This window comes from Pelmatolapia mariae, linkage group LG8 (genome assembly GCF_036321145.2).
Source record: "Pelmatolapia mariae isolate MD_Pm_ZW linkage group LG8, Pm_UMD_F_2, whole genome shotgun sequence".
In the NCBI taxonomy this organism is placed as follows: Eukaryota; Metazoa; Chordata; class Actinopteri; order Cichliformes; family Cichlidae; genus Pelmatolapia; species Pelmatolapia mariae.
In genome coordinates, this window is record NC_086234.1 from 10,598,089 (window position 1) to 10,886,446 (window position 288,358).

A 288,358-nucleotide genomic window follows, 5' to 3' on the forward strand; every position below is an offset into this window, starting at 1 on the left:
AGATGCTCCTCGCCAGCTCATCTGACAATCATCTCAGTGTCTGCCTTTTCTCTCTTGTCTTGATGTGTAGCGTATGTCTGGTTTTCTTTTACAGATACTTTTATTCAAGTTTTCAGAGTCAAAGAGAGGAAAAGGTCTGATTTTTGACAGTAATGTGACATGCCATCTTATGGCCCATCTCTGTTTTATCGCAGTTTCTTTCTTTACTCTGGTTATCATATGTTGATCTGACAAAAAAACGATTTGCTGCTTGGGTACTGAAGTTATTTCCTTAGTATATCTCACATTACCAGCCTAAACACTGACCTAGGAATCATTAAAGAATTTTAAAAAGAAAGGTCACCTAACTCAAGGAATGAAACATTGTTTTGTTTACATATAACTTGGCAAATACCCCATTTTAAATTGTCCTTAGATACTTTATTAGCAGCCTCTTGCAAAAACACATTTATTCCAATGTCTTTAGTTGAATCCAGCGTAAAATGGTATGCTTGCATCAATGAGTTAAAAGGGCTGTGAGCTGAAAAGAAATATCCGATTATATCTCAGCCTGGTGTGCAATGTGTCGTTAAACAAAACTGAAGAAGCTGAACAAGTGGAGGTCAAGACCCTAAAAAACTGAAGATAAACAAAATCCTGCAAAGATGTGACACAGGACCTGAGAAATGTACCTGGCCCTTCAGTTGATCCATCTACTGTTCACTGAATCCTTGTCTGAAATGGTGTTATGGATGAGAAATGGGGAGAAAAGGCTGAGACATGCCAAATTACACAAGAACTGAACTGAAACAGCAGCTCTTATGGAGTGATAAATCCATTTGACATTTTTGGTTCAAATTATCAGTATGAATAGAGGAGGCCAGGAAAGGATTAAAACGGCAACTATTTCCCATTTAACTAGCAAAAACCTGAATAAAACAATGGGTGGCTCAGGACTTTTGCACAGTACTGTATTTTAAAAATATTGGTGATTTAAAGAAATGTGGAAATAAAAGCAGAACTAGCATGATAATCTCTGGATGCCAGCATAGAAGCCCCACCCATCTGTTATTCAAACCTTGTGTTTACAAAGGACAGCCAATCAGAAGAAAGCTGCCTTAAACAGAGAGAGAGGGTTTGTTTCAGACAGGATGAACTGAAGGGCTGCATCAAGTATAAGAAAAATGAGGATTATTTTGTATTGTAACTCATGAAAAGCTATTCTACCAGAGCCTGCATATTTGTTTCCTTTTAAACAATCAAAATTGTGTCTACTACAGTGCTTCAGTAAATGTATTGGATTTCTGTACAGGTGTGCACACACAAGCTCGTACGCTTGTGTGTGCACAAGCTGGTTAATTATCCCAAACACCAGAACGAGAGGAAATGAGTTGTCACTGACGGTGAATGTGCTGGTAGTGCCAGATGGTTTGAGTTTCTCTGAAACTACCAATCTCCCAGGATTTGCTGGCATTGGTTTTACTTCTTTTCTTTTTTTTTTCTTTCTTTTTTTTTGTTAAATGCTGTCCCTTGATGACCAATTGGAGCTGACAGAAAGTCAACGCTAACTTTGGTGAGCAGAAAAGCATCCCAGAATGAAAAATGTGTTCAGCGGCAGAAGGCCGTGCTGGGCTCCCCTCCTGTCGGCCACAAAGACAAATGTGAGGCTGCAGTGGGCACAGGCTCACCAAAACTGGCCAGCTGAAGACTGGGAAAATGTAGTCTGGTCCGATGAAGCTCAACTTCTGCTGAGGCACACAGATGGTGAGGCCAGAATTTGGCACTGGCTGTATGAATCCACAGACCCAACCTGCCTCATGTCAACAGTTTAAACTAGCTGTGGTGTGGGGATAGTTTTCTTGGCACGGATTAAGCCTCTTAATATGAATCGAACTGACTGTTCCTTCTTACCGTCTGCCCCCCTTTTTATGGCTAAAATGTTTCTAATGGCTGCTTGAAGCGTGGTAACCAAAGCATTAGACATCTCAGAGAAATGATGTGGTAAAGTGAAGCAATATCTCATCTTAATCCATGCCACCAAGAAGTGAAGCAGCTCGAATTGCAATAGAAGGCACGGTGTGTTCCTAATAAGGTGCTCAGTTACTGTGCATATAAGATTTTATATACAGATCCTATTTTGCTCTTGAGATGAATACAGTTTTTCCATTATATTTTTTTATAATTGAAGTTGCAGTTCAGTAGTTTTTAGGAGTGTTTGTCTGCAGCCATTTCCATGTGATGGCTTTTCCCACTGGCAGGCAAAAGCAATTGAAAGTTTATCGAAGCTTATTTCACTAGCAGTCTTTGTCATTGTGAATAAGATCAAGAAATAAAATCAAGCCAAAAATTTGGGAAAAAATCCTCCATCCTTTTGGATTCCAGCAGACTGCTTCTTGTTTCCGAAAACCAAGATCATTTGGCATTATTAGCCTGTCTGTTTTTATATATTTTATACCAAACGAAAATTTCCATCAGAATTATATTCCTTTCCAGTCTCAATGTTGTAATCCCTGATCTTGAGACATCAGAGGAAGTCTTTCTCTTCCAAGAATGTAAAAGTGCAGTGAAAGTGTTTAAAAACCGCAAGCCATTATCATTCGCTATAGTGCAGTAAGCTGTTATGACTTGATGTGCCTTTTCCCTCTGATTGTGTAGCAAGAGTTGGGGTTCACATTATGCTTGTGAGGCTGAACTCCCACAGCTTGTAGCCTCCTCCAGATTTTTTTTTCCTGTGCTTTTAAAGAAAACGTGGCTATTTCAGCCCAGAGCAGCAGGACAACCAGGTCCTCACCAGACATCAACGAGCTGAGTGATCAAGGCCACCTGACCTCAGTCTGTTCAGTTTTTGTGGTTTGTCACTGCCGAAGAGAAAAGCAGAATCAGATTGAAGTGAATATATCTGCTATCCAGACCATCGCCGAAGATAACGAGATACCAAGTGTAAGCTAATGTCTGATTGCAACTAGCGATTAAAGTAGACTTAATTGGCTCATTTCCAGCTTCAAATTTTTAATTTTTGGACCCAGCAGCTTTGCATAATTTACAGCATTAAATGTGCTTTAGTGAAGGTCCTCAGTTCATGCTCTGCTCTTTTCCTTTTAACGTCACCTTCACTTTAAGCCAAATTTCTTCTGGCAGGCAGCTCCTCACAAACAGAAGGTTTTAACAGTTCTCGTTGACCTCATCAAGAGCCAAGGACTTAAAAAAATATTCTGAAACAGCATTTATAGCCATTGAGTCTGACTTTTTAGCTCCCATGCACTTGTACATGAGCTCTTTTTGTTTTTCTTTATACCTCGCCCATGTTTAATATGAGCACCCAGTATTGTAACAGTATATATACAGCGCTTGACAAATTTATTAGACCAGCACTCAATGTAGGGTTGTGTAGTGGTCTAATATTGTGTAAATACATCATCATCATGTACACAGGAGCATTAATTTAATAGTAAATTAAAAAAATTTGTTTCTTTGAGGTTTAATATACCAGAATGCACAAGCTCTTTAATCAGAATGCAGAATGTCAAATATAGTTATTGTTGTTTTTCATGAGTTTTAAAATTCACTGTTTGGCAAAAAAGTAGAAATAAAATAGTAAAGCATGTTATTATTTTAGTGATTAAGATGCCAAATTACAGTTATTTACTTGCAATCCTGGACAGAAAAAATTGTTATAGCGGTTGAATGTTATGCTTGATTAATTTCTGGCTTCTTGTGGAAGTCCAGTCTGCTGGCTCAAATTTGTGTATAAAAATGTGAATTCAATTTAAAAATTCCTCGCTCCTGTTCAAAAAGGAACTGGCTAAAAAGGAAAGAATCCCTAAGACACAAAGTGTTCTCACAGTGTGATCTAGTATGCCTTGTAGTCATCCGCCGAGATGGGTAATTACAAAATGTGCCGAAGAAGAGGCAAAAAATAAAAGCTGACCATAACAGATGTGAGGCATCTCAAGATTTTAGGTACTAGAAACGGAAGGAAGGCCACTGGGGATTGTCATGCAGAGATAACATGCTTCTAGATCTGTCTGAGAAGTTATCCAGAATGAAAACAAGGAGACGATTGAACGAGCAAGACTTAAAGGAAAAAAAGCTGCTAAAAAGCCCTTATTGAGGACTGCAAAAATCCTGGGAGTGCAAACACTGAACTGGAAAAAGCTCAAATGAGTCCAAGATTGAACTCTTCACTCAGCATTGTTGCGCTTATGTCAGCAGAACAGCTGGAGACCGATTTGATGCTACATCCATTACACCCACAATGCAACAAAGTGGAGATCCCATTATGGCATGGAGTTCCATTTGTGGAGATGGTGTGGGCAAGTGAAAATCAACAGTATGATGAACAGGATGGTGTACCAGAACAATCAGGACTGACACTGACTGGTTATGTGCTCGTATGACAAGTAAGTAAAATTTATTTATATAGCATTTTTCATAGATAAAAATCACAAAGTGCTTCACAATAAAACCAGAAATATAAATAAACTAAAATTATAAAACAATGAAAAAAATTATTAAAAGCTCATTTGTATAGAAATGTCTTCAGCTGCTTTTTAAAAGAGTCAGTGTAGTCTACACAACGTAAACACGACAGAAGAGAATTCCACAGCCTTGGTGCCAGTGCCTGAAAAGCCTTATCCCCACGTGTTTTGAACATAGTACATGGGACCAACAGTAACTTCTGACCTGAAGACCTAAGTGCTCGGGAAGAAGCCTGAGGTTTCAACAGGTCAGAGATATACTGGGGAGCTTCACAATGTAGAGCTCTAAAAGTTAAAACTAAAATGTTAAAATGAAACCAATGAAGAGAAGCCAAAACTGGAGTAATAAGTGACGTCTTGTTAGTGCCAGTTAAAAGTCTTGCCCCAGCATCCTGTACAGTATGAAGGCGATCCAAAGCTGATTTGTTGAAACAAGTAAAAAGACCATTACAATAATCCAAACGAGGAGAAATAAAAGCATGAATAATCATCTCAAGTTCTGCCTTTAACACCAGTAGTCTGAGTTTAGAAATGTTTCTTAGATGATAAAACCAGTTCCAAACCAGTTGGCAATGATGCCGAACATCCTTCAGAGCTGTGCAGACACACTGACCAAGAAAAGGATTCTGGAGTACTGGAACTAATGGAGTGGCCAAGTCAAAGTCCAGACTTGAATCCTATTGAACAGATTTGGCATTTAATAGGTATAAAGACAGAGCACACAAAAGTTCCACCCCAAGATATTTCAACAATTTTAACAAACAACATTTAACATTGAAACGCAAAAATTTAAAGTCCTACAAATAACAACAACAATATAATTTTTATTCTCCTGGGTGAGATGTTCAGGGTATGCCCCACCGGCACCAAAGGCATGCCCTATAGTTATAATTTTTAGTTTTAAAGTAGTTTTTGGCAGATTTCTAAAATATTTCTGTTAACAGACGGTCGAATAAATTTGTTAAGCACCCTGCATGTTAGAAAATAAGGAAAACGATGATTTATCCCCCATTTAATTATACTACGCAATCTTCTGGATGGCTGGCTTCAGACTGGGTGATGTTTAACAGGAAGACTCTCCAAAAACAGCGCTGCCTATTTTTTTGGCTTGCCACCATTTAAAGCAATTAGAGACCTGAAGTGGGTGTATGAGTGAGAGTCCCAATAAAAACAAATGAGAAAAAAAATTTTTCACTGGTTATAAATGCCAAATTTAAACAGTGAAATTAGATGAGGTCATTAGGATACATCCTCGGGGTACCAAAAAGTATCTCAAACTAAATTTCATGGAAACGCATCGAATAGCTGTTGAGATCAAATCTAAACCAAAACAGTGGACTAACCATTAAGTCAGCAGAGAGCCTAACATGGCTAACAAATCTAATAAAAAATAAATCTCCTGCTCAGGCATCCTCTTTCCGGCCACTTTCTTTTAGTCACTATCATCCCCTTGTTCCTCTAAAAGCATATTCATCATGTCAAGCTCTTTTTAAGAGAGTCATCTCACGTCTTGTTTTGATTTGTACCTGCTTTTTATCAAGGAATGCTTCAGCATCCCCTTCAATGCTGGCTCACCCATCCCTCTTGCATCATGATAGCCCACTTGAACTCTCCTCAGTAACAACAGACCCTTTGTTGTCGCTCTTGGAGCAGATAGAAGAGACACAAGAGCTCTGCAATAACATATGTGCGACACACCGCTCTAACTGTTAATGAAGAGCACACCGGAGGGAGTGTGAATAGAGGAAATTGGGGCAAAACGAGAGACAAAACGCAGGAAGAAAGTGGGACGTGAGGAGCAGGAGGTTGAGTGTAAGAAGAAGGGCGGTAAATGATGGGTGGGTGTGACTCATCGGGAGAAAATTGAAATCTGAGTCCCTCTTTGAAGGAGCTGTTTACATGTGGAACTTGACTATCATGTCATGCTATCTTTTTATTTTTATCAGGAGTTAAGTAGGCATAAAATTCTCTGTGATTATTAAGCCTTTTTTTTTCTTCTGATGGGGTATATTTCAAAACATCAATCCGCCAGCCTAGTCTAAACCAAGCCATCAATCACAGCAGAGCATCCCGCGGGTGATCCGGTCTAGAACTGATCCATTATTATCTCTCAAGAGCTGCATAGCCAGGATGGATAAATCAATTTTCTTTTAAATAAAGGTAAATAATTTCTACCGCATGAGAAAGAAAACACTAGCCTTTTTATTATTTAATTGCATTACTTGTCTTACTAACGTGTTTGTAAATTCCTGGCACATCAGGCATCAACACTCAGCTGGTACACTTTGCCAGTACTGGGTTTGTACCCCCTTTGCCTTCAGATCTACCTTAACTCTTTGTGGCACTGATTCAACAAGGTGCTGAAAACATTCCTTGGAGGTTTTGGTCCATATTGGGATGATAGTATCAAACAGACCAGGCAACATTTTTACAGTCTTCTGTTGCCTAATTTTGGTGAGCCAGCGTGAATTGTTGCCTCAGTTTCCTGTTCTTAGCTAACAGGAGTGGCACCTGCCGTGGTCTCCTGCTTCTAGTTTCAATGTGTTATACATTCAGAGATGCTTTTCTGTGTACCTTGTTTGTAACAAGTGGTTGTTATTTGAGTTACTGTGGCCTTCCTGTCAGGTTGAAGTTATCTGGGCATTCTCCTCTGATCTCTCAATATGGCATTTTTACCCAGATACCTGTCACTCGCTGGATATTTGCTCTTTTTGGAATATTTGTGTAAAATCGTGAGATGGTTGTGTGGGAAAATCCCAGGAAACAGCCACTAACATGGCACTAACAACCATACCACATTCAAACGCTTAAATCACGTCTTGTCTAGATGCCTAAATGCAGTGAGTTTCTGCCATGCGACTAGTTTATTAAATATTTATAATAATGAGAAGTTAATACAAATTCATAAATTTTGTATAATTTATGAATCCAATATTCAATCGGCTGTGAATACTGGTGTTTGAGTGGTATCCACCATCTCCTGAGAAAAATCACCCTTTCATTAATAAGATGTTTGACTTTCTTGCTGAAGCAGGTGAAAAAGAGACAAATTGAGGGGCACTTTAAGAGCAATCTCCTCTTTAAAGGCCAATGGCTTACTTCACAATTTTAAACATGGTGATCCAGATCAGCACCCAAATTTAATGTATTCTTCCTTAGCCTGTGCAAGAGTCATCTCAGCTCCTAGCTTGGCAGAGAAGCAAGAGTTATGAGCCACAGCCTTACATTTAATGTGCAGGCTGTCAAACCAAGATGATCTAAAAAAAAAATGTTCAAAGGCTGCACAGAATGGCATGTAGAGATGTGTTTTAATTCAGTGTGCTGTCAGCAGCATGAGGAATCTTAAAAATACTACCCTTAAAAATACTCATTCTGGCAGGCTGGATTTGGGGTAGCACTATCCACCAGAGAGAGCAGAGGACCCGGCTTGTTTCAGTCTGCTACTCTCTTTCAACAAAGCAGAAACATAACAGTTCTGCAAATACATGCATACCACAGCCGCCCTGCAGAAAAAGGCTGAGGAGAGAGGACGGGCAGGGAGTGACAAATTACCTCTCCTCACAATGCCCCGCTACAATAGAGCTGCCTGAGAACAAATAATGAATAAATAAAGTTCTCTGAGATCGAATGTGGGGAACAATTTGTGAAGCAGCAGCTTTTGTGTGTGTGTGCGTGAATGAAGGGCCTTGTGCTTGTCTCACAGATTGAAAAGACCACAGGTGACTGAGCACACAAACATAGCAACTTCAACCAGATTTCAGTCCTCAGAGTAAATAGACTACACCTGCAAAAGAACCCTCAAAGGACTCAAAAACATATCTAATCTTGGCTTTTTTTAAGACTTAGCTCTTTAATACAATGCACAAGGTCAGCGTGATACCTGTTTGATCATACCTTATGCTTTTCCCAAGCCCTCCTCTCCAGCTCCCCTGCTCTCCACATGTAATGACGCATCAGAAGTGAAGTGTAAAATTAAAAAAAAAAGAAAAAGAAAAGCATGGAGCACAAGGGTAATCGAGTTAACAGCATGAGGTCAGATTGGGTTTCATCAAAGAGAGGAAGGGAAAGATTAGGCCATTGATTGATGCTGTAAGCATATGTAGACTTTCAAAGACTTTCCTCTGCTCCATCTTTCATCTGTTTCCTTCAGGCTGTTTTTTCCCTGGCAACAAGGAAGGAGTTCAAGCACAGGGCGATTGGGCAGCTTTGCTTCTGATTTTGTACTGAAACTTTCCACCACAAAATGCTCAAAAAGCAAAGATAACCGACAATTTCTTCCTCTTTTTTTTTTAAATTTTAAATCTTGGCCATAATTACTTATGTATACCAAGCGTTCAGACGATCTGCAAGGAACATCACTCATTTACTTTTCAATTTCACATTCCGGTCTGGAAAACGTAAGTTTCATTGCGGTGACTGGGTGCAAGGGAGGACTAAGATGTGGTGCGGCGTGAAAGGAGGAAAATTAATGTCCTCGAAATGAAAGTGAATCAATATGGTTGCCCAAGGATGTGAAAAAGGTGGAATGGGAGCTGGGGAGGCGGAGAGGGTGTTGAAATAGAGTTGGAGCGAGATTAATGGTCGTTTAAAAAGGAACAGTATTCATCAGCAGTCAGCTTCAGGTGCAGAATAGCGTCTCTGTGTGTGTGTGTGTGTGTGTGTGTGTGTGTGTGTGTGAGAGAATGGAAGCTAACTCTGCAGCAGGTTTACATTTTCTCTTTAATTTTCTAACTTCCTCTCATGACTCTCTCAACAAATGGCCGTCCAGCCATAATACTGATTACTTTGCATTTCACTGCAAATGAGCCTCAGTCTGTTGTTTTCATTAAAACTCTCCTCACCTTCACATAAACACAGGTACACAGGTGGCGAACCAACAGCACCACCTGCAGGTTTTTCAGAAACACACCACTGACGTCGAGGAGCTTTAATCGCCCAATTTCACAAATAAATACACATTGTTAACGAAGAAAATATTTTATTACGTTTAAAAATATTCAGTTTCAGCCATCACGTGTACAAAATCATACCTCTGAGCTGTTACAAAACTGCCTCACAACCCTACAGGCTGCAAAGGGGGTGAATGCTCCCAAATAAATAATAAAAAGTGAGAGAAATTCAGCAGAATCAGGAGTCACGCCATCGTGGATACATTCGCACAAGCACAGGCATAATACACATGTGTCTGACTATCACTTGCACTTGTATGTGAGCTGTTTGCGGTGATAATGGATCCACGCTGGAGCTGCAACCAGCCCGGTCAGGTAGCCAAACAAAGAGCCAAAACTGCAGGAAACAGGCCAGACCTACAAAAAAAAAAAAAGAAGTAGTAGAGAAGTGAGCATGATTGTTCACTAAAAGCCTGACACTGGTCCGATACATCAAAGAGAAGCTGAACTATTAGTCTGTCAATTTGAGTTACACCCCAATTACCTCCTATTTTCCTTCAGTCATTTTACACAGAATTCCCTGTGCAATTATAACTTTAATGTGTTCCATTTTCCATTAAAAAAAAACAATCTAATTCATTATTCATTGGCTGATTACTCTGTCCAGTGCTTAAAAAAAATCATCGTGATGGAGAATTTGGAAGTTAAGAACTTAAATCAGCAACAAAAAAATTTGTAATTTACACCAGTTTTTTTTTTTCACTCTGACAGCTACCACACTAGCTTCATGCAGGTTAGTGCCCAGTATCATCCTCTGGCACCCTTGTGTTATATATCACCATAGCAACCTATCATTTCATTCATGCTTTGGAAAGACAATCTTTACTTCTGTCACTACAGAGCATCAGCCTGATGTTGCTGCTATTAATACATGTGTATTCCAATTTTTTTCCTGTTGTTTTCTCTTCCTTTTTTCCCCTTCTACAACACTTTTGCTACTCACCAACTAACAAAGCAGAAAAGTACCCATTTAAGGTCATTTTAAAGGTATGTTATAAGGTATGGAATAATGAAATCACAAGGACATCCACCTCCTCCATTCATCAAAATGAAACCAGTAATTTACAAGTCCGTGCAGATAAGAGGCTTTTGTGAATCCAGTAGTAATTTGAGAAAACCTCAAAAAAATCTAAGAGAGGCTTCGTGGGTAATATGGTTTAAATGGTCATGTTAGTTCCCTGGTCTTAAGAGCAAAAACTGCACTGTGGATAGAGAACATTTCCACATACAGTAGATTAGAGATTTAGTCAGACTCTCTCTTCCAAAGCAAGAAATATTCATGTTATTTGCAAAAAAATGTAAAATTGACATTTGATTCTCCGTGCTGTAGTGGTTAACAAATTAAACCAGGGATGGAAAAGATCCCTGGTTTCAGACCAGAAGACACAAACCCGACCTCAGGGTCACAAGCTCAGATAAATGTGAAGGTTGTGTCAGGAAGGGCATCTGGCACAAAATCTGTGCCAAATTAAACACGTAGATCCATCTGCTGCGTCGACACTTGGGGAAAGAAAAAGTACTGAATGTACCTTCATTGCCAGCTAATTTGCTTACGAAGTGCCACAGCCAGACTACTGACTGAGCCACTTCTTGAGTTATTTTGATCTAAATGATATGAATGTGTTTAGAGGAAATATCAGGAACCCTTTTATTAAACTGTAGCATGTAATTTAATGAAAAACAAGCCTAAACATAAAAAAGTCACATGCTACATGTCATATTTAATTGATATGGGTGCTGACTGAGGCTCCCAAGCAATGATGTCTGATTATGGCAAAATGCCTTGACTCCTTTCTCTTAGTGCCTCTTCTTTGTTTCCTACACTGATATCTCTGGTTGGAGAGACAAGAACATACAAACTGACAAAGGACCAGTGAGATATAAAATACTCTTCGGAGTAAAGGTAACCAATTAAAGTCTCTCTTTTGGTATCTTTCATAAAAGTTATAAAAGCACACAAACGTTTGCTATAAAATCAAAAGAGGTTGTTCAAGCAGTGTTCAAGAACTACAACTTTTAATTGTTGAAGAATTTTTGAACCAGGTTTAAACGTGGACTATAAGCCGACCGATTACTCAAAGTCAAAATGTTTGCTGGGTTAGCTCACAGACTGTATAAGACCTAATGTGAGGATACAAATCCATGAGTATACGCTTTGTCCATGCATAGAATTACCTGCCAGGGCCTATCCCAGTCCAGAGGTATGGGGAATGCTCCGACCCAGGCTCCAACAAGTGTGCAGGCCACAGTGATCTGCAGACAGGTGTCCCACACAGACATAGCTCTGGAGCCGGAGACAAAGAAAAAGCAAGAACAGTTACTATCTTCAACACAGAGACATGTGAAAAGCACGGAGGAAAGAAAAAGAAGGAAAATGATTTCGGCCTTACCCGTGGCGACTGAAGACTCGTATCCAGGCCTGGACGTTGGGGCCGAGGACACAGAGACACCTCAGCGTGGTTAACGAAGTCAGCAACACAGCAAGGGAGAATGTTTCTAAGGCAGATCTGTAAGAAATGATAGGTTCAAGGTATCAACGACAACTACAATAAGAGAGTTATTGACAGTTTTGTAGAAAAAGAATTTTAAAAAAGCACATAAAAAGCAAGCAGAGACAAAGTAAAACACTTGACTTTGTATAAGTGACAGAATCCTTTCAGGGTTTGAAGATTTCTGTAGTTGCCAGCTGTTTTCATTCATTTATGTGTGATCCTTCCATGGATCCTCCGTTTATTGTGTATTACTGTGGTGATCTCTACTCTCTGCGTCTCTCTTTATCAACCTCTGTTTCACAAAACAATAACTCACTCGATCAGTGGAGCTCCGTATAAAACGACAACAGTGTGGAAGAACAGGCACGACAGGAAGAAGTACAGGCAGGAGCGAAGCAACCTCGACAGCTGCAGAAAAAATAAACAGCGAGAAAACAGTCAAACCTTTAAGATCCAGATATAAAAAAGATCCCTTCCTGGGGAAAAAAGATCTTGGTTTGATGAACATGCAAGAGTCAAGTATTCACATTAATTTATATACAAATAAGTCAAGATGTTTTTCTTTTTTTGGAAAGGCAACTTCAATTTTACTTGCCATACCCTGGCCTGATTACTGCCAGACCTGTTGAATTAAAATATCACTTGAACAGAGCCTGTCTGACAAAGTGAAGTAGTCTAAGAGCAACACATTACACAACAATCCACAAACCACACACAAAGGCTGGGCAAAAATGGCATCCATGGAAGAGATCCGAGGACAAAACCACTGCTGACCAATTTTAAAACAAAGGCTGGTCTCATATTTGCCAAATAGCATCTTATTGATCCCCTAAGAATTTTGGGAAAATATTCTGTGGACTAGCAAGACAAAATTTGAATGGGGCAATTAGTGTTTCACACAGTGCCAGGTCGGTTTGGAAAGCTTTTCCCCCTTAACAAATGAAACCCTCATTTAAAAACTGCATTTATTGTCCTTTTTAAAATATAAAACAGCCCATGTGGCACTGCGCGTATCAATTCATCGTTATTAAAGCGTTATCAGCACCTTGTATCCCAGCGTGTGCTTCTTGGCGGGCGGTGTGATCCCGAGCAGCCAGAAAACGGCCACGCTGACCGCGGTGACCGCAGCGGACACCGAGTAGAGCCACAGCAGGTGTGTGCCGTACACCGAGAAGCCCGGTACGAGCACAGCAGGTAGCACCGTCGCCATGAACACCGAAGCGGCAATGATAGCGTGAGTGGACGCCATGGCTCTGATTTCATGGTCCCACATTGTGAAGGCTGTACCGAACTACAACAGGACACCGACAAATTGAACACAAAACACTTTAAACCTCAACGTAACGCCGGATTTGTAGCACAGGTAACATCCATAGATGAATCGCTTGACCTTGTTTCCGTAAACATGGAACCATGCTCACTTCCGCTTTCACTTCAAAATAAAAGTGCAATACTTATTCATTGAAGATGAGGCAAGACAAAGTTCAATAAATGTAAATTATAGTTTTAACAACTTTAAATAAATTACAGACAGTCATGCATTTAGTATATTTTGTTGCTGCCACAGTGAAACGAGAAAGCTTTCATCCAATACCATGGTACTACATATAACAGTAAGTCAACACAGGACTAATTAAAGTGCAAGTGTGCAAAAATGGCAGAAAACAGTGCAACACCAGATAGAGCAGAACCATACAGAAACAAGATGGTGCAATAATGACATTGTGTTGTGCAAAAAGACTTTAGCATTGTGCAATAAGTAGGGGAGACCGGGGATAGTTGTAACATTTTTGACATTTCTGTCTGTAAATTGGAGCTGTTTTAAGGTAGTGGATTCAAAATGTAATGCAAAGTATTTACATGTCTCTGCTATTAAATAGTGCAGCTATTTTCTCTGCAGCACAATTACCCATTGGATGGTATGGTCTCAAACACAAAGAGTGAAATGTTACAATTAACCCCATAGTCTGGGTTAGTTGTAACATATCCTGGGGTGAAATGTAACACAATGAAATAAGCTTTTGAACATTTTTCAACCCCCCAAAAAATACAAATTATGGAATTTTCTGCAACTGAATATTTCATTAATTTTGGTTGGTCTTCCTTGAGTTTGGCCTCATTGGCTCAGTGGGCATTATAACCTACAACTCTTGCACCAACTTTTGAACATAACAATGAAGCTGAAAAAATGTAGTTGTGCACCAGCATCGCAATTCCATTACTTTTTATCATGGCTTACCTTGGTGTGGTTTGCAAAGTGCTTCAGAAAGATGAGGAAATCTGTTTCTTGCACCCATCCTGATTTATTTCCACTACCACTACTTCCTACTGGTCCACCTCTGACACAGTGGTCTGCATAATGTATGTGTGGGAACACAAACATTGGAGGAATTGTGTTAGATAATGCTATTAGAAATTGAAATAAAGTAGAAAAACTTACTTTTTGGCATACAAATTACTTTTTTTCGTGTTAAATTCTCTGTGTTTGACAAAATGTGCTGATTTTTCACATGTGATAGAAGAACTGAATTGGGCATGCACAGGATGAATCACATCATTTGAAACTTAGCCCTGATTGGAGAAATTGGAAGTGTTACAACTGACCCACGTTACAACTATCCCCGGTCTCCCCTACTTGAGGTAATGGAATGTATAAAGGTGTGTGTGTGTGCCAGTCTAGTCTCTGAGTTTTCAGGAGTCTGACAGCTTGGAGGAAGAAACTGTTTCGCAGTCTGGCAGTGAGGGTGTGAATGCTCCGGTGTCTCTTGCCAGAAAGTAGGATGGTGAAGAGTGTGTGTGAGAGGTGTGTGGGGTCCTCCACAATGCTGGTGGGTTTGTGGATGCAGTAGGTTCAATAAGTGTCTGTGATGGAGGCAAGAGAGGCTCCAGTGATCTTTTCTCACTTTGTGCTGTATGGTCTTGCGATCTAACACGATGCAGTTTCCATACCAGACAGTGATGCAGCTGCTCAGGATGCTCTCGATACTCCCTCTGTAGTAGGCGGTGAGAATGGTTGGTGGGAGATGGGTTTTTCTCATCTTTCACATGTGAGACCTGGGCCAATGCAATCGGTCCAGTGTAATTCAATTCGAAGTGACAAAGTAGTCATTGAGACTTTTGTGTTTTTATATTTGTGTAGAACATTTTATAATCCATTTTCAGATCTCTCAGCTGCTCCCTTTATGGGTCTGTGGATCATCTGCCTCCATCTCATCCTACCACTACCCTGCTCATCTGTCACACCAACCCTCTCCATATCCTCCTTTACTACATCCATAAACCACCGTTCATTTTATTATTATTGTGGATTTTGTTTTAAGCCCCTTTTACCTCAGATTTTTTTTTGTTGAAAACAAATTGTATGTTTGTGGTATACTTGTTTGAACACAATCCTTTATTTAATCAGTTTCCCTATTTAATCAGAACATGTGAACACTGTCACATGTAGCTAGATGTGAACCATTATTTATCAGTGAGGGCCATTCTTTTTCTACTTTCACTGCTATAACGTTATTCTGACAGCAAATAGAAAAACGAGATTCTTCAGTGTTCTTTAAACTGTCTCTGCCTGACTGCTACAGTCGCCTACTGTTTGTAAGCTTTAAAAGTTTTTTTATTATTATTTATTGCATTTAATTATTTCACACGTATTTCATACGTTATATTTCACACGTTATATTCACACGTGTGAAATAATGCAGCAGCAAACTTTTAATTTTTAAAGAAAACTTAGAGGTTTTCGTCCACTTTACAGATGAACAGGGGAAACTGCAACCAATTACAGAACAGGTTACTTGGACCCTCGCCGAAGGGCAGTACAACTAACCAATGGCATCTGAGATTTGAAATCTAGGCTTTGACCAATCAATCTCTTGCGAGCTGCAAGGAAACGGAAGTAACGACCGGAAGTTTACATTAACAGAGAAAGCTAAACGCAGCTAACGCTTCTGCTTCTATTTTAACAAACAAAAAAGGACAATGGTTTGTGAAAAGTGTAGGTATCTCGCCATTTTTCTATCACTTAATTTATTTTAGATCTTCGATTCTAATGTCTTTTTTCCCGTTAAGAGAAGCTCGATGATCCTTAGAAAGATGGCTAACGCTATGTGATGCTAACTGTTGTTATTACTGTCCTCACTGTTGTTTTGGTTCAGAAAAACATACCTTCACCTTCTAGGCTTATTTCCTTTAAATCCACTGCGCTGTTTTTGTTACATATGCTGCGTTGCTTTTTATCTCCAGGTGAGAAGAAGCTCGGTAAGGTCATCACTCCTGACACCTGGAAGGATGGAGCCCGGAATACAACAGGTGAACAGAGTAAAATCTGGATTTGTTTCAGTTCAATGGCATAATGTCACCAGTGTGCAAGGGTTGCTGGAAGTTTTGCAAGATTAAATAGAAAGATCACAATTAAAAACAACAGAAAATATATAGCTAATACAACGGGGAGGGGGGAATTAAGCTTTTAAACCAAAACCTGAAATAGCGTTCAGTTAGTGTGTGATTTCTCTTGGTTTTATGTACATTCTTAGGAGCATTGACTTAAAATATTAAGAATAAATCATTATATATTAAGTGACTCAAGGAAAGTAGTTTAAATACGTTCATGAACATGAAGTTGGGGCTTTTAATGATTTCTTTAACCTTGTTGCTTATGTAGGGTGGAATAATTGTACAGCACAAATCTTGAATGACTTAAAACAAACAAAAGAAAAACAACAATATGGTTTTTGGCATAATTCTGGCTGCTTATTTGATTCCATCCACCTTATGCAATCTACCAGTATCACTGGCAGCATGATGCTACCACCAGTCCTTTGCAGTATAAAAGTCACTTCACCGTGGAAATGAACAATGGTGTTCGAAAAGCTTCTACTTCATGACCAATCGTGTGCCTTGGTGATTCCTCGTTTCCGTCCTCATTCAAACCTTGGTAAAGTGGTAGCACATGTAAGTAGTTTGTATTTACATAGAGTTGTTTGAACTGACAATTTTGGAGTCCACAGTTGTTTAAAATTGTTCCAAGAAAAGTACCTAATTTGTGTAAATCTACAGTTCTGCTTCTTAGATCTTCACATAGTTCCTTTAACTTTCCCATTGTCCTGAGTATTGATGACTCCAATGAGTGCTATAAAACAAATTATTTTTGTGTTAGCAAAGCGAAACTACCAGTTGTAGTCAATCATGATCACTAAGGAGAGGTTAAGAGGTTTTGGCCTTGTCAGGTTAAAATACATCGTAGAACATTCAGCACCATTTATTGAAAAACTTATGATAGTGTGTGTATATTTTTGATCCTGTATGTATACTTTTGACCCTGTGTTGGATTAGAGAAAATCCAAACCTGTGCACCCAATTGTTGTTTTTTTTTTTTTTTTTTTAAAAAGTCATTCAAGATGTGTTCTGTACAATTATACCCTTGGAAAAGGAACAGTTGAAAGAAATAATTTGAAGTCCAAACTTACTATTACTATTATTCAGAATGTACATACATTTACTTTGGGGATGATCTGATATCCAATTTTATTTTATTTTATTTTATTCTATGTTATTTTATTTTAAACCAGTGATAGTAACTCAAGATTATAAACCTACAATCATCTCTGACTTTCATATCTACAGGGCTTTTATCTGCAGTTTATGGAGGACATGGAGTGTAACATAACATACCAGCAGACCAAATCACAAACGTCCATACAAGATTAAGATAAGATAAGATAAGATGACCTTTATTAGTCCCACACGTGGGAAATTTGTTTTGTCACAGCAGGAAGTGGACAGTGCAAAAGTTATGAAGGACAATTAGAATAAAATAAAATAAGAATAAATACAGTACACAACTGTACAGAATAGAATAAAAATAGAATACTATATACAGTAGAATAAAATAGAATAAAATATACAATAGGATAAAAATAGAATACAAATGCTATATACAACAGAGTGAAAAATACAACGGTGCCAGAAAGATTATTGCACATTTGTGTTATTGCACATTTGTGGATGTGTGTGTATGATCAGTTAAAGTCTTTGTTGTGGAGTCTGACAGCAGTGGGGAGGAAAGACCTGCGAAATCTCTCCGTCCCACACCGTGGGTGCCGCAGTCTCCCACTGAAGGAGCTGCTCAGTGCTGTCACAGTCTCATGCATGGGGTGGGAGATGTTGTCCAGCAGGGATGACAGCTTAGCCACCATTCTCCTGTCACTCACAACCTCCACTGGGTCCAGAGGGCATCCTGGACCCAGTGGAGGTTGTGAGAACAACCAAGGCATTTATTTACAATCAATTTCCAATAATAAAGTAAACAGAAAAAAAACACTTATTTTTATTGCTAAAAAAAGAAAAGAAGCACTAAGTTACATGTCAAAGCCTACACAAAGACAAAGCCTACACTCCCTGTCTGGCCACAAAAGCTTCTGCTAACATACAGACGAATTTAACCAAACACAACAGAACAGAGCAGGTCCCAAAGGTTTGCCACAGTTCACCTCTCAAGATCACTATAAGTAATCCTGAATCAACATGCATCTCTTAGCTCGGTGACTAAATGGAAAGGGGCACTTGCTGCTGGAGCTAATTACATGGAATTTTACAAACAAGCATAATCCCATTCAGCTCTGGCGTGAGGTGTGAGAGAACTGCAACAAAGACAGGCGAGAGCAGCTGTCTTTCATGAAGTGGCCAAATGACCGGAGGGCGTAGCAGACACATAGAGAACTCCACTGATGTATCATGAGATTAGAAAGTAAATTTCTTTTAAATGGTTGAATATGTTTTAAACATTTATACATGTTATAATGTGACTTTGTGAACTTTAAAGGTTCTCATTTTAGTCCAATTTTTAGAATTTTACTTTTAAAGTTAACCTTTACTAAATTCTTACCACTAGATGACACTCTTTAACCATTAATTGTTTATGTAAGTGCTGCTGAAGTGAGAAACAAGGAAATACCAGGTTTGCCCTGAGATTAGTGTGGTACAATGGTTAGCACTGTCACCGTACTACAAGAAGGTTCTGGGTTCAAACTTATTCTGGGAGCTGATGTGTCTTCCACAGTATGATAATATGCTTGTTAGGTTGACTATAAATCAGTTGTAGATGTGGAATTGAGAGTGAAAAACTGTCTCTGTGGTGGCTGTGTCTGCTGTACCGTGTCTGTCACGCTATGACAGTTGGATAAGTGGTTAGGAAAACACTGAGATCTGGCCTGAGATCTGCCAGTTATGATGTGCTAATCACACAGAACAAATGTGTTGTTATTGTAAGGTGAACTGAGCCTAAGCACTGAGGACTCGATGAAGGCTATAACTATAAGGCTATAGCTTTTTTTTTTGCTTTTTTTTTTGTGCAAATATTTTTATTGAAAAAAGAAAACAACACAGTACTTGCAGTTACCGAAATACAATTAACCTTTCTTCATTTTCATTTTCCTGCCAGTCTTTTAGGATATGTCTCTACCAGCTTTGCACATCTAGAGACTGAAATCCTTGCCCATTCTTCTTTGCAAAACAGCTCCAGCTCAGTCAGATTAGATGGACAGCGTTTGTGAACAGCAGTTTTCAGATCTTGCCACAGATTCTCGATTGGATTTAGATCTGGACTTTGACTGGGCCATTCTAACACATGGATATGTTTTGTTTTAAACCATTCCATTGTAGCCCTGGCTTTATGTTTAGGGTCGTTGTCCTGCTGGAACGTGAAGCCACTGTGTATGTATGTATATATATATATATATATATATATATATATATAAAACAACTAAACAAAAACACACTCTAAAACAAAGACACTTAGAGGAATGCACCCTGTGTATGACTCTAAATTGAATAAGTCCAAGACGAGCACAGGAGGTGGAAGACCGTACCCTCGCTATAGCCTGTTCCCAAGACTCCTCATGTATTTGAATTCCTAGTTCTCCTTCCCATGTACACTTAAGCTTAACATTAGAGTGGTTACTAAAAGACAGGATAGTATCATAGAGTTTCGAAATGGTTCCTCTGTGATGAGGAATAAATGATAACGTAGTTTCCCACTGCTGTTCTGGAGGTAAAGAGGGGAAATTTGGGAAACACTTGGCAACAAAATTTCGAATTTTAAAATAGCGAAACAAATGGGTAATAGGGAGATCGTAACGAGAAGACAAATTGGGAAAACTACCGAAAACACCATCCACATATAAATGTTTGAACTGTTTAATACCCTTGTCACACCACACTGAGAATGTCGAGTCCAAGAGTGAAGGGGGAAACAAATGGTTGTCGCTTAGAGGACCCGAGGAAGATGGCATTACAAAATTAAAGTGCCGTCTAAACTGAAACCAGATTTTGAGTGTGTTAAGAACCACCTGATTATCAGTATACAGAAAGGGTTTTACGGGTAAAGAGGAATAGAGCAAAGCTGGTATAGAAGAGCCCTTACATGATGATAGCTCCAATTTACACCACAAGGAACCAGAAGATTTTAGCCAGTAGCAAAGTTTATGGATGTGAGCGGCCCAGTAGTAGGCTAGAAAATTAGGTAATGCAAGTCCTCCACTAAATCTGCATCGCTGCAGTAAAGTTTTAGAAACCCTAGGTGGCTTCCCTCCCCAAATGAAAGAACCAATAATCTTGTCCAGTGAAACAAAGGCTATAACTTTTAATGTAAAGCTACTCTCAAGAACACATCTTATTAGCATCTGTTACTGGTAATTACAGAAAAAACATGAAAGGAAAGAATAAAGATTTTTACCCACTTAGCTGATATCAATCATTGGTCTATGAGAACGGTTAACTGAGATCCAGTGCTTCCTGGTTTGTTATAACCTTTCTCTTCATATTTGAAGTGGGCAATAAACTCCCCAAACAGCTACCTAAAACAGTATCTGGCACAGAGCATCAGAGACTGGATCACAGTACATTAATCAATCACTGTCCCTGTTGCACGGGCTAGACAATTGTTTTTGGCCAGACACCATGCAGTATAAGTAACATTAGACAGTTAGCACATGGCAGACATTACCAATAACCTCGCTCATCTTTCCTGTGCAAAAGCACAGAAGCACAAAGAAAAATGTCAGTTCAGCAGAATTTATTCCTTTACTATAATCCTGCAGTCCTGTAAAAAACTAAGTACACCCTTACTGTAGGAATTAAGAGGGTAGGTAGCATTCAGGGACTGATAATCAAATCCATTTAGTTTTGGTTTGATCATCAGCAAGTGTGAGCATCTCTATAAAAGAATAGGTTTTAGCAGTTTGCTTGTCCGGAGCATTCAGGTGTATTTTAACATGATGCCAAGGAAGAAAGATGTCAGCAATGACCTTAGAGAAGCATTTGTTGCTGTTCATCAGTCTGTTTATAGTTTGATCATTCTACAGTGATTAAAAATTATTATAAAGTGGAAAATTTTCAATCTTCCCAGGAATGAATGTGCCTGCAAATTCACACAAGACCAGAAGAAAGCCTCTTTTCTCTAACACAAACATGGCAGCACAGCTTAGGTTTGCCAAGTTGCATCTGAACAAACCAAAAGACTTCTGGAGCAAGGTTCTTTGCACAGAAGAGATCAGAATAGCCATAATGCATAACACTGTGCATGGAGAAAACCAAACACAACATATGAGCACAAACACAATGGGGAAGGAGTGATGATCTGGGGTTGTTTTGCAGCCATAGGACCTGGTCACCTTGCAGTCACTGAGTTGATCATAAACTTATCTGTGAGGGCCTCTGTCCAAACAGCTAAAATCTGGCTGATGCAACAGGACAATGATCCCAAGTGCAGCAGCGAATCTACAGCTGAATGTCTGAAAAGTAAAACAATCAAGGTTTTGCAATGGCCCAGTCAAAGTCCAGACCTCTACCTAATGGAAATGTCGCTATGCATAAACACATGCCTGAATCATGTTGTTCACTTAGGTTTTTATGCATTTTTGCTAGTTTTTGTTCAAGTAAAAAATCAGACTGTGTAAGATGTGTTGTTGTTCATCTGATGTTGTGTTTGAAGTTTTTATTTATGTCCTGATCTGCAAAAGCTTAGAACTGACAGAAGGGGCACTTTCTTTTCACAAGTGTAGGCTGAGTGGTGATACAGGACTACCGGCCTGCACAGAAACTTTATTTGTGGTTTTAATGTGATGTTACTTTAATGATGATGCTTGATTGGATCCTTTCTGCTTTTTCCAATCAGAGAGTGGTGGGCGCAAACTAAATGAGAATAAGATGTTGACTTCTAAGAAAGCCAGGTGAGCGCCATCAGGGTCTCTATTTTCACATACAAGAGCTACATACTTTCTCGCATGAAAATCACCATTTTAACTTGCTTATTCATTACAGCCATGCCGCTAACATGGCTAATCAACTTTACTGCATCTGTAGTTATGTGTCTATAATTCTTTCCCATCGCAGGTTCGACCCTTACAGCAAGTCCGGCTTTGCTATCTGCAGGATCTGCAAGAGCTCAGTTCATCAGGCTGGGTCACACTACTGCCAGGGCTGTGCATACAAGAAAGGTACAAAGTCGCACTGCTTATCATGCAGGAATGCTACTGCAGGTCCAAAACTTTGATTGTTGGAATGCATTTATTGCTTTCAGCAGATTCTAACAAAACTGCCTCTCTGCATGATACACAGATCAATACACCGATCTTCTTTGTAAACATTATACTTGTAATACTGCTTTTCTTCACAGCTTTAAGCTGTGAAAACCGTTAAGCAACTGCTTCTGACACATCTACTTATTTTTCTTTTGTTGTCTTTAAATTGAGGCAAAAATGCTCAGATTAGGATGTGGCAATAGCTGGGAATGTGAGAGGACTCTGACCTGCCGGTGGGCTTTTCCCCCTCTTTAATCTATTTTATATCTACTAAAGGTCTTAGACTAGATCTTTGTCGTTGAGTCAGTCAGATCAATGAACGGTCCCTCTTCCGTAGTGCTGAAGTCAGCATTTGCCTAAGTGGTCTAAGATTTAATCTTTCAAGAAGATTAGTTAAACAGTTCAAAGGTAACATGGCTGACAGTGCTAGCTGTTTACAGTAGATAATATAAATGACATAACATCTCAAAAGGTATAGATATGTCGATCTTCATGTTACTTACATGGTCCTGTGTGGCTACAGGTTATCAGGCCAGATAAAGAAGCAAGGGGCAAATATAATAACAAATACAAAGGATGAGTAGGGCAAAGTACAGTGCATGACAGCCCCATTCCCGCGTGGTTCGGCAAATGCGAATTCAACAACAGGGTTACAAAAGAACAGCCTGCTTGAGGCTTGGATGTTTTTGGAAACTTTAACATGAAATTGAGGTCAAATCAGCTATGTATTCTTATAATGCATGGCTATTCAACTAAGAAGTTAGTTGGGCCAGATTTTCAAACCGAGGAATTTATCTGGGCCAGATATTTTTTTGCAGCCAGTAAGCAGCAGATCATGATCAATTTCAAACCCACACAACTGTATTGAAAAACAAGTAATTTTTTATTCCTTTTTCCCCTGTAAATCTGGTGACCTCTCACAAATGCACACCAAAAGGTCCATTTAAAAAAATAGGGAGCTATAACTAAACTATTTTTTTTGCACATTTGAAATAATAATTAAAAAAACAACAACAACATTTTGATAATTCTCTTTCAAATTAAAATAAATATTTTGCTGACCACTCACTTTTCCTGCCATGGATGGAGCCCCATCCGTCACAAGTATACAGACACGCTTCATATCCAGACCATTTTCCTCAAAAAGAGCTGAAATCTTCTCAAACATTATTTCGTCCCTCTAACGGTAGTAAGCCGAGCAATTTTGCATCCAAAAAAAGGACATATATGCACAACTGTGTATTATCAGTTCTGTCTCAAAACCCATCTCCTGCTATAGACGTTATATCAGTTTTCTTCAGGTCATCTAACAGCATTTCAAACTCGTCTGACGCCAGAACTTAAACTCTACAAATATTTGAACTGTCTGACAGGGGCACGTTTTTAATAGCAGATGTCACACTTTAATTTTTTCGTCACTTATCACCGCATCCACCACAGCTAGCATGCAGTATTCCACTGTTTCAGAATCTGCGAAAGGCCTTTTCTTCTTTGCGAAGAAGCAAACACGAAGGGAAGCTGCTGCAGCTCTCTCTTGGGCTGTACAGGACCCTCACCATGGTATTACAGCTCCGGTTGTAAGATTATTAAACTCGCAATTAAACTGTACTTTCGCAGCCCTCTCCTGAGATTGCTCTGGAAAGTTTGTGTAGAAAGTCTGGTGTTTGTCATTGTGGTGCCTTCGTAAGTACCGCAACACACTCACTGCAAATTAAACACATAGGTTTGGCATTTGGATTTGGCGGTAAAATGAATAAGTATTTGTCAGTCCAGGCAGGGTTAAACCGACGGTTTTCATTGTCAATTTTACGCTTTTGGACTGAGAAAGACATGCTGTTGTCGCATCATATATTACGATGATACTTTAATATGTTTACATCACGGTGCATTGTGGGTTAAATATTGCTAGGCTACTAGGAGTGTTGCATTCACAGTCTACACTACGCTGTAGGAATTTTAAATTTTTTTAAATTAATTAATTAATTAATTTTTTGCGTTTTCTCTGTGTTTCTGCCAGGACCACAGGCAGGGCCACTCGCAGGTTGCTTCTGGGCCGCATGTGGCCCGCGGGCCACCGTATGAATAGGCTTGTTATAATGCCTTGGAGAAGTTGTGCTTTTGACCTTCTGTTTTGGCTATCGGTCATTTCATCAGATGCTTCAAATTTTCCTGGGGAAAAAACTTTGAGGAAATATGCACTTCTTCATCAAATATAAAATTTATGCAAAATTTTAGGTCTCTACTGTTATTTCTTATTTGCCTGCCATTTGTGCTTTTTCTGTCATTGAACAGGGAAAATTAGCGAAAAACATGCTTTCAGCAGGACAGTAAGAACTCGCTGGAGAAACAATAATGTTCCCAGATTTTCCACCAGATGCCTTTCGGAGTTGGAACCCTGAGCTGGGGCATATTGCAGATAAAAGGACCTCTGGTCTTCCTCAGGAATTGATGTGATCAAAAAGCATAGTTACAGGAGAGTTAATATTTAACTTACACTCATCAGTTTGATAGACAGAGCTGATGCTGCTGTTTTCTGTTCACAGTTCAGTTCTGCTGCCCCAAAGACGCTAAAAAATAAAATAATGATGCTTGCTTACACCATTTTTGCGTTGTTCTTTTCTCTCTCTGTTGTGTCCAGGAATCTGTGCAATGTGTGGAAAGAAGGTTTTGGACACCAAGAACTACAAACAGACGTCTGTGTAACTGCATGCTGATCAGGGAGAGGCTCCACACGTGAATAACGGACTGAAAGAGAGGTGGCTTTGTTTGCTGGAGCTGTTACAGTGGCCATACGCAGGCCATCTCTAAATACACCACCTGTTATCGCCTGTTTCTGCGGTAAAACACTCTCAGACTTTTCCTGTATTTTAAATTCAGTGCTTTCCTTTTCAAAATGTTAGTTTCTGTATGTAATATATGCTGTGTTGCTTTTGTTATGTGAAATAAAGCTTCCACTATGAGGACATCTGACCGGGTCGTTTTGTCTCCTTGCCTTCAGACATAAAGAGTTTAAATTTAGCCCGTGACGCACATTTGTCTCATATGCCTGAAATAATCAGTTTATTCTGACATAATCATATTTGGAAACGGTCAGGTGTGACCCCTCTGCCACCCCCCCATCCCCTCAACTGCTTTCAGAAAAAGAGGTTAGAGTTCACAAGCTCATCAGTTGATATTTAAAGGGCTCGCTCTCCCCCAGGCCTTCAGCAACATGTGCACACTTTTTTTAACGTGTCCTTATTGATTTATACTGCCGGTCAACAAGATACAAACGGCCTTAGTTTCTGGGTAATCTACAGCAGGTAACTCTCAGATATGACTGATGTAAATGAGTCAGCTGTTCATGGCTATGTTTAGCAGATCTTTAAAATACAAAAAACATTATCAAGAGACAGTTATATAATTCTGGACAGGGGAAATGTTCTAACAAATCCATGTTATTCATTTAACTAAACCCAGGCTAAATGTATATATTAATAAGATTAAGTTAAATAAGACATTAATATTAGTAAATCATGCCCATGACAAAAGAAATATTTAAAAATGGAAAACTGAAAAACAAATCAGTCATGAAATAAAATACAAACTAATTAAAACTATATTATCTCTGTGCCCATTATTCCCACTAACAGGAAATCTGAGTCACATACTCGTACCTGGGTGATTTGGTGTGCCACTTTGTGTCTCCATACTGAGACATAAAGTGGCTCTAGCTTTAAAAAGTCTGGATGTATTCGTATTGTAACCCAGAGGTGATTACCAGACAAAACAACTGCTAAAAAGGAGAATATGTGAATGAGCAAGACTGCTGCACCTCCTGGCACAACGTTCCCATTTATCTGGGCTTGTGACGCCCTGAGGGTGGATTTGTATCCAATCCTACTCTCAAACCAGGGAGCTTTCATGTGTAAGATGAATCCATTAACCACTACACAAAGGACCCACATACAGTACATGCTATTTACTACTCCAAAATGAAAAAATAGTGTCCTGTCCATGCACATATTTTTAAAATACATGAACAAACTGGAACTGCCAATTACACTTTAAAAAGAGAAGATTTCCCTTGTTTTATTGTGTTTGAGGCCTTGCTGGATGTGGCTCATTATCACTTATCATATGTTGACATTCAAAGAGAAAACAAGAGAGAATATGGAAACGTACCAACTGTTAGGGACTTTAGCAGCATGGCTGTAGTGGCAGAGCATCAGTCAGTGGGTCACCGTCAGAGCAGAACCGAGGACATCTGGTTCACCTCACTTTACTGTCTCAGGGAGAGTAGCACAATCACAAAGTCACTTATGTGCACCGATTCGCTTACACTAGTACACACGGTGTCCACAAAACAGAGATTATGAACTAGGATCCACAGTCAGAAACCTGTTAAACTCGTATTTAAAACTATACTTCAATATAATATATATCAGTCATACACCTATAAACAGGCCCAAGTTTAGAGTCTATACAATACAATCAAAGCCAAAAAGCCTGCTTTAAACTACATCAGGAACCGGCATGGGGAATGACAATGATCACAGACAAGCCTATAAGCTATGAGTTTGAGGCAGACTGTAGGTAAGACCATGGGTAATGAACTCTCTTCCACAGGTGCTACTGTGTATTTAAGAAAGGGAAAAAGCTTCATAACACAGTAATAATTGAGGAGCGTTTATAAGTCCAAATCAGCTGAGTTGCTCACAAATATATCTCATTCATATATTAATAAGAAAATATGTTCATACTAGATGAGAATTTATTTAACTTTGGCAACTTATAGCACAACTAAAAACATTTTCAGTGTTTCTAGGCTACTTATTGCCATTTCTTTACTTGGGAACATGCAAATAAATATGGTATATGCCGCAAATACTGCATTTAATATATACCAACCTTAAGGCCGCCTATGTTATCCTGGCAATATTCTTTCATGCTAATAAAAAACTGACTTTAACTACTAATGATGACATAGGCCATGATAATTAACATCTATCTACAATAATATTGATAAAAAAAAAATACAATGAATGTGCTGACTTTAAATTCAGCTTTAGCTTTAGCTTAGCTTTAGCTTAGCAACAGGGTCAAATTCTGACAAGCCACCTATCTAAGGTTAAGAAAAAAAAAAACAAAAAAAAAACGATATAGGCCTTGACCAATCCTCTCTACATATTAATGAAGCAGCCAATGTTCTACCTTGTGCATAATTACGCACCCTTTTCCTGTTGGTGACGCACGCACTATCGATCCTGAAGCTGCCTATTTAATATGGGCGAGCAGCTGCAAGCATCGGACACGACTTGGGCTCCTGTTGAAGGCTGAAGTCACCGGTGAGTCTTCCTTACTTCTTCTTATAGACAGATTTCTGGGCACTTAAAACTTTATTTTTCTTTCTCTAGTGTTTAGACCTGTGTTGGTGCAGAAACAGGGTCAAGGCTATTGTTAAGACTAAATAAGTACTAGCTTCTATTTTGTCCCTGAGATTTATTTCTCCAGCATAAAGTAGTGTTAGTGTTAGCAGTGGTAGCTTAGAGATGGCAAACCTACAATAAAAGGTAGAGGACAAACGTTGATTAACAACTCTGTGCACTGGGATGGTGTAGAAAGTGAGCACAGAATCTCCTCACCAGGCTTCGTTTTGTTTTTGTAGTTTTCCGAGTGAGAGCCTGTGCTAAAGCTAGCTGTGGACCACTTCTTAGTTACCTCTTTTAGTTGTACAGAAATTTTTTTCTTTGTCCCATCTGCTCCAAGTAGCCCTGTTAGAGGTGCGCTTTGCCCTCTGTGGGTCCGAGTCTTCCCCGGTCAGCCGTTAAACTCTGTTCCTGCTACTGTTAGCGAACCTTTAGCTTCCGCTTGGTTGCTACTGCAAAGACTTACTGCTGATGTAGAAATTTAAATCTTTCATTACTAAATCACTTGACTTAATTTTACTTCTAACTGTGAAAGAATGTGAGGAGAATCCAGCTAAAGTGGCGCAGTGACCATTACAGATGTGTCTGAAGCCACAAGGCCCGCCCATAATGCCAAGGCTGCCGCCAATGCTGAAAATTCCCACCACAGTACCCATGAAGAGTCCCTCCAAACCTGCAATCGAGAACAGAGTAACTCCAAATTTTTTATTTTAACTTGATAGATATTTGTAAAGATAGTCAAATGATTTTATGATAAAGTATATTAAAGAATAACTTTAACACTTAATTTAAGTTTATAGAAAGCAAATAGAAAAGTAGAACCGATCATGTCACCCTTTACTGGTTCTGTCAACAGTGGGCAACATTTTTCTCAAAATATATTCGATATAGTGCATGAAGGATTACACATGGAGTGATAGATCTAAACAAATGAAATGTAGGGAGGGAGTATGTGTGTGGGACAGTGCAGCAAAGTGCTCACATGCATTTAGCATGTGAACGATAAATTAATTTTTTTATAATCTGACATTCTTAGCTCTCTCCCTAAACAAAAACAGTGAGTGCAACGTTAAAACAGCTACATTTTAGCTCTGTACAATCATCTCCTCAGTCCTATAAGTTATCATTTTATTCACAGTAACTTTAAAAATATTTGAAGATACATCTGTTAGCTGGTGCAACTCGTTCTGATCCACAGGTTTCTTATACGACTCACAAGCTGATGAATAAAGGAAAACTGTCTTCCCAAAGTTTTACCCATTTAGTAGGAGTTTCTCTATCTTTACTACACTGCTATGTTCTTCTAGTTCTTTTAGTTTTCCTTACAATCCACAAGCTTGTTGCATAGCTTGTAGCTTTTTGGGTGAATATGACTGTATATAAAAATATCTGCAGGAAAACTAGACCCTTGAAAATAATTAAAATAACTGAAACAGTTTTGTGAACTTGGAAAAATAAAATATAGTAAAAAAAATGTAGAGGAAGTTTTAGTATTTGTTAGTTTGGTAAAATTTTACCACAACTTCCCTGATGAAGTTTTGAGGGATATGTTTATTGACAATCTGGATATCTACAAAACTGTGAGACAACTGCTTTCAAAAAGGCGTGTTTTTATTAAAAAAGCAATATTTTAATAAATCCTATTTCTGACATGCACCCTCCAAACTAAAAGTTAACATTTTCAAACAATAAAAACTAAATTGAAACAAAAAACCTGCTCTGCACTTAAAAAAAAAAAAGCAAGACTAAATCAAAATAAAAACGAATTAGTAAAAAAAAACCAAGTATAATATCTCTGACTCTAGCTATACAGGCTAATTTTTTATTTTTTGCGTTTATTAGACAGATTCAAAATTATATGTTCACACATAACCAGTCATGCAGGTTGTGAAGATGCTCTCTGTTATGTATCTGTAGAAGGTGATGAGCAGCATTTCTGGAGTTTGGCTCTCTTTATCCTCCTTAGGAAGTAAAGGCGCTGTTGTTCCTTACCCACAGCTGCTGAAGTGTTATCATCCCAGGAAGGATGCTCTGTAATGCTGAGTCTGAGGAATCAGAAGCTAGAGACTCTTTCCACAATCTCTTTATTAATGTGTATTAGAGTGTGTGGTTTTTCTTTGTGGTCCTGAGGTCTATAATGATCTCTTTTATATTTGTGATATTTAAGAACTGGTTATTGATGTCAAGTTGTGGACCTCTTTCCTGTATACATCAGACATATATACACTGTCAGTTATTAGTCCAATCAGTGTCAAACAATGGTCTGAGTTTTAGATGGGTTTACAGTTGTGTGAACAGAGCACGGAGAAAAGGGCTCAACAGAGAGCTTTAGAGGACTTGAGTACTTAGAGTGAGGGTGGAGGATGTGTGCTTGCCTGGCCTGACAGGCTGTTGTTAAGCGGTTGTTAACAAAATCTAATATCCAGTGACATATGTAGTTTGACCACCACCTTATTTGGAATGATAGCGTTGGATGCTGAGCTGTAGTCAACAAAGAGCAGAGAAATATAACTCATTTGGCTTCATTTTTCCCATTTGTCTAGTGTGTTGGGTGTTTGCTTCTGAAGATTCTTGAAAGGTCTTGTGAATTGTGGGTCTTATTTCATATCATATCTTATTTGTTCCATAGTATGAACACTCCACATACTTAAAATCTTATATAATGTAAATAGAATAGTTCAAACACACAACAGTAGTTGCCCTTGAGGTTTTATTTCTTTTCGACATGAACAAAATTGGACTGAAAACTTTCAGAATGCTGCTTTTGACCTTCCAGGATACTTGTCACAGTGGCCACTGATCAAACAAACATTTACTCAGTACTTCTATCAGCTCTACTCATTTGAATCATTTTACAGCTATAACCGTTGAATTTGCATCCTAAAATACCACATAATGCATAAAAGACTTTATAAATGTATTTATAAAGGACACAAGTTTTGTTAAATTAGTAAAACCAGTGAATAACAAATGTAATAACTTTGCAAGAGCACCTGTGAATGTCCCATAAGAAAAAAAATTAAAATCTTAAGTATTGTCACATTACAATATTGCACTGAAGTTGTATACTTGGCAATAATAATATACTATACTGCCAATGAAGACTGTACAATATCTTCTAAAGGCACCATGAAAGTAAGTATGTTGTGTTCACAGTGATTCCAACAATAGATGATCAGCAGTAAGACTGAAATCTTCACGGCTTCAGTGTATTGAGGTTAGATCGAGAGGTGAAGGTCTTGGATCTGCAGCAGTCAGATGCAGATCCCCTGGAACTCTAGAGCTTTCCACGTGCAACTGTAGACAGAGGCTCAGGAGTGGATGGCACGTGATGTCTGTTAAGTGCGCTGTGAAAGATACAGGAACTCCTCCCGAGTTTTGGGGTCCTCGAGGTAGACTCCCAGCATGGCGCTTGTCACTGTGCGGCTGTTCATCTTCTGGACACCACGCATCACCATACACATGTGCCTGCAAAACACACAAGTGAGCTTATCAAACCTCTGCAGCTCCTAAGCTTACTGGCTCCTAAGCTCTGCTTAAGGCCAGTATTTTGTGTCATATAATGCTATATGAATATCTGTGCAATATAACAGCAGCTTTAAGCTGTACAGATAATAATGTTGAAGGTAGTTTGTGTGTGTATGTTTGTACTTACGCTGCTTCAATAACCACAGCTACACCTTTTGGCTGCAGAGCCTCAGATATTCCAGTGGCGATCTGCTTAGTCAGTCGCTCTTGAACTGAAAACAAAACAAAACAATGAAATTCAGCTTATACGGTACACTAGATGATGCCAGTTTCATGCTGTTACTGCGTGCACACATTTGCCAGTTGCTTACCTTGAAGCCTACGGCTGAAGATCTCCACAATCCTGCAGAAATCAGAACACAAGCAAAGCAATGGAGATTCATTAATAATGATTCAGTTTTTAATAAACACAGTCTGGCATCAGTCTCTGACTGCTGGCCTCTTCTCCAGCCAGCAGACTGTATAACTTGTCATCTGTGAATCAGTCACATTCTGTGAATTTGTCATTCACAGTTCAATGTTAGTGAGACTGTCTCAAGTTCATCTGCAGCTACTGTAACTCTGCATCACTATATTCAGATTTAAAGAGATATTTTAGGACAGGAGGAGAAGGAGACAGGCAGAGAGGCTGTGATAATAATCTGGGATTCCCACAGGTCCAAAAGGATTTTCTCATGGCTCGAGAGCGGGCAGAGTTTAGACTTGTGTCTGATGAGAGGCCTAGATGATGGCCAGTATGTTTAGGCTCTAAGCCTCCAGGTCAATGCACTGGAATAACAGAAGAACGCAGTCAGCTGACACTAACACGAGAAACATACAGACACAGTGGCAGCTGGAGGGTACAGTGCATGTGTGTGTGTGGGCGCGTGCGTACTCTGTTACCTTGCCAGCTTGCTCAGTCCCACCACTTTTTTGTTGGGAATATATCCGATGTGAACCTGGAGAGGGACGACAGCCAATGAGAGCACATAATCAGAGAAATACAGGAGGTCAATATTAGCGGTTGAATGCTGAAATTAATTCACTGAACAATGCTTAATGAGTAAGAAAGCTTTCTTTCTTTTCTCACTCTTTCTTTTTTTAAATGTAACATTTCTTTCAGTCCACACACACATACATTCACATAGACCTACCTTGCCAAAAAAGGGCACCATGTGGTGTTCACATAGTGAAAACATGTCTATGTCTTTCACAATCACCATCTCTTCGTGGTCTTCATCAAATATGGCATTGTTTAAGATGTCTGGTGATACAAAGGCAAACGTATGCATTTAAATTATTTCATTATCTTTACTTCAGTTAAGGAAACATTCATTTGAAATCTTTTCAATATCCTGGAATCATAATAATAATGCTTAATACCAATAATAATTGATCTACCCGTTATTTTGTGCCTTGATCTTTTAATTTTAACGTCTGTGAAGATTTGAAATATCATGATTTGACCAACCAAACGTCCATAAGTAAAAAGATGCTGAATCCTGAGTTAAGTCATTTTGCTAACTCACTCTCTCATCCTCTCTCAACTTTTTCCCAGGTGACTCACCATCGATGGTCTCATGGTAGCCCTTGGTGAGGAACTGGATGGCTTTGGCTGCGCGCAACGGGGTGCGCAACAGTCCCTCCCGGTCGGTGTCCTCCCCAAGATGCCTCAGGATGTCGGTGTAGGCTGCCTCCAGCGCCGGTAAGCGGCACTCATCCTCTGACTCTTTGCGGGATATCTCGTGGTGGCGGTGGACGGTGGACATCTTGTTGTCTGTGATGCGCTCGCTTTGGAACTCCTCTACGATGTCGCCGACTTTTGTGCTCATGGTTAAGGCGCGCTTGGATTCTGCGGAGGACCGAGAAATAAACGAGGATGAAGTTCCGTTGCCCTGCGGTCTTATTGGCTGATTCGGTAGTTATCCTGTTTATGGAGCCTGCCTGGGATGCGCATCAGGCTCCTATTGGTCGGAGTCGTGCGTACGTCAAAAAAGGAATCATCGTCAGAGGGGTTAAACACTGACCACCCCCGCCCCCCAGCAAAGAAGAAAAAAAAAAAAGAAAAAAAAAAAAGAAAAACCGAACTATATCTTACATCACTTGAGACCTTTTTAAGCTCCTTTTAAATCATCTGAGATAATTTGTTCCAGTTATGTTGCTCTGATACAAAAAAGCTTAGTAAGCTCGTGAGGCTCATGACTTCACATGTTTGTTTTTTTTAAGTTTATGGAAATCAAATTACTCAAGAAGTTGTGTAATCACGTGAACTGTCTTGATAAGCCACAATCAAAAGCACAATATGTTTTTTTTTCTGCTGGGAATACACAGCCCAAAATGTCAGAGGCCTTCAAAGGTACATATCTGCATTAAAGATACTTACAACCAGTCTGTTTAACTCTATGTCTTAATTATGAAAAATGTGCATGGTTTGACATTAATTTTGTAATATTATTTTCATGAATAAAATGATTTAAAACAAACAAGCCTTGTGGGATCTGATATCTGATAAGTAATAAATGTTGTTTGCATGGTGATATAGTATTTTAATCATAATAAGAATAACAGTAACTTTATTTATAAAGCACTTTCAACCAAAGTGCTGTACAGCTATTTGAACTAAAAAAAAAAGAATAAATAAAAGCGATAAATAAAAACAATAAAAGTTAAAAACAGTAAGAATTTAAAAACTAAAAGACATAAAATTAAGACATGTAAGATAATTATCAGATAACAGTTATTACATTTATTTACTTTTCTTACTGTAGGTCAAAGGTCACTTTAGGTCAGTGTGCAGATTGTGATAAGTGTATATTTTGGGTGTGAGACAGAGAGAATGGAACAATCAGCAGTGCAAATTGGTTTATTTATCACTGAATTGTTCTGTTTACTATAAGCAATATGACAGCAAGAAACACAAGCGACACATTAGGTAAGTATTGGGTATTTATTAATCGACAGCACATATCACAGAAGAAAATTTGCTGCCATGTTCCCTAAAGCAAGTTACGCAAGGAATTAATATATAATTCATAAATATTTCTGGTTTGTCAAGCTCATTTCCAACGGACTGAGCAAAAGTGGAAAACTTCTTTTATCTGATGAATCACATTTAGACATTTTTCATGGAAATACACACACATCAGGCTAAAGAGCATCTGGCTTGTTATGCCTCTGTGATTACATGGATGTGCAAAAGGGCACATGCCATGGGTAACTTGTACATGTGTGAAGGCACCACTTGATATATAAAGCATTAAAGCGACGTAGCCATCCATCCAGATGGGCTTTTATCATTTTAAGAAAAGGTGTTGCTTGCTTCTGCTTACTGTTTTGTCTCAGCTGCAGTCATTACACAAAACTCATTCACTGCGGCTACTAGATAATAATATTGGCATGCAAACACTCAGATATCCATACATTTCATTTTTTGTTTGGTAGATGTGTATTCCATTTATACAAGGTTCAAAAGTCAAAAACATCAGTATAACTTTCTTTAACTTCTAAAATTATTTTAGATAAGTTTAAAAATGTTAGTTCCAGTTAGGTTCACGCTAGTAAGGTCAGTAAGTTCAGTCTACACTTCAGGGTCTAATATAAAGTATAGAGAGCATGTGCTGTTAGGTCGATAAGGTTTTAATTCAATGGGGTTATTTTTCGTTTTTGTTTTAGTTGAATTAACTGTTTCTGGGTTTACACAGGGCTCCATAGTGTTGTGATTTACACATTTGCCTAGCACGTGACAGATCCCTGGTTCAAGATCAAAATCCATACAAATCTACCAAATCAACTGTGCAGCGCTATCAGCTGTGTTGACCCCTTGTAAGGTAGCAGCTGAAAGAAGCTTCAGATACTCTAAATCAATAGGACAAACTACCATAAGATTAAATGAAAGGATTGCTTCATATTCTTGGAAGAAATCCTTTGCATTTAATGACTGCCTGAAGTATAGAACCCATGGATGTGGTCATGAGGTGGTTTCTCCCCTGAGAAGCTCAGCTAAGCCTTCACTGCAGCCACTTTCGGCTGCTTCTTATTTGTGGGTCCCTCTGAAATTTGTTTCCAGTAACTGAAAAGCATCTACTGATCTATAAACTCCATGTTGAGTTTGTTTGATGAAAATCTGGCAACTCTGATCTATAAGAGGTTAATTATAATTATGTGAGTATATATATTATGTTAACTGGTGTTTCTAAATTGCACATAGATTGCCCAGTGATAGATTGGCGACCTGTCCAGCGTGTGCCTTGCCTCTCGCTCTATGCTAGCTGGGATAGGCCCCAGCACCACCCAGGCGACCCTGATAAGGATAAGCGGAAGAGAATGGATGGATGGAAGTCGAAAATTTGGGTCATCATTTCAAAATTTCGACGTAATAACTTTTAGTTTTAATACATTTTAAACGATTTAATCAGTTTTGAGTTATTTACTGAGAAATGTGAGTTAGAAAGTCGATATTATTTATGTTCCGGTGATTACTGAAGTTTTAAGTCAGGTTAGAAAATGTTTACATAACATTAGTGTTCCGAGCTACTGAAGAAGTAGAAGAAGAAGCGAGCGGCGTTCTTGTCATTTGCATGTTTCAGCGACTTACTCGAGAGTTTAAGATCATTCAACCATCTGTTTATACGTGGTTTAGCTTTGAAATGTCTGCATTTGCGAATAAAAAATGTTCCCAGTAAGCGGCCCCGGTTGCGTTCTTGTTTCTATGGGAACATCTCGTCAACGTAACTTCCTGTTTGGTTCTGCTCTGTGGCGGGAGATTCCAGGATGGCGGTGCAGCCGAAACAGAACCTGTCCATGGACAGCGCAGCCGAGCACGGCTTTCTTAACTTCATTTTCTCCATGCCGGAGAAGCCGGACACCACATTCCGGATATTTGACCGTAACGATTATTATACGGTTCACGGGAAGGACGCCATATTCGCGGCGAAGGAGGTTTTCAAAACGAACGGGGTCATCAAGTATTTGGGTTCAGGTACTAGCTTAGCTGTGCACTAAGCTAACTTCAGTTGACGCTTTTAAACAAGTAAGGGGACGAGGGGTGCCTCGGTGCCTTTACTATTAAGCTAACCTAGTTTGTGTGAACGTGTAGCCAGAGGAAGGGTTTCACAGGTTGTAGCTAAGGTGGCTACTATTAGCTGCAGCCCTAGCAGGTCCTGTACGTTCAGAAGCATTGCCATGGCTAATTAAATGTTGGACAGAGTATGTTTTTGTGGGAAATGATGAGGGATCCTCTTACAGTTAAGTGTTTTCGTTTATTGTCTCAGGGACTTTCAAGCTGTTAACTGCTTCTTTTCATTTGTTTAAATGGAGATAAGTCCTTGAGCTACAAATTTCCTGTGAGGTCACTGACAGAAAAACATGGAGAACAAAAACTGCTTCACCCAGATATTAGATGTTTTAGTCTTTATAGCTAGCTGCGTTTCCTTTCTTCTGTGGTAGTTTTCAGCACACAACACAAAAACCTGCATGACTTGCAACTTTGTGTTGACTCTAAATTTTACACTAGGACAAATGATGGAGTTTAAATACCTTGGGTCAACCATGGAGAGCACTGGATAGTGCACAACAGAAGTGAAGAAGGGAGTACCAGGAGGGTGGAGCAGGTGGAGATGGGTTTCGGGGGTGATTTTTGACAGGAGGGTAGCAGCAAGAGTGAAAAGGAAGGTGAAACCTGTTGTGATGTATGGTTTAGAGACAGTGGCATTGAGAACTGAAGATGTTAAGATTTTAATTAATTGGGAGTGATTGGGAGGATGGACAGGATTAGAAACGGTTATATTAGAGGGACAGCTCAGGTTGAGCATTTTGGATACAAAGTTCGAGGGGCAAGGTTTTGACATGTACAGAGGAGGGATAGTGGATGTATTAGACAGAAGATCCTTAATTAGAACTGCCAGGCAGAAGGGGGAAAGGAAGCACACACAGGAGGTTTTTGGACATAGTGAAGGAGGACATACAAAGCAGATGCTGGGGACAGGCTGAGATGGAGGCAGACAATCTGCTGAATAAAAAATGCCACCTGGTCACATGAGATACTTGTGTACTGAAACCACCAGCACTCTGTGACATGAGAAGGACGCATTACAAAGAATTTAACATGTTCTTGTTGGTCAACAGGGAGTCGCAAGCTGGAGAGTGTGGTCCTGAGCAAGCTGAACTTTGAGGCCTTTGTGAAAGATTTGCTGTTGGTGAGGCAGTACAGAGTGGAGGTGTACAGGAACCACAGCAAGAGCAGCAAGGAGCACGACTGGAAGATTGAGTACAAGGTACTGTGCTGGCTATTGAGACATATCAGGGTGGTTTCTGCTTGTTTAAAAAACAACTCTGGATCTTACCTACTGTGTCTAAATGCAGGCCTCCCCAGGAAACTTGACTCAGTTTGAGGAGATCCTTTTTGGTGGGGGAAGCGGCTCAGAGGGCTGTGCAGGTGTCGTAGCCGTGCGGCTTGCAACTGGAACTGATGGACAGCGTGTTGTTGGGGTCGGGTATGTGGATGCAGCCCAGAGGACGATGGGAGTGTGTGAGTTTCCAGACAATGAGATATTCTCCAACTTGGAATCCCTGCTTGTCCAAATCAGTCCCAAAGAGTGTCTCCTAGCCCAGGGGGAAGCCAACGCTGATGGGAGTAAACTGCGTGAGGTATGTGGGCACGGTAATTACTAAACTTATGTTAAATAAATCCGTATAAACATCAGTCTTGCCTAATGGGAAATCTTTAAACGAGTCGTTCTTTTCTTTAAACCAGGCCTGACTTTAAAAAAAAAAAAAAAATCTGGCTGCATAAGCAGAGATTGTGATGCGAGTATATTGTTGTTTTTGTATGTCTGTTTAGGTGGTGCAGCGTGGCGGCATGCTAGTCTCTGATAGGAAGAGAGCTGAGTTCAACAGCAAGGACATGGTCCAGGATCTCAACCGGCTGCTGAGAGCAAAGAGAGGGGAGACTGTGGCGAGCAACACCCTACCTGAGCTGGACAAGCAGGTGAACAACAGGAAAAAACACAAACATTTTGACAAAAGGTGGTGGTTTGAAAAAACTTTTGTCTTTATTTTACAACAACATTTAGAACTAAGTATCATTGGGATCATTAACTGTATTGATAAAATCCCAGTCATAACAGCTTCTGCCAACTAAATGACACACTCAGGCTGAAGGCTGTGTATTCGAACAGGTCACTATGTGGGAAGTTTGACCATAGCGTCCCTTGTGTGGTGTCATTCTCAGGTGGCAATGTCATGTTTGGCTGCAGTGGTGCGTTTCCTTGAACTGCTCTCTGATGAGTCCAACTTCAACTCCTTCAACCTGACCACTCTGGACCTGGGTCAGTACATGAGGCTGGACAACGCCGCCGTCAGGGCTCTTAATCTCTTCCAGGTAAATGACCGGTACCAGCGCCTCAAAGTTTTCACCTTGATAAAAGCACCAGAATAACAGAAGTGTTATTTTCTCGGCTCTTTGTGGTTGCAGGCTCTGTAGGAACTGTGGTTCTTGAGATTTTCAGTCTCTTGTTGTGCTAGAAAAACAAAAAGATGTGATTTGGAGAATCCAAAAGCACAAATTTGGGAATGAACAGCAAGAAATTTAGAAAACCAGCAATCCTTTCAAATTCTAGTAGCTGTGACATGTTGAATTTTATTGACTGAGCCTGTTTTTTTTCTGTTATGTAGAAAATACGTATGACTATGATAAAAATATTCCCAACGTGTCCGTGCATCACTTGTGATTGATCTGTTATATTCACGATTAACATGCAAATTGTATACTTCAGGGTTCACCTGACGACACCACCGGAGCTCACTCGTTGGCCGGTTTGTTGAACAAGTGCCGTACGCCGCAGGGTCAGCGGTTGGTCAACCAGTGGATCAAACAGCCCCTCATGGACAAAACTAAAATAGAGGAGAGGTAATACAGTGATGATGGAGGGTTTCTGTACCTTCAACAAATCCAACTTAGCAATATGCCAGGTCTGTAGGCGATAAGACCTCCTAGTCAAACATCTTTAGCTTAACAGTCATTATACATTTAAAGGAGGCATTTAAGGGAATAGAAGTATGGTATTATGAATCAGCCCTCATGTTTTTATAATTTGACAGGAAAAGTCGAAATAGATGCAGAAATTTACCGATATGTCCCCATACATGGAAATTCTGAACTGAACTTTTTTAGGCAAGTTTTCTTGTAATTTCTTTGAGTAGCCTTCAGGAGTATTTCTCCAGGCTTCCTCGAGGACTTTCAGAGGTCTTCTTTGGATGTTGGCTGCCTTTTGTTCTGTTCTCAGTCAAAGATGATTTCATACTGCTTCGATAATGCTGAGGTCTGGGCTCTGGGGGAGGCCGGTCTACAGGACTTACAATTAATGAGGACATTTTTGTGCAGGCTTGACCTGGTGGAAAGCTTTGTGTGCGACTCTGTGCTGAGGCAGACCTGTCAGGACGATTTGCTGAGGCGGTTTCCCGATCTTCATCGAATGGCCAAGAAGTTTCACCGTCACACGGCAACGCTGCAGGACTGTTATCGCGTCTACCAGGCTGTGAGCCAAATACCGACTCTTATCACTGCTCTGGAGAAATACTCGGGTAAGCTGCAGCTGATACACTGTTTACCTCACTCTACAATCTGTTTTGCAGGCTGCACGAATGCTGTCTTGTTTGCTTCATACAGCTGATTTGACAGTTTCTTAATTGTTGTTATTTGGAGTCCAAAGATCGTTGTTGCTTTATCGTGCTGACTGTGTGTAAACAAAGGATGTTGTTTTTCATGGAACTATTTATGTATTGAATCAGATGAATTCAAAACTGAGATCTGGTCTGCTTCAAATCATTTTTAGCTAAAATTTAGGCTAATACTTTGTTTGTGTTGCAGGTAGCTACAAGGTTCTGCTAAATGCAGTATTCCTCTCGCCTCTCAGAGACCTGCAGACTGACTTCACCAAGTACCAAGAGATGATTGAAACCACACTGGACATGAACCAGGTCTTTTCATTTGCTTCAAAGTATTTTGCCCTCCGTTTGCACACAGCCTGTTGTGCATTTGACTTATTTCTTGTTTCGTGTAGATTGACCACCACGAGTACCTGGTGAAGGCGTCATTTGATCCGGTGCTGAGTGAGCTGAGAGAAAAGATGGATGTGCTGGAAAAACGCATGCAGACCGTGCTGAACAGTGCAGCCAGAGAACTAGGTGATTACAGTATATACATAATATAAAACAATAACCTTGACATTATTAATTGGTATATACAAAGAATCTGTTCTCAGAGGAATAACTTGTGACAGATTCTAATGTAATTCTTTACTATGTAAATCACTGCAGTGAAAGTATGGCATGAATATAGTGATAAATAACTATAATAATTTTTTTCTTTTAATTGTAATTTAAACTGTGTGTGTGTGTGTGTGTGTGTGGTTTCCTAAATAGGTTCTCTGGATATTTATGTTAATGAGCTGTTGAACAGGTGTACCTAATATAGTGGCTAATGACTGTGTGTCCTAACTAACCTGGTGCTGCAGCATCCTTGTGAAAGGCAGGTGACGTCCGTCTAAAGGAAGGTTTCCACTTTGGCTTTTATGCTTGAACAGATTGGCGTAACTTTGTGTTTCAGGTCTGGAGGCGGGTAAAACCGTGAAGCTGGAGTCAAACGCCGTGCTGGGATTTTACCTGAGAGTCACATGCAAGGAGGAAAAGAGTCTGAGGAACAACAAGAAATTCACCACGCTGGATGTGCAGAAGAATGGCGTGCGCTTTACCAACAGGTGTGCCTCACCGCGCCTCTAATGTCAGCATCACATGATGCTGCTCTTTTTTTCTTTTTTTTTTGCCATCTGATGATTCACGCCGATGAATGTTCGCTTGCAGTAAGCTGAGCTCTCTGAACGAGGAGTACACCAAAAGCAGGGAGGAGTATGAGGAAGCCCAGAACGCCATCGTCAAAGAGATCATCAACATTGCCTCAGGTGAGGAATCTCATCACATGCTGCTCACTGTCTTCTCAGCATGGCATCGATTTGAACAGCAGAGGAAACGATTGTATCCGGGTTACGTGAAAACTGGAAATGTCATAATTGCATGAAAGTTGCTTTGTGAGACCTTCGTTTAATTGATTTCGTTCACATTTTCTGTAAAGGTCAGTAAAATCTGCAGCACTTTGAATTTTTGCATAGACGTTGAAGAACTGGTGATGTTGCGGTCTTTCTTTTATCAAATACAAAATCATTTTGGAGCCTGCACATGATGCGGTCTCCCGCCTGCGATGGTTCATTTAAGGCTCTAAATGTTTTAAACCGTCAGGTTACGTGGATCCCCTCCAGACGCTCAGCGACGTGATAGCGCAGCTGGATGCCGTGGCGAGTTTTGCCGTCGCATCGGTGTCTGCTCCTGTGCCGTTCGTTCGGCCTCAATTCCGGCTCTTGGACCATGGCTGCAGGCGCATGGAGCTGCTGCAGGCCAGACATCCCTGCATGGAGACGGATGCAGACACTGCATTCATACCTAATGACATCAGCTTTGTCCAGGGAGACAAGAGCTTCTATATCATAACAGGTGAAAAATAAGCACAGATTAAGTCAAGGGTGGATTTAAAGGCAAATTCTCCCATGTGGGCTCTCTGGCTGTCATTGATGATGAGACCCATCACTGTAAAAATCAGCCCTATGTCGTAATAAATGCAGCTTTTATTAAGTGTTGGAAGTACCTCGATAATCATTATACGTTTTCCAAACCTTTGCAGGGCCAAATATGGGTGGCAAGTCCACCTTTATCCGGCAGGTGGGTGTGATCGCATTGATGGCTCAGATTGGTTGCTTTGTGCCATGCGAGAAGGCGGAGCTTAGCGTGGTTGACAGCATCCTGGCAAGGGTGGGTGCAGGAGACAGCCAGGTGAAAGGAGTTTCCACCTTTATGTCCGAGATGCTAGAGACGGCCGCCATTCTGCGGTAAGAACAGACGAGCTTCATTAATAGTTATACAAATAACTGATGAGCGGATACGGGAAGATTTTCTCATTGTCTGTGTTGTTGTTACAGTTCGGCCACAGAGAAGTCGCTCATCATAATTGACGAGCTCGGCAGAGGCACGTCCACCTACGACGGCTTCGGTCTGGCCTGGGCCATCAGCGAGCACATCGCCTCCAAAATCGGCTGCTTCTGCCTGTTCGCCACCCACTTCCACGAGCTGACGGCGCTGGCAGCTCAGCAGCCCACCGTCCACAACCTGCACGTCACAGCCCTGACGTCGCACAACACGCTCACAATGCTGTACAGAGTCAAGCCAGGTCAGCATGCAGCACGTGGTTTCGCTCGGGGTTAACGCAGCTTTGTGCTTTTAAAAAATATTAATCTCAACAAATGATTATGATCAGCCCAGAGCGCCTTTAGAGTGATCCGTCTCTGTCTTCAGGCGTGTGTGACCAGAGTTTTGGAATCCACGTGGCCGAGTTGGCTTGCTTCCCGCCGTCAGTGCTGGCCGCTGCGAAGGAGAAGGCGGAGGAGCTGGAGGAATTCCAAGAACCTGCAGGAGATGAGTTGGAACAGGAGGAGGAGCCCAAGGCTAAGAGGCGAAGGACAGACAAGCAGGTAAAGCTCAGATTTCCACTATTATACCATCACCATAATCTAGACAGAGCGGTGTCCATAGTGACATTTATTTAACATTTCATAAACACAGTACATTGTTGGTACAAATGATGTATTTGTCTACAAATCATCTTCTTTCAGAAGCAGGCATCCGTGATTTAGATGCGGTGCTAGGCGATATAGGGACGCTTTTCTCTTTTTTGGTGTAGATTTCCCGCTGAACCATAAATGGCGATTTTGAATTTTGTGAAGGAGATACTCTCATGGCTTGTTGAGTGATGCCGCTGACCGGCCAATAGGTGGAATGCAGTCTGTTGGTTCCCCCCCCCGACCAGACGCTAAAAAAAGTACCTGGTAACAGGGTCTGCCGCCCAATGGGACAACCATAAAAACACAGTTGAGCCGAGCAAAGTTGGTACTAGTGGAAAAGAGGCATAAATGTGCGTTTGTGCTGCAAACGGAGATTACTAGTCTTCCTAATAATAGCAGATTTTTATTAAAAGAAGTGTAGAGACCAAAAGTCAGGGCAGGGGGCAAAAATAAGAATACACTTGAAGCTGTCCAAGGAGTGAGAGCCTGTTAGAGGGCTAATACAGAGAGTCAGACAACCATTCGCACTCACACCACTAACTGCATGTCTTTGGACTGTGGGAGGAAGCCGGAGACCCCAGAGAGAACCCCTGAGGACAAGGGGAGAACGTGTAAACTCCACAATGAAAGGCCCTGGCCAGATGGTGGAGTTGAACCCATGACCTTCTTGCTGTGAGACTAATCACTGTACCATCATTTTGCCCCATTTCTGTTGAGCTTAGTCTCTGGATGCATTAAAGAAGTCTTGACCTGGATATCTACTGGCTCTGAGAGTCTGAAATACTGGCCTTTGCCCCCAGAGGACAAGTCATCAGACTTCAGCCTATTGAGTCCTACATAGATTAACATTATCTTTTGCACTAGTTTGCCTGACTACAAGCAAAATGATTGCTCAGTGGCACTGAAACAATGGTAATTTCTGACAATTTAGTTACTCACAAGACTTCATGTGCAGTTCCGTTTTATCTCAGCTGTTTCACTGCAGAGCCAGATGCGATAAGAAATTTTCCTAAGCCAGATCCAGTAGCACAAACTTGAATTCCCCCGTAACAGGGGAAATATTAGTCGGATTTTAGAGTGGCAGAAGCTCTGGATCTTTTAAAAAGCTGAAGACGAAAACAGGATGGTGTCCACAGCAGGATAATGAACAACACAAGTCAAGATCCACATCGGACTTTCTCAGAAGGTGCGAGCTCAGGTGCTCAGTCCTTCAGTAAATAAAACTTCTATTGAAAATCTGCGGTTAGACATAAAAGTTAACTTGAGGCTCTCAGAACTAGAAATCCTTTTCTAGGGAAAGTCACCACCCCAAAAGACTCCTGGCTGCTACAAACAGCTCTGATAGTTCCCAGTGTTACTAATTACTGACCATGAAGGATAACAGAACTGTCGCTTTGAGCCCTTTTCCTCTTTTGATGTTTTAACACTGTAAAAAGATGGGTATTTTATTCTCCACGGTAAAGGAATGTAACAAGCATAGCAGTATAAAGAAGAGTAAAAAAATACACTTGTTGCTGTGTTCTTATAGATAGAGGCAGCCAATCAGAAGAAAGTTGACTAAAAGGCAGCAAAAGCGCCTCGTTTCAGAGAGTAGAGCTGAGGTCCATTCAGAAACCAGAAGAGAGAGTTTGAATTTCTTGTAACACCCATGCCCTGCTTATTTTTCAGGTGGGTGAAAACCTGATCCAGGACTTTCTGCAGAAGGTGAAGTCACTTCCTCTTGCCACCATGGCTGAGGAGGAAGTGAAGGCAAAGCTCAGGAAAATGAAGCAGAAGCTGGTCGCCAAAAATAACACGTACATCAGCGAGATCCTCGCACGCTGCGTTCCTGTTAAAACTGCTTGATTTTTAAACCCCTAGCCGCTGTCTGCTCTGCAAAGTTAAAGTTCATCACTGTAGCGAAGAACACTAGAGTGCTTATACTGTAGTTTTCCAATAAAGGATTTTTTGTCCCAGTTATTTTGTGAGATTGCTCTGTCGCTTAGCCTCTAAGAAGTTTATGTTATTGGCCTTAATGCAGATCGGTGACACCAGTAACTTGTGTGTCTACTGTTGGTCAGGAGGTTAGATAGCTCAGCTCGGGTAATACTGTGTGTATAATTGAGACTAATTGCTTAAAGAGCTCTGATGACTCGATGCAGTATGGCTAATGAAGTTAGTTCTGGTGGTAAATCACATTGAGAACCCGTCTCATTGCAGAAATGTTCACATCTAAATACATTACCATATGATAGCTGACTAACAGTACTTATCTGCTTATCCAGGTTAGAGTTGTAGGATTGATACTGATGAGTTTTGGCACATCATTGTAAAACTTGTTCATTATCACATCTGCTTTATTTTGGATCATATTTTTTTTTTTTTAAACTCCAATTACAATGCGTTTTTTTTTTCTTGTTGGAATAATTTAAAACTGCTGAATTTGGCTGGACGCACAACTTCAGGAGTCCTAATAGTGCCAACATCTTTTTCAATTTTGAGGGCACTGAAAAAAAATAGATTTCATTTATTATTCACTTAGCAAGTGAAAGGTTACTGGTCAGGAAGGGCATCTGGCATAAAACTGCCAAATGTAGCACTAATGCTGTGGCAAGGAAGTAGCTGAAAAGTAGTCCTCACCTTATTTAACAACCTTATTATGGACAGTGGACTCCTTTGCACTTCATAACTTATCCCGACTGACAGTGTACACTCTTCCATATGTGGGACAGTCCCTTAAGTTCAGGTACACAGGTCTTATACACCTCTGTTCCTTCAAACTAATCCTGGTGTAATTCCAGATCCAGCTTTACAGTCTGCAAAAAGTACTCATTACTGTGGCTCAGTCACACTAGAAGGAGGCAACCTCCTTGCGACTAGGAAAAATCTGTCAACATTACATGCCCAGTCACAGTAGCTGCAGAGACTGGGCAACCAAAGGTGGTCACCATCCACCTCTGGGTGACCAGTTTCGGGTCACCTGGTGGGAGGCGATCTGTTTCCAAATAAACTTTCTAACTTGGACTGATTGCAGTCGGTCTCAAATAGACCGCTAAAGGTTTGGAACTAATTGCTCTTCAGATCGCCAAATACTGCAAACAGTGCGAGTCAGGCTGCCAAAGAATACTACTCACCTACGACACATCTCTGTGCCAAAGACAGTTGGTCTCAGCTGGTAGCAAACTGGCTGTGGTCTTGTTATATTTCTACATAAAAGTGTTGTTACCAAGTAGCTCATCTATCTTGGTTAAATTGTCTATTCTGCAGCAAATACATCACTATTTGTGGAGTTTCCGTTTCAGATCTGAGGTTCTGACTGGACTAATTGTAAGTAAATATGTATTTGTATGTAAGCAGTAGCAGCAATTTTCACTGATTTATCACATTGAATAAGCATATCACAAACAGATATCATGCAGTTGACTACTTAACCCCATTCAGTCCCAACTGATTGCAGACTTTCTCAATCTAGTGGTTTGCACATTTTCCAAACAAGTGACAGCTCCCTGGTTTGATCCCAGGAGGATGCAGATATCCCTTTGGGGTTGCGACAGGAAGTGAATCTGGTGCAAAAAATCTAGCAAATTAAACATGTGGAACTACCTGCTGTGGTGCCACCTCGTGAAAAAAGGACTTTATCCCCATTGATGATGTGTCAGTAGAAAAGGAGTAATACATAAGTAAAGCCAAAACTGAATACTACTCATATGTATTTTTATCATCTTTCTCAAACTGCCACAGTGAGTCTCCTTTGTTCTGCTAATGTTTATTATCTTATATATTTCACCAGAATTCAGTCATGCTCCTTAAATTTGGAGGCTTGTAAGCTAAAGTAAGTAATCCTCTGCTCCAATTACATTTATAGTAAAGGCTGAAAATGCTGTTAAATTGTCAGAAACCCCAAATTCTTTAAATATCTTAATCTCGTAATGTGAATACCAATGCACCCACGATGCAAAAGCATCATAGCACCAGTACCACCGCAGCCCAGAGGGAACACAGAGCTCTTTTGTTGTATGTTTTGTACACCAAATGATTAATGTAGCTATAATTTCGATAGCAAAATTGTTAGTTGCAAGCCTACCTGAAACGGTGAAACTGACTATGTCACACTTTTGAACCGCAATCTTCAATCTTTGAACGCATGCAGCTTTTAGAGAAAACCTGATTCAGTCGTTCAGCGAAGCTCGTCTCTTTCTTCCTTCTGGCTTTGATCTGCGTACAGCTGCAATATTAAGTCCATCACTCATTGTAGCCAAGTTCAACACGTCTCCAAACGGCCACTGGAAACAATCCAGCCATAAATCTGCCATTTACATGAATTACACATAGCAAACAGCAATCTGAAATATCAGCAGCCGTTTCTGATGATTGACGCAGTTGTTCCATGACAATCCAAAACCCCTGACGGGCAACAGAAGACTCAGAGCAGCTGTGAGCAGTCAAATTATATCAGGGCAGTTTTTCACCATCATAACACGTCTCCTCGGGTTCTCGAGTTGCATTTTGTTTTTATAAAAACTGACATTTATTGCAAGTGAATTTAAAGACAGACACCTCTGATCTAATAAAGTTTTATTTTCTTAGAAATGGCCAGTTTCCTGTTTTCTTTTTTTGTCTTTCTAAGAAAGTATACCCTTTTTGGATTCCAACTAGCATCTACATAATGGTTATTGAATACTTCACAATATATTAAGTCTAGATGTTATGGTACATGCATACGATTCAGGCTGCATGAGGAGCCACAGTCACCACGATACACAGGGCTGGGGGTGAGACAGGGGAGGATATTTTTTTTGGGGGGGTGGGGTGTGACTGCAGATTGTCTCTTTAGTTCCAGTTTTAGAGGAGTCTTGACACCTCCTATTGAAACCCTCTCCACAAAAAACACTGACTGCATCAATTTATAAACATATAATCACGCACACACAACTTTCACTGTACACGACACACATTTACACTCATACTTTTTGTACAACTGTGGAGCTGCTCCACATGCCATTGAGTCTAATATACTAGAGAGGGTTTTCTTTTTTTCCTTTTTCCTTTTTTTAGTGTTTAAACGAGTTTCTCTTTCACAGAAAGAACTTCACAACTGGAACGTCTGAGTTTCTGCAGCCTGACAGGCTGTTTGGGCAGGAGAAGGGACGCTAACCAAAGAAAAATAATAATTATAATAATATATAATAAAATAAAAGACATTCAAATACAGTCAGCTTTTTGCTCAAAAATACAAAACTACATGAGAAAGCATTGAAATAAAATCCACTGATCTGAACATATATTAAAAAAAAAGAAAAAAAAGAAAAAAGCTTAAGTGCTCCATCACACGCGCGCGCACACACACACACACACACCATCTTGCTTTTACCCACACACACGCACACACAACAGAGCAACATCCACCCATCCGTTGCCTAGGTACAACTGCCTGGGCAGCCAATAGAGATGGCAGCTACGAGGAAGCAGGAAGTCTTTGACAGCAGTTCTTATGATGACGACGATGGTGATGATGGTGGTGTTGGTGAAGAGGGGTAGGAGCTGAGGTTTAAGAACTGTGAGATCGTCAATACTCGAAGCTCTGCATAACTTTTCTCTTCCTCCCATGTTTGTTTATAGACTGCAATAAGAAACGCTCCAATAAGGAATCTCTTGTGGCCTTTCCGAGTCTTCCCTCAGCTCCACAGCTCCCTCTAGTGAAGTCTGCCTCCACTGCAGCTCGTCTGCCTGCAGGCAGCAGGAAGCCGCTTCCTCTGCAGCCTCTTTTACCTCGATCCCGTCCGAGAGCGCCGCAATCAGAGTCTCTCTGGGTCCTTATGGCTGCGAGTGGATGTGTGTGTGTGTAACTGTGTGCGTTTATGTGTGTATGGCCGTGTGTAATGTCATGTGTCTGTACGCTTATGGGAGAAAATAACTCGACCAGAGGCTTTCAGTTATGTTGCAGCGTGTTGGACTCGATGGGCGGCGCCGAGTCATACAGAGTGTCCGTGTCGTGTGTGGGCTCTCCCGCCAGCGTGCACGGGTTGGACAACGTCCCCGCTCCACAGTCACAGAAAAACCTGAATTTAAGGGATTTAAGCATAAACTTCAGAGACATTCAGGTACAAGAACTACTTGCTTTGCTTGAAACGGAGATGCATTTTTGTCAATATTTAATAAAAGTTATTAAATATTAAAAGAGTGAAAAAAGAAAAAACTAAATCCTCACCGATCGTGCCGTATAAACTCTACATCATGTCCTTGGTGGCATTTTTTGATACAGTTAACACAGATGGCATTCCTATCTGTTGTATTACAGGTGTGACATCTGGAGAGACAAAGGGGAAAATCTCAAATCAGATTAATTTTCATAACAGTAAGGTCAAATAAAGTAATCTAAAACCCCTGCACTAATTATTATTATTATTGTTTAGTGACCTGCTTATTATAAATTTCTAGCTGGAGGATCATTTCTGCCTCAGTTTCACTGTACAATTCAATCTTTGCACCAGGCATAAAAATCAGTCAGTAACAAAATCAGCAAACATCAGTCAAATACAGGAGCATGCTTTAAAGAGAAATCTGGGGACTAGAACAGCAGCTCAGGAGGAAGCCGTCTATAGTCAAATTAAATGGACTAATCAGCTTTCAATCAACTGCCCAATCATTTCAGCTCTAAATAAAGAGGGCCTATTATACTCATTTATTCTTTGCATGATTTACATGCTCAAAGTAATCCCTCTCTCTGCTTAAAACAAGGCATTTTAGCTCCTCTCCTTTTTAGCCAACTTTCTTCTAATTGGCTGTCCCTACCACAGGGCTAGTGTGCTCACAGCTAAATCTCTATGCCTCATATTAATGACACTTTATTTGCATCATAAAGACCCAAGAGTAGAAAAAAAATGGAGTAGTTCTATCTGAAGCCTAAGCTTTTGGCTTAGTAGATTACTCGCACATGTGCCGAGTTAAATTTTGTGCATTGCAGTAACTACAGAAAATGACAAGGAGGGTAGTGAGAGGGTCAATGAAAGGTCTGGGGAGGAATTAAAGGTATCCACACAGGCAAAGACCATGAAATTACAAAGTGCCTTCAAATGGGCACGACAGGATGCCAAACACAGTACTGTCCAAAAGCCTTGAGCCACTCCTTATTTCTTCCCACTGTTAGGAAAATGGGTGCAGTGATTTATTAAAGCACTGACAGAGCTAAGAAAGGTGGACAAATGTATTTTTGTGACTAAAATATAATTTAAGAGGTTCTTTGCCAACTTATCTGTTACATTTAGAGAACACTGGCTCATCCCTTTAGCTAAGTGCCCTTTTATGATTGAATGAGTCATAAGTCAGTGTTAAGTGTCTTAGCAAAAAAGACTGTTGATGGACAAGTACACATAAGGTAAACATTAACAGAAAGCTTGGCTCCTTGGAAGAAAAATAAATGAGAAACAGCTCAAAACTTCCGCAGAGTATTACACATTAGAGGGTTGCCCAAGTAACCAGGGTCTGGAACGTCAACTAGCATTTAGCTATCAGCTACAAAGCCATTTTCTTGGAGTCAGTTGTTTTGTGTGTGGATGGTTCTTAAGCCTTAAGTTAAGGATGCATAAGTTGTTTGGTCCCATTATTTGAGCATCCTCATTGTATGGGTTTGTGTATATACATGACAGAAAACATACTGGCGTGTCTCTGACGTGCTTTACCTGTAGAAGTCGTGCATGGGGTAACTGGTGTAGCTGGAAATCTTGTAGAGACACTGTCCTCTGCTTACCGCCTTCTCAATAGCATCCTGATTATTCAGAATTTTATTATCTGGAGGAGGAAAAGGAGGTTACTGACCAGGTCATGACCCGACTGAGCTACTCTTTAATGCACATATAGCAGCACGTTACCTTTCATGGTGACGTTGACCCCTGAGGCCAGAAAGAGGCCTCCAAAGCGATTGTTGAAAATCTGGTTGCCCTCCAGTGTCGCGGTGGCATGGTTGGTGATTTCAATACCTGGAAATGAGAAGTCGTCCATGAGCTAAAGGAAGGGTACAAATAAAGATGATATCTGCGCCCATAAATCTAACCTGCTGCGAAGCCATCAAAAATGCGGTTCTTGCGTAGTACTGGATGACTGTTTGTGCTGATCAACACACCGGCCTGAGCGTTCCTGAAGATGTCGTTCTCTTCCAGCAGACCTAAAGAAGGTTAGATTTCACAATAAGCTAAATATACACAGGAGCAAAAATAACATAGTAACAGAGGCGATGGTTTGTTCTGGGATGCTCTGAAACATAAATAGCAGCTACATAAGAAAACAGGAAAAACATGTCAGAAGCTCCCCATGGCACCCGCATCATGCTATATTACCTCTGCCCCCGTTAAAGATGCAGATGCCTCCATCTCTGCCATCGTGGATCTTATTTCTTCTCAGTGTGGGGTTGCTGTCTGTCTTGATCCACACTCCTGCCATGGCATTATCAAAGATCTCGTTGTCCTCAATGAAGCCCAGACCTGTTGAATTCAACAGCACGATTAGAGTAAAAAGTATTTGCACATTATTTGGCAGACCCAATGTAATGAATGAGTAACATACAGACCTGAGTTGTAGACTAAAATCCCTCCATTCTGGCCTCCCCAGATTTTGTTGCGCCTGATCTTTGGGTTGCTCCCCGTCCTTTAAAGATGTAATAATGATTGTAATTAATTTACCATATCAACAAAGCTGTAAATATCAAACTATTAATATAAACAAAATGTCTCATATTCAGTGTTTGGTGTATACAGGAAATGTTCCTGGCAACTGATTAAACATTTAAGTTTTTAACCATCTTTTTTAAAGTAATTCTCTACTTCCTCCAATTAGAAAAATGTGTAGCCTGCACAGCTTTTTCCTTTTCTTCTGCTACATCAGTCACCTGCCACATCATCCGCTTAATTTTGCAGTGGCTAGTACGGATATAAACATTAATGCCTAGTTCCAAGTCTCCCAAGTTATGAACTATGTAACTTCCGTTTTAAGTAACAAATTTAACAGTGAGACAGATTTGTTCCCTTTCACCAAAATGTCTTAACCTGCCAAAATTACACTGGAACCTCCATCTATAATTTCACAAAGGTAACAAAAATGTGGTGTTACTGTATATGAGAATGCAAAAGTACTTAGTACTAAGAATACTATGCAACACTCACTGCAGTGAAGTTGCATCTTAATGCCTCAAATACATTTTGCGGCTTCATATAGATATGTTTGGTCAAACATTGCTCCTTTATTGGGAAATGTTGTTCTAATGTTGGTCAAAGATAAGTATTAATGAGTATTTCTGCTCCTGATTAGAAAACTTTTCACTCTCAAAGTCAAATAAAAAAAATTTAATAAAAAAAAAAAAAAGAAAAAAAAAAAAAAAAAGGGGATATGCTTTACCGTATTTGGACACCAGAGTACATGTGATTGTAGATGTCGTTATCTTCCAACACACCGTGCCCGTTGTCGTAGAAATATACACCAACCTGAAGTAAAAGGATGAAAAATAAAATAAAATAAATAGTTACAGGTAAAAATAACCTAGATTATAGATTGGATACAGGAGCAGAACACACCAAAACTGGCAACAACACTGCAGTCATTTGAAAACAAAGGTGAAACACAAACACCCTAGAAACTAAGGAGCAGTGGCCTTATCCCGGTAGCTTTAGGGTTAAACTTGAATTTTCTGTAATACGAAGGCAGTTCACTTCCTAGCAGAGGTCATGTTTGAGATTAGGACTGAAAGAATAAAAACTAAAACTATGGACATCAGTTATATTCCATCAAATCCTCCCATGTCATAATGACCGAGCTTTGATACTGATAAAGCTACAGCTTCTTCAGATTTTTCCTCACTCCTACCTTTATGGTTTGTTCTTTTATAAAATTATCTGCTCTGCTGCCTGTACACATTTTCATGCCTGTGATTGGTCAGATGGTAACAGTGTCACCCCTTCCATTTAACATGCTTGTAGCTAAATTTGGGAAACTGAGTTGACTTATCACCTCTGTGTGCCCACTTAGCTTGATTGCTGATGTTAGAGTAAGAGATTGCTTAGTAAGAGAAGGCCATTAAAGAAAAGATATCCTGGGTAAGCTGAACTTGATTCATAGTACAAGGCCTAGAAGTTAATGATAATCACCATCTAGTCTCAGTTTCCAAAAATAAGCCCCTTAACAAGAATATTCGTGTTCACACAAAACTCCTTAAAAGAATTTCTTCAAATATCATCTATCAAATCATTGATAATAAAACAAAGAACAAAAATACGTTGTTTTATCTTTATGTGATGCCTTTCTTTGTTTTACATGTTTACAAACAAATTTTTATATTCTCAGTGGAGAAGGATAAGGCATCTTTGCTTTGGACGTCTACAGATTGGTAGGAAAGGAGAAAATGTCAATGACTTTTCCCTGAACAGTTTAATACAAGAATTAAATGTACAGACTGACAAATACTCAGACACTGGAAGCTTAAATAAGATCCACTTTAGTTGAGCTTTTACAATGCAGGGTTTTAATATTAAATTTACTGCTAACATTTAAATTAACACGTTTGTTGTTTTACATGCTGATGCTTAGCTGATATTAAAACAAATAAGCCGAGAGAGAATCAGATAATTAAGGTCAGCTCTCATTTTTACCTGTTTGCCACTGTGAATGCGGTTCTTGCGGAGGACGGGAGTGCTGCCTGTCGTCACCCACACTCCTGCAAGCGTGTTGCTATAGACCTCGTTCTCCTCAATCACCCCTTGGCCTTTCTCATGCTAAAACAAAAACAGGTTGTTACAAACTTGTGGGTGTGGATTTTAAACACTGGGGAAATGATCTCAACCAGATATCAGATATCATATCTACCACGTAAATGCCTCCATGCTGTCCATCATGGATCTTGTTATGCCGTACAATGGGGCAGCTGTTGGTTCGAATCTGGATCCCCGCTAAGGCGTTACCGTAGATGTCGTTACTTTCTATCAAACCCCGCCCATCTCCAAATATGTACACCCCTCCCTGGTTACCATTGAATATAGCATTTCCCCTGAAATGAATAAATCAAATTATATTAAACAATTTTAAATTGAACAGATTCAGTATCTTCCACTGCCTTTTTTGAAGTTTGTCATCTTACCGTATCGTCGGGTCACTGTTGGACGTGATCCACACACCGGCAAAGTTATTCGCATAGATTTTGTTCTCTATAAACTGGCCCCGCCCCTTCTCGTGGACATAGATGCCTCCCGTCTGGCCGTGGTGGATCTCACAACGGACCACTGTGGGGTTGGCGTAAGCTTTCACCTCAAAGCCTGCTATGCGATTTCTATGGATGTTACAGTTCTCAAAGTAGCCCTGAAAGCCAGAAAAGACAGCAAGTGAGTTCATCTGTGATGTTTCCACAGAAAAAAAATGTAAGAAAACATAATTTACAGTAGTTACCATGCCATGGTCAAAAGTGAACACTCCAACATCTCTTCCGTGGTGGATGTGGTTACGTCTAATGATGGGATTACCGTGGTTTTTCACCCAAATTCCTGCTAGCGCATTGTTACTGATTTCATTGTCTTCATAAATGCCCTGTAACAAAAAAACAGTACGTGTAAGTCAGAAGCATAATCTTGCCAAACATTTGTACGCATGTGTGTGTGTGTGTGTATGGAGATTTATTTTCGTTTTACCTGTGCATGGTCTGTAATGTACAGTCCTACATTCTCACAGTCACTGATGTTGCAGTGTTTGATGGTTGGACACGCTCCCTGTCCACTCACACACACAGCTGAACCCACTAAACACAAAAAGAGGGAAAGAATTGTGACATGATCTTTAAAGAATGATCAGTTTTATAATCGACTGACAGTAATCAATTCAATTTTATTTATAAGAAATCCAGGAAAAGACTTTAACTACACAAGTGTTTACAGCACACCAGTGCCTTGATCAGCAATAACACATGCAACTAAAATACAACTATGCAGAACCATTTCATATGGAGTTCATATACACAACTAGTGTCCATGAACCAGTAAATAGAACAAATGCAATTTTAACCAGGATTTAAATTCTGTAGCATTACTGTTAAATTCATGACTCTGCTTTGAACTGACTGGTAGGCAACTCCTTTAATTGAGAATGCAGTTTGTGCAAGAAAAAAAGTCTTTGCATTCAATCAACACAGACTGAAGTATCACAAATACAGTAGCTGTAGTGCCTTTGGAAACCCACAAATATTTGCCCCCAATAGTCAATTAGAGAAATAGAAGTACAACAGAAACTGGAACCAAGTAAGAGAAACACTTTCAGAGATTTCTGAGAAGCCTGATAATTTCACTCTCTTATCTCCAAGCCCTCCAATGCTAAATCTAGGCTAACCCGGGACTGATCACTTAACTGAAATAAAAAAAAAAAAAAAAATTATATAAAAATTAGGGATACATCTGTGATTTCAAATCACAGAAAATCTCGGCTCAGACCAGAAGATACACAAAAACAAAAGGTTCCACAACATCATGTAAAAATAGTTCAGTCCTGTAGAAAACACTACATTCGTGAAGCTGAATATTCACATGCCAACAAGGCGCATGCCGAGTCCTGCTTTCAATAGGTCGTCCAGGGTCAGGAGTACGTCCCTATAACCTGTAACAAGGAGGTTTAATTGTGTGAAATACCTGTACACGTGGAGCGGATAACGCAGTGGTCGATGTTAGGGCTACAGTTCACCGTGATCTCCAGACAGTGGTGGGCGTTATGGTGCTGCGCTGACTTGTCATCAGGATTAAACTGAGGAGAGAAAAGCAGCAGAATTTAGAACGAGCCACGATTACTGACAACACATTGAGCTTCTGTCCTCCCACAACATCCACACTGGACTCCTCCTACTGGAGGCATTAGTGCAAGTAATACTTGAAGCTCATAACAGGATATTTCAAAGCACCTTAAAACATCCTGTTATGATACAATACTTGCGCTTTTTTAACGCAGAAAGGACAAAATACGTCTGCCATATTTTTCTCAAGATATACAATTTCTTGTAGCCAATTTAATCTTTAATAATAAATCACCAAATACACAAAGATGCTGTGCCTCAAATTACACACTTCCACTATCTCAGGTGCATAAGTCAGGGTTATAGAAACTAGAGAAGTAGAGAGAGCCTCCGGAAATCATATTGCTCTCCCACCTTCTTTCTAAAAAACATCAGTTAATTAGCAGCTAATCAATGAAAAGACATCAGTCACACACAAGGCCATAACTTTCCACTTTGTAAAGCATTTCTCATGATCCCTTTCCCAATTAACCAAGCTGTAGATGACTGTGAGGATCTCATAATTATCATTACAGGGTCCATGTTGTTTGTTATTAAACTAATGTGATTTTTGCTCAAGTACATGTTCTATTCAAGCCACAGAGACTCCCAGGAGTTTCAATTAAGGAAGTAATTTTGTCCTTAAGTATGAATGAACAGATCAGAGACTAAGCTGGACTCTCAAGCACAGACTACATAACCTAACAACAGAGCATTGTGATGGCACTAAAGGACAATCTTGGATACCCAATCACTCTTTAAGTGTAAAAGCTGAGACATACAGTTACCTTGATGGTCATGTATCCCACATACGCATCCTCTGAGCCCTCCATGAAGACGAACGTTGAGTCTCTTGTGTTCTCTATTATCACCTTGTCTGCTACTTTATTAGGAGCTGAGGGGAAAGTATAGAACAATGATTAACACCCTCATTCAGCTAGGTCCAGTTCATGCACAGCAATGAAGTCTTTTACAATTGAAGCATAGATTTCGAAGTTCATTTAAGCAATTACATTTTGTTTTTCTCCCCACAGCCTCAAAAGCAACTCTAACTACTACAAATACATGCATTATTTTTAATACTTGGAAGTGAAATCAATGGCTGCCTCAAGTCTGTAAACCAAACGTCATCAAATGTTGAAATATTTTGCCACTCCTTTCCTGCAGCCACCTTTAAATGATAGCACTGTGAGGATCCTTCTGCCATTAACAGGTGAAAGAAAGAAAGATCCCCATGGGGAAATTCCTCTCTGCATTTAACCCTCTCACTGAGTGATTGGGCCCCACTGGGCGCCCGGGCAGCAGTGTGTAGGGACTGTACCTTACTCAGGGTACCTCAGGGTAGCAGTTCAGTGGATTCAAACCACCGACCTTCTGATCATGGGGCCACCACTCTACCTACTGAGCTATCCCTGCCCCCTGAAAAGCATGCTCAGTTGAGCTGAGGTCTTGTGACTGACTGACATTTAGAAACATTACATTTCTTTGCTTTACGCTGATCACGGATTCCTTTCACAGTATTGTTGGCTCACCTTATCAGTTTTACAGCACTGAGTGAACAGAAAATACTACTCTGCACACATCAGCATGCGTTCTGCTATTTCTGTCAGCAGTAACATAATAAACACCAGTGACCTGGTTCTATAGGAAGTCACACAGATCAATGCTGTAACATTGCCTTCTTAATGTTTAAAAGATTAAATGGCATTTGCTTTGGATCATTAGCATTTCCTTTCCTTCTCCATACTCTCAAATTTTTGGCAACTAATTTTTGGTTCAAAGAGTGATTTGATTCAACGACTCTTCTATAGAAACGGAACAAATAAAAAGAAAACAAAGAGATGGGTTAGGGAAGATTGAGTGAAAACATAGCATGTATAGGTTCTGAAAATATCTCACTTTTGCTTGAGTTAACGGCTGTACTCCTCCTCTGACTAGCACTCCAAGCAGCCGCATTCACACAGGTAACAAGGCAAAACTTTGCTCTGGCACTTTAGTCTGAACACTGCTTTAAAGCAGCAAAATATTTACATCTTCTTAAATCTCGTGGTTTTCCATAAGAAAGATGTTGCTTGATTAAAAGCTGACTACTTCCTCAATAGTGTTACTGATGTAGCACCAAATCTCAACAATAGTCATCTCAAGGCTCTTAAAATTGCAAGTTAAAGACGCTACAGTATTTTGAAGAAAATGCCAACAATCAAACAACTGCTGATGAGCAACCATCCTCTGATTCTGCGATGGGAAAACTCCCTTTTAACAAGGAGAAACCTCCAGCAGAACCAGCTTCAGAGAAGGGCAACCATCTGCTACACTCAGTTGGAGGTTTGAGGATAAGAGAAGAAAAATAAGATGGGACAAAACAGACTATGATGTGTCTCTTCTGGCTTTATGGATAGACAAAGCTGTGTATTGTTTGCACAGCAATGAAAATGTATGCTCTGCCTTCTAATATTACTGCATAAGGGTTCTGTGAACCAGGAACTCCATATTTAACTGTAATGTGTGAAAAACACTCCCCATCTATACACCCCCCCAAAACCCCCCCAAAACTCAGATGGATGCGATTCAAATCACTCCATTTCTTTAATAACAATATAGTGTTTGAGTTTTTTTAGCAAAATATACTGGTCAGTGTCATCTGAGGTCTAACAAGACATGCACGGAGACCCATACGCTGTCAGAGACCACAACATCATACTTAGCTTTCACTAGCAGTTTCTTTACTATAATGAATTCTGAAACCTAACTGAGACAATTCTGTTTCATGTTTCTACCATCCACTTAAGTGGTTGTTTTGGCCCCTGTTGTATTGCTGAGTTCAGCAGTGTAATTCTTATTTGTATGGAGGTACTTAAAACAAAAAAATCAAAACAAAAAACCCCAACAAGTCAGCAGTTACCAGATAATCAAATGAGTTATTAGCCATCTATATCTTTGCAATTAGACTAATGTACTTTCGTCTTTATGTGAGAGCTTTCTAATCTTTGTTTAATGTCACATGGTTTCTTTGTGTTATCACTCAGATGCATCTGGCTATGATGAGTGCACAGATGCATGTGCTTTGGTTTTTTTAATTCAGTCTATAGAAATGAAACTGCTAGGAATTGCAGGTTTAAAAAACAAAAAACAAACAAACAAAAAAAAGCACCTATAAGGCAAAGTCTGCCACATTTCAAATGGTGCATCTGAGTGCTAATGTTAATTGATGTACATCGTTTCTTTTTCATTAAAACCACTCCTTGTTGTGTTGTACAAACAGTGACGTCACCAGAGCCTGTCGCCATTTATACTGAGCCCTCAGACAAAACCTCCACATCAGTGCTGGGATACAAGTAGAAGAAGCCCAAATAAAAACCAAAGTGATTGGGGAGGGGTTTTTTCCCTCTTTTTTTTTTTTTTAAGTTTTCTTCAGAAAGTCTCATCCTTTCAAGCTGTTGCAACATCCCTCCCTGTATAATCTGAAAATCTGAGTTTCTGTGCTGATATTGAAATGGCGGTAAAAACTGACACGATAGTACATTTGTATCTTCGACTGGCCAGCTAAGCCCGGTTACAAAAATAGAAAGATAGCCCGACCAGCCGAAACAACACCACAAAGAGTGGCTCGCACCAGTGGATGTAATGTCACTTTTGGTGTGAAATGCTGTTTCAGAGGGTGACAGCAGTGGGTATAATGAGCTCTGTAGTCTTCTTTCTCCCCCTCACAGCAGCCTAATGATGGCTTTCTTTACTTTTACTGACACCACTTTGAAATGCATACTGCTACAAAAATGCATCAAGCAACATAATAAAAAAAAGAAACAGGCTAAATCTTCCTACAAAAGTATCACTCAAATCAGTCCATTGTCTAATTTTTTTTTTCAGCAAGTGAAAAAAAAATTAGGTACTGTGTAAAAAAGAAAGATGTTGTAAATCCTAAGTGCTTCTTTCACCCTTTGACTCCTCTTGCAAAAACAAAATTACACAAGCAATGTAGACAATGTACACAACTGAAGTGTATCCTCTTCTTCAGAGAGAGGCTGAGTGCATGGAGCAGAGGCATCAAGATAATGTTTTAACTATCTTTCAGTGAAGGCAACTTGCTCACCTGCACCAATCATGGTGATCGGGGATTCGATGTAAATCCACTCATCGGTATAGATTCCAGAGTGAACAAAGATGAGACCATCGAAATGGGCCTCTTGTACCCCACCCAGTGCATCCTCAATGGTGTCATAATACTGCAGGAGAAAGACAGAAAGAATTCATTCATTACAGGTCAGTTTGGAAACACATGCAGATGTTTAAATTAGCTGTGCAACTCAGAAATATTTGTGCTGTGCACTCCATCTACAGTTTTAACTTACCAACATATTCTCTCTGCCTTTGTATCTGCCAGGGTTACTGTAGAAATGTTCAGCAAAGCCTGGTTTTACATGTGCGCCTTTGTACTGTAGCACAGAATAAGAACAAGGTCAGTACATTTTGCTCTTGATCCTTGGACCTCAGCATCAAACGGCAGAGCAAAAAAAACATAAAATTTCTAGGTGTCAAACAATAATGGCGCTACTCAGTGTTTTCCTGACCTTTTTGGTTAGCAATCCTTGTTTAATTGTAAGAGGCATTATTATCTTATTAATAACGAGGAAAAGTGACAGGGGATGTTTTTTGTTTTTTTTTCTTGATCCCTGTTCTGTAAATCATCATGTAGTAAAATTAATCTGAACACCCCATGCAACCAAAAAACCAACCACAAGAGAATGACAACATAGGCAGTGTCAAAACAAAGAGTTATTTGCAATAGATGCAACAACAAGATACTGCAGTGGTTAATGTTATAACAAGCAGCTCACTGCAAGGACTAAGACATCTGCAAAAACCTTAGCGACTATAAAAAGCAAACTAATTAAATTCAACGTGACTTGAAGACCAAATCATACATTTGACAGGCATTTCTTCCTACAGGTAAACTACAGGTAAGAATTCGCTGCACAGAAGTTCTGACAGGCCGTGTATAAGCAGCGAAAAAGCTATCTGCCATTGAGTTTGACCAGTTTCCTGTTGATAAAAGGCACTAGGCAACCACTTCTGTGAAATTCTGACACTGCAGCTTGTTTCCAGAAAGTACTAACACCAGATTAAAACCTTTAACTACTCAATCTTACTTGACTTTAAAAGTAAAGACACTGCACAAAAGGGGTTCAGTGGTCACAGGGCAGACGTACATATGACAAAAATCTGATTAATTACCTTCCGACCCATTTCTGTGCTTGCAAGGAACATTCGTCACAGGCTCATTATTGTTATGAGTCAAATGATATTTATGCTTCTATAGCTCCATATACAAATTATAAAACTTCTAAAATACAGAGATATTGATTTGATTCTTAAATGTGTTTTGCTGTATGTGCAACATGAAGCTGCACTATTCTCACAGAGTGACACCTTTTTTTTTTCACTACACAAAGTAGCAAAATTGTACTGCAAACCCATACACAATGTTCAAAACTCTACAGTGTTTACTTTGATGTGTAGAAAGAAAAACAAAGAAGGACAACATTCACTACTACTACTACTACTGATCACAGTGATGATGATGAATAACTCACCAGCTGCTGGAAGCTCTCCTTCCAGGGGTTTGGGTGTTCATGCTCTTCTGGGCTAACTTGATAGAACCTGCCTGGCTCAGGATGCATCATTGGACGCGTGTACTCAAACACCTCCATGTACAGGCGCTTCCTAGATAATTAAACACCACATTCAAAACATACTTTGGATGTCTGTTTGTTTAATGACTACAATATGCAAAATAGGAACAACGCACTGACCATAAGATTGGATCGTTTGCTAGCTGGCTGAATCGTTTGCAGACGCAAGCTGCCTGACAAAGGTCCTGTTCCAGTAAGTAGGAGAAAATCTTCAAAACGACCTCATCTGGAAGCTTCTGCTGCAGATATTGCTCTGCTGGTGCTGCTAAAAATATACAGGACACACACACACACACACACACACACACACACACACACACACACACACAAAAAAATCATAAGGTAAGATTTATGAGAATCACTTCACTACAAGAACATAAGTCATGCTATTTAATAGATTGGGGGAAAAAAGGAATCACTGTCCTTGCCCAGCTGCAGACATTTAACACACACCTGGCAGGTCGTGGCTCTTACCGGACACACGTGCCCGCTTGGCTCGATGGCCAAAGGCCTCTGTTGATGAAGTTGAAGCTCCCTGTAAAAGGGGATGAGTAGGATATAAACTTCAATGCCAAGAGCCAAATACTGAGCAATCAACGGGAAATTTACTGCTGTGTCACAAAATTATTGCTTCTTTAGTGGAGGACAACTAATCAGCCATTCTCTCCCACTCACAGTCATACACAACATTGCAGTAAATTACTCAAAAAGTGCTTCTGTCTAACCTCCATTGGGCCCTTGCTAGGGCAGGCTGAGGCGGTGGCGGCGGCGGCGGTTCTCTTGGGAAGCAGGGTCTTGCGTCGAAGCTGGTAGGGACTGTTCTGGGCACCTGGACCGGACTCCTCAATAGCCATTTCTGCTGCAGCTGCTGCAGGCGCCTCCTCATCTAAGTAGAAAAGCAGAAACATATTCTACATATACACACCACTTTCAAGAAAGGCACCTCGGTGAACAAAGCTGGTTTATAAAGCAGGGTGAGTCATGTATTTAAAAAAAAAATTACATAAAAAAAAAGAAGATAAAAATCAACATTTTCTTAAGAAATCCCATCTCTTTTTTACCAATTTTACACACCTATAATGTTTCCAGAAATGGCAACACTTTTATTATCCAGATCATTATCGACACAGTGGTGCACATTTAAATCCCATACTGTATGCCAACTGCGCAGGCTAACAGCCTGGGTAATAGCTGGCAAGGCAGACAAAGGTTGGTGATTGATAATGACAGATGCACCCGCTGCAGCCACATTACCAGTCTTATATGTTTAGTTATTCCCAACAGATATCAGTCGGCGTGCATTTGTCTGTAAGGCGGTCCTGTGTGTGCAGAATCAGACACATCTTTTATGGTACTGTCAAATTAAGGGCCGCCTATGATGTCGATCAGACGTGCGGCTAATGGCTAAAAACTGAACTGCGTAGCTGGTAAATCCGCCGTGTAAACAAATCATACCACGGCTAGCAGTCACCGAGAGTAAGGAAGGGGGATAGTGCTTAAATCTGCTGCCTGCATTAGCTTCAAACTGCTGCGCAAAGAGCACAAAATGGACTCGGTGAATTTATCCAATTTCCACCGTATCATCTATCACAGCTGATCTGTGTGGCCTCTTCAAGCTGCAGGGGAGGGGAGGGGGGCAGCTAGTTAGCTTTGCCCTCATTCGCTGCTAATGTTTTTGTTAACGTTACACCCCAAAAATGGCAGTCCAAAGACGCCGCAGATTTACACCCTCAGAAACGGTAGTGACAGCTGGGAATGCACCGCTCGAGCAGACGCGGAGATTGTGGTGTAAGCGACTGGAGTCGATCCCTTTGCCTCCCGCTGAGGTTACCTGAATCTGAGCTATTAATGTAGTAGCTACATACGCATTACGTTAAGCGAAGACAACCCCCCCAACCACCACCTAACCTGGTGAGCTAGCTAGCGGCGTTAGCTAGCCCCAATCACTCAAGCCAAACAAAGCGAGGCCTGGCCTGAGCCATAGAGCGAGAAGCCTCGGTGTTTCCTGCCGAATCCGACGCCTGTAGGAGCGCTAAACGTACCATTAGCTAAAAAAGGAGGGGTTATGTAAAGGCTGTTACGCCTGACATTACTTCGTGTGAAACCTTTAGCTTGACCGTGGAGTAGCGTACCTCTGTCCCCGTTGTTCCGCTCGGGCTGCACCGGGCGCGGCCTCGACACTCGCCTGGGTCTCCTGTTGGTGGCTCTGACGGAGTTCATCTGGGGAGTTGGTTGTTGGAAAAAATACACTGCTATCCTCGACCTCCCGCTACCAAATTTAGCCCGCAACCCAAACAGCCACCCGGACAGCAGTTATTCCCGGTTACACCCAAACAATTGCGATCAAAAACCCGCTACTATTTGGGGTGTAATCGCGTTTTTTTTTCTTCCTCCGTCGGTGTCACAGCTCCCCCCGTTTCACCGCTCGGTGCCAGCTCCGTCTCAGTCTGTAGCAGGAGGAGCCATTAACCCACACGGGAAACAATCGCGAGAAAAAAAAAGAACACAAGGTCCGATGGACCAATAATATTTACCATCTCATAATCTCACCCTGCAGCGACCAATCAGAAGCGCCATATCAAACGACTTGCCAAAACCTTTCTGTTGGGGTTCGGAGTCGGTCAAGCGGCGATTTGATCATTGCAGGACACGTCAAGGGGCTGTACAAGCGTCACGTAAGTGTATTTTACGGGTTAATTGTAAACCAAACACACAAAACTGGACTTAACTGCAAAAAGAAAAGCTATTAAAAAGGAATTTGTGTAAAAATATCTGATATGGGCTGATGTTCTGGTGGAAAATATGAGTCAGTTGAGAGATGTGTTTGTATTTATATGGAAATTATGATCAATTAGGAATTTTTCTAAATAAAAGTCAAACTTTAGGAATTCAATATTTTTTTGATTTCACTACACACACAAAAAACATTAGTAAATTAGCTTTTTGGAAAAATTGGTTATTAATTAAAAGTTTTAAACCAATGCGCAGTTAGTTTTATTAATTTTATTGGTGCATTTTTATGGTGTAAATTTAAAGGCAGACTGATTGACACTTTTTTCTTTTGCATCCATAAATTCAAGTACAATTCCAGTCACTTTACATTGCAGCCACATTTCTAAGCCCACTGGAATTGAGTGAATGGACACTGACCCCAAACCAAATTACAGATTTTGAGTGGAATACAACTTTAACGCTTTAACTTGTATATTTATTATGCACGACGACCACCAGAGGGCATTGTTTATCTGCCAACGATTAGTCTTGAACTTGAAGGCTTTATACTGAGGGTGTTTTGTTATACCATCTCCAGTGCTGTCTAGAGAAGATCTCAGAGAGCATAACGGCATGTCTTTCGGTATTGCAACACTCACTTTTTTTAGTGCACATAAATTTGAGTGCAAATGCATTAAAATGATCTATCTTTTATTTGAAAAACTATATGATATGATATAAAAATGAAGAAGAAATACAGTGTATGTAGGGGACAGGTAACTGTCTGATGAGCATTAATCCTCATGCGGGACTTGATATAATCTTTTATGAAAATTTGGAAAAAATTATTTATTTATTTTTGTCATAAGACAACATCGAGTAAAATTTGTAGGATCTATTGAGACTGGTGATTTTATTTGGACTTTTGTGCACACAGATGTAGGTAAACTCACCAGAAATCTAGCCCCAGTAGCATCACCTGGTGGTGAAAATGTATAATTGCACCCTAACTTTGAATGTTGGCATGTAGGAGGCAGTGTATCCATATCAATGAGATGGTCTTGGATTCCTTCTTGCAGCTGCAGCCTTGAGAGTGTGGGTTGCTATTGTGTGTGTGTGTGTGTGTGTGTGTGTGTGTGTGTGTGTGTGTGTGTGTGTGTGTGTGTGTGTGTGTGTGCACGCACACAGCTTATCTAGCTGCCATATCCATCTCCTCGTAATAAGCAGAAAGAGCAGCTGCGTACCTCTCCTCCTACGCCCACCCACCCACTTTGCTGCACAGAGCAGAGGTTGGGAGGGTCACTTTGTCCTTGAAAGCTTTGGATGCTCTGAAGGACAGCATTGCTAGATAAAGACAGCTCAATTATTGCACGCATATGTGTGTGTGTCTGAGAGAGAGCTTTTCTGTTTGTCACGCCTCTTCGAAACGCTCACATTCACCATACAAAATCTATTCAAGCAGAGAGGATATAATAAAACACTTTATAAAATAGTGTAAAAAACAGCACATTGACATATTGTTCAGAAAAACAGATTCAAAAGTGACACTTAATGGGATGTTTGTTTGAAAACGTAAACATAATTACATTTCAAAGATAATTAAAGGTCTGTGACTTACAAAATAGACGGAGTTGGTGGCAAATTGTAGACATTGAGAGGTTCAGTAGACTGGGTGTATGAGGAGATTGTTAATCAGCAGGTCCCTGCAGTGTTCTTCTTAATGAATATCATTCAATCACAGCACTGAATGTTGAATGAATATGTTTTTTTTGCAGTGTGCATATGCTGAAATCCCAAGCATCCAACCTGCTTAAACACCATTCTGGAGCATTTTAGTTTGTTAGATTATCTTGGGATGCCAGACGGATGGTGTTTGTTACATAGTAGATGAAGTCATTAGTTTTCTCCCCTCTCCATTCTTTTCTTCTTTTACTTCTAAATTATGTTGCTGAGAACTCCACCCATCTGGCACGTCACTTGAGTTAAAAGGAACCCATGGGTATCTAGAAGAGCTGTTTGACCCAGATTTAGTCCAACTACACTCACTAGCTACTTTATTAGGTACATTTTGCTAGGTTGAACACCCCTTTGTCTTCACACTGTCTTAATTTTGTAAAATAAATTCAACTGGAATTGAGTGGAGAAAACATCAGAGATTGTGGTCCATATTGATGTGATAGGATCACACAGGTGCTGCAAGTTTATCAGCTGCACATCTGTGATAACAATCTTCCATTTGACTACATCCCAAAGGTGCTCTGCTGGATTGAAATGTGGTGACTGTGGTGAACTCCTTTTCATTTTCAAGAAATCAGTTTTAGATGATCTGAGCTTTGTGACTCAGTTTGCTCAGTGACATCAAACTCTGAACCTACTATAAGAATGTCAGAATAGAAATCAAGAGTTATCAGACTAAGCAATGCCCAGTTTTCTTACATAACTTGTACACCTTGATTGTACAGAAGTTACTTAAGTTACTGTTGCTTTCCTATCAGTTTGCAGTCCGGCCAGCAGATTGTGGCGACATGTGAGACCATCTGGCACCATAAACAATGGCACTATCAAAGTCACTTCAATAACCTTTTTCCCATTCTGATGCTCATTTTGAACTTTAGCAGGTTGTCTTGATTATGTTTACATAGAGGCATGTTTAGAGGGGGAGGAGCTTGGAGTGGCATCAGCCCCCCCCCCCCCCCCCCCCCCCCCCGTTTTAGTAATCTTGCAATAGTCAACACTATTGGATGAAAGCTTGGTATCAACAATTAGGAATGTAAGTGAGTATATTTACTCCAGTAATTTACTGAAGCAGAGATTCATTGTACTTGTACTTTATTTAAATGCTTCCTTGTTATGTTACTTTCCGCTTTTGATTCCATTTTATTTTGGATACAGTTGTTATAATTTCATACTCCATAATACTTATTTTAAAGCTTTAGCTTCTTCTTGTTTTGTACATTAATTGTATTTTTTATAAATGAACCTATTGAACAATATATCAGGACTCAAACTCGTCAACAGCTGCCTTGTTAAAGAGACGAGAAAAAAAAAGGGCCATTCTATATAAAGAGTGTGTTTACTTTAGGCACTTTGAATACATTTTGATTATATAACTTGTGAACTATTAAGCTATTTAAGTGCAATTACAACTTTTACTTAGGTTAAGGCTAAATACTTTTTTTTCCACATTGCAAAACAGTTCTCCAAAATTCTATTTAGAGCATTCTGCAGCACCACTTTTCACACAATAAACTTGTAATAAAACGCAAGGTTGCAAACCAAAAATCATACCCAATAATTTCTGTCAGTTTTCTGATCTTTTTGCAAATCAAATATTTAAATTTCCCCCTCTACTGTGTTCTTGGTCTCTGCCGTGCCACCACATTTAAAAAATCTTGAAAATGCCCCAGTTTACGTGTCTAAATGCACTGAGCTGCTGCCATGCAATTGGCTCATTAAGTATTTGCATTACCAAGCAGCCAAACAAGTATACCTAATAAAGTGGCCAGTGAGTGTATAATTAGTTCTTTTGTGGTCATGTTTGCATGGATTGCTGCACTGCATAGCTCAGGTAACCAGGTTTAGACACGCCACTGAACGCTGTGTCTACTTTGTGCTGAATAGTCAATTGATACTATTATGATTGAAACATGGTGATTTATGTGTAACCTTGAAAGAGAGGTGGGAACACGGTAGGGATGCATGCTTTCTCTTGGGTCAGTGATCAGTCTGGAAGCATCAGTGTCTGAACTGCTCAGATTGTGGCGACATATAAATATAATTTTATAAAAAGCTTTAAAACGTTTTGTGACTTGTAGACCTCTGGTCTCATGGCCTGGAAGTCCAATCTTGACCACTTGTACATGTACATCCCTAACAGAGATCTCAGACTTGCACAGAGACAAGCATCAACTTCTTTGTTGAACTGACCCACATCTTTATATGGAGGATCATCACTTCTGTTGAGAGCTGGGTCTCTGGTGCTATTTATTAACCGAAGAGCAGTCTTCAGTGGAAGCCTTCACTGACTCAAGCCCAAAAGACACAGCATTAGATAAGGAGCACAAACAGAAGCAAGAGCATTGTTTATTTTAACAATCACTGTGTTTTGCAGACTCCTGGGTTGAATTGTCAAAAATGAGTTCTCAGCTCTTTTGCCTTTCACTTGGTTGCCTTTTGTGTTTTTTTCTTAGATCTTTCCAGTCTAAGTAGAAAGAAAAAATTTCCCAGGTAGTGATCAAAATTCATGATCTGAGGCATCATTTTAAGGAATTAGCAGCCTGTTTGTATAATACGCAATCAAGGCAAAAAGTCCATACCTGTAAATGTGGGTAAAAGTCAGCACTCTTGTTTTCCATCTAGACTTAGCGTATTGGCCAAGGAATACAAGATAACACGGCTATTCTTTGGAGAGGTCCACGTTGGCTGCTGACACGAGGAACTCTCTGTCCGGTAAATCTGCGCTCGAGTCTTAAACAGCCCGAAGCGAGCTGCGAGGAGAAAGAAATCCCTTCTGAAGTTACGGGTGAAAAAGGCATATAAGAAGGGGTTGGAGCATGAGTTGATGGGGTAGAATAGCACCAACAGTAGCTTGGAGTCTGAGATGGTGATGAGAGGCAGCTTGAGGGCAGCTGAGATGGCGAAGAAGGAGATCGGAGCCATGCAGATGAAGTCTGTGAAGATGAGGACGGCCATGCGTTGAGCCACACGGGTGTCGGCGTGGGCTGGCGCTGATGAAGGCTTGCGAAAGGTGAGGTAGATGCTGAGGTAGCAGCCGCACACACAGAAGAACGCCAAGATGTTGAGGAGGAGAAGACAGACCACGTAGAACTGGGAGACCAGGGACTCAACATCCATGGGGAGGCAGATGCTCACCTGCATGAAGAAATAAAAAACCCCCAGTATTCGGGGGTCTTGATACATAATTCAGCAATATAAACTATGGACTGGCAGGCTAAATTAGCAGACACCTACAGTATTAGGAGTAGTAGTAAAAGTAGTAGAGCAATAAAAGTAGAGTGATGGTTGGTTTAAGAAATGGATTTCTAACAAGGAGTGAAGTATCCCCTTGTAGTAATTGTATCAGCATGTAGTGGCTAAATTTAGCACTCACTTTGCCATAGCTGCTGATCCCAACTGTGGGCAGCAGTGCAGCCAGCAAGGAGAAGATCCAGCCTATTGTCATGATGATGCAAGCGTGTCTCAGGCGAAGTTTGCGGTCAAGTCGCAGAGCATGCGTGATGGTGTGCCAGCGCTCCATGGTGATTGCTGTTAAGGTAAACACTGACAGCTCACTGGCGAACACCTGTAAATGACACACAGACACGCTACTTTACAATTCAAACACATGCTTGAATGAGCGTTGTCACTATGTGACGTGATGTGATGAATACACACCGTGAAGAAGCCTGCAGCATTGCAGCCCAAGCCCATCTGCCAGTCTATAGCATAGTTGTAGTACCGTCCACGTGTGAGCATATCCACGGTTGCAATGACTACCAGGTAGATGCCCATGCAGAGGTCAGCAAAGGCCAGGTGGCACATGAGGAATCGAGGAACAGTCAGCTTATAGTGGCTGCCTGATCACAGATAAAGAAGACAAATAAATAAATATCAGCAATAAAATCCACTTAGCAGATCCAAAGTACCAATGAGCCATAACATTAAATATTAAATGGGTGAATAACATGGTAGCAATGGCATTAGCACCTCTAATGGGGTTGTAGGATATGTTAAGCAGCAAATGGGCAGTCACTTCTTTATTTCGCTGCTTTGGAAACGTGAAATGTGGGCAAGTGAAAGGAAGTTTCCAGACACTTTGGAGTAAACGGTGATGGCTAAACAGCTGGGTTAGAGCATTTCTGAAACTGCATGTCTTGTGAGGTGCGCCTGAGGCTTTTCGAGGCCCATGGCAAAAGATGGCTAGTCCATGTGTCTAATCCCTCAGAATGGCTAGCTTCCCCAAAACCTATGTGCTGCACATGAAAGGAAAGGTTTCAGAACCCACAGGGCATCCAAGCGTATTTCACACAGATATGTGTAACTGCAGACTGATCAGAGCAGCAGAGCCACAGCTTGGGTTCCACCTGCCTTCTCTGCTAACAGCACCCAAATTCAAAATATCTCAAAATTTAAGGCTATTGTCTCAAATATTTAAATTAGGCATCTCAAGGTTTTGATTTACTAACTAAAACTTCTGAGTAAGTCGAACTTTTGAGATACCTAACTCAAAAAATGTAGTTACTAACCAAAAATGTTAAATTATAGCCAAATAAAGTGGAAGAAACATGCTTTCATACATTTTGGTTAAGTTTAGGGGAAAAAGTCCTTGGTCAGGTTTCAGGAAATGGTCTCTGATAAAATAAATTAACTAAGAACGTAAACATTGTATTAAAAAGTTTTCCTGGGTTTACTTTAAACCAGAAAGGCCTGAAGATCTGTCAGTTTCAGTGATGGAGCTGGAGAAACATTTATTTAAGTGTTGTAGAATTGTTCCAGATATAATTGTTCCAGATTGTTCCAGATATAAATATCCAAATACGTTTTTAATTACATAACATACCTAACAATACAAGGAGAACTACTGCGTTGCCCAGCAGGGCGAGGACAGAGATGATCCAGATGAGGATGCGTAAGGGGGCAGCAGACATTATATCTTCACAGGGGTTGAAGTCATCAGGGGCCGGGCTGCAGGTGATGGAGGTGGAGTTAGAGCAGTGTTCCCTGAAGAAGTGTAGGTCATTTTTAGCCTCGGGGTTGTCACACAGTGAGTGCCATCCCGATCTAGTACACAACAATACACACAAAGTGGACAACACAGGGAGTGAACAAACTAAATGAGTTTTGTTTCAGCAACTGCTTGAGCTGTTGACACAGTGGCATTTAACCAGAAATGGACAAATAGGATATTGAAAAGACCATTAAACAAACCAACCCACACATTTGTGTACGTCCATGTAAGGGTTCATCCCAGTGTCTCCCAACATTTTCCTGGCATGCCTCACTTCAAAAGGCAAAAATGCTTCACGCCTAACAGCCCACATTATTATTTAGGATCCAAACCAGCATCAAAAATCTTGTTTGTTATATTTTCGCTTACAAAAGAAAATCAAATTCAATTTAGTTTCACTCCATAGTTTTTTTCCCAGCCTTTTTGCAGAGTCTTTATACCCCACAGTGAGAGAGCCACTGAATTGAAGTGACTGAATATAAGCTTCACAGACAGTTCACACTGTAGTGCCACATTTAATAAACAGTAAGAGTGGTTTCAATCCTACCAGGTAACTCTTTGCAACAAAGTGAAGAAGCAACTTCCCCCAAATCTCATACAATTTCCAAAAAAACATCTTCAGGTGTCTTTTGAATGGCAGAGCGCGTGTACCTGTTTCGATGCATGTTCAGGAAGGCGCAGCAGTGTGATGGGTATGTCAGCTTTGCCTGGTGCAGTTTGGTAAAGAGCTGAAGAGGAGGAAGTTCTTTCAGGTTGAAGGCTGACTCAGCGATCAGCCTCTTGAGGCCACCAAGGATCGAGTCTGGCAAAGAGGTGAGGGCTGTTTCGGAGACGTCTCTGCAGAAGCAAGCGGAGGAAAAAAAAATGAGTTTAAATTTTAATTTCAGAATCAATATCATGCTTAAATGGACAGTTCACCCCCACAAAGCAAACAGACATACTTTTCCTCTGGGCTCTAGGGATATTTATTGATGTAATTCTTTTGGTGTGAGCTGCTTGGTTTTGAAGACATTTCTGGTCAAAATTTCTGTCATTTCTCGAACGTAATAGAGTCTTTCTTTGAGGTAGTTAAATTGTCTACAAACAAAATTTAAAAAACTCAACAAACCTTGTTTTCTTTCTACTCTACTTTACTCAAAGACCACATCTCAAAAACCATAGCTCAACTGAACGAAAAGGTCAAGATTTTATTATGAAGATGTTAAAATGAGATGCAGGTGAGACTGGAGTGAGAAACAGAATCCAATCCAAGATGAACATAGAAAATAGTGACTGCCCCCCAAGAGTTCAAAGGTTGGTGATGGAGGAGATGGATAAAATGCCCTAGATAACCTACACAAGGTTGACATGGCCTGAAAGGGAAAGTAACATATCACAAGGACTTTAAAGAGTAGGTACTGGCACAGATAACCAAGAAGAAATAAGACAGATAACATAAGAGAGTGGGCCTTCTTTGGGGAACTTACATAAAGGCCTTATCACCTGGTGGAAGATGGGATTTCCCTGTAATGAGGGGCATGTTCACATTATAAGACATAATGATAAACCTTAATGGCCTCCATTCACGATTGAGCTGTTATGGAAGCAGCAGAAAGCAAACAGTTCCTCCTGCTCACAGGAAGCTTTGTCAATATGTTTTTGTTGTTGAGTAACCTGGCCATGTTTTGGGAAAGAGACATTTTTTCTTGGTATTTTTTAAGCTTTTTTTGGCTTTATTGGACACCAAAGCTAGGAGACAGAGTAGGAGAAAACATGCGACAAAGGGCCTTGAGTTGGATTTTAACTCGTGCCACTGCATTTACGATTTCATCTCCTGGTGCCCTGTCTTAAAATTTTTAAAAAGTGGTCTTCAGCAATAAGTTTCCAGGCTTTCAGAAGGACTTTCAAAGTCTTTCTTTGGACATTGGCTGCTTTTTCACTCAGTTTCAGTCCAATCCTCGAAACTTACCATTTTCACAAGGAAAGTTGGGTTTTTTTGTTCAACTACTGAACACTCAGTTATGAATCATTCAAGCATAAAAATGGCACCTAACTCAAGTGATGAACCAGTGCCATGTCTATACATAACAAAAATCTCAGCAAAGAACCAGTTCTAAATTGTATCTTTAGGCACTTTGTTACAAGCAGCCTGTCACAGAAACACATCATTTGTTCCAATTTCTTCAACTGAATATACCAGAAATACTAAAATAATACTGCAGTTTGACAGGCATAAAATACATTTTTTTTAGCCAAGGTGATTCCCTAAGAGCTATTAGCCGAAAGCTTGGCAAATCATGTTATTGTGTTCAATGTGTTGAAAAATGAGGGAAACTGGACAAGTGGGGGAGAAAAGAAGAAGTAGCAGCCCTAAAAACTATCTGCAGCAGATGAACAACAACATTTGAACTTCCTGTCCATAAGAAATGGGAGGAAAAAAATCCAGCAAAGACGTGACACAGGGCCTGAGAGATGCATCAGGCCCTTCAGCTTATCCATCTGCTGTTCACTGAAGGCTCATGAGAAATGCTCTCAGTGAAAGGATGGCTGTCAAGAAGCCCTTCTTAAGGAAGCGAAACAGGAAGAAAAGGCTGAGGTACGCCAGATTACACAAGAACTGGACTGAAAATCAGTGTGGATGGGTCTTATGGAGTGATGAATCTAAAGGTGAAATTTCTGGTGCAAATCGTTATCACAGTGCACGGGTTAGGTCAGGACAAACTCTCTCTCTTGCGTTCTACACTGTTTTAAAGAATCGCTGCATCCATTTACAATTTTCACTCTAAAATATAAGATTTCTGCACAGTACTATAATATTTTTTATGGTTTAAGCACCGCAAGGCAAGTGTCTTTCAGTTCTGTCATATGTAAGTGAAGGCAAACAGTTCTACAGCTAATATCTCCAAAGCTGTGAAACTCACACCAAAACAATCTAGATGGATAAATGTCACCACAGCCCAGAGGAAAAATGCATTAATTTAATTTAGGGGTGAACTGCCTTTTTAACAGATTCTTCTCTTCCCCTTAGTGTGCTGTCTGTAATAGAGATTTGATCAGTTCATAAAATATAAATTTTCATGAAATGCACTTGGATTTAAGAGAAGTGCCAGCTGAATAAAAAAAAGAAGAAAGAAGCTGAAGAGAAGCTACTGTTTGATTGCCAAGTGACTGCCAGGGAGTGAAGGAAAAAAAACATCACAGTGATGACAGTCCAAAAGAAAAACAAATAATTTGTCTGATTCTTACTTCAGTAGACATGTCTCTTTGTTAGGGGAATAAACAGAAATCTCTATTTCCAGGTAGAGTCCATTGGGTTCACCTGACCCTAAACTATTTTTAACCTTAGATCTGTAAAGATTTTCCAAGTCCGTGCAGATATCATCCCCCACCCCCTGTTTTCTCCAACATTCTGACTTTAATAAGCAATGATGAGCAGGGTAAATCATTTAGGCATGAGTTACTGTTGAATGTCATGCTTACAGTACCACCAACTCACTGGAACCCACAAAGGCATTGGGACTAATGTGAGTAAGCTGTCGGTTGCCTCTTAGGAACCTGAGAGCAAGGGAGAAAGAGAGAGTGGAGTTAAATATGTATGTTTTTTTTTTTTTTAAATCTTCTGTTTGTAATTGTGTCTCTGCCTGTGACTCACAATCTGTGCATCTTTGTTCCATTGAAGGCGTCACTTGCCACCTCCTTGATGCCATTTCTGGTGAGCCGTCTGTCATTAGAAAGGGAAGCCAAATTACAGTCATGTGGCTCCAACACAGAACATTTCCAACTGTAAACTTACTTAGCTATCAATGCCAATTTTAGTGTTTGCACTTCTTTTGTTCTCAGTGAGTAAAGCTGTACAAATACAAAAGGTTTTAGTGCAACACTGAGTAAAGCGTTGATATGATTGTGTCGCCTTCTACTGCCTCTTCTGCTTCCTACTTGTCTTCTGTATTTAACAGTATGGATCTCAGACGCTGCCATCAAAATGTTTTGTTGGAAGGATCCTGCATTTATGGAAAAAAACATCCAGCTTCTTCTTGCTGAGTGTTGATTGCATCCTTTTATCCATCTCTATTAATTTACAGCCAGCAGCCTTCTGGATTACTATAGCACAAAGTCTGGTAGGAAAAAAAGATAATAATAACAACTAGCCCGGCACTGCTGACTGAACTGGAGAACATCGAGTTCTGTAGATAAAAGCTGCACAAACAAAGATGGTTTTGTTCGATTTTTTACCACACAGTCACAGAATAATAAACTCGCTTTGAAGTCTGGGTGCAGAGAGTCACAGTCTACCAATGATGGCCCTGAAGCTTTGAATTTGAACGAATATTTATTTATCAGACACAGAATTTAAAGTAGACTTTTTGCTCTTCATAAGCTGAAGACTATGCAGTTTGATTCCCAGTTATCAGAGTTCATAAGAGGTAATTGGGACTGCAGAGTGCATTTCTTGCTGTAGGAATGATGAGTGAGTGGCATTTAGTGATACATACTTACATATTTTACATGTAAAAGCAAATTTAACATTTATTTCCTTCAACTGGTACCACCCCTTCTGAATTAGCTTAGTACAAAGCCTGGAATGAAATAATAATAATAATGATAACTAGCCTGGCGCAATTCAAAGGTTTAAAAAATCCACCTACTCCCTCCTGTAAGACTCATTAGTTAACACATTATATTGTTTTTTTGGAAGTGTAAAAACAAAAACCCCCCAAATCCAAACAGTTTTACACGAGGTTATGTGCCAGACTATTTGTTGGATAGGTAGAGTAACTTCCTGACTGCCTGATAAGCTACTTAAAGCCAAGAAATAGTCAGACATATCATCCCTGTAAAACCACAAGAGCTGAACAAATACAATTTTTATTAGTAGATAAATTATAAATTAAGTTATACAGTAAATTATACAGAAATGTGGCTCTACTGCTGTCTCCTATGTTAAGCTAACTTTTAAGCTAACCTATTGCTGGCTAAAGCTCCTGGTGATCTAGGCACATTAAACAGCTAAACTACTGCTACAAGTAAAAGTAGTGCTGTCAACAAAAGTTTTTAAAATCAAAAAGGTCACACTGGCTTCAGTAATATGGGATTGATATCAATAATTCATTAGCAATTAAGCTGCATCTTAACTACTGGAACCTGTCATGGTTGAACTAATGCTAACTCAAATTTTCGATCTGTACCTACCAAATGACTGCTAACAAAGTTTTCGTAGGACTCTCTGAAGTCCTGTTAAAAACTAAACACTAAAACTAAACTTCCCAAAATTTGGTGGCTTGTAGAATCACCTTGAGTAGCATAACTTTGGTAAGTTGTTTCTGTATGACTTTATCAGTCTCTTACATCATTGTGGAGAACCTTTGGCTCACTCTTCTGTACAACATTGCTCTATTTCATTGAGGTTTGTGGGCATTCTGTTATGCACAGCTCTCGTAAGGCTCCACCACTGCATTTCAATCAGGATGAGGTCTGCGAATTTGACTGGGCTGTTGCAGTACATTGATTCTTTTCCTTTTTCATCCAATCGGTTGCAGATTTGCTGCTCTGCCAAGCATTAGCTGCAGGACAAATGGCCTCACATTTGACTCTAGAATACTTTGGTATATAGTGGAATTCATGGTTGTCTCAGTGACTACAAGATGCTCAGGTTCTAACAAGCTCAAATCATCACCTCTCCACCAAACTGTCTGATAGCTACAGTGAAGTTTTTGTGCTGATATGCTGTGTTTGTTTTTACCAAGCTTATGGCTAAAAATCCTGAACACCTAGGACCACTTTGATTTTGTGTGTCCAAACCACAGTGTTCCAGAGGTCCTGTCGTTTGTTCAGATGCATTGTTGCTATGTTCTTTTTTTAAGAAAAGAAGCTTTTAAGCCATACCTGTTCAGTCTGTTTCACATTTGTAGTGTTTTAACACTGAACACGATGAAACCTATAGCCTGTAGTGCTTGGTTCTTTGCAGTTTCTCTGAGCCTTGCAGGGTCTGACAGTCTTTTTTTTGCATGACTACATATACTGCAGTGCAGCATTTGCAGGCTCATGACATATTTTTCATTCATTGTAGTCAGTGGAAACAGAGGAACAGATATCATACAGGAGACGTTTAGTGGTGATGTGAAGAAGTGCATGTAGGTTTTCTGATCTACTATTGTAAGAATTGAACTGAATTGATGGTAAATGTCAAAACAGCTAGCATGTAGCTATACACTATAAAAGAATGTGTTTTAACTGAGATCATTAGTTTTCCAAAGTCTAACCAATCACTTTTGGTGCCTAAGCTTTGCCCTACACATCATGTCTGTGTATTCAGCACTATTAAAAAGTTGTGCTATTTGGCAAAAATGAAGTAGAGGTAAATAATGAGAAGATGGACTGGAGTACTAACAGTACCAGTAGTATAAGCTGCAGTTACTGTCATTAATTTTTACAGAAACAATACTGATATCTAATTTTTGCTCACACCTTGTTGTCTCAATAACACAATGTTAAAACACACAAAAGTTGAGGTAAGTCTTACTTAGCTAAAACATAGGAGGACCCCTGTGATTGTTATATAAAAAAATTATTACATTGTTTTACTGAAGTGGGGTTTGAATTCTTCTAATGTATTTACTTAGTCTAGTGTTTCCCATCATAAGGATTGATTCCCTGTAAAGTGTCATAAAATAACTCTGAGTGGTCAATCATTGATAGTGGAGACATAAGACAAAAAAATGTTTTGGTACCTATTTATATTAATCAGACAAAGCTTTCATTGTAAGTGTTCAGAGGCCAAATGGCTTGAAACTGCATGTTTAGTTGGTAATAAGACATTATGTTATTACAACTAGTAGGGAAGTATGTGGGTTGATTTAAAATCTTAATTTTTAAACTATCAGCAGTTTTTTTACAGATGAAAATGATTGAGTGAACGCATCAAGAAGCCTTAAATAGAGGTAATTAATTACCGCTACCTCAAAATTACACTTATGCTTTCATTTTTTTTTCAAAGAAAACAATCTGTGACATATGCAAAAAGCAAAAAAATGTAATTTTATGTTAGATTAATGATCTGCAGCTGAAAAGGAAAGCACACAAATTTATAAAAGGCAATAAAAGTGTGAGTATGAAACATAGAAAAAAGGAGAAACTCAGTGAAGAGGGCAAAGAGCGTTTCGTGGAACATTCATCACTGTGCATGTAATGCCCACTCGGATCTGTGAGGGTGATGTGTTTCTAAAAAAGAAAGATGAATCGCTTACATCTCTGCGATGGTTTGAGTGCAGAGGCCTCTGAAGGCATTGGCAGGGACTCTCTTTATGTGGCTGTTGTCCTGAAGATCCCTAAGCAGTACAAAGAACAAAAACTTTAAGATAAATGACCACTATTGCTAGAAATACATTTTTGAGTGGAAAAAACCCCCAAAACAGCAGAAGGTGTAAAACATTAGGAAGCCTTCAGCAGTGCCTGTCTAATCCACTGTCTTTTTGAAGATGACAGATGTCAGATGGGAGACAGTTTGAATATGGATTTTTAAAGGATGATGGCTGGGGACAGATGGTGTGTGTTCCTGATAGTCTGTTTGGTAAGAACTGCTAAATTCTGACTGCAGTAATATATGACTAGTGGTGTGATTTCTTATGGGAGTATATAATTCTGTATGCATATAATAGCCTATAAATTCACATGTGGAGGCGTGTATATGAGATCGTTTTTTGTAATTGTACTGAGACCTACAACAGAAAGCAGGCGGTGGAATGGATCTTGGAGAAGTCTGGAAAAATCCTGAGCCCGGTGTTGGAGATAGTCCTGTGGTGTAAAAGTAAAGGTTTAACCAGAACATGTTACTAAATTGTAACCTCTGAAAAGCATACACTAAGCAGGGAGTAGCAGTGATAAAATCGCATACACTGTCTCATCCATTGTAATAAATTAGATTAAAAAATAACAAACACATGCTGATGTTCAGTAGGCGTCTGCCATCCTAACATAACTTAAAGACGATTCTTGGGAATCACATTGTTGGTGCAAAAATGCCATTTTATGTTCATTGTTCTGTATGCTATCTTTGGCATTTTTTTTTAGATTCAGTAATAAAAATGGGGACAAATTATGTGTTTTTGTGGCAGCTAGTAACAAATTGCCTAAAAATACAACTCTAGTTTATCCCCCAAGTTAGTGAATTTTTCATGCTTATGATTCATATTTTATCATTACGTGACTTACAAAACAAACAAACAAAAAAACAAAACAAAAACCCATTCCTCTGAAAATGGTCAGGTGGAATAAAAAAAAAAAAAGCAAACAGTGTCTAAAGAAAAACTTTAGAAAGCCTGGAGAACTATTGCTCAAGACAACTTTATTGTAATTCTTTAAAGTCTTGCTCCTTGAAAGCAACATGTATACTAATGGAGAAACTTTCTACTAATAACAAAAGTGTAATGTATCCATTGCTTCCTCCCACATTTTCACTCAGTCTGCAGAAACTCTGATATAATTGTGACACTTCACATCAGTCTGTCATGAAAACATTTGCTCCTCTCAGTGTGCGCTGAGCTACAACTGCTGAGTAGCTTGGCTTATTAGCCAGCCAGGTAGCTAATTATACTAAATATATCTTTGAGTCACTCCATGTTGATAAGTGATTTTAAGTCTGAACCAGCTAATTGGATGTCAACATTATGAAGACCCTTTAAAGTTTGAGAACTCCTGGATTAAAGGTTAGGGTTCGGGCTACGATGAATCACAGATTTGTGCATAAAATATTTATATTCATGGTTTATGCACAGATTGGTGCATAGGCACCGTTTAGCAATGAGGTCCAACGTGTTTTTGTAATGTAGGCCATTTGTTAGGTTTCGGTCTCTGCTATATTTGTGGGTTTTATTGTGTTTCTTTGTGTGTGTAGTTTCTCCTGCTTTCTGTTCTCCTGTTGCTGTTATCACGTTTAGTCGTAGCCCTCATGTCTAATTATCTGTTGGTTACATCCTGTTTTATGTTTGGTTTTACGTCCTACTTTTCCTCCTTATTGTGATTGTTTGCCATTCCATCATCAGACTGTCTGATTGTTTTCATCTGTGTTTCATAACCAACCGGAAACCAGCTGTTACCCTTGTCTGTGTATATATGTAGTCTTGAGTTTCCGCTGGACTTTGATTGTCAGTAGGATCACATTTGATTTCTCATGTTTCCTTTAGTGGATCAGGAAACAGGATCAGCTGTGTAAAAGATTCTAAATCAGGTGTAGGCGCCAATTCAGCCTATTTAAAATGTTTTTAATTCACCCATTAACCGGTGTACAATTTCAATCCCAGGACCTTCTCGCTGTGAGGCAAGAATTACTTTCATATGGTCAACTAATACCTGTGAGCCAAAAGCTCAGGCCTCAGGCTGCTCAGACAGTTTTTTTCTACTTTTGGCTCTGTGTGATGTTAAAGAGGGCCGGAATTCCTATTATGATCCTCTTACACAGGCCTGGCTCTAAGTCTAAAGCCTCACCCACCTGCTGATAGAAGATGAAATGGCTTATTTCCAGAGGCTGCATAAAGGCCCAGCATAAGATGAATAAGGAGTATTTTGAACTACAAATTTTGCAAAACTGGAATAACAATATGGTGCTGGAAACAAGCATAATAACATCCCCACGACCCCCAAGTAAACTATTTGAAAACAAACTAAACTTGTGCTAAGGTGCCCCTCTTTAAAAAAGTAATTGCTATATTTTTTTCCATCACAGATTTCTGTTTATGTGTCCCAGTTTTCACAAATTGGGACAAACAGTAACAGTTAAGAATGTCTGTAAGGGATTTGAGCGCTGCAGTGTTCTTTATAAACTGCTACTTTGAGATTGTTTCAAAAGACATAAAATAATACTTTTTTAGTACTTTTTTAGTAGCATGCATGAAATGGCCTTTAAGTCATTTTGTGGAAAAAAAGACTTTTTTTCCCCATTTTGGGGATGAAGGGTGACACCGGGGAGCCAAGCTCATTAAAAAATAATGTCTTTGATTGTGCGGGCCATCAGAAGTAGGGCTGTCACCCGTGACCTATTTTGGACTCACAATCAGTTTTGAGAGACAAACTGTGGTAGAAATCTGAACTCTCACTGAGTACTCACAAGAACCGTAGTCTTGCCATGTTCCTGAATGCATCGGGGTGGATGGAACTCAGGTGTTTTGACTTTGTTATGATTCTGAAAGAAACGCGTTCAGTCAGATTCTCATTAATATAAATGACTGGTTTGCAATTACGGGGTTTCACAGGTGCCATTATCCTGCCAGTTATACTTACATCTCACTGAGTTCAGGGAGGTCGGAGAAAACAAAAGCCCCGATATTCCTCAGAGCAGCATTTTTAGATATTAAACTGAGGGAAACATACGAATATGAAATATATTTTAAAAAATCATGTGGTCTATTATTCATTCACACTCATTCTTTGGAGTCTTTTTTTGTCTCCGCCACCCTCGGATGCTTAACTTCTCAACTATTTGGGTGATCTTCCTTAGAGGCCGGAGCTCTTCATGTTCCATTACAAAGACTAAACACAAACATGTAGGATAAAATCTGCTTTATGCAGTCAGCGGCTTTTAGTAATCAGTATACTCACATTTTGGTGAGCTGAGGGAGGCCAGAAAAGGCAAAAGCACTGATACTCTCCAGCATGTCGTTCTCGGATATGGTCCTATAGTTGGCAGTAATGACGAGTAAAAGAAAAAGTAAAGAATATAAAAGTTATTATAGGAGGGTTTTTTTGTAATCAATATCTCAAATCAGACGGAATCCTCGGATTTTTCCTGTAAAGTTATTAAAAAATAAAAACAAACTAGTGTGTGTAGGACACACCCTGGTTAAATATATGTTCAAAACACAGTTTCTATTTGCAATTCCTATGGTTTTAAAATCAATAAGTCTCTTAAATAAACACTGCAGATGAATCATGAGAATCACAACAGAGGCAACTAAAAAGTTCAATCTATTATCAAACATTTGCATATTTTTTTTTAGCCTGTGATTGCTTCCTTTTACACTTTAATATGTAAGAGTCAGCACCTGCAACTATTTTCACTTTTGAAGCTGAACAACTGATCCTTGCTTGATCAATATTTTAATCACTACTAATTAAAATGATTCATAGCAGCAGAAAAAAAGAACAATTTAATTTGAAATCATTGTTTGCTAATTATAAAAGTTTATTGTAGAAATATATTTATGTAGAAACCAAGGCGATAACCTAATTGGCACATGAGTACAAAATCAATATCTATAACTCCAGCTCTTGTTAAATATGAATGTAGACCAAGATGATTGTATTCATTCAATAAAAAATTGATCCCCAATATGGGGATCAATTGTTTTATTGAATGAATACAGTGGCATTCCTGGCTGTGTTACCAGGAATGTCACTGAATTATTCCCCGTCTGTTTGGATGATCCATATCTCGCGTGTTTTGACCTCCTCAGCACATTATGCTCCGCATCCAAGAACAAACATAATCGACAGGCGCACACTTACAGTTCCATTAGGTGCTGGAGGCTGGAGAGGGCGCCCTGCTGAATCTCTCTGATCTGCGTCTGCTTAACTTCCCTGTTGATGCATAAACAGTCACTCACATCAGGTTTCAGCACTTCACACTGATCACAAGGCTCATAGGGGCTTTGCGTGCACACTGACCACTGAAGAAGGTCAGTTACTCAGTCACGATGACATTTTTTTTTCTTTTCATGCGTGAAACAAAATATACGTGAAGAAAGTCTACACGAGTTCCCAAGCTCTGTGCATGTGGTCTTGCGTACTTGCAGCATACTTACTGCATACTTGTAAATATCCCCACTGTTCCCGAGCCTTGACCTTCGAGCAAAATATAGAGCAGAAGAGAACACACGCATCGCCACCTGGGAGATCGCAGCGCATCTCTAGGGATGTTTGCTTCTTCTGCCACAAGTGTGTCCTTGTCTTGAGTGTGTGTCAGCTGTATTTACTCATAGGCTATGTTTTTTTGTTCTGTTTTTTTGGTAAGTTAGATTGTGTAAGGCGAAACTGCTCGTGTGGTTGCATAAATGCTTAGGGTGATTTTAATCCTCACCTCACCTCACCCTGTTTCTTTCTCTGGAAGGCCTTGAGATTCTTTGCAAATGTTTAGGCAGCCAAAGCAAAAGGTCACTTTACTATGAGTCTGCACGAGACACCTAAATCAATCATGTCACCTTTAAACAAGCACTACAGGTTAAAGTGACACTATGAAAGTAGAAATAACTTTACCTGAGGCTTGGATTTCTCTAAACTAAACATGGAAACTTTGCTAATTTTCTTGGTACCAAAATCATGAATGAATGTCTTGATTGCTTACTCTGTATTAAAAAAAATGTACAAACAGGACTTTATCATAACTGGGCAGCAGCTAAGGCAATCATCGTGTTATGGTGCAGACAACACAATGTGCAGTCCTTCGACCAGTTTCATGCCGTATTCTGCTGATTGATAACAGTAACACACAAAGTAGCATAAGAAAAAGAAAAAGACTGCAAGCTCACAACCCAGACTGTCCTGGTGGGAAACTCTGACTTTAAACCCCTTCATTTTGTTTGTTTACAAGAAAACTCCACGGGGGGTCTTTAACCTGTGGCTACCTGCTCAGTGGCCAACAATAGTAAGTAGCTGCTGCTGCGCTGCAAGGTGCCGAGGATGAGCAGAAAAGCTTTGCATGCATTTCCCCGAATCAGTAAATGTTTAATGAAACCAACCGAGTCAAGTTGAGAGCAAAACTGAACCACTCATCCAGGCAGATGAGCGAGGATTAGACAGGAACGTCCGGATGATTATGCACGTTCACGGATGGGATTCAAATTTGTAAACATTTCATAGCTACTGTATAGCTTTAATATGGCGAATGGGTGGTGGGATTTATAGACACATTTGCTGCTCCACTCGCATGTCAGTTTGAGGGATGTCGCCAATTATACAAATTAAAGTTGCTCCACATAAGGAAATCTGCTCAGACTACAAAACAGCAGAAGCTATAATTTATGTACTTTGTGGTTGTTCAGGTTTAAAGTTTCGGGCTTTCTTGAAAGCAAACTTTCAAGCTACAGAAAGAAAAAAAACTCGAATTACATCACTGGGTCTATTTTAAAGTGAATGTGTGGAGTGTGAGAGATGCGGGTACTCAAAAAGGAATGAAAAACTTTTAAGCTGCATTATTGAATATCTGGGATCATGTATTTAGTAAAGCTTGGTCCATGATAAAGGCAAAAAGGTATCTTTTTGGCTCTGCTGCTTTGGACTTGACTATTCCTTAGTTTTTCTAGCTCTTGTGAGTCTCAAAGAAAGAAAAGTGTAAGCATGCTATCAAATACTGCCTTCAAACATTTACCAGAAAAAAATGGTGATCAGGTTACAGGTAGACTTCATTTAGAGGGGAAGGGGAATAATGTAATCTGAGGAAAACTGGTACATACATCTCCTTAAAAACTGTTCTTGCAGACAGTAAACAGAATGGGGAATAAAATCTATTAACATGTGTGACACTGCATTGAAGGCTTTCTATGGGCTTTTCTATTTTTCAGGGGGTTCATATGAATTGTTCACCACTATAGCAGTGTTACACTTTAAATATTACATCACATTAATTGAATTCATTTAAATGAATAGTCTGCTTCTTGAAAATGAGGATGAAACACAAAGAAAAATAACAAACAGCTGACAGTATCATACAGTAAAGTTTCATTCCCCACAGCGCTGTATTATAATGTTACATTGATGATGATTAGGCATGGTAGTTTAATATAATCTAACAATGATTGCAAAAAAAGTTAACATCTGGATCCAGAACCAGTGCATCCTTTTGTGTGTGAGTCTCTGTGTGCTTATGTGTTTGTGTGTACTCACAGGCACTGGGCGCTGGAGATGTTGGAGGGAAACGCCGTGACTCCAAACATGACCTGGCAAGACGGGCACGAGGTTTGTTTGGCCAAACTGGGATGAAATCCAGGTCTAATGTCCATTTCAGAGCCGCGCACCGAGGCTGCTGCCGTCTTTATCGTAACGATCAGCAGCATCATTAGCATCATTACCAGCATCACGTCAGTCTGCCTGGGTCCACAGAGTGGTTTCACTTTTCTAGTTTGTCTTCCTTTTGTGTCTTTTACTCTGATATTGTTTCTGGTCCACGCTCCACATTTGATATGAACGCTTTTGCCTGTCTGTCCGCTCGGGGGTTCAGCGCCAGGTCAGTTAGAGAGAAATGTGAGGTGTTTTGGTGTTTTCTGTCATGCAGTAGTGAATGCTGGGGGCGTGTGAAAAGCTCATGGGAGTATGAGGATGTAGGAGGTCTCAGCTGAGTGGAGTTATGTGTGTTTTTCTACTGTGCAACAACTTCCAGAACAGAGCATACGTCTTGATAAGATATAAATGACTGGTGTTCTATGAGCTGAGACTTTAATGCAAGAGAAGAATAAAAGTGTAGTGATGCGCTGTGAAAAACTGTGCAGTCCTCTTCCTTCTGTGAATGTGTATTTTCTTTTTCCTATCCTATTATATCAAATGTAGGTAAAGAACCCTTTAATAAGATCACAAAATAATATTTAACCTCATTGTTGGCTGTCGTGCATCTGCAAGCCTCTGTGCAACCCAGCTCCACACCACTTCATTGTATATTTTCTGCATCTGACTTAATCAGTCTCCTTATCATCCCTGTTTCCCTGTGTGCCTGCGCTCATCTGTGTTGAGGTTTTGCTGCTCCTCTCGCCGTCCCTGGCTTTTCATGTTTACGCATGGAAAAGCATTCAGGTTCCTGAACAGAAGAGTGCCACACATATTAATGACTGGAGATGGAAATTTCAGTTTTCCTTTGACTCGTCTGGTCCTGCCTAAAAAGCTTCAGTGCATGTTACGACAGCTTTTCTTAAAAACACTGTTGCTGCCAAATATGCAGTACCTTATACGCTCGTCAGACACTCACTTGTTATTATATAATGCAGTAAAGAGGAGACAGTAAAGTAGGGAGAAATAGAAAGAGTGGTGAAAGACATGTAGCAAAGAGCCTTCGGTCGGAGTCTAATCTCAGGTTACTCGATTTTGCCTTTCGGCATTTGGTCATAAGTGGCCACTTTATTATGTATACCTGCTTGAGAGTTTGTGTAAAGCAGATATGTAATCATGCAATCACATAGAAGTTACTCCAGTGCCTTGTTGAATATATGCAACAAAGAACTGAGGCAGTACCAGCCAGTTGTATCTAATAAAGTGTCTGTTAGTGTATAGATGAATATCATTACTTCATTACTGGTTACAAGTAGGCTTACAAAAAGCTTCTTTAGTTTAGTTTCAGCTGGACAGTCCTCTTGGTCGTTCTTCTTCTTCTTATTTCAGCTGCTCCCTTTAGGGGTTGCCACAGCAGGTCATCTGCCTCCATCTCATCCTATTCCTAGAATCCTCCTCTGTCACACCAACTCTCTGCATTTCTTCCTTCACTACGTGAATGAATCTTCTCCATGGTCTTCTTCATCTCCTCCGTACTGGCACGTGCCAACACCAAAAGATAGATACACATAAAAATCAAAAACAAAGCAGTACAGTCAGCTGATATGAAAGGTAAAGCTTGTAGCTGATGCTTGGAGTTTAACCTAAAACCAGAATATTCAGTTAACTAGTTTAACGACTCTGTTATATTAGAATGTTCCAGGTCTCTGTGGTATCTAGATATCTACATATGCCTTTATATTTTGTTTTTGCCTTTAGTTTCACATCCAAGTAAGGAACTGTTTTAGACCTACATGTACATATCTTTTTTTTTTCTTTCTTTTTCTTTTTTTTTAAAGCATTAAAGCATTAAGTCGTGCCAGAAAACTAACAGTAAAAATTTGAACAGGCACCAGGTGTGAATCTGTTTTGTCTCTTGTCTCACATTTGTGTTAAATGATGAGCACACTTTGATAATAGTGGACATAATATTCTTTTCTACCACGCTCTCCTCAGACGTCAGCAGGACATGCAGCCAGCTTGCAAGGACACTCTGCATTCAGGATTCAGACACACACACACACACACACACACACACACACACACACACACACACACACACACAGTTATTTTTTAAAAATACCATACAGTTTTTTCCCTTTGACATTTTCTTCTTTTTAATGTTCGGCTTTTGCTCTCCATTCATGTTGTCATCTTTTGTATTTATACATTTTTTTTGTGTGTGTGTGCATACAGACGCGCGCGTGTGTGTGTGCTTGTGTGGACTGTGGGAACTTGATGTGGTCGAGGAAAAGAGCTCCTTGTAATTTATTCCAAAGCAGGAAGAAAAATGCAGCCTTGAGCTCCTGACACGACCACGCACACTCTCTCACACACAAGGATACACTCTCCCACAGTGGCTTGCTTATATACAAGGCAAAAAAAAAGAAAGAGAAAGAAAAAGAAAGGATAGGCAGAGTCTAACAAGCACAGCTGGAGGGAGTGGAGATGAAGGACTAAGCAGGGAGAAGCTGTACAGCACCTGTGTGCAAGTGTGTGCTCCAGCTGATATGAATTTGTCAATTTGTCAATCTGTTGCTGATTGCTCGACACCTTTGTAAGGGAGGTGGAAACTATTAGAGAGTTCTTGCTCTTTTTCTTGTGTGTGTTTTCAATTAAAGATTCTTTTTTTGAGACACATATTTTGCACTCCATTTAGGCAATCTCATTTCTGTGGTCTGCTACAGATTCAGTGGGACAGCAAGCCACTGTAATTGTGACTATGTCCTCTTTTGACTGTGACTGTGAGAAGCCAAAATGAAAAGGTAGACTAATGATGATGCTGAACAAACAGCTTTAGAAAAGAGCCTTTCTTAACACTGTATGTGTCTGAAAAATCAATCAGTGCCTCCCACCAGACGCCCTCAGAATCAGATGGTTTTCTTTGTACAACAACTGTAACTGTGAAAGGTTTATTTTTTAATATAGCTTTTTCTTTTTTTCCCTTCTTTTTACATTTTCATACCAGGCTAATCTTCTAACCGGGATTCTTTCTCTGTCAAAATCATTTTGTAATATAGTCATATTGATGAAACACTTTTATGTTTTTTCAACATCCTTGCAATTCCAGTGTATTGCACACCGTGCATCTCTAAGGGTTCCCTTTCATATGCTGTCGCTAGTTTTTTGTCCTACATGGTTACATGAACCATGAAATCTAACACAAATTGCACTTTTTAAGCATTTTTTACGCATGTATGGATTGGTGAAGATGACCTCCTGTAGTTCAAACGGAGCACCAGAATTGCAAAGAAAGTTTATTTTTGAACGTGACGTGGTTGTTGGTGCCAAACAAGCTGGTCTGAGTATTTCAGAAACTGCTGATCTACTTGGATTTTCCCCACACAACCTCTGTAGAGTTTACAGAGAATGGTTCAAAAGAGAAAATATCCAGTGAGCAGCAGTTTTCTGAGTAAAAAGGCCTCAGGAAAATGGTCAGACTGGTCTTAGCTGATAGGAGGACAGCAGTATCTCAAACAACCACTTGTTAAAAACAAGGTATGCAGAAGAGCACCTCTGAATGCACAGAATGTCAAAACTAGAACTAAAAACTGAGGCTAAAATTTTTACAGGGTCATCAAAATTCAACTATATAAGACTGAAAAACTGATTAATCTCAATCTCTGCAGCAATATTCAGACACTAGGGTCAGAATTTGGTGTAAACAACATAAAAGCCTAGATTTATACTCCCTTGATGGCGGTGATGTAATGCTGTGAGGGATGTTTTCTTTGCACTTTGGAGCCCTTAGAACTGAGCATCATTTAAGTGCCACAGCTTGTCTAAGTATTGTTGCTATCATATCTATGCTACAGTGAACTTTCTGATGACTTCTTCCAGCAGGATGAAAGACCAAGTCACAAAGCTTAAATCATCTTAAGCCAGTTTCTTGGACATGACAATGGCCTCCACAATAACCAATCTCAATTTGGAAGAGCATCTTTGGGATGTCGCGGAAGGGGAGATTCATATCATGGATGTGCAGCCGAAAATGTGCAGTCATCATGTCAATGTTTCCAACACTTTTTTAGAAGAATGAAGTTCCTGAAGGGGTCCAACACAGTACTAGTGTGTACAAGTTCAAGTATGAATTCATGAAGTGAACACCAATGAAAAGTGTCCAGATTGCTGCAGCTTTGTTATTAAAACTATGATCATATTCCATCATACTGATGCTCAAAGATTGTTACTCAAAAAAATAATGTGCTTAACAAAAACAGGATTCTGGGTTTTTGGCAGTTGGAGTGTGTAAAATTGATTTGGTTGCAGCTAAAATGAATTCGGCTCTAAAAATTTCATGCGTCCATCTCTTGTAGATATGAGGGCTCAAATGTGCCTTGAAATGATAAATTAAAAAGCACACCTTAGGTACTTTGATTGCCTGTAACTTGTATAATTCCACAGTATAAGTGCAAAAGTCATACTAAGGATGACTCTGAGGGTATCCGAATTGGATTATCTTTGGGTTTTGTTAATCTAATAGAGAATGTATATATCAATTTGTTGCAGCAAATAAAATCCCCTGTTGTCCCACAAAGAATTTTCCCCATAGACCACAATCATAAACTGGACAGCTCTGATCTTGTCAACAGGATACCTCTGTCTGCAAACAAGGTCTTACCACTGTTTTTGTAATGACATGTGTCATGGTCTGGCTCCAAGGCCACGACAAAAATAGAAGGGACACATCAGTGGGTGGTGAATTTGAACAGTTATTATGATGAAGCAAACAAGAAGAGAATTTTAAATCTGCAATATGTTTATCAGATAAGTCAGTCAGATAAATGTGGGTGTATGAGGATGGTGAGGTGGAGGATGTTGTGGAGCACGAGCTGAACAATACCAACACAGGTGTGTGCAGACATTGATGAGGATGAGCTAGGATGAGAGCAAGAGAAAAAAACTAAGCTGGAATGGCATTTTCCCTTCTGATTCCACAGACTAGTATTATCCTGTTATATTCAGGGGCATCTAGGAAAACAGAGATATTAGCTACATTTCATCACAAACTCTATGCTTTAAGTACTGTGCAAAAAGTCTCTGACCACCTTTGTTCTTCAACGGAGTCCGAAATCTCTTAGGTATGCTCTGTTGTCATTTCTTTGTCATTTCTTTGAGTAAAATAAAGTGTTGGCGTGTCTGTTTTCCTCCCTTCATGTCAGGTTTTCAGGTATCTTATGTTCATGTCTCATAGTTTTGTTTTTCCCAGTTTAGGTTATAGTTTTCGCCCCGGTTCACTGTGCCTTTTTTCGTATTCTTGTTCTTGTTTCTTGTTCAGCCAAATAAATGGCTCGCCTTAGTTTTAGTCTCTTCCATATCAGCTTTTGGGTCGGCACCACAAACACACCAGCCCGCCATGTTGTGACAAATGGTTCTTTTCAGCACTCATAATTCTATCAATTTTAACAAGACCTCCAACCCCACTGGGTGAAATGCAACCCCAAACAGTGGCAGAGCCTTCACAATGTTTTACAGATGACTGTAGACATTCAATGCTGTATGTCTCTCCTGACCTCCTCCGCACATACTGATAACAAGTTGATTCATCACTCCATGATCCCTGTTACCACTGATTTTCAGTCCATTTCTTGTGTAGTTAAGTCTTCTGTAGATAGTTTTATAGGCCTGCAACTACTTCTTTAGTCCTCCACTTGTCCAGCTTCTTCACATTTTTAAGGACCCACTTGCACAACTGAGATATACTGAGACAAACTGCTGAGATATAAGTTTTCAAGTTTTCATCCAGTAGATTTTTGGGAATCACTTTCTTGGTGCAAAAATCCTGTTTTATGCCTGTCAAACTGTACGCTATCTTTGGCATTTTTCACAGATTCAGCTAAAAACTGTGAACATGTGTTTGTGACAGGCTGCTAGTAGCAAAGTGCTTAAAATTGATTTTTTTGCTAAGTTGTCTGTTATGTGTAGACACAACACCGGTTCATACCTTGAATCAAGTGTCCTTTTTTTACGCTTGAATGATTCATAGGTCAGTGTGAAGTGGCTTAAAAAACACAAAACATTCCTCTGAAAATAGCCAGGTGCAAGGACTGGACTGAAAATGAATGAAAACACTGTCAGTGTCAAAAATAAATTATTTGAAATACCCACGGAAAACCAGAAGAACTTGAGCAGACCACTTCAAAATACAAGAAAGTGTGGCTCTTGGAAAAAAAATATAAAGAAATGAGAGGTGAAAAGACTTTTGCACAATACTGTATAGGTACAAGTTACTTCAAACATACAAGCACAGACATTTTATTAAAAAAATGTGTTAAGGAGGCAAACTTCTGATCCTTTTTTGCAAACAAGACTTAAATGGCACATATTTATATACTCGAGTATATACAATCATATACTCATTTTTCATGTTTTTATTTTTTTCCATATAATAAGTCCCTAGATTCGCACATTTAAAAAATATTCAGCAAAAACAATAAACATCAAAAATATTTAGCTGGAGTCACATAAATAAAATTTAACCTTAAATAAATAAATGCAACTTTTTCCTAGTGAAGTAGTGAGTATATTTTTACACTGTATTGTTTGTGCTTTTACTTACAGGGTTGCACTACTGCAAGATTGCCTGTTGTTTTTGCTTAAATGTAATACTTGTCATTAACTGTGCTTCTTATTCACACTGAACCTGAAAAAAACTGGATTCTAACATTGTCATAATAATAAGCTACAAACATTGCAAAGCTACATTTTCCTATTTCACTGCAACATTTGTTAAAAGGTTATACAGTATTTATGATTCTCCAGTCACTCTTGCACATGCTTTTTTGCATTTCTGAACATGTACAATCTGTGTGTCATCTTACTTGAAAAACAGATCTCAATCTCAGTGACACAACCTGTTTAAAGAATTCAGATTATCTGCTGCTAATACTAATAATCTGATTGTGTGTTGTACAATCAGATTATTAATACTGAGAAGTTTTCGACTGATTGACCACTGTCGAGAAACAGAGTTATTTTGTATTCACTCCATAAATATAGCAGGGCTCTGTCTTTATCTTTGTCCTAGCTGTCTGTGGCCAAGGACAGCAAAGCAGCAGATGGCTACAACCTAACACAAGCCTTTTGTTGAGCACAGACTGTTCTGCAAAGACAAAAAGAAAGCAAGAGAAACAGCGAGAGAACAAGATAATGCAACTGGGGAGGTGTTTATTGAAATAGCAGCTCTTTGTATGTTTCACCTGAGGATGCAAGCTCAGCTCTGCAGTCTCAGGGATCTTTCATCCGGCAAACAGCAACTCTGCAGAGACTTTGCGTTTACAGCACAGAGTTGTACTTCAAAGCCCTGTTTAGTATGTGCAGTGGGGTATTTTTGTGCGTTTGCTGTCCCAGTAAAATGGCGTGGGACCTGGAATGAAAGAGGTGCTTTCTTTTCTTAATTTGATGAAACAAAAGTTGAAAGGATAAAACAGAATGTGGATAGATGTGCAACTTATGGTCTCTGAATTTACAGAAATGCCCTTAATTTCTGTACTTGTTACATGAGAAGACTGATGACAGTCTTTTATGTCCATTAAATAAGGTTTGCTGGAACTAAAAGACATGCCTGACATCAATCTTCTTTTTATTGGGAACTATTCCTCTAAGATCTGCCCTCTGATTCCCTGCTACTTTTTGACTTGTGTTAATTAGACAGTCATCCGATATCATCATAGCTGAGGGGGGTGCGATAATAGGCGCTTTAATGATGTCCGCAGGCAGATGGGAAGTGAAAAACAAACACGCAAAAAGCTCACTTGGGTAATATTTTATTTACTCATTAATCTTCAAAACTATTTTTCATAATAAATTTCCACTTTATGTTCATCAAAGAACCGTAACAATAAAAATAAAAGTAAATACTGTAGAAAAATTGTACATATAGAAAATAAACATGGTTAATGAACACCTAGATGTAGAATAATCCAACTGGTTGAGACGCCTCCTATGTTTTCAGATGGCAACACAACAGAGATAGAGGTAAAAGAAAGCAACAGACATGGAGGAGAGGGAGACGTAGTAAACGAGAGGGAAACACGAAAGAGGCAGGTCAAAAAGGCCAGTTAAGGATGGCGAGAATAAGGGGAGATGTTAAGTTAATTTTGACATTTATACTTTGAAATCTCACACACAGTCTGTTTCATGTCCTTCCTTGCCCTGGTCTGTTTTGCATGCATCCGACTGGTTAGTTACATTGCTTGGAAGAACTGGAGGGGCTTGTTCATGTCATGGCACTGTTTGTATCTCGTGGGGCTACACTTATTGAGCTGCAGAGGACTCAGACACTGCAAAAAGTCCATAAACAGATAATTCGCCATTGCCCATGGGAAACCCATCCGTCTGTCCCGTATTGGGACATGTCACGAGTATTGATTAATCTGTCAACCAACAGCAATGAATACATGAGGACGCAAAGAGAAAGAGAGAAAAGGGAGAGCCAATGAAATCAAAGCAACTCAAGTTGTCGTATAGCCAATGGCATCAAGAACTGGACTTTTCTATCTATTAGCAACACATGGTAACATTTACTTTGTTATGTTTTTCTTTTCCTCAGCTGGTTTTTGCTATAAAAGGTGGTTGGTTAGCGCAGGTATAGTGGGCGTGACCTGCAAGACATCAGGCTAGGAAACAGGACGTGGCCTGTCGTGGGGCGCACGTGTCCGACGGCAACCCACGACATCCCCCTCCTCCTTTCCCACCTGCAGACAAACCTACCACCTTTGGACTTAGTGGGACACGCCACCACTCCACAGCACAGCTCGGGCATGCAGCACACTCGAGATGGTCACGCTTTGCTGATGAAGATTTGATCTGAGAGTCGATTTGGCGACTGAAATCATTGTTGTATCCCACAGACTGAAAAACCATTTGAAGTGCGTACTCAGAAATATTTCAAGCCGAGGTGGTGAGTTTATGATGGTGGTGCGTCACGATGTAACCTCTGGAGTTTCAACGCGGTATAAATCACACGGAGTAAGATAATTCACGTGCAATAAGATCCCCCCCCTCCCTTCCCCAGAGTCTATACTGCCCAAATGTTCCTCATATTCATCATTATCGTTGCCATAACAGTTATCATTATGAGCGTTGTCTTTTTCACCAATGTCTTCTTGTATAGTCTTCAGTGTCAGTCATGAAGATATGCTGCGCTTTTAGCATTGCAGGTAAGTGTATGTCTGCATGTGTAGATCCTTTTTAATTTTACCATGTGTGTGTTTGTATGTAGTCTATGTACGTATGTGTGTGTGCAAGACACCACAGTCACGCATGACTGGTGTCCTTAGGTAGCATCTGAAGTCTCCTGTCCAGGAAAACATCTTTCAGTTTTTCACTGATTACACTGTTTTGTGATTTTCAGGGTGCCATAAAACAGCAGCGCTGCAGCGTAACAACCACAGCCCATCCGTTATATTAATGGTGCACCAACCCTGCCGCTGCCTATCCACTCGCAACTCACTGTCTCTCTTTGGCTACACCCTGAATTCCTGCCGTGCTGTCTGGGGGTAGACTTGGACCATTGGTGTGCTTGTTTCCTCAGCATCCTCATTGCTTCTTCTAGCCCCGTCTGCTAACAGGGAGGAAGGCCAAGAAGCTTGGAAGAGAGACACTTGGTGCTTGTCTTGGTGCTTTTACATCTTTGTTCTGGTGCTCTGCCTCTCACGCAAACACTCTGTCTGCCATGTGCTTCACTTAAAGTCTTCCTTGACCTCTCTTAGTCCAACTGAAGAGGTCCAACTGTGGCAGGGGAGTCTCTTTTTTTTTTCTTATCAGGCTGACCCAAAATGGTTCTTAACTGGGAGTTGAACTGGTGCTTTCTAAATCATTTGGAATGGTGTTAATGTTCATAAAAGAAGCCTCTCACAGAGGCTCTGCTCATTGGTAAATACTGTACAGTAAGGGCTCATGCCCTCAGGCCAGTCTGTGTGTGTATGTTTGTGCTTGAGTGTGTGTGTGTGTGTGTGTGTGTGCCTGGGCTTGTTTGTGTGCATGTTTGTGCTTGCCAGCATGTGTGCAGGTGTGATTATTGGGGAGTAAACATTAAGATCAGCATGTCTATGTCATGTGTGTTTGTGTGTATTTTTTTCTTTTTGAGAATATATCTATTTATGTACATATACCGTTATATATATAAAGGTGTATGCGTATATGTCTGTGTTTAAGAAGTCATCCGCCTCAGACATAGTACTCCTTGTCTTTGTTCTTCTTGTTTTTAGAGATCTTGGCGATGCCCAGCGGCTTGTCCTTAGCGCTGCCGTTGGGCTGTGTGGCTGAGTTGCTGATGTAGTTGCGGCTCTCGTCCACGTGGTAGGAGCCTTCGTCGCGGTTGCGATACTTGTACATGGCGTAGAGAAGGATGAGGATGCAGAGGGCAGCGGCTGCTACAATGCCCACCACCATGCCCGTAGTGCTGCTGCTCTCCCGCACCACCTCAGACGGACCCGGGAACATCTTCACCTCTGGCAGGGGAGGGCGGGCTGTGAGGGGAGAGAGGAGGAAATTGATGTTATATGATGGTTTAGTTTATACATTATTAATTTAGATTGCCTGCGATGATGGTGGGAGGAGAACTGGAAGACACAATGCATCATGGTGATGAATTATTTGACAAGCGTTTTGCATAATGCTACACGCTGGCAAGGGAAAGCTACAGCTTAGAGCCAAAGCTGTTTACATATCATCACATAATGCGTAAACAGATTACAGTACACATCGCTTAGAGGAGGATCCAGAGCACAGGTGCACGTTATATCAGGTTTTATTACATACTTCTGACACTTTACAACAGCCAGAGAGGGCTGCAGTATGGTGAGATTTCACACCATATTAAATGATTTATAATGCAAGAATTTAAATATCAAATTTTGTGGCCGTCCAGAGACAAGGGGATGGAAAAGAAAAGGTGAAGGAGGGGGAAGTAAATAAAATGGGATATATAAAAATGAAATTTTAATGACAAAGAGCAGGATACAGATGGGAAGATAGGAAGAGATGGAGAGTGTTAGGTAATGCCTGAGGGTGGAAACCTGAGCGCAAATAAAAAATTAACCGGAGAGCATAAAAATGGGTAGCAGTGTGAGTGGAGGACGTAAAACAGGTAGGAAGCATTGTTTTTTCTCTCCAAGGGCCACACACTGAGCATGTATATTGATAACTAATCTTTTTTTTTTAACTTATTGGATGTTGACGGCCACACATAGAGGGCCTGGGGGATGTATTTTGCCCATGAGTGACATAAAAGCTGCATAAAGGCAGTTTCACATGTATATTCGTTAATGTTTCTCACCTGAACTGGGGTCACAGGGGTCAATGTCTTCATCATCGCTTGGGCACTCAGCTGATGCCACCAGCAGGTCGTCTGTCGACTGAGGAGAGAAGATGGAGAAAAATTGGCAAACGTGTCCACACACACACACACACACACAGACACACACACACACACACACACACACACACACACACACACACACACACACACACACACACATTCATATACATAAAAACTCATGATTGTCACCATTTCTAAGACAGAAACAGTCAGTTCCCCACACCCCTTCTGTTTATTTCCTGTATATGTGAGCACACAGCACCAATCTTGCGCCCACCCGTTTTCAGTTGACCATAAACACTTCTGCCTGTTACAGCCCCCAGCAATGGCAGGCGGCCAAAACCTGAGTGCCAAGGAGAAAAGAAGAAAGAAGAGGGAGAAGAGAAACACTGAATCCCTTTAAAACCACAAGGAGACTGCTTAGTTATTATCTAGTACTGTCTCAACCCTCCCCATCCTTTGTTCTCTTCTGGTCTTTCTATCTGCATTCTGCCATCTCCATCTGATACTGGCAAATGCTCATACGTGAGGCTGAGGACAAAAATAAAACCAGCCTTCATTAGATATCTGCTAAGCGTTTGATAGTTCATTTAAATCTCTTTTATTCAAAACCTCTCCACGAGCACCATGTTGATTTTCTACTTATAGCCCACCTCTAACCTACACCAATCCACTAACACACTCAACGACCGCTCCTTTTCCATGCCTTGCTCCCTCTCAATGGAAAAGGCGCCCTTTTTCCTCTCAGTCCCTGCTCCTCTTGTTGCCATGGCAACTCTAAGTTCAGGCTGTTAGAAATGATGGGGAATAAAAAAAGAGGAAAGAAAAGGGAGTGTGCACCCTCAGCGGGGACCTGTGCGTTGATTTGCAGTTCCAGCCAGAGTGCGAGGAGAAGGGAGAGAAAAGAGGGAGGGAGTTAAAGATAGATGGATGGATAAAAGGAATTTCAGGTGGAGGCTATTGGGGAGAAAGAAAGAGAAAAGAAGACAGGAGAGGAGGAGGAGGACTTCAAAGTGCTGCGGTCTTTACTTAACACGGTGCTAATGTGCTCCGCATATTCATGAACTACTGTTAAACATCGCCCGCCTTGACGCTTCGGCATGAGAGATATTAAATGTGTGAGCGTGTGTGTGCATGCGTGTGTGTGCTTTAACCACACTGGGTGCTCAGTGCCAGCATTAAATTAAAATTGGATTGTGATGCATTGCAGTGGATGTTAGTAACCCACGGAATAAAAGAGAGGCGAGAGAGCAGCGGAGCTAAAAAAGAGAGAAGAGCAACAGAGGTGGAAACTAAAGTGGAGGAGAAATCTAAACCAAATCAAAGCGCTGAGATGTCTAAGTTAGGACAAGAATAGCAAACGGAAACTCATTAAACTGCCATTAAACCTCGCAGTCTCTTCTTCTTGTAGGAGCACAGTTGGTGTGAGTAGCGGAGATGTGAGCCCTCTGAAAAAGCCTGCACTGGCCTTGTATGTTGTTAGTCCTTACAAGTCTGCTGTAGTCCAGTTTGGCCTAAAAGTTACATTAGGTTACTGATGCTTGACTCGTTCTCTTTCCTCAGCTGCCTTTCCAATCAGTTCTGCCCACTGGACTGTCAAATGCTGCTAGGGTGAGCTTAGCCTCTGGAATCCAGCCAGTCAATAAACCCTCTGTGCCTTTGCCAGGATTCAAATAGCACATGAACCAATCAGGCCGCAGGAAACACACCACCCCTGACACCTGTCGCCGATCAATTTTGAGCCACGGTGCTTGATGATTGATTCAAAGACACCTATGTGCCCTCCGCAGGCACCTGATTTGAATCCTGACTTCAGCTAAAACAAAAGCCGAGGAGCACATTTTTACAATGTCCCTCCTCTGATCTGTGACATCACCTTGTCAGCTGACCACCCCATTCAAAGGGAGGGTGTCAATTGGAGTATTGATCCACTTATCGCAAGGGAGGCAGTGAACACAAGAGAAAAATGGGGACATGCCAAACACAACTTAAATCGCATTGATTACCCACAGAAGTTCATAGAAAATCTGCCAGAGCAAGTGTATGCCCGAGGATCCTCCGCCCCTCTGCCTCACCCTCCTTCTTTGTTCCCATCTTTTCACAGTCTATCAATAGAGCATGCTGACATAATAATGGACACAGATGAACACTGATAGGGAGGAAAAAATAGATACAGGTGGACAAAGCGAGCGTGACAAGAAGAATATCTGCATGCTTAAAGAGTAAAATCTCTACCTGAGCCGCCGAACAGTGCCAACGACCATCCATGCCTCCCTGACTGCCTAGTTCACACATAGTAGCTGCACTCAGTCCTCACACTCTCTTGCAGAAGATTCAACAGCTTGTCTGCTACTTTCACAACTGGAAATCACACACACATGTACTCACACAAACTCTATGACAGCCAAACATGCTCCATTGGTCTAGTTCTATTTAAACACATCTACACAGACACGCGAGCATACACCAGATCAGGCTGAAGTTGGCAGGCTGATGAAGAGATCCTGACGAGAGAGGAGAGGAGCTAGCTCCACTACTGCAGATGGTGAGATAGACTCATACACCGCCTGCATTAACAGCCTATCACTGGAGCTCAACCACAGACAGGGAGGGAGGGGGGAAGGAGAAGAGGAGGGGGGGGGGGGTGGGTGACGAGTAAATATGGAAAGATATGAAGGGAGAGAAAGAGCAAAGGGAAAGCGAAAATAACCGAGGGAAGAAGGAGAAAGTATCACCAGAAGATCGATAACAAGTAGAAGAAAGGCAAGATGGAGACGAAGATGTGAAAGATGTATAGATAGCGATGCAGGCAGGGAGAAAAAAAAACAGACGGGGAAAGAGGAGAGGAGCGAGCAAGGCATGAGACGTAGAAGTGCCTGGGTCAGCTGATTCCTGTAGCCAATTGAGCAGAGCTCCGAGCCTCGAGTTTCTTCCATCAGTCTTCCCATCAAACACAGGTACACACAAACACATGAATGCGCGCAAACACACATCCACCGGCAGACAGGGAACATCAAAACCAAACTCGAGCTCTGTGACTCAGCGCAGCCTCTAGCATAAACACTCACACAAACTCTCCCTCTCTTCTCCTCGCTGGTGCTCAGCTGTCATGCATTATTAATCCCTTCCACTTTTCAACACGCAAAAAAAAAAAAAAACCCACGAAAAAAGCCTCGACACAGTGTGGACGTCAGGAGGAAGCACATAACATATTCTTACTGCACAAAGCACTGACGGCAGGAGCAAACCCATGGGGTAACTTAGGCAGATCCACTCAGAGACACACGCAAACTTGAGGCGTGTGCGAGAAACCGACAAATTGCTCGGACCCATTGCACCTTTGTAAGACATCTCTCACTGCCCCTCCTCTGATGCAACGTGCTGCAATACAACTTATTGTTCCCGATCCACCTGAGTGTTTGCGCGCGCGCGTGTGTGGATTCAATGTTTTATGTGTGTCTTGGTTAAGGCCAGATTGGTTGCCAGGCAACACTAGGCAGCCTCAATAGCAAAGCTGTACATTCTTCTTAAACAAGACAAACACACATACGCACAAAAATAGAGTTTGGGGGGCAACTGGAGTGATTTGACTTGCACAGACGAGCAAACGCACGCGCTGCGGTATATCGAACATATAGTGGGTCTGACCCACTTCTCATGCTGACTGCACTGCATAGCTCCACATCCCAGATTCAGCACTCACATCAGTAAATCACAGGCGCAGGAACAGTTCGCTTAAATCACATACACATTGAGAGATTGAGCAGTGAAGAGTGTGAAAAGAAAGGCCCTGTGACAGCACTGTCACTCTGCAGCACTATCCCTCCAGCTCTCATATCCATTATTGATGCCTGAGGCTTAGCTCACAGCTCTCTGCGTTCTATTATTTATGTCTGAAACAGCTGGCGGTTTATACACAGAGGAGCTAGTCTCTGTGGGAGACTGGCTGGGAGAGAAAGAAAGCAAGCAGCGGGTAGTGGGGCTCACTATCTCCATGGCAACTTGTATCACTTAGAAAAAAAAAAATAAAATCTTTTTTTTCAGTGCTGCTGGCGCACAGTTTTATAACACAGGAGAACTGCAGCACACAGACGCCCACTAAGAGCCTGATAACATCTCTGTAGTGATCTGAACAATAGAGCGAAAGCGTCTGCGGTGTACCTGCTCACAATATATCCTCTGACATTAGCATGGACTCTTCAGCTGCTGCCGCTATAAAAATGCCACAATAACAATTATGTGTTTCTATTGTACCATTTGCATCAGTTTACATATTATGGGAAAGCTATTACATCCTCCACTGGCACAAACAATTCTCCTGCAGTAATTTAGAAGGGAGGGACCACTTAGCAGTGAATTTGCCATCTAGTCTATTTCTGTGATTGTGCTGGAGCAAAAAGTGAGCCTTCTGTCCATTAAAAACAAACAAACAGTGCTGCAGGGCAAAAAACCCCCTATTAATCACCTAATATAATTAGGAAAAGTGCCTACGGCATTTCCTGGAGCAAAAGCTATGTTTTTTTTAAAGATATTGGACTTTTCAGTTTTGTGACATTATTTCCTCTATTTGCGGATATATAACTCTAAATAAATTTTGCATATATTCCAAGAGCCGCAATCATAGACCCTATACAAAGATGGACATAGCCTGCAGGTCTGAAAACTACATTCTTTGTAATGAACAGCAGGTGGCGACTAACTTGGTTGCACTGATTTAAATTAATTTATGGCCTCAGTGAACATTTGATGAATTTATGTTGTAAACTGCTTGTCAAAAGTTTCATTTAATACATGTTTTTTTTTTAAATTAGCTCATATTTAGAGTAAAAAGACAGTAACACAGACTCATTTAAATAGACAATTCTTCAATCCCCTCCTTTCACTCCTGAGGTAGATGGCTGCCTCTTCCTGAGCCTGTTTCTGCATGAGGTCTCTTCCTGTTGAAAGGGAGTTCTTCCTTCCTGCTATTGCCAAGTGCTGCTCATAGGGTTCGACTGGGTTTTGGCGTTTTATGTCTAATCTACCTTGCAATTGTTGCTGTTAAATAGCACTACAGAATATCATATCTTGCAGTGCCAAGGATAGCCAACATGCTCAAATCAAAGTTTTAAAATGGGAAACTCCAGGGTGATATCACAGTGACTATGTCCAACTTTTATATACAGTCTGTGGCTGCAGCAGACTTATAGATGATAAGACTTGTTCAGACTTTGATCCCCTTTAAAGTCAGGTGAAAGACTTTGATGCTGGAATATCCTAATGCCCAAGGGGCCTAAGGAGCTGACGCTGTAATTATAATATTTACCATCTGAGTTTTATCTGGAAACTTTTTTGTGCTATACACCCTGTCAGATTACTGCTGTGCATGAGAAAAATACCTATTTTTTTCAGTTCTCATCTGCCTTTGAGTAGCCCTTGAGGAGTCATCATTGTCCACCTTGTGCTTCTAGTTAATTTTAGTTTCAATCTACAATGGGTAATGCACGCCCTAACAGGACAATCTATAGCAGGCAGAAGGGAGGTAATGAGGCACAAATACTTTAATATTTCAGGTATTTATACTTTACTTGTCTATTTTTTTAAATAGGCTCATTACTTCATATTTAACACATTTGAAAGAAGATATCACCTCACATCAGAGCACACCTTCAAACACCAAAATGATATGAGTCACAATGGAGGGAATAACCCAAAAAAGACAACCCTATGGGTGTATCCATCATCAGGGCTTATTGCATACAAATAGATGAAATTTATAATAATTTATGCATCATTTATAGTCTATACTCACTAATCTCGTAAGACTAGTCGTGATTGTAGTACTTCTAGCTAGCACTACGAAAGCGGAGAATAAAGGAAGTAACTTTTGTTTTGGGGGTTTTTTAAGTGGCAATTCATTTCAAACGCAACATTTCTATCAGCTCAACAAATATCAGCCAACAAACAAAATGTTTGTGTGCAGTTTGTCAGACAGTGTGTCTGCTAGCTAACAGTACAGCTACTGTATTTCACTCAGAGATGGAGAAAGATGTGAGAAAGACAGGATGGGAGAGGAAGAAAAGAGGTTATATTTGAAGGTAAGGACAGATCAGTAATATCTGACAACCTGAAAGGCTTCAAGCTTCAACGTTCTGCAAAACAAACTGACGTATATCCAACGTTGTATTATTCAAAGGTTGTATGAAAATACTCAGCTGTTTAGTGTAGGATAAAAAGTTTAGCTTACTGTAATGTGGTGAATGTAAAGCACTGTGTTGGATTGGTGCACAGTGGCTTGGTGTTCTTGGGCAGTGTTAGCTTACATAAAGGGTAGCAGAGATTAATTTGAATTTTAGCTGATGATGCTTAGAATTATTCACTAAAGTTCAGTCTCCATCTAACTGTATACTGTCTTGTATAAAGACAGCACAAACAGTATGCTGTCAGTGTAGGGGATGGCAATCAGTCAAGATAGCTTGTTGAATATATCTGCTTACATCATGTTGAATTCATTTGTGAAAACCCACAAAGAGCAGTCAACCTCAGCACAACAGCAGCAGCAGCCGCACAGGTCAGCTGATGACAGCCTGTACATTAAGAAAGTCTCCTGGAGCTCCAATTTAAACCCTGACTGTACACATTTTTCTGTTTGGGTATGGAGACAAAGTCAAAAAAGTCTGCATTCCTATATACTAATATTATTTTAATATTATATTAATATAGCACTTAGCTTTGCACAAAAATAGCTTGTAGAAACGTTGTCCAAAGAGCTACTTTTCAGAGGCTCTACCTTTTACAGACATTAAAGAATGTCTGTATTTTTGCCATCTTTGATAATAGTACGCTAAATATGGAACTGAAGGCAGGAGGAAAAGAGGATGACCACAGAGAAGATTAATGGATGTAGTGAGGAAGAGGACATACTGAAGGTTGGTGTGAAAGGGGATGATGCTAGGGATAGGGTGAGATGAAATAAGAAGTCAAAAGTAGAAGAAATCTGACGTATTATCCAGTGCTTCTTATTATTATGTGAAACACTGCATATGAAACGTGGTCCATGAGTAAACTGAGCGGAGCTCTGAGCGGAGTATAAAACAATTCCACTTTTCCTGTTATATCTTTCCATCCTTGATTAGTGGGCTGCAGCATGCTAATCCTCTTACTGAGTGCTAAAAGAAAGTTATCAAAGCAAATTACCACTTTTTAATTACCTATTGCCACACGAAAGGAAGATATCTGAGGAATTACATTCGAACAGCAGATCTTTATGTGACCACACAGATTGGATTTAATAGGTTTTCCTCGCATGAGGTGACAAAGAAAAGCTTGATGGTGCTCTGACCTGCGGTGTTCCACCCTGCTTCCTGTTAGTGGCTGTGGTGGTTGTGATGTCACTGATGGACGGGGCGGAGTCTGAACGGTTGCCTCCGGCCGCAGCGCTGGACTGCGGGGTGATCGAGGAGGATGGCATATCGCCGACAAGACGCGCGCTCCCCTCCACTTTGATGTGGGGGTGCCCCTCAGCGGCCATGTTGAGGATGCGGAGGCCGTTATAGTAAAGGCCAGCCAGCTGTCCCTGGAACATGGCTGCACCTCGCTCGCCTCCACCAACGCGCACTGTTGTCTGGCTGTTGAAGATGGTCAACTGGCGGCCTACGCAGACACACACAAACACCCGCAACCAAACACACATAGAAAAAAGGTGGACAGGCGCACGCAAATACAGCCACACGCACACACACACACATTCCAGTGGTCACATACGTGCGTACATACACACAAAGTAAGTGTTACACAATCCACCACCCCAAAGCCATGGTGAGAGGATGGGATAGATTATGCATGGCAGAGTAAATCGAAGCCGTGGAGAACTGTGGAGAAGGCTGAGGCTGAGAGAGATAAGAGTGAGAACGGAGAACCGGAGAAGGAGAAGGGGGTGAAGAGACTGAGAAGTTGACGAGGAGGATGAAGAGGCAAAGAACAGAAGGAGGAGGAAGAGTGAGCAGATGAGAGGAGTCAGAGGGCCCCGAGAAGACGGGGCTGACAGATGGTTGCTATGGTGATGGCTGTGCGGCACGACATTGTATTTGAAGGAGCGACAGACAGGCAGACAGAGAGACAGAGATCTAGAGAACTGTTGTCACAGCCCTATGAAGCATGCACAGGTTATAAGCTCTAGCACTGCTCACTGTTAAAGGGACTAGAGTCTAATTTAAGGAGCTCTGCTGAAGTTTAGGAGGAAAACTTTTACATTTTTTCAAAAAGAATTGCTCTATTAGTCATTTCAAATTTACATAATTCTTACATGGCACAATACTTTGCATGTACTTTAATTTGATTACAAATTTTTTTTCAACATATAATCTTTAGTAAAATGCTTTATCGTTTACAATTTGATAGGAAACAAAATTATTTAATAAAGCATCTTTTATCAGTACTTCTTTTCTATTTTCTGATTTATTCACATTTAAATCTCTCCATCGTCCCTTTAACCTGATATTATCAGATACACACTAACAAGATACGTTCACAGGCACTACAGTTTACACAGTATTACACACTACAGCTGCCCAACTTTTAAATACTTAGTTATGGATTTAGATTTTTAGATGTTAGTTGATGGTGCACAATAAGTCAACTGTCTTCAAATTGTATTTTTTAAGCTGAAAGTTTTAAGGAATTTTAATCAGGGTTTTTACCTTTGTCGAGTAGCCAATCGTCAACTACTCGACCGAGCCGATAGGGGATTCGCTGTCTGGCGATGGCCAGGCGCTCGTTATCAATGTTGCCTTTAATTTAGAGATGAAAACACAGTAGTAATTACGCACATCCAAACTTGGTACAGGAGCTGGATACAAAAAGAACAGCAATGAAAAGAAAGTAATGGTCTGCTCATTGTTGGCATGTCACTGTGTTAAGGTCAGCTTGAAGAGAAGAGGAGCTGAATTCACTACATTTCCACCGAGCGGACTCTTACTCTCTGTTCATTGGGTTTAATTTAAAGAGACATTTCAGGGGTTAACATCTGCAAGAGCACAGGGAAATAATGTTACAGCTGTCACATACTGCCTATATGACTGACTGAGTTTAGTGTTACATACTCACACACACCTCACAACAACTAGCATTTAGCATTTTGGCTATGAGCTACATAAAGCCTCATTGTGTTAAAGACTACTAACTAAGATTACCACTTTAAATATAAAACCCAACAAATATAAAAACAAATACTATACTCAACAAAATACACTTTTTTCTTTTTCTTATTTTTTACTCTAGTTAAACATTTATCTCCAAATATGACATGTTTTTAAATTATTATTTGACCAAAAATGCACCAGCTGTTATTATTTTCTTTTATGGTGAGAAAAAACAACTGTATTGAATATTTTCATAAATTACCTTTAACACTATTTAACAGGCCTAACATAACATAGCTGGCTAGTATACAAGCTATTGTAAAAACTACCTCATTTTATGGTTTAAAAAGTCATGTTTCATGTCAGATCACACATATTTCATTTCAAACACAATAACATAAAACAAAGCTGCAATTATATGTCTCAACCTCAGTGTTTGAATATAAACATTGAAAGAAAACACTGATTAGAAAGTGAGTTGAATTGGACTAAAGTATAGCTGGCGCTGCCCCCAGGACAGGCAGTGGTGTGATGAGTCAGAGGGTTGGGCCTATACGTGCGGGGCAGGGCCTACCTGAGGGATAACGCTCTATGACCGGCAGGTCGTCCAGCTGGAGGGTCGCATTGCCACCACTGCGGGTGAACCGAATTACGTGGTACTTCCCGTCGTTGACAAACTTGGAGCTCTCCTCGATGTTGATATCGTCAGTGCCGACATTAAACACTACTCTAATGTTGCCTTTGTCCTGAGGAGGAGGAGAGGTATGACAACATTTTATCAGATGTGTAAAGGTCAGGATATTACCAGTTTCATGTCTTTTGGGTATGCACAGCAGAGTATGTGTGACCAAGTATTTGTGTATTAAATGGTGTAAAAGGACCTGATAAGTTTGACCAAAAACCAATAGTTGAAAGCAGACAAACAAAGGGGTGGACAATGAAAACCAACAACTAAGTATGGTGAATTTAAGTACTTGGCCCATGCCTGCTTAACCAGCAGCTGCAACTGATTCAAATAACTTCAACTGTCTAGGTTTACTCAGAATGATAAAACTATTTAATCAATGCTGAGATAGAGCTGGGCTTTGGGTAGATGACCTTTGAGCCTGGATCAAAATCTGCTCAGGTTAGTGACAAGTTATGCTTCATCTTGGATCAGTAAAGGAATCAGTCTTTCGCATTCCAGTCATAGTCTAGACAAAAGTGTCACACATTATGGCCCGGGAAAAACTCCAATTCGGCCCAGTGGACAGTTTTGGAGGAGGATATACATTTTGGACTTTTAACTGTATTTTCATAAGTTTCACACTTTTTCCTAATGATTAAGACCACGGACATTTATACTATAGTAACAGATTAACAATTAAATGACAGAAAATTTCCTGTTTTTTCACTATTGACAATAATAATTTATGTTTTGTTTTTTTGTTCGTTTTTACAGTGAGTCAGGAGTTAAAAAAGATAACTTTTTTGTAAATTAACAAAACCTTTCCAACTTTTTCTGTAATTCTACACATCCTTCCATTTACTACAGCTGAATTTCTTTATCCTGTAGAAAGATTGAGACATACTGTTGCACTTCTTTTTTTATATTAAGATATCTCAGGGCTTAAATGTGTAATTAAAGTTATTTACACTAACATAAAGCCTAGTTAAAATCGACATGAGCCATATGTGGTCCTCAATGTATAATGACATCAGTTTCCTGCCAAAATAAGGTTGTTTTATATTCTAAAATATACCAATGATTACATAAAATAACAGCTATAGCAATCATGGGTGGCTTATTTTAATGATCGTAACAGTGCTATTTTCATAGTCCTATTTGAGCAAACAAATACTTCAAACTGAAACTGCTCAGTGATATTTCACGATTTTCTGATATTTTACGGTGCAACAAATAAAAGCTCGATTGTGAGGACGTGAAATCTTGTGAAGGTGTTATCAACCATCGTAGAGATAAATGTGAGAATTTATTTTAGGAGGTATTGCTCACCACTTGTCAAGTACCCACTGCTGGGATGTTTAATAATGTCCATGTGCCTGTTATGACTGTACACGTGAAAGTTTATGAGAGCTTGCTGGGACAAGGTTGATGACTGAGGGCACCAAGACCCTCAGTAAAATACACAGCTGAATGCAGTTTTGTTGGCCTTAATTTATACTTAATTATCATTTTAAGAGAACATGTTGTGCTTTTTCTTATTTTCTGTCCTATACATACTGCTAGAATAGTTCACGGTCATAAACATGGCCTAAGTTTCAAATAATGAAGTCAGGCTATGAACAAGGAATCCTCATGATCCCAAAGCTAAAGCTTCATACTGCTCTTAACACTCAGCTAAAGAGAGTTTTTCCTGCTTTTATGGGGGATATCCCTGATATAGCCATCTCAGACAGGTGGCTCTCCAAACCTTCTGTTTGTGAGAGAGCCAATCAGAAGAAAGTTGACTTAAAGAGAGAACATTACCAGATTGTTGGTTGAACTGAGGTACTTCATAGAAGCCTTCTATAATACAAATAAGGAGCTGGAAATTAGTATATTAGGTCCATTTTATGCATGATCACTAATTTTTACACTAAAAATCAATTAATGTAATTATGCAGCCAGGAATCAATAAACAAATAGCTTCTGTTACTGGAAGGGAGGAATAAACGTGTCCAATTCTTTCATAGTGGGATATAATTTCCTTATGAGAATTCATAACAAGTCTTTTTGGTTTAACCAAGGAAAATACACAATCTGTAAAGGTTTTGCCATAATTACATGTGTCATTTGGAGTGGTGGACCATCGTATTATGATGAAGAGTGAATACTGTTAATAGATATTGAATGCACACAGTTCTAATTACAAGTGTGGTCACTGTAGCAATAGCTGACTAAATGAATACAAACAAGAAATATTATATGAGAATGATAAATCACATAACCCTTGACAAATTGTTGTACTTACTATCTGCAGCTGAAGGTAGTCTCCCAGGCCGGATGCGCTGTCCACCCGAAGCAGAATGGCATGTTTCTGTTGAGTGCTGAACCCGAGGGCAAGCCGGTCAGCCCTGGTGCTGGGACGCTCATTAGGGGGCCATGTGTAAATCACCAAGCCTCCATCACGGCCAAAGATATAAGTGGTTCCAGCTGGTCGACACAGATAAAAAAAATGTAATTACAGGTAAATCTGTATGTTGTGATGGTGTTATCTGCCATCACAGGTTGACCACTCCAGCTGGTAAATCTATGTTTTGCTAAATCTTTTAAACACAAGGAGCATATTGGAAAATAATAACAAAAAACTTAAAATGTCACAGCTGACTGGCCTTTTCTATTCTGACAAGTCCTTCTCCAGGCTGTTTCCCAAATTACTTATCACCATTACTGCAGGAGGCTGACTGTATAAGTGACTCAACCAAATAACAAATCATATAATTGTTTGACTCATAGGGTGACTTAAAAACCAACATATATCTCTCTTCTAAGGTTCTGGAGGATGAATTAATGTTTAGAGCTAGAGAGCATGGAGACATTTTTAATCTAATGTTACACATACACACGCTATAGAACAGCCAGTTGAGGGATTGGTATTTTTGTACAATATCAAAATCAACAGTTGACAGTGCCCTCCTGTGGAGGCTGAGAAAAAAGGCACAAGATGATGCTGTGATTTGGTGTTTCAAAGCAAATCATCCGACTGCAGCATTTTCACATCTGCAGTTCTGCACCACAGTGAAGATTTGATTAGGTTTATTTCTTGCAGTTTAGAGAGTCAGCCGCTGTGATTCACCTAACTCGGTTAAATCAGATAACAAACCTGCTAACAAAAGGCAAATGCATGATTAAACCAGCATGATCCAAATGCTGGTAGATAACGTTTTTCAAGTTGGTATCTACTTTGAATACAGCAGATAACAAACTCTACACTTGAGCTGTCTGCACCACCAAAAAAGCTGTAATCCCCCTGGGCCTGAGAAAGACCATAAAAGCAAAGACTCACCATCGTTGCACAGTGGCCCGGCGTATGAAGTCATGCTGCAGTCACAGGTGAAGCCCTCCCACTGCTGCAAACAAACTCCCTGATTTGAGCAGGAGTCTTCTTGGCAGGTAGTGCTGGGACCTGCAGTGACAGATGTGGTTGGGTGGAAGGGTGCAAAAGTTAGGGAAATAGAAAAAGACACATAGATTTGGTTTTGTGTGGAGCCCAATGTGTTTACAACATTATTAGAGTACAGTGTGGTTATTTTTAAACTGCATTTCCTTGAAAAACTTTGCAGTTTCAAATGGTTGAATAGGCTTTTTGTGCTGTAATGACGTTATTATTAGTAGTATTAGTCAGACTAGGATGTTGTGGAAAGGCTCCCATTCTTTAGCTTTACACTAACAGAATCCAGTATAAACACGAATGAACCTAAAGTGTGTTATTCAGTGAAAAGAGCCAAATGTGGAGAGCATGCAGGTGGTGAGGTTAAATGAATGGGGGGAGGACAGGAGGGGGAATTAAACATAAGAGAGCAGAGTTATGTTTCATCTCAATACTCTTCCTTGAGCAGTCGGTCACCATTCTCTTCCTGCTTCATGCTAAACGACTCAGGAGGAGGAGAATGTCAAAGCGCTAAACTTAACTCTCCTTCGTTGCCCTCAACACAAGGCAAGGAGGAAAGAGTGTGACATGATTCACAAATGGAGTATTGAAGTTGAGGTTAGGAGTCAGTAGGAGGGGTTAGAGAGCATGCTGCAAGGTGGTGGAGCTGTGGTCGACTCAAGTCAAGCAGTGGTAATGTTGCTACTGTGATGAAATCACTACGGTGGCTAGGAGAGGATAGGTCTCCTCTGACCTTTGACTCTGGATCACTGGGATCCACACAACACTGGACACCACTGGGTAGTTTTAAACACACGCGCACACACACGCGCGCACACGCACACACACACGCGCGCACACACATTTCCTCAGCATCACACACACACAAGTGTCTCTTACATGCTCGCACAAAGCGATATACCTTGCAAGTCAGCTTTCATCAATGTAACTTTTGTCAGCCAAACAAAAAAGCAAACAAGCAAATTAAGTTAGATGGTTAGTCAATGCACACAGATGCCTGTGAACTACTGAAAGAGTGGATCAGAGAGAGAAAACACAATGTGCAGAAAGACTGAGGAGGAGATGAAAAGAAAGAGAGTAAAGTTTACATCTAACAGGCCAGGAGCTGGGTTAGTGGGTTATGCTAATAACAGAGAGCATGATTTAAATGAAAACTGAAAGAAAAAGCAGTTGGGACACGGGGCTGGAGCAGATCTGCCGTTTTGTCTGCACCTCACCTTCACAGCCCCTCTCCACTTGTCCCATGGTTGCCAAGGCATCAGCCAAAAGGTCCGGGAGCCGTCCGTTTAGATCGACTGTTGCTAAGCAACCCTGAAATCCCTCACGGGAGTGGACGAGCTTAGGCAGGTCTCGGTACATCTCTTTGGAAACGCCCCCGATGTACAGATCACCTGTCGAGGAGCAATATAGTGAATGGCAGCTTCACAAAGCAAACATGAACTGTCTAGTTTTGCATGACTGCATCAATAATTTAATTGCAATAAATTATAAATTACTTTATGAACTAATTGATCTAATCACATAGCAGTTTTATCACAAGTTCAGTGAGCTCAGCCGAATATCTTCAGTTAGTCAGTTAGTTATATATAGTATCAATTTAATTTAGCTTGATAAATTACACTAGGTTAATTGTTTTTGCATGTTTTTACCCTTTAATTTTTTTTTTATATAAGTGTTTAATTGCTTTCTTAATTAGAGTTAGAATAATAAAAGACACTACTCTCATATCTGTATGGTAATAAGTAGCTACCTCCAGAAGCTGGTTCGGGCAGATTACTGGATCTGCACTGCCTCATGTACACGAAACATAACTCTCCTCACATCATATACCAAACACACCCTCCCAATTTGGCAGTCTATTTAAGCTACAAAATTTCTTACCTCTCCCTCTGACATGTCAGTGCCACTACTGCCCTACATCACTGTCTGCTGTTTGCAATCCCTTCACCATCCCAGCATCTACCTGTAGACTCCGGGGGGATGTTTACTCATCACTTCCCAATTTTATATTTAACATATTCAATGGGAGTGATGAGCTCAGAGAGTGTCTGCCAAGCTGCATGCTGCTGCTGTAACAAATCAGTTTAAACGTGAGCTGTCTGACTGAACTTTGTTTACTACAAAGGCTGGAAACAGGGAGATACGGCTAACCTGGTTCTGCTCAAGGTAACAACACCTCCAACTTCACTGACTCAGAAGTAGTCTGGCACACAACCTCCCCAAAAAACAGCTAGTTTGTGTTTAAAACAAAAAGAGGTGTGCATATTACGGTATACGCTCTCATTAATAATGCAAAGAATTTTATCTGATTAAGGTCAGATTAAGATAATTAAGATTTATCTCAGTTTCTGTATCTAACTTTGAATGCCTTTATTTTTGCGTACCCTTTAGGTCAAGGTTCTTGGCACCCATGGTGGTCTGTGTGGTGACTTTGGTGTCAATCTTGACTGTGTGGAGATTGTTAGTGTCTCTGGATATGTGCACATTGTGCCAGTGGTTGTCATTAAGAGGACTGTTAGAGTTGCCCTTAATCAGGTGTGCTCCGTTGCCCAAGTCAGAGATGTAGTGAAGGTAGCTAGAGAAGGAAAAAGAAAAAGAGAGGGGATTAAATAACTGAGAAGTGAAAAGGGAAATTAATCGTACTTGTGATGAAGAACAACACAGGGTCATCCGCTCCGGGGCATTATTATCTGTCTTTTAGAAGCTTAATTACAAGAATAAAAAAAAGAGCTGCGTGACTTGTGCATTTTTCATATCGTACACTTAACAGCCCATTTCAACCTTAAAGTCAAGAAATTTTCTTTTCTTATTCATCAAGGACGATCTTAATACTAAATTATAAATTTCTGCAGGACAAACATTAACATGAACAAGCAAAACTGCCTTTTATGAGTAATATTTGATATTTTATTTGACGATGACTGACTTAAGGTAAATCACACACAACTTATTGTCCAGCTCACCCTTTAACCAGCTCTACCACTATGAAGTCATTGCCGTCTCCTCTGTTGAAGAGGATAAGACCGTCTGGGGACGTCGTCTTGAACTGCATGAAGAGATGCATGGAGTAATAGGCCTGCAGCGTGGGCAGGGTGACAAAACTGGAGCGGGATCGGAAGGTGACGGGGTCGGCCACAATGCTCTTATAACCGATAACAGCATTGAGCTCGCAGTAGTCAATGTCGCCGTTCTTGCACAGGTCAATGTAGGGCATGCCGTTCAGCGTCAGGCCCTGAAGGTGGCCGATGAAATTGGAGGGCACGGCAGGCATGAAGCGTTTCTCGGTCACAATGCCCGTCTCCACATTATGGAACTCCAGCTGGGTGTGGTCACCCGCCATCTGACCTGGTGGCGGGGTAAACTTAAGAGGTGAGGGCTTTGGAAAGGTGGGTTTCAGGTGGAACTGTTCAACACTAAAACTAAAACTATTATTTATTCAACATCCTCACTATGAATAAAAGACAGACTAATACTAAAGTAGACACTATCATGACCACAATCACAATTCAGTATGATTGCTTTCACTTACACAGGTACAGATGCTCTCTAAAAAAGAAATAAACCCCTTAATGTTCAATACAGAATTCAAGTGGATGTCTACACTCCAACTTAAGACCTGGAAAGAGTGTCATTTTATGGGGAGAAAAAAAAATATAAGTCAGGCTGCTGCGGTTACCTTCAGCAGGCTGCAGGTCGTCCACGGTGAGTTTGAGGCTCTTGCCACGCCGGACTACCCTCACCGTGTGCCACTCATTATCATTGAGGCTTGACCCAGCAAAGATGGTCTCTGGGCCTTTACCTACACATAGCCCAGAGCACCATTAACATATTGCATAGAGATGAGGAGAGAGACAGAAAGAGAAACAGATACAGAGAAAGAACCAGAAGAAGAGAGCCAGGTAGTTTGAGTAAAAAATTAAGGACAGAAACTGAGAAAATGGAAGCTAATAGTAGCAGGGGAAGGACCCATTCATACCCTGGGGAGACAAACACCTCAGTGTTAACACACTCTTTCCAGACAAACAGACATACAGACAGACAAGCTTCTTTGCAGATTTACAAGAGAGACAGATGACGTGACACAGACAGACAGAAGGATTAACATAAATGGATGTTGGGGGTGTCTAAGACTGGAGACTGTGAGTCACAACATGCCCACGCTGAGACAATCCATCTGTGGACAGATCGCACCGCCATGACGTTCTCCTACAACCCACACATGCACAGACAGCAAATTCAGACCCCCTTGACCACCCAACAGCCCTCTCGCCTCCACACTTATACTTGTTCAGGTGCCTGAATGTAGGATATTTGCTTATGCAATGCTGCAGTCAGCCTCATGGTGGCACTAGACACACAGTGGAACATCAGAGTGCTCTCCAAGGTGCTGATGTGCTGCAGAATGAAAGAAGCTGAGCTGTCCTCTCGTGATGTCTCTCTCTCTCTTTGCTCATCTACCAGCTCATATCTTCACATAGTTGACTGCACACATTTGACAGGCTGACTGTTCCCCAATCCTCAGTGTCCCCTTGCTTCTACTCTTTACAAGCACCCCACCAACCTTGAGCGCAACTCCCACTACCTCCCAACACACACACGCATACACTTACACATACTCCCCTTCCCTCTACTTGCTTTGAGAGTCTGCTTACAGTGACCTATAGGCGGTAATGACGGGGGAGGTGAGAAGTAAACTGACCCGAACGAATTCTGCTGCAGAAAATGTCAAGCATGCCGACATCAATCACGGAGGCACACAGGCAGACACATTCGGTCCCACACAGTCACACACACACATGAACACAGGTAGAGAGGTAAAGAAATGTGGATGTACAGGCTGCCGACACGCAAACATAATTAAGTCAATCAAAATGGATGTGGTGTGAAATGTGTGTGTGTGTGCAATTGTGAAGCTAAAAGAGTGTGTTGGTGCGCTCGGAGAGCACAGAGGGTTCCCCTGAGGAGACTCAGCTGTGCTCTGGGCATGAGCATCTCATCCTGTTACCATGGATCATTGCCTTGCACTGAGTGAGGGAAAGAGTATGTGCATGTATGTGCGAGTTTATCATGTGTGTATGTGTGGATTTTTTGAGTAGTAACTGAATACTCAAAAAACAAGCAGACTGATGTGACAGTGAAGCAGTGATCTGTGTTAACCTGGGAGGGAGAGACAAATGTACCCACACACACACACACACACACACACACACACACACACACACACACACACACACACACACACACACACACACACACACACACACACAGAAACACACACGCACCTATTCTGGGTCAGCGTTAAAAGGCCATTCAGTGAGTTACTAGTGAAGGCTGTGGCGGTCAGCAAACAGCCTGTGAGGTTAAAGCAAAAGATGAGAAATGACTCAAACAAAAAAAAAAATAAGGGAGGCTGATTGTTGCTTGGAAAATACAATTCAAGCCAAATGACATGTGAGAGATTATAAAAGCAGGACAATGAAAACAAAACGGAAAAAAAAAGTGTTTCATATTTCATTAGCTCCAAATAACAAATGGCTTTTCTGAAGGATAAGTCTCAAATCTCTCCCATGCCGAGGCTTTTATTTGACTGCTGAGTGGACTATTTCAGTGGCGCCTGCCTGTTAAATACATTTTTCCCCCTTCCCCCTTGAATATCATATGTATAATTTATTGTATGCACACAGTGCGCCAGAAAAGTGGCTGCCTACTGAAATGTTCATTGAGACAACCGGTCTAAAATTGGCCAGCAGACATGCGGAATAGCAACAGTGCTGTGTGGCTAGTAGGGTTTCTATGGCAACAGCAGTCGTCCATTTCACCACCTCTTTGCCGTCACAGAGCATCCGCTTCTTTCGCTCTCTCTCACTCTCCTGCTTTCTCTGTGGTCGTGACAGAGAGAAACTCCACGTGAGGGAATTAAACTTCATCAGGGATTCAGCTCCACTCACAGCAGCATGAACAGGAACACACACTAAAGAAAACACACACACACACAGACACACAGATGGGCAATGAAAAGACTACAGAATGCAAAGGCACTCACACAAGCACACACGCCAAAACCCACTAAATGAAACACTACCCAAAAATCCCTCATGTACAGTTTAGAGAGAAACAACAAGCAAACAAAGAAAACAACCCGACAGACGTTGGGATGAAGGTGCGACAGAGAGAAACAGAGGGATAACACGTCTTTTGTCTCCGGCATGAAGGAGAAGTAATTAGCCTGAAGCTCTGAGTTGTATTCATACACCAGCTTCCACTCTCTACTTCCGTACCTCTTATTTATCAGCACACCTAATTTTACTTAAACACCTCATGCCCGGGTTTCTTCTTCTCCTCTTTCTTTTATTTTCTCCTTCCTTCAACCCCCACCATCCTCTCTCATTCTCTCTCTCTGCCATCGATCCCTCTTTGCTAAAATGGCCGACCTGGAAAACCCTGGCCCTCAGCAAAAATCGCACCTCTCCTGCAGTGTAGCTGAACATCGCACGCATACGTGCACCTCCCCCGTCAAACACATACACACATGCACACACACATATCTGCACATAGACAAATGGTACAAAAATATGTTGAAAGAAGATTAAATGAACTGACATGATACACAGCGTGAAAAACAGCCACACACATTTATAAAAGCACATACACACAACGGCGCACACACGTTCTGAGGAGGTAGAGGAAAGGGGGGGGAGTTAGGTGAGATGGAGGATCACTTACTGGCTGTACAGTTTATCCTGATACAGTCTGGAGGGAGAGCAGAGCAGAGGGTTAATGCTGCACACATACACATACTCTCCACGCCCTGGGGATGCACACATCGACACACCCTGCATGCATATACAAACACGCACACAATGCTGAGAAAACACACGCCCCTCGTTTGTCACAGGACCACAAGCTGGACCTGGACGATGTGCAGCAAATGCAGTTTCTTCGATTTTTATTTTGTAGCCAATAAAAGGAAAAATCTGGATAAAGACTGATGGATTTTTACCTTGAACACAATAAAGAGAGCGGTGTGTCACAGCATGACTGGTGTGCTCATTGGCTGCTCTGGCCTGAGCGACAGCTTCAGTCACCAATAAAAAGCGTGGGTAGACTGTGATGGGTTATGTGTGTCAGTTTTGTCTAACGACTCTGAACACATCCCATAATTTTTGTCGCCTATCCAGAGCGCGAATCTCCGCAAATGGTTGGAAGATTCAGCCCCTGTACCTTTTTTAAAAAAAAACCCCATGATGCCTTGGTGTGTCGAGTGGCGTCAACCACAGAAAAGACGTGGCTGCAGACAACCAGAGACCAACACATGCACCCCTCTGTAAGGATGTGTGTGTTAGCATGTAAATGAATTCACGTGAAAGTGTGTGACTGTGTAAAAAATGAGGCTGAAAAAGTGCTTAGCAGTTATCTCAGGCTGCGAAATGTGCAAAGTATTCATGTGCGTGTGCGTTTGTGTTGTTTGTTGAAGGTGTTGGGGATGCACAGGTCTGCTGGGAGTGAGCAGAGAATGCAGCTTGAGGCTTGACCCTCTGTTCAACACAAAACCAATAACCTTTAGCTGTTTATATTTGCATGTGTGCATGTAATCTGTGCAACGTATCTGCTGAAGCAGTGAAATCCATCTCTTGGATGCTTTAGATTGTGCATACTTACAGCAAAATTAGCTGAAATATTTATCGGAATTACTGAGAATTTTAATTTAAAAGGGACCTCTCATGCTCATTTCCAGCTATATATTTTTAGCCTCGGACTCTGGTGCTCTACTTTTCCATTACTCTAGGTAGTGAATGAGTTTTGCATGATTCACATTTCAAATTTGTGTTCCTTTATCTAATACTCAACTTTTGCCCAGTCCCCCAGTTTACCCATTTCCCGAAACAATCCATTTTAACTCTCTTCTCCTTCTCTTCAAAAAAAACTTTCTTTTGATTGGCTGCCCTTCACAAACAGAAGCAGTCAGTTAGGGCTTCTGTGCTCACACTAGAGTGGTGTGCCATAACGGTGAGCACCAAATTTTGACCATTGCAACAGTATATATGTATATATGACAGAAAATAAGAAAAGCATAATAGGTCTCCTTTGAGTTTACCGGGACGAAAAGCTATTAATCAACAGTTAATGACATTTCTATGCAAGAAATTGCCAAGAGGCCAGTATCAGCTGCATTCCCATGACAGGTAATTAAAGTAATGCTTGAGATTCTATGAGTTTGTGAGCATCTGTGTACCTAGGTTGACAGTGAGTCGGACACGGGCCCCATCCAGCTCCAAACGAAGGGTATCTGCGGAATTACGGGAAGTGGTTGCCATGAGAACGCCATAGGCCCGCTGGGAGCGAAAGCGTAGCGAGACGTCCTCCGCCTCGGTGTGCATCACCACAGGCAACTGCACCTTCATAAACTTACTGCCGTCGTACGACAGGATAGTTGCATCTGCACATGATCCACAGAGAGAGAGAGAGAGAGAGAAAGAGAGATATGGAGAAGGAAGAGAGAGATGACGACAGAGGAGGGTGAGGTGGGTAGAAAGAGAAAAAAGGAGGATGATTGACAAGGAAAAAACACATGAGGTGGGTGGAGGGAAAGGCAATCTGACGCTGAATGAATCAGATTTAAACATGACAAAGTATGTTACTGCGTGGTTACACTTTTGCTGGTTCCCCCGCCAATACATGTTGAAAACCTTCTTTCTACAAAATGATCCCATCGCTTTCCACTCTTAATTCATCATCACTCCCTCCGCCTTTGAGAGGAGTATGTAAAAATAGCCGCAGCTGGTTGGCTGGCCCTATTATCCGGTTCAATCAGAATGCATGGTGTTGAATGTGTTAGCCACCGTCACTGACATCTCAGACCCTGGAGTCATAATGTAACAAGCTCAGGTGAACCTGCTTTAATGTCTTTTGCATACTCATTTACATATTCATAATCTTCTCTCCCTGCTTCCTGCTGGGGCCAATCCCCGACTGCTAAACTGTTTACCTCTGAGGACCCTATTTTTTATTGGCCAATTACATACACAGCTAAACACACTCTCCATGCCTCTGTCTTTATCTCTCCTCCTTCTTTCCTTCTTCTTATATCTCTCCACTCCATTCCTCCTTTGCCTTCTCTCCCCTTTTCACTCTCCCTGTTTCTGTGGGAGAAGGTTTGAGCCAAGGCAAAAACAAGAGAACAGGAAGAGAGGAAGGCGTCATGAATACTGATGAGCCGAGAAGGAGGGAAAGAGAGAGATAGTGTGCGTGTGTGTGCGTGCATGTCAGAATAAGTGAGTGAATTTAAGTGTGAACAGAGAGGGGTTTAGTAAAGTGAGAGTGGGGCTGGGGGGGTGGGGGGAGCAAGAAAGAGAGAAAGGAGGATGGGGAAAGGGAGAGAAGCTCCTGGCTAAAATGCAAATGAACCCTCATTAACTTGAGGAAAAAAAGAAGGTGGTTGGCCTGTTATATCACACATAACATAACTAACAGCCACACATACACCCGCCCCTGCGCACACACACACATGAACACGTTTCTGATAAGGGAGACAGCTGACTAAATTTTCCTCATCACAGCACCTGACTCACTACCAGGCAAACAGAGGATAGAGGGTTGGTGAGAAGAAAAGTATGGAAGCCCGTTCATGCTGGGGAAAGAAAAAGACTGACGATACAATGCACGCTGGCTGTGTCACATACTGTTGCATCATTTGACGCCTGTAGCACGCACCAGATGGACCATACAAACAGAATAAGTAAAGGATAAGACCAGCCACATTCTGCATTTTTTCTTCTCATGTCAACGATCCCCTGAAAATCCCAAAATCAGATCTCGGCTTATCTCTCAATGCCTTCTAACTTTCTTACCCTCATTTCCAACTTGATTTGTTCTTGCAAAGCTGTTAAGTAAAAAACATGTCAGGCTACTTTAAGTTACTTTGTCGACACATCCAACACAAGGTATTGGGATCAGGATATCTACATCACTGGGATTCAAGCACTTGTACTCTAATACTAATATGAACTAAACTATCTGCAACTAAGCTGAAACACCCCTCCCAAAACAAACAAACAAAAAAAAAAAACAAGCAAAAACAAAAAACAAAACAAAACATTTCAATAAATAAAAACCAGGCTAAACATCTGCTAACATTTGCACAGTGGTCACAATGTAACAATAAAAATATAATAGCCACTATTTGACACAGGGTTCACACACACTCACGCACACCGCCCTAGCAGCAGGGTGATGTGAGTATCAACCCCTGTTAACATTTAAAAAAGCACAATTTATCCTAGAAAATCTTGACATGTCATCTTTTTGACTGAAAAGTAATAATTCTTAGCCATAAATTCAAATTCGTCATTTTACTACTCCCATTATACTCGCCATTAAAATGTGTCATTAAAAAATAAAAGTCATCTCGGAGCCAGAGCGTGGCGAGCATCTTCGTTCATTAATGAAGAGAGAGGGAACAAAGGAGTGAGAGAGAGAGAGAGAACGAGGGAGGGGAAAAAGGGAGGGAGACACCGCAGGTAGAAGGCATAAACATGGCCAATCACTCTCTCCATCTGCTTCTCCATCTGGGCTTCCTTTAATCCACTGAACCACCAGTTAGTGACCCCTCAGTGCACACAGAGTGGGATGAAGTAAGATATACACAGAGCTAAGGAAAAGAGAGCGATAGATGCTGCATTGCTATGATATGTTTGTCCTATGAAATAAAACATTTTCATATCAACTCCTTTCAGAAAGCCTGTGTGTGAGTCTCCATGTGCATATCTCCTGCTAGATGATAGTACAATCATCACTTGAGACGCATCAGCGGTTATGGCACAAACAACATTTCTTCTCTTCTTCTTGTCTGACTCCCATCTCGCTTCTTCAAACAGGCCTGTATCAGTCCCTCTGCCAATCTTTCCTGCTTTCCATTTCTCCCCCGCCCTGGTCTCATACCATTTCTCATAACTCTCTCTCTCTCTGTCAGATTTTCTTCTCCCATCTCCCATTCCTCCTCATCTCCTCACCCGCTGTCATATGGCGGTTCCAGCCCGGTGAGTCCACCTTCCTCTGTCACAGCTCCTGCTCCCTGCTTTCTGCACACTTCCTCTCCCATCGATTCCCAGTCACTGCATCCATAGCACTCCAATAGTCCTGTCTGCAGCCCTGCTTCTTCCCACCTCTTCTCCTCGACCTCTGTCCCCTCTCTCCTTTCCCACTACTCTTTCTTTGGTACAGAAAATGTGTATTCTTAAATAAACAAAAAATACAGCCAAAGATAGAAAACCTGCACCGTTATTATTTTTGTTGGTGAGCTAGCAGACTCATTTTTTTCATTTTTTATCTTCACCTATCCATACAGTATCTACTCCTCTTTTTATTTTCAGCTTCCTACACTCCATCACCAGGGATTTAGTGCAAGGTAAACACATCGGGACATCTGATTTCAGCATTAAAAAAATTAAATAATGCTTTAGTCACATTTTTATCTACCGTTTACGAGTACACCTTTTTTAATGCACCTATCACACTAATTTAATCTGCTATGAGTGAAAAAGCATAATTCAAAGTCACAAATAACCAAAATTTTTACAACCAAATGATCACAACATATTTTCAGCGGCTGATTTATTTTTGATCTTAAGACTTCTGTGCTTCCACCCCACATCATCTGTCACTCATGCCTTTGGCATTACTCAGTGTTCTCAGGCAAAAAAGCAAATGACAAAGCTGTCATGATGACTACAATTTGCATCATGACATATTATTAAGTTTTCACCCAATGTGGCTGTGCATTGACTTTAATTAACCCTCTTACTCATCTCCATTGTGAAAAGGAGACATTAGCATTTCTCTTGCTCTTCGTCCCCAGCCTCCTACCCTGTTATTCTCACCTCTCTCACAGGAGCGTCCCAGGTAGCCCGTCCCAGAGCAGTCACACACATAGCGATTCCAGCCCTCCCTGCAGATACCGTTGTGCTGGCAGGGGTTGGACAGGCACTGTTTGGGCGGCTCTCTGGAGCATGAGGGCTTCACTCCCACCGCCCTCTGGGCCTCAGCCAGCCGCCGGATGTCTTTGCTCTGCCCGTCCACAAATAGATCTCTGATGCAGCCTACGTACCCGTAGTTCAACAGCGCCGTCCACACCTGAAGAAGAGGATGCCAGTGTTGAGTCATGACTACTGGATATTTGTCAAAACTCTTGCAGTGTGTGTTGCAAAACTAAATACAAACAAATAATGTTTGTATCATCACTGTACAGCTTTTATTTATTTCATCATGACGTATTTTTATTTCTTACACACTTTGCATAAATCAGGTATTGGGGTAATCTTTTTTTTTTTTTTTTTTTTTTACAAAGCACTACATCACGTTAAAAGGTATTAATCTAAAAACAAAAAATTAGTTTAAACTTGGTTGTTTCATCTATAATTACTAAAACCTTTAGCTGAAAATCATTCTCTAAACACTGGTTGCATATCTGTGCTCCAAGACTGCAAAATGCATAAGCTGCATTTTTTAAAAGTTAGTTTAATAATTTTTTTATATACCTATTATTATTGTTAACATAAAAAGTTCCCCAAATATAATTTTTTAAAATCAATTTCAATTATAGGCCCGCCAGTTATTTTCTCAATTAACTGATAAAACATCAGGAAAAACAAATGAAAATTCCATGTCCATGCCAAAAGGAGAAAAAAGTATAAACAACAAGAACATAATAATCAAATAATCTGTATATTTGGGAATATGTTTTAAATGGTAATTTTACCAGCCCAATTCACCCATTCATGCAGCTCTTTAGCCTATGCCTTACGTTTTTCTAACTTTCACATACATGCTCATACTCTGGTGGGTGCAATTTGGAGTTCAGTGTCTTTGGTAAATACTCTATGGCATGTGGGCAGGAAGAGCTAGGGATCAAACCGCCGACCTTTCGATTAGCAGACACAAGTGCTCAGTAAGTTGTTGCTCAGTAAATTCACTCAGTAAGTTGTGGTCAGTAAATTAAATCACTATTGATTAAGTACTGGAGACTTACGGTCAGTTTTACCCTGGAGTTAAAATACTACCAAATTACTAACAATAAGAGGTGAAAGACAGCAAAAGAAATAAAAAAGGATATGTTAAGTCACTCTGTGCTTGACAAGGCTAGATGTTGCCAAGAACAGAGAGCAAATGCTGCAAGCTAAAGAAATTTCTCCAGTTGTGTTAATATATTTGAATGCCAGAAGAAGTGAAGACATGCTGATTGCCATGGCAAATTATTTCGTAATCTGCTGGAGGAAATCAAAAACGACCTGAAACCTTGAACTATAAGAAAGCATTCAATGCAGGTGGAACCAAAATGTTTCTTTCAAACTTTTATTTTTCGCCCTCTGGTTCTTGATTTAAAATTCAAAAGATTAATTTTTCATAAATCTTTTTAAGGCTTTGTGCCACCCAAAAATCAGCTTCATGACATTCAAACTCCCTGCTGTTTTTCACATTTCAGGACCATGGACAGCACACAGTTTTCTCCCCCAGATCACTGCCAACCATACAAGCACTATAAACAATGACTTCTTTTTAGTGTACCTCTTTAGGTCATAGCATCTATTTTAAACTTCCTCTCTGCATGGCACTTTTTTTACTGTGCCCACAATGGTGTTAAAGTTGCTTCTTTGTAAGAAGTGGGGACCTTGCTGTTTTGATGTATTTTAATGAACTTGTGAAACACCTCCTCCGACGCCTCCGATTCTACCGCAGAAAACCTCCACTGCTTCTCGTTGGTCTGTGATGTCATGCTGTTTCCTGGGAGAAACACGCGTAAAACCTACACGTTTGTCAGATTACAAGTAACAGGCTGCACACGAGTTGTTAACAGCTCTCTCGCACATTCTCATCCAGCTTTGGAATGCTGGACTTTATTGAAATGAACTTTGTCAATGTTACAAAAAAAGAAGAAAAAAATCTGTAAATTGTAAGTAGATTGCCGGCAGAATCAGACATTCTGTTAATGTAGGTAAAAAATTTTAATATGGAGGGTTTAGGTTATTCATTATTGTCTGCAACTGCAGCACTTTACTAGAGCTGAAGTTGACATCATCTGCCAGTCCTAAACACCCACACTGACTATATTAAAACACAGGAAAAAGTGAGGAATCAAAGGTTTGATGTTTGCTGGAAATTTTCTTTTAATTATTTGAGCTAGAATGCTTATCATAGCACATGATATCTACACACAAACCTCTGTTGGGAAGATGAGTCCAGCGCGATCCTCAGGTAAACCTCCGAGGTACAAGGTGTCATCCAGGTCCAGGATTTCACTGTCTCCCGGGGCCGTGTATGCTGTTCTTACGCTGTTCACCGAAATAGTTCCTGAACACGCCGCCAGACATCAAAACAACTTCAGTAATTGTTATGACCTTCAGCGTGAACATCCTCATCACAATCACCACTGTCATCACCAGCACCATCACTACCACCAGCACAACTATTATGAGTGCCATCATTATCATCTTTATCATCATCATCCTTGCGCCTCTCTTTGTACTCCTCCTCCTCATCACCACCACCACCACAAATCACAGCTACAATCAGAAGTAATTGAAATTCTACACAGTCCTCAGGTAGTCCCTGTGAGTTAAAAAATGCCACATTTAACATTTTTTTCGCTAATAATATATTTCCTTTTGGAACAGTAACGCACGGTTGGAGCAAACAAATAGGATTCCCACTGAGAGGAAAGGCAGCTTCTACAGACCTCTGTAATTAACACAGAGTTTCAAGCAATAACTATATGCTCATAACAGGCTGGCATATGTAAAACATCCCCATCTGTAATAGAACTGTACAGTACTGTGCAAAAGTATAAAGTCACCCCTCATTTCTTTATATTTTGCTAGGAAAATGGAAAAATAGGAGCACCAATTCATTAAAACACCTGCAAAAATACATGGAAATAGAGCATGTATAAGGCAAAAACAGAGCTTGTACAATTCTAATGAGTTTAAAAGTAAATGTTTGACATGACAACCTTTATTCTTCAACACAGCCTTAACTCAATGGCAAGCTTTCTTTTAATTTCTTTAAGCAGTCTTCAGGAATAGTTCTCCGGGCTTCTTAACCCTTTATTGACCGGCCCTTCAAATTTACCTGTAAAATGGGCCCGCCGGTGGGCCCATGGTCAATAAAGGGTTAAAGGCCACTCCAAACCTCTTCCTTGGATGTCTGCTAACTGTCAGATGCTGTTCAGATGCTGTAGATAGTTTCTTTCCACCTCTTCTTTTGTCCTCACTTGTCCAATTTGTCCCTACACTTTTTACAACGCAGTACACACCATACAGAAACAAAGTTTTTGGCTCTTTTGGGAATCACCTTGTTGGTGCAAAAATACTATTCTATGCCTCCCAAATTGTATTATCTTTGGTATTTTGAGTTGATTAAATTTAAAAACATTTGGAACAAATTATGTATTTTTGCAACAGGCAGCTAATAACCCTACAGATCCCTAAAGATAAAATTTAAAATGGATTCTTTGCTAATTTTTCTGTTATGCATAGACACAACAAATCTAGTGATTCATAGGCCAGTCTTAAATTACTTAACAAAAAAAACAATTCCTCTGACAGTGGTCAAGTACAAGTACAAGAACTGGACTAAAAATAAATTAACAAGCAATGAATGTCCAATGAAAAACTTCGAAAGACCTTTAGAAAGCCTGGGGAAGTGTTGTTCAAGACTTTGCACAGCACTCGATAGACTTACCAGAGAATCTGGGTCCTTAGCAGCAAAGTATAAAGAAATGATGGGCGGCTCAAGACTTTTGCACATAACTGTAACTGTAAAATGATTTTAAGACATTGTGCAAGTATGTTTTACATACCTACTGACAGTAATTGTGACAGAAAGGAAAGGTTTAGAGCAAATGTGATTATGATGTCAAGTAACATTAATGGGTCTACCAGTTGGATACGAAACAGGCCACCAAAAGCTTTAATTTTAGTCTGAGTGTAATTATACCAGCACATGAACAATAAACTTGACAGACCTGCTGTATATGAATTGGGTTAAAATAGTCAAAATAAAACCCCTTAAAGTCAGATTCAATAGAAACAGGTGAATTAAATACATACAGAATGCAGATGGTTGCAAAATTGGTCATGTTAATCTGCTGCTTTCTTCAAAATGTGCACAACTACTTATTATCTGTCAGTTCAACTTTTGCTATTAGCTTCAGAATTAAAAGAGCTGTGATTGTACCTGAGCGTCCGTCTCTCTGGAAGTCAACATGGTACCATTCTCCATCATTGACCTTTCTGTCGATGGCCTTGGTCTTGGTGGTTCCTGAGCCCATGTCCAGCAGTAAGTACAGGTGCCCATCAAGCATCTCAATAGCAAAAAAGTCCACCTGTAGATTAAGCAGAGACAGGTGTAAAAAAACCCAAACAGGAACATTTGTGCAAGCTGTGAAAATGCAAATTATAGTTGCAGGTGTGACATGAGTGCAATTTGTTCAATTTACTTCTTTTTGAATTCTCATTAATAAACTATTCATCTTGAATTTTTAGAAGTGGGGACTTTCGTTTGTTTAAAATCGTAAATCTGCAGCCAAAGCTCAGAATATCAGTCACGATTATAAAGTCACTGTCCTGTTAGAGAGGATGATTAAAGGTAGCCGTTTTAATGAACTGAATTTTCAGATGCAAAATCTCTGTACACATTAATGAGCGACAGGTGCGTTGGAGGAATAAACTTCATTAAAACAGTTCAATTGAACGCCCGCACGCTGTTCCACTTACTGTTCGTATACTTACTAGTGGACCATTCCACCTTCTTCATAAGTAACATCCCTTCATATCTATCTAGATAATCATTCCAACATCCAGCAGACTAAAAAGATTAATAAGATGAATTTAGCCACTCTGCAGTATGTGAGTGGTCAGCCAATAATATTCTACAAAAAATATTGTAAATTAACTTCTGTTCTTCTTCATAAATGGATTTTATAGATGGCTAGATGGACTTTGTACTATTTCATCAGCATTTTGAAAAATGTATACTTTGATAATACCTAATACTTTGTTTTTTTGGCTACACCCCTTCAAAACTAAAGTAACTCATATGAACCTCTGCACTTTGTACTATAGTGACCCAAAATATAGCTGCTAAACATCAACACTGTCATTAAAATTTATTTCCACTTTTCTTACAGCCTGACAGGCCAATATACAGTTAGCCTAGAATGTTTTTTTTACCTTGACGGTTGGAGGTGTGCGCGGATCCTTGCGCTGCTGCTGCCGGGGTTTGCCGTGGCTGAAAAGCATCAGCCCATTGGGCTCTGTCGTCCTGAAGTCAAACGAGATGGATCCCGCCTTCTTCGCTGTCCACTTGCTCAGTGCCACGTAAGACTCTGGGGTGTCAAAGGTCACGGGGTCTAGCGTTGCTACACTCTCACACTTAAAGGACACCACCCCACTTACCTGGTACAGAAAACAGTTGAGTTGTTAAATTGCTGTAGTGACTATCAGGACCAGTATGGTTCCTTTGTAGTCTGAGACCGAAATAAAGCCAGATTCCAGCTGTGAAATGGCTAAAAGATAAAAGCTTGTGGCTACCTCTCAAATATATAATCCCATTTACATCGCTACAGTGTGAGTCTCACAGGGCGAGACATGAGGTTGAGCTACAAAAAGGTGTTTGTGTTTGAGGGGATCCAGCATTGTCTGGCTTGTTGGGACGTGCTGATTAAAGCGCATACCTTCATCTTGGGGTCTCCCTGTTTAGCCAGTCTAGACAGCTCCAACCGTACATCGTTGTTCTTGTACACCACCTTGAGGGGAGAGGATTGAAAGAAAATAATGATATCTGAATGCTGCTTCACTTTTAACCAACACACATAACATTTCTGATAGAGAAATTATTAAAGTAATGCTAAATTCTTATTAGTAAGCTGGGGGAATGTATCTCTCGCGCCGTGTCTCTGTCTCACTATCCCTCTATCTGCTTTCTGCTATCCAAACATTATGTACTAGCACACACAATGATGCTAGACTGTTTCCCTGTAAGGGAGCACACACGTGACAGTTCCCAGGATAACGTTGGGGAAAAATGTATAAAAAGGCTCAGCAACAGTAAGATTGATTAACTTTTGAGCACACATCGATTAATGTTTAACCTATTCAAACACATTTTCTATTCAAATGTTCTGTTGGGTTTTTTATATGAAAGCAAGAACCTAAAGACCAGCATTCACTCCGGCTTCATCTTTTGAAAACTCCCATTTGTCCCTGCCACCTGCATGATTGCTTTTACATCTTCTATTTTCTTTGCTTTACTGTTTCTCTCTTTGCTTTCCCTGACACAGTCCGCTCTCTGACTCAGTGTATAGAGTGTGCTTGTGCTGAGCATTCTGATGTTGAGAGATGAGCACACAGGCTCTGCTTTATTAATCCAGACCTCCTTCTATGACCTGTGAGATACCAAATACTCCTCTGCATTGGCTCTGTGTTTTAATTTTCTGCATGTCAGGTGCTATTGTGTGTGTGTGTTTAGGGCAAGGGGGTGGCTCTTGAACACAATAAGTGCTTCAAACGGTCTTACGGTGTGGGTGTTTATGGGGAGGATTGTGCCTGTGCTGCATCCAATGCACAAAACTGTTACAGCCGTGATTGCTCATGCATATGATGATTCGCAGCATACATCTTAATTTGCTCACATGGATTATCATATCATCGTATTAAATATGTAAATGTGCCAGTGGAGGGTTCACTTTGACAGCGGCAGCCTCATTTAAACATCATCACTCTTAATGAAGCAACACAGAGTGCATTCACTACTGATACAGATAGCTCTCTGTTTGGCACATCATCTGTTGGCTTGTTTGGTTGTTTGTTTATGCCTCTGTGTGAATCTGCTTGAATGAAAGGGAGACTCAGGCAGGGTGTGTATCCGATGGGCATGAGGATGTCTTTGGGAGTTTCGATGTATCAAGCTCTGGGTATCCATACGTATGTTTATTTGCGTGCAGCAACTGTTTCAGCGGAAATATTTGGGCATATAATATTACACCACGACTGTGTTTTCTGTGCATGCATGCATGCATGCATGCATGTGTGCAGTGTGAGTTTTTGTTTCTGTGGTGCTGTGGCCCATTTCAAGCACAGTGGATGGATGGAGCATCTCTGTGGCGTACCTAATTAGCATGTTAGTGCTTAGTGCTGTATCTACTCCTTCAACGACACTCATCACTGATTCTCTCTGATGCTGGGGAGGGTGTGTGCGTGTGTGTCTGGGACTAGTTGTGTGAGTCTGCCAAATGGAAGCATGTCGGTGTATGTGTGCTTTATAAGATATTGTGTGTAAAAATGTTTGTGTGATGCGTGGCAGAAGAAAGAAAGAATATTTATTTTAGTTTAAATGAATATTTCTTAAACCTTAGGTCAAAGCGGACAACATTAAGCACTTAGAAAGACATTTTACACATGCAAAGTTTTATCCTATGCAAATAATTAGTTGTTTTTTTTTTTTTTTTAACCTATCAAACACGCGCCCCACCTCTTTCAGACATCCCATGAAGTTATTGCTGACTGGAGAACCAGGCAGGTCAGCGGTGCTGGGGCTTCCTCCCACGTAGAAGAAGTCATCAGAGCCCAGCATGGTGTAGTCCTCCTGTGTGTAGCCCGTGGTGGTCAGGATGCCGTCCACAGAGATGGTCACCTACACAACAAAGCACAGGGAAAGGACACGCTATATACTCACACCAAAGGCAGCGCTAAGCGCTAGCTAGGCGCTGACCAGCCAAATTAGCCCCCGTTGCTCTGGTAACCAATCTATATGCATTCTGGCAGGGAGAAGGCCTGATTGGTTTTGGGAATTGGCCACTTTGATTCGCAGCAGTTGGATCAGTGCTGGCTGTGTGGTGTAACTGAGTAGTGTCGCCTCTTGGCTTTGCTGATATAACCGGCTTCAAAAATTTGTAACTATGCACTGCTAAATACCGCTCACTCCTGCAGGTAGTGGTACACTCTCATTTTTCTTTTGTGCGCTCTGAGGATTAAAACGGCATAATCTTCTATCTTCAGCCTATTAAGAGCAAAAAGTCTATTGTAAATTCTCTATGCGATTAATAAAGTTTTGCTGAAACCCAAAGCTTCAGGGCCACAATTGGTAGACTGTGTCTCTCGGTACCCAGACTTCAAAGGCAGTTTATTATTCTGTGACTGCATGGTAAAAAATAGACTAAACCATAGTGATTTTGCTAAAAGGTTAGCCTTGTTTATTACAGGAAAAGCCAACTTAACCCATATCAGTGAAATTTTCCAAGTTATGTTTATGGTTCATACTCTTAAGCTGCTTTACGGTCTAGGCAGAAGACGCAATTTGATTTATTTCCTAATATGCTAACAAGATTTTTCCTAAATGCTTTGCCTAAAGTGACACTGGTGCTCTTACAATTTAATCAGCTCATTTTGGTGTGTAATAGCCTGTACAGAGGCTTTTAGGTGTCACTGATATCCAATCTTGTCACACTTAAGTCACCGTTAGTGGTACATTATCACTCTCTGATATTCTACAGTACATTACTGACCATGTCTGGCTGCCCATAAAGGTTGTGAGCTCTTTATTTCCCCACTACAATAAGTTCCCTCTGACTGCTGGTGCTTATCATTGCCAGGCAAACGTGCCCAGCCAGGCAGGTGTTAGTAAGTCTCCGCAGGCATCTTCGTGCTATGCAGTAAGGTGTTAGTACTATTTACTTGTTAGTAGTTGTTAGTTGTTGCACTGCTGGCAGCCACAGAAGTGTTACTTGTGTCAGGCCAAGCTGTGTTGGGTTACTGAGGTCAGGGTTCATGATTTCAATGCTGTTAGTCATTGTGATGATGTTATGTTATTGTGTTGTTAGGGTGAATTGTGATGATGGTGTTAGTTGGTTAGTTAGTGGTCTGGGGGGGGTTTGTTAGATCAGCGAATCAGGATGACAAACACACAGATTTAATGCACACACGCACAGGTGTTAGATGGGTTACGCCTCATTCCACACACATAAATATACAAACATGCAGTCTGTTCCTCTCTCTGCATGCAAGCACTGGCAAAGAGGACACAATAGATAATAAAATACAAAAAAAACCCAACAACATACGACAGGATGAGTTAGAGGCACCATGGAGAACATGCAGTGGAGGATTGGTGAAAAATAAAAGAAAAAAGAATTTAAAAAAAGAAGGGAAGGAACCTCTCTATCCACTTTACGGACCAATTAGAGAGGGGAAGGGTTTTTGAGTCACACCATGCAGGATGGGGGAAGGGGAGGGCTCGTCATTTGCGTGCAGGTGAGGGATGAGCCAATCAGCGTGGGCCTACATGTCAGTCACAAAGTGATGGGGTGAAAATAAAAACAGTAGAAGTAAGGGGGGAAAGGATTTATAGAAAAAAAGTGGTTGGCAAGGAAGGTGGATGTGGGCTTTTTAAGCGTAAAAGATTACCAACCGCATTTATCCTGTTATTGGTTTAGTTTTGATGTCTATGGTTCAAAAGGAAATAGACACGGGGCAAACCCAAACTAAGAAACAATTAGAATGATATCTACCGAACAATGGAGTTTGTTTACCATAGCGTGTCCAATGCCTGAGTGCTTTGTAGGAGAGGGGGAGAAAGGAAAGCAAAAAACTGTGAACAGAACAACCTCGGGAACAAAAAAAGGAAAGCTAGAAGGCCTCTGGTGAGGTTAGTAGGTTGGTTGGAGTGGTTTCGCTAGGAGAAGGGCACAGGTTAGGTTAGTAGAATGAATCATTCCATGGATGGTGGTTAGTTTCACTAGCAGGTTAGTAAAGTTAGTAGTCAAGTTAGTAGTACAGACAGGCAAACGGTAGAGGCAGGGCACAGGTAGGTTACAAGCACCTGGGTGCTAGTGACCCTGTATGTTCTCTAGTCCACTCCCTCGCTCTTTCACTCTCTCAGTCATTCACTCACTCAAACACACAATTGAAAAAGCACTCACCTAGAGCTGAGAGCAGTGCAGGTCTGCTGGTAAAGCCACTGTAAACTAAGACCAAAACCTCAGGTATTTTCTTACTACCATAGCATCACTGCAATTGGACAACAGACCACTGACCATGGTTTCTACACTGTTTAGCTTCCTTCTGCTGACTACAGTCTTTTCAGTCCCGTGTGGCCCTGGAACACCTGCACTGTGGTTCATCAAAGTCAAATACAGAGTGAATCTATTTAACAAGGAGTCAGAATTAATTCTGCAACTAATAAACATCTTCATTTGGTTAATGAGTCAATTATTTCTCAGGCAAACTAAATTATTGTTTTGGCGTAGCCTTTTAGTATACACGTTTTTTTTTTTTTTTTATCATTGCTTCTTCTGGCTTCTCTGCATCTTGTCAGAGAATCAGTGCCACGAGATATGAGGAGTGCTGGGTTGCCCGGACCTATAGCCTGAGAACAATCCTGTACAATAAGAGACATTAAATGCAAAGTTTCTGAAAACCCCAGCTGAGGTGTTTCTATTACATGATTGGTCAGTCGAAACTTCACAAACAAGCTAATAAAATAAAAAAACAAACAAAATCACAGTGTTCTCACATTTGAGAAGCTGGAACAAGTATTTTTTTTATCTTGACATCTTAAAATATTTTCAAATTGTGCTTTATTTCATTCTGCCATTTGCCAAGCATTTTATCACTAAAACTTCCATTCATCCTTGTTATCTTTATGTCCCTCACTACATGACTTATAATGTTTCTTCCCAAAAACCTTATCAGTAACATAAATTGTCTCCTCTCCTCTCTGTTTGGTTGCTCACTCCTCCATCTCCTGTTGTTTGGTTACCTGTCTCAGGTTGCGGGTGACCTTGACGTCATGCCAAGCGTTGTCGTTGAACTTTCCGTTGACGGGCTCCACCAAAGCCTCAAAGGCCCCAGAGCCGAGGTTGATGACAAGTGACACTGCCCCATTCTTGAGCGCCAGGTTGACGTAGTCAGCTGACTTGCCGGTGTGCAGCATGAGGCCATTGCGCTGCAGTGTCTTGAAGGAGAGCGTTATTTCATCACTGCTAGACTGGATGGGGTTGGGCGACAAGTCGTAGCAAAAGTACTCTGAGCCCTTGAAGGTGGCGACGTACTCCTCGCGAGCTGAGAGGCAAAGGGAGAGGAGGAAGAGGGAGAAGAGGAGGAAACAGAAGCATGGAACCATTACGTTGTTGCCAAAGCATTATCATAATGAGTGGTACATTTTCCAAGCTATGTTGCTTCTTCCCACACTGCTCTTCACAAAATGCTCAAAGATGATAAAATGGTGGGTGTTCATCAGAGCCAGCTGAGTAAAACAAAGCTCAGCTGGGCCTGGTTAAATTTGATTCGGATATGCAGTACAAAACATATTGTTTAAGATGCTGAAAATGCTGTTATTGTCAAGCAAAGCCTCACTGATGCCAGCACTTGGAAGAAACACTTCCTTCCATACCTCTAATTGTACCACAGAGTGGTGTGTAAACAAGCTTTGATCATTCATGTGGGTTAGAGATTAAACAGTGTGGATGTGAGGGAGACAGTCGTGAGTCTGTAGCATTCCAAACTCGTTACGAAACCTGCCATCCTCTCTTTTGAGAGAACAGCTGTGCTGGCAGTCTAAAGTGAGGTGCTCTTGTTTGACAACATGGCTCCTTTCATGATGTTTGTTAAATGCCAGAAATGTGTATGTGTCTGCGTATGTGCGTGTGGCGGCAGCAAAGGTTAGGGAAGTTTTAAAAGTGAATGGCAAAAACCGACGATGAAGATGGAGAAGAGCAGCCTGCAAGCATAATGGCAGCCAAAGCAGGCAGGAGTGGCCAATTAGAATTCAGTAACAGGCAGACAGCCAGTAGCAACTTACCTTGCACACCCTTAGTGACCCACAAGGACACTAGACCAAGGTTTTACAATCCATCATACTTAAGCTCGCATTCACTTATCTGCTCTCACACCTACACACACTACTCTATACGCAAGCCAGCAGCAGAACAAATATGCACACCTACGCACACATCCGCAAAAATGATCATACTATCGTGCTGCCATAGACAAGTAGGGGCGACATTATCTGTCTCTTCACCTCCCCCCACTTTCAAAAACATCACCCTTCCTCTGCATCTGCTCCAGCGTTCTCCTCACCACCATCCCTATAGCTCTCACACCTCCCTCCTGGCCTCATGCCACCATTCCTCTCCTCACATCTCACTGGCCTCTTTTTCTCTGCTCTGTGGAGCCTCTGGCATAACCACCATCTTGTAGTTCACAATGACGAGGGGAACAGAGGAGGATTTAGCACACGCTAGGTGAAGCTGGAGCAGGAGAGACACTTGGTGAGGAACCGCTGGAGAGGAGAAGAGGGGGGGAAAGATTGCCATATAATGAATAGACTGAAGTGTAATAGGTTATTAAGGTAGTGAGAGGCAGAGAGAGGAGTGTTGAAATGGAATCGGCCGCACTTGAGTGAATATAACACAGAGAGAATAATGAGAAGGAAAAAGTGAGAATATATCACAATTCAAAGGCCAATTGTGGCAAATTGTCTTTCTTTGCTTTTGTTGCATGAAAAAAAAAATCCAAAGTGTGAATGCCAATATATGAGTGAGAAACAACACATTGTGTTGTGTGATTCCTTCCCTCCCAGCATGTTAATTAAGAGTATGTGTCTGCATGCCTCAAAGAGAAAAAGAAAAACTGCGTGCGAGTTCGCGTTCAAGCGTTTGAAAGTGTAGACAACTATATGCTTTTTATGTGTGCATGAAATGTGCGGGGGTGTGGGTGGGTGCTGGTCTCTGTAAATATTGGTGTATTGCTGTCAGAAAAGCTATTACCAACTCAGGGCCTCGGGCTAGTCTTTACTGAGAGGAGCGAAGAAAAAGGAGACCCCCACACACAAACGTACACAGAAAGACCAGCCACAAATGTTAACACAATCACACATACTCACTCACTCTCTCACACACACACGCAAACGGAGCCAAATGTAGATGAGGTGGCAGAGCGAGAAGGGGTGGGTGCGTGTTGTTCACAATGAGAACACACGCAGCCGTCCAGCAGCATTGTAGCGGTAATTTACAGAGGTGCCATTAGGTTTCAGTGTAGTGCTCCACCATTCTGTTGCTAATTTACAGACACATCATTAGAGCAGACAGGAGCACATAAAGCATCTCTGCATCGATCTGGAAGCTCTGGCCCGCAAACGCTCACTCCTTGTGCTATTACATCACATGCACAACAGACGGGCGCGCACACATTCAGACAGGAAAATGCATATTGGGTGACACAAACACAAGGAAGACGTGCCTGCATGTGTTCACTGTGAAGACACACCTAAAACACACAGAGACGCGCACGCTCTCAAGTGGGCAGGTTGGAGTGGATCTGCTGTAGCTCAGATTAATAGAGTGAGTCAGTATTAGCTCAGAGTAAACAGTGAGACAGACACTGACATACACACCACATGTCACACTTCATCCTGTGGAAAGCACTGTCGATCAAAACAAGCGAGTCGGAGAACGGAGGAATACAGTGAACGAGGGAGAAACAGTCAAATGAAGGGGAAAGAAAAGGAGAGCCTAAGAATGAGAATTATAAAAATGTTCCTTGGGAGAATTTTTAGTACTTTACATTTATTTCTTTTTATTTGTTTAAGTTTGGTATAGGGCTGGGCCATATACCCTAAATTTTTTATTATATCTGAAAATACTATCATTATTGTGATATCATTGCTATAGCAACATAACACAAACTAGCCCAGGCACATCAGAGCACAAGAGCACCATGTCATAATTTAGCATCTAAAAGAGTAGCTGTTTTAATAACCTTCAATCATGAGCAGTGCTTTGCAGAATATGCAAGAAAATATTTCCCCCCAAAAGGTGAAAACGACTCGTTTTACCACTTGATGCAAAAACAAACTGTTGAGTATAACCAGGCTACAAGTAGGAGATACTAGCATTTGGTGATTGGACGTCAACTCAGATATAGGCGCATGACTCCACATGTGTTGTTGGCGCGCTGACTAGTTGTGCTGGATATTTGCACTTGCTAGTTCATAGCTAGCTGCACTCCACATGACAGGAAGGTCACATGGAGTGGATGGAAATTTTAAGCAGCTGGTTTAAAAAGCTTGACCCAAGACACAACCCATCCCAGGTAGAAAATATTTTCCAGTTTTATTATCTGATAATATTTGTGCGGCTTTTGAAAAGTTACAAGGTCAAGTTACTTTAGTTACCGTTCAATAAAAGTGTTAAGATACCTGCTTAACACTTTTTCCAGGGAAAACACTAGCAAAGCAACTTGATTTATGTGGTGTCACTTAATGTACTGCTGGGTCACCACTGTTGCACTATAACGCTGCTGCTACTGCTGCCTTTTTGGTTCAGTAGACTCAATTGAAAAAAGGATGGAAAAATACTTGTCATTAACTTGCATTTAAATGCAGGCTGCTAGCATCAATAAAACGTTCAGGAGTTTTTTCTATTTTGTCAAAAACTACTACTACTAGAAATTTTCTTGAAATATTGTGATATCATTTTGTGTCTATATCAGCCACCCCTACTGTGGGAATTGTTTCTCGTGGGCTGCGTGTTTGGACAGCTAAGCTAAGACTCTGAGGTCACTTTTTGCAGTAACGGTCCTAAATTATACCTGATTAAAGCGAATGAATAGAAGAAAGGAAAAGAAAGCTCTTTAAAGTTAATTGGCTTTGGGTAACTTTAAAGCTAATTAAAGGATATTTCTGAGGAAAACTGTAAAAATTGTTTTTATATCCATTCTTCTTGGTTTTTTTTTAGTCCAAAAAAATTAATTGGCCGTTCATTGTTACCAAATACCAAACATTTGCTGGCCTAAACTTCTAAAATGTTCTATTCTTTGGGTCATATAAATACGTTGGGATTTTACACCACTGAATTTACAAAGTTATTAATCAGGAGATTTCTTTTCTTGGGTGCTGGGAAGCTGTTAAATGTATTTATTTACTATTTTATTTACCACTTTATAAAATAAGTGGTTGCATCAACAATTTTTTTAGCTAAAAACAAAGCAGGCTCTCTTTTGAATTCCTCCAGCTGTGAGCACTGGAGAGACACAGAGTTGTGAAACTTCACGTGTGTACGTAATTCACACAAGCCGACTGTTGGTAGACAGATCCAACAATTATTTTTAATTTCATCTTTTAACCCTCAGTGATCAATAAAATAAAAAAAAAACACCAAGGATGCAGCACTGCTGGGGTTTGTAACTTGTTGAAATATGCAGCAACTGAACAGCAAACTATTGAAAAAATATGCTCTAATGAAGGTCAGTAGGCTAAAACACTTTTCCTGAAGTGTCTTTTTACCAGGAAAAACACAACTGAATCAAAAACAGCTTCCTCCACTGCACCTCGGTGACTAATCAAATCTTCTTTTGGCTGCTCCCTTTAGGGGTCACTATAGCAAATGATCTATTTCCCTTCCTTCACACCCTATCTGTTACATTGTCTCCTGTCACACTAAAGCTCCAGATATTGTAGTACCTACATTTAAAGTCCCTAGTCTCACCTCTACACTCCCAGTTTTCCTTCTGTCTTGCTGCCTCCAAACACACCTTTTCACTGTCTTCCTCCTCAGTAGCAAAGTTTTCACTGGTAACCTACTAACTAGTGGTTGTTGTTAGCCTGGCCCTCGTCTGCTCTGGTTTGGAAATCTTATTGTTCATTCACTTGTTTAATTTGAACAAAGATTATACACTGGGTGCCCTTCCTGATGCAATCCTCCCCGTTAATCCAGACTTGGACAGGGCGCTAGGAATAATATGGTTTATGGGCCCTGTGGTTGGCTCAAATACTTTGAAAAAAATAAACAAAGAAAATGTTCTGCAGCTTACCAAAATATGCTTTTCTCAAATCTTGTTCTAACTAATGGTGTAATGAGACCACTGCAATTACATAAAGACTCTATGCACCTTAAAACAAATTTACACAAGGCGACAAGCATAAAACTTCACAAAAAAAAACAACATACACTTGCCACTGTTATGCAAAAGCCTATCAGCTGAGATTCTCCCATCATCTGTCAGCACTGACAATTAGAAGAGGAAGACAGGCTTTTTTATTGCATTTTCAATTACTCCACTTTCATACCGAGAGAAAGAAAGAACAAAAAACGGCTGACGGTTTGGAAAAAGCTAAGCGACTTCCTGGTAAGCTGTGAAAATATGTCACTATTAATTGATTCCAGCTATCAGTTGAACCTTTAAAGTAAGTCTTTCTACCGCTGGCTGTCAGGGGTGAATATATGTGGGTTGCAAAATGGTCCAAAACACACTCCAGCGACTGCATTTGCAGAAGAAGAGGTCTGTCTAGGAACAGGATAATATGAAAGAAACTTGTACAAAATAATGAAGCAAACTTTGAAGGCTATGCAAGGATTGGGAATAAGCCTAAATGTAAAGATGGAAGGTGATTGGCATTAGTTCTTGAAGGCTATCGTTAAGCTACTGCTCTAATGAATAAAGCAGTCCGTGGGGAGGCGAGGGGGGAGAGGGGGAGCGAGAATAACTGATCTGATGGTTGCTGCTTCAGAGACCAGCTGCAGCTGTACCACCCTTCCAATGATCAAACACACATCAGTTGGATGTTTCTGTGTGTTTGCGTTCTCATGGCGAGTGTGTGTTGCGTTTTTCTGCTCATGTGTGTCCTCAGCATTTCGCACACTAATTTGTCATTTCCATGGCAACCCACTGTTACAGGGGCTACACCAAATATGAATGTGCATGCATGTGTTTCAGAGAAAGAAACAGAGAGAGGGGGGAGAGACAGGAAGAGAGATGGAGAAGGAGGGCGAGAGAGAGAAAGAGTGATTGAGTGAACAGTACATTATCATGGACAGCTGTACTGAATCAAAATGGCGGATGGAGGCTCGGAGCACGTCGGGGGAGCCTACATTATACAGCACCTGATAGAGGGAGCAGGATGGAAAGAAGCAGGGAAAGAGGAAGATGCATTGGAGAATTTGAAAGGAGAAGGAATAAAAAAGAGGGAGCAGGAGACTCATTGAGATGGGCAATGCAGAATGGAAGAGAAGAGAGAATAAGGTAGAAGGAAAGAAAGACGAGACAAGGAAAGGGAGTGGCAGAGAAGGAGGGATGGATGGCTAGAGAGAGGTAAAGACAGAAAAATGCTGGTGTATCTAAATCCTAGTGTAGCAAGCCTCAATCATGGCAGCCCTGTCATTCTGAAGATAGCACGCTGCAGTTCCCTTGCACCTCGTTTTTAGCCCACCATGCAGTTCTGCTATCAGCTCCTCTCAGACTGTCCACACATGCAAATACACATGCACACACACACGCAGCATAAACTCAAGCATCCTGCACGAAGGCATCCCTTCTTAATAACAGACAGGTGGATTAACTATACACTCGTACACTATACAGATAGATGACCAGCATTGGAAATGTATGTAAATGTATGCTAACATATGCATAGTTTCCATATTAAGTTAAAGTGTGAGAATTCATACAGTCGAGTTCACTAAAGGCTGCAAATGCCGTTTCCATCTCTATTCGGTGATATACAGCATCTGGCTTTGAAAGCGATTGGGCTATCACATCACAGCCAAGGGAGCAATACTGTAGAGGAGGATATTACTGTCAGGACACAAGTGACAGATTGCTCGTCTGCAATGTTGATGTCTTATTTCTTTTGTTGTTGTTGTTAAATTGAAAGCATTTATTCCCAGTATGAAATATGCACTTTAAAAATGCTACACCAGCACAGAAAAATACCATACTGACCTAAAAGTGAAGAATAGTGCAGAAACTGTGATTGAGTTGAAAAATCACCAACAATATAGACACCTGTCTGAATGGTTTCTTCTAAATGCTTGTCATTTTTTGCAAATCTTTGGTGATAGGAAGGTTTTATATAACTTCTACAATAGCAGGAATGTAAGACTCACAGGACTGCTAATTAATCTAGTAATGTTGTGATCATTTTTTATGTTATGTCATGTTTACACTTTTTGTTCTTCTGGATATGCAGGGTGGTTTCAAGTGCTTATGTAGCAATAGACCACCATAGCAGAGACTCCCAGTCAATGTGATGTCAGTAAAACAAGTCTTCCTGGAAACATTGTGGTATATGGTACACAAAACTGAAACCTGCTGCTTAACAAATAATGGTCATATATTTTCGTGCAAGTGCTCTGGGTGCATGATATAACTAAAGATTAAATAGATCTCCTTTACCTTCGTACACTATATTAAGTTGGAAGTGCATCCATAGTGTAGTGGTTTACACTTTTGCCTTACAAGCAAAAGATCACCCAGTTCATTACTGGCAGGAGAAAGAAGTGAAGGGCATCCAGCATCAATGTAAAGATGGAAAGTGATTGGCATTAGACCATATCATTAAGATCCTGCTCCAATGAATAAAACAGGCTGTGGCCTGTTGTGAATAAGGGAGTTAATACTGCATTAAGTTGGCTTTTTTTAAACCTTAAGTACAACACTCAAACAAGATAGCAAAATTCACTTGTTTCAGGTTGAATTTTCACACTATTTTCACAACTTTTTTTTTGCAGTGATTCATTGACTTGAAAGAATCAGATGCAACTAAAACCAGGTGTTATCTACATAATCATGATCATCAGTCATAAGAATTTTTAGATATGTTCTAACAGTGAACAGCAGCATTTTATAACTTTTGAGGAGAAAGAAACTTTTGCATTCTTTCGTTGCTGGCATGGATTGAAGAAATGTGTGATAATGTTGGTGCTGCAATTTCAATGACAGGTCAATGCAGAAGCCTGGAGATTTATAGATTATACGGATATGGATGTTGCAAAAACTTAAAAAGACTTTTTGGAGAACGCTTTGAAAGAAATGCCACAATTCCTTTACTGCCAGTTTTGACTTCTTGACTTCTTTTGACTGAGTGGCGGCACCAATCTTTCAGAATACTCCAGCAAGTCTGGCACACCTTTACTGTTAATCATAATCAGTGACAGGGCTGTAGGGACGAACTTGCCATGTTGTTTTATGTTCTAGCTTCTGTGAAGCACTTTGTGATTTTATCTTGAAAGGTGCTATATAAATAAATTTTTACTTTACTTTACTAGTTAGCTCACACAACTTTTGAGGTCAAAGGTCAAAACTTAAGGTTTAGCCAATCCTGTTAGTCGGTCATTGGATACTAGTGCAAAGCTAATAAAAAGTCAAAATGTCTTCATAAAATAAATGATGGTTTTGAGAATGCATTATAATAAATCCAATAACTCTTGGACTTTTTATCTTTAAGCTACCAAAGCCTGCTTAACTATGATTGGTTAAGAAAACCCAAGCTTAATCTGGACCTTAATCTAACAAATCCCAAAATCTTCCCCACCATCAGTTTATGTAAATTCGCATTCAGGTGTATGTCTATAGAGATTATCGTTTACGATACTGGATTATTCATTAATTGATTCCCTGCATGAATGATGGCTTTCTGTTGATTAAGCACTCCATTAATTAGCTCTGATCAAATAATTGAAAAGAAGAGCAGCACATTAAACAGCACTGAAAAGAATCATTATGAGCAGTCCTTTTGTCAACAAAGAATTAAATCTGTAAGAAGATATGAGTCTCCGTGAGTCCCATGTAGTGTATTTAAAACTTATTTAGAATATTAAAAACAAAGGACTGCTTGATTGCCTTTGCTTAATAAACAGCAAATCATCCATGCACCATCCATTAGCGATGAATGGGGGATGGATGGTTTGCTGTTTATCAAACAGAACTGTTATACTAGCGTTTTCATCAGTCAACGTGGTGGAGTGAGCCTATTAAAAGGTCTGAACCCACGGCTGGCGCCACTGAGGAGCCAGACATTTTTTATAGGGGTGGCCAGTGTCAAACCAAACGCCGGGGTGGCACAGAAATGGATGACTCGGTTTTATTGCTATGTGTTAAATTAATGTAGCCTAAATAGTCTTTTTTTTCTTTTCTTTTTCAGGCATTACTTCAATGAAGAAGTGCACTATAGGAGCTTGTGTAAGATATTTATCTTTAATTGTTGATAACGATAAGGCTCATGAGATAATTGCCATTTAAATGTGTCAGAGAAACACTTAGATGGTCAGAAGTTATTAGATGTATTAACAGTTCTACATGTAGCCCCCCCATCAGGATTTGTCATTAGTTGTGCAAGGTGGTCCGAGGGCTAGCCATGCCTTCCCCAGACAACCTCTTGGACAAGCACTGTCCAAGAGGTTGAACAGCCGAGGTACACCCTGGACAGCATCCACCCTAGACAAGGTCCATCTCAGGACTATCGTAAATCATATTAAATTTAACAATGTTTTTGAGAAGATACAATCATTTAAGTGAATTTCTTTGAGATAGAAATAAAAGAAGTAGAGCATAACAAAAATAATACCGTACATCAGAAATCCTTTTCAATTTCCATTTTAAGAAAAAACTATGAACAGCACACTTTTTGCCATTGTGTTCAATCCTTCATATCTTGTCCCTTTTTGTTCCTTTTATCTGTGTTCATCGCTCTCTCTCTCTCTCTCTCTCTCCGTCTTGCTCAAATTTGGCCTTCTCTTTGGTACCCAGGGAAACTGGCTTGTTTCCATGACAATGTCTTCAGGCAGAACAGTGTATTTGTCTTAAGCTGGATAAGATCAGAGTCAGTTTCATCCCTTTTAGACACACTCACACCGGCATGCAGACAAACACATGCAGTACATACAACATGGCACATATGCACAGTAGAGTGGAAGAGCACCAGAATTAGAAAAATGTGTAAAAAGCAGACAATTGGCAGCATTTAGAGAGGATGTAGATCCACACACATGCTTTAACATCTCTCACACACACGCACACCTAATGAAACCCTCTTGTGGCATGTTGTTAACAAATAACAAGCACATAAAGAGCTCTTTTTATAAAGGTAATGTGATGGGTTTTTAATGAACACTGTGGCTATTTTAATTGTCATAGTTACGCCAGACAAGTGCCACAAGTAAATGAGTGTTTGTGTATGCATGCACGATTCCTTTGAGTGTGCGTATGCTCGTTCATGTGTCGTTTTGGCAAAAAGCGAAGAAATGAACTTCAAATGCCAGATGGGGTAGTGAAGTGAATCGCCAATTGGGCCGCTACTCTCGGTTCCCACCCAGGCACAATAGAAATTGCTAAGACAAGTAAGAAACAATTGGAGCACCAAGTACCCTGTTTCTTTCTCTTTCTTTCTAAAAATGGAGTGTGTGTCTGAGTGTGTGTGTTCGATGAGGTACGTGCATCAGTGATGAATACCATGCCGGCTGATGCGAGGCTCTGTCAAGTCGGGGAGCCCAAGGAGAGATGCAGCACTCCTGCTGAGAAACGCTGCAGTCTTATCTCCCTTCCTGTCTCCCCGTGCGTCGCCGACCTTCTCTTTCCACCTCTCTTTTCCCACTTTCTGAATGCGCTCCTATCTTTCGTCACCATCACTTTTCTGCACTCCTTTACCCTATCCCATCCACCCGTCCTCCCACCCTCCCTTACATACTCATTGCCAGCCTCCGCTCTATCTTTCCCCTTCATCCTCTGCAAATGGAGAGTCCGTTTGATGTCTTTATTTTTAGGCCATTATAGGGTGCTTCGGCTTTGCGTGTTCCCTAATAGCGTTGCGGTGAATGCTAAAAAATGTAAATGTGTACGCTTGCTAACGAGCTGGTAATTGCATATAATTACCAGTAAAAGTATACATTTAGCAGTGGGATTGCAGCACATTTCCCATGTTGAATTCAGTAACTGCATCTCCCTGATAATGTGGGGGCTGAGCTCTGTATGTGGTGCTGTGACTTTCATTACAAGAACTGCATGGGTGTTAAGCATTAATGAGTATTGTAGTACAGTAGTGTAATGGGTGTTAGTAGTGGAGAGTAGAGGCAGAATTAGTCCCATTAGTGGAGAGTTTATATCTGGGATAATTGTCAATTTTCCAATAAAAACTTTGCTGCAATTGCTTTACCATTGCTGATTGCTAGAGGGCGCACAGTTTCTTTTTTCACAGCTCAAGATGAGGCCATCAGGAAACAAAATCATGCCAGTCAGTAAGGCAGGCAGCCAATCATCAGATTCTTGCCTTCTAACACTAAGCATCTCTCTCTCTCACCTCGAGTTGGAGGCTGCTCACTTGCCCGTCTTGTTAATTATGTAAGCCTTACAACATCAGCGGCTAATGTGCGTCTGATGAGTATCTTTCATTCATTGTACTTTGCTAGGATTAGCCGCAGGAACAGAAATCAGGCCAACGCAAACAATAACTGAGTGAATTTACATTTTTGAGTTGATACTTGTTCACTGTACCTACAAGCATAAACGCAGGGCCTGTTCTTTCACTGCTGACAGCGCTGAGACTAACTAATATTTTTGCAGATGATTAATTTGCTGATTAATCATTTTAAAATGTCATACCGGTAATATGGTGGAAAATACTCACCATGGGAGTAAAATGTCAACAATGGATCAACCAGCCTAAACCAAAACATATTGTGTTTAACTAGGCTAATTAATCTGAAATTAATGTCCAATCTTGGTAATGTTTTGGTTTAATTATACTACTAGTAATGCCATATGGTTTGTATATACTTTGCTTTGTCGTACATGTGAGTAAACTTAATATTCTGAAGTTTTTCACTGTTGGTCAGACAAATCCAAGACATCAACTTGGGCTGTAAAACATTTCTATTTATTTCATTTAATGTAACGGGTAAAAAAAGAAAATAGATAAAAATAGAAGCCCCACCAATTGGTCGAGGTTAATGGCTACACTACACATTCTTTCTATAATATTGCCCTTAGATGGCTTTTGCTGAGATTTGGCATGATATAAATAAAAGTGCACTGCACCAGAATCTGTTGATCAAAAAAACTAACTTGCCAATTAATCAATAAGTAATCATTATCTGTATACCTAAATAATTTAAAACTAAAAAGGAAGGCATTTTGCTAAGAGCAACACATCATTTATCAATAATTTAAACTGCTGCTGATTAATCTTCTGATGAGGGGCGAAGCATTTCAACGGTACCACCTAAAATAACAGAGTAAGATGAGAGTGTGCTGAGAAATTATACAAGTGTAATTAGACTAACAAAAATATGTATTTAAATTTTGTTTCAGCGGGCCTGTAGTTTATTAAAAAATAATCAGCCCTTGTATGATTTATTATTAGGGCTGTTGGTGGTGATGAGCAAGAGGTAGGAGACATGCTGTACTTTGCTGGTACTGACTGGTTCCTCTTGTCTTGGCGTCTGCTACCACTCCCAACCCCACATATGGTGGAGTCAGCACGGAGCGCGTCCACTGCGTTTGTGTATGTGCTTGTGTGTGTACATGTGTGCTTTTTTTTCGTTCTTCCGAAAAAGCGCATTTATCCATGAAAGAACAAAAGGGGGTGGAGAGGCGGCGCACAAAAGAGACAATTTAAAAAGAAATCCAAAGAGTGTGATATTGGGCATGTGTGTGCACAGCCAGGAGTGTGCGTCCATCTGCGTGTTTTTACCATAAGACAATGTGTTAAAATGAGCCGCTTTGATTGCCGACGCTTTATGAGTCACAAGTGATGACTCACAATCCACCTCCCCTGAACATGCACCCATGCACTCACACAAGACACACACTAACATACAGACAAACACACCTCGCTCTCCACTGCCTTCATCCACTGACCGTGAAGAATATGTGCAGGCAGCCTTACTCATGCATATTTACACTGAACACATACTCACTCACCTACTCAGCGGGCACTCTCTAAAGGTTATTGTGTGTGAGTGTGCGTCTGTTTGTCCGTCCGTTCACGTACACGCATCTTTAAAGGTCACTTCAAGCGAGGCTGACCACTTGTCTGTGTAGCGTATAGATTGTTGGATTGATATCGAGAACACTTGGACATGCAGACAAACAACCATTATTAACTAGGCAGCCCGCTTCAGAGCTCGAAGAACATACAAATATCATAAACAAGCATAGCTGCCAATTATGACCAAGAGCCACTCGTCAATCCTATTCAGAATCTACAATCATTCATTCACCCAGAACCCTTCACGGTCTATTCTTGGAGAGACAGAGAGAAAAGAAAAGGGCAAAATCTGCTACTTGGCTTTAAGCACATTTTCCATCCAGATTATTGCTGCTCAATACTTTTCATGAAAAAAATCCATTTCCCCCCTCTTCCTTTGGCTGCTCGATACTTATGAAAATCCAATTTGGCTCCCTCCTTTCTTTCTTCCCTCCACAATTCGTGCATTTTCACCCACTCAAAGTGATTAGTGATCTGTGGGTATCATTTCCAGGGAGAATGATAACTGTGTTTTATGGAGGAGGGGAAAGGTCCAGCGCTCCCCATCAGGGCTGATCTCCCTTGGTGAATGACTGGGCTGGGAGGGCAGACAGGAGCACCGCTGTCCCTTTGCAGATACAGGCAGTTGCTCTACATCACAGGAGAAAAGACGACTCACTTTATCTCTCCCTCGCTTCCTATTTCCCTCTCTGCTCCCTCTATCATTCATTCCTTTAGCTGTTCTCTCACAGGCACGGTCTCTTTTTCTCAATTTCTCCTGCCCACACACACAAACGCACACGCACACACACACATATGCTATATATCTTTCGAAGACACCCCTCCCCACACCAATCCACCCCCTCAAAGAAACTCATTTCAGCTTTGCAGGCTCCTCAAAAAGCCTCTTTACGCTGAGCTAACCTAAGCTAGGCTTCGTCTGCACCATTTGACAGCCTTTACATCTCAGTATGCAGAGCAAAAACACACTCGCGCAAACACACACGCAGTCTTTTCATGTGTACAGTGTCTGAAAGAGGCTTCAAAGGTTTAAAAAATAAATAAGAGAAACAGTTTTGCTTTTTAGCCTATCACAATCCAAACATCCGTAATAGCGAGGGCATCCACTATACACAAATACACTGAATACATTGTGTAATAATGCTGGAAACATATGTTAATACATGTCTGTCCTTAAGTAGGTGATTTAAAATGCTGAGCATAAGCCAGATGAAGCCATTAAATTTTCACTGCCACCTGGATGATTCACGGCAGACATTTTAAGGCAGAAACTTCAGCAATGTGAGTTTACTTAGCAATCAAAACAGAAAAAAAAGCCCAGATAGAAATATACTTGTCATAATAGAGATGTCTTACATGATAGATGTTTGGAGACATCATTTGTTCTCTTCAAGATATTTCTATCCGCTAGCTAGAATGAACATTTCATTAAATGGCACATTTCAGCGAATGCACGGCAGCCCTGTCACAATGGGAGACAGCCGTCATCACATCGTCTCTCTCATCCAATCAAAGAGCACAATAGACGCAGATCAGCCTGTCACGATCAGGCCTGTCTTCATGTGGGCCAATCAGTGTATTCATCAGCGTCATGCAGAGCCGACCGATCGAGCAGCACCTACCTTCAGATTTTCAAAAGCACGGTAGGCTCGAGCTTCTATTCAGTCGCACGCATGCAGGCAAAAGTAACAGCACGCTCACGCACGCATACGCACACACACTCATACGTCAACACCTTACCTTACCAAAAATGAAACATTCCAATTTAACAGCAACCGCACATAAGAATTTGAAGCTGAACAGCTCTAAAGGTCTGAAATTACCATACATTCAAGAGCCTGTCAATACATTCAACTTCAAAACCATCCAGAATAGCTCATTAGCCATAGATACATAAAAAAGTATGGGAGGTACCTCTGAGCTTTCCTAAAATCACAAAGGGTGGTGTCCCACACAGAGTGTAAGAGGGCAGGAACAAAGAAGAAGGAGAAGGGGGGTGGGGCAAGAAGAAAAGAGGTGGCAGTGTGAGTTTTTTGGTCATAAGTGAACAGTTTTCAAGCAGACCAGTGGCACTTGTTTTTGGGGATGTCTTCAAAAACACTGGGCAACTTGGGTTTTGAGGTGTAGCAGCAATGCTTTCATATGCTGCAGGAACATCTGTTCAGAATCACATGCGCTCGCCAACGTATTAACGGGAGCCCATGTGAGCACCGGCAACGGCAGAGCGAGACATGCTGGAAGCAGATGAAAAGCCATGGAGGAGTGCGGATGTGCGTTTCTCTGAAAGCTGCCAGTCACTGATTCAAACCCTGTTGTAAGAGCACACATGCACATGTATGGCTACATCGTACACACACACACTCAGCACTCACATCCCTCTCAGTCAAACTCTTACACACAGATGAGAGAAAATGAAATGAGGTGAATAGTAAAGACCAAATCAAACCATCCATGTTGTCAGTCGGTCAGTCAGCCCATAGATCCATCTCCATGACCTGGAGCCCTGCCAAGTCTAATCCAACCAAGCGCTGAAGCAGCAGCCATCTACACCCTCCCGTTACTCCAGCCTTGACTACTGAATATATATCTTAGAAGAAGTTTCTCTCAGATTCATCACTTAACAGCTAAAATAATCTTCAAAGGCATATTTCAGGTCTAACTGTTTCAGCAAATTGCATTCGTTTCAGCTTAAATTAAAACTCTGGACTGTTTAACGTCTTAATCACGGAGAAAAAACTGACCTTCGTTCAGTGCCTAGAGAGACAACTTTCTTCGGCTCCAGGTGGCGATGAGGTGGGGGAGGGATACAAGGAGTGTTGGAGGAGTGTAGGGGGAGTTAAGAGGTAAGGGGGAGGGAAGGGTGATGGTATAGCAGAGGACAACAGGAAGTGAGGTAAGAGGAGGCCATACCTTGGTCGCCAATCATCAGGTGTGCCAGACCTTAAAGGAAGACAAGAGCACAGTCAGCACAGTAAAGGATCATGGGGTGTGTGTGTGCGCATGTATGTGCTTTTGTGATACAGGAGTTTGTCAATGGCATGCTGATGAAGGCTAAATTTCTCTGTGCCGGTGTGTGTATCTGTGAGTGCATGAGTCATCTAAATTATACAAAATGTCTAAAAAAAAAAAAACAACCCTCGCTTTGAAGACACTTACTTATCCTAGGCACCGATCCTACGCACAAACAGGTATGAACACAGACGTTTGCACATAGCCATAAACTAGGTCGTACACTTTACAGTATTTGCGCGTCTACATAACCTCGAGGCAAGAGCCACTTCAGATGATTGCGCATGAGATGTAGTACTTACCAGATATCAGCATCCAACCCCTACATACCCACACAGACCAACATACATCTAGGCTGGTTACCTTTTTTTAACCTGGCTATCTATTACTAATGTATTTCCATAACAGAAAATGTGCTGAGTGGGAGATGAAGGTAATACTGACATGGAAAAGATGTGAAAGCGAGAAGAGGAATGATGAAAAAGAAAAGATGATCATGATTACGAGTTAACTGAAGAGCAAGAAAGGTGTCGATTAGAAAAAGAAGCGAGAAGAATGAGGAAAAGTTTGAACTAAGAGCAAGATATTGAAATACAGAAATAGATAGATAGATAGATAGATAGATAGATAGATAGATAGATAGATAGATAGATAGATAGATAGATAGATAGTACAACCTACCTGGAGTGTAGCTGTGCTCTGGAAAGGTGTTGCGGCCGGCCGAGGAGAGAGAGAGACAGACATTCATTAACATGCATGCTCAGCCCTTGGGTTACCATGGCTACTTACTGTACATGCACACCTGTCCGGGGTTACCGCGGCAACACACATGCAAAAGTCCACGCACGGACACAATGGATACCATGCTGCACTGGTAGCCAAAACTGAGATTTATCTATACATACAGATGAACAGTCTCTCTACGACTCCACGCAGGTACAAATACACATATCTAAGTGCGTAAACAAACACACGCCCACCCACACTTGTAGGGAACACAGGGGTGGAGGTAGGGGTATTCAGGTAGAGGGGTGGGGAGGGGGTGTTGGTGTAAATATACAGTCCTACCTGTTGGTTTGGATTCAAGAGCCATTTACCCCATAACTTACCTTGTAGCCGCTTCCTCTCCCCGGAGCCCCCCGACATATAGCATGCAACACGCACTTTCAATCTCGCAATCTCTCCCACATCCTCTTTACCTCTCTCCCCTCCTTCTCTCTCTCTCGCTTTCTCTCTCTCTCTCTCTCTCACACACACACACACACACACACACACACACACACACACACACACACACACACACACACACACACACACACACATTAACGTCGACTATGGCAGTAATAATGATGTGAAATAGCAGGGTAAACATGTAGGGATGGATTAGCAGTGCAGGAAGACAAGGGGCATGCATGGTCCAATACTGGGACAGAGTGTGTGTGTCTGTGTGCTTGTGTGTACATTAAACTTTGGGTGCCTGTGTGTGGATGTGTGAGTCTTGAGCTTTGTGTTCATGTGAGTGTTTCCTTGCCTCTGCCCTTGTGCCGGTAGCATGGCAGAAACAGGTGGAACCATTAGCATGCTAACAGCGATTTGCCCTCAAGGACAATGCAAGCCAGGCCAGGCCTAACAAGCCAGGTTCACTCTGCCTTCACTGGAGGGCAAAATAACTTAGACAGTAATTACATTTATGCACGGGCTCTGCTCAAACTGTCTTCACTTACTACATCTATATTCTGAGTATCTCAAATCATTTTATTTCTCCAAAGTGACATATTGATGTGCTCCGGAACAAAACCCTCATAAATAGTTCCTTCATTGCACTGGTATTAAATATGTAATATACTGCAGTTTTTTCAGGGCTGAGAATGCCTACAGTAAATAACAACATTATGCTGCTTTGCAAATACTTCTAGGCTTGACACAAATCTGCAAAAATATGAGCAGGAATAAAAGTGGATCATTTGGGAGCCTTGAAGATACTGTGTAATTGTAAACGTGTACGGAAACTAAGACTGCCACAGCTAAATTGCTTATTTCTAGCTTCAAACGTAGTCCTAAGGATTCATATTTTCCTCTAGCAGAGCATGTTCATTCTGTATTAAAGATTCATAACTGAATTTATTTCTAATTTTTAGAGGGTTATAATTTTATCTCAAAGCTTTATTGTGCAGCTACACCGAGGCTGCTGGGTTCAAAATAACACAGTAATTTCAAGGTACCATATAAAAGATAAACCTTTATGCCCGGCTTTGCCTGACTCTACACAAAACAACTACACAGTCTCGGCTCATATACTCGCAAATAGTGATCATCCCAGTTTTGAAAGCGACAACTCTTTCACAACCTACAATCAACATTTTTGCAACCTTAGATGCTATTAACATGTTTTTGCTTCAGTCAAAGAGACCTGGGCCTCTAGTCCCTGCTCTTTTTGCCATCCACTTAATTTTAAACACAAACTGAGAATTATCTCCTCTAAAGTGTGTCAGTGCATCTAGAATGAGAATTTCCTTTGAAAAACTATAAATCCGTAAGAGTAACTCACTGGTAGTGTTGCTGATGCATATATATTGGTTCAGCCTGCGGTTCCTGGGGTTTGCGATATCCCACAGTGCCGGTATCTTGTCACACCAAAATGAACAACAGCGCATGAGGCCAGCTTTTTAAAAAATAAATATTTTAGATCCACAACACACAAAATAGCCCTCCAGAAAATGTGGGCTATCCAAAGAAAACACATCATCTGCTCAGTTTTTCCTCTCCAACTTCTTTATATCTCTGAACTATCTACCAAGAATGAGTCTGAGAATTTAAAGATGGTGTTGCACTCTTCTGTCCAAGGTCTGTGTGTTGGTTAGCTGGCTAAGAAAAACTGCACTTTCAGTAGAAAAGCTCAGTCCATTAAATCTGTTTCCAGAACTAATGTCTGTGAGTTTTTTTAATACTACTACCAGTAAGTAACTAAAAAAAGATCAAAATTAACCTTCAAGAGCTGACTGTTAAGCTTCTTTAGGTTTTTTTAAATTATTGTGCCTAATGTACACTGATGAAATTGACAGATGAAAAAACTGCTGCTGATATGCTTGACACAGCTGAACCCACCTTCTCACTTTTCTTTAATTGCTGAGTTGCCCTTTTGGTTAACTGTAGTTTCCTCGACATAACAAACTGATGCATTTTCCTCCCTCACAGATTTTGTTATTGTCCTTCCTGTCAATCAAGGCATTTGATTTCCCCCCTTCTAGCAACTGCACAAATCAACTAGTTTTCCTTTGACTGATTGCTTTAGAATTTAGGGTATAGAATTTGCCTCTTCTTTTCTTTTTTTGTGCCCACAAAGAATTTAATATATTAAATCCAAAAGCAATTAATAATTGTGACGCTTCACGTGAAAAGCTGGCCAAATATAGAAACCAAAAATGCAACTGCACACAAAAACAGCTATGCTATTTCCAGTGTTTGTTATCTGAACTTCACTGTCTGCAAATGCCTCTCAAAACTGTCCCCAAAATGTAGCGTATCAACCCATTTCTGATGCATAAACTGCAAATAAAAGGCATGCTATTTTGCACTATATCCTTATCTGCCAAACCTCATGGCTATGAGGGGAAAGTCTGGCTCAGCTCAGCTACAAATGCCTTGGGGTGCAACCTGGTCAGACAGCCAGTGAAATGTTTAACTCTTTTTGGGGGGGCCATTTTAACCCAGAAGTTTTGCAATTTTACGCAAATTAATAATTAAAATAATGAAAACATTGAAAAATGTTGTCTTACAATTGCACATCATTTTCATTCAACATTTATGCCTAAACTCTGAAATCTTAATCTGCAAAAATAAAAACAGAAGAGTCTGAACTGATTTGCTTACACCAAAACTTAATACTAAGCTACAATACCAAGTCTCAGAGCAAATTTCAGCTCTAAAGTAAAACACCATAATATGTTTTCTCTGAAGCTGCAATTTAGTTTGAAAAGAGAATTTCCACATTATTTTAACCATGTAATGCTACGAAGCTTCTTACTTATGACACAGAAGCACATCCATCTAAGCAGACCTCCAAACTAGAGACTACAATTTATGTGACTACAATTACTAACAGCAGCCACTGGTGCCAAGAGAAAAAACATGACTCTGGCACATGTTTTCCAAAACAATTGGCTTCACTCACAGATGAAATGTGAGTCCAACACTAGGAATATAAAACACCCTCTTAAAAGGAATAAGTGGCCTCTTGTTGAGCGACAAGTGCCAGAGAAAAGTAGATATTGTATCTGGTGTGAGCTTTTACATAAAATGTCTTCACCTCTTATTTAGCCTGTAAAGCTACACCGCTGTTAGGAACCTCAGTGGTGTTGTGACTAATGCTGGTGCTGGAGCCAGTGCACTGTGTGAATGTGTTTCTCTGTGTGATTGTATGTTTTGTGTTGCACGTGTTTGTGCAGGTATGCGTGTGCCACTGCTGTCTGTCTCCCACTGTGCCCTAAGCATCAGCAGCAGAACAGCAGACTGGATTAGACTGGCTTGGATCATACCTAATTCTCAGTGCAGCACTGAGTTTCTGCACAGAGCTGATCATAGCTTCACCTGTCACTTCCTGAACACACATGCAGCACAAAAGCCCAACAACTGCTATTTATTTTAGCACTAATGATTTAGTCTGCAAAATGCCAAAACTACTAAATAATACTAAAAATTGCCTGGCATTAAGTACCGGGAGCACAAGATGATGCTTTTAAACTCTTATTTTTTCTGACCAGCAGCCCAAAACATAAATATATTAAATGTAAAATGATACAAATAACAAAAAAGACAGCATCTCTCACTTTTTAGAAGCTAGATCAGGGGAATATTTGGCATTTCTACTTTAGAAGTGGCTTAAATGCATTTTCATGATTACTTAATCAGCAGATGACTCACCTAATTAATTGCTTTTTGCTCATAAAATATTGGAAAATAGTTAAATAATAGTCAAGGTAAGATACTCTGCTTGTTTTATTAGTCGGTACAAAACCCAATAAATATTCAGTTTACTTTCATATATGACAAAAGAAAACATCAAATGCTCACATTCGGGGACATTCTTTGTATTTTCTTCCTAATTAATTCATTTTTAATCATCAAAACAGCTGCTAATTAATTTTCTTCTTATTTCTCTCTCATATAGACTAATTATTTCCTCACAAATGAACATAAACGTACCTGCTTTAATACCGTTTTTATCTCCGTGGCATGTTAGGAGTGGTGGTCAAGACTTTCATTATTGCCTTTGACTACCCTCTCTGCGCTGCGTCTGATTTTTAATTGCACTAACTTTTGCTTCCTCGCATCCCCTCTCCTCCGATGACCCGGAAAACTCCACATGTAGCAGTTTATTTTTTACAGTGCTTGCTTTGTAGTGTCATTTACAAGATTGACAGAAAGCACATACTGAGGCGCAATGCACTGTTGTGCTGTGGCGTCAAGCAAAGCCCCAATTTGTTTTTTCATTTACAATCGAAAACATTTTTATGAAGCCGCATGGCGCATTTTAGTGCAAATAATAATGTAACAATTCAGAACAAATAGCACTGTTCTATACATGAATTAGAGGATTTAAAAGGTTCATTTAATTACTATTATAGCTGCAGCTAATTCAATGTATTAAACAATTTTCATATTTCATGAATTTATAAACAAGAGATTTTCATATCCATCTGTCTTTAAAAGGTAAAGTTTTAAATTGTTCCTTATAGAAGATTCTAGGAAATCTTTATGAATCAGTTAGACAGGGCGTCCAACTGTGAAGCCTGTTATAAGTAACCAGCAGCTCTTAAGGCTGGCACTATGGATCCATGGATTTGTATAATGGAAGCTTCGGCACCGCTGTCCTTGCATCTCGTCCTTGCATCTTCACCTTATATCCTCACTGGGAGGAGCTAAGATGCGAGAAAGAGATGCGAGAGGAGGAAGCAAAAAAGTATATTGAAAAGAAGCCCATATGTTGCCTTTTGTAGTGGTTAATAAGGTCATTTCTAAGTCATTAAATTCTAAAGATAAATAAATAAATAGACTATGTCACTGATTCTTGTCTTAAAACATTTATATATCATCTTGTTTTTACCAGTGGCTGGTAGGAGGTAACAAAGCCTTTCTGTGTGGAGTCTGCATATTCTGCCTGTGCCGATACTGTGCAAGAATAAAAGGTAATAACTGAAATTCTAAATTGGACATTGGTGTGACTGTAAGTGTGAATGGTTGTCTGTCTCCCTGTTGTTAGCCTAGTGATGAACTGGTGCCTGTCCAGTGTGACCTATGATAGCTGGGATAGTCTCCAGCCCTCCAACATGGCTCTCAATTGAATAAGCAATTAAGAAAATAGATGGACAGATGTTAATGACCATCGCCAGACCACTACAGCATGTGAGACATGGGGAAATCAAATGTTTCTGTGAGTCCACAAAATGCAACAGCTGTTAAAGTTCTAAAGAAAAACAACTGAAAACAAGGTCCAATGCAAAATCTGTAAAGACACCATTGAAACTGATAAGTACTGAATAATATTTTTTCTTAAAATGCCCATCTGCACCTGCTATGGAATGTGTGTGGCTATTTTCTTTCCAGGTGCTAGAGGTGGACAACACAGGCAACCCTGGCAACACCTGAACCCAATGTGTTGACTTTACAACTAAACCTGTCATTGTTAGTTTAGGTTCACTTCTTATGCTTCCTATTTTTTTTAATTAACTGTTTGTTAATTGGCTCATTTGTGTGCATCTCCCTTGTTTGTTGTAGGACAGGTGGCCCGATTTGTGAACATGCCTCCTAGATTAAACACGCAGTAATCTCCACTCACTGCCACATGCGTGTAAATAGAGTGGAAAGAGTGCGTGGCAGATATGATGCCTGAAGTCATTTGGAGCTGCAGGTACAAACGAGTGCAGAAGGGGGGAGGCTGGAGCTGAGGCGTGGAAGCAGGAGGGTTAGGAACACATCTTTCATCGTGTCTTCTTATTAGTCCTGTTTCCATGGTAACCTAAGCCATCCTACTGTCCACTAAATGCTAGGGTGTGATATGACGGGTGGCTAAAGGGGATGTGTGATGTTGAAATTAGTGCTGGGTGGGGTTTAAGGTTAGGCTGGTGACAAACAGTAGCCATGGTAGAAGGCCACTCGGCTGTTTTTTGGCTGATGCATTTGTGTCATTTAAAAAAAGAAGAGGAAAAAGAAGAAAAATCAATTGCTGGGGGGGCTGATTGGTATCGCTGGTGGTGAAAACAAAAAAGCACAGACTCGTTTTAGAGAGCTATTGATTAAGAATGCAAATTTTCTCTGAATGAACTGAAGCAAATCTGAAGACACACACAACTTAGAAGGGGGAAATTAACAAATTTGCAATGATAACCATAACCTGGTAGCTGAGTTCATTAAGCAGCTGTTTCATTTTTGTAACAGCCATCAGTACGCTGCCCAATGTATTGGCACTTGTAGTGACCAAAGGCACTACTGGAAGTATTAAGAGAAGGTCTTCTAGCAGTTATTAAACCATCTGCGGCATACTTACAAGTGTTTATAGTCTGACTTTTTCATCTTTATAAACACAACACTGTCTACTTTTTTATTATGCATAAAAGCACTGACACAAAATCATTACACACAATCACACAGACGCAAACAGAGCATCTTAACAGGCTGCAAGCTGTTCAAATTAATGGCAGGCGATAGATTGTACACACATCATTCAGCACCCTATGTATGGTACCTCTGAAGGCCATTTAGAATCAATGCAAATCCATTAACACAGGCAGGCAGGTGTCGGCCATATAACAACCACTGATTTCCAGCATCTAAGCCCTGCTCCAATTAGAGTTTCTCAACATGAGCCAACAGCCATGTCCACAACTGATCTATATAGTTATTGTGTTTTGCCAAATGCACCTACTGAGCTCCTCAAAACCTGCAGCCAGGCATTTCAGTGACTTTCAGGAATTTGTTTCAAATTGTTTTCAAGCTCTCTTCTCCAGCTTCACTACACTGACTTCTCTTCCTGGGAGTGGGCTTAATTTTGGGTTCTGGAGGAGCTCACTTAAACTGGGAGCCACCGGCAGGCGTAAGAAATCAATCTCAAACATAATCAGTATGCATGTCTTGCACTGTTTGTGAAGGCTGCTGGTCCATACACACAAATTGAAGGTAAATGTGAAGGTGTGAATGAGAAATAGATATCTTTGTTGAAGGGCTTGGTGTTTGTAAAGAGAGGTTTAAATTTTGAGATGTTAATCCACATATGTAAGCGTATGTGCATGTGTCTTTTGAGGTGTACATGTGTATGTGTAAAGGATGGGATGTATATGATGGGTCAGCATGATTTTGGGCCTTACCTTCGCTGCAGTCATTGCCTTGGTAGCCGGTGTCGGAGCAGTCGCAGACAGCCTGGTCGTTGACCACATTGCACACCCCTCCGTTCTGGCACTGATGGTCTGGGCCACAGCCAGCTGTTACTGTGACGCCCTCTGAGCCGTCCAGCGTCACCAGTGAGCCGTTGATGCTCACTGCCGTGATCCAGCCACGGAAGGCAGGGTGTTCCCGCACTGAAGGAGAGGTGAGGCGGAGGGGCGAAGAATGTAGCTCTGGGCTCACCCCGCCCATGTAGGTATGACTGAATACTGTCATGTCTCTTCTCTTACTCTTCACTTCCGCCCATCCTTCCAATCGCCCATCCACCTCCAACGAGGTGTTCCTCCAATCCCGCTTGACACGCACTGCGTGCCACCGCCCATCACTCACCGCCACACCTGACTGCAGCTCAGCCGGCTCAGCACAGAAGATGGAGAAACGCAGCCGAAGGTGACCGTGGAGAAGCAGCAGCTCCAGAAAGTCGCAGAATCCCTCGTCATCCAGGTAGAGCAGCAGGCCCTCCTGGCTGTGAGTCCGCAGGCTGAAGCTCAGCACACTCTCGCAGCAAGCGTTCCATACTGGGAACCGCCCCCACTGGCTGGAAACGCCTCCAAACTCCAGGACCTCGCCTTGGGCCTGGCCCCCCACGCTGCACAGGCACAGCCCCAGGAAGAGCAGTGGGGCTGCCGCCCAAACACAAACCGCCATTACACTCATACACACACTCACGCTCACACTCACACACACACACGGGAGGAGATAGTGGCTAGAGCTGGAGTGTTCCCTCTAGCCTACAGCTCATGGTGACAACTGTAGGGGCCTTTGAAGAACTCTTTATGGGTTTCTCAGGTGACCCTTCTATCTTGCAAGTGCTCTTTTCAAAGGTTGGCTCCTATAGGATTCAGCTCCAGGAAAGGGAGGGGGTCAAACAGCGGCTCCCGCCATCCTTTTAGTATGCTTTGGACATCTTTTTTTCCCTTGGCCTCTTGTTTGTGTCGTCTCTGAGATGTTCAGTGTCTCCTCTCCATTCAGTCTTTATTCTTATCTTCTGACATATGAGATTCCAGGTGTGTGTGTTTGTGTGAACGTCTGTGTGAGTGTTAGATATGTGACAAATCGTATGTGAACTCCATCTTTGTGCCCTAGATAGTGCCTTATCCCCCATGCAGGCAACTCCCCACGGAGTACAAGTGCAAGTGTGTGTGTGTGTATGTGTGTGTGTGGCTCACACACTGGTAATGGAGAGAAATGACACCGTCATAGCAGTATTTTCTCCCCCTCCTCCCTTTCTTAGTAGGGCAAGACTTAAAGTGTGTGTGGGCAAAAAAAAATATGTGTGTGTGTTCGAATGTATGTGTGTGTGCAAGTGAGGTATGTGTGTCTCTCACTGCCGCGTCATCACTCTCTCCAGCGACCTACAGAGAGAACAGAGACGGCACAATCAACCAGGGTCACACACACACTCACACACGCATACACATATATATACAATACACAACCTCTCGCGCACACATACACAACCTGATCCCGCTGTTGTTCTCAGATTACTCTTTCTCGTGCATTTCTGCGCGCATACACACAAAGACATCATATTGTCACACTACACAAGGAGCAGGCCCACATAACTCTTTATAAACATACAGAATAACACGTAGATTTTTTACTTCCACGCAGCCCACACGGCAGTGGTTTAAGCCAAGCACATACAGTATATAGGCACGCGCATACATACATACATACACACATACATACACAAACAGCACCTCCTTCAGCAGAGCTCCCATCATGCCGCAGGAGATTTTTATAAGGTGGCATACCTGCGACGGCCTTAATGTCCAAAAAGAACAGCTGGACCCACTCTGACACTGGCGGTATTCTTACAGACTTTAATCAACAGCTTTCGTGTTTCAGTTTATTTTGTAAATGGGTTTAACGAGGCTACCTCGCGGCACCGTCAAACACTGTGTTAGGTACATCACAAAGAGCGGGAGCAGCACCGCGCGCTGCGGCGGATGACTCAAACCGCCTCGCTTTTATCGAATTAACGGCTTCAGAGCCCATTTCAAACAGTTGAACACATTCACACGCGCACACACGGCACAACCCCACAGTGGCAGCAAATGCACACGCACAGTGGACTACACGTAGCGTCTTCTCGGAGTCTTTGAGAGGCGAAAAGCGGCGACATCACAGTTATTGATAGACGGGGTGAATGAATGCGGTTGAAATATCGATTCTCGATTTGCGGCTATATCTCCTCTCCGTTTTTTTCTCCCTCTCGACTACACTGGGGGTTCGGTCTCATCACCTGAGCCCTTAGCGCTTGACGTTAACTACAGCTTAGCTCACCGGTTACATGTTAATTACTTCTTTTTTTTTCTTTATACGGTTAACCTGCTGTTTTAATTGGAATTACACCTGTAATAGTGTCGTGGCAGCCTCGCCCCGGTAAATGAAAGGCAAACCGACCGCGGTGTTCCCTCAGCTCAGGCACATATTACACTAGAAAACCGACCTACCTCACGCGCATCCTGTGGTTCCGTGGCAACAGTGCCGCGCGCGGCTCATCGATTTCCCTTCCATTTGAGGAGAATCTCCCCCGAATCCGCGAGAGAGGAGAGAGCAGGCGCGCGCCTGGTGGCAGACTGAGTCGGTCTACCGGACAGGGACAAAACTATCATAGGATCGCCTCCAGGCGACAAGGTGCTATTGCTCTCTCTCTCATACACACTCTCTCTCTCTAGCTTCCCTTTCCTCTCTCGCGCTCAATCTCTCTCTCTCGCTCTCTCTCTCTCTCTCTCTGTGACTCAATGCCGCTCTCCCCCTCTCCTCTCCGTTCTCCTGAGGAGGAAAAGGTGCAGTCTGATGCTCTCCGCGAGACTCGACAGAGGGAACGTCACGTGGTCGCAGGAGAACGATGGAGTGTGAATGTGTATTTGTGTGTATGTGTGTGTGTGTAAGAGAGAGAGAGAGAGAGAGAGGAGAGGATGGGCGGGGCCGCGCGCCGCTGCAGCACCTTGGACAGCGCGCACTCACCGCCCGTACGAAGCTGAAACGCTATTACCGGAGGCAGAAAATGAGGCGAGAGCCTGGGTAGATCCGAATGATTAAATCCGTGAGTGACAGTGAGGATGGCCTTTACTTCACTGGCGCCACAGGAGCGAGAGTAAAGACAGCGATTCAGTGAACTGTGGGGGGAAGGACGGATTGAAGAGGCCGTGTCAGTTTACAAATCTCTCTCAATCTGTTTCTCTTCTCACACAGAGAAAACATAATCCATCTGAAAATAGATTACATACGGTGTGCAGACACCACACGGACACATTACTGTTCACACCCTCCTTAGTTCCAGTTAAGAGAAACCTTCAGGGTGGATAAGGCCCTTGAACACTCTGACCTCAACCCCTTCCAACACCTTTGGGATGAGCTAGTGCCATTTCTGTGTCAGGCCTTAAAGCCCACCAGTGTCTTACTAACTGTGCCAGGAGTGTTAATCTCACGCTCTAGTGACTGAACTGGAACAAATCCACAACCATATAGTGTCAGCACATTAGACTGAGATGTTCAACAATAATTTATGGCTGCCATATATTAGATAAGAATCCGAGTATTATTATTATTATTATTATTATTATTATTATTATTATTATTATTATTATTATTATTATTATTTTAAGTTTCTGATTTTAATTGATTTTAGTTATTGTTCCCACGGTGGAATTTATTGTTTCACTTTCCTTTTAAGTGTTTTAAAACACTTTGTTTTTGCTGTCTTTTCATTAGTTTCAGTTTTAGTTTTAGTCTTTTTATTTGTCATAATGAGGGTATTTGTCAGGGTCAAGATTTAAGAACCTTACAAAAGGTATTCCAAACAAAACACTTTGTGAAGACAGTTGAATCACACTCATCTTGAAATCCTGGGTCTAGGTAAAGAGATGCACCCACACCTCAATGGGCAGGTTGTTGTCAAATGCAACAAGCTGAAAAAGACTAAAAAGAAATACATTTCCTTTTCAGTTTTATGAGCACAATGTTTTGTTTAGTGGATTTTAGTATTTCTTTCTTATTTTTTGCGTATTTGTCTGACTTGCATGTTTCAGATCATCAGACAAATTTTAATATTAGACAAAGATAACCCGAGCAAACACAAAATGCAGTTTTAAAAAGATTAATGAATTTATTAAGAGAATAAAGCTCTCCAGACCTACCTGGCCCTATATGTGACAGGTTAACTGCCTCCCGGTTTTAAATTATTAATTAACTTAATTATTAATTATCCAAATTTTGGGGGAAAGTTGAGTTCAATTTCACTAGCCTCACCGAGGCCTGATTGCTGCCAGATCCTTTGACTCAAGAAATCGCTTAAATAGAAACTGTCTGATGAAGTGAAGACCTCAAAAGCAACACATCATGCCACGATCTAAAGGAACAAAAACAGATGAGATACAAAGTCATTTATCAATCTGGAAAGGGTTGCAAAGCCACTTTTAGCTTTGGGACTCCAGTAAACCACTGTAAGAACCATTATCCACAAAAGGAGTAAATTTGGAACAGCGGTGAACTTTCCCCGAAGCGGCCAGGCTATTAAAATCTCTCAAAGAGCACATCAACGACCCATCCAGGAGGTCACAAAATAAACTTGAACAACATTGAAAGAACTGAAGGACTCACTTGCTAAAGTCAGTGTTTATGAGTCAACAATAAGAAAGAAATGGAACAAAAATGGTATCCATGTGAGAGTTCCAAGTAGAAAACCACTGGTGACCAAAGGGAATACAAAGGCTTGTCTCACATTTGCCAGATAACATCTTGATGATCCCCGGGAATTTTTGGAAAACATTCTGTGGCCTGACGAGACAAAGGCATAGTTTTTTCAGGGAAGTTTTGAGTCCTGCTACATCTAGCATAAAATTAACACAGCATTTCATAAGAAGAACATCATGCCAACAGTCAAACATGGTGGTGGTTGTGTGATGGTCTGGGGTTACTTTACTACTTCAGCACCTGGAGAATTTGTTGTAATTGATGGAAACATAGATTCTGCTCTATATAAGAAAGAGAATGTCCAGCCTGAAGCTCAAGTTCACTTAGTTTATGTGGCAGGACAATGGTCCAAAACACACCAGCAAGTCCACCTCTGAATGTTAAAAAACAAGTGAAAATGAAAAAAAAAAGAGGTTTTGGAGTGGCCTATTTAAACTTCTGACTTAAATCAAGTTGAAATGCTTTGGCATTACCTTAAACAGGTTGTTCATGCTAGACAAAAAAAAAATCCTCATTTAAAAGCTGCACCATGTATTTCCTCAGGTCTAATATTAAAATTAGTTTGATGCTCTGAAACAAGGGTGACAAATATGCAAAAAATGAATAAATCAGGAGGGAGGCAAATACGTTTTCACAGCACTCTGTGTAACTTTTTTTTCCACAACTAGTTTTAGTTTCAACTTTTGTTTCAGTTAGCAACCTTGGTGTGCATATATTTCAGAACGGTGTTTGAAATCCCACTGACTCATGATTTGTGTGTGTTATGCGGTGGGTCTCAAATGGTATGCCCATGCACGCCAGTGTGCCGTGAGGTAAGTTCAGGTGCGCCAACCATACATTATTAAAGCACTAAAGTTATGATGGAATTGGTAATTTACTGTGTCAGGACTTTGTATGCATTCATTTCTTATACAGAGGAAAATTCCTACAAAAGACTTTTGCTGAAGTCCATTCGCACCATTGTCAGATTGTGGGGAATATTGCAGCCAGACACAGAGAAGCATGCGGTGTTAAGTCCCTGATCTGTTGGGAAAAGTTGGACAATGCTAATACAATTTCAAGTATTCATAGATAGTATAAAAGATGGATTAGCTTCCTGCTCTGAAGAGTGAAGTTTGAACCTGCATTCTTTCTAACAGCTATAATGGAGGTCTTCTTAGGTTGCAAAAAGGCTACAAGGTATTAAAACAAAGGCGATGGGAAAGATTCCTCAGCACCCTTTCTCTATGACCTGGGTAAAGGAGGATGATCCAGGGGATGTGGCATGTACTGTTCTTGGTTTTTTAGTCAGAACCATTTCTCTGGTGTCATGTCAGGTTTAAAAAAACACCAATATGTAGATGATCAAAAAGCTCAGCACAAGGCTTTCTAACAGGACTTCTCTAAACATTGTGTGACCTCACAGGGGCTACGTCCATACGTTTCATGCAAGGAAGGTAAAATGGGTCTAATCCAGTGTCAGCAAAGCTGTTCACTGGTCTGAGTAAAAGCACTGAATCACAGAAACCTTAGACGAAAGTGGCAATACTCACAAAAGTTGCACGTCCAGATGCCAAAACAGGCTACAAAAAGTGCTTTTGCTTTACATTTCCACCAAAAAATGGAAATGTTTTTATGTTTGTAAGATAACTGAGGCTTTAAAAAAAATCTGAAATATAAAAATGGGCGTTATTTGTAGTTTTAGTTCATCATTATGTATAACTGTGTAATGCACAGACATACACTAGCATCCACTTTTGAAATTGGCAAAAGTTGAGGCTTCCACATACTTGGGGCATGTGGTGTAAACTAGATGTACAGATTGGGATCCCATCCAAGCTCCTCAGCAAACACACATGCAGAGCAAACACTTTTTTCCAGCCCATCCCCGGGAGGGAGGGGACTCCAGCTGTGTTGAGCCCAGCTCAAAGGTGCTCTCTCTGGGCTCCCTGGGCCAGCTGCTGCTGCTGCTCTTCTTCTCTCTCTTCCACTGGATCTATATACAAGCCCAGCTCAAGAACAAAATGACTAAAATTAAAACATCTGAAATTGACTTCCATACACCTGTACGTGATTATTGTCATTCACAATGTGCAAATAGTTCAAACTTCATGTATGTCAAGAACAAATGCATGTCTTTGTGTGAAGTGTTAGTGTTTATTGTAAGCAAATATTCAAAGCCAAAGATGATTTTCTTTGTTCTAATCAGGCATGATGGTGATGTGAATGCTGTTTGTTTTTGAGGTTCATATCTCATATCTATGTTATGACTCTATTTGAAAACCACACTCCTATTAACATGGAACAAAGAATCCTCAATAGAAATTTATGGCACAATTCTGGATGGCGGTTGTCCTCACTCTGCCCCCAAGGAGCCAATCAACAGCTGAACTGGAAAACATATGAGCCAATCATCTTGTTGTGCACTATTAAGGGATTAGAGCCCTTTCAACTGTGCAGTAGCACGCACATCTTCTTGTTATATAGTAAACATGAAGTCCAGTGTATTTTAAAAAAAATCTTGGCCTACTGTATCTGCCTGGTGTTAATATGGGTATAGTATAATTTTGATAGAAGCCTCAAAATAAAGGGAGTTAATGAGATGACTGCTGTGTCACAAAATGTCCTCTAGAAGGACTTTGGTTACATATAAATTGACATAGGCATTATTAAATTTCAACTGAGAGTACAAGCCATACTTTGTCCATACTACTACTTTGTCATACCGACACCTTCATCAGGTGCTGGAAGGAGAATGAGTTATAGAACTGGGAAACTGGCAGCTGAAGGTTGGCGCCTCCTGTAAAAAGAACAGCCCTGACCTTACTGGAGGAGCTGATTCAAGATGCACTTTAAAGAAACACTGAATGGAGTCCTTACACTGATGTTCAGCTGTTAAATGCACTCCATCTTTAATCCTGTCTTTGTACGCTAGCTACCATCTTTAGCTGTGTTTGTTTGGAGAGGCTTGCACAGTCTCACTGCTGTTTGAGGTATTTGCTTATGTACACATTTGCTCCACCAAGGCAGACAACTGTTAAGAAGGCAGCTTTATGGTAAATAAATATGACCACGCAAAGGCTCAAATTGATTTGAGCAACAGATATCAAAGCAAAACCGCAGATGAGGTAAAGATGGGAGGTCTGAGCGAGCAGTTGTGCACTTGTTTCAGTGGGTGTTCTTATGTGTGACGGGAGTGTTGGCGAGAGAAGAGGAGCGAACCAGACAGGGAGGAGGAGGAGGAGGAGTTACTATGGAAACTATCTCAACATCAGCACCTGGTTTCCCATTGGACTGACCACCAACACCACTCCACCATAACTGCCTCATACTACTCGTTTTTCCTCCTCCTTCTTCTCGCTCGCTCCTCCCATCCTCGTGACCTTTTGGACCAAATGGCATTATCAAATAATAACGTTCCTCCCTGTGTTCCCCTGTGAAATAAAGAAACACCACAGAAGATGTGGTAAGTGTTTCTAGTGCAGAGTGTGACATGCATAAACAAATTCATTCACATGCAGTCACTGAATGAAGTATTGATGAAGCAGTTTCTGTTTACAGTGTGTTGCTGACAGCTTTTTTTCTCACTAGAATTAATAAAAATTGTTCCTGATTCTAGAAATTGCTTGAAATTAGAAACACTTTTAGACTTAATCATATGGGTATTTTTTTGGATGGATATATGGATAGTTTTTCCAGCAAAGATTTCTGAATCAAAGTTTAATGATGGGTACCCTCATATAATTACATGCAATAATTCTAAAAGGCTGGGCAGCAAACTTAACGCGACTTCTGTTTTATTTAATGGATGAACCCGGGATGAAACTCCTTCTTAGCTGATTAAGATAGAAATGAGCAAAACGGACAGGCACAGAGGAGGCTCAATTCAGCATGCTGCAGAGCAGGTTATCTGTTTCTACAAGAGCCATCAAGACGCAATGTGATGCATCATCAGTCTGTAAGAGGCACAGGGAAATGCATTATACCATGAGCATTTTAAATTGCTGCGACTCTATCAGCCGGCATTAAGCGTGACAGATATGGGCCGCCTCTGATTGCATTAGTCTTTATTGAATGATGAGGTTCTGTACATACCTCTAACCACATCCCTTCTTCCTCTCTTTCCTCCTTCTAACTTCCCCTCTCTCTTCCTCCCTCTGACAGGCTGACAGCAGGCAGTGACCCCTGACTCTTTGCCTACTCAGCAGAGAGAAGGTCACTGTATATGTGCGTGGGTGTGTATACATATTTGCTTTATGTATGTGTGCGTGTGTGCGGCAGCGCTTGTGCGCGGGTAATATGTGTCTGGGCTGCCAGCAGAGAAAATATACAGCCAAAAATAAAAACTCATCTGTCAGCATCCAGCGTGAGTGCGTGTGTTTGTGTGCCCATATTTTTGTGCTTGCATTTATGTCAGTTTGCGCCGCTGTGTTTGGAGCTCTGAGCTTCAGATGACGAGGTTTACCTAGCTGATGCCATGAATGGTGACAAACAGCGTGTTGAAATCGCAGGTTTTGAGCGGTGATGCGATATAAAAGTGGGATTATACGCATGCAGAGGAGTTTTTCCCGTCATTTAAAACACTTAATTCCACAGTGGTGTGAGAATATGATTATTATGGTATCATTTTCTGAGTCAGGCCCACTGCTGTCATGGAGAGAGGGTGATCTTTGTGTATGTGAAAGTGTGTATCTGTGCGTGCGCATAAGTGAGTTAGTGTGTGTATGTGTGAGTGTGTTTGACAGGCAACCACCCTTTTCTAAATGAGATTAAATGGGAGGTTTGTCTCTAATCGTGTTGTAATGAGTTTCTGTGTAGCTCATACATTTACTAATTCCACTTGCCAATAGTGCAAACAGCCACGTGTGTGCATGGGCGTATATGTGTGTGTATGGGTGTGTCTCTGCGTGGGAGGTAGCAGAGGTCACCTCCCTGCAATCTTACTCTCATTTATAACAATAGCGCTGACCTGTCCTCATCAAAGGATTGCAATTTCGAAACACAAATAACATTAGCTCGTGTGCACAAACATGCACACATGGATGCCCCTGGTGCACACGCACACAAACACACACACACACACACACGCACTCACACACATCGAGCACAAGTCCATCTGTGTATGGATCTGTGTGTCATTAGAACTCTCAGCAGGCATTAGCATTGATCATCTGACCAGCAGATGGAGAGTGACCGACAAGAACCAAACAAAGCCTGTCTGATTGTGTGTCTGTGTGTCTGTGTGTGCGCTTGCAGAGAAGTGGGTGAAGAGGTTGAAAGACAGGAGAGAGTGAGTGTCTGTGAGGCTTAGTGTATTGCATGGCCAAAAAAAAGGAGAAAAGAAGAAAAATCAAGATCCACTGTAAATTTGCTTTGCATCACCGATTTCACATTTGTAAATGTGGATATGCGCAGAGCTTTTTGTGTGTCTGCAAAAATCAAAATGACCATAACTCTTGACCTCAGAGCAGCGACTGGTTGTCATGCAGCTCAGCACAGCCTGCGGCACTCCATGGCCTACAGTTAGAGGTCAAGGTTCAGAGTAGTTCTGAGCAGTGGACTGGATTTTCAGAGTTAATAATAAAAGAGAAAACCAGTAATGAGGAACACACCGCCACCTTGTACATCTGAACTTTTACCTTTTGCTCTGTGGCCTCCAAAATACCACGCACGGAGAACACTGCAGCACCCAAGTACCTGAACATGCATGCACTTTACATGTAAATTACACCTCCAGTACACACACACACACACACACACACACACACCACAATGGGATCTCATACACTGTATAAGCAGTTGCCCAGTCAACTCAAGAACCTCTTCATCAGCAACGCCGCGCATGTTCAAATATGTTAATTTGAACCCATTTCAAACTGAATGTGGAATAATTTCAGTTTAGCATCTACTGTTAATGACTGCATCAGCTTAATCACCGGTTGGGCAGCTTTCATAATGTTTAGCAGCCAGTTTTAACTGTTTATCCATTAAGTTTATCTTATTGTTTCTGCAGTCTTACCTGACATTATTTGTTAGCATTTTTTTCAGATTGTTTAAACTAATATTTCCATGGACCCCTGGTTATCATGAGATACAGGAATCACTGCACTAAATGACAAATAAACTATACAGACACCCCCAAACTATTTCTCTCATTTAAAAAGACCAGTAGGACTAGGGCACATTTTAAAAATAATAACTGCCTTAGTTTGTGGATTCAAGTTTCTTTCTTTCTTTCTTCTTTTTTACTGTCACACTTTCTTGAGTTAGGTAGGCTACTGGGACACCTAATGAGGAAGAAGCATCATTAATAGGACCAGAAAAAGGTGTGTAGCATGGGTGATTCCTGAAGATTTTATAACAAAGCCAAATGTACCTTGATTTAGGTTATAGTAGCAGGTACATTTGGCTTTGTACAAAAAAAGTACAAAAATCTAGAGTCTTTCTTCCAAAGAGCCAGACGTTCTTGTAAACCTTTGAGCAATATTGCTTTAGCCTTAGGTCTTTCAAACTTTTTCTTTGGACACTTTTTCTTTAGAGTCCTTGTACCTGACAATTTTCAGAAAATATTTTATTCTTGTTAGTTTGTTAGTTTGTTGAACTACTTAACACTCACCTATGAATCAATCAAGCATACGAAGGCCCTCAACTCAAAAGAGGACCAGTGTTGTGTCTGCACATAATAGTAACTCATCAAGTTCAAATTGTTTCTTTAGATACTTCGTAACTGTTGCATAAACATAAAATTTGTTCCCATTTATTTAGTTGAATCTACAATGTCAACGATGCCACAGTTTGACAAGTTTTGTGTTTTAAGTGCTCAATAAACTTTACAACGAGAATCCCAAATAGCCCTTAGTCAAAAATTTTCATATCTTGTGTCTTTAAAATATTTGAAGAAACTGGACAAATGGAGAAAAAAAGAAAAAGTGGCAGGCCTAAAAAACTATCTACAGCACAGGAACAGTAGCTGAGAATAACATTTGTTAAGAAATGGGGGGAAAAATCCAGCAACAATCTGACAGAGGACCTGAGAGATGGATCTGGTCCTTCAGCTGGTCCAGCTATTGTTCACTGAAGCATCATCAGAAATGGTCTCAGAGGAAAGGTGGCTGTTAAGAAGCCTTTATTAAGAAAGGGAATCAGGGAGAAAAGGCTAATGTATGACAAATTACACAAGAACTGGTCTGCTGGAGTGCTGAATCCAAATTTGAAATGTCTGCTTTAAATCATCGTCAATATGTACAGGGGAGAAGTAGAATAATTAATGTCTACCAGCATCTGTACAGCATGGTGGAGGCTCTGTCATGGTTTGTGGTTGCATTTAAGCCAGTGCTGTTGGAGGTCTCCTCAAAAATGATGAAATTATGAACTCATAAAAATACAGTCAGATTTTCATCTATCATGCAATTCTGTATTGAAGGATCTGACTAGACCCAGCTTCATTTTCCAGCAAGACAGTGATCCCCAAATCCCAGCCAATGCAGTAAAAACATACCTAGATAGAAAAACACAGAATTGAACACTCTCAGTCATGCACTGGCATCCCCAGAGCCCAGAACTCAGGAGTACTGAAGCAGTGTGAGATTGTCTTGACATAGAATGAAACAAAAGGCAGCCAACATCCAAGGAAGAGCTTTGAATGTCCTCCAAGAATCCTGGAGAACTGGTCCTGAAGTCTATTTAAAGAAATGGCATGAAAACTTGCCTAAGAGAATTTGGGCTGTGCTGAAGAATAAAGGTGGGCTTAACAGATATTGACTTTTAAGTCAGTTAGAATTGAAGAAACTCTGTTTTTTGCCTTATATACTGTATTCACATATGTGTTTTTTGCACATTTCAATAAAATGCTGTGCCTGTTTCCCCCTTTTTTCTTGCAAATATAAACGTGAATGGTGACTCAAGACTTTTGAATAGTACTGTAAGAAGAATTTGCGCACGATTTTAAGAACTGGTTGACGGGATTTGCCCTGATTCAGCCAAAGGAGGGGAATCAGGGTCGAGTATGGATGTTGGTTGACGTGGTCTGACTCACTGTTTGTTGCAAAGGTTATGGATGGGGTTGAGGTGAAGGCTTTGTGCAGGCCAGTCACGTTGACCAGACCGTGCTTTGTATATGATTGCTTGAAAGGGACTTTGCAATTGTCTCATCATTCAAGATCATCGTGTGGTGTAGCATTAACATTTCCTGTAATGAAAAACCACCCCAGACCAGAAGCACACAAAATGTAGTTTGTATTGATTACACACATGAAGTGCCCCATTTATGTGCTCTGTATGTGTGTGTGTTTGTGTGTGTGTGTCTGTGTGTGTGTGTGTGTGTGTGTGTGTGCAAGCATGCAGGTGCAAGTGTGAACACTCAGGCCATGTTAGAGAGGGGCATGAATTAGGAAGTGTGAGCAGAGAGAGGAGGGTTACTATGACAACAGGGGAGAAGTTCCAGGTGACACGGAGATCGTTGAGATGCTAATTGTCCATTTTCAATCCTCCATAAACTTTAACAGCCACTCTGCCTCCACATGTTATTCTAACTCATTCACAGAGTATACCTCTGGGATGTACAGCTATTCCACTCTCCCTCTCTCTTTTCATTTATAATGACACCCCCATCCTCCCTTCACACTCTTTCATCTCCTTCCTGCTTTCTTCTGCCATCACAGGCAGAGAGAGGGAGACTATGTAAATATCACAGAGGATCTGGAGCATATGTGTGCATCTCTCATGAGGCCAACCAACACCTGATCATCAGACTCTCGTTTCATTCGCCTCGTCCTTGCTCTCTTCCCCCCTCTCCTCAATTTCCTCCTGTCCAAATTCATCTCCCTCCAAGTTCCCCACTCCATTTTTCCTCCCTCCTCCCTCTCACCCCTCCTGCTGTTTATCTCCACCACCGCTCCCTCCCCATGCACTGCGTTTAACCACTTTGTTCCCCTTTAAGATAAAGATAATTAAATCAGCAACTAAATGAGAGAGACTGCGCTGCTGGCGTCACCACTTTGATGTTCTATTTCAGCACGATATTATCAACATCAACTCATCAGTCCCAAACTACTGTTGCTCACGCACGGTCACACACATATGCACAATTCTTGCATCCACACAACACGTTCCACTAACTCCATCCCACCTCCTCCTCTTTCTACTCTTACTGTACACACAAAGAAAGATTTGACATGCTAAGCGCTACTGTCTTAGGTTTTAATTCTTGTCATCCAACCACAGTGTTCTTTACTGTTGATCTCACCCACTTCTCTTCCTTCTTTCTCTCCAGACTGCTCCATCTCCCTCATTTCTAATCTTATGCTGCTCTCACTTCTCTCTCTTTCTCTCTCTCTCTCTCTCTCTCTCTCTCTCTCTCACTCCCCTCCGCCTCCTTCCTCCCGATCAGCAGGTTGCTAGGCAACTGTGCTCCATTGATCTAGGGGAGCACGATGACAAGCTCCCATAACTGCCATGAAAACACACACTCAGGCACACACATGAATGCACACATAGTTATTAGAGATGGCTAGTAGCACCTTTAGAAAGAAGGCGTCCGCTTATCTGATAAGGACAAGGATCGGGATGAAAAAGGAGGAGGGACACGCTGATACAAATGACAGAAGAAGAGGAAGAGGAGGAGGGAATGGCTCTTTATGTTGCTTACCTACTCATACCCTCCCTTTACTGTTCCCATTCTCATTCCACATTTCCTCCTTTTTCTTTTCCCATGTAACCCTTGCCATCCATGGAAAACAATTACCTTCCCTGGCGGCCAGGCCAAATTTCCAATCTGACCCATAACACAGTCATGGGCACCTCATCATCGCGAGGTAGAAACTGGCTCTGTTCCATTTGTGCCTCCACTTGGATGTTTATTACTTGCGCTCATACAATGAAATGAAACAAAGGAGAAGATGGTGGTCTTAGAGACAGAGGCAGCAAATATTATAAATACCAAAAGGTCTGAGATTGTGGAGTAATGTGGAAGTGAATTTTTATTAACACATACAAATGCCATCATGTAGCTGAATACTTTTGATGTTACCATATCAAAGATTTGTCTAAAAAGACTGCTTGAAACTTCTAGTTGGAATATTTTGAGTGTGATCATAATAAGCTAAGCAAAAAGGATTTCCTGGTATTTGCATGATTACACTGATTTTTCTGTTATTCATTAAAACAAACAGGACAACAAACAAGGAATATGATCAAACATCTGGATGTGTGTTTTCTTCATGAGGAATGCTATTCCTGTGAAGCAATTTACATTTTTTATGCTTTCATATTTGTAGAGATTAAACAAACAAGATCTAATATAGTAATTTCTGAGCTGTAGAGGCGGTACAGCAGACTTTCTGTCAAACATACAGACTGTGGAAGAGAATCAACCTCTTAAAGGGTCCAAATCTGGTTGAAAGGAAAAGTGAAAATTACAGCAAGTCCGCTTGAGATTCAAGTATGTACTGCTTTTAATACCTGTGTTTCTCCTTTAATTTTTATATAATTCTATAAATTCCATCCATCCGCCCGTCCATCCATTCATCCATCCGTCTGTCCGTCCGTTCGTCCATTTTCTGCTTTCTGCAAGCCTCACCTAGTAGGTGTCCTGGAGGTATCCTGGTCAGGTGTTCATATGGACTCAGCTGGTTCCTTTTGATGTAGAGGAAGCAGATGAAGCAGTTCTACTCTGAGATCTTCTTGAATGACTGACTTCCTCTCCATTGCCACCTTGTCACTGTGGAGGGGCTTTGTGTCCAAGTAATCCAAGGAGCTATGTTAATGTTCTGGTCCTGGTAGGGTCATCCAAGGAAAACTGATCTTTGGTGAGGGGCCAGAGTAAGTGTGATTCAAGAGAGCCTTGTGAAGATGACAACTAGGATTCCAGAAACCTCCAGTATTCCTGGTCCAGGAATACTGGAGCCAAGCCTTGGGGAGGGGTTCATTTGAGATCCTGATGGCCAGGCCTTTCCATGGAGACTGAGTGGTCAAAGTCCAAGTGAGTCACATAGGTTCGTCCTCCTTAAGGCCCACCAACTGTCCCGGAAGCTGTAGGGATCTGTTGCTTTGGGGAGTGGTCCTTTAAATTTCACATTCTTTTTATTCTTGTGTCTTTTATTTAATTATGCACAGACAGGGTGAAGTGTTTTGCCAGTGGTACACATTTGCACTTCAGTTTTTATTCAGATTTTGCAAATGATATAATGACTATCATTAGCATTGCAAAAGTATTTTTTATGGGAAATAAATCAAAATTTCATTTTGGGCAGCAGTGCCCCCACAAAAACCTTTGGCCACAACTTACTTTCATTTAATTCTAGCATTATCTGCAGTGTCCTGGATTTTTCTGATTTCTGATTTTTTTTTCTGATTTTGTCTTCTGCTCTGTGAAAAAGGACTTCATAAATAAATGCTGCTTTTTTACTTAAGAATATATCCCACCTTGAAAGCTGTAAATGTCATCTGAGCCCGAGGTGTGAATCATCATTAGCTTTAAAGACTTTTCTACTGGCAAAGTCATTACCCATGACCCACCATACCACACTGAAGGAAGGTGGTTAAGCCAAGGAACTGCACACGTCTTTGAGTATGAAGTAACATTTCGATGTATTTACAAAAGACTGATGACATAGAGAAGATTAGTAAAATTACACTCATTTTTCTTGAAACATAGTGTTCATTAATTGATGAAAGATCAATAAAATACCAAACATTTGATACACAGAATCTACTTCTTTAGAATAAAAGACAGGCAATAATTTGAAGGTATTTTTTGCAATAGATTATTATGCAGTAGTTTGGCTTTTTGACCCACTTCAGATCACGCTGGGCTCCGTTTGGTCCCTGAACTAAAATGAGTTTGACCCCCTCTGTGCTACAGGCTGATTTTTTTAAGGCACAAGAACAGTGTTGACCTTCTCATTTTCAGTATCTTCCAGTAAGAAAACATATTACCCAAAACGTTGAACTCTTCAGAACATTCAATCAGCAGGAATTTTTTAAAAGTCCTAGAATGACATTCAAGGAAATGTATAATGCTTTTCATTAAAGGCGTTTGTTTAGCTCTTTTAGGAAATCATAATGAAATAATTAAGGATATTTCTCAAAGTTTTTTGCCGTCCAGATGTGAGAAGAAACTTTTAAATTTACCTGGGTGCAGAACTTTGAATCTTCACATGTAAACAGTGGTCTGACTTGTAAGGCATCACAACATGTAACAACAGAGGGAAGGAAAATCACCCTATCTATGCCCTGCTAGGACTAACATCATTGCCAAATTAATGTCATGCACTCTAATGCTGGCACACATATTTTAAATGGCCTGTGCTTGCTTCTTTCTGGCACCCTTGAAGCATGGCCACAGTACAAAATATATCAAGCATAGCATTAGTTCACGAAGACCATTAGGTCAAGCTCAGCCTGTAGTCCTGGCACAACAGGAGCCCACATCAGCTGATGGTTTAGCCTTCCTTGCTTCCAATTTGAAATCTTTTAAAAGCCACACATCTGCAAGCCGCTTTGCAACCCGCCTCTGCCCCAGCTTCTCCTCTCATGTCAAATCTAAGTAAGTATCATATTTACTGTCATTGCAACATGAGATGCCATCACAACATGTAATGACAGCAAATATGAGACAGAACAGAAGCTTGTTCTGACCTGTGCTGAGGACTGCTGTTGTTGCTCTTTCAACCTTAAGCTTTCCTCATAATGCGTGTGAAAGGAATAAGAGGTCCCAGAACAAAGCCAAACTGCCACATATTAAAAAGACAATAATCTTCTTTTGATTATATTGGTGCTGACTGAAATGGAGGAACAAGCAGAAATGTTTTTAATTTGCTTTGCTTGGCTCTTAAGACCCCAGCAAAACCTGTATGTTGCCATGGCTATGCATCAGTGTTGAGTTGAAATGACATTAGATTCAGGTGGATAAGATTGTTAGGGAAAAAAATGAACCGTGCTCTCCATGGAAAGTGGTTGAAGATGAAAATGAAGTTTCAAGTGGACATTTCTGTCTGGTTTCAGGCTAATTTTAAGTAGCTAATGGAAAGCATTTATATAGCATACACAGTCACGTTCATCTATTCGCATTCACATCCCTGTTGTATACTAGAAATTGCTTTTTGTATCACACACTGATTACCATTTCGGCATTTTTCCCAAGGACACTTTGATGGGAGAGTAAAGGAGCGATGATCAAATTACTGATTTTCTATTTTGTGGGCCCCGTCTACCTTCTGAGCAAGAGTCAGCACTGCAGCTCAGAAGGCACTGAAGTACAGGTTTCATTTTAATGACAGCTATGAATTACAAATATTACATTATAGTAAAGCACTGCTACCAAAGAAGGTTGTCATAATGCATTTTCAGAAGGTCTTGTAACCGTATGATACCTATACAGAGCATACTGTACCGAGCTCTTTCATGCTTTGCACTGATCAGTCAGTCCTACAGAGTGAACACCGAAAGAAACAGTCTTGAATGCAGCTGCTTGGAATGAGGCAGGGAAAAAAGAATGGTTTATTGCGATAAAGACCTTGAGATGCATCAGTAAAAATTCTAAAAGCAGATTCTGAGATGAAAATGACTTCATTGCTATGAAATAAAATAAAGTAAGAAATAAATATATTTAAAAGACTATCAGTAAAGCGCTTTAGACATTCACCTCAGCAAGGCCACCAAGGTGAAAAATGAAGATGGTGTAAGATGTGAATGGAAATTGTATAGTTTGATGCACATGGCTTGAAAAGAAGTAGTTGTGGATCACTGAAGTCATTAGGATTTATCCTCTGGAGACTTGCAATGTCTGTACAAAACTCCAATCTTTTCGACAGACTATAGGGCAGTGCAGTGATTTATTCCTTAGCAGTTTTGCCTCAGCAATAATTTTCTGGGAATTTTCTAACCTTTTGTTGGCCAACTGGGGCCTTTCTGTATGGTGTTTGAATGCTGTCCCTGTGCCTGCAGATGATCTGGTTTCCTCTCACAGTGTAAAAGCCTGCCTGTTAGCTTAATTGGTGATTCTAAATTGGCAGTAGGTGTGGATCAGTTGTTATCTGTCTCTGTGTGTTAGCCCTGTGATGGACTGATGAACTGTCCAGAGTGTATCCCGCCTTTCACCCAGTGTCAGCTGAGATAGGCTCCAGTTCTGTGTAATTAAAGAGTGAGTTAAACAGGACACAAACCATATGCCTCCAGGTTTATAATCCTGATTTATATCACCGCCACACCTCTTGCCAACTTGGGTATTCCAACCATCCTCTGCTGCTTATCCAGGTCCAGGTCGCAGGGGGAGCAGTCCGTGCAGAGATACCCAGACATCCCCCTCCTGAGCCACCTCCTCCAGCTCCTCTGGGAGTACACTGAGACATTCCCAAGCCAGATGAGTGAAATAATCCCTCCCGTGTGTCCTGGATCTGCCCTGGGTTCTCCTCCCAGTTGGATATGCCCAGTAAAGGGGGAAATGTCCAGGAAGCTGATACCACTTCAACTTGCTCCTTATGAGCTCTTTAAAACAAACTTTAACAACATCAATTTCCGACTTTCAGTTATTTAACTTTAATAATTATCATTTTATGGTTTGTTAAAGGGAACTAACTGTTGGTTTAATTAATTATCAGCCTACAAACTGTTTCATCTGCATACAATTTCTTTGCTGCGATTCATTTTTTAATTTAGAGAAGGCAGCATAGACTATCTTGCGAACAGAGAAGTTCAAAGAGAGGCCTGTTATGATTTCGAGCTTTGAAATGGTTGCTTCATTTATGGTCAGCGTAACAACTGTAGATGACAATATTTATAGCAAACGTTCTTTTCTGTGGCCACCAGCCGTCAGTCTGTCAAGCGTCCAGAGCAAAATGTTCCGAGTCCAGCCAGAGTGACAGACTCTCTTTCATCATATCAAGTTAGTCCTCTTTACCTGCCAAGCTCAAGGAATTTATTGACAGAGCGATTTTTCTGCATCAGCTTCACACTGTCGTGTGCTTCTAAAATAAACACAGTTAAGGATCGGAAAGGAATAAAATAGTGAGGGAAAAAAGCCTTTATGAATCCCCAGTCTCTAACACCTCTTCATCTCGCTTCTCCTCCCCCTCTCCAGCTCTTTCTCTGACTTCACTACAGACTCCAGTAGCTTTATGCTGGCTCGTCTCCAGCAATTATCTGGTTGGTTCCACTCTGACGCAATTCAGACTCCACTCATCCTCTTCTTCGTCATCAACTCCTGCTTCCTCAGTAAAAGCGAGACTCCCTCACTGACATAAACTCCCACTCATCACCAGAATGGGCATCAGCTCTATCTTTGCTCAAATTTTTCTTTGGCACTGACTAAATCTCATCTCCATCTCCTCTGTGGATCCTCAACCAGATTGACAGCACTGTGCTGCGGCTGTGCTCAAATATGGCCATAACTCCACTTTGGCCCTGACTCCATGCCAGCTGTCCACCAGCTCTGGCTTTGACTCATCTCTGCTCTTAAACCTCAAACACAAGCGTTTCCGCTTTCCAATCAAAAAGTTGACAGTACAGTATTAAGGCTCTCTTCTCCCACCCAAAGTTCTGCCTGAATAATTAACAATGGGATGGGTGAAAATCTTGGATTGTTATTTGTCCAGTCCACCACTTTAATACACACTCAAATAACTAAATTAACAGTAGGACACCCATGAACTATTTTATAATCAGGAAGTTTCATATAATGAATCCTACCATGAAAAGGCCAAAGTTTTACAAATAAGCTAAGAAAAAAAATATTTAATGTTGAAGCTACAAGTTGAAAATAGATACTGTAAAGTCACTCATTGATTAAAAACTTTGATTTCTGGCCATTAAAATGCTTTTTGCTTTCGTTTTTTATTTGGAGCAAGAAGTGGCTATATTTACCTAGAGAAAGGTATGCTAATTTACTATCTGTAAGGTGTATCCAATTGTATGGATGCCTTGCACAGGCACGGATACATGCTAATTAATGCTAAATGACAAATATTTTTTTTTTATAATTTATTATTGTTATTTGTTAGATTCATCAATAGTTCCAAACCCAAAAGGCATCAAAGACACAAACACAAATCAAGAGGTTGAGTTCAGTGGTTAAATTAGAGGAGGAGAAACCTAAGCATAAAGCTAGTTGCTACAATTAGCATTTACCTTTAATGTCTGTGTGCCAACAAATTTTCGTAACTGTGGAGATGTGTCTGCATCTACAAAAAAAGTATACTTAACTTGGACATTATACTCTTTTGCAAGCACAGACACGAACAGCTGGAGACGCCACAGCAGAATACTCATTCCTGTTAGACCTTGATTATTCTCTGTTGTGGAAAATGGACACAGGCAGCTGGAGACTGGACAGCCAAGTACTCCTGTTATTCTTTTTTGAAGTCGGCTTGAAGTCTGGCACCTGGGGCACATGGATTGGATCAAGCAGAGATGCCCGTAAAAACACAGAATGGAATCCTTTCAGTCATGGATTGGACTCCCCAGAGCCCTACATCAACGCTATCAAAGCAATGTGGGATCATCTTGACAAAGAACTGAACAATTCAAAGAACTGAGCTCTGAATGTCCTTCCAGAAGCCTGGAGAACTATTCCTTAAGAGTACTTAAAGAAATAACAAGAAATGCTGCAATATTAATAATAACAATAATAATATTAATTATAACTTTATATCATAAGGTGAAATAAACAAGACTGGATGAACTTTGAGATGTTAAAATCAAAATTCCATTGTTGATGAAAATGTTACCAAGGTTTTTAGCAGATGATTTGATGGAACTATAGAATAACAATAAAGATGTTAATATCAAATATTCCCTTTTCAAGCTAGTTAGAATTGTACAAATTCCATTTTACATTAAGTAATACTCTGTTTCCATTTATGTTTGAACATTTTCTAGTTCCCTAGCAAATTATAAAGAAAGAAAGGGTGACTCAACACTTTTGCACAGTAATGTACACACAAGGGCACAGAGCTCCTGGCATGGAGGTATTTGTTCTACTCAAAGCTCAGTGTGAATAGTCAACAGCAAGGCTGACCCTTTCAGGGTCAAATTTTATCTGCATTTATACAGCGCTTTACTAGAATACCACTAATTCTGTGTGTGAGAATACTTTTCATTTCTGCTTGAGGATCACTCCAAAAACATGAACCTGAGTGTCAGTGGTTTGGAAACAAGGGCCTTGGTGCTTACTCTTATTTTCAGAGTAGGGAAAAGAGAAAACAAAAACAAAAAATGTTGAATGGTGTCTCTAACTCCATCACGATGAGGTCACAAAAACATTTTTTAACAGCTTCTAAAGCTATCATATCCCTCTATCTTTTAATATTCACATTCAATCTAGTGGCACTTCATCTATTTTAAAATGTTGGCAATGTATAGTGAGTGCTTTTTTAATTTTGGAATACTTTAAAAACGTGCTCTGAATGGTTGCATTTTTTTTTCTATTTAAATCACAACATCTGAGTAATTCACACCATTTTAGATTCTGTATGTGTTACTTTTTTAGAGTTATGTGCATACTTTTTTGGACAAAGCCATATTTTTTGTAGTTTCACCTCTGTGCACCTCTACAGTGGCTCTAAAAACAGTCATTATGTGATCAAAGCGCAGACTTTTAGCTTTAATTCAACAGGTTTAACAAAAGAAAAAGTTAGGAAATGCTGGGAATTATAACCATTTACATACACAGTCATCTGCTTTTATAGGCTCAAAACTTATTGGACAAAACAATATAATATTAAATACAATGGCAGTTTTTAATACTTGGATAAAAGGCTGATGTCTACAACCCAGGGTCATCAAACGCTCTCTTTCCTTAGCTCCTGCTTATTTGTGGGTCTCTCTGCATTCAGTTTTCTATTTAATAACTGGAAAGCATGCTCTGTTGGGTTGAGATCAGGTGACTGACTTTGCCACTGAAGAACATCCCATTTCTTTACCTCGAGAAACTCTTGGGTCGTTTTGTAGTCGCTTTCCATTTGGACAATAAAAAGCCATCATGCCGTTTCTATCAGCAGTCACATCGGCAGTAAATACCAGTGACCACAGGTTCCCCTGGCTGCCATACATCCCCTTGACATTACACATGAAGATCACTCTTGTATACCTTGTCAATTATACACCAACCTCATTAAGAGTGTTCTCGACTTGGTTGGAACTTGTGACGTTTTTTGTTTTGTTTAATAATTCCGAAAATAATTGGAATGAAATGAAAAATGAAAATAATTCTGTCATCTATTTAAGAAGGTACCATAGTGTTAATGTAGCCACACCTAAAGCTTTTGTTACTCCTTGATATGTTTAATTTTCAGTCTAATGATGGGTTTCCTCACTTGCCCCTCTCTATTGGCCTCATATTATAATGTACAGTGAAACGCTACGAAAAGCAAATTCAACACTTTGAAACAACTTCAAATCTTATGTCTGCTTCATTTATCATAAAATAACAAGTGAACAGGCCTCAGCTGGCCATGAAACCACTTGTCAGACAGTTCTCCAATTAACTGTGAGCCTCTGACAAAAGGGGACTGTGTATAAAATCGACTGTAAAAGCCTACACAGTTAATGCAATTTAAAAATAAATAAATAATTTCATCCAGCCCCAAAAAACAAAGGTTTTCCGCACTGTGGCACCTCACAGGTCTCACTCAAACTTAGAGATTAAGCTATAGCTTTGAGTGCAACTCAAGGTACTTTAAGACTATCACTAGACTGACTGGACTGCAGTTTTATTTACGTCATCTTTGGCAGAAAACATCTTGGATCTGTTCGGCAACGTCATTTACATGTATCGGATATGCTTCTTTGTAGTGTGAAGGAAATTCCTCGTTAATAAAGAGAGAAACGAATCCGCTCAAAATAGCTCAGTTCATCCGTATCTTACTCCTTCACACAATTTGCTTTAGAACACCCTTTCCCATGATCCTAGCCCAGACATGTAAATAGATTTCCGAGCCAGCTGTTTCTGACTGGAACATCCTGTTTTCCACTAAACCACTGGCCATGCAACATTAACAGATTGTTTAATATCACGTCACCTGCCAAGAGATCTAATGTCTGCCAAGACTTTGCAACACCGGCGCAGAAAATTTCTTACAGATGTCCCCTATCAAAAAACATCTTTCGACAATAAACACAATCTAATAAAAAGTGAACTCAAGCATGATGAACACCAAGATGTTGTTAAAACAAACAATTTGTGTATGACAGTAGTCCATCATCATATGCAGGGAGTATAAAAACACAAATGGGATGAGTGCAGAGCTGTTTTTTTTGTTGCTACTTGTTACAAATGTGCACAGTTTAAAATGTAAATGAAGAAAATGTTCAACTGTGCTGCTGTATTATGTTTTACCATCAGTCAAGGAGAAAAAGTAGGCTGTGTATTATCATTTTAAAATGCTCTTAGAATCAACGTTAACTCTTAACCCAGAGGGGTTTTCAGTGTCATGGTAAATGCTCAGAAGTTATAGCAAAATCCGGAATATTTTTTTGCACTAAATCAAAAGTAGACTCAATGGCCACTTCTTTAGGTACATCTATTCAACCACTTGTTAAAGTAAATATTTAATCAGCCAAACTGCAACATGGCACCAACTGGTAAGATGCTCCAGAATGGGGAAGAACTTGATTTGAATGACTGAAGGTGGCATGGTTGTCGGTGCCAGATGGGCTGGTCTGAGTATTTCATAAACTGAAGACTTACTGGGAATTTCCCCACACAAAAAGGATAAAATATCCATTGAGGAGCCTTTCTCTGGAAGAAAATGTCAGAAGCCAGAGATGAGAGGGACAAACTGCTTGGAGCAGATAGTGTCATGGCACTAGGTCTGTGAACAAGTGTTTTGTATTTTCGTCCTGAGGTGTCTGGTTTCATGTTTCATGTTTTCATGTTCCATGGATCTAGTGTTTAGTTTTTCCTAGTTTAGTAATGTTAGTTTAATCTTAGTCTCCTTTTGCCTTTTGTTTGCACTCTCCACTTCCCATGGTCTGCTACCACAGACCTGACATACAGAAAGGCAACAGTAACTCAAATAATCTTTATTCACAACCAAAGTATGTAGAAGAGCATCTCTCAACACACAAGACACTGATTCTTATAGCAGCCCACTTCTGTCAGTTATGAAGAGCAAACTGAGGCTACAGTTCACATGATTTCACCAAAATTAGACAATACAAGACTGAAGAAAAGTCGCCTGGTCTGGTGAGTCTCGAATTCTGCCGTGATATTTGGACGGTAGAGTCAGAATCTGGTGTAAAAAACATGAAAGTATGGCTCCATCCTGGTTTGAAGGAACAGCTCAGGCTGACGGTGGTGTAGTAGTGTGTGGGATATTACTCTGACATTGTTTAAATGTTGCAGTCTAATGGAGTATTGTTGCGGACCATGTCCATCCATCCTAGTAATTTTTTTAACATAATAACACAACCTTTGCTCACACTGATATAGAGGTAAGGTGATATCACCTCTGCTTCTCTCTTTTCATGATCAGCATTTAGGGTTTTTTTTTTTGTCTTAATAGAGCTACTCGGAGTTGGAAAGAACTTTACATTAATTTTTTGAGAACATGTGTTAACAGGCGCCTCTATCATCACATGGACCCCAAATACTTGCCTTTTGTTACTGATAAGACAAAGGAGAAAACAGCACTCATCACCCATAAAACTTTTTCTTTATACGCCTATCATTGTTTCTATTATTACATCTACAACGTTTGAAGACAGAGGGAGAATATCAGTAATGCCAATGCGAACATGATTCTCTCATTCTGTTACTTTAATTAGTCAATGCTTGTGCTGGTCCAACACTTTCATAAATTAGGTCTTTGCAGTCTCAGTGCAAAAAGTGAGTCAAAATAGATAATATTGACTCGGTAATAATGACTTCCTTATCTAACAGTCCTTCATATCATCATTATTAGCTGTTATACCCAGAATAGATTCACATTCTCGGGCAAGAACAACAGTTGTGATAGATGTGGCTGCATTCATTTCAGCATGAGCGTGTGAGAGAACTCTGACGAGTCATATGAGCAGTTCAGGATCAAACTGTCTCGAGACCTCGGAGCCCAAAATGGCCCATTCAACTCTGCTCTCTACATATAGTGGACTTTTCATGGCTCAGCAAGCCAATTCTTCACTTTGGCTGCTGAGATGGAGTCAGGGGTTCAAGAGCTTTTTTTGTGTGTGGAAAACCACTGATGCCAGAGTGAGTCAATATGGAGGAGACCTTTTGGATGCGTTTTGTAGACCTCAATCGCTGCAAGAGAGCAACTAAATACTGCAGGTTAGTTAGATGAGCCTGCAGGTGGATGGTAGGAAGAAAAGGTTCAACTATCTGAAGAAATCTCTTTTCAAATCTCAACAAGCGAGAAAACGGCACTTTAAAAAAAGCAACAGTGGTAGTGCATGTCTGCTCATTATGAACAATAAAAGCAATAGTCTCTGTAAATATGAAATTCAGAAGGGATCTTTTCTGGCTGATTGTTTGAGTTGGAAACAGCATAAGCAGAGCTACTCAATTATTCTGTCTTCTCCAGGATTTGAGGGAAAAATGGGTCTAAAACAGTGAAACAGCTAGCAGACACATTGCTTTTATGTTTATCATATACCTGTGTATAACATGGATGTTTGCACTAAACACTCACATGACAAAATTATACTTTAGTGTCCAGAGGTTGTCATCAATATTGTCACCGTAAGTTCGTTTAAATGTCAAGCTATGCGTGCTTGGAATATATCCAAAGGGTTTTATATAAACGTGGAAACTTAAGACTGGGCAAATATTGTTAAAAGCTAACAGAAAGACTCTTTTTAGATCTGGGAATGATATTTGACTAGCATAAAAGATGTAAATTTAGGCTTTCCTTGAAAGAAGATTGTAAACACAGTAAGGATATAACTTACTTGATTTGCCTTCTATCTGACAGCCAATGAAGGCAGTAGAACATTTTTGTAGTACAGTTTCTCTTTGCTTTTATTTTATTCCTTTTCTTTGTCAGGGCCCATTCACAGAAACATTGATCTCCTCAGAGAAAAGAAGCCTTTTTTACCAGATTTACCCACTAGCTAATTTCCATCTGCAGTCAACAGACAGGTACACAGCTCCATACAGCTACACATGCAGTATAACACGTTTTATCAGCCACCCCTTAAAGCTGTAATTTTCTTAGAGGTTTTATCAATAAGTGAAAAAAGAGTAGCTTTAGTAGTTCTGTTCATTTTTTCTTAGTCAACTTGGGGTTGCATTAAAAGCAATTTTGCATACTTACCTTACACTTCACCTTGCTATTAACTAGATTTGTCCCCTCGTGTCTAAAGAAGTGTCATAATTCCACCTTTGGCATAGATTCGACAAGGTGCTAGGAGGGTGTTGGTGACTGTGAAGGTAATTTGAATCCAGTGAACTCATTGTTATGTTCAAAAAAACCAGTTTGAGATGACTTGATCTTTGCGACATGGCGCATTATCCTTCTGGAAGTAGCCATTGGAAGATGGGTTCAGTGTGGTCACAAAGAGATTAAGATGGTCAGCAAGAGTTGGTACTAAGAGGTCCAAAGTGCAAAGCCCAAAGTTATAACAATTGTTTGAATTACTTTTGCATTTCTATTAGGTTGAAGTAGTCATGCCATTCTCCTATGATCTCTGGAATCAACAAGGCGGTTTCATCCAGAGAACAACATATTTTCTCTTTTTCGGACTATTCTTTGTAAACCTTAGAGATGGTTGTGTGGGGAAATCCCAGTAGATCAGCAGTTTCTGAAATGCTAAGACCAGCCCATCTGGCACCATCAACCATGCCCCATTCAAAGTCACTCAAATAACCTTTCTTCCCAATTCGGGTTGAACTTCAGGAGGTCGTCTTGATCATGTCTACATACCTAAATGCATGGTGTTACTGTCACGAGAGTCAGCAGCTGAACTAGTGTATCTAATAAAGTGGGTAGTAAAATCTCATTACCTCTACACACTATAGGAAGAAAATGATAAGAACAAATGATCAATGAAATTCACATGTTGGACTTCTTTAATTTGACACCAAAGAATGATTAAAAATGTTTTTTTTTCTAGAAGAAAGACTAGACAGTTGGCAGCCATCTTAAAAACGCCTCTCGGCACTTATTTGGGCAGTAGTTTTGAAGGATTTATTTAATTTCAGAGCACCTATAGAAAAAACAGACAAATGTGAGTGAATGCCACATAAAAAACTTTGCCCTGAAGTAAAGTTTAAAGAGCTTTGTATCCCATGGAAGATACAGTCCTACCACAACGTGCTGTTTTGGAATTTGCTCGTAAATTCCAGTTCAGAAATCTTCATCTCTCTCTTATAACGTTGCTTATGTAAGTAATTCTCTATCCCTAGTTAGAAAAAAACTGTTGGTAACTGGATGGTATATTTATTGTAAAAAATAAAAACTCTTGAGTGCAAATTGATAAAGCTGGCCAGAATCTCTCACACAGTATTAAAATCTCTTTGCTAGAACACACAAAATCAAAAGAAGTCCTGAATGCTGAGAGCTCCATTTAACAAAGAACAGCAGTGAAAGAGGCCTCTTAAATAGAAAGAGGCCTTGGCACAAAATACAAAGGACTAAGATGGCAACAGACACATTTTCCTGGATTTTTCGTCTGAACAAGAAAATCCACTCAGAGCTGGAAAGACAGTACAAGTAAATAGACCATGGGGAGTGTAACTCGTCTTAAAGGAGCACTCCTGTAATTTGGTGATGTGCCCCCCTAAAGCTGAGACACTCACAAGTCACAGATTTTTTAAAAGTAAGTAAAACAGAGCCTCGTATACAATATTCTGAATTTCAGTCCCTAATTCACCACGAGAAATGAATACAAATGCCCCAAAATTTCAACTGACAGACTTTCTATTCAACAAGTCCTTAAAATTAAATGTCAAACTACATCATCAGTTCATAACCTACAGCAAAGAAAAGCTCTTTGTTCTGATATTTCCATGGAAAGGATACCATCAATAAATTAGGCTTCACACTGTATTGAGCCTCTTTTATCACAGCTACAACATCAAATGTGAGGTCAGAGAACAACTGGTGGTTATGAGGTTAAAGGAAACCAGTGCTCTCTGTCAGTCGTCAAGCATGATACAGTCTGATGTTTTGTCCATCCATCCACATAGATTTAACCTGATGTGGCATTATCTGATTTACCCCTTTGTGTGTTTGCTACATGTTTTTCAGTAGGGCTCATCATGTCAAGGAAACTGACCCAGGCAGGTTTAATTTTTGCGAGCGAGCGCAATTTTGAGGGCAAAAAAACAATCAAATAGCACAATTCTGATTCAAATGCAGTCTTCCAACGTGAAAGTGGGCTTGCAAAAATGAGCAAAATTCAGAAGGAAATGATCGAGCAAAGAACTATCTTGGCCACCTCCCTGTCGAATAAACAGAATACTCTGCAGGAGGAGAACAGGAAGGTTTAGGAGCAGCTCTGCATTTGGAGAGGGAACACAAAGAGAGGAGGAGCACGGGGAGAAGGAGACTGAGAGGAAATGCTTGTCAGAGAAGAAGAAAGCCTAAGAGAATCAAATTGATGTAACATGTATGGAGGAACTGGGAGAAGAAATAACACAGAGTGAAGCTGTGCATGCAAAGCCACCTACATACCAGCACAGAATGATTGTTCTGCAATGATGACATATTTGCTTTGATTATCATGTTGACATAATGAGTCTTTTGATTAAATCTGGAATAAAGGGTGGATTACTGTAGATTTAATTTATAAGATATGTAATGTTTATGCTCTGTACTAGAATGTGTTAAAGGGGAAAATGGGTTTCAGATTGGTACTGATTAGATAGAGGAACAGAACGTTTACACTAAACGCTATTTCCAGTCATTTCTCATGTGTTATCTTCACATTCGTTACAACATCTTTGTTTACCATCTTCCAAACAGGACACAAAAAATTCACCTAGAGAGGAAATACATAGTGTTTTCTTTAGTCAAGTAAATAAAACATGTTCTTCATTATGAAAAAAAAATAGCTTCTTTTCTTAGAAAACAAACACGATGTAGAACAAACTGTTTAGACTTGCCTAAATGTCTGTGTTGTTTGTCACCGGAATACAAAGCTAACAAACAACAAGAACTGACACAAGTTAATATTTTCTAATTGTGACGTAAAGGACACGTAGCTTTGCAGGCAGTTGAATGTTTATTTATAATTTTCCCAGTGACTCCGGTTAGGCATCTTTACAGCTTTCTCTCTCCAGTGCAGTACACGCAGCTCTCCTGTCAGGTCCTGGCATCCAACTCTAATAGGGAAGGCGTGATTATACGATGAAATCAGCTGTGTTGGTCTTCCCCTGACACCAAACCCTGAACCCACTGCTCCACCCCTCCCCTGCAGCTGTGCCACAAACCACACCTCGCCACACTAATAAAAGTGTCAAAGATAGATACAGTACAGAGGTACAGTTTGCAAGTTATTTGTGGGATTGATTCACAGTCGCCTTGTTGATGTCAAATATTAGAGGAAATTAGCTAGACTACTTTGAACTAAGAAGAAGGCAACAGTATCTTAAATAGCCACTTGTTTTAACTGAGGAAAGCAGAAGAGCATATCTGAACCTTGAAGCAAGTGGACTACAGCAGCAGAAGACCACACGGGTGCTCACCAAAACTGGATAAAAGAACACTGGAAATATGTTTTCTGTTATGATGAATCTCCATTTCGCTGCAACATTTGGATAGTAGGGTCTGAACTTTCTGTAAATAACATGAAAGCATGGATCAATCTGGCCTTACCGTAGCCATAATTCAGACTGTTGGTGGTGGTGTAACGGTGTGGAGGATATTTTCTTGACACAATTTGGACCCCTTAGTACCAATCAAGCATCGTTTAAACCCCACAGCCTGCCTAAGTATTGTTGCTAACCATCCCTTTATAATCACAGTGTACCCATCGTCTGATAGCCGCTTCCATCATGATAACACACCATGTGACAATCCAGTCCAGTCATCTCAAACTGATTTCTTGACCATGTCAGGGATATGAGCTAACAAATCTGCAGCAGCTGTGTGAAGCTATGATGTCATTATGGACTCACTGAGAGATATTTTCAGCACCTTGCTGAATCTGTGCCACGAAGAATTAGAGGCAGTTTTGAAGTCAAAGAGGAGTCCACTCAATACTTCCAAGGAGTGCTTATAAATTGCAGATGAGTGCAAATACCTCAATTCACACTGGTGCATTTACAAAACAACATACTTTAATTATAAAAGTAAAAGATAACACGCGGGGGGCTAAAACGCAAAAAGAATATGTTTTTGAGTTGATGGCAGCAGGTTTCATGACTAACACAGTTACTGTTTCCATTTTTTATTTCCAGTTTAGAGCTGACTTCTGATCTTCTGTCACTCAGCGACCAGCTCAGCTACCCCAAGTTTGGCTTTGGTTTCTTGAATAAGGGTATCTAAATGGTGAATATTTCCTCAGCTACCACAGCTGGGGATTTCAGCTATTGAGCTGCATCGCCAAACTGGAGTCTCAGATAAAAGATTTGCTGACTAGCTGCTCTCAGAGGCAGGGGAATGAGCATGACATTAGAGACCATATTGCTGCTGTCCACTTAATTTGGTTCTGAATCAGTGCTCTCACGGCATACATGAAAGAAGCATGCCATGGTACACTGTGGGAAATAGAAACTCAGCACCCCCTGGTGTCAGGATGAAAGCCCTGTGCTATCTGTCCCAGCTCATGTTTGAATAAAGGCCACACAAAAGTAGAAATGAGCTGAAAAGAAATCATGAGAGCCATAGCCTAAAATAAAAATAATATTGTAGGGGTTTAGGGTACATCAGGTAATAGGTGAACACAACAGTCGAGAAAAGACGAGATTTAAAAAAATAAAAATAAAGAAATAAATAAAAGTTTTGTATGTTATTAAGATTTAATTGTGACTTTTTGACAAGAAAAGGTCACATTAACACATACACTAATCGTTAATGTCCACGATTAATATCATGCACTGTTGTTAACTAATGCAATAATAGACTGATCTAATAATATTTCTGTCTTATTTTGTTTTATTTTTTAATTAAAAAAATAAAGTTTGTTGAAATAAACTGATGTGAACCTAAACTAAATTTATCCCACTGTACTGAACGGTAACAAGGAAGTCATGGACACATTCAAACTACTTATTACAAAATTTTAATCTCTTGCTATTTAGACATACATCACGGTGACAACGTTTCTTGCTTATCTGTACCGTTTGACCTAACTAAAACCAGCACAGAAATAGCTACAAACATCCGGAATTGTGGCTTCGCCTTCAAATTAAAAGCAGGTGGCCCGAAAGCATTTGCAATAAAGTAATACAGCATATGCTGTAAGCCCAACACTGTGCGAAAAGAATGGGTATCATTTGGTTTAACAACCGAAAAGTCATAATTTAGCTTTCTTGGCCAAAAATTTGCAGATTTTCCAGAATTGTCGTTTAAACTGAAAGGTATTTAGTGGAAGTGAAGGAACTTACGTAATCCGTATGACTTGACAGTTTGCCCGCTGAACACGGAACCGGTGCTTCAAGCACGTTTTCCTGTTTTTAAATATCACCTTTAATCATACAGGTGAACACGTCAGCTTTTATAATGCTGTAGCTCTTGTTATAAGTCGTAGGCGTCGCGATTACAGGTGACTATTTCGTCCAGCTCACCCGTCCTTCTCTGTTAGCCTAACCTCTCATCATGTGGGTGTTCGGTTACGGCTCACTGATATGGAAAGTGGATTTTCCTTACGAGGAAAAGAGAATTGGGTACATAAAAGGCTTCAGTCGCCGGTTTTGGCAAGGCAGTACCGACCATCGAGGAGTACCGGGCAAAGTGAGTATACCTTACTGGCTTTGGGAGCTGATTCATAGCGGGCAGAATGAAAAAAGTACTACCAGATGCAATGTTGCTACAGTGTGTTTTAGTGCACGGCAGACATTACTGAAGACACTTCACTTCGGCTTATATTATTACAAAGTTAACGCCTTTATGTCCTAATCTTTATTCCTTATAAATGGGCTAGATGTTGCCCTTTAATATTAAAATCCATGTTACCAATATTCCCCCTAATATGGTGATTTATAGACTCCTGTAATCTTATATCAGATTAAAACCACAACTTTTCTTTGTTTGCCCAGCTTTAGAAAATGTAATTCTAATTTTATCCACTTTTTTTCTCCTGGTCTGCCAAGCACTGTGCCCAGTCAATATGTGTCCACCTCACAGTCTGGCAACCACTGCATTATAAAGTGTACAGGTGATATTATACAGTGGAGAAAATAATTGTTTGTTCTCCTGCTGAATTTGTAAGTTTGCTCACACACAACGAAATAAACAGTCTCGAATTCTTTGAGGTGAGATGCAGAATATCAACCAGAAATTCAGAAGTAAAAGCTATAAATTCATTTGCATGTCATTGATCGAGGGAATTATTTCATCCCCAAGCAAAACATGCCATAGTACTTGGCAACTTGAAACTTCAGCTCCCCCCACAGATTTTCTATAGGGTGATTGATAATCTTTTTATTTCCTTTACTGTTGATTGACTTGCAGTCCATTACAGCCTTGTGGAGGTTTACATTCTTATCCAGCTCTTAGGTCTTGCCCATGGAAGTAGAGAGGTTGGGATGGAAAAACCCGATTCTATGGAAAAGCATGCTTTACAAACATAACTTGAAATCAAGCGCATCTGTAATCTATTGATTGTATTGATTCTGTGTACCACATGAACACACAGCCAACCTTTTGGAGCCAGAATTCTGGCTAGGTTATAGGAGATCAAATACTTATTTAACTCAGTGACATGCAAATCAATTCATAGTGTTTATGTAATATGCTTTTTTTCCTGGACTTTTGGTTGATATTCTGTCTCTCTCCATTAAAGTGAAACTACCATAAAAATGAATAAATGAAAAATTAACTAATTTCTCTGTAAATGAGCAACATTACAAATTCAACAGGGGCTCAAATAATTATTTCCCCCACCGTGCCTGTAACCTTTCAGAAAGATCCCATTTCCTGCAATATGTGTGCTACCCAACTTGCAATTTAATGACAAAGCCATTTATCATGTGTGTTTGTGTGTTTTTTGCAGCCTGGCCGGGTTGTGACACTCGTGGAGAATCCTGAGGTGAGTTATACCCCCTTTCTTAACAACAGAGTACAATAACAATTTCTTTGTAGTGTGCCCATGACGTATTCCTTTATTAATCACTCAGTATTAAAAAGTCTTTATGATGTCAGAAAGAAATAATTTGTGATTCCAACCACAAATTCAATTAATAGCTTGACAGATGAGCAGAACCATTCATTATCAAAAATTAATGGAAACGAAAGAAACGATAATAGAAATGAAGAAATTATATTGGTCATATTCTTGGTGTTTTTCCATAAATACGGACTACATACTCAAAATAGCCCCCATTTGTTTGTTCTTTCCTTCATTGACTGGTAACTTACATAATAGGTACAAGACTTATGCCTTTATTGTCATCACTTTGATGTTTGCGTTGCAGGAAGCAAACAAAATTACATGTTATTTACACAGTAATGAGAGATTATTACTACCTGAAGGTCATAATCCACCTACCTTGTTATGTATTCTTGTTTTATTGGCTATAATTAAGACAAGAGTTGGAGTGTGAAGGCGATCAGCGTACAAAGCTGCACAAATTGGATTCCACTTCAGAGAGAACTTTTTGTGTTCACTTACATACATAGAAAGTGCTCTACTTTAAATATAAACAGTTTTGCAGAGTTTCATGCTTTTACAAGGCAGACAGGAGTGAAAACAGTGCAGGAAAGAAGATAACCTCTTATAGACAGTACTGTACAAAAGTCTTGAGTGACCCCTCATTTTTTTTATTTTGCTAGGAAAATGGGAAAAAGACTTCTGGAATAGTTCTCCAGAAGGTCTAAAGATGTTTCAAAAGTCTTTTTTGGATGTTGGCTGCCTTTTGTTCTGTTCTCTGTGAAGGTGATCCCACTCTGCTTTAATAATCTTGAGGTCTAGGCTCTGGGGAGGCCAATCCATGTCTAACAGTGTTCCATTGGCAGTCTGTTGCCAAATGCTTCCCAGATAGTATTTTTATGTTGGATCAAAGTCTGACTGTACTTTTCAATGATTATTATTACATTAATTTTGATAAGATACCCAGTACCACTGGCTGAAATGCAGCCCCAAACCACAACTAAGCCATGTTTCACAGATGCCAACAGATACTCAATGTTGTACCTCTCTCCTGACCATGTCTGTACTTACTAAAGGCAATTTGAACAAGGAAATTCATATTATATTCATCATTCCATAAAACCTGTTGCTATCCAGTTCCGATGTGACAACCAAACAAACAAACAAAAAAATAAAACAACAAAATCTCTGAAAATGATCAACGACTGGAATGAAAATGAGTGAAAAAGCAGCCAATGTCTAGGAGGAAAAAGTTTGAAAGACTTCAGAAAGCCTGAAGAACTGTTGCTCAAGATGTCTTTAAAAAAGAACTTGAAAGTCTGACTTCTTAAAAGCAAAATGTATAAAAATGAGGAGTGGCTTGAGAATTTTGCACAGTACTGTAGTATGAGTTGTGATGTAGTAAAGCATGGCAGGAATCTGTTTTTAGAATTGACTGATAAATGTGATAAGTTTGAAATAAATGCTGAAAAATGTCAATTATAGTTTCTTGAAGTCCAAGGTAAAGTCCTTGGATGTCTTTACTTTGCAAACATAAAATACAATAAGAAATACTCACAGCGTAGAAGCAAGAGAGTAATTGATTATAATAATTTTCTGGGTGTGAGTATGGTCAGTGTTTTTGAACGTAACATTGGTTATGTCAATTATTTTTATTTTGACTTTTATTGTGACTTTAGACAAGGTGATTATATATCATCATTTATCAAATGTAAATACTAATAAATTTACCGGACACTTTATTAAGAACACGGGCATTGGTAGTGGTTGGAACCCTTTTTGCACTGCCTTAACACTTCAAGGCATACATTCAAAAAGACTCTGGAAACATTCCTCTAACATTTTGGTCCACACTGACATATTTTCTCTGTTTTGGACTATTGTCTAAAAACCCTAGAGGTGGTTGTGTTAGAAAATTCCAGTAGATCAGCAGTTTCTGAAATACTCAGACCATTAAGTCTGGCACCAACAACCAAATCATCCTTCTTCCCCATTCTGTTGCTTGGTTTAAACTTCAGTAGGTATTCTTGTCTACCATGTCTACATACTTAAATGCATTGAGATGCTGCGACCAATTAGATTTGTGTGAAGAAGCAGTTGAACAGGTGTAGCTAATAAAATGTCATCAGGTTATGGACCTCTAAGCCATTTTGCTTTCCTCAGGGGTGTGTTTGGGGTGTTGCCTACAAACTGCCGACTGGCCGGGAGGAAGAAGTGAAGCGCTACCTCGACTACCGAGAAAAGGGTGGTTATCAGGTCATCACGGTGACCTTTCACCCCCGTCCATCACTCACTTGCTCGCCAAGCCAGACGCTGATCTACATCGGCTCCAAGGACAATCCCAACTACCTCGGCCCCGCACCCCTGGAGGAGATCGCCAACCAGATCATCAACTCTACTGGTCCAAGCGGGAAAAATACGGAGTACCTGTTTCAGCTGGCTGATGCCGTGAGGACTTTTCTGCCTGAGGACTCAGACACACATCTGTTTTCTCTTGAAACTTTAGTAAGAGAGAGGCTAGAAAACGGACAGAAAAACTCAATTTAGGTAGCTTATAATTAAATTAGTAACAGCACTTGATTTTTAAAAATGTATATATTAGGCTGGATTAGTCACATGATCTCAGGGTTGAAGGTATACTTGTCCAATAAAGATGTTTGTTACATGTAGGATGGGACATGTTGACCTCATTAGTTGACTAAATAATGTTATTTTGTTCAGGATTTCAGTGCAAATAAATATCCACTGAAAGCTGCTTCAAAGTAATAACACATAAACTGGTATAGAAAACATAAATTACCAAAAATGTACAAATCGCAAGATATGTTTCAATATAAATCAGTACAGAACGGTTTCAATATATATCGTCTAAATATAGGTATTTAATATCTGGCATTGACTGGCCAAGATGAGACAAAGAATTGCTAATGTTATTGCATATTAGTTATTAAACATTTAACACTCAAACCTGAGCTGCTTCATGTCTGGTTTAATGTTTGTTAAATATAGAGGTAAAAGTATCGAGCCACCCCTCGTTTCTTTATGTTTTGCTTAGAAAATGGGGAAATGGGTGCAGCGATTTATGGAAATATGGAACTAGACTATGGAATGTAATAGCAGAGTATAATTCTAAAAATCTTGAAAGTCAATATTCAAGATGACTGAACTCTCTGGCAAGCTCGTCATTTCTTTAAGCAGTCTTCAGGAATAGTTCTCTGAGCTTGTTGAAGGTCATTTAAAGCTCTTCTCTGGATGTTGGCTGCCTTTTGTTTTATTCTCTGTCAAGCTGATCTCACACTGCTAGAGGCCAGTCTAGCAGTGGGAGATCATCAAAATGAAGCTATTATCGATACTGTTTATCTGCTGTAGATATTTTGTCTTTTCTCCTCAAGTTGTCCAGTTTCCCTCAAATGATAGGACACACTGCACATTCGTGACAAGATATGCCAAGTTTTCAGCTAATAGCACTTTGGAAATCACCTTGCTAGTGCTCTTTTATTCCTCTGAAAAAGGTCAGGTACAAGGACTGGACTTAAAGTGAGTGAAAGAGCAGCCAATATCCAAAGAACAACACCTTTAGGAAGCCTAAAGAACTGCTGCTCAAGTTCACTTTAAAGAATTTGAATAAAATCTGGCTCCTTGGAAGCAAAATGTAAAGAAATTAGGGTTGGCACATGTTTTTTGCACAGTACTGTATTACAAAGAGATATCCAAGATAATATTTTTAACTCTAGCTCTAAGTTGGTTTTATAATCAGACACAAAAACAATGACACCCTCATCAGATGCAGCTGCAAATTAAGTGCTAATTAGCTCACGTTAGCATGGTAAACACTGTAAACATTTCACTTTAGAAACATCAGCACTGTTAGTACTGTCACCGTGAGCATGTTAATGTTAGTGTTCAGCTCAATGCACTGCTGTGACAGTCTTTCATTGTCCGTGTAGGCTTTTCTTTCCTGTCTTGCTATGGTTAGTCTAATGTGTTCCTTAAGTCTTCTACTGAACCGTTTATTTAAAAAAAAAAAAAACAACCTTATTGCAATTAAAATATAAAGACGCCCCAGTTATTTTTCCTTGTTTTTTTTAGTAACTTTAATAAAATAAATCTAAAACTTGACAAATAGGTTGAAACGCTGTAATAAATACAGCTAAAAAAAAATTGTCCAATCTGGTAATGCAGCTTTTCTAAATACGGCCTATCTCTCTTCCTGCTATGATGAAGTAGTCGTCATGAAAATCACTTTAAGCAAACACACATTGTTTAGTCTAACCTTTACTTACTCTGTGTCAAGATTAGTAGTTCTAGCACAGGGGAGCCGGCATCAGCTGCTTCTCATTCTGCCTGCCTCCGTCTCGGCACAGTAAACACATCAAATTCAACACGACTGCATCAGAAAAACATCAACAAGCAGAATAAAAGAGTGACAGCTCGATCTGTGATTCCATCTTTAACACACATACACACACACACACACAGAGGTGGGACACAAGTGGGTATTTCTTCTGCTACATCAACCTACCTTTGCTTACTTTACAGTCATAATGTTACAGTCTTTAGCATACTGTGGACATAAAAAAATGAGTATCATCAGAAGCAATACTGAGGTAGGCTGCAGGTTCCAAACGATGCTCAGCTGGCACTAAGGGGCCCAAAGTGTGCCATGAAAATATCTCTCAAACCATTGCACCACCAGCGTCCTCAACCCCTGATATAAGGCAGGATAGATCCAAGCTTTCATGTAGTTTACATTAGATTTTGACCCTGCTATCCAAAAAAGCAGAAAAAGACTCATCAGATCAGGCAATATTTCCAAACTTCTGCTGTCCAATTTTGGAGGGCCCATGCAAATTGTGGCCTCAATTTCCTGTTCTTCGATGACAGGAGTGGCACCTGGTGTGGTCTTCTGGTCCTGTAACCTATGGACTTCAAGGTCCGACGTGTTGTGTGTTCAGAGATGCTCTTCTCCTTACTGTGGTTGTATTGAGTTGTTATTTGAGTTACTATGTCTTCCTACCAGCTCAAAGCTGTCTCCTCTGACCTCTAGCATCAACAAAGCATTTTCACTGAGAGAACTGCTGCTCACTGGATATTTCGTTTTTGTACCTGTCTCTGTAAACCCTACAGATGGCTGTGTGGGGATTCCCAGTAGATCAGCAGTTTGTGAAATACTAAGACATACAACTATGTTCAGAGTCACTAAAATAGCCATTTTCTCCCCATGCTGGTTCTCAGTTTGAAATTCAGCAGTCCTTCTTGACCATGTCTGCATGCCTAAATGCAGTTGCTGCCATGTGACTGGCTGATTAGATATTTATGTTAATAAGCTATTGAACAGGCGAACCTAATGAAGTAGCCAGTGAGTAAATATATCCTGATGGACTGGTGATCTGTCCACTGTTTACCCTCCTTCTCACCCAATTTAAAGCTAGAATAGGCTCTAGTCCCTCACAACCCTGAATTAGATGAGGGGTTAAGAAAACGAATGGATAATTATTAATATATAATCTATGAAAATAAGTCAAAACACAAAGTTTAGACACTTAAGTTTTTTGAGCATTCAACTGTAGAATATATTTCAAGTTTTAGCACTAAAAGCTTTTTGATATTGTGCATAAAAAAAACAAAAAAAAAACAACCCCCCCTGCTCTTTTCATGTCTTAATCTAAATGACTCCTGTGCAACATACAGGAACTTGTTAAAACTGAGACCTGAGATTTTACTAGGCTGCAGCAGTAAAAGGGGTCTAGCTACGCTGATGCTAATGTGCACAGGCTGTAGTAACAGAGCGCAGTGGCAGCTGAATCTTGGCACAAAACTATCCTTGCAAGAAGAAGCTTTTGTGTTTGAGCTCTGCGCAGATTGAAGTGTACTGCTTTGTGACATGGCTGTACAGAGATAAACAGCCGGTGCTTTACACAGTCAGCCAACCCTGCAAACATGCAGCACCGAACACTCAAAAAGAAGCACCACACTTTACAAATAATGCATTTATTTCACAGGACATGGTAAATTCTCAGTGCAGAACTAATGCAGAACATGACAAAGTGTGGCCTATAGAAATATGACACCATTGTTACAGCAGGTCACAGATTTTTATGATCTAATATGATATATACAATTTTTATTTCTTCTTTTTATTTATATAAATGATATAATTAATGTCAATATGAGGTATTATATATCATGAGTGCTTTAAAATAGCTTTATAAGTGTTGGATTACAATATAGCTGTAGAAATACAACAATGATAATTTTTATATTACAATTTCACATATATTTCAGAATATATCGTATACATTTATATATATTTATAATTTCACACATGAACATTATCATGAAGGAATGTCTTCCTTGTATTTAATAACGTGCACAAGTTAGAACTCTTTTAAAAGTACATACAGGAACAATGATGATTAGGAATAAAAAGACTTTCTCAATATAAACCAAACCGTTACCTCTAAAGTGGCCACCTTTGGGGCTGCTTAACTGTTTTGGGAGAACGACTAAAATACCATGCTAGTTAAAAATTTGAAACCATTTTGCCCAGGATTGCTTCCTTGCTGGGTTTAGTGAAGGCCAACGGTGGCAAGTGAGGTTCCAGAGGGAGAGCGCCCTGCTAGCATTATCAGATATTATTTTACAGGCTGCACAAGACTGGAGTTCCCAGCCGTTGTGTAATTAATTTCTCTGGTAGTGGTCCTACATGGCTTACGAAGACCTGGGAAGGCAGGAAATTGCTGTCTAGGCGTAATAACAGGGTGACACCAGCAGGTCTGTGAGCACGAGCAGCTGATCGTCAGTGAAGCACTGTCGATGCTCCTGCCAGTTATCGTGGTGAGTACGCCGAAATTCTGACAAGGTCTTCTTCACCGTCATCTTTAGGCAAGAAAATCAAAATCATCCTGCATTAACATAATCTAGGTGAATGCAGTGTGCACATTTAGAAACAACACCACAAAACACAAGTGAGTTTATCAGCTTTACTGGACTTTTATTGGGGTTTTCCCTGCTTTCTTTCATCGAAAACATGGTGGATGCTCATATTAAACCTGTATGAAGACTGAAATCTCTATGATGCAACATTTTTTTTCTAATCTTAGCTCTGTATGATATCCTACAGAGCTCTAGTGGCTGGCGCTTTGGCTGTGAACACATGAGACCCAACCTGTTCAAACTGCTGTTTTCATGTGAAGGGCAGCCAATCAGAACAAAGATGGCTTAAAGGAAGGAGGAAGGGACCTAAAAGAGTTTGTTTTACACAGAATATGAACTGAGATGCGGCAACAAGGCCACATATATGGTAAATATTTGGTAAATAAGTAATGATCTTAATTATGAATCATGCAAAGCTACTTTTTTAGCATCCAAGAATAAAAATAGACATACATCTTAAGTATAATTTTTAGAGCATGATCCATCAGTGCACATTTAATCCTCTACACGCTGACAAAGCTCAACATCCCATTCATGAAAAAATACAATTATCTGCCTCGTTGCTAGAACCCTGGTGATACATCAGCTGGCTGATATCGACCAATCACAGATAAACTGGTATCTGCTTTTTGTTGACCAATGAAGGCTTCATGAAATTAGGGACATGAAAACATATTAGTCCTTTTTAAAAGGACACAACTCAGTCTTCATAAAGTAGATTAAAAAAAGACCAATGAGGGCAGTCTGACGGTACTTATTATTTTCAGAATTTCTATAAAACAAAAAAATTGACTAAAGTAGAAAAACTAAGCAGATCAATCCATCATGAATAATAATCATTAGCTGCAGTCCACTAGTTAGGCGTTTGTATCATATTTAATTTAACAGCATTTTCAGCAGAGTGCTTTTACAGGTTTGGTATGACTAAAATTACTTAAAGGGAGCCAATGTTTCCTCCACTGCTGTGTGCATGTGGGAGAAAGAGAAATACCTGGTGTTCTCATGCCTTCTTCTGAGTTCAGTTGAAGTGTTCACATATGCGCAAAAAATGCTGACTAATAGCTCTGAGTTGTTAAGAGGACTGAAAGGGACCAAGTTTGAAAGCATCCTAGATTTTTATAGAACACAATGCAGAAAAACATGCCTGGGATCATATAGAAATGGTGCCTTTACACAGCATATGCAACAGAGCATACATCCAAGTGTATTAACAAACAGTTACTTTATGAGTAGTTAATAATCTTCCCCTTTTCAATGCAAACAAGTATTTTTTATTAAAAAAAATATGCCGTATATAGCTCTATGTGGTATATGCAGTCTATATAACTGTTAACTGCTCTGTACCAGAGGCCTGAGAGTTTGTCCGCGTTTGTCTTTTTCCATACACTGGTATGTATAATAAAAAGGTAACAGAATAATTTTTAATCTGGCAACCACAGCAGGGAAAAGAGGATTGTTATTTCTCAAGTGTGAATCTAAAGATATTTGGCTTCTAGATAAACAAGATGTAATGCATGATTCAGGGCCAAACTTTTATGTAAACTAATATACATGAGCCCAAAGGGATGTGCTGTTTCTCGGTAGTGGAACATTTCCATTAAAGTCTGTAGTAAAGTCCTGCAATAAAACGAATGTTGATAGCAACTGTTTTTCTTGCTTCATTTGTTTTGAACAGTGAACGCTCATACCCACCCTTGATTACAGCCACTATCTATTACAATGAAGCCTACACTTAAGTTTAAGTACATGAACTGCAAATTCAAAAGTTCCTGCTTTGGCTGGTAAATCCTCTATCTAGAGACACATAATGTAAAATGCAGATTAGCAGCTGAAAATATTTGCAGCAACGATCTAAGCTCTTTACAGTAATTAAAAACTAATTTGGAAAAATAATTTATTCATTGCACACTGTTAGAAACTGTTGTTTCTAGTTAGCTAAGAATGAAGTAAAAAGTTATTTGGCTAAAGAAGGAAAGTCATTAATTAATCTGATGATGATGAGATGATAAGAACACCTTCCTGACTTTTTTTTTACGTGTATTTTACATGTATCTGTGATTACCTATGGTTCACAGTAGTTTAGTGATTCTGCAGCAATCGTGCTAATCGGCAGCCTGACTCTGAGGATGACACTGAGCGGAAACTTGGTAACCAAGTTTGCTAGTATAGACTGATAAGTTGATAAGTTGATAAGTTCTGACTCCAAATAACCCCAAACGTGGGGCCACAATCCTACTTTGAGACGTGAAAATATGAACACCAGGAGCTCGTGGATACGGATATCATCATGGTGCATATCTCCACTTTTTAAATGCAGCCTATGATTTACAGTAACCAACATATGTGTCCTTTACTTTAATGGACAAAATCTAATATTTCTACCAGATTCTATTTTTTTCCGACTAATCTTTCCGGTAACAGACATGTTAATCAATATTTTTACAAATACAATATTTTAACTGTATTTTATTGGATTTTCTTTCTCATCTTTTTCACTTTCCAATGGGAGAGGCACTAAACCATCGTCATCATTGGCTCCACACCACTATAATGTATTATTCAAACTCTGCTCTACGGATTACATTGTATGTATTCTTCATGCCTGAAGTAAGACCAAAGACACAATTTTCTCCTCAATTGGACAATGAAATTGTATTCTTTCAGCTCACACTGTTTTGAGCTAGATGTTTATATATGAGTGTGTGTGGTGGGGCTAATGCATGCGCGCACCTCTATAGGCTGTGGGTCATTGAGATGGCTGCTCAGGTCCATCAATATCTGAGGCATCCAGTCTGGGACATCATAGGGGCTCGACAGGATGCACGCACTGAGGCCGAGCACTCCAGCATGGCGCCGCACTAAATCTACACACACACACACACACACACACACACACACACACACACACACACAAAGGGAGAGTTAAAATAGCTCTTCGAATCTCAAGGTTCGCATTTCCCCTGGGATAAGAAAGGGTAATAGGGCAAGTATTATTGTGATTGCCTCACTGTGCGATTGTGACGTGCACGGAAATGTGTGTGTGTGTACCTGTAGAGGCCAGCTCCCCTCGGGCCTTGGGGAGGCAAGTCTGACTCAGCGTCTGGAGCTGTGTCTGCAGACTGGAGTCCAGAGGGAAGAACTGGCACTGCAGTAAACCACTGAGGGTGGTGCATGCCATGTCCCTCACCTACGGTGAGAAGGAGAAAGGCGGGACAGGAAGGAGAGAAAGAGGGAGGAAAAAACAGGTCCTTGAAGATCAGAACTGACAAATAAAGAATGCTGTGGAGAACACGAGGCATTTTTAGGGGCAAGGAATGCATGCGCAATTTATTAAGGGAGGCGAGCCCAAGGAGATCGGTGAACAGCAAGGTACACGGGACAGATATAAGCAAAGGAAGGGGAGGAGGGATAGATGCTGAGCTGAGCTGATGTAAAATTCAGTTGCAGAACATCACTGCCTTCCTGCATCACTTTGCATAAATTATGAATAAGCTCTGAGTGATGGTTGAGGCACTGTAACAGACAGTGATACGAGGACAAAGCATTAATCAACTCTACACTCACACAGTTAACAAAATATTAAGAGAAGGACCTGTGTTGGTAATTTAGACAATTCAGTTGGAGTGCAGGGGTTATTGATTTTCACCTGTGCTGTACATCCAGATCAATAAACGTAGACAGTTTAAAGGGTTTAAAAGCAAGACAAGTGGGACATTGATTGCTCAAAAGCTGACATTACTCAATATTTCAAGAGACTTCTGTTCTCCGAGCACCAGTTGTAAAGCTTTTTTTTATTCGATTCAATAAATAAACATTAGTAAGTAATTTAGAGGATTTAAAGTCAAGACAAATAAACAATTATTACGGGTTTAGCTTGAATGTTATTTTTAGATCGTCCAAGCTGCCACAGACAAAGAGATTTCAGGCAGCCACAGTACTCAATCAACATCCCTGTAACTACAGTGAGCACTGAGACAGACTGTTATTTTTAAGCAATAACTGTGAATGGAAAAGATGGATTAAGGTTTAGGTTAGAAAAGCAGCCCTTTATTATCTCCTGACAGAGATCCCAGGGGCTGTGTTAAACCAGTGCTTGTGAATACGTTACCTCAAGCTGCTCATCTAGCAGCAGCTGCATCACCAGTTTTCGGATGCGGAGAACCTCAGCAGGCACACTGAGCAGAGTAAACAAATTGTAGAAAACCATGATCTGGAGGTAGGTCAGCACTGAGAAGCGTGCATGCCATGACCTGCTGCCTGCCATCTAAGGAGAGGGGAGAGAGAAAAGGGATGAGATAATGAGAGACAAGTTGGAGTTTGTACTGAGACCCCAAAGGCCCTGAAGGTGATATCTTGCTCATAAAAGATATATAAACTTGAGTACACAAGATCCATATGTAATACTTTCTCCTTCCATGCAATTAAAATCTTTCAAGAAGCACGTGGATGACTCTGTGAGGCTGTGCCTGCACAATATAAGTATGCCAACATATTCATAATCGCACATCTATTTCACTAAGTATAAATATACACAAAATGTGTATAAATAAGGGTATACCATATACACTTACCATATTCTATACCACATTCTGTACCACTTTGGTGCATTTGGTTACACTGTCCACATTTTAATGCAAAATAAAAATACAGATTGCAACAGAAGAAAGACATTTTGGCATCTGGTTGTGCTGGCCATACCAGCAAAGACCTAATAAACAAACAAACGGGCTAATATATGACCTATTTATGTTGTGTCCTGATGCTTCTCAGCTGGGGTTTACAAGATTTCACACATATCTACTCGTTATCATCCAAATCAATGGTTATCATAATAAATATGTAAACAGGCATTCTTATCATGATTCTTGACCATCTGTATCCATAAACTAAAATATAACTTAATGAGGAAAAAATGTCCATCCATCCATCCATCTGGGTTCAGGTTACCTGGGACAGCCACACCTCCCTCCCCCTAGCCACCTGATCCAGCTCTTCTGGGGGATACCAAGTCATTCCTAGTAACCTAGTAAAGTGATATAATGTCCTCAGGGCGTGCTGGTTCTGCCTCCTGTCGGTGAGGCATATCCAGAACACTGACTCCTTTCGATGTGGAGGAGTTGTGGCTCTACTCCGAGTAACTTCTAATTGGCCAAGGCCGTCATCCTATCACTAAGGCTACGGCTAGCCTCCCATTTAAGGAAGTTCATTTCAGCTGCTTTTATCAGTGATGAGTGTGCAGCCAAACATGAAGCAGCTAAGAAAAAAGGTTTTAAGCCTCATCTCAGGGCTAGTTTACCGTGCTGAGCTTTTTTTTTACAAATCAGATTTGAGAGTTGTCAGCATGTACAAATAAATACTCCAGAGGGGTAGCCAAGATGGTAAGACATGCTTCAGTAAACTATGTAGGAGTGAATGGCATTAATATCGCAGGTATACTAAATGCACAAGGTCTACCTTTGAACTGAAATACAGCACAGTGCTGTGATTTCGAGTTTAAATGTTTTAGATCATCAAACAAATTTTAAAATTAGATAAAGATACGCAGAAGAAATACAAAATGTAGTTTTAGAATAAATTATTTCATTTATTAAGGGTAAATAAACCTTTTTCATGGCACTGTAGGCAGAACAGTACTTTTCTCAGTGTACTGTATGTGCTTATAAACCTTAATAAATTAAAGCTCAGACCTGATGATGGCTCTGCATGAAAAGTCAGTATTAGGGTTAGGTTACAAAACCTGTTCCAATCAATTCTGAAAGTCTGTATCAAATTTCTGCTGCCTACAAATTACCATAAACAGTTGTTGATCTGCAACTTTTCATTGTGCACAGCACCAGATCCACGTGAAAATCTTGTGTTGTTTGATCAAAAATAAACAAAGCAACAAAGTAAGGAATTCCCACCAAATGAAACTATTCCTTTAAATAACTGTTTACACCCCGGACTTCCCAGAACATAAAAGATTTATGTTTAGGTGAAGGTGAAACTAAAAAAACGTTGCAATGCTTCCTCTTTCCCTTCGATATGAAGGTAGTTTTAGAACCGCTATTTCACAACAAGGGTACCACTCACATAAAAACTCACAGCAGAAATTCTGCGAGCCAATTAAAATAGCATAGGTTGTTTTTAGTCTAACACAATACCTTGGTAGATTAGGTTTGGAACACTGACAGCAGGCAGGTGAGGCAGATGTGAGTGTGTGTTTTTGTGAGTATTTCTGGATTTGTGTGTACATATTACCTCTTCCAGTGCAGCCAAAACCAGAGGGATGTGCTCAGGATACAGCAGGCCCTGGGACATGAGAGAGAGACACGTGCGTGCATCCTGCTTCATCTCATCATAGCTCTCATCAATCTCCACTGGGGCAATCTGCAGGGGGAGAGAGAAAACAGAGAGAGAGAGAGAGGGAGAGAGGTAGAAAGACAAGGAGCAACGCACCATTTTGAGTAAATGAAGAGAGAAATTGAGTTTAATGGGCAAGTAAGATTGAGTGGGTAATAATGCTGTGCTAGAACCTGTGTGTGTGTGTGTGTTTGTTCTTACCTTGAAGAGTAGAGGCAGGAGCTGTAGCTGCTGCTGAACAGGAGTGGTAAAGGTTCGCCCTGCACTCGTCATCAGCCATTTTATGACTGCAAATAGCACATATATACACACATAAACACAGAAGGAGAGTTTGAATTGCTGGCAAATGATAAAAAACCCCCACAGAACTGGAGCTGCGTGGCTCTGGTAATAAAACATAATCTATCATTATTTAGTATCTAATGACTTGTATAATTCCACAGCCAGATATTTGTCTGTATAATGGAGATTACAGTAATAACAGAAACCGAAAGAGCAGCAATGCACAAATACTGAGACAAAAAAATGAGATCTAAATTCAGTCTGTGGCAAACTACAAAAAAACCGAAGCAGGCGTGACTACTGTAATACAATAAAATCTGCAAAAATAATTACAAAATCTTTAAGTTCAAATAACTTTCTATCTTCATAGGTAATTTTTATATGTAGAAGTTTGCATATGTGTCTGTCTATCTTTCGCTGGAAAAACATTCTGCATAGGTATTAGTTTAAAGTATTTAACATTATAAAACTTTGCCAGTGGTGCCTATCATCTTTCATCTAATGTAATCTATATAATGATCTCAAGAATCATTTAATCACAAAAACCTTTCATGTTCAAAAGCATGTATTTTACCTCATTATAACTGAATGTGAATTACTATTTAGGGTTAGACAGTTGAGCTGACTATGACTCTTAACTTTTTTTCTATTTAAATGATTAATCTGCTACTTGAAGGTATTACTCCCTTAACATGTGATTTTCAGTAAATTAGAAAATTCATAGACAATAATATAAATAATTGACCTCTGACCTCTGTGTTCATGTCGTCTGCCCACCCGCCTGCCCATTTTCTCCTATGTTGAAATACCACTTTCATTTTTTAATCAGTAATTCTATTAGCGGTTTTAACTATTTCGATTATTAATTCACAACAATTTAACAGCTACTTTTAAGGTTTTCATACTTTCCTTAGATCGTTTCACGTATTTCAGCTAGCTATTTACATTTTTATTAGTAACACCTTATATATGTTTTTAATCAATGCTGGTAACAATTGCAACTCTTTATCTGTTTTGTCTGGATAATACATTACTCAGCCATACAATTAACTAATAAATTCAATTGCTCACCTACATCACTTCAAATTTTGAATTGTTATTCTTTTCATTTCAGCAAGCTACTATCTTTGTAATCAAATTGTAGTTTATATTTACATAGGTTGTGCCAACACAACACAGCTAGACTCAAAAATGGCAAATTCATACTTCTGACTCTTTGCTGCATTGTCTTTCCACTATAAATGTTATGCAGGGCGGAAAGTGAACACTCCTTCATCGAAAAGACAATTTGCTTCTGAACGCTGGAAATTTCATTTTGCCTGAATACAATTGGTTAAATTAGACTAGCCTCTATGACGAAAGCAAAATCAATATGAAATGTAGTTTAAATGACTTCCTTATGTGACCTGGACAAATTACATATTATACTAAAGAGACCTATCCAAATATTGAGTTGGACTCCTTTCCATAATTCCTTTTTGACATGCTTGAACACACACGGGTGAAATTTCCTATCGATCTACACCTCACTACCGTTTAAAATAAATTTGAAAGGTGAAATCAATGAAGAATCACAGCTTTTAATTTGGTCCATCTAGTTTTAGTGTGACTGTCTATTTCACCAAGAGAACAAGCTTATATAGCAAGAGAGGGAGAGAGAGAGACACACACGCAGCCACTGTCTGTCCCTGGCCTTCCTGCCTAAAAGACACACAGTTTACTTCTTTTCATCCACATTCTGACCCGTCTTGAGCAGTTTGACAGCCTGGGTGCGCTCATCTGTCTCCTGGGTGTTCTCCTCGTGTACGTGGTTGTGGATCTCCGGCTCCGATGTGAGGGGCTTGAGTCGCTCTAGGACCCGTGTGACGAATTCTGCCACATGGGGGGAGGTAGTGGGCCGGGTGTGGGGCAGAGCCACGTCTATCATGAAGATATAGGTCAGGACACTGGAGAGAAAAGAGCAGAAAAAGGGTAAGGGAGCAGAAAGGAGGGAGATGAGAGGGAAATACAGTACGGGAGCAGATGAGACAGAGTTAGAGATAAATAACGAGCCTCTAATTTCAACAACCCAAACAGTACACACAAGCTAATGAGATTAACTCATTTAGACACGATTATGTAATTCAGAATAAGTTCTTCACCTGCCAATGCGCTCCCTGACATTTTTATACACCTGGGTGAGTTTGGGCTCCAGGTAGGCTAGCAGCCTGTGCAGCAGTTCAGAAACTCTCCACTGCTGCTGAGCCAGACCTCCCTGAAGCACATACAGCAAACTGACAGAGACAAAGAGAGGGGGCAGATGGAAGAATGGGGGGTCGTTGTGTTATTGCGGGCATGTCTGCTCAGCATACGTCAGCTCAGGTTACTACTGCAGCCTGAAATCAGAAACCTCTTAAATACTGCAAATACTTTGTATGCAGTTATCATGCACACACATACATTACCTGGCATCTCTGAATGAGCTGCCCTCTTCGCTGAGGGGGCTCTCCATCAGCAACTCAAACAGCCAGTGGAGTTTCCGGGGGTCTCTTCCCTCCTGTTGGACAGCATTCAATACGAACAACAATAATTTTCATTGACTTTTTATTGTTTTGTTTTTGCATAATCATAATAAAAAAAAACCTGGATAGCTCAGGTATAGCCTTACGCCCTCATTGTTCCTAACAGCATGTTTTATGCTCCAATAAAACATAGGCAAGAACAGGTTATGGTAAGCAAAGCTGTTCTGTTTAATTCAAAGGAATGTGTAATGAATAACACAGTCAATAATGCAGCTAAATGGACTGTCATTTATACAAATACCTAATCAGCCAATCCAGTGCATTTAGGCATGTAGACATGATCAAGGTGACCTAGAGATCAATTTGAGCAGAATGGGGGAGAAAGCTGATTAAACCATCTCTAGGGTTTACAGAGAATGGTCTGAAAAAGAGAAAATATCCAGTGAGCAGCAGCTTCTGGGAGAAAATGCTTTGTTGATGTCACAGGAGAATGGGCAGACTGCGTTTCTTTCTACACTCTGGGCCCCTTAGTACCAACTAAGCATCGCTTAAATACCGCAGCCTATCTGAGTACAGTCCTCTGCCTGGTGAGTATAAATGCTTAATAAAATTCTTAATAAACATAGATTTAGCAGACCTAATATCTAATATCTCAACTTGGTTTTACTTGTTAGGGTAGCATACTCGCATTAACACTAAACATAAGGCAGTTTAAGAATCAGTTGTTTTCACATACAATGCATACAATAGTACAAATGTCAGCCAGCACTGCACTACCATAAAGGAACAATAATACAATAGCAAGGAACTGTTGCATTATAGAGTTTGTGCTTGAAAAGGTGTTGTCAAGGCAAATCTGCCAATTTTCACATGCTCATTTGCTCTGTAGATTTTTAAAATATCAGCTTCTGAACATCTTATTTAGCAATTAAACAAAAAAATGTCCTACTTTTTATAACAAGCCTTGAGTTATCTTCACTATAGTGGATTTGTATGCATGTGAGCAACTCACACAAGCAGTAGCGATGCAGGTTCCCCAGTCTGTGTAGGTTTCCACTGTGATGTTGGTTAATGCCGTCTTGATCAAAGGGCACAAAAGCTGCCATAACTTTTCCACCTGAGCACACGCACAGACATACACAATAATGAAAGTTTTTATTAATATTGACTCTTCTTATCAAAAAGTGGTGCAGTGTGTACGTTTCTCACAGTGTGTGTGTGTGTGTGTGTGTGTGTGTCCAGTACCTTGCCGAAGCTCCAGTGTTTACTGCCTCTGATTAACCCTGCAGTAATCTCACACACACAGCGCTGGGAGCTCTCATGGGGGTCACTGGCAAGCTGCTCCAGGTGAGGCCGTAGTAATGGCAGGAATGCGTCACCATAGTTACGAAAGAGCCCCTGCCAATCAAGCAAGAGCATGTGAGTTTGTGTGTATTTTTACCAGGAAAAAAGGGAGAAAAAAAGGAAAGCAGGGTTTTGTTTGACGCAAGTAAACTGCTGCATGATGGAGAAAAATGAATCACAAAAGTTGATGATAGAAAACGCAGCACTGTGGAGTTCAATTCAGCCTTGGCTAGTGTCATTATGCTGCGTCACTTCTTTGTATAAGGTCTGTCAGATCGATTGAGGATGACAACTGCACCTTGAAGAGGAGAAAACGTCGAGGGTTGAAGCTGTCCTTTCCTTTCCGATCCTCCAGAGAGAGAAACTCGATCAGCTGATCAATAAATTCTGGGTCTGAGAAGTATTCAAAGATGATCTTTTCACCCTGTGTGACACACAAACACAGCCAAAATGTAATAATAGTTATAGTGAGGCATCGCTGAATGATTCTGTGTGTGGCCCTGTATGAGCACGCACCTCACTCATCTCCTCGTATGGCAGGTCATCTTTTGGCTTTTCCGAAGATGCATAGATCATCATTTCTCTGAAAGGAGCAGGAGACAAAGAAGAGGCTGCGGTGATTTATAGATAACAACACAAAGGAAAAATCTGGATAGACACATACTGTCTTCAAACAAGCAGCAAGGATAAATGAATGATTATAAAGTCAGTAGTCAGCAAGGCGTCTGAATACCAAGACAGAAGACAGCCACCCAGCGCTATACTTATACATCAATTCTTCTATCTAGGCCAGACAGTAAGTCGTTCCGTCAGCCTTATCTGGGACAGGCCGTGACAGAAAGCGAGTTCAACACCCTGCTAGTTATCCATCCACTCAGAGCCGCGTCATCCGGCAGTTAGCCACACACATAAACGTGGTCACAACTCCACAAAGCCAAGCATCAAATCAACCACGCAGTTAAGTCAATCAGCTACTTAGCTCCTTGCAAGCAAGCAGTTAATCAGCCTTTCAGTTTCTACATCTAACGCCTCATCTCTCAGTCACTGTCTTCACCTCGGCCATGAGTAGTATCCCCAGTGTGTCTTCTCCACAAAACACTGAGAGTCCCACTTTTCCTGAGTCAGAGGTAGGTTGTTGCTGTCGTACTGAAGCCAGCGATTTCCCTCCCGATCCCCCACGCACAGCCCATCAGGTTCCTCGATCCCACCTACAAATACAAAGCAATAACAGAAAGCACCCTTTACACTCATACACAAGAGTGCTATTTGTCTTATTTGTGGGGGAATGTGTGTTTGTGGTGGAAAGCTCTTGTGGTTTATGGCCATTTTTAAAGCAAATTTAGATGTTATTGTTTAACAGTGGTTGATTACAACTGATTATAACTATTATCTTATTAAAGTTAGAAACTAAAAATCCTGCTTTAGATATAAACATGAAAGCTGAATAATAATAGTTGGTGGTTGATTGTGTGCATTTGTGCGTAAACTCACTGATATCTGATGGCTTTACGGCCACTTTCTTACTCGGTCGTTTCAGTTGCTTCAGGATACCAGCCATTGCCGAGATTGCAACCTAACAGGTGGGAAATATTACCCAAAACAAGAGTAAAACAAGTTTATCATCGTAACTGTTGCCACAAACTGTAGTGACCCTACTTCACCTCTACAGGGAGACAGTTTTAGCCACAGTCACAGGGGATCCTTTAGGGCCAGTAAAAGTGCTGTGGGTATTAAAAAGTGCTGACACTACCGGCAGTCGTTTGATAGCGAACTGGAGAACAGCCTGATCTCAGTGTTGTAGCTAATCTTTGAATTGCTGCTGCTTTTTATGATAGTTTTTGTGTCTTAGCTCCATTAAATTGCACTTTTTGCCCAGATCTCTTTTTGCTTAGCTCACACTCTTTTCTTTTGTCTGCGCTGATCAGTTATGCTTTGGAGAGGTAAGACATTTTGCTCAATTACACACATGAATACAAACAAATAACTGTAAAAGTGAAACTCTAGCTGTGTTTTCAATAAATTCTACACTTTGCATGAGCCGCTTTTACAGAGAAAAAATAAATAAATAAAAAGAAATGGTTGTTGAATGTGCAGATGACTGTCTTAGACTGCAGTACACAAATATATATAATCATAAAATCATTCATTACCTCTTTTTGCAGTCATTGTAACATTTTTAAATATTCTCTTTTTTCATTATTAAAAAGGAAGAAGTACAGGGTGGGCCATTTATATGGATACACCGTAATAAAATGGGAATGGTTGGTGATATTAAAGTCCTGTTTGTGGCACATTAGTATATGTGAGGGGGCAAACTCCTCAAGATGGGTGGTGACCATGGTGGGCATTTAGAAGTCGGCCATCTTGGATACAACTTTTGTTTTTTCAATAGGAAGAGGGCCATGTGACACATCAAACTTTATGGTAATGTCACAAGAAAAACAATGGTGTGCTTGGTTTCAACGTAACTTTATTCTTTCATGAGTTATTTACAAGTTTCTCTTTGTTCACAGCCATTGACATGTCGAAGAGGTTAACACGTGAGGAGCAGATCGAAATTGTGTTGATATCTGGTGAACGCAGTAACCGGGTCATTGCAGCAGATTTCAATGCAAGACACCCTACGAGACCACCCATCTCCCATGCTACAGTTAGCAAACCAAGGTGATGGTTTGGTGTGGTACATGGGGTACAACGATAGTGGGTCCATTCTTCATCAATGGTAACCTCAAGGCCACTGGATATTTGAAATTGCTCTATGATGATGTGTTTCCCTCTTTATGCACTGAAGCTGGCACGTTCCCTGAGTTTCTCCAGCAAGATGGTGCACCACCACATTATGGGTGCCAGGTCCGAGCATTCCTAGATGAACAGTTTCCTGGAAAGTGGATTAGTCGTCGTGGGCCAGTTGAATGGCCCCCAAGGTCTCCCGATCTGACCCCCTTAGACTTTCATCTTTGGGGTCATCTGAAGGCAATTGTCTATGGTGTGAAGATACGAGATGTGCAGCACCTGAAACTACAGATACTGGATGCCTGTGCTGGCATTTCTCCTGCGGTGTTGCTATCAGTGTGTGAAGAGTGGGAGAAGAGGGTTGCATTGACAATCCAACACAATGGGCAGCACATTGAACACATTTTATAAGTGGTCAGAAACTTGTAAATAACTCATGAAAGAATAAAGTTACGTTGAAACCAAGCACACCATTGTTTTTCTTGTAACATTACCAATAAGTTTGATGTGTCACATGACCCTCTTCCTAGTGAAAAAACAAAAGTTGTATCCAAGATGGCCGACTTCTAAATGGCCACCATGGTCACCACCCATCTTGAGGAGTTTGCCCCCTCACATATACTAATGTGCCACAAACAGGACTTTAATATCACCAACCATTCCCATGTTATTACGGTGTATCCATATAAATGGCCCACCCTGTATTTTGTCTATATTTTGGGTAAGTACAAGTAATTGCAAACTGTGTTGCAAGTAGTGATTTGAAAGCACAACAGATTCTAACTGGATTTAAGTGACACTTGCAGGTATGTTTACATGCTGTTTAATGGTCTGCAGCTGAGCAATTAATTATGTATCCTGCAAATTGATGTGAGCACAGCACTTTTACACAGCGAGTGTTCAGTTGTTTGTCCAACAAGCTAAAGAGCAGGACAAGAGAAGTTAAATAAAAAAGGGGATTTTGGCCAGAGTGCTAATGTGTGTTTTTCAAAACCTGGAGCCCTCGCATTGTGTAGCAACTGCTGTCTGGCTCAGTGTGACCACCTTCTGTGCTCGTGATCCTGTGCTGATCTCACAGACTTATAAAGATCTAGGGTTTTATCCCATTATACATGTATTTCTCAGTATTGATAAGCAAATTGATTCTTGACTCATGCCCAAAAACAAGGTGTCCGGTCTAGGAGGAAATCTGACTCCCTCTTGTTTTTCTGTAGTTGCTTTTAGTCTTTGTGGAACTAATTTGCAAGCTGCTAAGAGAGGAACAAGGAACAAGAGATATTTTTCAGTTATTCAGATTTCAGTGACAAAATAATAAAAACCAATGAAATTTTAAGTATTGTGCATGAAGTTTATGCTGTGAAAATAGAAAATGGAAAACCTTGACCGTGAGTTTGGATGAACAGCCACATCTATTTACAAATCATTATCCTCTCACACGGTGTTCCACAGGGTTCTGTTCTGGGTCCTATTTCATTTGTATTCCATTTTCTCTCTTTATGTCAGCTTTTGTGATCATTTATTCACATCACTTATCAATGTTATGCCAGTAATATTTAGCTTTACATCACTTTTAAACCTGTGTTTCTTTTTATTTTATTATTTATCTTTAAAAAAATCTTTGAACTGTGAAAAAAAATCATGAATGTTAGATTATTTACTCCATCTGAATGAAAATAAAAATATAGAGATCCTTATTCATGCCCCAGACAGCCTGGTTCCCCAGGTTATTGGAAATCCAGGATTGCTCTCTAGCTATGTTAAAGTACACATAAGCAACCCAGGGGTGAGTTCTGATGAAGAACTGGTTAAGGGTCTGGTTCATTTTTGTTTTCATCAATTAAGAAATATCAGTAAACCTCCCCGTATTATATCTAAATGAGAGATGAAAATTGTATGAAGATTGCTATTGATACTTTTGTTTTATCTCGTTTGAATAGTTATCTCCCTCAGTAAAACATCCGTGGATCATCTACAGCTTGCACAAAAAACAATGCTGCAACAGATCCTTCAAGTGCTCTCACATCACACCTCTGCTGACCCCACGGCTCCCTATTAGATTCAGAATTCAATTCAAAATTCAGTTTTCCACCTTTAGGGCCCTGCATGGTGAAGCGCCCTCCAACATAACTGAACTTTTGTAGCCATATGTCACCAGCAGGACTCTCAGGTCTTCTGATCAGGCCTTGTTATCCTTGTTATCCCCAAATCTAGACTAAAACCTAAAGGAGACAGAGCCTTTGCAATTGTAGCCCCCTTCTTTGGAACACTCTGACTTCCTTTCTATCATCTATAAACTGAGCAGATGTCAAAAAACACCTTAAGGTTAATTTTTTTAAAACTAGCAATTAGGTGGCATGCCATTTTATTTTATTGTATATTTGTTTTTATGTGATTTGTATATAAATAAATTTACTTCCTAGCTTACTAAAATCTGCCAAATATGCCTCGCAATGGTAGGAGCTCACTGGTTCTTCAGTTATATGAGCTAAAAATTGCAATTAATTCAACCATAATGACTCTAGTAATGATCTGGGTTTTCATTATACTTCAGCTTTACTATAAAATGTTCGGATTCCCTGCTATCTGACCCTGGCTTGTCTGGAACATACAGTGTACTGGAAACTTCACATGAACCAAAGCTCATACAGATATACACATACACACAGCTTCAGACCTTGCGTATGCTGATGGAATCATGCACGAGGCTCTGTGTGAAGTAGAGGACAGCATCAGGGGGAAGTGGGTGATCTTCCCTCAACAGGAGAGATAGCCAGTCTGTGGCCATGTGCTCAAACTTCCAGGGTCTGAACCACAGGCATATAAAAAAAGAAACAGTTGGTAATAATAGAAATGCAGTTCTGTGTCTCAGCTCTATTTTCTACTGCCAAGCATTACAAGCAGCAAAAGCAGACAGTGCCACATCCTGGCTTCTTTCCATTGGCTCTACATTTTCAAATTGATTTTAAGATTCTACTAATCACTTTTAAAGCGTGTCTGGGCCTGGCCCCAAGCTACCTAGCAGAAATGTTGACTCCATATAAGCCAGTCTGCAGCTTTAGATCCTCAGGTGGTTCCCTTAGGGCTGCTCCAAACTCAAAGCTTAAATCTAAAGGTGCTCATGCTTTTACCAGCAGGTCCCCTCAACTCTGGATGACCTGCCTGAGGAGACAAGGCTCACAGAATCAGTAACTACCTTTAAATCACTTCTGAAAACTCATTCTTGTACAACTGCTTTTATGTGTTGTCATCACTTATAGCCTCTTATGTGTTCAGTTGTCTTGATTTCTCCTCTAGTCTTTATTTCTTTTATTTATTAGTATTTATTATTTATAATGTCAATTTGTGTTTTATACTGCATCTCTTTTTATTTATTTCTTTATCTCAACTCTACTTTCACGTTATCTTCTTTTGTTTGGGCTTACTATTTGGCTTTCTGTTTGAAATGAACTTGTGAGTATTCTTTTTGCTTGTCTGTTGAAGCACAATATGACTATTGTTTTTAAAGATGCTATAAGGATAACATTTTGTTTTTTTAATTAGGTGGATCCTTTGACGGAACAAATATGGGTCAGTTCTTTTGGAGCTGCTTGTGAGAATCAAAAGTGCAGAATATACAGTACTATATAGCTTACTCATGCTGTTTTCACACAGAAACTTTGGACAGTTTTCTGGAGACTTGGTTTGGATATTTTCCAGGTTTCACATGTAACACACAGAAGGAAATAGTCGGTTTCAAACATGTTTGCACTACTGGAAATACTTCCTTGGTTTAGGCAAGAGAGATGGCTCGATAAAGCTTGCAGGAGGTAACACACATGACATTCAATGTATTTTTTATGGCGGAATTCAACATCACTTAGACTTTGTACTAGGGAGTTGGCAGGTTAAAGACGGATCAATGTCAAATTCAACTGTATTGGATATTTGTGCTCTTTGTGCACCTCTGTAGCGTAAACAGAAATTGAAGTTTATGTGTGAAAACAGCTTTAGTGTATTCTAACATCTCAAAACACATAAACAGTTGGAGAGAAAACCTACAAGTCTCTGTCTTCAAGGCAGTCCAAAAGGTCATTGACTAACTTTTCATATTTCCTGTACAAAATAAAAACAGGTGTTGGTTAGTAGCACCACCCCCGGCTACTAAACTACCAAAATTTTATATATTACAAACCTAATAATATATTATAGGAATATTCGGGTTTTGCAGACACATGACCACTAATGACGTAATGTTAACTTGTCTGCCATTTTCAAAATGTGACAATCATGGTGCCAACATCAATCAGTGATCAACTGCATTAGACCCCAGTCACACAGACTTAGAGCCTGGAACCACCGGTGTAGAGGGGAAAAGTATTCCCAGACTGGCTGCAAGTGGTTGCTGGAGGTTGATGCCAGTCACTGGGAAAAAAGTCCAATCACACAGACTAGTTGATGAGAACTTCACAACCATCGACTGTTAGATAAAAAAGTGTGTTGCCTTTTTTACCTAACAAGTGGGAAAACCTACTTGTGACTCCTTTCGTCATGAGGATACTGCTACTGTTTGAATAGAAGTGACAGTGACAGTTATCTACAAACACTGTCGTGGTACTCTCCGAGCTGTATTGAAACTGTGAAAAGTACAGCTCAAACCAGAAATGGAGAAAATTCAGGTTCAAAGTAAAAGCTGCACTTTTTAAAACATGTTGGCTATGGCGCTGAGGCACAAACCTTCTGCATTTCCAGTTTGCTTCACATATTTTCAAGTAGTTAGCAAGTATTTGCAGAAAAATTTACCACAAAAAAAAAAAAAACTACAGGTAAATGTGGCAACCCACTAGCAAACCAAACCATTTCACCCAGCAACCTCCACAAGCCACTGCCAACCTGTTAGGGAATACACATTTTGGCCTAGCAGCCAGCGGTGGCTGTATCATGTTCAGTATGACAAAAAATATAGAATCTTCATGGGATATCATGTGAAAAACTTCAAAAAGACTTTTAATGAACAAGAGAAATCTACTTGTTATCCCTACCGTGCAGCAACCACATTTCTAATTCGCTGACGCTGAAGCCCTTCTTTTATCTCCTCTTTGGATGGTACCTCTAAACAAGGTGTGGGATTTTTCGATTGTGCAATCTGAATGGCTACTTCTACACATCCCTCAGACACCTAGAGGTAGAAGTGGGCAAAGGGGAGCAGCACACAGTTACAAAAAGTATCAGGTGAGGGTAGCATTTTGATGGTTAATGATCACTTTGCTCACAGTGAAGTTGATTCCGATAGTATCATGCTGGCGAAGGATCCTGTCAGTGATGTCATCAAGCAGACGACCGATTGATGGTTTCTCCAGGCTCATTGTGGGGGATAAGCCGCAGCGGACCAGAGCGGGCCACACCTGCCCAGCCCATTCCCAGTCCCTTGCACTGGCCATAGGAATACCACTGTACATACCCAGAAGGCAGTACAGAGCACCCTGTGAAAAGAAATGCACATATGTACAAACATTAAAAGAGATACTAGGTGTATCTTTGCAGCTTCAAAAATTTGCAAATGATGGTCATGTTTTTTAAACATTTAGAACATTCTTGTGATATTATGTAATGATACTATAAGTTATGATAATGATAACTGTAAGTGTGCACTTTTGCAATGTGCTTAAGAAGCTAAACATGTTAAATTTAATATTTACATGTTTACATTGGGCTCCACAAGTGCTCAGTGATTTTGTGGTTCTTCACAGTTCTGGGTTCAGTAACATTTGGAGCATTGATTGTAAATTTCAAGGCGTCTCTATGTAAATCTTTATTTGGTTAAACAGTTATTCTCTGTATGGGTTATTAACATGTGGAATTATTATTATTAATTTTATTGTGCTTTAAAGGCACTAGAAACCAGCATCACAAACTACCTCAGTCTAAAAATGCTGTTGTGTGTCACCTGGTTCATGTAACATACTTGCCCCATATTTACTGAAACTAAATTAAATTCATTAATCTTTTAGATAATTCCCAAAAAGTTGATTCTTATCATCTGGATGTAGTGGGAGAAACAGCTGAGACTGCTGACTGCAGGTTTCCCTAGCAATATAAACAGTGCATCTCCACAATGACTGAAACTAGCACCACTGACAAATAATGGGCCGTGAGGTCCGTTTCTTGATCATTAATATGCAAATTGTCATGACCATTGATCAACAACCACTGATTAATGACCATTGATCAATGACAATTGATGTGGACAAGTGGGTGAAAAATTTGTCTGACAGACAACTCACCCAAGCAGAGAAAAACATCCTTGCAAAATGGTTGAACTTTGCTGTGGCACTGTGACAAATCCCATTGATGGATCTGATCACAGCCACAGAAACAGCAATTCGAAACAACAACATTGCAGACGTGGAAGCAGAGCAACCACGGACACTGTTCAATCCTCGAACAGTGTCTTTAAATTGTTTTGTTTTTTTTCCTTATATATGCAATTTTGACAGAATTTCATGTCAACCATCTTGCTTAAAACCACATATTCAAATACAAACTATGTGATTATGTGGCTAGTATAGTTATTTTTGCCCATTTACACAAATGAATGGGAAACAATAGAATGAAACAGCAACGTAAACCATTTTCACACATGAATATATCAGGATAAGGCTGCATTTGTCCTTTGTCACGTTACTAGAATTACTCATACATGTGGTGAAAGTGTGGAGAAAGTGCGCAGGATGACATATGGTAGCTGTGAATCCACCAGTGTATTGTACAGCAGTGAAATCTGTCATCACAGGTTTTGTATGAGGGAGCTTTCAGGATAAAGACCGGCTAATCTGTGATCTGACAGTGTCAAATTTTTATCTTCTCATACGCACCTCTGTTGGGTAAGTTCAAGAAAAGTTCAGGGCTGCAGTGAATGTGTGAAAATGGTTTAAATCACATTTTTTTTGGTTAGAATACCAGGCTTACACAGGCCAGTGCTGTAATACAGAAACTACAAAGCTTCTCCCGTGTATACAAACCATAGCCGGTGATAATAGTGACTTTTTGTCTAGGAGTTGTTAGCATTGCCATTGCTATTTTCTAAGTACATTGCACAGAGGTACCACTGTTTCATTAAAAAATGACTGTATAAGGTTAATAATGACTCCTATACTGAAACATTTTCTTTCTGAGATATAAGAAGATACCAGAAAGAAAGAGGCAACAATGTAGGATGGGTCAAGGCCTACTTGCCAAAAAGTAAGCAGTAAAGCTTCAAAAGCAGTGCAGGACAATGAGGCCACCTACTGAGGACAAAATTTAGCACTACGGATGATGTTTCAGCACCACGGAGAGTGACCAGTATGACAAACAAGTGATGCATTCCTATGTGTTTGCATGCACAGTACCTTAAACTGCTGCTGCGTGACACCAGTGTGTTGTGGCGACAACAGTTGTAGGATTCGGGGAATGAGGTCTCTGTAAGAGAAACTATAGGTTCCCAAGGCAGCCATAAGCACATTCTGTGCCCTGCTGCGTACCTGCAAGGACGAATACGCACACATAGTTTTACAGATGCACATGCATGCATTCTCACACTTTTTCGCTTATATCAAAAGTGCCATCATGATTATAGAAGTCAGCAGATCAGTTCTTCATTACTTATTTAATTAACTCTGTCAAGCTACGTGATTTGTCTTGTGTATTTGTGGTTAGCAGGCCTGCACAAGCAGTTATAGACAGACACATTTTGGAGGTGATCCAAAACCGAATTGGGATGATTTGGAAGAATTTGTGATCATTGTTAGACCATATCATATCATATCATATCATATCATATCATATCATATCATATCATATCATATCATATCATATCATATCATATTAACAAATGTTAAAATATAATATGAAAAACAAAAAAAATCTCACACTAGTCCAGATCCAGAGACTCAGTTCTTGCATGGTGTATAAGGAAGTTTAGGTCTTGGTGGATGTATGATGTTATTGTTACATGATTTTTTTTTTTTTTATGTGTGTTTTACTTTATTATTTTTTTTACCTGGCTATAAGTGCTGGTAGAAAGCAGCAGCAGATCACAGAGCAGATCCTGATGAACCACTTTATATTCACTCCCCTCCACAACCATCTTTCTCATCTATTCACACAAAAATACAATCTTCATTTAAATTCTAGATTGCATGTCAATTATGACTTTTGTGACATCAGACTTTCAGTAGTTAAGTAAAAAAATATGATAATATACTGAAATATCTATTAAAAATATGAAGAAAATAGTGTTCTCAGTCACATTATTACTGTGTTGTTTTGGTGAATCATGAGTGGAAAGTTATGTTTACACCTGTAATGTGTACCTTTTCAAAAACCCACCAATATTTTTTTCATGACCAGGCACAGTGTTTTAATTAAACAAACCTCATGCTGGAGCAAAATCCGGTCAATGAGTAGAGCTCTAATGTGCTGCTTCTTCCCGAGAAGCTGCAAAAGTAAAAAAGCAAAGTATTGAAATCATCTTGTAAATGACTCATTGAAACAAACAACCAGCAAGTTTGTGTACTTTTCCAACTCACCCTGTTTTCCATGGACTTCTTGACGAGGGTGAAGCTTTTCCAGCGTGAGTCAAACTCCTTCTTGTGAGTGCCTCGGAAAAACATGAGGTCACTGATGATCTGCAGTCAGGCAGACAGACAAAGGGTGCTGTGAGACCTTTGCAGGCCTGCTGCAGGATAGAATAACAACATTTCATATAAAGAATAAAACGAGAAGGATACCTTAATAATGATAAACAGTGACTTTGTATCATCCTCTGAATGCTCTAAGATATGATCTGGATTAAGAGAAGTGGATACAGGTAAATTATGCAAAGACATTTCATCTGGCGTGAGAAGTTAGAAACTGGAGTGTGGTGAAGTTAAAATCTTCACTCACGTAGCAGCAGTCTCATGGTTTGGCAGATGGACTCTCGGTAGTTCTCCCTTGAAGCATCTGGAGGGGGAGGGATAGAAGAAATACAGAAGCCCCGTATGGGCACAGAATACAGGATGAGTGGCCGCATTGCCAACAGAAACTAATGGGAGATTGAGTGTTTGTAAATATGTTTTATGTGGCTGTTTTCATACCGTAGTCAACACCTATATGCAGCTTGACCTCCCCAAGATTCACCATGGAGGAAACCCTGACAAGAAGCAAAGTGTAAGGAGCAAAACGTGACAAGACTGCATGATGTTTTTGTTTCATATATATATATATGTGTGTGTGTGTGTGTGTGTGTAGGGGGTGTGTGTCCATGTGTGTATGCAGGTATAGGGCTCACAGGTCGGATACGTGTGGTCCATCCAGTGGGGGCAGCAGATTTCCAGCTCCAAGAAGGCAGTGCTGCACAATAGCGAGGCTCTGCAACAACTCCTCCCTGGGAATCAGGCAACACATGAGATCACTGAGCGCGTGTGTTTATATGTGCAAGGAATTTCTGAATTTCTTGGCAGCTGAATTTAGCATTCCCCCTCTTTACCCCTAATTAGGCTTTAAAAAGATACAGATATTTAAAACTGAAGTCATGTAATCCTGGAAGCAGGCAAAGCTCATTTATCACTAATGACAACCTACACCTTTATTTGTTTTCTTTGTGAGTGTGCCTAATTGCATCTGAATACTTAAAACTGAGAGAAATGACAGTACACCTGCTCATTGGCTGCTCTCCAGAGACGTGGCCCTTGATTCGTTGCAGCTCAGGGTGCAGGAGGTGGGACAAAAGATGGAAAACAAAGCTTTCCTCCTCCGGTCCAGGCACATGCCAACACACACCCAACGCTGCCACATCTCCTGGTCTGCCCCAGTCCTGGAAAGTGAGGCAGAACATTTTGTCAGATAGTTGTAGAGGGTGGCTGCCAGTTTTTCCACTGGAAGAACTGTCAGTTAAACCAGCACAACCAGTCAGCCTCAAAACCACAGATTTGTGTCATCAACTGGTATTTAAATGCTTAAACACATTAAGCATAAGGTCAAAACTCAATGGAAAATAGAAAAATATTGACGCAAGAGACTGGTCTACTATCATATGAAAGCAGCTGAATCCAACTAGCGAAGCACTGAAATGAAATTAAAAAGAAATTCAAGGAGAATGAATCTTAAAGCACAGAATCGGTGACCGTGAACTGCAAATGAAAAGAGGTTGGTATTAGAAATGAAAAAAGAAAGTAAAGCAGTGAAAAGCAACAGAGGAACATAGCTGTAATTACTGCCATCAAGTCATCAAAACAAACACAAGAGCCCAGCACTCCTGTGCCAAAATATCATCAAGATTTAAAAAAGAAAAAGAAAAAGAAAAAAAGAGTAATCCAGAGACATTTTTTTTTTCTCTCGGGGAATGAAATAAATAGTGAAGGAGAAGGAGCTCAGCAAATCTCCAGCTGTCATAAGGTATAAAGGACATTTCAGACCTTGTATTAAAATGCAGTAATTTTGTTGCCTTACAGGAATTTTCCGTAACTTTTAAAGAGAAAACTTCAGCACAAAAAGAGGACTTGGGCTTATCCAGGTATCGTCATATTTAACCCTGGGTTTTCAGTGTTATGAAGGCGATTCACTTCTCAGCTGGTAACATTACCATAACAACTTCATGCTATCTTCAAGATTAAAAGATTAAGATTTAAGATCAACAGGTATGAAATCACTGCCTACTAATCACTTAATAATCTGGAATATAGCATCACCAATCTGTGATGATGCCTCAGACCTCTGTGTACAGACTGTAAGAGGATCTGCTTTCATAATAGCGTCTAAAGCATTTCCCAGATGAGCATCAGTAATAAATATAGATTCTTAGATGCAACTTTAGTGCTGCATTTTCCTGTTGGCTACAAACAATTTCATTACTCTATAAGTATTAATATATGATCTTAAAACCTGTTGACAATTGACTTGTTGATCGAATGTGCAAATTTAGACTAACCCTAAATTACAATTAATTTTTTTATATTTAATCTTTACTCTCAGACACTGGAACTTCAGATGAACAAATAAAAACCGAAACTGTCTCACGCACCTCTAAATGTTAATGGAATTACAACTGAGTATTAACAGGGAACATTGATACCCTGTTAATTTACACACTCAGCATTTTTGCCGATTTTCCTTCCTGGCCTCAAATAGGATAGATTTTATGAATATAGTGCATGTTTTCCACCCTTGGAAAAACTTTTAAAGACACTTTTTAAAGACACTTATACCACTAAATTGTCAGAAGCAGCTGTGTTGCTTTCAGTCTGTACTATGTGCGTAAGCTCCTTATATTTTCCAAATCGTATAGTTATATCTTCTTTGTAAAATCAGCCAGATCCAACACTTGTGGCTTATTTGGAAAACCTTGCGTTAACCCTGGATTCACTTTTTAGATTTATAATCACCTTCATGAGATAGCTCAGCCTGAGCAGATTGACCCAAATATCCATAGTATTGATGCCAACGCTGGTACTGGTAGTGGATCAATACCAGCGCTATAGGACTGACGCTTTGTTTCTATCCTCAGTTCAGTATGTAACCCACTGAATACTGTTAAATAAATTATAATTTGGGAAACTACAAAATAGTTTGAGCCTTTTTTATTTTGAATGTCATTTTGTTATTTTATTTATAGCCCATTGCACATTCAAACAACAGAAGTTGACCCGAATGCTTGAAAAACTGAAATGTGTGTTTTGTTGTATGAACTAATTGTGGAAAGGAAAAATCACAGTGATTTAGCAGTCATTAATAATGTGTTCAGAATTTGGAAATGAATTATTCAGTTCATAAACTGAATAATAAACACAGATACATTGTATATACAGAGCCAGATAATCGAAAGACAACCTGGCTATGTTTAACTTACCTTGTAGAACAGGGACCAAGAGCTTTTGGTAGCTAATGCTAGATAAACTGTGTAACTGAGCCACTTTGCCAACTTTTAAACGATTCTTTATTTATTTAGTGTTCCTCATTGTCCTTTTACTTTATCATAGCTTATGTAGCTTCACAATAAAAGATTACCACTGATAAAATAATTTTATAATCTGCCACAAACTACAAAAAGCAAAACCCAACACAGGGCTGGAAATTTAGTACTACTGCTAACTACTGAAGGCTACTAAGTCAAAATATCTAAATACCACTGTCATATTTATCTGTATTACCTAGAGTCCAGATTAACACTAAATAAATATTTTTACCTAGCAGATTCATCATAATATTCTTCTTCTTTTGGCTGCTCCCTTTAGGGAGTCTCCACAGCAGATCATCATCCTCCGTCTCACCTTATCCCCAGCATCCTCTTGTGTCACACCAACACTCTGCATGTCCTCTCTCACTGCATGCATGAATCTTCCCTGTGGTCTGCCTCTTTTCTTCCTGCCTGACAGCTCCACATTCAACATAATTTGTCCAATATATCCACAATCCTTCCTCTAAATGTAAACCCACTGTCATCAATGACAGGCTGAATTAAATTAGTGAGTGTTACCACTTCATAGTGTGTACTCTGCAGCTTTTTTTGGCTCATGGAATCTGAACTTATTCCACTTTTTCACATTTTTGGACTCTGTTATTTTTAGTTTTCTAACAAAACATATTCAAGTTACAGTTCATTTATGGATTTAGGGTTGGTGTTACAGAGGAGGCTGCTAGAGACAGTGTGAAATGGAGGCACATGATCCACTGTGGCACTGAGCTTTAATTTGAGAGGTTAAGCAAAAAATTGCATAAAATTGCATTGACCTTTACGAAACCACATCTTCCTATTTCATGAAGAACTCGTTTTTCTTTGTTTATTCCTTTCTAAAAATATATAGATCTATCCATGAGAGGTATGTGGCTCATCCACTGTGGATTTTTCAATCACAAAATGTTGGTATTGAGGGAGTTTTTATAAATAAATAGGTAACGTTTCAATACTGCACAAAAAAACAAATATTAGAAGTTATTGGGGAAAGAAAAATTACGTGATCCACTTGGATTTCTTGCTTTTGTGGCTTCCAGCTTTGGGAAACTATTTTTTTTTAATTTCCTTGAACAACACAGATGTGGTTATTTTTCATGCCAGAGTACGAGCAGTATTGGCCAGTATATGGCCCAGCAGTGTAGCCATTTAATTTTAATGTGAACTAGGCTTTCTAAATGCAAAAGGAAATTGCATTGCAATAATTAAACCTGTAAGATAGCATTATAAATTAAAGGACAATACAGAGCAGCTGTAATGGTTCAGCTTGCGGCCTTTTACATTTCCTAGAAGATTTAATCATTTCCTGTGACTCACTAAATACTTTAATGTCTGTGAAAACAGCCAGTTCGCCTGCGCGGGTGTTAGTGAATATGGCATAAGGTGAAACTAAGCAATTAGAGTCAAGGAACTGCATAGGCAGGTAAAATGGCTCACTCTGCTCACATCATACACGCCTCACGTCACATACTCTCCCAATTTAGTGGTCTATTTATGCTGCAAAATTTCCCATCTCTTTCTCTGGCTTTTTAGGTCTTTGGCTGATGTTTCAATCCCTCCACCACTCCTATGTCTACCTGTGAGCGGCTGTCTGACTGAAGAGGGAGCAGCATTAGTCAGTAATATAATCCAGCGGTGTATTTACTTTAAATTTAATGAAGGCTTTCAGATTGTCATATTAGAAATGGAAAAGTCCAACTAGTGGCAAAGTTTTCCAGCGACAGATTTAATATTATATTATTTCAACAATAACCATACAGCATGTGGAACTAGAGGCAAGGAGCTGGCTTTAACTTCAGCATCACTTTATCGGATTAAATAATGGCGGCCGATGTTTTCTTTCCTAGCTCTTTGTGCCATTGTGTGTGTGTGTGTGTGTGTGGGTCTGTGTGTTTACCCGAATAGGGAGGTCAGTATCAAAGCTGCCAGAGGTGCTGCGGTACTCAGTGGGATAGATGAGGGAAAACGATCGGAGTGTGTGCTCCAGAAGACTGCAGGCGAGTGTGTACGCCCGTTTGCAGCGCAGACGCACACACACACGCAAGATCCGCTCCAGGTCGCCCCGATATTTTAACATCTGTTTGCCATCCACACGGGTTACCTAATGACAGAACACACACACACAGGAGTACATGAACACACAGGCAATTCACTGGAGAGTTGTGTCTTAAATATTGAGGTTCTCCAGTAAATCGTAGCGTCTGGCTCGCTCCCACTCACAGTAAGCTCCCAGGGGCAATAAAACAAAACTGAAAGAGTATCAATATTTCTGGTTAACAATAAAGCTCTTTGCAATTTATGACCGTGCAGGGTGTATGATGCAAAAAAAGTCTTTTGGCTGTATATCTTTTTTTTTTTGGTCTCACAATGTCACAAGTATAGCTTTTTAAATTTAAAAACAGATAAACACACCAGCCGGTTTCATACATTTTCAGTGTTTTCCACTGAAACATCCCCAATGTGCAAATCACTCAAGCAGTAGTGAAGAAAATTAACTTCTCTTAAAGCAAACAGCCATTTCTGGATTCACAATAAAGCCTTGTATTGTTATAATCAGTCACACGCATTACGTTTTTAGGAGTGTGTGTGTCCTTCTCTCACCTCAGAGAGCAGCTGGAGATTCCACAGCAGCTCCTTATCCAGCTCATCTTCACTCTGCAGCTCCTCATCTACAGACACACACACATAAACAAGCTGAATTATGTACTTCACTGCTCCCCTGACAGATCACGCTCCTATTGTCGAATTTTGGGATCAAAATTCACTTGTTTAGCCATGTGAGCTGCATAGCTGGCAGCCTATTAGTTTATCTGTATAAAATGCATCTTAAGCTGTTTTAACTAACTTAACTAACTAATGTTAATTAATGTTAATTAATAATCACTAGTATAGCTTTTTATTAATCTGCTTGACAAAAATATTATTTTTACCACCTTGAGGATCTTATGGTCCAAAATTTAGAACTCAGCTTAAAGTGCTGCTTACTCTAGCATAGTATGTTAAGTCTTGTTAAAGTGTTGGTCTGATTTTGACGTATTTGACATAAAATGTAAAAAACACAAGCCAGTTTTATGCAAAAGTGGGCACGTGAGTAAAAACAAGTAAATAACACACTTTGTTGTCAATAATAGCCAATCAAAGCCATCTCTTAAATGTTATGTTACACTTTATTACATTTAATTTAAGTTAATGAATATAATTCTTCAGATTATTGGTGTCCCCTTGGAGGTGATGGTGATAGTCAACTGAGCCACCCTGTCATCAGGGTACAACATGTGAGTCATTAAGGCTCCTTTGTGAGGCACTGCCCCACCATGCCATCATGCAAGTTGTTGAGGTGAGACAAATCAGAATTTGAATGAGGGCTTCATCACCTGGGCAAGCTGATAGCTGGTCTCAAACTTCTATTCAATAACGGTCGTTCACAGGGAACATACATGCCTACTTCTCCTTATAAAATGGAACTTTGGCATCCTCGAAAGAGTCTCCTTTCTTCTTTAATGTGCACACCTGAGTCTTATACTGTTGAAGTGGCTCCTATGTTATGCATCTGTAGAGTGGTTGTTTGGCTTCTCCGATGTATGCACTATTTAACAAATTTATTAGACTACTGCCATCACTAAATCTACAATCTCATGTTGTAACACCCCACAGGCATGGAAAATTATGCAAATGGTTCTTGTAAAGGAGTGAAAAGCTCTATATGCACACTGAAATGTCTTCAAGTTGCAGGTTAAGATAACTATGAACTCTGACAGGAGCCAGAAAACCAATAAAACTTTCAAGTAAAACAGCTGTTCCGATGTATATCACAAGGAAACTTTCCTTCCAAACCGCACATGTCACACATACTATTAACATTTTCTCATTTTAAGTTCATGAAATGAAAGCTGTCAACTAACAACCAATTAGCATTTAAAGAAGCGGGCACTTTTAAAGTCAAACTTCTATCTTCATTTATTTCCCAGAGTCCACTAAAGTGATTTTGCATGATTCGCAGTTCAAATTCCCCCCCTTGTCTATCTTAAACTGGGCCTTGGCGCCACCTCTCAGTTCATCCACTGTCTGAAACCAAGCATTTAGAGCAGTCTGAAGTCTGAGCTTTTGACTCACAGGGATTACTTGTACATACACTGACCTCATTATTTGAAATTTTGGCCAACATACTTTTTCCAGGACTGCCCAAGCTTTTGCATACAACTGAGCTGACCACATACATGAGCCAAGTCTCAAAGTTAATTCACGCAGTTTCTAATTTCTTTCTAATTTCCCTTAAATCTGTTCCACTTAGACAGCACCAGTTGCTAAAGAATACTATTGTTAGAGAAAAACACTTGCTTTTTAAAGAATGAAGATTTTTATTTACAGTGATAAATAAAACTGCAGGTTTTATTTATCACTGAATGAATTCTGAATGAACTAGTTTAACGCTTATTGGAACAGCCTTAATGCAAACAGAGTTACATTACTACACACACACACTGAACTGTTGCACAGTTATACTGACTGTCAGTAATGTGGGAGATGACGCTGCAGCAGTGAGGGACAAACAGTCGGAGAGACTCGGAAGGATGACACTGCAAACAGACACACATGTGCACATCCAGAAAGTACACACATAGATATGCACACATACAGTTAGATGCCCAAGCACAAACACAAATACATGCATAAGATCACAAACAGTAAACCATCAAAATAAGGCCATAGCATAGTAAATATGCATGTAGCTAAATTGAACATGTTAGTGGAGAAAAACTGCATTTTCCAACATCTTAAGCACATGAAATCTTTGTTTGACATTCTTTAATTATCTTGAATACACGTACCTTTGCTGCAGCTCTGCACATGTCAGCCACCATCCTGCCTGACACGCATGTTTCGAAGATGTTTGAGGTGGCAAAGTTAAACACTTTCTGCAATGCAACCTAATGCAGAGGAAGGATTTAAGAAGATCGAGTGATGTACTTAATTACTGCTATTTTCATTTATTTATTTAGGGACAAATATTAGAAATAAACATAATTTCTCAATTAATAACCATCAAATGAGACACTTTATATGGTAAAGTAGAGACTAAAACAATATAGAAACTCCATTCATCCCCTTTGAGCAAGCACTTGGCAACAGTGGGAAAAAAAGACTCCCTTTTAACAGGAAGTGACCTCTGACAGAACCAGACTCATAGAGCAGCAGCCTTCTGCCAACATTGTTGAGACATCCAATTCTCTGTCTGTACTTATAGTGTAACTAAGGGATGGATCAGGGTCACATGATCAAGCCCTAGCTATTAAGTATAACTATAAAAGTCTGCCTCATCAGTCCAAATAAGGATCTGGTACCACGGGAGAGAGGAGACCTGGAAACTAGGAATCACAAGTAAGCCTGCAGTCTGACAATGAAATGCTCTACTGGGATAACACGGCACTATGAGGTCTTTTAAATACAGCAGAGCTTGGTCACTGTGTGGGTTTTGTATGTTAGGGGAAGGATATAAACTAAATCCTGGATTTTCAACCTGCTCTCATTCTCAGTGGAGTTGTGGTGGTGTGTCTCAGTTACACACAAGGTGTCCTTGTGGTGACAGAAGGTTATGGCATTAGAGAGATGGAGGCTGTTACTCATGTTTTTCAGTGGGTAGGTTTGCTGTAGTGAAGAAGTGTTATCTAAACCTCACCAGTGAGTGAAAGTTAAAAGCAAGTGGAAACAAGTGAAATAAAAGTGACACAAAGGTGCAAACAAGCTACAGACAATGGTCTCCTGGCTAATAAACCTGTGGCTTATGCCCCACCACCATCCCTCTTTTGAGGTCTCTGAGAAAGGACTGTTAAAATCTCTCGGGGGCAATGCATCAAGGCACCGATGCCAAAAGTCACCTTGTGCGTAATGGTGAGACGCAGGTGGCATCTGAAAATGGCATCATTTGACGTCCTGGGATGAGAATGCGTCAGGACTTTACAGGAAATCAGTGAAAAGAAGCTGATATTGAAGAAATATGATCATCTCTTTCCATTGTCTGTCAGTACTCTCCATGCTGCGTTGCTACATTTTGTATCAGTGGGAGGCTTTTCAAAAAGCTTTTAGAAAAGCTTGATAATAAGGAATTATAATAGTCAAGCCTCGATGTATTAGATACATGGACTAGTTTTCCAGCAGCACTTAGAGACTGTATGCGTCAATCTCTGACAACAATGCACAGATAAGAGAAGGCACTCAAAAGCCTATTTTTTTTGCGAATCATATATGCTAGTTAAAAAATGACTCCAAGCTTTTGCATAGCAGTAGAGGAGGCCAAGGTAATGTCATCCTGAGTAAATCTGGCTTTAGGGCCAAATACAATAAGTTCTGTTTTCTCTGAATTTCGAAGCAGAAAATTATAAGCCAAGCCACTAAATTTTCACTCGCTGAACTGTGTGATGTGGCTTCATAGCTAAATATAGCTGGATATCATTTGCATAGCTATGAAAATATGTGCCATGTTAAGGTCAGCAGTCTAAATTAGGAGGTGATAAAGAATTGTTTGGGTAAGGTCAGAGTACTGCGAGGACTGAATTAATAAACTTAATTAAAGAGAGAGTGAAATCTTTGAAAGTGTTGGTGTGTATTAATGCACTACCTTGTATATTTCCAGCGAGCACTGTGTTAAGATTGTGCTCACAGTGGAGGAAAGGCCCAACTCCACCAGGCTTTCCAAATGAGTCTGAGTATCCGTCTCCATCTCATCTCGTGTCTGTTCCAGGGTACTGCTGTCTATCAGAGCAAAGCACCTGCACAAAGACACACACAAATACACAAGCACACACTTAAAACACTCCGCAGTAATGAAAATGTCAACAGCGCTATGGAGAAAAAAAAAAAAGAAAAAAGTGAGACTGGTGCATTTCAAACAGACAGACGCATTCGCATTCAGACACTGACAACAAAGCTTTACTAAATGACAGACTTGTTAATGTATCTCTACCTGTCCAGGAACTGCAGAACAAAGTCTTCAAACTCAGCCGAAGCGAAACACAGATCCTTTTCAATCTGTGAGGAAGAAAGAAAGAGATGATTAGTATTTGTAGAATACTACAGTGCGTTATTTTATTTCTTTGTAGGTGTGCTTGTCTCGGAAGAAAGCTTTTGAAGTGTAACTCTGACACAGAAAGAGGAGGGTTAACTAAGCAGAGGGAAGCAGCTGGCTACCAGGAAAATCCACATCTCAGTTTTTACGCTTTGATTTCTGTACAGTTTAAAAACATCACGCTATATTGCAATTAGTGACCTTTAAAGGTTCTGGCAGGCAGTTTTTGTTGCTGCTGTTGACCTAGCAAGTGATTTCCCCTATTGCCAGTTTTATGCCATGCAACCATTTGCACATTTAGTGTATGAAATATGAAAATTATTTCAGTGCTTTCACCAAACTGTCATAGAGGTAGCAAATAAGTATATTTCAACAAATGTAAATTAAGCATTTAAGGTTACTAATATTCAAATGAGGGATATTACAATGCTAATCATAATAATAGTTATTATTCGCTCAATTGAAATGATGTTATTTGTTATATTAATGTTATATTAATACGATGCTACAGTTTTGTAAAATATCCAGCGCTAGTAACTAATTAACGCCTCAGTATTGTATGTAGGTGGCAATATTGTGTCTTATAACACAGGCTGACACCCACTGTACAATAGATGTAAAAAGGAAAAGGGACTGTAAATAGTGTAAATAAAGTGAGTGTTTCTTTTTCTTCAGTTATTATGAGTAGCACAAGAAGAGTATATTTCACTTTTATAGTATCAGTGTCACCTTCTGGCATTAAGCAGCTATTAATTATGACTTTATAAATTATGATTACACTGTTTCTTTAAATATAAAAAATCTTTTTTGTTTTTAATATTATTCATAAGGTAAACATTTATTTCATAATTGCCGTGCAATGTTGGTGAAGCATGCAAACATATGCTCTGGCTAATACGGCCTTTAAACAATGGGCTGACTGCTTAGTGCACTGCAGTAAACCGGTCTAATAATGGTGCAAACTCACAGCTCACCAGTTAATTTGCTCATTAATGCAGTTATCTAGTTATTAGCCAATCACATGGCTACAACTCAGTATATTTAGGCTTGTAGATATGACAAACATGACCGGCGGAAGTTCAAGCTGAGCATCAGAATGGGGAAGAAAGGTGACATGGCTGTTGGTGCAAGACAGACTGCTCTGAGTATTTTGAGAAATTGCTGCTCTACTCGGATTTTCCCAAGCAAGGGTTTAGAGAAAATGGTCCAAAAAAGATAAAATATCCAGTGATCATCAGTTCTCTGGGTGAAAATACCTTATTGATACCAGAGGTCTGAGGAAAATAGCCACACTATTTTGAGCATACAGGAAGGGAAAAGTAACTTTAAAGACTGCTCTTACAGCCAAGATATTCAGAAGAGCATCTCTGAATGCATGTCAAACTGTGAAATAAATGAGTTGCAGCAGCAGAAGACCAGAAGAGTAGGTCCTACTCTGGTCAGCTGTGAACTTTCAAGCGAGGATACAACCAGGAATAGGGTCACTAAAATTGGACTGATGAGTCTCGATTTCTGCTGTAATACCATGGCCATGGCATGAAGACCAAAGGTGGTTCTGGAGGTAAAAGTCGTTCTAATCTAGTAGTAGTGAGGTGTACCTAAAGATGAGTTTGGGGAGTATCTCTTGACTTATTCAGTATTTCTAATTTTATGCTAAGTAGTGTAATGAAATGTTTAATATCACGGCATGGACATAATACTCAAACCCATGGTTTAGGTATTCGCAAAATAACAGTAGACTATTTTTGCTTTTGGACAAAATCAAGCTACAATGTTGCAACAGAAAAAAACAACAGAAACATACTGACAAACATATGTCATATGGATCCTCCAAATATTGTAATTCAGTGTAGAAAGGGAAAGTTTTTTCTTCTTCTTTTACTTCTTCTCTTACAAAATAATTGTTGTCTAATTTTGTTAAAATCCCAAAGGTTTAACTTCTAATTGTAGGCGGTTTAAGTGCTGTAGTGGATGCCAATTTATCCCAGAGTTTTAAGAGTAAATGCCAAAAGCACAAGATAGCCCCGAGTTACAAAAACTTTTGGCTCATCAATATGTGATTTTAGACTCTCCATTATGTTTAGTTAATCTTTGTTAATGTGTATCATGTGCATACCTCTGTGAGATCATTGCGCTGGGAGGGAGCAGACGAACAATCCACTAAAGGCACCAGAGTGGTGAAGGTGGTGATGAACTGGAACGTTATCTGGACAGAGAGACACAGCAGGTGCAACTGATCAATTTACATCATCTGACATGATCACGCTGCATGTTAAATACCTCACCAGATGTCGCTGCAATAACTTTTTCAAACGTACTAATTTATTCTGGTGTGATGGATTAATATAGTCTGAAGAAAATGAGCACACTAGAAGAGGGAACCAATCCATTTTACAATTCAAGCAGAAACTGAAGACTGAACCGCATTAATTGCAAAGTTCTTCAAACCGAGCTATTCATTCCACTTTCAGGAATTATTAATTGGAAAGACCTGAATATGCAGCAAAAAATGGGAATTTAATCAGTGAGAGCTGCATTGTCTACTTGTCTAACAATTCTTCTTCATTCCTCATCAACGCATCAATTACTCACCATACACTTGCTAAAGTCATTGGGGTCCACCCCTGGCAGAGAGCCCATAAGCAGTGGGAGCACGTGCACACGGCCCTCTGGGTAATGGTTGTTAGGGGAAACAAGACTGCGAGCCATCCCAATCATGCAGCTGAGGGTGGCAGTGAGGGTGTGCGGCTCAGTCAGGGTCTCCATTGCTGCATAGGTTCTGTTGTACGTGACACACAAGGATGATAAATAAGACAAAAAGAGTTTGGATAAAAGGGACAGTGCATGTTGATTTTCTAAATAAAAGTGCACATTAATTATTATTAATTTTGATTTTTGTGTAAAGTGACAGTGCATGTTAATGGACATCAGTAAAAAAATATGAAATATGAGATTGATATATCTCCACCCTTCCACTGAGACCATGAGTCAATGGATCAGCTCCACTGCTAGATTTCTTCCCTTATTTCACACCACACTAGGATATGCCGTATTCATCTACCAGCGCTTTGCAAATACATTTTTGGTGCAAAATTATTTCTGTTATTACTTTTTATCATGTTTTGAAGAATCAACCGAAGAAATTGGAAAAAATTTTAAAAAACAAAATATTCCACTGAAAAATGGTTACAATAGGTAAAAGGATTGGACTGAAAAAGGGGTGAAAAAGCAAGTTTGAAAGACCTTCAGAAGGCCTGAAGAATGACTGCTCAACACCACTCAACAAAATTTCTAAAAATAAGGGGTAGGTCAACAGTTTTGCGCACATCAATTTGGAAATCACATAAAAAGATACTTCTATCTAAATATTGAATAATGATCCAGATTTAAGATTTTGTACATTATCAAGGCAAACACTTCAATATTGTCCATCCAAAGGCATACATCAAGCAAGCAGTACTTATAACTAATTCTGCCAATACTGCTTAATTTCCCAAATCAAAACAAATGTAACGGCAAACAGTTTCCTATGTAAATAACTTTTTTTCCAACATTATGCTTTCTTTTTATATTCACTAAAACTTAGACAGCACTTCAAAGTAAGGCAAAGAATGATAAAAAGCAGCAAAAAAATCATTAATATTAATGATGTTACACCAGCATGTTTTTGACAGTACATCAAAAGGCTTGATGGCTGATATCCATATACTTACTTCTCAAGAACAGGTGGTATGACAAGCTCTGGTGTGAGGAGAGCCAGGTTCTGAAGAGCGTACGCTGCATCTGTACTGTCAGTTTTACTGCAAATCACCAGGAGAGGGCAGATGAACAGTCATGCACATGCAATGCAGCGACAACAACAACGACACACGTAGACAGCTAATCACAGATGACCTGTCTTTGTCCAGATTAGGCAGAGGCCGAGGATGCGAAGCGACTGAACTCATTAGCGAGGCACAGCAGTTAGATAACTGGCAGGCAATTATTCAGATGGTGTGTTTGTTGGCTGTTTACATAGTTACAACCCAGGGAACATTGATATGATGACTTGAGACACCAAAGCAAACACAATATGACTCATGTATATGTAACACCTTTTGTCTTAAGCCAGTTTTAACCTTGCTGTTTGGAGGTTTTAGGGATCCAAAGGCTGACCTGCCGATCTTCATATTAGCTGGACACTTTTGGTAGCTGTGATATTCGAAACAAAAGCAATGTTGTCATCGAGGCAAAAAGGATAGTTGGAAGATGGAACCAAATCTATTTGTGAACCTGAATTTTGGCTCAAAAAAATAAAAGAAAGTCTGGAGAAATTCTGGTCATTAAACTCCGGTGAGCAAGACCGTTAATTGGCTCAAACTCTGCAACAGACTGCTCACACCAACACCCACAATGACACCTATGGTAACTATTTCTGCATGAGTGGATATCATTTCTATCGGACTTCCCACACAGGGTCGCTTGCACTGTCTTTGTTTTAAATGTCATGTTACAAACTATTTTTACAGAGTGGCTCTACCTAACATCCAATATAATCACTATTTATTCTTTGTGGGGGGGCTTTTCATTAATGCTCATTTGTTTGTTTCCGCTGTTTTGACTTTTTTGCTCATAATTTCCTGTTGTACCATTTGTTTGGTGCTTTTTTTGTACACTTGGCTTTAAAAGCCGCTCGTGTTGTTTTGCTGTGTTTCATGTTCATAGCAATTAGCACAGCTTGATTATTTTCTCGCTTGCTTAATGATGGGGAGTTAATATTTTGTTAGTGTAGTGATCCAGCTGTTAGGAGAAAAATGTCCAGATTTATGGAGAAGTCACTATATAAGGTTAGCAAGTCAAGTTAAAATTAGGAACAGCATGTGAGTGTGTGTATGAGTATGCCTGTATTTACATCTGTACTGTAGCCCTATGCATGCACATATGTATGTATCACAAGTGAACTGTGTAGAAAAGCAGTTTAAAGTGGACCCATTACGCTTTTCCTTTTTTTCTGCCATTTCTACATCATTACAGATGTTCCTATTTAACATAGTCAAAGTTTCAAAAACTGAGGTAAGCACATGTAGTCCCTGGGAGCCAGTGGCTTAGACTTCAGACTACTTTAAACATCCACTTTGATACAGCTTTTTTCAGTTCTTGTCTCTCTTTGAAGCCCCACCTACTTGCTGTTCTTTTGGTTGTAAGGGGCAGCCAATCAGAAGAAGGCATTTAAGCCAAAACAGTTTGTTTCAGACAGTGGATGAACTGAGGGGCAGAACCAAGCCCCAGTATAAGAAAATAGGGATCATTCTGAATAGTTAATAAAACAACGCTAGTGATAATAATAGCTCCTATTTAAAGCCTTCATTTGGGCTAACAGCCATCAGAGTGCAGTACCTGAACATAGCCAGAAGGGAGGCTCCAGTGAGGCTGCGGGTGAACTCCTGCAGATCCGCATCTGTTAACTGTTGATGCTCAGGGACCAGTGTGATCCAGCAAGGGGAAGCGTGACGTTCCCGGTGCACACGGCGCACAATGCTCGCTGGAAGACGCTGAAGCAGCCTCATCAGTCGAGACTACAGACACACATTAGACATAAGAATTATCACCCAGAGCCACATTCACAGTCTGCTGTGAGCAGATCTGAGATTTCCTTCTGTTATTAATCTGCTGCGTAAAGAGAGCCAGCCAAGTCCTGAATGACAGGCGATAAATCAAATGAGGAACCGAAGATGGAGTTGCACATAGTGTGTGCATGTTTGCATGCGAGTCAGAGGAAGAGCCTTACCTGCCAGCGACCGTGATTGGATGGATGGTAGAAGGACGCGATGCTGTTGAAGAGGCAGGTCAGCTCTTTCTGTGCAGGGTTTCCTGGTCCACCCTGCAGGGGTATATAAAAGAGCAAAGTAATCAGCTGCAATGAAATGTAAATGTTTTTTTCTTACACATTTCGCCAGAAAAATCTAAAGACTGCGTACCAGAAGTGCTGTCACCCACAACACTATGTATCCAATGTCATAGGAGTTGGTAAGATACCGAGGTGACACCATCTGACTGACCCCAACTGGAAGGTTCAGACTTCGTAGGATCCTGGTGAAGATCTATCCAGACATGCACATATACAAACAATAGTTCCACTGCTCTCACACAGCCCATGAGTTCCCAGTAAAACACATTTACGGGAACACTTGTATACACACATAATTCTGCTAATGACTCACTGTGGGAATATAAGGGGTCCAGTCCACGTAGCCTATGTTATCATTGGCAAGGCGAGCAAACAGGTTCACTAAGTGCTGTAAGAGAACATTAGGCAAACATTCACTGTGAGGACAAAGGATGTTTCCACAAGTGAAGTGTGTCATCAAAAAAAAAATGGAAAAAAAGGAGACGATATGCTGAAGAAGAGAGGAGGAAATGTCCAAAGCCAGGCCGCTGTGGCCCATGAGGCTGAATGGAAGCCAAAATGGAAAATCTTATCTGAGTGCTGAGTGGAAACTGACAATCCTTTAACAACATTTCAATCATCGCCATCGGGAAATGTAGAAATCTGTGTCATTTGGAATTACTCTTCACTTTTAGAAAAATGGAAAGCTGCATGATCCATCACACAATAAATTAAAAATCTTTTTAAAAATCTGCCGCTTGGTGTGACAGATTTAAGAAGAATTTTGAGAGGTGGAATTTTCATTAATTTTGACTTCGCTGTGGCTTAAAGAATTCCACTTTCAAGCCAGTGAACAGTTTTTAAAACTAAGTGTCAAATGATTTCAGAAAAAGCAAAAAGTGCCTGAAGTATTGAACGCATGTGTGTGTGTGTTTGTGTCTTACCCCTTCCCAGCTTGGCTGATTTTGCAATGACATCCAAAGATTCATTAATTCATCAAACCACAACCTGAAAAAACACACAGACATGCAGAAAACAGACCATTACATTCACACCCAATGACACATACACCTGAGGCTTTATCCCCCTCATCAATCTCAAGTTCCCCAAAATATGAACTCATTCCCTCCCCTGTATATTCTGGATGAGAAAGAGAAAAAAAAACTGAAGTGGAAAAATAGAGTATTAAAGATGATGTATTGTGGAAACTGTGCAGAAAGTACTTATGAATCCAAGAATAAATCCAGACAAATAGTTTGCAAAGGAGTGAATGAACTAAAGAATGCACTGAAGGCTTTGAAGAGGCTTGGTAGCTGGAACATGGCCGTGAAGAGTGCAGAGAAAGAGGGGCAAAGATTTTCCAAAAAAAGCAAAATATTAGCAAAACAAAGAGAGCAAGGAAGCACTGCTGATGCAAGAGGAACACTATTCATTAAAGCTCCCAGGAGCAAAGGTGTAAATGCTTACAGAGCCTGAATATGTGGCTATGCATTTTGAACATTACAAGAAAAAGCCAAATCCCTTAAATGCTGAGATTTACTAACAAGTTAAACATATTGTACCTCTTTGTGTACCCTTTGTGTCAGCTCTGGCTCTGACAAGCTGTACTTGGAGGATAACACTGTTTCAAACCAGAGCCATTCAAGTTGGCCCACTTACTGGAAGCCCTGGCTGTGTTCCTCCGGGGGCATGATGGTAGGTAGGAACAGCTCCATGTTGCTGATGGCCTTCTGCATGACCACGTCAAACACACACAGCAGGGGGCGCCACTCATCCAGCATCTCTTTGGTGGATGATGCAGGGAAATACCTAAGAAAAATCATTAAAAGACACGCAGAAACACACATATAGCAAAGATAGACGTGAGCACAAATAGATGCAGACAAGCAAAGATGGCTAAAGGTGCAAATATATACACTGATCTACAGTACATAGCTCAACTGAAGATCAAAGCAGCACATTATCTGCTGCCCAAATTACATGATCACAGAGGATGAGACTTACAGTCTGCAGCTTTTGATCAAAGCTTTCAAAATGTGGTCCACGGAGCTGCAAATAAGCACAGAGAGGAGGTGTGAGTGTGTGCGTGTGTCTTAGCTATGCTGTGAGATCCACATGTCCTCATCAGGAATAAACAAACCTTCAACATTCAGACCACAACTCAGATTTGTACCAGCTGTGACTGCAAGGCTGGTATTGTTTTCTCTTTATGAGTTTGTGGGTGACTGTGTGCGTCTGGCAACAGATTATGTCACACACACAACAGCATCGCAACCAAGCAATACACGGTAACAAAACATAACAGGTATGTACATAACATCCGAACAAAGCCTCGCTTTGGTGATGGGTGTGGTCATAGTTCGGTCTGATTACAAGTCAGTACTTTTTCCAAGCCATAAAACAGAACCCAAATCTAAATATAAAATATTTAAAACAGTAAAGCAGGAAGACCTTTGATGGTGATTACACAGATTCACACAGCTGTAAGTTTCCAGTGCGGCCACTGGGTGAATTATAAGGAGTGATACTGCTTTTTAATGGAATGCAATATCCACTCCTGAGACACTTAATTCTTTGTGGTAAAGATTTAACAAGGTGATGGAAACATTCTTCAGAGATTTTGGTCCATATTAACATGATAGTATCAAACAGCCGCTGTGGATTTGTCGACTGCACATCCGTGATGTGAATCTCTTGCTCCACATCCCAAAGGTGCTCTATTGGATTGAGTTCAGGGACTGTGGAGGCCATTTGAGTACAATGATCTCACTGTCACATTCAAGAAGCCAGTTTAAGAGGATTTGAGCTTTGTGACATGGCATGTTGTCCTGCTGGAAGCAGCCAAGATGGGCTACACTATGGTCACAAAGGGAAGAACATGGTCAGCAACAATACTCAAACAGGCTGTGGTGTCTCATCGATCCCCAGTCGGTACTAAGGGGCCCAAAGTGTGCCAAGAAAACATCCTCCACAACATTATATCACCATTCTTCCCTCTATATGACATAGGGCAGAATGGATCCATGCTTTCATGTTTTTTATGGCCACCTGAATGTTGCATCAGAAACTGCGACTTGTCAGATTAGGCAACGTTTTCCCAATCTTCTGTTGTCCAATTTTGGTGAGCCTGTGCAAATGTAGCCTCAGTTTCCTGTTCTTAGCTGAGAGGAGTGACATTGGGTGTGGTCTTCTGTTGCTATAGCTCATTCGGTTTGATGTAGTGTGTCTTCAGAAATTCTCTTGTGCATACAGTACTTTGTTTGCAATGAGTGAAGCTGCTTGAGTTACTTTTGGAGTCATTCTCCTCTGCCCTTTGGTACCAATGATGCATTTTCAATCAGAGAATTGCCATTCACTGTCTTTTTTCTCTTTTTCAGACCGTTCTCTGGAAACCTCAGAGATGATTTTTTGGGAAAATCCCAGTAGATCAGCAGTTTCTGAAATACTCAGACCAGGCCATCTGGCAACACCAACCATGCCAGTTTCTAAGTCACTTTTATCACCTTTCTTCCCCATTCTGATGCTTGGTTTGAACCTCAGCAGACTGTATTGGTCATATCTACATGCCTAAATAGATCGAGCTGCTGCCATTGGATTACCTGATTAGATAATTGGTGTTAAAGAGCAGTTGAAGATGTGTACCTATCAAAGTGGCCGGTTAGTAACCGGTGCAAATGGTGTGAAAAGCCTTGGCTACAGTCTATGTTCTTTAGGAAAAGTTTCTTCATGTCAACCACACAAGGATGTTGCTGGTCCAGCACAATACCTCAGTAAAACAACTGTGATGCTGGTAGGTACTGTAGTTATGATAAGTGTAGTCTATTAATGTAGAATATATACCTGTAGGCCAGAAACCACAAAGAGTCTAATCTGGCCCACTGGATGACTTTGCAGAGCATAAAAAGTACAGAGATGGAAAACATCATTTTAGGATTGTCACTGTATGGATGTTTATCATGAGAATAGTTCTCTGAAGTGTTAATGTCAAAACTGGAGGGTCAAAGTCTGTTCACTTTTGTAGGCTTACTACCAAAAAAATAAATAATTGCCTACAACACTACACTGGTTAAATCAAGTGGTTTAACTTACAGTAGTCTTTGTTTGTAACTACAACAAACTGTTCAGTGTGTACTTGCAGTTCTTTAGAAAGGGAAAAAATATTTTTTTTAATAGGTGATTATGAAAAGGTTTTAGGAGCCTGGCCAATGTGGGATAATCTTGGGCTGGAAGAAGCCAGTTGCCTAAAATGAGTTTGATACCTTCGGTTCAGAGAGCCCAGCAAGCTGTTTCTCATTGTTTCTACTCCCTCACCCTTTTTCCCAGTCATGGATTAGGCCTAGTCCTAGACTAAAGGAGAAATACAATGAAGATCTCATTTGAAAAAAAGTATTTATTCTAGGATTAGGCATAATCCATGTCTCAGAAACTGAGCCTTTGAGTTTGCCGGTTTGCTGGTTTTGTGTTTACTGTTGTAAGTAGCTTCATATTTAACACACAGACATGAAAGTGGCATCAATCTTCTCATGTCATTTTTGGCAGGAAAGAAAGCAGGTTTCCTACTGTGTACGCATTCTTCTTTAATTCAAAACACATATCTTGATACTGCACTTTACCATATGTCACAACAGCTACAATTAAATATAAAGCTTCATACTTAGGGAACCAGATGAGCCCAAGGTGCTCGGTTTTGGAGTAGAAGACCCTCTCGTAGAGATCATAGAGCGGCCGCCACGGTAGCTGGAGGTCATCCCTTGATAGAAGTTCTTTCTTCCTGTTTGAAAAAGAAGTCCGTTATCAGCTGTCTGGCCTATTTATAATGCTTTTACAAGGGTCCTGGTAGGTTATTAGATATTTAAGCCTTTGAAAACTCTCTAATAATAATGTCATATTGAAGTGAAAGACTACAGGGCGTCTGAAAGAGTCTGTAATCGTGGAGAAAATGAGTCACTGCCTCACAGGCTGCACTCAGCATGATGACTGCCATCTTATTGGCATGTATGCAAACACAACGCTGTGATTCTTTGTATTCAATAATGCATAACTGGACTGACAGCAGCAGGCATTAGTAATTTGCAGGCGTAGATTCACTTGGTATAAAATACTCATGATCCAACATTCATAACACTCTCCACTGAAAAAAAAATTAGACATGTTTAAGATCTAGCAGTGGGCATAATTGGCTTTCTGCAGGCTAACCATGCATTGACTTTACTTTTTGTTGTTTTCTTTTAAACACCTTGTTAAGCTTTTAGATTGCACAGTAATGGTGTGCCCCTTATGAGAACTCTAAGCTTAAAAAGGAGCAGTTTTTTTTAATCCTCCTGAGAACTTCCACTTTGCTCTCTTTGTGCTTTTGTATTACTTTGCTCTTTGTAAAATCACAGTTTTTAAGGGATTGAACCTCAGAAATAGGTTGAGAGTCTGTGCAGTTGAGAATATGCATGATTTCCACAACCTCTAAATCCTCCCCACTTATTCATCTAACAACTATGGAACAAACTCTCAGTTGGGAGATGTGAAAAATGAAGGAAAGAAGAGACAATCGGGAAAATGACGGCGAAATCCAAAAGATGAGGAAAAAAAAGCAGCCTTTTGAGACCTGATGCTCATCTCTCAGCTTTGAAACCTGGCACTTCATATACGCTTAGCCCAGATCTTTCTCTTTTCATCTAATGGAAAACACTCAGACAAATGACGTCTACATTAAGAGGTTGTTTTGTGATGGATGTGAAAATCCTGAAAACAACTGGTGACAAATGGGAAGTGATTAATGTGACCGTCTTGGAGAAAACCCTACTGTCGCTGGAGAAGTGACAAATCTGATCTGAGAGACAAAAGCATCGCTTAAAGAGTAATAAATGTTAAGCCAGCATGCTTTATTGTCCCTTGTACTTACTTTCAGAGTGTCTGATTGAGTGCATTTGTGCGTGTAAGGACATTTACACTTCTGCTCTATGGTTGTAAGGTATTAACACAATATACCAACCAAGCATCAACATTTTATGCTACTTTAAACTTCCACTTGACATTTCAGAGGATGATCTGGCATTTATTGGCATCTGGGAAACACATAAGAGCATAGGAGATGTTTAGCAGAGATCCTTTGTTTTGTTTCATACCATTTGTTGACAAGAGGCAGATTTAACTTCTATATTTTCTGTTTAAATTTGTGATTTTATACCCAATGGGTGAAAATTTTGAGCTTATTTATTATGTGTGCCTATGCCAAGAGGCACACATATTACTATTCGTCGGATTTATTATTATTATTGTGTGGATGCCTCATGGCATCCACACTATTGTTTTCCTGTTTCTCTTTATTCTTTATTGTGTGGATGCCCTAAAAGGGCTTCCACACTATTGAGTTCCTGTTTCTCTTTATTGTGTGGATGCCCTAAAAGGGCTTCCACACTATTGAGTTCCTGTTTCTCTTTATTCTTTATACTTTATTCTGGTTGCTTCCGTACGTTTTTTGCCGTTTAACTACTTCCTCAGTTTTCAGCCGATTTTCTCAGTTCAAACTCTAAACTGTTCTGCTCTTTCTGCTAATGTGTGCTATGACTTTTGGTGTTTATTACTATTATACTTTTTAAAATATTACACTTTTTTCCTTTAATTTGTCCCATTGAAATGAATGGAAATCTTCAGAAATTCTACTAAAACTTGCTTGTTTTTGAAACTTAACTACTTCCTCATACTTTCACCTAGAAACTCCATTCAAACTTTAAAATGTTCTCAGATTATTGGGCTATTCCTGTATGATTCAGCTTTTTCAGATCTTCTACCATTTTAATCTTATACCTCTTTAAGTTTTCAGTTGCAAAATTGTGATTTATTAGAAAATACATGCGTTGTTATGGTTGCTATGCAATTAACTCAGAGTGTGCACTTGTCCTTTCTGAATTTTCTCTTCATGTCTGAACAACTTCTTGCTACTCGCTCAATTTCCACTCAACCCCCACAAATTATACATCAAAACGTAGGACTTTTTGCTGGCTTTCAGAAAATGTGAATATCATTGTTGTGAGATTTACAGAATTTTTGCAAATCTCCTCAGAGCAACACAAGGTCTTAAAATGCTCCATAGAAAGTCAATGGAGAGTTTGTTCAAAATCAGCGCTGGATTTCTCTAATGAGAGCCATTTTCAAATCGTCATATCTCCTTAACGAAACAAAGTTGAGACATGACGCTTGTGCCAATATATCTTCAGACATCCCTGATGCTCACAATTCAAGAATTTGTTCCTCACCTATTACCGTTTGGCCATGAATTACACTTGTTTGAGGATAGGAAATTTGTCTCTCGCTCAGATCTCTTCAGATTTCAAACTCTGGAAATGAGGCACTTTTTTCTCTCGTCATATCTTTTTGATGGATTTCCACAGAGACCTGAAAATTCCCATGACTGTTCACCAAAGCCTGCTGTTTCTTACGGTGAAAGAATGATTTTGATGCTCCATATAGATTTAGAGTTACAAAACGTTGTTTGAGGGCAAGTCAAGGCAGTTTTGCTTTGCCTCTACTCAGTTACAGTGTATTACAAGTCATATATCTTCAAGAATCTATATTTTATCTCTGAATTATGAAGACCTGCAGATTCCCCCATCTCTTCTGAACAAAACGGTGTCAGAATGAGCGTTGTAGCCCCTACGGTTAGGAAATTATGGCCATTTGTTCGAGGGGAATCCTGAATGTGAGAAATACACTGAATAAAACTCAGAGCTCTCTCTGTGTCTGTGTGTGTAAGGGCTGATTACAGCAGGTGCAGCCAATTTAGCTGACCTAGATATACCAAGCCCAGACTCTCAACAGCCCCTCTACACTTTGATCTCTGTGTATGTGTGTGTGTTAAAGTATTACTCCTCCATAATAGTATTTGTGCTAAATCAAAGTACTTCTAGTACATCTTAGTACTTCTGCTCAATCATAATATTTCTGCTAAATCATAGTATTTCTGCTAAATCATAGTATTTGTGCCAAATCATGGTTTTGGGGCCAAACCATAATATTTACTTTATGTTATAGTATTACTACTAAGTGGAGGAGTGTCTGTTATGTTATAGTATATGTGCTGAATATAGTATATCTGCCAAATCATAGTATTTATCCCAAATCATAGTATTTATGCAAAATTACAGTATTTCTGCTAAATAGCAGAAATAGTACCTTTTAGCAGAAATTTCTGTCAAAAGATATTATTTATGTTAAAACATAGTATTTCTGCTAAATCATAGTATTTGTACTAAGTTATAGTACTTGTGCCAAATCAAAGTATTTGTACCCAATCATAGTATTTCTGCCATATTATCGTATTTGTGCCAAATCATGGTATTTTTTTGCCAAATCATGGTATTTGTGCCAAATCATGATATTTGTGCCCAATTAAAATTTCTGTTATGTTATAATATTACTACTAAGTCGTAGAATTTCTGTTATGTTATAATATATCTGCTGATTATAGTATATGTGGCAAATCATAGTATTTATAGCAAATCATGGTATTTGTGCAAAATTACAGTATTTCTGCTAAATAGCAGAAATAGTACCTTTTAGCAGAATTTTCTGTCAAAAGATATTATTTATGTTAAAACATAGTATTTCTGCTAAATCATAGTATTTGTGCCAAGTCATAGTATTTGTACTAAGTTATAGTACTTGTGCCAAATCGAAGTATTTGTACCCAATCATAGTATTTCTGCCATATCATCGTATTTGTGCCAAATCATGGTATTTTTTTTGCCAAATCATGGTATTTGTGCCAAATCATGTTATTTGTGCCCAATTAAAATTTCTGTTATGTTATAGTATTACTACTAAGTCGTAGAATTTCTGTTATGTTATAATATATCTGCTGATTATAGTATATGTGCCAAATCATAGTATTTATAGCAAATCATAGTATTTGTGCCCAAACATAGTATTTCTGCCAAATTGTAGTATTTGTGCAAAAACATACAAGTCATAGTATTTGTACTAAGTTATAGTACTTGTGCCAAATCGAAGTATTTGTACCCAATCATAGTATTTCTGCCATATCATCGTATTTGTGCCAAATCATGGTATTTTTTTTGCCAAATCATGGTATTTGTGTTAGTACTATTACTACTATTACTACTAAGTCGTAGACTCTACTTTGTTATAGTTTATTTTGTTATATGCTGATTATAGTACTTGTGCCAAATCATAGTATTTATAGCAAATCATAGTATTTGTGCCCAAACATAGTATTTCTGCCAAATTGTAGTATTTGTGCAAAAACATACTATGTCTGCAAAATCACAGTATATCTGTTATGTTATAGTATTACTACTAAGGCATAGTATTTCTACCTAATCATAGTATTCCTTCAAAATCATCGTATTACTGCAGTTACATAGTATTTGAGCAAAATTGTAGTATTTGTGCTAAAACATACTATGTCTGCAAAATCACAGTATATCTGTTATGTTATAGTATTACTACTAAGGCATAGTATTTCTACCTAATCATAGTATTCCTTCAAAATCATAGTATTACTGCAATTTAGTAGTATTTGAGCAAAATTGTAGTATATGTGCAAAAACATATTGTCTGTTAAATCACCGTATATCTGTTATGTTAAAGTATTACTACTAAGTCACAGTATTTCTGCCAATTCGTAGTATTTGTACCTAATCATGGTACTTGTGGTAAATCATAGTATTTTTTGCAAATCATAGTATTCGAACCAAAACATAGTATTTGTATGAAGTCATAGTTTTTCTTCTAAATCATAGTATTTCAATCAAATCTCAGTAGTTGTGCTGAAACGCAGTATTATTGCCAAATCATAGTATTTGTACTGAGACATAGTTTTTCTGCCAATAAGAGTATTTCTACTAAATCATAGTATTTGTGCCAAATCATAGTATTTCTGCCACATTGTGCTAGTTGTCCCAAAACATAGACTGTCTGCAAAATCATAGTATAACTATTATGTTCTAGTATTACTACTAAGTCGTAGACTCTCTACTTTGTTATAGTTTATTTTGTTATATGCTGAATACAGTATATGTGCCAAATCATAGTATTTATAGCAAATCATAGTATTTGTGCTAAAACATAGTATTTCTGCCACATTATAGTATTTGTGTAAAACCAGAATGTCTGCAAAATCATCATATATCTGTTATGTTATAGTATTACTACTAAGGCATAGTATTTCTGGTAAATCATAGTATTTCGACTAAATAATAGTATTTCTGCCAAATCATAGTATTTCTTTCAAATCATAGCATTTGAACCAATTCATATTATTTGTGCCAAATTATAGTATTTCTACCCAATCATAGTATTTGTGCCATATCATCGCATTTGTCAGTTCAACTTATTTAACTCTTCTCAACAGCCCAACACCTCTTCTTCACCCCTTTTCAGCACAAATCCCAGATTTTTCAGGTGTTTTCAACAGAAATCTCTTTTTTACAGACATTCTGCTGACTCACCTGTTTTCAGTGCAACTACTTCTTTACCTCTTTTCAGTAGAAATTCTGCTGATTCACCTATTTTAAGCAGAATTTCCAGCCTTTCACCTCTTATCAATACAAATCTCAGTATCATCTGCTCATTTCAGAGGAAACCCTTTCACCTCTTTTCAGTACAAATTTGAACTTCTGTACCCCTTCGAAGCACAATCTTTGCCTTTTCACCTCTTTTCAGCAAAAGTTTCTGTTTTTTTCACTTGTTTTCAGCATAATTTTTCAATTTCTTTACTGCCATACAATTTTTGCAGCTTTTCATCTTTTTCAGTCATTTTCAGCAGACAGCTTCAGCGTTCCGGCATCCACACAGCATTTTCGCAGGAAATGCAAATTTTTCTAGTTCTTTATACTTTATTCTGGTTGCTTCCGTACGTTTTTTGCCGTTTAACTACTTCCTCAGTTTTCAGCCGATTTTCTCAGTTCAAACTCTAAACTGTTCTGCTATTTCTGCTAATGTGTGCTATGACTTTTGGTGTTTATTACTATTATACTTTTTAAAATATTAAGCTTTTTTCCTTTTTTTTGTCCTATTGAAATGAATGGAAATCTTCTGAAATTCTGCTAAAACTTGCTTGTTTTTGAAACTTAACTACTTCCTCATACTTTCACCTAGAAACTCCATTCAAACTTTAAAATGTTCTCAGATTATTGGGCTATTCCTGTATGATTCAGCTTTTTCAGATCTTCTACCGTTTTAATCTTATACCTCTTTAAGTTTTCAGTTGCAAAATTGTGATTTATTAGAAAATACATGCGTTGTTATGGTTGCTATGCAATTAACTCAGAGTGTGCACTTGTCCTTTCTGAATTTTCTCTTCATGTCTGAACAACTTCTTGCTACTCGCTCAATTTCCACTCAATCCCCACAAATTATACATCAAAACGTAGGAATTTTTGCTGGCTTTCAGAAAATGTGACTATCATTGTTGTGGGATTTATAGAATTTTTGCAAATCTCCTCAGACCAACAGAAGGTCTTAAAACGCTCCATCGAAAGTCAATGGAGAGTTTGTTCAAAATCACCGCTGGATTTCTCTAATGACAGGCATTTTCAAATCGTCTATCTATTTCCTCACCTATTACCGTTTGGCCATGAATTACACTTGTTTGCGGGTAGGAAATTTGTCCCTCGCTCAGATTTCTTCAGATTTCAAACTCTGGAAATGAGGCACTTTTTTCTCTCGTCATATCTTTTTGATAGATATCAACAGAGACCTGAAAATTTCCATGATTGTTCACCAAAGCCTGCTGTTTCTTACAGTGAAAGAATGATTTTGATGCTCCATATAGATTTAGAGTTACAAAACGTTGTTTGATGGCAAGTCAAGGCAGTTTTGCTTTGCCTCTACTCAGTTACAGTGTATTACAAGTCATATATCTTCAAGAATCTATATTTTATCTCTGAATTATGAAGATCTGCAGATTCCCCCATCTCTTCTGAACAAAACGGTGTCAGAATGACCGTTCTAGCTCCTACGGTTAGGAAATTATGGCCATTTGTTCGAGGGGAATCCTGAATGTGAGAAATACACTGAAGAAAACCCATAGCTCTCTCTATGTCTGTGTGTGTAAGTGCTGATTACAGCAGGTGCAGCCAATTTAGCTGACCTAGATATACCAAGCCCAGACTCTTAACAGCCCCTGTACACTTTGCTCTCTGTGTATGTGTGTGTCTGTGTGTATCAATATTTCTCCCATGTTAAAGTATTACTCCTCCATAATAGTATTTGTGCTAAATCAAAGTACTTCTACTACATCTTAGTACTTCTGCTCCATCATAGTATTTCTGCTAAATCATAGTATTTTTGAAAAATCATGGTATTTGTGCCAAATCATGGTTTGGGGGCAAAACCATAATATTTATTTTATGTTATAGTATTACTACTAAGTGGAGGAATGTCTGTTATGTTATAGTATATTTGCTAAATATAGTATATCTGCCAAATCATAGTATTTATCCCAAATCTTAGTATTTATGCAAAATTACAGTATTTCTGCTAAAAAGCAGAAATAGTACCTTTTAGCAGAAATTTGTGTCAAAAGATATTATTTATGTTAAAACATAGTATTTCTGCTAAATCACAGTATTTGTGCCAAATCATAGTATTTGTACTAAGTCATAGTACTTGTGCCAAATCATAGTATTTGTACCAATAATGGTATTTCTGCCATATCATCGTATTTGTGCCAAATCATGGTATTTTTTTACCCAAATCATGGTATTTGTGCCAAATCATATTATTTGTGCCCAATTAAAAATTTTTTATGTTATAGTATTACTACTAAGTCGTAGAATTTTTGTTATGTTACACTATATCTGCTGATTATAGTATATGTGCCAAACATGGTATTTATAGCAAATCATAGTATTTGTGCCCAAACATAGTATTTCTGCCAAATTGTAGTACTTGTGGAAAAACATAGAATGTCTGCAGAATCATAGTATATCTGTTGTGTTATAGTATTACTACTAAGGCATAGTATTCCTACCAAATCATAGTATTCCTTCAAAATCATAGTATTACTGCAATTTCATAGTATTTGAGCGAAATCGTAGTATTAGTGCAAAAACATACTATGTCTGCAAAATCACAGCATATCTGTTATGTTACAGTATTACTACTAAGGCATAGTATTTCTACCAATAGTATTCCTTCAAAATCATAGTATTACTGCAATTGCATAGTATTTGAGCAAAATCGTAGTATTTGTGCAAAAACATACTATGTCTGCTAAATCACAGTACATTTGTTATGTTATAGTATTACTACTAAGGTATAGTATTTCTACCAAATCATAGTATTCCTTCAAAATCATAGTATTACTGCAATTTCATAGTATTTAAGCAAAATCGTAGTATTGGTGCAATAACATATTGTCTGCTAAATCACAGTATATCTTTTATGTCATAGTATTACTACTAAGGCATAGTATTTCTACCTAATCATGGTATTCCTTCAAAATCATAGTATTACTGCAATTTCGTAGTATTTGAGCAAAATCGTAGTATATGTGCAAAACATACTATGTCTGCAAAATCACAGTATATCTCTTATGTTATAGTATTACTACTAAGGAATGGTATTTCTACCAAATGATAGTATTCCTTCAATATTATAGTATTACTGCAATTTCATAGTATTTGAGAGAAATTGTATTATTCGTGCAAAAACATATTGTCTGTTAAATCACAGTATATGTGTTATGTTAAAGTATTACTACTAAATCACAGTACTTCTGCCAATTCGTTGTATTTGTACTAAATCATGGTACTTGTGCCAAATCATAGTATTTTTTGCAAATCATAGTATTCGAACCAAAACATAGTATTTGTACGAAGTCATAGTATTTCTTCTAAATCATAGTATTTCAATCAAATCTCAGTAGTTGTGCTGAAACGCAGTATTATTGCCAAATCATAGTATTTGTACTGAATCATAGTATTTATGCCACATTGTGCTAGTTGTGCAAAAACATAGACTGTCTGCAAAATCATAGTATATCTATTATGTTATAGTATTACTACTAAGTCGTAGACTCTCTATTTTGTTATAGTATCTATGCTGAATACAGTATATTTGCCAAATCATAGTATTTATAGCAAATCATAGTATTTGTGCTAAAACATAGTATTTCTGGCACATTATAGTATTTGTGTAAAACCAGATTGTCTCCAAAATCATCATATATCTGTTATGTTATAGTATTACTACTAAGGCATAGTATTTCTGGTAAATCATAGTATTTCAACTAAATAATAGTATTTCTGCCAAATCATAGTATTTGTTTCAAATCATAGCATTTGAACCAAATCATATTATTTGTGCCAAAACATTGGATTTGTACAAAGTCATAATATCTTTTCTAAATCATAGTATTTCAAAAAAATCTCAGTAGTTGTGCTAAAACGCAGTATTATTGCCAAATCATAGTATTTCTGCCAAATCATAGTATTTGTACTAACACATACACAATTTACACAATACATAGTACTTGTGCCAAATTATAGTATTTGTACCCAATCATAGTATTTGTGCCATATCACCGCATTTGTCAGTTCAACTTATTTAACTCTTCTCAACAGCCCAACACCTCTTCTTCACCCCGTTTCAGCGGAATTGTGAGTTTTTTCACCCTTTTTCAGCACAAATCCCAGATTTTTCAGGTGTTTTCAACAGAAATGTCTTTTTTAGCAGACATTCTGCTGATTCACCTGTTTTCAGTGCAACTACTTCTTTACCTCTTTTCAGTAGAAATTCTGCTGATTCACCTATTTTAAGCAGAATTTTCAGCCTTTCACCTCTTATCAGTACAAATCTCAGTATCTTCTGCTAATTTCAAAAGAAACCTTTTCACCACTCCTCTTTTCAGTACAAATTTGAACTTCTTTACCCCTTTTAAGCTGAATCTTTGCCTTTCCACCTCTTTTCAGCAAAATTTTCTGTTTTTTCACGTGTATTTAGCAGAATTTTTCAGGTTTTTTACTGCCATACAATTTTTGCAGCTTTTCATCTTTTTCAATCATTTTCAGCAGACAGCTTCAGCGTTAAGGCATCCACACAGCATTTTCGCAGGAAATGCAAATTTTCTAGTCTTTATTATTCCTCTAGTTGCTCCGTTCTTTGCCGATTAACTACTCCCTCAGTTTTCAGCCGATTTTCTCAGTTCAAACTTTAAAAAATTCTGCTCTTTCTGCTAATGTGTGCTATGACTTTTGGTGCTCATAGCTTCTATACTTTTTGAGATATTGAATATTTTTTGCAATATTTTTGCCCATTGAAATGAATGGAACACATTATCAATGTGGTCACTTGTTTCTGCTCGCTGGGCTGAGCTGTGTTTTAGCTCAGTGAGATGAGCAGCCGTTCTCAGACTGGGAGGCCTGGGTTCAAATCCCGCTTATGGCAACATTTCTTTCAGTTAACAATTAAACTTTTTTTTAACTCTTTTTAACTCAATTTCAGCTTTTTCACCCCTTTTCAGCAAAGTTTTCAGTTTTTTCACCACTTTTCAGCACAAATCCCAGCTTTTTCAGCTATTTTCAGCAAAAACCTCTTTTCAGCAGAATTCTGAAAAGAGTTCTGCAGAACTCTTTTCAGCAGAAATTCTGCTGATTGAAGTCTTTAGCAGAATTTTCAGAATTTTCACCTCTTTTCAGCCTAAATTCTGCCTATTCACCTCCTCTGCAAAATTTTCAGCCTTTTCACCTCTTATTAGCTCAAATCTCAGCTGTTTTCAGAAAAAACTCTTTTGAGCAGAGATTCTGCTGATTCATCTCTTTTCAGCGCAACGTTCTGCTTCTTTACCTCTTTTCAGCAGAAATTCTGCTGATTCACTTCTTTTCTGCAAAATTTTCAGCCTTTTCACCTCTTATCAACACAATTCTCAGCAGCTTCTGCTCATTTCAGCAGAATTGTCCGTCTTTCCACCTCTTCTTTGTGTAAATGAGTTTAGCTCAGTGAGATAAATAGCTACCTTGAGACCTGGAGGACCAGGTTCGAATCCTGCTCAGGGCAGTGTGTTTTTTCACCACCATACAACTTTTGCTACTTTTCATCTTTTTCAGCTTTTCAGCAGACAGCTTCAGCGTTAAGGCATCCACACAGCATTTTCGCAGGAAATGCAAATTTTTCTAGTTATTATTATTATTCTTCAGTTTCCGCCTGAAATTTTGCAGCGAATCTCGCCTCGCAGTTTTGAGACAAGATTCATATATGTTACCTCATTTTGTGCGGCTGGATCAGGAATGGTGTGCTATGACTTTTGGTGTTTATGACTCTTATAGTTTTTTTAATATTAATATTTTAGTGAAAATTTTCCCGCGCTCCTCTGCCAAACAGTTTTGACATTAGGGTTACATATGTTACATCATTTTGTGCGGCTGAAGCTGGACTAGTATGGTGTGACTTTTGGTGTTTATGACTTTTATAGTTTTTGAAATATTTAGATTTTAGTGCAAATTTAGGCCAATTCATCTTTTGGCGCCAAATAAACAGACTTCATTTGTGGTGTGTTGGCTCCATCTTTTGGTCCCACTGATACAAATTTCAAACTTCATTTGTGGTGTGTTGGCTCTCTCTAGTGGTATGCCGGGAGTAGTACGGCCTGTCTACCCTTATTTGGATTACCGTAATGATGACAATATCAACGGTGCGCACAGCGTCGCTGCTTTCAGGAGCCATTGGAATTTTTAAGGTTGCGCAAATCATTCAAAAGTTACGGTAATGCTTGGTGGAAAACTCAATATCCCACAATTCATAGCACGCCTCTGCCGAGTCAAACAATGGCGGCCATCACTTAGTTTTTATTTTCCTCTTAATACTGTTTCTAGGTCACAAAATAAACTTTTAAGATATTTTCAGGCGAGAATATAGGTGTGTAAACTTCAAATATCTGCTCGTTTTGTCAAAACATCCCATATTAGCGACAATGTTCTGACGATGTCGTTTCTGCTTGAGGCTAGCTGGCTAGTGTGGCTAGCGCGGCTTTGCTAACAAGCTACAGCCGGCCTGGATGACAGTGAGAGCGGCTTACTCTGGTTTCACACCCGGTCCTTCGTAAAGTCTCGTGGTCACAGCTGGACTTATTTTAAATAAATAAATGATTTATTTATTTATTCATTTTAGTAACGGTATAAACAGTGAAAGGTGGTGGATTGGCCAGATGTAAACTTCAAATATCTGCTTGTGTTACCAAGACATCCCATATTAGCTCTGATGGTTTCGGTGCCTGCAAAGAGCTAGACAGCTAGCTAGCTAACTGGCTGTCTTTTTGACTCAGGGTCATAGCTGGACTTATTTTTCGTTTTTATGAGCTGATGAGGGGTTTTTTTTAGTAACGGTACAAACAGTGAAAGGCGGTGGATTGTCCAGATGCTGGTCGATGTGGAAAAAATAACTGAGTTGTTTGGTGGTCGCTGACACGGAGCTACAACCGAGGGCAGCTATCCACCGGTGTGTGTCAGACAGAGCATGCAGGGAACGAGACATAAGAGGCGGCGAGGCGACCGCCGATCGACCGGTGGTAGATCGTGGATCAGGGAAACCGAAGGCAGGAGAAGCAGGCGGCTGCCGGTCAGAGCGTGAGGTGAACTGAATTTCAGGTAAGAAGTTATGAACTGCACTCTATTTGGGTCAGATATAAACCGAGTTTAGGTGTAGTTTATTTTCGTTGTGCTGACTTTTTACAATCAGTTATAATAACTGGTACTGCGTGCTAGCTAGCACGACGGAGTTTCTATACAGCTGTGTGCGCGCTAAGTTACTGATGTTGAACTTTATGACAGCCTCCCCTGTCATTCTCTCGCCTGTTCAAACTTCAGTCATGAAACTGATCAATGATCGGCTTTTCTCTCTTGTTTGTTTATTGCGCTAAACAACAGCAGCACGTTTAAGCTTGATCAGCTGTTGTTAGAATTCATTTGATTTTAATTTCTAGTATCAGCTGATGTTTGCTGGAGCCACAGCTGTAGAAGCGGCTGGTGGAAACCAGGAGATGACCTTACCGAATCATCAGAGCTGAACTGGTGATGGAGAAACAGGTTTACCTTTTTTTTAGGTGACATGAATGAGTTGAAGGGAAGTTATGAACTGTTTCTGAGAGAAATAAACACCAAGCTCCTTTTTTATTTAGCTGACAGCTGGTAACTGTGCAGGGGCGGATCTAGCAAAGCTTTTGCCAGGGGGCCAGGTAGGGCATCTTACAACCAAAGTTTGTATAATAATACACAAGATTGGCTGTAGACCATTGTTAATCATTCAGAACACTGTGTAAAAATAACAAAAAACAAAAAGTGAATGCAAAAGTGCATAAATATTTATTTTACGTGATTGATGTGTGTGGCGGGGCGTGGTCTGCAGTGCCGCTGCAGGGGAGGTGGACCCACCTGAGCGGCATCTGCAATCACGCCTCTCTGGCGTAGTCTGTGCTCTCTCGGCTGTTTTTTGGGTGTGTGTCAGGCTGTGAGTTGAAAAGCTACAGCCGGCTGTGTGGGTACACCAACCATGTGTGAAAAGTGGTCCATAACGTAATGCTTCAAAGCGTGTTCATGCAAACATTGTCGGGTCTGCCGTGGTACAATGGGACTTCTGCTCATGAAACTATGTGCACAGCGTCTGCAAATCGGGGCTGTACAAAGTCACTTCATCTTTACCCAAAACTGTAAGCTGTCATCTGTGAGGTGTGAGCGGTGTTTGTTTTTACCATAGTTCATGGTGGAGAATGGCTGCTCTGCTAAATTTTGCTCTCTGTAGCTGTATGAATGGCAAACTACATTGATTACCAGCGGCATAGGCACACTTAAAATTTCTTCTGAAATTTTCGCTTTCTAGTTATTATTTACTTTTTTAATAATTGATTTGTGATTCAGGTTCAGGCTCAGACACAGATGCAGCATTTTCTAAAATGATTTGGTTTGATCCCCCCCCACCGGCTCTGCAAATGATTTGACTCATCAAATGACTGTGTTACAAATGGCATACAAGTAAGTGCAAAATTTCACTTTAACATGTCACGCCTCTTATGGCGCGGTGATGTTTACCAATCGTATGGCTTTCTGTTCTCATTTTACCAAAAGAAAGGAAAAGAGAGGATCATGCAGAGGAGTTACGCTTTCTCCTCAGCGTGATGGTGGCTTTCATTGCCATAAAAATGCTATACAATACTTATCTTATGGAGTATATGTATTTCTGGCATGTTTTATCACTTATTTTACTGTGCAGTATTGCATCTATTCTTCTTTCCATCTAGGCCCTGAAATTCGTCTTCCCATGCATTGCATCATGGATAATTCAGGCTTTAGGTTTTTCCAAGACAGGGCTAAATATAAATGAATTAAATAATAAATAACAAATTTTTAAGTTTTGAAAAATGATCTTTTTTCTCAGATGCAATTTGTAATTGCCATTACACATGAGTTGCCTCCTAATACGTGTTCATGAAGGCAAAAGGTCTGTCGACAGTTAAATTCATCATAACTCGTTTAATTTCGAACCAATATCCAGCTCGTTCTGTTTGGTATTTTTTCTGAGAGGATTTTATGATTTACCATGACCCCCTCACCCCAACATCCCCATTTAAATTCGTGTACATTTGCATTCACACCCACTTGAGAAGCTGAATGAGCAGCCTGGCATAGCTCTGCATCATGTGTGGCTCCAGGTTTTGGAGCGTGATCAACTCATAGAGCAGCTTGATGAAGAGGATGTGGTCATCTTTGCTGAACCTGCGGCCGTACAGCTTCAGAAACCTAAGGGTAAGAGGGGACACTGAGCGAACAGATGATCACTTCCTACTTCCTACACTTAACCCATATTCTGAAACAGTGAATAGGCTTACACAGCTACAGTGTACCACTAAACCTAATCTATTGAACTTGAGCTTATGCCAAGTCACACAGTGAATTAAGGTTCGGCCTTTAATTAAAGTTATAAGGCAGAACACTATGCCCTGATGTCCTCTTAAGGCAGACAGGTCAATAACACCAAGTAGCTGCTTCTTTAAATGCTTTTGTGCACTAATATTCCTGGAACTCCAGACTTAAGAATACAGCAAAGGACACTTTTAAAGTTTTTCCACCTCTAACCACAGACAGATTGCAGTCTATTTCAAATGTAACAATCAAATATTACAATCTGATGAACTTTGCTTAACTCTGTCACAATTTTATTTTAAGATGCAGGCCATTGTTAAGCCCACTGTTATGAATCTTTGGCTATGGGTTAAGTTACCTTTGGGTAGTCTAAATCATACGCCAACCTTGCTTCAGTACTTACGAGAAAAGTTTCCTGGACCAGAAAGCGACCCCGGGCCACAGCTCTCTGAGGAGGACAGCTCTGCACAGGTTCGCTTTGATCTCCGCCAACAGTTCCGTGGCCTCCCGGTCCAACCGGTCAGAGTAAGGCAGCAAGCCATTATACACAATCTCCTTCTGAGGAATAAACTCAGCCATATCCCTGCCCACAGTCATTTCCGCTGTCATACAAGTCACTTTTCTGTTGAAACTGTGTGTAAAATGGTAAAGAAAACCTTTTTGTTGTGCCTCCTGGGAAGTGCGCAGCCGAAGTTAGTGGGCATAATCCGCTGTGTCCAGAAGCCGGGCGGAAGGCAGGCGATCACAGAGGAAAGTATGTCACGCTAATTGAGCCGGGCAAAGCCCCGAGCGCAGAGGGGGCCGGTTTCGCTCAGGCCTGCAGTGTCGGGCGCTGTGTCAACTCTCACTTCACACCTCACAGTTGCCCGGTCGCCTTGGGCACATGGGGGGCCGCAGGGTACGCGCGCTGAGCGTGACGCACGGCAGGGGTTTGAGGGAAATGAGGTGCTACCGGTTGCTAGAAAGAGCACATTACTCTGAGGTCAAGCTTTGATTTCAGCACCACCGAGTCTAATAACAGAGGCCTTTGATATATGAAGACCTTCATGCACACTGTGTAAATGACTCGGAAGAATTCAGAAAATCGTCACTCTGGACTACAGATCCCAGAAGCGCGCGCGTTGCAGGCTAATCTGCAGAATATCTGATAAATGGATTAATGCTGTCCTGTTTTACTGACCTGTAGAGCTACTGACCTAGCAGTGATTGTTACTGAGATAAACAAAGGGTTGCACTCTGTCAGATGAATCAGCATCTATCTATCTGCATGCTACACACTTATTTAACTAAGCAGAAATGAGCTCATATATAAATAAAGGACAGTCTTTAACAAGTCTCATCGTATCATTCATGCCTACGTTTTCTGTCTTATGACACCTTTATCCCCAACCTTTTCCATTCTTGCTTCACTGTGCACCCGTCCATGCAAATCCTTTTCCTTTAAGCCCATGTAATTCTCTGACCACTATGCTTAGAGTGGGGCGGCAATTGCAGGTTATTGTCTGGCTTGCCTGGCACTGAAGTTTCTGCTCACAGCAAGGACTTACACTATAATGCAGAAGCCCTTTCAGTTCTCTGGTCTAGTTACTGTTGGAGAAATGGGGCAATTGCTGCAACACAACCTCGCTTTTGTTAAGCTGCCTGATTGCATAAAGTACGCTGTTTCTCATCCTGCCTCAATCTTATTAAAGGTCTTCTTGTTGCTTTCAGTACTACCTTCTGGCGATAGCCCCTGTAGCCTTCAATCAGTTTTTCTGAGACCATAGTGGATGCCCTCTTTAAAACTATTTTCTCCCCATAAACACAGTGTAAGACTGACAGAGTCAGGACTTTGAGACAGATCCCAGAACAGAGTGTGCCTTCCGCACAGCATATCACTCCAAGAGTGTCACGCTAGACTCTGCCAAGTAATCTCACCCAACTCTTTACCTTTTTCTATCCCCTCAGATCTTATTACTTTTGGGCTTTTTCTGACTCCCAGAGCAGTGACAGCACCTGCTTTCACTGTCTCCGTCACTGAACCACTTCCAGGAAGAAACATGGTCTCTGTTCTTATTTGTTCTCCGCTGTGATGTTTCTAGGTATCTGGAAATAGAAAATTTGTTGGGATTTTGTGTGAGTGTGTTTGTATGGGCACAGGCGCATGCATGTGTGCACACACATCTGTGAGATTCATTAGTCCACAAGTGGAGCGTACAGATGGAAAATGTGATTCAGGATGATGATGCCTTTTTGACTCAGCAGGGAGAAGACCAAACAGAGAGATCCCAGCCGAAGTAGATGTTTTTGTATTCCATCAGTTTGCTCATAGCTCACAATCTTCTGCACACAGCACTTCCAAAAGCACACACATGCAAACACACACACATCAAGCCTCTAATTTTTGCAAAGGATTTATGGTAATGCCAGTTTTCTCGCTGCTAAAATATTGGAAAATTTGTGCAGCCAGTAACAGTGTGTGTTTGTGTCTGTGTGCCTGTTTCAGTGTGTTTGTGCGCATTCGTGCATGCAAGTCTCATTTTGGAGAGTGAAGAGTGTAAATGATGTGTCTGGGAAACCTGCATCGAGACGTCAACACACACACACAGACGCAGTTCCTTCCATCCAGCTGGGTTCCTCGCTGGGAGATATGCAGCCTAGTTCATCGCCAGACACACGGGTAAAATATGGCCCCTGCTCCTGCCACACATACACACACATACACAGACACACACACTCTCAAACAAATAACACTGTTAGAGCTTTCTCCCGAACTAACAAAGCTGTCTGCATGTTTCTTACTCAGATTACTCTCTTACCAAACCCATCCCTTTTTTCTTTTCTTTGGATGATTCACTGACAAATTACTGAGTGAACTGTGCTGGTGATCTTCACTCTGGATACCAAGGTGAGGAGATAATAAAGGAGGGAAGCAATCAAGGAAGAGGAAAAGGAGACATTCCACTACAGCCCCTGTGGAGCTGCAGCAGGGACGAGCCTACTGGCTGTGATTTCTAGTCAGGAAAGGCAGAGGAGCGAGGAGAACGCAGGTATGCATGGTTATTTCTCTCTTTTTGTCCTTCTTTTTCTTTTATTTCCTATGCCTCAGATCTGCTTGGATTCTATATAGGAGGTTACTTTCTATATTTCAAGGTGACTGCATGTGTTATTTATGTGTAAGCAGGAATGGGTTATCTGAGGGGTCTCCTTCAGCTTTTGATATTCCTCTATGCAGCAGGAGTGTGTGCAGGTACCACACATATGCATCAGTACAGTTGCTCCTCCTGTTTCTTTATCATTAAAGCAGAATCGTATCTAAATCTTTAAAAGCCCACACATACTCGTGCCTCCTCCACAGGTGTGAATGGCGCAAAGGTCAGCAACGTGTCATCGCAAATCTGTCGTCATCCGTGTGAGGACCTGGTTGGCTTGCTCACTGAGATCCATGGCCTGCGTGTTGTGACCAACAACCTGCTCGAAGACTTGGATAGAGTAGTAAGATGCATAAAAGCATGCACATTAATCATGGTATTTGTTAAAATTGTGTTTTTTACTGCCTGATACTAAATTATTTTATAGCAGCATGAGCAAGAAGTTAAAAAATTTTTAGGAAACAGGTAAAAATGTTGTGTTGTTTTTAAGGTAAAGGTAACTTTAAACATGAACATGTTTTTAATCTTTTTTTAGATCATTAAAACCAGTAATAGCCCATTTTCAAGAACACTATGTGTTTACCAAGGTAGTAATATACTTTTTATTCTGTGTCGTCACAGAAAAGTTGACAGAATTTAAATTCTGAGAGTAATTCTTTTTCCAGTGCAAATGGCACAAATAATAGGACAAAAATAACCAAAAAGGGAAAAAAAAGGATTTTCTGGCAGGAAGCACTGTGGTCTGTGGCAAATGCCTTTGGGGAAAAAAAAATAAAACAAAAAAAACAAGAGGAAATCTCACCACAGATGTGGCCCACAGTAGTTTGGCTGGTCTCATTCAATATAAATACATAATAAGACTTTCTTGTTTGAAAAATGTATTTAGTTAATTTTAGTATTTTCAGTCCAAAGAAAATGAAGAGATGCGGATATCTTTGGATGAGCTCAGTAACAGACACGGCAGTGGTACCGGCAGTGGCAATGGGAAAGGCAATGGGAGAGGCAACAGGAACGGCAGCAGCCATGGCCGTGGCAACAGCAATGGCAATGGCAGGGGCAATGGCAATAGCAATGGGAACGGCAATGGCAACAGCAGCAACAGCAGCCACGGCCATGGCCACAGCAACGGCAATGGCAGGGGCAATGGCAATGGGAACGGCAATGGCAACAGCAGCAGCAGCAGCCACGGCAGTGGCCACAGCAACGGCAGTGGCCACAGCAACGGCAGTGGCAGAGGATATGGCAACGGCAATGGCAGCAGCAGCAGCCACGGCCGTGACCGCAGCAATGGCAGTGGCAACAGCAGCGGCAGTGGCAATGGTAATGGCAACAGCAGTGGCATCAGCAGCAGCATCAGAAGCAGCCGCAAAGGTGGTGATGGTGACAGCAGTGACAATAATCTTGACAGAGACAGAGACAGTGAGGCATGGTGCGTGCAGGATGGACGAGTGTACGAGCAGGGGGAGGACTGGGAGGTTGACAGCTGCACCTCCTGTACTTGCCAGGTTTGTGCTGAACAAATCTATTAACTGCAATAACACACTGGCAGAATTTCCTGGGGAAATACCATGCAAGCATTTAACTGAATTAAGGATTTATAAGAGATAGAGAGCAGATATTAATATCATCATCTGCAACAGCAAAGTTAAATGGAAATTATAAGTGACAATCTTTATCATTAAATTAATTAAGGTAGCTTACCAAGGTTTTTATACATAAGGACTCTGGTTGTAGACTTGAGTGCTGCAACTTATTATTGTTTTGTTTTGTTTCTTTAGTTATGATCAGATACAGGCTACATCCCCCCCCCCCTTCACTCTAAGACTTAATAAGAAGCAAATATGCAGCATTTTAAAAATGTCCAACTGTTCCTTCAAACGATGTTTACCAATTGGGGAAGTTTCACTTGTATGCAATGTGGTTTCAAGTTCTATATTTTATGCATGCTTCATCCTCCTCTCTACGTCTGTTTCTTTTTATAAGAACCATTATTTTTGTTGAGGATGGGATGAAGGATTAGCCTGACTTGTTATGACTCATGAAAACATACCATTCCTTGCAAGAACTGGCATTCAGCAAAACATCTGGATTCAATAATGTGATATTGTTAGAAAATCTAAATGTATCAACACTGGACTGTCTTGCCAGGATGGAAAGGTGGTTTGTCAACAGGTGTCATGTGCTCCTGTGTCCTGCATCAATCCGTCTTTTCTCGATGGAAGTTGCTGTCCTGTCTGTCTTAGTGAGTATCATTTTTCTGCAGCTGGGATTTTGTCTTTACATGGATGCCAAGATTAATAAATATAATAAAAACAAAACAACAACAACAACACATGTCTGTTGTCTGTATGTAATAAAGATGATGAAGATGGCTGGTCCCCATGGTCTGAGTGGACCCACTGCTCCGCCACCTGTGGACGTGGAGGGCAGCAAAGGGGTCGATCCTGCAATGGCATCATGCCGTCCTGCTCTGGCCCGTCAGTCCAAACCCGCAGCTGCATGATGATGAAGTGTGACCGCAAGGGTAAGGCATCACTCTGCACATCGGATCTGTCACCTGTTTCAGCTTAATGCTCTTTGAGTGACTGACTGAGCCAAGTCCTATTCAAGACAGTGAACTGGCAATTCCCAGACAGCGAAAATATGAAACCTCAGACAAATGGAGATCGTAGAGATTCTAATCGTAATTGGAAACATGTTTTATTCTCTGTACGCTGCCGAGCTGTAGCGGTGGTCTAACTTTCTTCTGTCTTTATTTGTCTAGCGCGTGCTGACGGGAACTGGGGCCTTTGGTCTCCTTGGTCTGCATGTACAACCACATGTGGAGAAGGAAACATTACACGGGTCCGTCTGTGCAACAATCCTCCACCACAGAAGGGGGGCAAGGGGTGCACAGGTAGCACCATGGAGACACAACCTTGCAACAACACGCTCTGCCCAAGTAAGTACGAGCGCGCAGCTGCACATTTGAAACCGCTCATACGCATTAAAAGTGGCTCAAAGGTAAATGATGCATTTCGGTGTAGTTGCTGGAGGCTGGACGGCCTGGACTGAATGGTCAGTCTGTTCAGAGACATGTAACGGGGGCCTCATGAGTCGCCAGCGAGAGTGTGTGAACCCCGCCCCTCAGAATGGCGGGAAGCCTTGTGCTGGAGATGCTGTGGACTATGATGGATGTAACAAACAACCATGTCCTTTAGGTAAACCTTAACCTTGTGCAGCTGTACCAACTAATGTTATTCTACATGCAGGCTAAGCCTCATATACATAGAGAACCTTAATCCCATTTTATTGGAGAGAACATGTTTTCAAACAATTGAGGATTAAGAAATAATATCCTTCACTGTTTGTTCTGCTTTATTCAATTACCGAGGCTTAGGATAGAAAAGAGAAATGATTCGAATATGAATTCCTTCAGAATCATTATGGTGCAATTGACCCACACTTGAACAATTTGCTTTGTGACTAAGTGTAAAAGACTTAATCACTTTTATGTGTAAATTTTTATGCATTTCAGATATGTGCTTGCTTTCAAATCCTTGTTTTCCTGGGGTTAAATGCACAACGCATCGCGATGGATCATGGGAATGTGGACGCTGCCCGTTGGGTTTCAGTGGCAACGGCACTCATTGTGAAGATGAGAATGAGGTAATGAGATTAGACACAGGATCACACTACACAGTATGAGCGCAACAATGGCCTAACTCCGCTGATGCATGGCGTAGGAAAGGTCCTCCACAAAATTCCTTAGCATAATGCTGCGTTTCATTGATTTTCAGGGGGTTATCTTTATTTCCTTTTAGTGAATTGTGGCCCAACTTGACAAGGTCAGCAGGGCCGTTTCCAGTGATGGTAATGCCTGCCTGTCAGTTGGTTGCATATATTAAAGTGTCTCTATAACTATGGAATGAATTATTGGGAAATTTTTAGACCTTATGGCTCCCAGATGATGCATCCAAATAACATTGGTGACCCAGATTTTTCCTCTAATACCACATTTGTGGTTTTGATTTAAGTGACAAGACAGCTAGATGAACTACCATGAATTTTGGTACAGATATTCATATTACTCCAGAGATTAAGAACTTTCATCAGTCATTAACTTTTTGCCTGGTGGAATCGTTTTGTCAAAACTTTAATTTTTCCGATACTTATCTGAAGCGCTAATGACAATTCCATAAGTCAGTGGAATCATTTTTAACTTCTCTGACTTAGTAACCATTGAAATATTCTGTAGTCTGATCCTGACAAAGAGATTTTCTTTCAACACGCGTAACACCTTTGTACAGTTCATGTTTGATATGCTGAACATGGATAATCTCTCAACCTCCATCTCTTCAGTGTGAAGTGGAGGGAGTGTGTGTTACACAGTGCATAAACACAGACCCTGGATTCTACTGCCTGCCCTGTCCACCGCGCTATAAAGGCACTCAACCGTATGGCCTCGGTCTGGATGAAGCCCTGAAAACCAGGCAGGCAGGTGTTTTTATCTTTGCTTTGACCTGCAGTCATTAACCGTAGAGACTTTTGGATTCTCAAAGAGCTGCTCTGTTTGTAGGTGTGTGAACCGTACAACCCTTGCAAAGACAACACACACACTTGCCACAAGTATGCTGAGTGTATATACCTTGGCCTGGCGTCTGAGGTCTTGTACAAGTGTGTGTGTGCGGTGGGGTTTGCTGGCGATGGCTCCCTGTGTGGTGAGGACTCTGATCTGGATGGCTGGCCCAATAATAGATTACCCTGCAAGCAGAATGCCACCTATCACTGTGAAAAGGTAAGATATCTACTTCAGTGTAAGCTAAAATCATTAAGACTCGTTGAGAGATACCTGAGCTTCATTCTGGTTGGATACCATTAATCTTTGTTGTGACTGGCTGCAGGATAATTGCCCCATGCTGCCAAACTCTGGACAGGAAGACCTGGATGCGGACGGACAGGGCGATGCCTGTGACCCTGATGATGACAATGATGGCATCACAGACGAAAGGGTGAGACAAAACCACTTTCAAGTCGCCATGATTGAAAACAGGTGTGTCTTGCCGTATGCAAGCATCCATGTGAAAGCGTGTTTTTTTTTGACACAGGACAATTGCCCGCTGATGTACAACCCTCGGCAGTTTGATTCTGACAGGGATGGGGTTGGGGACAGCTGCGACAACTGTCCATTTGAAAGCAACCCTATGCAGACAGACACTGATAACAATGGAGAGGGAGACGCCTGCAGCATCGACATAGATGGAGACGGTAAGAACAACTCATTGTACCAGGCCTTTAATTTGTGCAGCTAGTCTGCTTGGAATCAGGATCAATTGGTGGTAATAAAGTGACAGTGCTGGCAATGTAATAACTCAAAAAAAGTAGATATGAACTTGAAAATATAGATGAAATTGAATTTACCGAAACATAGCCTTGATGTATATTATTTGTCTGGTTATGTTCACACAAAAAAAAAAAAAATCAGTCTAAAGGCTGTGTATGTGTTTGTGTTTCTGTCTATTCTTTCAGAGGTTCTGAATGACCGGGACAACTGTCCTCTAGTCTACAACACCGACCAGAGGGACACAGACCTGGATGGTGTCGGAGACCAGTGTGACAACTGTCCACTTCTACATAACCCAGACCAGGTTCTTGAAAAAATCAAAAGTTTTCAAACATTTTTTTCTTCTGACTTACCCCCAAAACCCTGTCAGATGAATCTACTAATCTGTTTATGAACATACCTTTTATATTTAAATAAGTGCATTTGAGCTAATTTTAAAGTTAGATTTGGACTGCCTCCAGTTTATTCTAAACACTTTGTGATTATATGTTGCTTACAATTCATTAGTTACAGTAAGAAAACTCCGTCACCCATTAATCAACTACTTTTAGTTACTATTATATTTAAAAACTCTTCATTAAATGCTGCTACCACAGGTTAGCTAATGTTTAGAAAGCTATTTTGTTTATTGATGCTTTGAGCTAGCAGTTCCAACTGTGATAAATGTTTTAGTTAATTAATTCCAACTTTTGATTTTAGATAAATATTTACTTATTATGTTTAATTAATAATTTTAACTGATAATTCATACAATTAGCTAACACTTGTTGGATGGATGATGATGATTTGGGCTTGTTTTGCCCAAATAATAGGGTCTGGTCACCTTATTGAGTCAGCCATGAACAAATATGTATAACATAACAAAGTATTCTACAATCAATTGTAAGCCTCTCCAACAGTTAAAGCCTGGCTGGAACTGGGCCATGCAACAGTATAATGATCCCAAGCACAGCAGTAAATCTACAACAGAAATAAAAAAGTATCTAGGTAGTGCTATAGTCCCAAAACTCAACTTGATTGAAATGCTGAGGTAGGACCTTAAGAGAAACCGTAAGATTTAATTTAATTTAATTGTGACTTCTTTTTTATTTATTTATATATTTTAGCTAATTTCTCATCTAATCTGAGTCCCCAGGCTAATACAGAAGTATTCCCTGCACTGAATAAATAATGCTGTTTGTAGTGACCTAAAACATATTATACACTACATCCACATGTGTTGGCAGCTTGACTCTGACAGTGACCTGGTGGGAGACATGTGCGACGACAATGAGGACATCGATGAGGACGGCCACCAAAACACTCTAGACAACTGCCCCTATATTGCCAACAGCAATCAGGCTGACCACGACAAAGATGGAAAGGGAGATGCTTGTGACCATGACGACGACAATGACGGTATCCCTGATGACCGTGACAACTGCAGACTGGTACCCAACAGGGACCAGCTAGACTCTGATGGTCAGTGTTGTTACAGCTGAGCTATCCTATCCTAGTCTACCCAAGGAGGCAAAATAGAAAGTAAACAGGGATGTTTCAAATCAATAAAAAAAGTGAGCAATTTGATTTTATTTAAAAATAAAATAAGACCTGATTCCCATTCTAGCCAGTCATAGGTGGGTCAGGCTTTACATAGCTAATATCAAAATACAGACATGAACAAATAGTTTGCTGTCACACAGGAAAAAATAACTTTTATGATTTATGATTAATGGATTTTGCAGTCATGAAATAAAATCTTTTGACTATCAGTCCAGTTTCCATTGCTTCAGGTCATATTGATCTTGGACATCAACATAAACACTTAATGGCTCTCTGTAGTGTAATTAATAATACTTAAAAGGTTGATCTATCCACCATCATACATGGTTTTCTTAGTACATTTTCATGTTATCTTGTCCAGTTCTTTTCCCCCATCTTGGCAAAAAATAATCAGGAAAAGTCAAGTTACACTTGTTCTCTTTTTTCTTTATTCTTTCAGGTGATGGCAGTGGAGATGCATGCTTTGATGACTTTGACAATGACAGTATTCCAGATGCGTTGGATCCCTGTCCCCTGAACCAGGATATTGGGTCTACAGATTTCCGGAAGTTTCAGGTTGTTTTGTTGGACCCTAAAGGCACCACGCAGTCTGACCCCCTCTGGGTCATCCGCAGCCAGGGTACAGAGCTGCTGCAGATTGCCAACTCTGACCCCGGGATCGCTTTAGGTGAGATTAACCATAAAAAAGACTAAACATATAAGACATATAATGAAAGTGATTGGTCAACATGAATAATATTCCTGTGTCTGAACAGGATACGATAAGTTCAGCGCCGTGGACTTCAGTGTCACATTTTATGTAAATACCAACCGAGATGACGACTACGCAGGGATTGTGTTTGCCTATCAGTCCAGTCAACGCTTCTACGTTGTCATGTGGAAACAGGTGCGACCTGAATGCTGACTCTTAATTCTCACAAGCAATAAACTTAAAATACATAATAGAGAACATGTAACCATTTCTCTCCACCACATTGATTTTTTTTCTGTAAGCGCAGGTGTCTCAGGCCTACTGGGAGAAAAAGCCAACCAAAGCTTTCGGCACTGCTGGAGTCTCAATCAAACTGGTCAACTCAAACACAGGACCAGGAGAGTATCTGCGCAATGCTCTGTGGCACACAGGAAACACTAGACACCAGGTTAGAATGAGTAAACTCATAAATCTGCCACCTTTTTATTGTGCTTTCAGTATCATAAAAAATACAAAGAAAATCTTATCTTAAAAGATAACACTTTCTGAAAATTAAATTGTTTGGCGCAGTAAACATTAGATACTCTGGTAAATATGATTGTCCTCCGTGGCGCCTGAATATATGTTTCAGGTCAGAACTTTGTGGCACGACCCCAATAAAATTGGCTGGAAGGACTACACACCCTACCGCATGCACCTTATCCACCGACCCAAGACTGGGTTTATCAGGTACAAACCATAATGTAAAGTGTCACCACAACTGTGGTTTGATTTATTATGGATTATTGATTCTTGAAAGAGGCAGTGACCCCAGAATATGCAGCATATATTCATTTCTTCATTCGTTCTGAAGATATTGCTCTGTGAAGTAGTTATACTTCTGGGTTTTTCCATGAAAGATCAGTGAATCCTCCCACCTGACCCACTCAGAATCAACTTAAATATGATTAAAATACAGCTAGAAGATTAGCCTGGTATCAAAATGTAGGAAAAAGAGACTTTTCATATGCTATCCTGTAACTTGTTTTGACCAGCAACCTATCCCACATGATGATTTAAGTATTAAAAGTTTATCCCAGATGCACTTTTTGAAGTTTTCTCTGACACATGTTTCTCTTACTCTACATCATCAACATTTAATTGGGCCAATGCTGCTTTGAAACTATGATATATCCCATGATATTGATGCTTAAAGTTGGTTACAGAGAAAATCATGCTGACAAAAAATGAGATTTGGGCTTTAGATTGTGACACATGGAGTGGGTGTAAAATGAATTTTGCTGTTGTTTTTAACAGAGCTTAGATGTCAGGCCTGAAAATTTCTTGTGGCTAGCCCCTGTAGTCATGAAGTCATGAGGGTTTAGATATGCTAGAACAAAATAATATGATTAAAAAGCGCATCCTTATCTCCGACAGTCATGTGAAAAAGAAAGTTTTTGGCCCGATCTTCTTTACAGTGGTGAATCGGCTCATTGAGGTCTCCGAGCATTTGTTTATGCACAGCTCTCTTAAGGTCTCGCCACAGCATATCAGTCAGGTTGAGTTCTGGACTTTTACTGGGCCATTGCAACACCTTGATTCTTTTCTTTTTCAGCCGTTCTCCTATAGATTTGCTGGCCAAGCTGTAGGTGTCAGATAGATGGTTCAGTTCAGTTTCAGTTTCAGTTTTATTTGTCATATGCAAGTTAGCACAGGGTCAACATTGCAATGAAATGTGTTTGACGAGCAGCGGTCTCTCAGCAGCATGATACAGTACAGGTGTCAAGTTTGACTCTAGAATACTTTGGTAGTAGAGAAGCTCATGGCTGACTCAGTGACTGTGCAGTGCCCAGGTCCTGTGGCTGCAAAACATGTACAAATCATCACACCTCCACTACTGTGCTTGACAGCTAGTTTGAGGTAAAGTTTTTTGCATTACTTAAGTGCTATGGAAGCATTAAGGGTGTACTTAGTTTTTCACAGGACTCTATGCAAAGTTTTCAAGTTTTATCATGACTGCATGAGCTTTGATAGCCTGTAATGTTTTTTTTCATAGTATTAAGGCATAATTTTAAATGTCTTCATTAGATACACTTACACAATAACCTAAGTTTAACCCCCCTACCCCCTCCCCCCAGATATACTGAGATGAAACATTTGTCGCTCGGCTGGTTTGTGTATTTGGAACCTGGATTTAATTTATATTTTTGGGGTTGAGCTGTCATAAACAGCTGTCAGAGCTGGATTATGATCTTGGAATCCACCAAACTTTTAGAATTAGAAAAACAAAGATTGTCAGGTTTCCTCAGGAGAACTCAAGCTCTTTTCTAGTGGAAACAACTGAACATTTATAGCTGAACATTCAGGTATTATTGACTTGGCTTTTATAGGACCATACCAGTATTTTTAACCCAATTACTACCCACGGCATACATTATTACCTATTATTTCCAAAGAAACTTCTTGATTTGAGTCAAAATCCAACTTGCAGGCAGGAATTTTAGACATTTGTGACAGCGGTGAACATGCCTGTGTATATTTGCATGTATGGCAAACTATTAAAATTAATGTTATTAGGTAAAAAATAGAAAAAATCTGGGGTATGTTCTTTGAAATAAAATTTTTGTGGCCCAGTTCAGTTCATGTAGGTTTTAGTGCAACAACAATCTGCAGAATGACTTCTTCAATCTGTGGAAATCACATTTGTGTCAGCCTGAAATGTTCTTACACTCGAGGATATCATCAATCTCTAAGAGTTATTTTATGATAACAGTGTAATTCACTTTCCAAGTCCAACCCACTTCTCCTCAACCTGCCACATCTACTTCTGTTTAGTTGTATTTCTCACTAATAGCCTGGATAAAAAAACAACAACAACTAAATAAAAACAACCCCAGGCTACGAGTTCTCTGTGCTCTGTGCTGTTTATGTGCAGATGGGGAAAACAACATCAGTGCCATAGTGAGATTTCCAATCTGGAAAAAAACAGAAGTCAGAGAACAAAGCTGTTATGTGACAAATTTTAAAAAATACTCTTTTTTGATACATGCTGTGGCAGTGCTGCATTCCTGTTACTGAATGACTGTACTGGAGAATGAATGTACAACTGTACACTAAGTGAATGTGAGGCTGAAAAGAAGCTCCTGCTCTTTGACTGTGAAGGACAGATATGTATTGATATTTTGGATACTTGCTCCAAAGCTCCATTGTAACTGCTATGAATATATCTCCAATTGACATCACGTCCTCTGTGATGTCCGTGAAAAAAAAACGTAAAGTATGCAACATCAAGAAAAACGTGAAGTGTGAATTTATAGTAACTTTGCGAAGGACAAGCAGAAAAAGAAGAAGAATAGAAAAGATACCTCAAAAATGTCCTTGATGATACTATTTGAAATTGAAATGCCTTCAGTTACTTTCTGCAGGTTATTTTGCATTTTATTTATGATTTTAACTTAAATTTAATGTGAACATGGTAGTGTTGTACTGCCGCTGATTTGCACTGGGGTGGCTATACTGTGCTTCCTTTGCAGGGTGGTGGTGTACGAGGGCAGGGACATTTTGTCTGACTCGGGGGCCGTGTATGACCACACCCTGGCTGGAGGCAGACTGGGACTGTTTGTGTTCTCTCAGGAACATGTTATCTTCTCAGACCTCAGATATGAGTGTAGAGGTAAGACATCCTGCTAACACTTTACATTAAGTGAAACAAAAATGTGCCTTTTTAGTAAAGTGCAAGTGAGGAATGGATCAGCAATGGCCTGATAGTAAATGCTCATTGATAGTTACATAATAAATCCAGATCCTGGATTCCATGTGAAAAATAATATTTACTAAAGAACCAACTGGGAGATCCTGTGTTAGTGAATCATTAAGTACCGATGAGTTCATAATTATCCTTGCATTAACAACTTGCCACTGTCCTCATAACTCAAAACTCAAAACAGTAATTGCTTACACTGATTACTTGTTGCTCTTTTTATGTGGCATCAAGGACCAAAGCATACTTCAGTGGTTTTTCATTATTTCAGGTTTACCTTACCATTAATTACCCCCTGCCTCCTGTGATTATGCACAGATTATTAATATGTTATTATATGACTGGCATGGTGAAGGTAAATTTTAGTGTAAGAAATGTAAGTAAGTTGTTTCTCTAGTAGTTTGTACATTACATTTTTATGGTGTTTGCCTTTATTATGTTACAAAGAATTAAGCAATTCATATAAGTGCGTTTGAAAGTTGAATACGGAGATACTTGTTGAGAATCCTGCTCTTTTTAAAATGTATTAAGTAATTATGGACTACAGGCAATGGAGGAGTCATGCTGAAAAAATCAGTAACTACTAAGTAACTACTTTGTATGAGGTTTTGCAGCAGTACGTCTACAGTTAACTGCACTAACTGGTCAGTTCATTACTTACAATTTGCTTGTACTGGTTTGGACCATCTTTTCCCTTCAGAATTGCCCTAATTCTTCATGCCACAGATTCAACAATGTGCTGGAAACATTCCTAAGAGATTTTGACATGATAGTGTGACGCAGTTGCTGCAGTTTTGTTCACTGTACATCTACAATGTGAATCTCCCGTTCCATCACTTCACAAACGTGATCTATTGGATTGAGATCTGGTGACTGTGGAGATCATTTAAGTACAGTGAACTCATGTTCAGGAAACACTGTGGTCATAAAGAAATGGGCATGGTCAGCAACAATACTCAGGTTGGATGTGATGACTAAATGATACTCAGTTGGTACTAAAAGGCCCGAAGTTTGCTAAGAAAATATCGCCTACGCCATCACACCAACAACAATGTGAACTGTAGATGTAAGGCATGATGGATCCATGCTCTCATGTTGTTTACACCAAATTCTGATTCTACCATCCAAGTGTCACGGCAGAAATTGGGACACATCAGACCAAAAAAGAAGTTTTCATCTTACGTTGTTTAATTGCGGTGAGCCCGTGCAAACTGTAGCCTCAGTTGCCACAGGAGGGACACCAAGTGTGGTCTTCTGCTGCCGTAGCCCATCTGCTTCAAGGTTCAATGTGTTGCTCCTCTACATACCTCAGTTTTAACGAGTGGTTATTTGATTTACTGTTGCCTTTTTATCAGCTCAGAGCAGTCTGCCATTCTCCTGTGACCTCTGGCATCAACAAGGCATTTTTCTCCAAGAGAACTGCTGCTAACTGGATATTTTCTCCTTTTTTGGACCATTCTCTGTAAACCCTACAGATGGTTGTGTGGAAAATCCCAGTAGATCAGTCGTTGCTGAAATACTCAGACTAGCCCATCTGGCACTAACAGCCATGCCACATTCAAATGCGCTTAAATCACCTTTCTTCTCCATTCTGATGCTCGGTTTGAACTTCAGCGTGTCCTCGTGACCATATCTACATGCCTGAATGCATTCAGTTGCTGCCATGAAATTGGCTGATTAGCTATTTGCATTAACAAGCAATTGAGCAGGTGTGTCTAACAAAGCAGTGAGTGTATGAACTAATTATTACTTAATAACTTATTAATATAATACATCCTAGCTTGTTCTTTATTTACTATAAAGTCCTAGACCAGGAGTTATTAGGTAGGTACTGATGAATTTTTCATTAGCTATAAGGTCATTCCCGAAGCATTCCTCACTCATTCTTTAGTAACTAAGCAAGCTTTTGAGTCAGTTAATTTTGCCCTCTATGCTGCTCTGGGTGATGTATAAAACTTGTAAGGTGTATTGTACTTAGCTGAGGTAAAACCTAGAGTAGTTTCCTATGTGACGACCGGGCACATTTTAAAGATCACAAGATAAGTTTAAGAGAGAAAGGTGGGGAAAGTCGAGCAGCACAAATCTGTGGCCATTTTTTTTACACTTTTCTAAATAATTGTACCTTTTGTGCTTTAAACACTTTATTAAATTAATCTGTCTACTTTTTTTATAGTGGAACCATCTGAAATGTATTGTCATATCAACAACTGTACAACTGTCAAAAAGCGCAATGTTTTCTGTGTTGAACTTACCTTACCTACTATCACTGCTTCAGATCATGTCTCCACACAGCAGTTCCTAAAAGTGGCTATTTTTCTTTTTTGATTCTTAGATAACTGAATTATTGTCTCGGGATAATTTGGGAATTCCACAAATATCCACCAGAGAGAGAGAGGATACACCAGACTCAGGCGTTAATCCAGCCAAGACTATCAATTAATGACCATCCTCTATCTGTCAGCTTTGTATGCAACAGTATTGATTTCAGGCTGTCTCATTCACTGTATATTACTGCTCTGACAGCATCTCTAATGACTGTAACTTCTTGTTGCTTTTCATTTTGTGCTTCCCTAATGGCTGTAAATAATTATTTATTGCCAGATGCCAGACATGAGAGGGAAAGATGCAAAGATAAATTGATGATGGAGTAAGTGGAGCACATGTCTGGCGGTTACTTATCAATAAAATGTTTTTTTTTAATCAACTGTTCCTTTTTTCTTTTCTGATGACGCCAGTAGCTCACAGTATGCACACACACACACACACACACACACACACACACACACACACACACACATGTGTGTATTTATATCCTTGTGGGGACATTTCATTGACACAATGCTTTCCCTAGCCCCTTACCCTAACCCTAACCATCAAAAATGAATGCCTAACCCTGACCCTTACCCTAAACCTAACCATAACCTAATTGTAACCCTGACACTAAAACCACATTTTGAGTCTCAAAAATGCCTTCAAACTCGTGGGGACCGGGATTTTGGTCCCCACAAGGGCTGTTTGTCCCCACAAGTATAGTAAACTACCAATTTTTGGTCCCCATGAAGATGTTAATACCCGTCCACACACACACACACACACACACACACACACACACACACACACACACACACACACACGACTGTAGAAACATGGTCTCTAGCGTCTTCTAGTGGTAAAAGTGTTAATTACAAACAACGAGGATTTTAAACGTTGTGATAATACTGTCCACGGGGATATGGAGGAGTAAAAGTGTAAGAAAATGGAAGCACACAAAGTTTAGATAGCACATAATTTTACTCAAAAACAGTGTTTGAATTTTTTTTTTATAATAATAAAGAAGAAAATGGGCTTGGAAAGTATAGGGTGTATCCTAACCCCTATAAAAATTTTACTCAAAAACAGTGTTTGAATTTTTTTTTTATAATAATAAAGAAGAAAATGGGCTTGGAAAGTATAGGGTGTATCCTAACCCCTATAAAAGATGGTCTTTTGGTTTAAAATGATGTTCTGCTGTTTTAATAATGCAAAATGTATGTTTGATCGCAGTAAATCTGGGTCACCAAAGAAAGCTGATCTTACTCATAATTTATTAATTAATTTCCATTGACTCAAAACACAAAACCCGTTCGACCGGTTTGAGAGGGAAGTGCAGTTAAAGACGCACTCCACCTGGTAAGGTGAATGAGTGACGTCACCACTGCCCTACCACTGAGGAATGAAGAATGAGGAAGACGAGTCCATCCACCGAGTACAGCATAGAAGTCTCTACCAAAAGATTCCAGCAATTATATTTATTTAAATTAAACTGAGTACAGTTTTTTTTAATAAACAAACTTTAAGCAAGTGGGATGGTACGCGGGTGCACAAGAGGCGCGTGCCTTCGGTTTATAGACAGGCACCAGTCAGCGTTGAATTTCGGCCTGCTGATTGTCGCTTACATCCTTTACCTCATCGTCGGCGCCGGGATCTTCTCCGCCATCGAGCTGCCGTACGAAGACGCGCTCCGGCAGGAGCTCAAAGCGGATCTACGGGACTTCCTGAGGAATAACTCCTGTGTGTCTGACGCGCGCCTGGAGGAGCTCCTGGCCCGCGCTCTCGAGGCCAGTAACTATGGAGTGTCCATCCTGGGTAACGACACCCAGCGTAGCTGGGACTTTGTGTCCTCCCTGTTCTTCACCAGCACCGTGCTGACCACAACAGGTGAGTCCAACGGATACAGGTGTTCAGACTTTAAAAGCCTTTGCTTCGAGTGTCGAAAATGTGAGTGGCCCATTTGTAAATGGCCCAAATGTAAATTTGTGGCACGCTATATAAACAGGTTTCCTCGCTGTAACTAATAACTTTATGGTTAAAGATCCCCTGTAGCCAATTTTAACACGTTGGAAAATAATGCGGTTTGAATAATAAATGTTTAGGATGTTCATTTTTTGTTTCCAAAGGAGAAAAAATATAGTAGTTAAGGAAATTACTTATTATTGCATTGGACTTTAAATAAGACCTTCAAGTTCAGACAAGTATGTAGAATTACAATAGACTAGCTTTAAATTTCAGTTTATCCAGTTTATCACATGTCACTGAGCAGTCCTTACCTTTAAATATAACCTGTCTCCTTCCTCTCCTGTCCTATGTTTCTTACATCATTCTCCATCTCTCAGTGAAGTTATCTCAAACTCTTTTCTCTCCCTGGGAAATACAGCAGCCGTACCTTTTGCTAGCAGACACTGTGCGACAAACTGCACACAAGCAGTTTGTGTTTTTACTGATGTTTGTTGAACTGATAGAAACATTGCATTTGAAATTACCTGCCACTTACAAAAGATACTTCCTTTCTGTTCGCTCTAGTGATGGATACACAAATAGGAATGTCTTTTCTGTTTTACCGTTCCCTCCATTTATCCTCAAATCGATTTGATGTTTTAAGGCACGCAGTGAAGTGAAACAAAAACTTCCCTCAAACGTGTTAAGCCTAAAGTAACAAACCTGTTTTGAAACTGCAACGAGAAGAAAGTACTTGTAAAAGTAAAAATAAATAATCAAATAAAGCACAGATGCCGGAAAATTTTATTAAAGACAGTAATGAATTTGTTACTTTGTTACTGATATACTTTTCTGTTACCTCAGTTTAATGTGAGCAAAGAGAAATGACATAAAAATAGCTCCCTTGGTCATTTGGATATGTACGGTAAGTGAACTAACAATAAGCAAGCCATGTTAAATGATGGAGGAATTCAATATATCATATAATAATGTTTTGTGTATTTAAGTCAAGATTAGCCAAGCTGAGAAAAATCCTTCTGCCTAATTTTATTGATCAAGGTCTAGCTTAAATGTTGCTAATCCATTTATAAATAGTGTGTGTTTCAAGGTGTCTCTATTACATGTATTGTTATTGTATTGTATGAATTTTGGTCCAGATTCTATAAATAATCCATGAAAGCAGTATTTGTCCTGCCTTTCAGGGCCTTTGTATAAGTAATACACTCAGGAAAGTAGTATTTTTATCAGACATATCAGTAAATGCGTCTCTAGAAGAATAAATCCTTATCTCAACTCATTTGTTTTTTTAAGATAAATAAAAAAACGATAAGTCTTTGTGCAAACCTTCACCATTTGTCGCCAACACTGTTTGAGGGTGAGACTTTTATGTTTATATGAATGCATGAATTTATTTATTTTTCAGTTTTCTGGAGGTCTAGGAGGACCTTTGGGATATAAGTTTATAATGGCTATATTAGCATTTTAACAGAGTAGTTGTTGCATCACATACGACATGGCACAAGTGGTAGCTTATATTAACCAAAAAGAAACTAATAGGCAGCGTGAAATCATGCAAAGTTTACAGAGGATATCCTAACAAATGTTAAAGATAAATTAATTATTTCTTTATTTCTATAGCCTGCTATCTGTGCTTCATTTTAAGACTTGACGGGTCTTGTTTGACGCTAACTACAGTTAGTTTTCACAAATCCCGGGTGAATCCTGGAGGAGAATTCCTCCTTTTATTACTGTAACTCTGTAATTTACATAGTGCTGCATGTTTTGTTGTGTCTTCAGGTTATGGCCACACTGTTCCTCTCTCTGATGGGGGGAAGGCTTTCTGTATCTTCTACTCCCTCCTTGGCATCCCTGTTACCCTCTTCTTCCTCTCTGCTGTGGTTCAACGGATCATGTCTGTGGTCACTCGTCGTCCGCTGTCCTACTTCCATCGACGATGGGCTATGTCTAAGTCACACCTGGGAGTCATTCATGCTGCCTTCCTTGCCTTCATCACGACCCTTATCTTTGTAATCATCCCTGCATGGATTTTTGTCGCTCTCGAGAAAGACTGGAACTTCCTAGAGGCTCTGTATTTCTGCTTCATCTCTCTGACAACTATTGGCCTTGGAGATTATGTACCAGGAGAAACTCACAGTAAAGACTTAAATCCACACCCACACCTCTACCGGTTGGCCATTACAGGTGAGTACAAATTAAAAAGGCAGTCACATTTTTTTATCTAATATATCATGAAATAGATCATTAATTTTGTAAAAAGAAACAATTAAATATCAAAATATGGAATATTTTTTGGGCTTTCTCTTGCCTATAAGATAGTTTTTAGTGAAGAGGAAACAGAGAAGACACACAGTAAAGGGCTTCGTGTCTCCTGCTCAACCTCTGAGCTAAACCGACACCTAGAAATTCCTGACTTTTAATAAAATATCTATATAAATGCACCTTTTGTTCCAAAGACACAATGTGTAAAATGCCATCTATCATGCTACAAGGTTGTTGGATCACTAGAAAATAAAAATAAGCAATTCAAATATAATTATGTTTTCACAACTAAAAGCTGTTCTATTGATTTAAAAAGTCAATAAACACATGGAGAATCAGGCTCAGTGACTCTGAAAATAAGGTAAACGTCTTTTGATATTCATCAGAGTTTTTCTAAGAATTGAGCCACCCATTCATGACCTTCCCCTTAGCTAAAGTCAGTCAGCAGGCTAAGCAGGATATTCTAGACATCCTTCTCCCCAGTTCCTCCTGCCAGATTACGAGGATTTCCCATGCCAGATGAGATATATAATCTCTCCAGCGTGTTTTGGGTCTATCCCAGGGTCTCCTCCCAATGGGGCCTGCCCAGAAAATCTCCAAACAGCCAGTAGGCATTGTAAGAAAATGCCTGAACCATCTCATCCGGATCTTTTTGGCATGGGGTAGCAGTGCTTTCACTCCCAATTCCCACCAGCCATTACCCTCTGTTTGGACATTGTAGAGAACCTGAACAATTTACACACAGGTGTGCACTACTCTCTTCATACAACAGTGCAAAGTGGCTTTAACAGGAGTACAAAGGGGGGTGGAGTGCGCAACTAAGCAAGTAAACAAGAACATCACAGTTTCTGTTTCTAGAGTTAGGAAGCTCCCTAAATGATAACTGTAAGAGCCAGAGTGCTTTAGTTAGTAATACGTAGTGTTTTAATAAACCTTTAGCTTTTTGGCAATTTTCTTTAAAGAATAGCCTTCATTTCTTAAAACAAAAGTACTCTGATGAGTTTTAAAAGAGAATGACTTAATCAAATCCATAAAGGTTCTTGACTCTTCACCACGTGCATTGGATTTGAAAGATTTTCATGAGGTTTAATGCTAATGTCAGCATGCTAACATAATCATACTGACAATACTAACATGCCAGTGTTCACCAGGTGTAATATTTACTTTGCTTTCCAGTGTGGGATAGTATGTTTGCATGCCTCCATAACTTATATGGAGGGAGAGGCAGTTGTATTTTTGGGCATCTGGCAAATGTAGATTCAGCATCAGCTCGTTAGTTCTGTTATCAACTCTGAAGGCAATAAGTGCATAATGACTTTGCTGTGGGTGTTCATTTTGGGGATGTGTTTTAAAGCTTGTAGGCTCAAAATGATTGCCTGCTGCGTCCAAGAATGAACAAAAGCAACTGTTTGCGTTGAGGGCCTGACAGATAATTACTGAGGCGAAACATGCTATTAATCTCGTTAAGCCAAGGGGTTCTTCAGAGTCAGGTTATAATTTTCCGTCGGCTCCATGTTGCAGCGGCTCCTTTCACTGTGACACCATTTTTTTTCACAGTTTTGTTTGTTAGTATAAAAAATTATAGGTGTTCCTGTAACAGTAGTAATGTTATTGTTACAAATTCATCAAACTCCTTTCCTTTTGTTTTTCTGCCTTTTTCTGAATGACTAAACTAAACAAAGCAGTCGCTGTTATTTCATCTGCACCTTTTATTTATTGACCAATAATATTGCTCTTCCAGTCTACTTGCTGCTGGGCTTGGTGTGTGTCCTGGTTGTGCTGGAGACATGTTGGGAGCTTCCCCAAATGAAACGCTTCAGACATAGATTTTATGAAGAAAACCTTCGGGAACTGGACTCAGAGACCACCAACATCATCGACCGTGATCAATTGAGCGACCAGCTGGCCGATACTGCAGATCATGTGATAGATCACCCAGCAACCATCCCTTCTGTGTCAGAACAGGCTGCATCCATACGACAGAACGGGAAGTCAGCGCCTTACACCCTGGCATCAGGAAGTGCTCTTAACGGAAAACCGAGATGACAGATTGTGTGGGCTTCCAGGGTATGTTAGTACAAACTGTTCTTAAGGGGCTGTGTAATATTCTCCATGCATGGCTGCACAGGACGTACCGGCTTTGACCTCTTTCTATGTCTAGAGTGTATAAGGAGTCTGAACAAATTTATGTATATATCGTCATCTAAGCGAAGTTATTTTAAAAAGCGATTGCTCCTTTCTATTGCCAAGAATGAAGTGTTTATCAGCATGGCATTGTTTCCACCCTTACTGTGCAATTCCCTGCCGATAGAGATCTTGGCACAGAGGAAGGGCTGGGCCCCCCAAACAGAGGGAAACCCCCACAGGTTTCCATTTCCTGCCAAGTCTTGATGTTGAAATTCCAAAGCAACTCAGTCTGCTCCAGAGGATTTAACATCCACTCTTGGCATGTTTCACAATCTATGGTGGTATTTGCATAGGAAATTTGCCTTCTTGGAAACAGTAAAGCAGTACCAGAAGAATCAGGCGTGTCGTCAGTGAGCTCTGTGTACACTATATACAGGAATTACAAGAAGATCAGGTGATAGCAAAGAATACAAATGTTCTTCTTCATGGTTCCTTACAAGTTATGATTAGCCTTCAGTTCTTGGTGGAATGTAGAAAATCAAGTGGTAAAAACCCTGTAATGTGTCACTTCTTGACACTAGAGGGCAGCACTTTCATATTACAGATGGATTTACATTAAGCTTTTACTTGAAATTGCTATCTCATGCCGTTTAGGGAAGTATTTCTTTAAAAATGTAACCAAGGTGCAAAAATATGTCATTTTTAACACTGTGGAAGATGAAGGAATATGCCGAAAGACGTTTTAGTAGCAATAAAACAAATATACAATTAATGCTGGATGTTTTATGCCTGTAGTTATTTCTGTTTTTACTCACTTACAAAGCAGCTTTAAAACAGACTCAAATCTTGACAATCAGAAGGAATTGTTTTTTGGGTTTTTTTTTTGTTAAGGGATTCAATGAAAAGCAGAACTTTGAAATGGTGGTTTGTTGTTGTTTTTAATCAAAAATCATTTGTTTTTTGGGATAAAATGTAAATGCATCATGAAACATTAAAGAGTATGAGTGATTATGTTTTTAACAAGTGTAAAAGTGCCAATCTGATTTTTTTTTATATAAACTTTAGTTATTTTATTTATACAGTAGTATCTTCACATTCACATATTCATTATTTAAGACACTTACATGCAGACTGACGTGGTGTCACACATTCACACTCAAACATAAACACACACACCACACACACACATACACTCTTATACAGGAAATGTCCTTCAATCAGGGATGCACAACTTACTCCTTTGTGGGAGACACTGTTATCCTTGAATCCGTATGACCTTTAACCTCCCCACTACCTAGTAAAACAGTCAACACAAACAAACATTTGCAAATGTCCTCTATCTCATTTGCCACTCATACATACTCACAGTGCAGTGCAAAAGTCTTAAGCCACCCTTCATGTCTTTATTTCTTGCTTGGAAAATGGGGGATGGGGGAGTGATTTAATGAAACATACAAATATACATGGAAACACAATAAAACAAGCAAAAAAACGGTTTTTACAAATGCAACAAATTTGAAGGTCAATATTTGATATAACTACCTTTATTCTTTAACACAGCCTTTTCTCTCTTAGGCAAGAGTTCTTGTAATTTTTGAGTAGAAAGTAGTTGTCCGGACTTCTTGAAGGACATTCAAAGCTCTTCTTTGGATGTTGGCTGCCTTTTGTTCTGTTCTCTTGCAAGATGATCTCACACTGCTTCAGTCATGTTGAAATCTGGGCTCTGGGGAGGTGAATCCATGACTGATAGTGTTCCATTGTGTATTTTTCTATCCAAGTATGCTTTTACTGTTTAAGCAGTATGTTTTGGATCATTATCATGCTAAAAATGAATTCCCTGCCAATCGTTTGTTCCAGACGATGTTGCATGGTGGATAAAATTCTGACAGAATCAGAGCCAGATGCATTTCTCCAGTTCTCTGTCAAGTCTTTGCTAGATTCTTTCCTATTGCTTAAGGAAATCACTTAAAGATACCTTTCATCTCCTGTAGATAGTTTTTCAGGCCTGCCAGTTCTTCCTTGTCCACTTGTTCAGTTTCCTCAGTTTATTTAAGGACACATTGCACATGATGCTGAGATATTAAGTTTTAAAAATAATAGCTCTTTGTTGGTAAAAAATACATTTTCTGCCTGTCAAACTGTGTTATCGTTGGCATTTTTCACGAATTAAATTAAAGAAATGTGAACACATGATATATTTTTGGAACAGCTGTTAATAACAGTGCTTAAAGATACTATTTAAAATGAGTTCATTGCTAAGTTGTCTGTTTTGTGTTGACAGAACACTAGTTCATCCCTTGAGCTAGGTGTCTTTTTTTATACTTGAATGACTCATAGGTCAGCGTTAAGTGGCTTAAGAAAAAAAAAAAAAAAAAAAAATCCTCTTAAATGGCGAGGTACAAAGACTGAACTGAAAATAAGTGAAAAAGCAGCCAATGTCTAAAAAAGTATTGTGAAAGACCTTCGGGAAGTCTAGAGAACTATTGCTCAAGAGAGCTTAAAAATAATACTTGTTTGTGTAGTTTCTCAGTCATCGAGGTTATGGTTGTCTATGGAGCTTGGAAAGAAAAGAGCCTGGACTTCTTTAACTATCTTGAAGACGGTTCACCTCTTGCTGCTTAGACTACAAGTACGTGAGGCTCCTTGAAAGGAAAATATAAATAGATGAGGGGTGACTCGAGATTTTTGCACATAACTGTACATGCATACATACATACATACGTTTCAAAGTGTTTATACAATTTGTGTTTTCTTGGAGCAACGGGGCCAGAATATGCGGAGGGCGACAAGTAAGAGGAGGCCGATGAGTAGTATTATCATGATGGTTACTATGGAGACGTAGCCGGCATGGGGTAGAGGGGGTGAGTCAGGAGCCTCAGCTGGGATCATGTTGGTGAGATTCAACATGTAACCCAGAGTCCAGCCTGCATCACTGCCTTTTATCTGGAAACAAAGAAGAAGGGAAGCGATCGCATTAAACATGAACTGTTGACAAATTCAAATTAAAAAATTTAAAAATCAGTTGTCTTAAAAAGCCTTGCTACTACTAGAAGATCTTCAGTATGCCAAAGCACTGATTAATGTGCCAGTCCAAACTCTCCTTTAAGTGTTCAACCCACACAGTAGGGATCAAGAGTTCAGGTTTTTCCTTTAATTTGTCACCAGTCAGTATAGTGAGGTTAACCTGATGTAGCGGCTTATAGTGAAATGCCTTCCTTAGGGTATTATGGGTAATTTCACTCGCACAGCATATGCTTGCTAATTGTAAAAAAAGAAATTCAAAAAGTAAACATCGAAATTCTTACACGAGATGTTAATTAGAACTGGTTTGCACAGTCTGAAACAGCTGCTGGTCTACCCTTCGCTAACTGGGCCCCCCATCTAGCTACAGTATCATCCAGTACCTGTAATAGGCCTCACATTGAGGGGTTCAAAGAACACCAGCAGTTCCAATCAGCATTATTGTGAATCAACGTTTGATGTTAATCCTTTGTTTTTCAAGTACTCAGCCGTGTTATTTATTCATTTTTTAAATAAATGATTATGATATTTGATCACACAGAATCCAATTTGTGTGCATGTCTGTGTAGAATTTTAGCAGAGTAATAATTGTCAGAGTTTACAACAAGGAAGTAGACTGGCTGCATTCTTGCTTTTTTGTTTTTTGCCACCTAGTCTTTCTGGAGTAATGTACAAAGTAACACCCAAACTAATCTTGTTGTATTGCATGTAGGTTGAACTGGTTTGAGTTTTTCTTGTTATGGTGTGATTTATGTCCTTTTATGACTGCATTTTAAGTCTCTAGAACAGAGCAATACATTTCTTATCTGCTCACTACTTTTTTCTAATCAAGGCTTCTTGGAAAGAGTTAAGCATTCTCGTATGTAATATAATTTAACTTTTATGCTTTACTCAGAGGATGTAACCACTGATAATGTTAAAATCTTGCCAACTTGGCTGCGAGAGAAGGAGGGTGAGTGGCTTACATCTAGATCCACACCCATTATCAACATACCTGACTAAATACATGATGAGTTTTTAAATCATGATTTCATTTATTTATGGAAAAAAAAGCTAGCTAAACCTATCCTTGCCATGCAAACCCGAAAAAAAGTAATTGCCCCTTAAACCTGCTGTAAGAACTGGTTTTGCTGCCCTTTGCAGCAAAAACTGTAATCAAGCATTTCCTAACTGTGACAAATATGCAAAAAAACCAAAACCAAAAACAAGAAGTTGTTGTTTACTGCCTGCTTTTTCACAGCACTGCGCGGTAGAAGAAGTAGGTGTGAATTAATGCAAAGTTTAGTCCTCTAGATTGTATAGTATATTACAGCATCTTTTAACATGGTGTGAAATCCTGATCCCTGATCCTGATCATTGTTTGTATGGCTTTCTTGATGACAGCATGTGTGTGTGTGCAGCTGACTGAGGAGGTGGTTGCTGAATATTCCTCTGAAGTGTAAAATCTTTGCCGTGTTTCATATAAAAAAGGAATTGCAGTCTGTTTCCTGGCTGCTTGATTAGGTTACGTGCAATATTCTGCGTAGTCTATTTTCCTAGTGTGTTCTGTGAGGAGATAACTGAGAGTCTCGTGTTAATCTGAAACCTAAACTGAAGACTGACTTTGCGCTTTACCTCAGATGAGAAGAGCTTTGCTGCTGTATAATTCACGGGCTGTTGCTACCTACTTTTTGAATCACTTTTAAGGTGGTGGTAGAGAGTGGTTCTGTTGTTTTGAGGGGTTTTATGTCCTCTGTGCTTTGCTTTTTACTTTCTTGTTCGAACAGCAGAGCTTTTTGTTTCTGCAAACTGCAAGCATATTAGATCTAGCCGGAATAGATTAGTGTTGTCTGATAAGGGTGCTATGAAATTCTTAAGTAAGCCAGAGCTTAGTTAGCTCTTTGTCAGCATAAAACTTGTGCCCAGTATTTATACCAATGCTTGTTAAAGCTGGCCTCCCAAAGGACAGCTGAATGCCCAAACTGGCAGAGAGGATTACAGTTAGTCCAAGTTAAATGTAATCCTAAAATTTTTAAACCACCTTTTACACAATTGAGGTTTTTCCACACCTCTCACTTTCCAACAGAGACTTAAATGTGTCCAAAAAGATGGATGTTACAGTAGGTATTTGTTTATACATGCACTCACACACACTAGCACAACGTCAGGGTCAGTATGACCTATCAGGTGTGGATGTACCTCAGGGATCTTTGAGAGACAGGAAAAAGCTGGACAGTGATCTACTGACCTTCTTGATGAATTTTATGTTTGAGTAAGTCTCTGCAGTGAAATTGTATCCTTCTGTCAACAGGGTGAGGATGTAGGTGCCCGAGAAGCAGTACTCAGCCAGATACTTTACGTTTACTGTAGGATGCTGCCTCTTTATCTGTGCAGGAAGTTCAAACGCAATGATACAATCAGTGTACATTACAGGCAGGCTGAAGGACATAGATAAGACACAGAAGGGGGTGACTATGACAGAACATTTTTTATGTGTATAACCAATGTATACATTTTCTCTGACCTTATCCCAAGAGGTAGCACAGTACTGGCTTAGCTTTTCCTTCACAGTTTCAAGGGGCATGGATGTATCAGTCAAATTGAGGAAGTTCATCACAAAGTAGTAAGCAGAGAACGCCTAAAATGAAAGATGAAAAGAGGAAGCGATGAGACAGGAGGAAATCAGCATATCTCTAGAAAGTGAAGTAATCAATTTATAAATACTACGGAAATTTGTTGAAATCATTATATCATAATCATAACAACTGTCACGTAAACCACTAAAACTTTTTTCCCCTAAATATTTTAGAATAAGATATCGGCTAATTACCCCCTTCATTACAACTGCAAGGGGGTGATTTTTTTAAAATAAATTAAAATTTTGTTGTTTTGATTATTGGGGGTGTGGCTTATTATGACTGAGAGGTGGATCCTAACACAGGTGGCTGTAGCCGATAGCTGTGTGCCAGGTTTCAACATGGCAGATTTACCACATGTACTGCACTGTCTGGGCATCTTAACCATGTTGCGGGGGTCTGTTGCAGTTATACTATAAGAAATATGGCTAGCTGTGTGATTAAGGTGGCAACAACCGTCAAATTAGTCTTTGCTAATTAAAAAAATTAGTCTGTGGTAGATACAATATTCAGTAGTACTGCAATGATTTAGTTTATATTGGGGGGGTTTAGAAGGGAAACATGCACGTTTTCTATATTATCACTACAACCTAAGTATACTGTCTCTTCAGACTGATTATTGTATCAGTTAATGTTACAAAGGTTTATTTTCTTATTCAGATCAGGAAGGTGAGGAAACACGAGCCCTTTTTGCTGAGGCGTTCCACAATTAAAATGGCCAGTCACATTAAAAACAGAAGTAACTCAATAAACTGCTACTTCGAGGATTGCAGAATTGATTATACTGTATGTTGTGTAACCCCTGTGCACGCCCAAACAACACAAGTGCTCTGTGCTTCCCACAGATAGATTCTGACTCAATAATTCCAGTTGATCCTTTACTTTGTGATACAGAGAGTTCACACTTCTCACAGAATCGGAATCAGATGGGGTTGCTCAAGGGGTAGGGTAGAAAACAGCATAGAGAGGGAACTTCGAATCAGCATCTGTTGGATGTATTCAGGTCATAATTTTTCTGCTTAATTTTCATTCAGGCTTTTATAACATTACTGAAATATTTCCATTTGTTTTCTTACTGGTCTTCTGTTTTTTTTTCTAGCAAATTTGCACACACAGTGAATAAAAGCAAATTAGGAAGCCATGTACAGTTATAGATAGTCCACATGAAATAACTGCATTATTTTTGTATGAAATTTCTTCCACATTGGATGCAAAATGAGTGCCCAAAATGTGTGCACTTGTGTGCATACATGTGGCTGTTCACGAACAAGTCTCATGCTATGGATGAACTCCAACCCCATGATCATAGCCTGCATCTGCTGATAGTAGTCTATGTTTTGTTGTGCAGCCTTGTAATCTGCGAGTTGTGGTTAGAGTGGTTAGAGCTCACAGGGGATCTTCAGAGCAGACGTGGGCAGTATAAAAGATGGACATAGCTTCTTGGACTGAAAAATTAAGCAAATGAAAAAGTGCCTTAAAGCTCTATTCTGTCTGAAGGCAATAGACTTTAGGCACCGTAGGATTCTTTCTGTCTTGACTTAAATAAACACTCTCTTGATGAGTTTATGTCCTCAGTCACTCCTTTTGGGTCAATAAAAGTGAGGATAGTCGGGCAGTAAATTAAACTTGAATGGGGTCATTCTCACAGATGTGGCAAAAAATGAATGAATAAATGCATGAATGCTAAAATGAGTCACCGGATATACTTGGATGACTGTTTATAAACCAGGTTAAATCTACACATGGAGAAACACTCACTTACCCCGAATGGCCCCTGCAAAAGAGGCTGGAAGACCCCATTGAAAGAGCATCGGCTGTATTTGCAGGAAATAAAGTTAAATACACTTTTGACAGCTTTCTGGCATTCTTGGAAGTTTCCCTTCCCAATGTGATCAAATTTTTCTGGAGCTTCCTGAGGTTTCCTGCCTGACACACAGGGGCTGTCATAAAGGACGGAGTAGTTCTTTGTCTCATTGTAGCCCGAGTGGAAACAAGGATCCGATACTGTTGTTGCACCTGACTAGGAGAGAGAGTGAGATAGTGAGGTGCAACAGACGGAGAACAATGAAGCCTAAGTACTTTTGCACATTTAAGAACATTATGGCTCTCTAAGATAACATCCCATATTTGATTAGTTTGAACAGTTCATGCACAAAACACAGGAACCAAGGTCAGAAGTTTACCTGAGTGTGAGTTGCCAGCACCATTTTTAACGCTTGGTCTTTTCCGTAGCACAGAAAGCTGTGAGTGTACAGGTTATAATCATTTCCATAGAGTCGGAAGTTGACAGAGTTGATGGGTGACTCTGAGCCGTCAAAATCATCGGATATAAAGCTAATTTGAGTAGACGCCCCGCCAAGGTCAAGAGCGCCTGTTGTTTTCAAGCCCTGCAGAAGAGGTAAAATAACACTCGGTCAGTGCAGAACCGGGAGTACTGGCACACACAAAGTACGTCTCAGTGTGGACAAATGTGCACGGACCTGTATGTTGATGTGCACATACTGACCTGTTTGAGACGATCATCCAAGTAGTTGACTGTGACCCACCCGAAGGCACCCTCTTCCTGCCCACTGAGGATTCTTGCTCCCTGATAGGAGAAGGGGGAGTTCACCAGGGCTTTCTCCACAGCCTGAAATACGTTCTTTGATGCTGAGTTATCCACAATACTGCAGGCACACATGGCACAAATGTATGTGTGAGTCACGTCCACAAGTCAGATCAATACAGCAGCCCATAAATAATATATACATTGTATTGTGCATAATGGCTTTGACAGTAACCTATTCACTGTCCTGGCAGTTCGTGTGGAGATAAATGACAGAATGTGCAAATGCGAATGGTTACAGAAAATAGCACTGTTTGCACTGCCAATACAAACACAGCTTCAGATTTTAGACAGGGGATAAGCTAAACAGTGTCAGCATGAAAAGCTGTTCACTGTGGGTGTTTTTAAAAAACATTCTTTTCTAGGTTTTATCATGAAAATGTCTAAGCTTGTGCGACATACTCCAGCAGCCTCATTCCTGCTGTGGCTCCCAGATAGAGTGGGGTCTCGTGAGCTCTTTCTTTGGGGACAGTCCCCTCAGCCTCCCCCATGCACTCTTTCAGAGACTCTCCTGCTTTCCATGGTTCAGACGCATAGCTGGAAATACCTTTACCTGTTAGAACAAAAAGTCAGGAGGGTTACTGGGCAGAAATTTAGTAACAGTAAAGCACAGTGAGAGCCTTGTCTTTACAGCTACCCTTCTTGAAAATTCACTCATCTGTAAAATTTCAGGAACTGTTCTGTATTTCAGAAGGGGAAGGGCCAGGTAAAGATGTTATTGAGGTTAAATGAACTTATAGAATAAATTGCCTAATACTAGGCAAAGATGCAGCCAGGAGTGCCTTACTAGTTTCAGTTCAAAATATAACACAGGTTTGGGTATTTACATGTATATCATGTATCTAATTAATAGCATTATTGGGGATAAATGACTTATTTGTTAATGACAACAGTTGAATTAAATTATATATACCACGCTTAAATTTTTATGCTTTTTCTGTGTTTATTTGGTACGATACAGTATCTATATTTGACTTAAAGTTGGGAAGCTGTAGGGAAACACCCAGTTTCGCATTCTCTAAATGTCCTTGGGCACTTTTAAGGCTTACCAATAAACATACAATAGCTCCTTTGTTTAGTCCACATAAAAACAAAAATGCCATTCTGCAGTTTTGCAGGTGCCAGACATGCCTTTTTTGCCTGTGAATTGACTTCCTACAGTCTTGTCATCACCATGAGATTGTGTTGGTAATAAGCCATTGTTTTTCAATTGTCTGTCATTGCTTTTACAAAATAACTACGTCTAGATTCTCTGGAACCAAAACAAAAACACAGATAAAGATTTTTCAGACAACAGAGAGTACAGTTACTAATCGGATGTGAAGGGATTAGGAATACATGTGTAATTGTTTTTATTCTGTTAAAATGATTAATTGGCTTACTGAATACATAGCTACCACAGTATTACCAACATACAACAAAACATTAAGCCAAAAACACATCTAGCTCTGTGTATAGCAGTATATTCTTTTGCTCTAGCATAACTTGCTATTTTAAGCTTTCACAAAACAGGCATAGCATTAGTTCAGACAGGCCCCGAAGTTAAGTTCAACTGATCTTCATG

General features: G+C 40.0%; 12 protein-coding genes across 31 annotated transcripts in view; 5 read left to right on the plus strand and 7 right to left on the minus strand.

The window, feature by feature from the left end:
- Positions 1 to 9,407: 9,407 nt before the first annotated feature.
- On the minus strand, positions 9,408 to 13,308 carry pigf (phosphatidylinositol glycan anchor biosynthesis, class F). Its single transcript, XM_063482813.1, has 5 exons — positions 12,944 to 13,308; positions 12,215 to 12,306; positions 11,797 to 11,913; positions 11,582 to 11,690; positions 9,408 to 9,763 (listed from the first exon to the last, which is right to left on the minus strand). The coding sequence occupies exons 1-5, from the start codon at positions 13,169 to 13,171 to the stop codon at positions 9,650 to 9,652; spliced, it is 660 nt and encodes a 219-aa protein (XP_063338883.1). The 5' UTR covers positions 13,172 to 13,308; the 3' UTR covers positions 9,408 to 9,649.
- Positions 13,309 to 15,766: 2,458 nt separating this feature from the next.
- On the plus strand, positions 15,767 to 25,435 carry cript (cysteine-rich PDZ-binding protein). Its single transcript, XM_063482814.1, has 5 exons — positions 15,767 to 15,892; positions 16,141 to 16,206; positions 22,070 to 22,124; positions 22,288 to 22,391; positions 25,114 to 25,435. The coding sequence occupies exons 1-5, from the start codon at positions 15,877 to 15,879 to the stop codon at positions 25,176 to 25,178; spliced, it is 306 nt and encodes a 101-aa protein (XP_063338884.1). The 5' UTR covers positions 15,767 to 15,876; the 3' UTR covers positions 25,179 to 25,435.
- Positions 25,436 to 30,589: 5,154 nt separating this feature from the next.
- On the minus strand, positions 30,590 to 33,833 carry gch2 (GTP cyclohydrolase 2). The gene is made up of 6 exons (XM_063482812.1): positions 32,958 to 33,833; positions 32,545 to 32,654; positions 32,294 to 32,349; positions 31,723 to 31,754; positions 31,539 to 31,623; positions 30,590 to 31,351 (listed from the first exon to the last, which is right to left on the minus strand). Exons 1-6 carry the CDS (start codon positions 33,220 to 33,222, stop codon positions 31,222 to 31,224), a joined length of 678 nt encoding a protein of 225 aa, XP_063338882.1. The 5' UTR covers positions 33,223 to 33,833; the 3' UTR covers positions 30,590 to 31,221.
- A 2,306-nt stretch (positions 33,834 to 36,139) lies between these two features.
- msh2 (mutS homolog 2 (E. coli)) lies at positions 36,140 to 45,333 on the plus strand. Its single transcript, XM_063482805.1, has 16 exons — positions 36,140 to 36,368; positions 37,514 to 37,662; positions 37,751 to 38,035; positions 38,229 to 38,375; positions 38,619 to 38,768; positions 39,163 to 39,296; positions 39,771 to 39,970; positions 40,257 to 40,366; positions 40,450 to 40,573; positions 40,995 to 41,145; positions 41,249 to 41,346; positions 41,681 to 41,932; positions 42,120 to 42,324; positions 42,415 to 42,662; positions 42,788 to 42,963; positions 44,722 to 45,333. The coding sequence occupies exons 1-16, from the start codon at positions 36,161 to 36,163 to the stop codon at positions 44,896 to 44,898; spliced, it is 2,814 nt and encodes a 937-aa protein (XP_063338875.1). The 5' UTR covers positions 36,140 to 36,160; the 3' UTR covers positions 44,899 to 45,333.
- Positions 45,334 to 47,592: 2,259 nt separating this feature from the next.
- Positions 47,593 to 63,941, minus strand: fbxo11b (F-box protein 11b). 4 transcript variants are annotated; one of them, XM_063482810.2, is made up of 22 exons: positions 63,642 to 63,941; positions 62,235 to 62,395; positions 61,984 to 62,044; positions 61,630 to 61,771; positions 61,411 to 61,540; positions 60,169 to 60,252; positions 59,910 to 60,042; positions 56,608 to 56,714; positions 55,683 to 55,794; positions 54,696 to 54,802; positions 54,457 to 54,594; positions 54,152 to 54,369; positions 53,881 to 54,061; positions 53,667 to 53,789; positions 52,420 to 52,505; positions 51,596 to 51,672; positions 51,366 to 51,509; positions 51,083 to 51,193; positions 50,901 to 51,008; positions 50,712 to 50,820; positions 49,241 to 49,339; positions 47,593 to 49,091 (listed from the first exon to the last, which is right to left on the minus strand). In XM_063482810.2, the coding sequence occupies exons 1-22, from the start codon at positions 63,727 to 63,729 to the stop codon at positions 48,962 to 48,964; spliced, it is 2,649 nt and encodes an 882-aa protein (XP_063338880.1). In that variant the 5' UTR covers positions 63,730 to 63,941; the 3' UTR covers positions 47,593 to 48,961. The 4 variants fall into 4 exon arrangements, with proteins under 4 accessions (XP_063338880.1, XP_063338879.1, XP_063338878.1 ...); XM_063482809.2 differs by having other exon boundaries at positions 61,630 to 61,774; XM_063482808.2 differs by having other exon boundaries at positions 61,963 to 62,044; positions 63,642 to 63,940.
- Positions 63,942 to 68,556: 4,615 nt separating this feature from the next.
- fshr (follicle stimulating hormone receptor) lies at positions 68,557 to 85,342 on the minus strand. Its single transcript, XM_063482811.1, has 14 exons — positions 84,797 to 85,342; positions 82,424 to 82,495; positions 81,518 to 81,592; positions 81,200 to 81,274; positions 81,027 to 81,101; positions 78,647 to 78,718; positions 78,172 to 78,252; positions 74,580 to 74,648; positions 74,408 to 74,482; positions 71,600 to 71,785; positions 70,781 to 71,001; positions 69,616 to 69,797; positions 69,332 to 69,523; positions 68,557 to 69,093 (listed from the first exon to the last, which is right to left on the minus strand). The coding sequence occupies exons 1-14, from the start codon at positions 84,985 to 84,987 to the stop codon at positions 68,557 to 68,559; spliced, it is 2,103 nt and encodes a 700-aa protein (XP_063338881.1). The 5' UTR covers positions 84,988 to 85,342.
- A 7,342-nt stretch (positions 85,343 to 92,684) lies between these two features.
- Positions 92,685 to 159,546, minus strand: nrxn1a (neurexin 1a). 16 transcript variants are annotated; one of them, XM_063482788.1, is made up of 26 exons: positions 159,174 to 159,545; positions 156,639 to 158,069; positions 148,960 to 148,977; positions 148,180 to 148,209; positions 132,271 to 132,572; positions 131,042 to 131,065; positions 128,986 to 129,147; positions 127,190 to 127,261; positions 126,687 to 126,911; positions 125,692 to 125,839; positions 123,677 to 123,807; positions 121,341 to 121,593; positions 117,698 to 117,901; positions 116,188 to 116,214; positions 113,141 to 113,263; positions 112,428 to 112,809; positions 111,849 to 112,039; positions 110,682 to 110,855; positions 110,366 to 110,392; positions 109,360 to 109,479; positions 108,325 to 108,506; positions 105,945 to 106,116; positions 104,930 to 105,019; positions 103,573 to 103,883; positions 96,210 to 96,288; positions 92,685 to 95,400 (listed from the first exon to the last, which is right to left on the minus strand). In XM_063482788.1, the coding sequence occupies exons 2-26, from the start codon at positions 157,369 to 157,371 to the stop codon at positions 95,099 to 95,101; spliced, it is 4,482 nt and encodes a 1,493-aa protein (XP_063338858.1). In that variant the 5' UTR covers positions 157,372 to 158,069; positions 159,174 to 159,545; the 3' UTR covers positions 92,685 to 95,098. The 16 variants fall into 16 exon arrangements, with proteins under 16 accessions (XP_063338858.1, XP_063338866.1, XP_063338859.1 ...); XM_063482796.1 differs by lacking the exon at positions 104,930 to 105,019 and having other exon boundaries at positions 159,174 to 159,546; XM_063482789.1 differs by lacking the exon at positions 131,042 to 131,065.
- A 29,343-nt stretch (positions 159,547 to 188,889) lies between these two features.
- chac2 (ChaC, cation transport regulator homolog 2 (E. coli)) lies at positions 188,890 to 194,611 on the plus strand. The gene is made up of 3 exons (XM_063481952.1): positions 188,890 to 189,227; positions 190,489 to 190,524; positions 192,748 to 194,611. Exons 1-3 carry the CDS (start codon positions 189,093 to 189,095, stop codon positions 193,129 to 193,131), a joined length of 555 nt encoding a protein of 184 aa, XP_063338022.1. The 5' UTR covers positions 188,890 to 189,092; the 3' UTR covers positions 193,132 to 194,611.
- Positions 194,612 to 196,256: 1,645 nt separating this feature from the next.
- psme4b (proteasome activator subunit 4b) lies at positions 196,257 to 256,225 on the minus strand. The gene is made up of 47 exons (XM_063482815.1): positions 255,870 to 256,225; positions 255,203 to 255,343; positions 240,253 to 240,369; positions 237,603 to 237,647; positions 237,258 to 237,407; positions 236,543 to 236,606; positions 235,933 to 236,007; positions 235,690 to 235,812; positions 235,500 to 235,592; positions 235,109 to 235,287; positions 233,446 to 233,532; positions 232,325 to 232,511; positions 231,849 to 231,938; positions 229,631 to 229,695; positions 229,286 to 229,436; positions 227,499 to 227,597; positions 227,177 to 227,246; positions 225,271 to 225,338; positions 224,567 to 224,770; positions 220,379 to 220,536; positions 220,012 to 220,107; positions 219,818 to 219,873; positions 219,627 to 219,683; positions 219,470 to 219,525; positions 219,269 to 219,367; positions 219,114 to 219,176; positions 218,740 to 218,835; positions 218,090 to 218,221; positions 215,972 to 216,181; positions 215,741 to 215,877; positions 214,761 to 214,814; positions 213,397 to 213,526; positions 209,481 to 209,562; positions 209,044 to 209,197; positions 208,506 to 208,572; positions 208,288 to 208,413; positions 207,891 to 208,043; positions 207,658 to 207,762; positions 206,589 to 206,680; positions 206,286 to 206,417; positions 205,888 to 206,090; positions 204,064 to 204,149; positions 203,761 to 203,889; positions 201,629 to 201,784; positions 200,569 to 200,707; positions 200,251 to 200,384; positions 196,257 to 197,463 (listed from the first exon to the last, which is right to left on the minus strand). The coding sequence occupies exons 1-47, from the start codon at positions 256,073 to 256,075 to the stop codon at positions 197,329 to 197,331; spliced, it is 5,451 nt and encodes a 1,816-aa protein (XP_063338885.1). The 5' UTR covers positions 256,076 to 256,225; the 3' UTR covers positions 196,257 to 197,328.
- Positions 256,226 to 258,229: 2,004 nt separating this feature from the next.
- LOC134633096 (thrombospondin-2-like) lies at positions 258,230 to 269,822 on the plus strand. The gene is made up of 20 exons (XM_063481953.1): positions 258,230 to 258,495; positions 258,630 to 258,695; positions 258,804 to 258,940; positions 259,503 to 260,102; positions 260,746 to 260,839; positions 260,957 to 261,121; positions 261,362 to 261,538; positions 261,624 to 261,797; positions 262,115 to 262,245; positions 262,939 to 263,073; positions 263,156 to 263,374; positions 263,481 to 263,588; positions 263,685 to 263,844; positions 264,106 to 264,224; positions 265,147 to 265,381; positions 265,902 to 266,129; positions 266,218 to 266,348; positions 266,461 to 266,601; positions 266,785 to 266,882; positions 269,666 to 269,822. The coding sequence occupies exons 2-20, from the start codon at positions 258,632 to 258,634 to the stop codon at positions 269,820 to 269,822; spliced, it is 3,273 nt and encodes a 1,090-aa protein (XP_063338023.1). The 5' UTR covers positions 258,230 to 258,495; positions 258,630 to 258,631.
- Positions 269,823 to 273,724: 3,902 nt separating this feature from the next.
- On the plus strand, positions 273,725 to 278,472 carry LOC134633774 (potassium channel subfamily K member 1-like). The gene is made up of 3 exons (XM_063482818.1): positions 273,725 to 274,089; positions 275,944 to 276,348; positions 278,168 to 278,472. The coding sequence occupies exons 1-3, from the start codon at positions 273,738 to 273,740 to the stop codon at positions 278,470 to 278,472; spliced, it is 1,062 nt and encodes a 353-aa protein (XP_063338888.1). The 5' UTR covers positions 273,725 to 273,737.
- A 2,814-nt stretch (positions 278,473 to 281,286) lies between these two features.
- entpd1 (ectonucleoside triphosphate diphosphohydrolase 1) overlaps positions 281,287 to 288,358 on the minus strand; it is a 21,377-nt gene continuing 14,305 nt past the window's right edge. For both annotated transcript variants that reach the window (XM_063482816.1, XM_063482817.1), the window contains exons 4-10: positions 287,197 to 287,347; positions 286,696 to 286,855; positions 286,373 to 286,576; positions 285,952 to 286,209; positions 284,078 to 284,191; positions 283,802 to 283,939; positions 281,287 to 281,496 (exon numbers count right to left, since the gene is read on the minus strand). In XM_063482816.1, coding sequence (XP_063338886.1) covers positions 281,287 to 281,496; positions 283,802 to 283,939; positions 284,078 to 284,191; positions 285,952 to 286,209; positions 286,373 to 286,576; positions 286,696 to 286,855; positions 287,197 to 287,347 — 1,235 coding nt within the window. The remainder of the gene's footprint in view (positions 281,497 to 283,801; positions 283,940 to 284,077; positions 284,192 to 285,951; positions 286,210 to 286,372; positions 286,577 to 286,695; positions 286,856 to 287,196; positions 287,348 to 288,358) is intronic.

Excerpts from the sequence above, each read along its gene's own strand:
- gch2 (XM_063482812.1), bottom strand. The coding sequence starts at position 33,222 with ATGAGCACAAAAGTCGGCGACATCGTAGAGGAGTTCCAAAGCGAGCGC. Across the intron at positions 32,655-32,957 it reads CTACCATGAGACCATCGATG|ACATCTTAAACAATGCCATA; the intron begins GTGAGTCACCTG and ends TTGTATCACCAG. Across the intron at positions 31,352-31,538 it reads GCTGTGGTTATTGAAGCAGC|GCACATGTGTATGGTGATGC; the intron begins GTAAGTACAAAC and ends TGTGTTTTGCAG.
- fbxo11b (XM_063482807.2), bottom strand. The coding sequence starts at position 63,729 with ATGAACTCCGTCAGAGCCACCAACAGGAGACCCAGGCGAGTGTCGAGG. Across the intron at positions 62,396-63,641 it reads GCGGAACAACGGGGACAGAG|ATGAGGAGGCGCCTGCAGCA; the intron begins GTACGCTACTCC and ends TTTTCTACTTAG. Across the intron at positions 52,506-53,666 it reads GCATTCACAGTGGCAAACAG|GTTGGTGTATATTTCTACGA; the intron begins GTAAAAATGAGA and ends CTTTTACTTCAG.
- LOC134633774 (XM_063482818.1), top strand. The coding sequence starts at position 273,738 with ATGGTACGCGGGTGCACAAGAGGCGCGTGCCTTCGGTTTATAGACAGG. Across the intron at positions 274,090-275,943 it reads CACCGTGCTGACCACAACAG|GTTATGGCCACACTGTTCCT; the intron begins GTGAGTCCAACG and ends TTGTGTCTTCAG. Across the intron at positions 276,349-278,167 it reads CTACCGGTTGGCCATTACAG|TCTACTTGCTGCTGGGCTTG; the intron begins GTGAGTACAAAT and ends TTGCTCTTCCAG.
- msh2 (XM_063482805.1), top strand. The coding sequence starts at position 36,161 with ATGGCGGTGCAGCCGAAACAGAACCTGTCCATGGACAGCGCAGCCGAG. Across the intron at positions 36,369-37,513 it reads CATCAAGTATTTGGGTTCAG|GGAGTCGCAAGCTGGAGAGT; the intron begins GTACTAGCTTAG and ends GTTGGTCAACAG. Across the intron at positions 38,376-38,618 it reads TACCTGAGCTGGACAAGCAG|GTGGCAATGTCATGTTTGGC; the intron begins GTGAACAACAGG and ends TGTCATTCTCAG.
- psme4b (XM_063482815.1), bottom strand. The coding sequence starts at position 256,075 with ATGACAGCGGAAATGACTGTGGGCAGGGATATGGCTGAGTTTATTCCT. Across the intron at positions 209,563-213,396 it reads ATTCCATCAGCATACGCAAG|GTTGCAATCTCGGCAATGGC; the intron begins GTCTGAAGCTGT and ends CCCACCTGTTAG. Across the intron at positions 197,464-200,250 it reads ATGACCCACAGCCTATAGAG|ATGACGGTGAAGAAGACCTT; the intron begins GTGCGCGCATGC and ends TCTTGCCTAAAG.
- LOC134633096 (XM_063481953.1), top strand. The coding sequence starts at position 258,632 with ATGGGTTATCTGAGGGGTCTCCTTCAGCTTTTGATATTCCTCTATGCA. Across the intron at positions 258,941-259,502 it reads TCGAAGACTTGGATAGAGTA|TCCAAAGAAAATGAAGAGAT; the intron begins GTAAGATGCATA and ends TAGTATTTTCAG. Across the intron at positions 264,225-265,146 it reads TTCTACATAACCCAGACCAG|CTTGACTCTGACAGTGACCT; the intron begins GTTCTTGAAAAA and ends ATGTGTTGGCAG.
- cript (XM_063482814.1), top strand. Across the intron at positions 16,207-22,069 it reads TGGAGCCCGGAATACAACAG|AGAGTGGTGGGCGCAAACTA; the intron begins GTGAACAGAGTA and ends TTTTCCAATCAG. Across the intron at positions 22,125-22,287 it reads TTGACTTCTAAGAAAGCCAG|GTTCGACCCTTACAGCAAGT; the intron begins GTGAGCGCCATC and ends TTCCCATCGCAG.
- chac2 (XM_063481952.1), top strand. The coding sequence starts at position 189,093 with ATGTGGGTGTTCGGTTACGGCTCACTGATATGGAAAGTGGATTTTCCT. Across the intron at positions 189,228-190,488 it reads ATCGAGGAGTACCGGGCAAA|CCTGGCCGGGTTGTGACACT; the intron begins GTGAGTATACCT and ends TGTTTTTTGCAG. Across the intron at positions 190,525-192,747 it reads CACTCGTGGAGAATCCTGAG|GGGTGTGTTTGGGGTGTTGC; the intron begins GTGAGTTATACC and ends TGCTTTCCTCAG.
- fshr (XM_063482811.1), bottom strand. The coding sequence starts at position 84,987 with ATGCTGGTAATGATGCTAATGATGCTGCTGATCGTTACGATAAAGACG. Across the intron at positions 71,786-74,407 it reads TCCAGTGAGTTGGTGGTACT|AGACGTCTCCGAAACAGCCC; the intron begins GTAAGCATGACA and ends TTGCTTCTGCAG. Across the intron at positions 71,002-71,599 it reads CTGAACATGCATCGAAACAG|ATCGGGATGGCACTCACTGT; the intron begins GTACACGCGCTC and ends GTTGTGTACTAG.
- nrxn1a (XM_063482788.1), bottom strand. The coding sequence starts at position 157,371 with ATGAGTGTAATGGCGGTTTGTGTTTGGGCGGCAGCCCCACTGCTCTTC. Across the intron at positions 106,117-108,324 it reads ACTACCTTCAGCTGCAGATA|GACAAAGGCAACATTAGAGT; the intron begins GTAAGTACAACA and ends CCTCCTCCTCAG. Across the intron at positions 96,289-103,572 it reads AGCAGGGTGGAACACCGCAG|TCGACAGACGACCTGCTGGT; the intron begins GTCAGAGCACCA and ends TTCTCTCCTCAG.
- pigf (XM_063482813.1), bottom strand. The coding sequence starts at position 13,171 with ATGTGGGACCATGAAATCAGAGCCATGGCGTCCACTCACGCTATCATT. Across the intron at positions 12,307-12,943 it reads AGCACACGCTGGGATACAAG|CTGTCGAGGTTGCTTCGCTC; the intron begins GTGCTGATAACG and ends TTTTTTCTGCAG. Across the intron at positions 9,764-11,581 it reads ACTGGGATAGGCCCTGGCAG|GTCTGGCCTGTTTCCTGCAG; the intron begins GTAATTCTATGC and ends TTTTTTTTGTAG.